Here is a 254104-nt window from a genome sequence, read left to right as displayed (position 1 = left end):
CTGATCTCCATTGCCCTCTCCTGTTGCTTCTGATTAGAGGATCATGTTATCCCATAGAGAACAGCTAAACTGCAGTGGCCAGATCTTTTTATTCATGGTTGGGCTTCCTTGGAGTAATGGTCACTTTCTAAATAAAAGCATGGAACCATAAAACCATTTTCTCTGCTAATGGTTCTAAGCTTTTTGGCAGCTGTATCTGCATTGCCTTAGAGAGTTCTCACTAGATATTGCTTCGAGCCAGGTGTGGTAGTATCAACTTCAATCTTGGCTCTCTGTGATGAAGACAGGAAGATCAAGAGAGCATGATCGGCCCCAGTTGCTCTCCATGAGATCCTGTCTCCAGAAAAATATTACTGCTTTGTGGGGTCTCTAAAAGCTGATTTGTAAGCCTTTTCTTCATCACTGGGGGGAGGTGGATTATAGATGGCACTGAAGAGTACCTTTAAGGGTGACTCTTGATGTTCACCTTGATTGGGTCTGTAATCAGCAGAGACACCTTTGCATGGGTCTTTGAGGGCATAAAAATGTTAGCTCTAGGAAGTGGGAAATTCTGCTTCCAGAGGGTGTGGCCTCCAGAAGCATCTGGAGTCCGGGATCGAGCAGTGCTGCTGCCATCACGGTTGGCTCACACATCCAAACACACCTTCAGGCTTTCTGGGTTAGCTTGGGACTTCTAAGGCATCATCCTCATGGACTGAAGAGCCGCTGGGTGCTCAGCTGGTCCAGCGTGCAGACAGCCATTGTACACCGCAGCCGGTGTTGCTTAAAGCAGTCTAATAAATCCTCACGTGCATGCATTTCTGTGGCATTTTCCCTGAAGTCTTTGTTGTGAAGTTGGAGTGCCTCTGTAATGTTTGGGTTTCTTAATGTCTCTCTCTTACAAACAGTAATCAGTTCTCTTAACTCCCTGCCAGCCCTCCCCCAGTTTCCAGCCCAGCACCTTCAGACATTTCTCCTGACCTGTCCTCCCTCAGTTCCCCAACAGTCCCTCCTGTTTCCCCAATACTAGCTGCACCAAACTATAACTTGCTGAGGTTTGGTCTGTTGCTATGTATTATAATGCTAAATTCTGTGTCCCAAGGTTAAGCTGCCTCAAGAAGATTGAATTCTCACATATATTGGCTTTTCACAACTTTGCTTCTTAATTTAAAACTGTTGGTTGAATAAAGATGCTTACAGCCTGTGGTTGGGCAGGGGAGGTAGGTGGAGCTTTGGTTCTTGGGCTTGGGGTCTGAGCTGGAGACCAGGAGGAGAGAGGGAGGAGGGGAAGGAGGAAGGTGCTGTGGGGTGGGTGGGTTGTGAGCACATGGCCATGAGGGCTGGCCAGTCAGGAGTGGCCCAGGCGGAACTCGACAGGTTATATCTTGGGGCAGTTGACAGGTAAGTAGACAAAGTAGCATGGAGAGTTGATGTCTGCTCAGGTCTAATGCTTTTAAAGCTTATTATATGTTGTGTCTCTTATTTTGTAACTGAATGATGTCGGGTGAGGTAGGAACCCCCGATTAATATTTGCCACCACAACTATTCTAGCATATCTGCTCAGCTCAGCCTCTCCTGTGTCAGCTCTCACTGACTGACTTCCTTGTCCTCTCATTCTGCCAGCCCAGACCGCTCCACTGTCTCCTAACACTGTATCTGACACAGCTCAGCTGCTTCTGCTCAACAGTCTCCTATTTTCACTCTGCTCAATCTCTCTGTGGCACCGACTGTCTTCTCTAACCCCACTCCCCTCTCTCAGTGGCTGCTTGCTTTTTATGTCCTCTCCTGTTCCCACGAGTCCTAGAGGCAAGGGACACTCAAGGTCATAGGGTCAAGCAGTTCTAAAGGGCCAGTTGACTAGCAACTAGGGATCTTTTAAAGGGCCAAGCACACAAAATAAGCCACACTACATACCACCTATAAGTCGGCCTTTGTGTCTGGAAGTTAGGGTTCCCCCGAAACAAACCCTCATCCTATTCAGAGTGATGCTTTCCAGAAATCACTGGAGGCGGCACGCACGTGGCTTCTCAGGAAAGCCAAGCGCAGTGACCCTTCTATGCCCCAACACAGCCTCTCCAGAGTTGGAGATACAGTAGTGCTTTTCTGTTAAACAGTCACCTTCCCAGATGTCAGCTCAGCTCTCTGAGCCTTTGCTTAGAGTTTGCTTTTGTTTGAGACTAAGGCGCTCTATCAGTAGTTCCTGAGACTCTGGAAATCCTTCATTTCCAAAAAAATATTTCTTTACATCACGATTCATAACTAGCAAAATTGCAGTTATGAAGTAGCAGCAAGAAATTTTAAGGTTGGGAGTCACTACAAGTTGGGAACTGTATTAAAGGGTCACAGCAATAGTAAGGTTGAGAACCACTGTTCTCTGTAGTCATGGCTATCCTGTAACTGGCTGTGTGGAACAGGCTGGCCTTGAACTCCCAGAGATCCTCCTGCGTCTGCCTCCCCAGTGCTGGGGTTAAAGGCATGTTCCACTATATCCCGCTTTTGTTTGGAGTTTTTCCTGGAGGTCATGTAGGCAGACCACTGATCATGTGGCTAATCTGTCTTCTGTTCCTTTGGAGATGGTAGTGACAAGGCTTGACTCAGCAGACCTTTGTTGAAATCACTTTGATAGACTTGTCTCAAAGCAAAGCCCTTGGGGGGGGGGTACAAACACCAGGTAGTATAGAGATTACCTCCAAGCTTTGTCCTATAGCTCTATTCAGAAACTGGCTTGAACCAGTAACTCTAAATGCTACTAGGCCAGGACCCTTCTCTCGAGATGAGCTTTTAAGTGCCAGGGGCCTGGTTTCCAGTTTCTAGTTAAAGCTCAGAAATGGAGACATCAGTACCCTCAATGTCACAGCTCAGTAATCATGGCTAGAAATTCAGAGCCTTCTCTTTTCTCTGAGCGGGATGTTGGGCCTCCAGTCTCACCTTTCAGTGTCTGACTCCCAGCTCTCTGCCGTCTAGGTGCTACAGTCTAGCCACCTGCTAGCTGCCTCTGGGCTGCCAGCTCCAAGTCACCTGTTTTTTTTCTTATATCCCACTAGGCCCACTCTGCCAGCAGTGGGGAGCCCCCAGTAGGCAATGAATCTCCCGACACTGGTCTTCTCCGAGACCTGTGTCAGCAGAGCCTAGCTGGGAAGGAAGTTTCCCCAACTGCTTCCAGAGCATGAAGGGAGTGGTGATTTTAGAGCCAAGCTGACATGGGTTGGGGAGACATTGCTGTCTGAGGAGACAGGGTTATCTGGGGTGACTAGGTTGGCTCATCCAAAGGGAGACATCTTGAGTTGTGGCCAAAGCAAGGCGCATTCTGTAGCAGCTGCCAGAGCATTGCTGTGTTTCTCTCTGCCAGATGGGAGTCTCCTTGGGCAGCTCTGAGCTTTGTGGCTGTTTTCTTTCATTTTAAACAAATCAAATAGCAAAACCACGTTGTTTTGGTATGCTTGCGGGCCTTTGAAGGGAGGGGCCGTTTGACTGCTCCTTGGGTTCCTGAGCAGAAGGTAAGGTTATTGTTGTCTGGACAGGTTTCGGGTTTGGAAGACCCAGGATAATTCTACAACAAAGTGACTGAGAAGGAAACACGGCCAAACTGGAATCAGGCTAGTTGCTCAACCTTTTAGGATGAAGGATATGGCGCATTCTAGAGAAGTCAGGGATTTAAAAAACAAAACTAGATACTACAGGGCATCCCACCAAATACTTTTAATTGTCTCACACCTTACGTCCGAGAGCCTTAACACCATCACCATCTGAATATCCGGTTTGGAGGTGGGCAATTCCACCCTCCCCACCCTTAAGAAACTAAAGGGCAGACAATGAGTTTTAACGTCTGCATAGGGCGTCATCAAACGTCGTTTGCAAACAGCAGTGAAAACGGCTTCTGGAGGACAACAGCGGGACTCAAGCGCTGCCTGCTTCACCGAGTAATCCTGCGTTCTGAGAAATCTACTGAGCGGACCGTAGGAATTTCACCGAGACCGGCCCACCCTCCCTTCTTAGCAGGACTGTTGCTGCGGACAGGCCGCGTCCACTCCGCGCGCGCACTCCGAACGCCCGCCGCGCCGCGCGCCCAGTCTCGCGATACTTAAGGCGTGCATGCGCCTGCGCCTGCGCGAGCGGAGTTCACATTCCCGGGCTGTGGCGGCCTCTTCCTCCCGCGTCTGGGGCCCCGGTGAGGGCTCTTGGGAGTCGGGCGCTGGCGTGGACTCCGCCGCCGCCGCTGGCCCTCTGCCCTGACTGGACTGGGCCGCCCGGAGCGGGCGCGGCCGGAGTGAACGGAACGGGCGGGGGCTTTCCTGCCTATGGGCGGCCCCTAGGCGCTCTGAGGGCCGGGCTCCGAGCGGCCGAGGTAGGGCGCGGGGCGGCGGCTGGCGAGGGTCCCGGCAAGCGAGGGCGCGGGATGCAGCGGAGAGCGCGGGCGCCTCCTTCCTCCGGGGCGGCTGGGCCCGCGGTACTTCCGCCCGGGCGCCCGCCGGCCTCGCGGCAGGCGGAAGTCACGGCGCGGGCCGCGCAGCTATGGCTGCAGGGTGGGCGCGGGGCTGCAGGCTCGCCTTCGAGCTGCGGTTGACCCCGCATCCCGGCGACACGGCGGGGGACGCCTCGGGTTCCAGTTAGGATGCTGGCTTGGGGAACCGCCGTGGGGCACGATTAAGGAACGCAGGGAAGACAAAGGAGACCGTTATTTATGTCGTGTCTTAGTATCTTAAACTTCTCGCTAGGCACCCTCAGTGATTGACACGGCCTCCCACATGCTTGTTTAGAATTATAAAATCATATGTAATTATCTATAGTAGTTAGTCAGATAGTAACAAAACCCCGAGGATTAGGTGCTATTTATTTAATCTTTGGAGGAGAACGGGATATGGGCTTTTGAAGCTTTGCTATGTTTACAGAGCTTCAAGGTGTCTTGTGAATTTACTAAAAATAGTTTTCTTGGGAGCAGTGTCTGCCACATTAAAAAAAACTGTAATTTTTTTTCATTGAAAGACAGAAGGATTAAACACCCACAGTAAAACTTCAGGGAAAGCAAATCGAGGTAGACCTTCAAAGCTACTAATTTAGTCACAGTAAAACTCGTTGGCTTCCTTAAAACTTTCCAGTGAACCGTTTTAAAGGATTACTTCTCCATTGTTTTCTATGTACAAGGCATTGGTTTCCACCCCTAGTACCACAAACAAAACCAAATCAACTGTAGCCTTTACTACTCAGCACAATTCGTTCTGTGACTCCTACCTTACATACCAGCCGTGTCTCAGAAATTCTTCCCACTTTCCTAAATGCAACCTAAGTCATTTTAGTGAACTTTGCATGGAATTGGAGAATAGCTGGGAGAAAAGCAATTAAGAGTGTATGGATCTTGAAGAGAACTATGGTTTGGTTCTCTGCATTGCATTGCACAACTCTTCGGGGGCACTCACGCCTTTGCTCTCATGTAGACAAGCATGATTTAAAAAATAAGGTAATAGCTGACCAAGCATGTTGATTAACACCTTTACACCCACTATTTGCTTGGTGAAACAGGAGGATTGCTATGAGTCAACCTAGACAAAGAGTAAGACAAACCTCAGAAATAAAAGCCCCCAAAACCAAACCAAAAAATGATTTGCAGGTAGGTCTTGGAGTGGAAAGAGGTAGGAATTTGAAGAACAGGGTTAATGCTGATGTGTTATGCAGATGCTGAAATTTATCATGCATGTAAATATATGTAGTGGTTTTTATATACAGAGGATTTCATAGTGTTGAAACAGGTTGTAAAAAAAAATTTTTTTTCCAGGCTGGAGAGATGACTCAGTGGTTAAGAGCACTGGTTGGTCTTCCAGAGGTCCTGAGTTCAATTCCCAGAAAACACATGGTGGCCCACAACCATCTGTAATAGGATCTGGTGCCCTCTTTTGTTATGCAAATAGAGCACTCATATGTATAAATAAATAAGTCTTTAGAAAGAATATTGGTTCTTTTTTAATTTGGCTGTCCGTTGTATAAGAGAAAGAGCTTCCTCCTTATCGCCTTCATTTCTTGCTTTCTATGAAGCTTAGGGCTGGCTATTACTCTGGATTCTCTGAGTCAGCCTTCCCAGTGGTAGGATTTGCAGGCATAATGGTATATCTGCATCTATGCACATATGCATACATTCATATCACAGAAGTCAACACCAGTGTCTTCCTTGGTTGCTGCTTTCCATCTTAGTTCTTGAGATAAAGTCTCCCATTGAACTTGAGCCTGGAGCTCTTGGATTTGAGTAGACTGGCTCACCATTGGGTTATAGGAATCTGCTGCAGGTCTTCTACCTCCCCCTTGGGGTTACAGACACAGGGTACTTGCCATGTTTGTGTATACTGAAGATCCAAACCCAGGCACTTAAACAACTGAGCCAGTTCCAAAGAGTGTTTTGTTTGTTTTGTTTTTTGAGGCCCTGGCTGTCCTGGGATTCGCTATGCAATATCTAGAGAAAACTTTGGTTGTCATAAATTTTGGGGAAAAGCAGTATTACTGACATCTAGGGTGCTGCTGAACAGCCTCAGTATAGAGGAGACATGCCTGGCTGCCATGACTGTGCCATGCTCACACAAACTGTTGGCTCTCTTCATGTTATCTAAATTCCTATTTGATTTTGTCATTTCCTAATGAGGATCCCTGACAGGTTACTTAAAGTCAATTCCATTTCTTTTAAGAAAGAAAAAAAAAAGGCCTATTTGTATGTGAGTGTGTGTGTGTGTGTGTGTGTGTGTGTGAGAGAGAGAGAGAGAGAGAGCGCGCATGCAAGTACACAAATGTATATGTATGTGCCTGTGTTGATGGAGAGGCCAGGTTATTGAGTGTCCTCTGTGTTTGTACCCACCTGTCTCTGGTTTTTCTGAGAGACAGGTTTTCTTTGTGTAGCCCTGGCTGTCCTGGAATAAATAGCTTTGTAGATTAGGCTGGCCTTTAACTCCTAGAGATCACCTGCCTCTGCCACCTGAATGCTGGGATTTAAAAATGTGAACCATAGCAAGGTTCTCCCTGAACCTGGAGCTTCCTTTTTCTCAGCTAAGTTGGAATCTCAAGTTTCATTGATCTTCCTGACTCCATTCCTATCATTCAGCTGTGTGTGTAGTCAAAATTGGTCTGTAAGGTAGGTGCTAATATTCCAACTCCAGTCCTTAGAATTGTGCATCAGGCACTGTTAAGTGCTGAGCCAGTCTGCAGTCCCTGTTTCTTCTCTTTTAAATTGGATAATCTCTGTATTTACATTTCAGATGTTACCCCCTTTCCCGTCCCATCCCCCATCCCCCTCTCATTGCCTCCTTGAAGGTGCACCCTCTCCCAACCACCCTCTTTATATATTTTTTAAAATTTACTTATTCTTTTATGAGTACACTGTTGCTGTCTTCAGACACACCAGAAGAGGGCATCAGATCCCATTACAGGTGGTTGTGAGATACCATGTGGTTGCTGGGAATTGAACTCAGGACCTTGGAAGAGCAGTCAGTGCTTTTAACTGCTGAGCCATCTCTCTAGACCTTCCTGTTCCTGTCTTTTTAACTAAGCATACATTGAGAATTATGTGCAAAGTGCCTGGTATATAGAGAATGCTCAGAAACCAACTTTGTGGCCTGAAAACTCATTGGCTATGTGGTACAGACTTATGTAGAAGGAAAAAAAATCACAGACAAAACAGTGACTTTGGACTTGTTTAGGGTTGTGTAAAGCAAGAAGATGGCTTACTCTTTAATGACCTGTTTGGCATTCAGTTTTTGTTTTGGGAGTAAATGGTATTTGATTGTTACCCATATTTTTGATGTTCCTGTGTTGGCTGTGTGTGTGCTCATCTGTTTTAGTTGCTCAGAACCTTTGTTTAGCCTCTGTGTGGATACTGCCTTTTGTTTGGATAGAGCCCATTGAAAGGGATTGTGTGCTGGGTCAAGACATTGTGTTCCTTGCTTGACACTATTTGGTTTTGAAAATGTAACACACACTCGGGATTCTGTATAAATAATACATTGCCATAATGACTGGGTGTCCCCCATGTGGAAACTGATCAGGTTAAGAGTCCACAAGTGACAGTGTGCTGCAGTAACCAGGAAGGCATGCTAAGGGTAGGCCAGGAAACCCATTTTATTAAGAGTTCTGGGGTTTTAACATTTATTTCTGTGTTCATGGTTGTGTGTGTGTGTGTGTGTGTGTGTGTGTGTGTGTGTGTGTGTGTTGTGCAAGTATGGTATGTGAGTGTCAGAGGACAACTTGAGTGGATTCTCCTACCTTTCCCTTTAAGGGAATTGAACTTATATGTCAGGTTTGGTGGCAAGGGGCTTTACCTGATGAGAACTGTTTTTGGCCTTTGTTTTAGATTTTATTTTTTTAACAACTTAAAAGGAAAAAGGCCTACAAAATATTCATTTTCTAGTTTATATCAGCCTTAATCAGATATTATAGGTATTTAATTAGTGTTTTGAGTTCTGTTTTCAGAAGAATTTAGATTTTTAAAAAGTAATTGTATATGACTGTTTTGCCTACATGTCTGTATGTTTACCGTGGGCATGCTTGGTGTCCAAGGAGATCAGAAGAAGATGTCAGTCCCCTGGAACTGGAATTATTATTGATGGTGTGAGTCACCATGTGGGTGTTGGTCCATTGCAAGAGCAGCAAGTCTTCTGCTCAGCCATTGTTTTAACCTCTAATTGAGTGATCTTATGTGACATTTGTTTCTACCTATAACTGAGAAAACCATGACTCTTTGATGCTATTTGTAGAGTGACTTTTTGGGGGGCATGGACAACACTATCCATGTATTCTAGGTTGGACACCAACAAATCAAAGGATTCCAGTCGAGGCTGGCTTAGTGAACCAGCCAGCTAGTTAGTTTATATACAGCCATATAGGTAACTCAGAGGCACTTACAGCCCTGAACAAGCTACCAGCATGGGTTACAACCTAGGAAAGCCTCATCCCTAGAACTCCTGTGCACCTTGCCAGGTGACTGTCCAAGAGTCTTTCTCTCCTTAGCATCTGCTTCCTGGTTTTATAAACTTGTAGGGGGAGGGAGAGTAAATCTCCTAATTGAATCTTCTGGGCCTCTGTCCTCAAGGAATGTTTTAGTTAGGTGGGAGTAGAGAGGTTGTTGTGGAACAGCATTTGTCTGTAAGTCTTTTGGAGTCTACCCCATTGCCCTAATTTTAGGTAGTCTACATAGCTGTTAAAAGATGGTATTTCCGTTGTATTCTGTCATACAGATAGGTACTCATATGCATATGTCTTTGTTTTTGGTAGAAAATGATGCATCCCGTTGCCGGCAGTAATCCAGCGTTCTGTGGGCCTGGCAAGCCTTCCTGCCTCAGTGAAGATGCCATGAGAGCTGCTGATCAGTTTGATCTGTATTCCTCCCAGCAAAACAAATACAGCCACACAGTCAGCCACAAACCAATGGTTTGTCAGAGGCAAGACCCATTAAATGAAACACACTTGCAGCCTACAAGTGGCAGAAACATAGAGATAAAAGATGAACTAAAGAAAAAGAAAAACCTCAATCGATCTGGTAAGCGAGGCCGGCCTTCGGGAACCACCAAGTCAGCAGGATACCGGACCAGCACAGGCAGACCCCTGGGAACTACCAAAGCAGCTGGATTTAAAACAAGTCCAGGCAGACCTTTGGGTACAACTAAAGCTGCAGGATACAAAGTCAGCCCAGGGAGACCTCCAGGTAGCATTAAAGCTCTGTCCCGTCTTGCAGATCTTGGGTATGGCTGTGGCACTGCTGCCTTTCCTTACCCTATGATGCATAGTAGAGTGGTTCACGGGGTTCAGGAAACAGGTGGTGAAGTCAAGCCGCCCAGTGAATGAGGGAGACAGGAGAGCACTTGTTAGGAGCAGTTTGTTAGTCACCCCAAAGCTTATTGCTTTAATTTTGACATGATCTTACCACATGGACTCCCCAGTTCTGTTTGTTTGCTCTCCCTCACCCCACACTTTTGTTTCTTTCTTTTTAGCTCAGAAGCTGCCACAATTGAGAGATGCACTTTGGGCAGGAGTAGTACATTGTATGTATCTGTATTGTACACGGTTCACAGGACACTCAGCTAAGTCACTTGTGCTTTCCCTTTGTGCTGCTCTAAGTGGACTCCTCATGTGCTAAGCAGCTCCCCAAGTTAACCCAGTGTGAGACATTGTAACTGACAGGGGGGTGGGCAGCAGCTGATGAGCAGGTCTGAGGGGATAGCTGTGTGAGTTTAGAACTCTGAAGTAAGACACGGCTGTCTGGATGCTTTGGAACAAAACACAGTTTCTTATTTATTGATTCACATGACAGTAGTTGATCATCATTCCTAAAGCACTGTTTAGTATCTGCCTTGCAGAGATTATAGTTACAGGGTATATGGTTTTCAGTTGCCTAAAAGCATATGCACCAAACACTACAAGCAACTCATACTTAAAATATTTCAATACGTCATAAACCTGCACATTATATTTAATATACAAGAAAAGAAGAACCCTTAAAGTTTGCATGTAACTATAAACATTCTGTTTTATCTTTCACATACTTAGTGAATTTTAAAATATTATATTTAAAAACATTACTATTGCTCATTTATTTAGAGTGTCTTTTTTTTTTTTTTAGTTTTTCTGAGTAATTGTTATTATACTTCGTTAGTTCTTATCTGCATTTTTAGGTTTATATCTACCAAAGGACACAAGTTGAGTGGTCGACTGCAAAATTGGTCTGAGCAGAAAGCAGTTTCCTGGCTGTTGAGACCCAAATACCAATAAATGTAACTCAGTATGTGTGAATCCTATAAAATGAGCGCTGGTTAGTATAAAAAACCATTGTGGATCCAGGATGATCAATGACTGCTTCTTCCAAAAGAGGTCTCCCCAGTGAGGCTTGCTTTAGATACAGTATAGAAAAGAGACAAATACTGGGCATGAGGGTATACTTATGGAGGGGAATCTTCTGAAATATTTCCTGTTAACACGTGTTTTATTTATTTTGAAGTTTTTCTAAGTAAAGTGTTATGAACTTTAAAGTTGAAAAGCTTTCCCTGGGCCAGGTGTGGTGGCCTATGAATTTGATCCCAGCATTTGGGAGACTGAGACAGGCAGATCTCTGAGTTTGAGGTCTACATAGTACCAGGACAGCCAGTGTTAGGTAGAGAGACCCTATCTTTCAAAACAAAACAAAGAAAAGCTTTACTGAACTTAAAAAAATTATGTTTTTTACTTGCATTTAAAATGCCTTTGAGATTAAAATGTAGATTTACAGAACTTAAAACTTTAAAAATAATAAGAAATTTAAAAGGACACATACTGGTTGGTTAGACTTGCCCTCAGTCCATGCAAACTGACTGTATGTAACCATGTTTCAGACCTTTATCAGGGGACAAGCAGCAAATCTCAGGTGCCCCAGTGATAGCTGACACAGCACTGGGACCTCTGCTCCTACAGTAAGCGCTGGTACATTGCATGTGGAGACAGTAACCTCAGCAGTAACCTTCACACAAATTATGGGGGACAGTGAGCAATGCTGGGTGACCACTTAACCAGGTGTAACATTCAGACAGCTAAAGTGCTTCAGAGTTTGTTCTTGCGGAAGCCTAGAATATAAAACTTATAATTTACTCAGAACAGTGTAACTTCTGACACATGCAGATGCTTGCATCTTCATTGATATGTTCTTCTTGTCACAAGTATCTGTCACTTAGCTGTTTCTGACATTGTCCAGCAGTTGGCTGTTTAGAAATCCTTGCACGGCTAGTAGTTCCTGAAGACAGTTGAAATCGTGTAGTATAGAATAATCTCACCACCAAATGTCAAGGACGTGGGTGCATGTTGTGTTTCATAGTGAGTCCACATGGCATCTTTTCAGTTTGATTTCGTTCCTAGTTTTGTACCTTGTCATTTCTTCTTCCCCTTTCCCACATCTATCCCTTTCCCTCAGCTCTCTAGCACTTCTACTCAGTGGTGCTGTGCTGTGTGTCAGAAGATAGAGTGGGTGTATTATTGTATAATGAGCTTCTGATGGGACATTGGTGTAGGGAGATACGTTATTAACAGTATTTATATCAGGAGCTTTATCCCAGGAAAGGGGGGATGGATGAATGGATGGCTACAGTTGTGAATGGATAACATCACTTAGGAAACTGAATTTACTGTTCCTGTGAGCAGTCACCTGGAATATTAAATGTGTGCACTGCTGAACGTCTGATTCTACTTTTCTCCTTGTGGACAGTTTACTAGTGCCACGCTGGAGAGGCACGGTGAGGACAGGAGTGAAGTCTTCACATAAAAATATTTTTACTTCTACATGATCTAAAGACTGCATTCTGCATCTTTTGTAACATGGTCTTTTGTCATGACAGACACTGAAATAGCATGTGAAACAGTTGCCTAGATGCCAGTATATTCAGTCGGGAAAAACTGTCATACCCCTCCACCCCCACTGTATAATTGTTCCTTAAAAGGTAAATTGCTAATTTTATACTGTGTGATTCTATTCTTCATAAATAGGTTTCACTATTCTATATTAAAACTTTGTCAGAAAATAATCTGCTATTCAAGTAAGTTTGTTTTACTTTTTTCTTAAAAGGATATTTTAACATGCCTTATTTATTGTTATCAAAACAAATAAGGAGTCAATACAGATGAAAATTTCATTTTCCACAGGTATCACCTTGCCTAACTAATCTTTAGTATGGGGTGATTTTGATACTATCTTTGGAGTTTTGCACTGGATATTTAAAAATATATATATATTGGCACAATATATTGAAAAATTAAATAGTATTTGGTTTAATTTTTAATATTTGAAACATTTTTTAATTAGTGTTTAATCAGACTAACAATTCTTTGTATTTTTAATTACTTTTTTAAAAGGAACATCTGAAAAGTGGTATTCATTTCAAACTGGTGTTTGTGTGAATTTACATATATATTTTCATGAAATAAGCATAGAAAATTTCTTTGAGGTAAAATCTGAATCCATTTATTATGAGGTTAAAGATGCTTCATCCAGTGTAATAATGACCATACTTAATGTAAGTTTAAATGGTGAACTTCTTCATACTTTAAGAAGCTTTAAGAGAACAGTTCAGGGGATACTAAGATGATTGCTCTGTCAGTTCCTTGTCTATATGCAGTAAAATTTATCATTCATTACAGTAATATAACAATTCAACAGTCTCGGGCATAAAAAGTTTTAATGATCCTTTGTTCTGTCTGTTCTAGCATAATGACTGAGCTCAAACTCTTAAGATGTATCTAAATATTTGTTTTTCTCCCTTTTCTTTCAAGTAGACAGACTGTGCTCTCACATACAATGTATTTTAAGTTTTTAGAAGTGATACTGTAATAAGTCAATTGTGTGATTTAATCAGGCCACTCTGATTCTTTGATTCACAATTTCCTTTTTCCACAGACAATTATGAAACAAATAATTACCAGTTAACTGATAATAAGCACGTTGTCCTCTGCTGTAAAAAGTCTGAATAGATACTGTGTATGTTTTACTGTCCATGAACTTGAGCTACTCGTGTGCAATTATGTCTATGGAATGGAGTAGTGTTCATGATTTGTATCTACATTACATATGGATGTATATTTATTAATAAAGTCATCACTTTAAACCACCTTTGTACTAGTTTATTTTTTCCCATGTATACATTTTGTACATAGGGTAAGGAGTCATGTACAGACCTCACATCTGTATGGTCAGAGGACAGCTTTGGAGTTGGTTCTCACGCTGCTCTGTGGGGCTTGGGATCAAGCTCAACTTGTAGGCTCTGCAATACCTGATCCACCAAGCCTTCTCTTCATACTGCTTGGTTCCGTAGCACAGTAGAGAAGCCATAAATGGAAAGAGAGACCTTTTTATCATTTGTTGGTGTATGTTTATCCTGGAATTTTGTATTCTATTATTTTTATTTGTTTGTTTGTTTGGTTGGTTTTATTTTTCCAGACAGGGTTTCTTTGTGTGCCCTGACTATCCTGAAACTTACTCTGTAACCAGGCTGGCCTCAAACTCAGATCCTTCCATCTCTGCCTCTGCTGGGATTAAAGGTATGCACCACCATTACACCCAGTTGAATTTTACATTTTAATCTTCCTCTTTACTTGTGTGTGTGTGTGTTTGTGTGTGTGTGTGTGTGTGTGTGTGTGTGTGTGTGTGTGTATACACATACATATATAGATATATATGTAGTTTTTGAATTTCTGTTATATGGGCTGGAGAGAGAAAGATGACTTAGAGGTTGAAAGTAATTACTGTTCATTAAAAATAGTTATTTTCAAAGGTACTATTATTATCAGGCTAATAACATGTTTTCGGTTACACAGCCTTGCGTAGTTTAGATGGGCCTCTAACTCATTATCGTAGCTAAAACTGGCCTTGTGCACACATGTGGGTGTCTTCAGAGACAAGACGAGGGCACTGGATACTCTGGAGCTAGAGTTAACAGTTATGAGCTGCCATGTAGGTGCTGAAACCTGATCTCAGGTCATCTGGAAGAGCAGTCTCTCCAGATACTTTTATTTCTTGTTGGTTTTGTTTTGAGACAGGGTCTCACTACATATCCCTGGCCGGCCGTTCTGAGACTCACTGTAGAGTAGGCTGGCCTAAAGAAATCCATTGGCCTCTACCTCCCATGTAGTTGCTGGGATTAAAAGGTAGGCTTCACTTTTTTGAGACTCTCCAGGCTGGCCTCAAACTCACAATGTAGCCAGGGATGACCCAGAACTACTGGTCTTGTTCTGGGATTGCAGGTATAATGCAGATTACCACTGTACCTTGTAAATTATTGCTGCATTTTTATTGTATGATCATGTGTGTATTTGTGTGTGTATATGTTCTGCTGTGTGGCTTCTGGTGATCACAGGTAGTAGTCAGTCTTGGCAGCAAGCTGGTGGCAAGCATCTTCCTCAACGAGCTGTCTCACCTGGCCAGTCTTCTGTGTGCTGATCTTGTTTCTGAAGTCTTGCAAAATTCATGTATCACCTGTTGTGGGTTTTGTTGTTATTGTATTCTAATTTCTAAGGATTACTAACATTAATTATACATATTTAGAACGTATTTTGATTATATTAATCCTTCATCCTTTGTGGGCCCCCTCCAATTCCCTTCCTCTTCTGAAGCAGCTCCCTCCTATTGTGTCTGGCTTTGTTTGGTTTTGGTTATCTAAGAGTTTCAGTGGGGTTACTTGTGAGTACAGGCACCTTACCAATTGGCAAAGACAATGTCTCTTCCTTCTCCAGCAACCATTGAATGCCAAAAAAAATTAGGTATTTTGGGGAAGGAAAGGATTTATTTGGCTTTTACTTCCACATTTCTGTTCATTAAAGGCTGTCAGGGATGGAACATTCTCTTCATGCCTTGCTCAGCCTGCTTTCCTGTAGAACCCAGAACCACCAGCCCAGGGGTGGCACCACCATAAAGGCTGGGTCCTCCCCTGTCAGTCACAAACAGGCTTGCCTACAGCCTACCCTTAGAGAAGCATTTTCTATATTGAGGTGAGTTGACATGAAAACTAGCCAGGACAGGTAGGTTTGTGGTTGAGCATCTGTAGTGATTTTTGTTGCTGTGGTCCTGAAAATACGAAGCCAGGGAAGAAAAGCTTACGATTCCAGAATCCCATCATAGCAGCAAGAGTGGGAGGAAGTAAAGTAAGACAGAGGTGGGGACCAGGCTATACACCCTCAAAGCTCTCTTCCTAAATGTTTCGTAACTGTCAGCTAGGGACCAAGTAGTCAAATGTGAGCTCATGGGAGATACTTGTTTCAACACTGAGTGCCAACCCACAGGAAAGAAAGTTCCAGATGAGTGCCTGCCTGAGACCCAGTGTACTGCCTCCAGAATCTGTGTCTTGTGCAATAGGGTCTTTCTGTTTGGTTCTAATTGGCGACCAACAGTAGTAGCAACTGCCTGTATTGTTTTGGGGGGATTCTGGTGCCTCCCTGACCAATAACTTACAGGGAAGTAGTTTACCCTCCTAAGGGTTTTCCATGTAAATGTCCCTTAACTTAGCAATGAGGTTACAGTTTGAAAGGACAAAGCATCATAAATTGGAAAGTCACTGAAAAGGCATAATCTACCAAACATCCTAGCAACACAGCAGGCTATGATCTGTTGGCTGTTCACCATAATTCAATTACTAAGCCGGTAAAGTGCTGGTTCCAGGAGCCTGACAACTTGAGTCCTGTTCCCAGAAGCCACATACTTGGTCGAGGAGAAACTGATTCCAGAGTTGTCCTTTAGTCTCCACATGCATGTGTCATGTGATTTACTTTTATACATGTGAATGTTTCCTACATGTATGTGTACCAGTGTACTTGTACTTGGAGACCAGAAGAGGGGGCCAGGTCCTCTGGAACTGCAATTATGGATGGTTGTAAGCCTCCATATAAATACAGAAACCTGGGCTGGAGAGATAGGTCCTGAGTTTAACTCCCAGCAACCACAGGGTGACTCACAACCATCTGCAATGGGCATACTCACATATATAAGTTTTTTTTTTTTTTTTTTTTTTTTAATTGCAAAGACCCACACCTGGGTCCTTTGCAGGGGCAGAAAGTGTTCTTTCCTGCCTGGCCATCTCTCAAGCCCATAAAAATAAGGTTTTAAAAACTTAAACAAACAAACAAACAAGCATGGCTGGGAACTGCCTCGTGGTTGCTGTCCAACACCACATTAGAGTGTCACATCATGTAGCTCTAGCTGGGACAGCTCATAGTGAATGTGTTGGAACTTGAGCCAGTATAAGTTGGAGTGTGTCATACAAGGTCATGCTGTCAGTGCATATTGTTTTACTTGACAGCGTTAATGTCTTTTTTTTCTTTTGTGATTAACTGCCTAGTGCACTTGCTAAAATCTTAAGTGTTGGATAAGTAGTGGGGATGGACATCACGCCCTGCTGTCGCAGGGGAAGCATTTAGTCTCACTGTGAAGGATTACGTTAGCTCTGCTTTTCTGGTAGATGTCTTACCATATTGAGACTCTCAGTCTCCTGTCTATCTTCCAAGTCTTAGGATTACAGGCATCTGCCGCTATGCCTCTTCTAGCCCAAATGTAAGCTTTCCCTCAGTCAAATCTTTGACTATCCTAAGATACATTTTGTGCAAGACAAGGAGGAATCTTTTACCTACTGGTTTTATTTATTTTTAAAATATTTATTTAGGTTTAGTTTATATATATGGAAGTTTTACTCAAGCCCATGTGGTGCCTAAGAAAGTCAGAAGAGTGTATCCAGTCCCTGGAACTAGAGTTGCAGGCAGTTGTGAGCTGCTAAGGGTGCTGGGAACTGAACCTGGGTCCTCTGCAAGAATATCAAGTGCTTTTATATACTGAGCCATATCTCCAGCCTCTTACTACTGGTTTTCAGAATGAGTGTTCTCCATTGTCTTCTGAAGGTTATGGAAATCTATTAGAACATGCTTAAAAGTGTTTTTAGTATCTGCAGACCCGCACTTTTAAATTGGCATTTATTTTTTTAATCTGTGCAGCCACCACACTATACACATTGGCGGTCAGAGGACCACACCCAGGAGCTGGCCAGTCCTCTGAGCTTGTTGGCAAACCACACTTTACCCACTGAGCATCTCAGCAGTCTACGAACTAAACACAGGAAGTAGATGTCATTCTACCGAGATCACGCATTGTTAGGTTCAAAGTGCCCCAACTTAGCTTTGTAGCAGCTAGTCAGGTTCCTTGGTCATTTAAAATGTCTATTATTACTGTGGGAGTCTGATGCATTTGGACTTGCTCATTCTAGGGCACAAATGTGGAGGTCAGAGGACAACTTCATGAAGCTCCTCTGTCTTTACATGGATTTTTGAGGCTCAAACTATGATGAGTATTTTACCTGATGTCAGCCTTTCTTGGTCATTTTGAGTTTTGATAGCTTCCTTGCGTGTTGGTATAACAGGATGACTTAAGAAATGAAAGGTCTTTTGGATAACACCTTCAATCTTAGCACTCAGGAGGATGGGGCAGGCAGATCTGACTTTGAGGCCTGCCTGGACTACACAGTGAGTTCTGGGACAGTTCTGTAGCTAAAGCTACACAGAGAAGCCCTATCTTGTCTTGAAAAACCAGAAAAGCAAGTGAAATGTTTAAAAGGAAATTTAGTGACATTAATTTTCACTTGTTCATTTTAGGATTTTCTTACTATGTAACAAAGGTTGAGCTAGAACTCCCGACCCTGCTGCCACACTTCCCAAGACCTGGGATTCTGGGTATATGCCTTAGTACTTGGCCAACAAGATCATGTTCAAAATATTTTCTTATAGATAGTAAGTTAAAGAAAGGTAGGTTACACATCTGGAGGTGTAATTCTGTAGAGTGCTGGTTTAGTAGAGTTGAAGCTCTGGGTTGGGTCTTCAGCACTGCATAAAACTAGGTGTACCAGTACTTGCCTGCAGCCTGAAGTCCTGCATGGATACATATGACTCTTGTTTTGTTTTGTTTGAGACAAGGTTTTATAGTGAGGTGTTTTTGGTTTCCTTAAAAATATGTGAATATGTTTTTGTCGAAATCTTGGATGTGGGATATGGGGCTGCTTCAGATTGTCCACAGCAGCTGACTGATTTGTCTTCTGCTCTGGCAGGGGCACTATTCTGCCAGCTGAAGACAGTTTACATTTGGAATTCTGGGGACTTAAGAAGGGCATAAAAATGCCAGCAAGACTGCAGAGGCTGCTGCTGCTTTTGCTGTTTGCTAGATTGATGCTTGCTGCTGCTTGGAGATACCCTGACAACCAAGATCAACATTGCCCCAAGGAACTCTACACTCCTAATCAGCAACAAGTAGTCTAAAGAGATCTACACCCTTTCCCTTCTTTCTTTCCTACCTCCCTGAGGTTGGGGGTTGGAAGGAATTGAGGTGGAGAAGGGTGGTAGATCTAAGAACCCAGTAAAGTTGCCAGTAAGTATGGTTACAGCATTTTTCTGTGTAGCCCTGGCTGTGCTGGAATTCTCTTTCTAAATCAGGCTGGCCTTGTATTCAGACATCTACATGTCTTCTGCCTCCAAGTGCTGGGATCAAAGGCTTGTGTTGCCATGCCCAAAGGCTTATGCTACCATGCCTGGTAAAGACTCTTACAGGGAAAGAGGGAAAGAACACACCAAGGGCTCCATTTTGAAGTGATGAATTTGTTCTAAGGGGCATTTCAAGTTCACATCTGATTTCCAAGGTGTCCCTTTGCAGACATTAAGAGTTGTGAAATACCACCAAGCCTCAAGCAGGTGAACATAGGGAATAGTTTAGCAATCTAGGACTCCACTTGGTTTGGACTGTGTGCCTATTCCTCTTTTTGTAAAGCACTTGGCAACCTGGGACCCTTACCTGTATATGCCATGCACACTTCCCTCTCTTAGCAATGTATCTAGCAAACTAGGACCTCTGCCTATTTGTACATACTACTCTAAACAATGGAATAAATTTCCCTTAACACATTTGATAGATTCTATTCAATTTGTTCTCAAGGTGGATTTTTAGGGAGAACCCCCTAACCATTCTTATGCCTGTGTGTAATTGGACAGGCATATAACTAAAGCCAGATGTATTATGGGAAGGGACATACACAGTTGGGAAGTGCTTATAGAATAATCTGTCAATCTAAATAGAGACCTACAACACTTAGAAACTAGCCACTCCTTCCTTTACACTCCATATAAAGCCCAAGAGAATAACCTTTCTAATCTGTTGTTTTGCTTTGGATGGAGTAACTTTACTACTTTGCAATCTGAATACATCTTTCTTTCTTGTATTGAAAGACCCCCGAATTGGGGAAGCCCCTCACTCTAGTACCGGGAGAACGTGAACCCAAGAACTCACAGAGAGCCTATCTTGCTGCTTATTGGGGGGTGGGCAGAGCTCTGGGGACGACACATATCTCACGCAGGAGATAGAGGAGTCGACCCCGAACTCATTTAGGGGGACATATTTATAGGGAAAATTACACAAGCAGTTAGCAACAAGCACATAACAATTTTATTGGTTTATTCAAATTGGCACAGTCTGCTTTTGGATATGATTCAACTCTAGGCCACTCTGTTTTGGGGCACACTGACCTTCATACTAGTTTTTCTCAGGACTGCAGAGCCAGACCTTATTGAGACCAGGTGGTCTTTGGTTTTTGTTCTCAGCCTTGAGACATACTTGTCCTCAAGGCAGGGTTATTGGGGCTAGCTTAAAACTTTAACTTTTTCAGTATAAGAAGCCAAGATCCTAGGAGTCCTGTTCAGATTACCTGAGACCCACCACTGGTAGCAATCTTGTTCCTTTTGTTTCCAAATTACAGCCTTGAACCTCTTTTTGGAAGAAATATGTCACTAGGGGCAGGCTTTGAGAGTTTATGCTTTGCTGCTTTCCTACTTGGCTTACTCTTCTTCATGTTTGTGGTTGAAGAAGTGATGCTCAGCCTCCTTACCTGGCTGCCTGGTGTTAATATGGACCCATAAATCACAATGGTCTCTTCCATAAGCTTTTGGGCATGGTATTTTATTACAGAAAGCAACCATGAGGCTGGAGAGACAGCTCAGCGGTTAAGAGCACTGACTGCTCTTCCAGAGGTCCTGAGTTCAGATCCCAGCAACCACATGGTGGCTCACAACCACCTGTAATGAGATCTGATGCCCTCTTCTGGTGTGTCTGAAGACAACTACAGTGTACTTATATATAATAAATACATCTTTATAAAAGGTAACCAGTGCACACTTTAAAGGCTTATTTTGTTTTTCATTTGTTGAGATGAACTCACTATGGGCACTACCTTGACCTCGATCTTAGCCTGCCTTTGGGCTAGGATTTGTGGGCATGATAACCAGTCTTGGCATGGCCACCTTCTTTGCAGAGAAAGCAGCTTGTGAGCATTCACTCTCTCTGATAACAAGGGAGGAGGTGCTCATCTTACTCTCTTCCAATTTACCCTTCCCTGGAAGCTAATCTTCTTAGAGATTATCATCTCTGGTAATCTTAAACCCCTCTCTATACTCACCTTATTAGTGTATAAGATGAACCAATTTACTTATTTTGTGACAGGATCTTCCTGTGCTTTCAGCACTGGTATCAAATTTCTAGGCTCAAGCGATCCTTTGAAGCTGGGACTACAGGTATGCACTACTGGTCCAAGTCCAAAATTAGCTTATTTAAGTGTTTATAAAAGCGGTTATCACAATTATTGGCATATGCTGACTTCCAGCTACTATGTCAGCCACCCAAGAGGACAAGCTTATAAAGTAGAAAGGTTCACATTGGCTCACATGCTTTTCAACCTGTGCTGAAGCAGCATCTCTCACAGGGGTTACTTGGCAGAATGAAGTTGCTCACTTGTGGCCAAGAAGAGAGAGGGGGAAGAGATGGGGTCCTGGGGTACCCACTAAGGATACACCTCCACTGAACTAGAGAGCTCCCAGGAGACCTCTTTAAGCAATTCTTCTTCCGCAATGCCATGCTGTGGAGCACGTCCTTACCACAGAGGACTTTGGGGGACAGTCCAGCACAGCATTTGAAGTGAACTGGCAATCAACGCAGCATGGTTTGAAAGGTTTTGAATTCAGATTAATAGTCTAGCTTTAGCCTTGTTGAAATATTCCCTGTGACCTGAACATGAAATTTTGTTTCCTAGTGTGTCGAATTGGAGTAAATATCTTCCTTAGAGATAGAGTCTCCCTAGGTAACCCTAGTGCTGGCCAGCCCAGAACTCACCATGTAGTCTCATACGGTAACATCTGGGTAAATACTAAATCATTGAAGGAGCTCACTGGAATCTTTGTTGTAACTGCAGGGGCAACATCAAGAGGATCACAGCTGGGCTGGAGAGATGGCCTAGTGGTTAAGAGCACTGACTGCTCTTCCAGAGGTCCTGAGTTCAATTCCCAGCAACCACATGGTGGCTCACAACCATCTGTCATGGGATCTGATGCCCTCTTCTGGTGTGTCTGAAGACAGCTACAGTGTATTCATATAAAATAAAATAAATAATTCTTTAAAAAATAAAAAAAAAGAGGCTCACAGCTGCCTGTGACTTCAGTTCCAGGGGAATCTTATCAGTCAACTGCATACATCTAGTACACATACATTCACAAAGGCACACAGATACACATAAAGGTAAGAACCAAAATGAGTACACTGAATCAGCACACAGATGATATTCCCCAACATTTATTGAATGAATTCAGGTTCTATTTAGAGATTGCAAAATGAAATGACCTGGTTACAGAACAAAAGGCAGCCACTTCACTTCACTGCATGCATTCTGCTTCTCCTGGGTATAGCAGTCACACCCACAGTCACAGCACTCAGAAGATCAAGAGTTCAAAGCTTGCCGGTTACACACAGAGAAGTTGCCTGTAAAAAGCAAACAAGGGCTGGAGAGGTGGCTCCACCTTTCAGAGCATGCACTACTACTATTGCAGCCATCCTGGGTTCAGTTCCTGGCACCCACAGCAAGTAGCTCACAACTGCCTGTGACATCAGTTCTAGAACCGGTACCGTCTGGCTTCTCTCAGGCATCTACATGCCTGTGGTGCATTTAAACTCATGCAGACCCACATAAATCCACTTAAACCTAAAAACGCCATAACTAGAAACATTCTCTCTATGAATAAGGCATTTGGGAAGAGCTCAGCAAGATGCCGCTTGTCTCTCTGGAGGGTTGGAACAGGCTGGCAATGCTGGGGAGCTTTATTTGTGATCGTCTCACTATGTCCCCCTAGGTGGCCTGGGCTCTGTATGTGGACCTGGCAGGCCTGTTATTGAGATCCTCCAGCTTCTGCATCCAGAGTGCAGAGATTAAGATTTATTTAATTTTTAAGACTAGGGGATAGTATTAAGAAAAGTTCACTCCAGTGGAGGAAGGGGGCCAGAAGTTGGAGAAAGGTTAGGTACCCAGTGGAAAAAGATTAGACACCCAGTGGCACCTGATGCCTGGAAAATTGGGCAATCTGTTCTAATTTGGCTCCTTCTCATTCTCTGGCTCTTTCCTTCACCTGTGTCTAGCTTGTTCTCTCTTTTCAACCTGTCTCTGAACAACTCTTCTGAATGCCTCTGAGTGCCTCTCTGCACTGCTCTCTTAAGTAGCTTTCCGTTCCTCTCTCTTCTCATGAGAGCTGGGCACATCATATTCTGTCAAATCTTAGACATCACTTTCAAACATGGGTGCTTCCTTCTACAAACTAACTTTACTATTATTGTTTGGGATTAAATAAAGGTGTATACTACGGGCCTGTCTGTAGTCCAGCCAGGGAAATTAAAGGTATGTGCTAAGGCTGAGCCATGCCATAACTAGAAAAGGATTATTTTTTAATAGATAACACAGTCTCTGGATTTATATTGTGATCAAATATCCTGCAACATATGTTCCTGTATATAACAGTTGTAATTAGTATCAACATTTTATAAGAATGATACTAGTGTCCTGTGTCTTGACACAGATTTAATTCCAGCAAAACCCAGGGGTAAGTTGATGTCAAGGTGATACATGATTGGACGGTAGAGAGTGGGGTGGGGACAGAGCTTTGGTAAGGCAGGAGAGAAGGAGAAAGCAGGAGATTCAAGAAGGAACAACATGGAAGCAGATGTAGATGTTTCTCTCGACACATTTTTATATGGATAAAGGTTGTTATAGATATTTTATAAGAGATGGAATTGTACAGGATGATTTGACTTATCTAGGTGGGCAAATTATATCATACCAATTAGATCATAGTATTTTGGTGTGCTCTTTGATGTGGCTACTTGAGTTTGAAAGAGGGTATAGTGGTGGGACACACAAAGCCCACCACAGAATTGTGATGTGTGTGCAAGGCTTGGCAACAATCTGCCAAGGGAAAGTGAGTGAAAACAACACGCTGGGGTGGTCGTGGATTACCTGGGTCAAAAGCAGCCAGGGCCGGCAGAGCAGACAGCCTGGGTCAAAGGAAGTCGGGGTCTGAGAGTACTTGGGGGGTGGCGTGGAGCTGCTGAGATAAAGATACCCTGCAGTGCCATGTGGCCCTACTGGTGCTGGCACTAGCACAGGATAAAAGGTTACCATTTTATTTACCCAAACACCTGGGGCAGACCTGAAGGTTTCTAATCATGTCACTGAAGTTGGCATGTATCCCATCTGCTGGTGGTGAGATAGTCCAATTAGGGTTTCTCCCGTTGCCTTTACTAAATTGGTATTAGAAGATGTGCTTTTGCATATGTTTTAGGGTTTCTATTGTGTGAAATACCATGACCAAAGCAAGTTGTGGAGGAAAAGGTTTATTTGGCTTCCACTTCCACATCACAGTTCCTCACAGAAGGAACTCAAAGCAAGGGAGGAACTCAAATGGGGCAGGAATCTGGAAGCAAGAGCTAATGCCCAGGACATAGAGGGTGGCTGCTTACTGGCTTGTTCTTTATGGCTTGCTCAGCCTGCTTTCTATTAGAACCTAGAATCAACAGCCTGGAGTGACCTCACCTACAATGGGCTGACCCTCCCACATCAATCACTGATTAAGAAAATGTTCTATAGGTTTCCTACAGCCCCACCTTATGAAGGCATTTTCTCAATTGAGGTTCCTTCTTCTCAGATGACTATAGCTTGTCATTTTGTCAAGATTATAGTAAAAATTAGCCAGCACAGGCTCTAAACTTTATTTAAATTAAAAAAATTACCTTTTATGCTATGGGTGCTTTACCTGCACATATGTGTGCATGGTATGGGTACTGATGGAGGCCAGAAGGTGGTACCAGATCCCCAGAGCTGGAGCTGAAGAAGGTTATGAGCTGTCATGTGGGTGCTGGAAATCAAACCCTGGTCCTGTGCTCTTAATAAGTGAGTCACTCCTCCAGGCACAGACTCTAAGCTTTAAATGCCTGACACTAAGAGCTCTTAGGTACTCAGGTCTGAGGCACACTGCTTGGGGTTTGTATGACAGTGGTTTAGCACCCAGCTAGTAAGTATTACAGCATCTTGACTCAGAGTGCCAAGACCTTTGGCTCATAACCCTTGGCCTTCTGCAAGAGAAGTATGTGCTCTTAATCTGTTATCTTTCCCTCTCCTCTCGCCCTGCCCTTCTGTCCCTCCCACTGCCCTCCCTTTCTCTCTTCTCCTTCCTTTTTCCTCCCCACCCCCACCTCTCATTTACTGAGACAAGGTCTCACTCTGAAGCCCAGGCTGGTCTGGAATTCATGATGTAGCCCAGATTGCCTTGGAACCCACAGTAATTCTCTTGCCTCACAGGTTTCCAAGAGCTGGGATTTTAGGTGTGAACGGCCAGGCCATGGCTCTGAAGCTGCTTCTAAAGAGGTCTTCCAATTTTCTTTAATTCAAAGTACTCAGCATGTCCAAGTATTAGTATTCTCGGCCCTTTTGTCTCTTGAAATAAAAAGTATGGGTTGGAGAGATGGCTCAGCAGTTAAGAGCACTGACTGCTTTTCCAGAGGTCCCAAGTTCAATTCCCAGCAACCACATGGTGGCTCACAACCATTTGTAATGGGATCTGATGCCTTCTTCTGAGTGTCTGAAGACAGTGACAGTGTACTCATAAATAAAATAAATCTTTAAAAAAAGAAAGAAATAAAAGGTATTAACTCCACACACAAGTGCAGTATGTGTGCCGCAAGCAGTGAGGAGATGTCATGGGAGGGGCAACTGATGGCTGCTCGAATCCTGTGTTGATACTTGTTTCCCAAAGCATCTTCCAGTACAAGTGGCACAGGACTGGCCAGAGGCCGATCGCCCGACTCCAAGATGGCGGCTGCAGCGGCTGCCAGGACTCAAGATGGCGACCCGCGGTCACGCCTGCGCTCTCGGCTCTCCGCCTCCTAGTCTCGCTGGGGCGGGGGGCGCGACTCCGGTCGCCGAGCACCGGTTGTCTTCCACCGCGGTGGCGGTCGCCGCGGCTCTCTGTCGCGCGCCATGCAACTCCTCGGCTGGTGGCAAGTCCTGCTGTGGGTGCTGGGCCTTCCGGCCCGCGGCCTGGAGGGTGAGTGCGGACCCGGCCGAACGAAGGCGGCTGCGTGGGGCGGCGACGCGCTGCCACCCGCCGGTGGTGCGGGACGGTGCGTGGCGGTGCGGGCGCGGTGGGCGGTGGAGGCCGAGCCTGCCCAGGCCCCTGAGCAGGCCTGACCGGATACCCTTTGCGAAGCCCACTTTATTATTAATCATCATAGCAGACACCTGACTTTTGTTTTGGCCTGATGAGAACCCCAGAGCTCGGAGTGATGCGCTTCATCACGATCTCATCCAGCCCTTCCAGCAGCCGCGGGAGACATTATTACCTTCATTTCACAGGCTGGAGATGAGGAGGGTCCGAGGAATAAACAATTTGCCTTTCGCACTTTTTAGTAAATATCAGAGCCTGAAGTCACTCTGACTTCAGAGTTCGTGCTGGAGTCTGTTTCTGCTGGTGCACTTTTTGAAGGTGGCCACTCTTGCTCAGTTGGTATCTCTATGAAGGAAATACGAAAACTAACGTCCTAGGGCCGGTGATGTGGGGATCCCCGTGAGTGAGAAAAGGAGCCATTCTGTGCTAGAATGGGGAACAGCGAGAGGACTTATTCGTGGATCTTTTATCCACTCCTATTAAAGCCCGTTTCTTGTCTTCAGAGCAGAGGACCGAACCCAGCGCCTTGTGCTTGCTAGGCAAGCATCCCCAACTCCTAAAGCCCATTTCTTTCTTTCCTTTGTGTCTTATGTATGTATTGTTTGTTTGTTTTTCAAGACAGTGTTTCTCTCTGTAGTTTGGCTGCCCTAGAATTTAGTCTGTAGGCCAGGCTAACCTCCAACTCAGGAGATCTGCCTGTTTCTGCCTCCCGGTTTACAACAAACATTTTTTTGTTGCTGTTGTTTGTTTTGAGATAGCCTAGAACTGAGGTTCAGAACCTAAATCCTCTTTCAATGTTATGCAGCTAGAGATGTGGGCCCGTGATGGAAGTTGGTGTCTGTCAGACCACCTCACGGCTGAAATTTGGAATTTTCGTTTTATTCAATCACTAACCTTAAGAGTGAAGATGTAGGGAATAATAGGTTCTCTAGACTTCTTTCTTAAGACGAAGGCATTGGAACAAGGAGAGAATGGGGTCAGAGTGTTGTATAAGCCCTGGCTTTCTCCCCCAGGGTTTTTTTCAAGCCTGTGGTATTCCTTATCAGAAAGCAGCAATCTTAGGAAAATGCTCCTTTGGTCTGTGCTAGCTGCCTTAAGGATCTAGCCAGGTTCAGCAGCTGTCACTAGAAGTGGTGACACAGGACTGTGATCCCAACCCAATGCAGCATAGGTGGAGGCAGAAGGATCAGGATTTCAAAGCCTGTAACAAACAAAATTCAAAACAGTATTGGGTTTAGTTTCTCTATATTCAATGCACACATTAATCATTTCCTCACTAAATACTCAGATTTCTCAGGGTGGTAGTTATTGTGAACTCCTTGCAAAATGCAGGATACATTCATGCATTCATGCAGATCCTGAGATAGGACCAACTGGCTAGGGTATAGACTAGGCATAAAGGAACCCTCACTAGCGGATTCCTCCTCTGAGTGGCTGCCTCTCTGCTGACGGCTGAGTGTCTGTTTTCAGTGGTGCCACCCAGGTATCTGGGGGTGGGAGTGAGCACCTGGCCCTGAGTTCCAGAGCCTGTAATAGTCTCCCCGAGGGAGTCAGATAGCAATGGTCAGTTTGTTACTTTTTTATTGGGTGGGGGAACGTGTCACAATGTAGCAAGAAATCCCCTTGCCTCGGGCTCACTATGACTGAGATTATAGGTATGATCTACCATGTTCAGCTCTCTGAGTGTTTCCATGAATCCTGTGCATTGTACTGCTGGGCACTAGTGTGCATGGAAGGGTTAGACCATGTAGAGGGCCTGCCTTCCTATGTGGAGGGTAAGGCAGGTATCAAATGTATGCAAATTATTAAGTGAATTACAAGGGTGGAAAACACATCATGGAAAGCCCGGGCATTGTTGAGTGCCATCTGGAGACTGCTTACTCTGGTTAGGATGGATATCCTTATATAAGTGAAACTTAGTGCTTGCATCTGAAGGAGACTGGATTTGCCAGGAGATGAAGGGGAACAGAGGACTTTCTTAGCCAAGAAACCATCCTCAGGAATGGTCCAAGGCAGGATGGGGACAGTAGGAGTAATCAGGGGCCAGACAGTCACATGGTGCAGGAGAAGCCACTGGAAGAAGTTTAAACTGGAGAGAAGCAAGAGCATGTCTGACCAGGTCTGAAGGGAGATGGGCCAAGAGCGAGTGGCCAGGGTGAACTAAGTATTCGGAGTACCCCACCGGGAGATAGCCAAATTAGAAGAGTAGATTAGAGCTTACCCCCCCTCGCCTCCCCCCCAGTAATTGTCAAAGCCAAATAAAATAGCCAGAGTCGGAGTCTTGTTTATTTGTAAGCTAGTCAGGGAGAAGCATAAGCAGTTCTACTATTAAGGTCACCATCATTATTTTTCTTTTTTTAAAGATTTATCTATTTATTTTATGTATACTTGCTATCTTCAGACACCAGAAGAGGGCATCAGATCTCATTACAGATGGTTGTGAGCCACCATGTGGTTGCTGGGAATTGAACTCAGGACCTTTGGAAGAGCAGTCAGTGCTTTTAATTGCTGAGCCATCTCTCCAGCCCTCATTATTCTTTCTTTACTGTCTTTGTTACCTTTTCCTAACTGGTTGTCTGCACTGTGGTTTTTTTGTTTGTTTGCTTTTTGTAATTCACGTGGCAACTCGCAGATTTCTAGTGTGTTCTGGGTTTGCCTTTTTACTTGGCATCTTTTGCTACAGTTTCCCTGCCTGTGGTCTCCAGAACTGGAGATGGTAGTGGCTCTCTTATAGTAAAATGGAAACTTTTTATCTCTATCGGGGCACGTCTCATTTTGGAAGATAATTGTTTAAGTCTTTGGGGTTCATTTGCTTTCAAGTCAAATGTGACAATATGCTGGCCTGCTTTAGTTGCAGAGGACAGTGGTCACAGGTGGCAGGAGGAGCGGCCTGCCCCAGCTCTCCAGGTTGGAGCTGTGTACCTGCATGAAGAGGAGGCTGCTCAGGGCTATCGGGGCCAGGCAAGAGCGGAGGAACCCACTGAGGCCTCCTTGGGTCCCCATGGAGATCCCATGGTGGTGTTGTCGGTGATTCCCGGGGCAGCTGAGGACCAACGGAGCACCGAGGCCCGCGAAGGTACCTGTAGTGCACAGGGAGAGGAAGACCCACACTGCGGCGGCCGAGAGAACCTCTTTGGGCTTCAGGGTGCAGGCGGCTTCCCCGATCGAGAAGAGGAGTACTATGCTGAGCCTGGACTGGCTGAGGCCGAGCCCGTAGCCACTGAGGATGCCAACAGCACTGACAGCCTCAAGTCTCCCAAGGTGAACTGTGAGGAGAGGAATGTGACCGGGCTAGAAAACTTCACTCTGAAGATTTTAAATATGTCCCAGGTAGTGTTAATGTCTGTATGGCTTTGTCTCTATGTCTCTGTCTTTCTCTTCAAACTCACCTTATGATCTAATACTTACCAACTTTCAGATGGATATTGTCCAGGTTGGTCTCCAACCCCCGGGCTCAGGTGGGCGTGACCAGAGATCATGCTGCCTCAGCATCCTCTCTGTTCAGCCTCTTTCCTGTGACTCCATGAGGATCGTGTTGAACGACTTCCACAGCGCAGCCAGATGCAGCTCTGTTTTGACAGGTCTCATGTATCCGAGGTTGGCCTTGAATTTGCTGTGTAGCAAAAAGATGACCTATGACTTTAAACGTTGATTCTTCTGCCTCAACCTCTGGAGCGCTGGGGTCATAGGCCTGCACCACCGTGCTTAATATTGAGGTGCTGGGGATTGGACCCAACCAAGGCTTTCTATTCCAGCTCTGCTGTCTTAAAAAGATGAAGTTTAGGTGACCAAAAGCTAGTCATTCTTATACTAATCTCACCAAGGACAGAGACAGCATCCAACTGGACATCTAGGTGATTGGGATCAGAATCACAGCAGTTTTCCTTTCTAGAGCTGAGATTAGCTAAGTGATAGAGTACTTACTTAGCTTGTATAAGGCTCTGGGTTTAATTCCTAACACCACTAAACAAACAAACAAACAAACAAACAAATACTTGTGTTTTTAAAGTCTGAACTAGGGGCTGACGAGATGGCTTAACAACAAAGAGAGCACTGACTGCTCTTCCAGAGGACCGAAGTTCAATTCCCAGCACCCACATTGGCTGGCTCACAATCACATGTAGGTCTAGCTCCAGGGTATCCAATGCCCTCTCTGGCCTCTTCCAGTGCCTGTTGTCAGGTATATATACCCATATTCAGAGACATATGCATGATTAAAAAACTAATAAAAATAATTTTTTTTAAAGAAAAGAAAAGCCAAATGACTAAAACTGCCATTTGAAATTCATGCTGGGCTGGAAAATGAGTTACTGTGATGAAGTCTCTCTCTTCTCTCTAAAGACTGAGTCTAGTGCTTGCTCTGCGGTGAGACCATTGTCCAAAAACTTAGATAAATGATGATTTCCCAAGGGGATTCTAGAATAATAGTTGACAGTTTCTGTAGATGTTTAGGAAGTCAGAATAGCAGGATGCAGCCAGCCTACTCACCTAAGTGAAGCAAACCACAGCTCTGAGGGCGATGACAGCTCACTGTCACCACACCCTGTGGAGGGTGTGACATAGTTAATTCACACAGCTTCTCCAGGGTCTGGGTCAGCCTGGCTCTATTCCCTCCAGACTGCACTAAACACTCTCCTCAGGCCCTGCAGGGCTGTTTTGTTGTCAAACATATGATCCAAGCCAGTCTGGGTTACAGCTCAAACACCTGGGGCAGGAGCGGTGCTCCATTGAAAAGGCTCCATTGACTTACACTAACCTTTGGCCATACACATTGATCTTAGCTCTGGCACGATGACAGTTTGAAAGCGTTTGATGTTGTCTTAGTTAGGGTTTGATAGCTATGAAGGGACAACATGACCAAGGCAACTCTTATAAAGGCAAACGTTTCATGAGGGTGGCTTATGGTTTGAGAGTCTGTTATCAACATGGGGGGCAGTGTGCAGGCAGACATGGTGCTGGAGCAGCTGAGAGTCCCACCTCTTGAGCTGAAGGCAGTGGAAGGGGACTAGAAATCCCTGTTGGGCGGAGCTTGAGCATAGGACCTCAAAGCTCACCCCCACAGTGACACATTTCCTCTAACAAGGCCACACGTAATAATGCCACTCCCTGTGGGCCAAGCACTCAAACACATGAGTCTTTGGGGGAAAAACCTATTCAAACCACCACAAATGTATTATCTTTTTCTTACTGTAACACATTTATAAAATACCCGGGGTGATCAACTTAAAGAGAGAAAAAGCTTGTTGTAGCTCACAGTTTTGGAGCCATTACTTGGCTCCATTGTTTTTGGGCCTGTGATGAGGCAGTACACCACGGTGGAGCACATGTTGGAAAAGTACCTCACCCCCAGGGGACTGGGAAGTAAAAAGAAAATTAAGAGGTGAAGGTTTGTAGTGCACAAACCCTGCACTGGGGAGTTCGTGAGTTTGAAGTCAGCCTGGTCTATATAGTGAGTTCCATATCATACAAAACTCCACAGTGAGAGCCTTCGAATGAAACAAAACTAAAAGAGATCAAGGTCCAACAGACCCTTCATCCTCCAGGGGCTAGAAAGATGGCTCAGAGGTCAAGAGCCTTGCCTTCTCTTGCAGAGGACCTGGGTTCAATTCCCAGTACCCACACATTTTAATTTCTAGCACCCATCTGTAACTGTGGTTCCAGCGGATCTGATACCCTCTTCTGGCCACCACATGCATGAGTCACACTTGTGGCACACAGGCATGCAGCAGGAGAGCATGCTCCAGTGACCTATGACCTTCCAGGAGAGCTTACCACAGGCTGGGAGTGAGCCTCCAGCAATTGTCTTTAGCTAAGCAGTTAAGATGCCTGCTGCTCTTCCAGTGGACCTGAGTTCTCTTCCAAACACCCATGTTGGCCATCCCACAACTGCCTGTAGTTCCTGTTCTACTGTGTCTATTGCCCTCTGCTGGCTTCCATGGGCACCTGCATACACATATATGTGTAAACATGAATATACTCAAAAACACATTAAACCGTACAATTCAGTCCCATGGTTCGCAGATGCCCTGGTGGTCTGGGTGTGCTGTGAGTGCTTAGCGTTTGAGTTGGCTGGTTAAGAGAACATTGAAGTAGCATTGGGAGTGTGCACTTCTGCTGACTCATGTTCTCTGTCAGTCTCCCTCCTCTCTGCCTGTCTGCCATTCATTCACTGGAGCAGCAGTGTGTCCTCTTTCTTGGGGATCTTTCAGAAACACACACAGCTACTTTGTTTTTGCTTTGTATCCCTGACTGTCCTGGAACTTGCTATGTAGACCAGGCTGGCCTCCAACCTAAAGAGTTCCTGCTTCCTTGCTTGTCTGGCACATGTATATTTAACGCTGACCTTAACTATTGTCCTTTCCTTTGCAGGACCTCATGGATTTCCTAAACCCAAACGGTACTGACTGCACACTGGTCCTCTTCTATACCCCATGGTGCCGGTTTTCTGCCAGCCTGGCTCCTCATTTTAACTCCCTGCCTCGGGCATTTCCAACTCTTGGCTTTTTGGCACTGGATGCATCTCAGCACAGCAGGTATCCTTGGCAGAGTGTGGCTTGTCTTTTCAGATGATGGTCACGGTCACGTGGAGCCCTTGTTGGTTAAGCTACAAGTAGGGAAGGTCATGGGGCATTGTAAAAGGCTGCTGGTCAAGAGGCTCCTGGGAGCTGGTGATGTCCAGGTCTAGAAATCCCAGTGACACTGTCCTGTTCTGTGGTGGAACGAAGAGTGGCAGGTAATGACACTGGATGGCAGGGACATGGCATGGCCAGACGACCTTGGATGGTTTGGACCCAACTAAGTTAGTACAAGTGGTTCCATAGTAGGTCATCTGTCTATGCCAGTGGCCTGCAGTGTAGTTCCCAGCCCTGTGTTGTGACTATGTGTGTTTTTTTTTTTTTTTAACATTGTCATCTTTTAAAGGTACTTTCATTTATTTATTTTTAATGTATGTATGTGGGTGTTTGGGCTGTATAGATGGCTGTGTGCTATGTGCCCATGAAGGTCAGAAGAAGGTGCTGGAGCCCTTGGAACTAGAGTTATGTGAACCACTATGTAGGGTGCAGAGAACCAAACCCAGGTCCTCTGGAAGAGCAGCCGGTGCTCTTAACCATTTCTATAACCTGTTTTAATCTTCAGAAAATGTACAGATCTGTTTTTGTGCATATGCACATATATGCAGGTGCCTGAAGAAGTTAGGAAAGGGTGTCAGGTCTCCCAAGCTAGTTACAGGACATGGTAAGCCCGGGACAAGGGGACTGGGAACCAAACTCTGGTTCTCTTAAGAGCAGTATCACACTTAACTCCTTACCCGTCTCTCCAGCTTCTCATTTGTTTTCTTTCCTTCTCTCTCTCTCTCTCTCTCTCTCTCTCTCTCTCTCTCTCTCTCTCTCTCTCTCTCTCTCTCCCCCAACTCTTCCTTTCTTCCTAGTTTTGTTTTTCTATTTTTTTGAGACAAGGTTTCTCTATAAAGCTCTGGCTGTCCTGGAACTCCCTCTGTAGACCCGTCTGGCCTGGAACTCAGAGATCTGCCTGCCTCCACCCCCTGAGTGCTGGGATTGAAGGCAAGTGAGGCTGCTGCCTGGCTTTTCTTCTTTATACCTATTTACATTTCTTTCTCTTCTCTGAGACAGACGCTCACTCTGCACCCCAGACTGGCCTTGAATTCTCAGCCTCCTGAGTGCTGAGGTTATCTTTCATGCACATTACAAGTTATGCATTAGTGTAATACTTATGCACTTAATATATTAATAAATGAACGTATCCCATTATAGTGACATTATTGACATTATCCTTGCTTACACTTCTATATTGTTCATAGGACTTGCTAATCTCTTCTTCTTTGGACAGGACAGTGAGTTTGCACTGTTACCCAGGAGATAAAAGAACAGCTGTAGGCTGGTCATCAATATGCCTGCCTGCCTGTTATCCTTATTTTATATTTGTTTATGTGTATGTGTGTATTCATTGTTTATGAAGAAATAAATTGTCCTTTAAGTTAGTAATTATCAGTTTTGTTTTTTTTTTTGGTTTTGTGTTTTTTTTTTTAAAGATTATGTATTTATTATATATAAGTACACTGTTGCTGTCTTCAGACACACCAGAAGAGGGCATCAGATCTCATTATAGATGGTTGTGAGCCACCATGTGGTTGCTGGGATTTGAACTCAGGACCTCTAGAAGAGCAGTCGGTGCTCTTAACCTCTGAGCCATCTCTCCAGCCCAATTATCAGTTTTTAAAGATTTTTAAAAAAATTTATGGTGTATTAGTGTTCTCTAGAGGAACAGAGCTGATAGGAGATCTATCTATCTACCTATCTGTCTGTCTGTCTATCTATCTATCTATCTATCTATTCATCCATCCATCCATCCATCCATCCATCTATCCGTCCATCCATTTATCTATCTAACAAGGATTATTGGAGTGGCCTACAGGCTGTGGTCCAGCTAGACCAACAATGGCTATCTCCCTACGGAAAGGCCAAGAATCCAGAAGTTGTTCAGTCTGCAAGGCTAAATGTCTCAGCTGCTCTCCAGTCTACATTGAAATCCCTGTGTTCAAATATCCGAGAAGGGATGCCTCCCAAGCAGGGTGGAAGAACTTGCTAGCTAGAATATGGGCAAGCAGGCAAAAAGCAAAGCCTCTTTCCATGTTCTTTTATGTAGGATGCCACCAGAAGGTACGACCCAGTTTTAGGGTGGTCTTCTCTCTTCACATGATCCAATCAGGAAGCTACTATAGTGCCAGGGAAGTGTTAATGATCCCCCCCCCCCCCAAATAGACAAGAGCTGATCCAGTGCAGCTCACAGCAGGGTCTTTATTTGAGCTAGCTTGGATCCCTCAGCTCACCACCGACAGGCAGGATGTTTTTTGGTGGAGAGGAGTCTCAATCATCTTTGGGGTAAGGCTTTATAGAAAGCACAAACCAGAGGGTGGGGTGGGGTGGTGGTGAGTGTGCAAACATCTAATTGGAGAGCTACTATGGCCTTTAGCATAATTGGCTGGTGTTGGGAGTCAGATCATAAACTTAATTTCTACTTCCCTCTACATTGGTAGCTGTTAGGCAGGGGGCGGGCTTGTTGGCAATTAACTTGGAAAAACTGGATTTGTTGGGGTTAGTCTCGAAACTGGAGCTAGGCTCGGGTTTTATTGGGGAGTAACTTGGAAATTAATGCTAGGTACCTGCTTGTTAGTCTGCCTGAGTTCAAGTTCTCTGAAATGAGCTCTGAATTTAAAAGATTTGGTCTCTCAATACCTCACAGATGTATCCAGATGCTTGGGTTTTAGTTGATTCCACATGTGGTCAAATTGACAACCAAGATTAGCCACCACGCATGGAATTTGAGTGTCTGCATGTACGTGGAGGTAGAGAAGAGTGTCAGGTACTTGGAGCTGAAGTTGCAGGCAGTGGTGACCTGCCCCATACAGGTCCTCTAGGAGAGCATCATGTATGAGCTCCTAACCACTGAGCTATCTCTTCAGTCCTAACTTAGTAACCTTTCTGTCTGCTTTTGGAAAGTATGTACATGGGCTGGCCTAAGGGATGGCGATGTTTGTCAGGCTCAGAAGCATACGCTACTGATTACATCTTCTCTGGGATTACCTCTGCCTTCTTCCCTGCCCTCCCCTCCGAAGGCTTTTGGACTCCTCCTTGCTGCCTTCCTTTGCCTTCATTATCCTCGATTACGGAGGACACTTCCCTTACTGGGTGTGGAACATGTGTGTGACAATGTTGGGATGACACATGTGCCATTGCTCATCCAACACTGTTGGTTAGTGCTGGGAGAAACCGTGGAGTGGCGAGGTTTAAACAATGTTCCCAAAGGTCATAGCTGGTTCTGGCATCAAACCACTGCCAGAACGAACCTGGACTGGCCATGTGAAGGTAAAAGAAGCCTGCAGGCTACTTCTGCCAAGTCTTCCCTCCCTAGTGTGAGCCTCCTGCTGTGTACACTGAGTCATGGAGTCCTTTGCACAATTTGGGAAAGAATCCTTTGCTTATTATATGCTGACCTTTTTGGAAGGAAAGGATGGGCATTCTAAAGTTTGAAGTTTAATTTTTATTTTTTTCTGTCAAGAAAATTGACACACTGTGCTTTATCCATGAATTAGAATTTTCTGGTCTGTGTTGTTTTGACATTTGGAATCACTGGGTCATGGCTGGAGTCATATGCTAATACCAACTGATTTGGATTGCAGAGCAGGACTGCTCCAGCCCTGACCCTGGCAGTGGCAAGGAATAGACCAGAAGTCAAAAGTTCGACTCTCAAAAACTGTAGATCACAACGAACTTTTCATTGATTTCCACATGAGAACACTTGGTGTAGGGCTTTCTAACAACTGCCTTCTTTCTTTTACAGCCTTTCTACCAGATTTGGCACTGTAGCTGTCCCTAACATTTTGTTATTTCAAGGAGCTAAACCAATGGCGAGGTTTAATCATACAGATCGAACTTTGGAGACGCTGAAAATCTTCATTTTCAATCAGACAGGTATGTAGAAATAGCATCCGAGGAGGAAGGTGTTTTTTGAGGGTCTTCCTGTGTAGTCCTGGCTGAACTTGCTCTATAGACCAGGCTGGCCTAGAACCCAGAACTTTATGTTAGTAGTAGTATACAATATATCTTCTTTAGTCTGCCTTGCAGCTAACTATTGTTGGTCAGCTGAATTGTTGGGCACACTTATGCTTTATTTTAATTGTGTCAAATTCCATTTATTAATCCATTTGCAGAAGTTGTGTTAATTCCTTAGTGTTTGCCAAAATGCATGGCCTGTTGTAAACGTTTGATTGTGGTGAGCTGAAGAAATGTATCCCTCGGAGACGTTCCTTCTTCACAGCCACACAGCCTGGACTGTGAGCATCCCTCTTCTCCCTGAGGTGCACTCACTAGAATGAGTGCAGATTAGAACCCGCCACAGTGCACATTGTTCTCGGTTTTCTCCTGACACTAAAGAGCAAAGACCCTCCTTATCTCAGGTTATCTCAGAGCGGCCTGAGTGGTTGCTGGGAATTCTGAGCCTCGTGCTGGACCCTGACTCACAGGTCAGTGTGGAGTCAATGGGGAGAGAAAGCCATTGTGTTTAGTGATTGCAGAGTCCTAGTGCCTGGTGTCTTTGGTGATCACTGCCCAGTGGTGGTTGATTGTCTTACAGGTCTTCCAGGAACTCTTTTAAAGGCATATTGATAACTGGTGGGAGCCTCTGAGAGTAGCTTTATTTTGTTGAACTTTGGTCTTAAGAGAACAAAAGATAAATCTTAAGAGCACATTGACTAGAAAAGCTCCACAGAGTCAGAAATTCTGGAGTTTTAGCTTTGAAAGGCTGGAAGGCTTCCTGATCCTTTGATGTGGCGGGAAGAAAGGCACGTAACAAATCACACTGACACGCATGTAAAAGCCTTCCAAGATCTGCTTGAGGTGGTGTTTATTTTAGGGTTGCTTGTCATTTTGCATGCTATGCAACGTACTTTAGACAAGCCTTGGATGTGTTTTCTTTCTGATCTGGAACAATTAATTTCTCTTTCAGGTATAGAAGCCAAGAAAAATGTGGTGGTAACACAAGCCGACCAAATGGGCCCTCTCCCCAGCACGCTGATAAAGACTGTGGATTGGTTGCTCGTATTTTCCTTGTTCTTTTTAATTAGTTTTATTATGTATGCCACCATCCGCACTGAGAGTATTCGGTGGCTGATTCCAGGACAAGAGCAGGAACACGCAGAATAGAGACAGAACTGAACTGGAACAAGCGGGGTCTCAGCCCCTCTCTCATGGCAGACTTAGCATTACAGCCGCCAGTGTGCGGACTTGCAATGGAAGTCAGATTCGGGAATCATGTTCTTGTGGAACTACTGAAAGGCCACAAAGATTTCATGTCAATGTGATTTTACTATGACAATTAGATGCAAAGTGTCCACTAGAATCGGCTGTTCTTGTTCTTAATACTTGAACAAAATGAATTTCTCTTCTAGTGTCGATAAGCAGGGAAGTGTTGTATGAGGAGCTAGGACGGGAAGTGTGGGTCCACTACAGGGCCATGTGAAAAATAAAGTCACTGAAAGAATTCAAAGTGGTTTCCCTTGTTTCTAGGAGTGGCGGACATTACTAGACATTAGAGGAAATTTCTAATTCTAATTAAGACATGTTAATTCTGTGCTAGAGCACAGACTCTAACCAGTTATATACCAGAAGCATTATTTTACTTAAAACCCTGAACACAGCTACATGGAGATCTAAAGGAAGTAAAATTCTGTTCTTGCCTGGAGGTTGAGTCTGCTCTAGTTTAGGACACATTTAGAAAGGAGACAACATGGGCTGCTGAGATGGCTTAGCAGATAAAGGTGCTTACCACCAAGTGTTCATGAAGACCCAAGTTCAGTTCCTGTGGGAGGAAAGAACTGACTCCTGAAAGTTGCCCTCTGACCTCTAAGTGTACACTATAACATACTCCATACATTTATCAAAACCAGAAAATCTTATTGAGACAACGTATTGTTTATACAAACCTCTTGACAAACTGTTCTTTAAATTCGGACGTGAGCACCAATTGCCTGATGGTAAATTATGCTTTGTGGTTTTTGGGTCTCGTTAGGCAGCCTTGGCTGGCCTGAAACTCAGAGATTCCCCTGTGTCCGCCTCCTGAGTGAGTGCTGGAGCTAGAGGGGACCGCCACTGTGCCTGGCTTGACTAGTTACAGTCCATTTCATCCAGTGCTTTAGACCTCTGCCACACCCATCCTTCACTTGCGGCTTTGGCTAGATTTGGGAAGCTATGGTTTCAGTGGCCACGAGGCCGAGGCGGGAACATGGCGCCCCAACACTTTAACTTGCCTACGGATTGGTTTTCAGTTCTAAGCTTTGCTCTCCCTCCTCTTCCAGTGTGTAGCCCAGGCTGACCTCCAACCTCAGATCCTCATGTCTGTCCTGAAAGCTGAGATTCCAGGTGAGTACCACAGGTCCTGGAAGAATCCTCACTTTAATATACACATTTCAAGACTATTTTCCATGATTATAAACATTTGGTGTAAATACTAGAAATAATAAGACTTTTAATTTTACCCCAGCACCTGATCCACAGGCACGAGACTAAAGAAATCCACGCTGATACCCAAGTTATTCTAAATCAGTGCTGCCTGACCCCACCCTCAGATTACCCCGAATGTTGCTCTTCCAGATTGTTACATTTTGTTAATCGGACAAAAGTCTAAACTTTAGGTTATTTTGAGGCTCTATTTTTTTCTAGGTCCACTTGGGATTTAATACTGCTAGCAACTGTGAAACCAATCTTAAATGAGCTCTGTAATATATCCCTTTGCTAAATTCTCTGTAAAATAGATAAAAACAAGAAAATACTGATTTTTTTTTTTTTAAAGATGGGGTCTTGCTATGTATCCCAGGCTGGCCTGCAGCTCTAGAATTCTGGGATTAAAGGTGTGTGCCACTATGTCTTGCAAGTTGGCGATACTAATGTGCTGATTTTGAAAATCTAACAGAGGTGTGCATGGTGGCTTGGGTTTTAAAATGAAATTCATTGTCATTTACATCGCAAGAAAAAAATATGGCAAAAGAATAATAAAGACCAATATGCACACATATGGCAGGTGAGAAAATAGTTGTCCCCACTCGTCCCGGGTTGGGTCTCCGGTGATGCACTTGTGCAGCGGCATGGCCGAGAGGTAGTGAGGGGCGAGCTCAGCGCGGATGCTCGTCACACGGCCGGCGCTCGGACTGCAGCGAGTCCCCGCGGGCGCGGCGGCCATCCCGCTCGGGGGCCTTCGGTGCCTGCGCCGCGTCAGGCAGCGCGCCGGGCAGCCCCGGGCCATGGCAGCGGCGGCGGTGGGAGCGCGCGGCGCGGGGCGCTGGCTGGCGGTGCTGCGCAGCCGGGGCGCGTGCCGAGCGGCCATGGTGAGTGCGGCCCGCGCGGACACCGGGCCTTCCTTCGGCTGGGTGGGGGCGGCTGCGCGCGCAGACCCGCCGCTCCCACGCCGCATTTCCCCCGCGCGGGGGCAGAGGGGGACAAGCTGGGGGACCTTCGTGAGTTCGAGGTCAGCCAGGGCTCCGTAGCGGACCCTGCCTCAAACAAAACAGAACACCCCAGCTTCCGCCTTAGTTTTGGAGCTTGCTCACCGGGAAACAATATCGCGGGGGTTGGGGGGAATCTAAATGTGAAAATGAGTCTTGAAGCCAATGATGGGCGGTGACCATTCTGTGTGCTGAGAGCGGTCCTGGGGAGGCCTCCGAAGTGACTGGCTAACCGTGTTGTCTTGGGTCAGGGGGCTTTAGGAAGAATTAGTAGCCTCTCCACCTCCCCTTTCCCTGTTTTTAAAAGGCTCATCGATTTTTCTCACCACTTTTAAATGGGGACATTTAGGTTTCTTACTTAATACTTTCAAATTTTGGCTTTGCGTTGGGACCTGGAATTCTGCATCTAGCGAGGCTGAGGCAGGAGGATTACTGTGCAGCAGTGGAGGAGTGCTGTGAGACCCTTCAAAAGGGGACTGCATTGAGGGTGTGAGGGGTGGAGGGGAGGGAGAGGAAACCGAGGGTGAGTTTTTGAACACGCAGCTCCATCTAGTGGAAAATGTAGCTTGAAGCTCGCCCTTTCATTTACAGGCTCTCTTTAGAGCCCATTTGATAACGTTTTTTATGAAACGTTAGACATGATTTATTTTCCTGTAAAATTTCTATAATGAATTTACAGAAGTAAACAATTTTTCTTATATTGCACAGTAGAATTGTTGAAAATTATTATCATTATCAGAAAATCAGGCTGATAATGTCCACTGTTTTTGACTAATGACTTTAGGGAAAAAAAATTTTTTTTCTGGTGTAATCCAGGACTAGTCATTGCATTTGGTTAACATTTCACAAACGAATTTAATTAAAATAAAATTCCATACAGATGTATTCAGGTACACTAAACTCCACTCTCTTTCCTCCCTGGTCCCTTTCTTCCAATAAAAGAAGCAATTAAACTTCATTTTGCTTTGTCTTTAGTGGATAAGTTTCATGTAGCTGAGGCTGACTTTGAACTCAGATACATTCCTGCTTTCACCTCTGAAGTACTGAGAGTACAAGCATGTGCCACCACCCTCGATGTGAAATTTCTTTAACATGTAAACCAGCTTAAATTTCTACACAGTGTGATTGCTGCCGCCTAGGTATATTTCAGGGCATGCTCCTGGCCAAGGAGCTGGTGATCATATAAAATTATGGTGTCTGGGAAGGAATGAGTAAACAGATTTGATTTGAATGGCTACCATGTGCCAGAGTCTGTGTTGGGCACCATCACATTTAAGATCTCTCACACCCTCCTTTCAGCCTTTCCTCCCTCCCTCACCCATCTTTCCTTTCACCTTATAATAGGGATGTAGACCAGGCTGGCCTTAAACACAGAGATCCACCTGCCTCTGCCCCCCCAGCACTGAGGTTAAGGCACACATCACTATGCTTAGTGAAAGATCTCTTTAAGTCTTTCAAAAACCAAAAATTGCAGATGGACGCATATTAATTAATCCCAGCATTCAGGAGGGCAGAAGCAGGTGGATTTGTGAGTTCAAGGCCAGCCTGGTCTATACAGAGTTCCAGGACAGCCTGTACTATGAGGAGAAACCCTGTCTTGAAAAACAACAAAACAAAACAAAAAGCAAACCAAACCAAACATTCCTTGGCATTTTGATCCTGTCAAACCCTGTATAGATGGAAGGACCCTGGAACCCAGAGAGGCCAAAGTTAGCATCCCACAGTAAAAAGTTAGAGAGCTAACTGCTTACACTATCCAGCCCCCGTGGCTCTTTGCACCCCCTCCACATCTATGAAAAACGCGCCTCGGCTGTTAGGAAGGCTGGAAAGATGGCCTAGCAGTCAAGAGCACCAGCTGCTCTTGCAGAGGACCTGGGTTCCATTCTAGCACCCACATGGTGGCTCCCAACCATCTGTAGCTTCAGTACCGGGGACTCTGATGGCTCCTTCTGGCCTCTGTCAGCAACATACATGCACACAGTGCATATGTGTGCCCAGGCAAAACACATAAAATAGAAATAATTAGATCTTTAGAAAATAAAACAATAAAAAAAAAAAAAAAAAACCCAAAGGGTTCTGCCGAAGGCATGTCTTTGCAGTGCCCTTGGAGTTCTGTAGTTGAAGCATCTCCATTTCAGTCCTTTCTACAATCCCTGTTGTTGGGTGGACATCCTGTATGAGCTAGCCTGCATACTTTGGTCTCCGTAAGGTTGTGGATAGCCTAGCTCCAGAGAAAAACAGCGCCTTCTACAGCCTCTGGATGACTACGGCAGAGCCCATAGTGTGAGCCAGAAAAACTAACAGTTGTTTCTTTCCTGAAATGCTCTGAGTGGACTTAAAGTCTTTAGGTGTTTGTTAGACAGGCGAGATTGTTTCCTATAGTCGACCCCTGTGTGGAAAATATCAGAACTCAGTGGGTTTGGTTCTGTATATCTGTGATCCCAGCGCTGAGGAGACTGAGGCAGGGCGAGGCCTGGGCTAGTGAGAACTTACCACCATCGCCCGCATGCCCCCCCATGAGAGGGAGAGAGGAAGACAGAGATAGAGACACACATACAAAGACAGAAACACAGAGATAGAGATACACAGAAACAGAGAGAGACAGAGAGTCAGAGACACAAGGAGAGAGACAGATTTCAGAACTACCCCTCCCTCCTTTTTGTGGAGACATGATTTCTCTGTGTAGCCCTGGCTGTCCTGGAATTTGATCTGTAGACCAGGCTGGTCTCAAACTCAGAGGTCCACCAGACTCTTTCTTCTGAGTGCTTGGATTAAAGGCGTGCACCAACCTGCATGGCCATTAACTTTTAACATTAAACGCCTATTCTGGATTCCAGGCCTTTGAATGTTTCCATCCATTGTCATTCTTCCCTTTGTATTGGGAGGAAGTAGCTGCTGTTTTACCGAGAACGAACTAGAAAACAGGCGCAGGGACATCTTTTCCGCTCTTCACAGGACAAGTTGTCAAAGGGGAACATGTTTGTGCCTTTTTGACGGTCTTAATGTCTGTGAGAAAAAGTGTGAGGAGTCCAGAAGTAGGAGTGAGTTGCAGCGTCATGTTTAGAATCTGGAGTATGATGCTCTCTGCCTTCACCCCCAGGGTCTTCACCCCCAGGCTCTTCAACATTAGCTCTGTCCTTGCAGGCAGAGTCTTGATGGGAGTGTCCCATTGGAGCCTGCAGCCACCTTGCAAGGAGATGAGGCAGGAGGGGGCCATGGGACTTTAAGTTGGAATGAGAAGCTGCGTTCACAGTTTATAGAAAGGTGTCCACGGTGTTCAGTGTTTTCAGTTAGCAAAGAAAGGCAAGGGTTGAATGGCCAAAGGGTTGAGTTGTGACTACCACCCGGAGAGCAGGTATGAGTGGACAATGCACACAGGTACTGTGGATGCGCTGGGTGGTTCAGTGACACACAAAGAGGGTTTGTTTTACTGGTGCTTTTAATAGGCTTTTTTTTTTTTTTTTTTTTGCCTGTGGACTCCAGAGGCTGTTATACAAAATTCCATGGAAATGTATGCTTGGTACCCCCTCTATAGAAGGGCTTTCATTATATATGAAAGAGAATAGACATCTGTCTTAGTTAGGGTTCTGATGCTGTGAAGAGACCCCGTGTCCATGGCAATGCTTATAAAAGACAGAGTTTGATTGGGGCTGGCTTACAGTTTCAGAGGTTTAGTCCATTATCCTCAGGGAGGGAAACATGGTGGCGTGCAGGCAGATATGGTACTGGAGGAGCTGGGAGTCTATATCTTGGTCTGCAGGCAGCAGAAGGAGACTATAAGCCAACTAGATGTAGCATATGAGACCTCAAAGCCTGCCCCCACAGTGACACACTTCCTCCAACAAGACCACACCTTCTAATGGTGCCAACTCCCTATGGGAGAAGCATTCAAATACATGAGTCTATGGGGTCATTCCTGTTCAAACCACCACTGCATGCTAAGTAGCTCACCATGTGAGTGAGCTGTAGAGACGGAAGGTGCTGGAAGTCCATTCTAAGAGCAAAGGTGAGGAGTTAAGAGTCCCACCAGCAGCTTCCTTAAAAAGCTGTTTGCCTCTTTTGTGCATCCTGGAATTTCGTGGCATCTAGGAAGGCCAGTGGAAGGCTTAGTCATATCTGTAATAAACCAGAGTTGCTGAATTGTGGAGTCTTGAGTAGGAGACAGGATACCAGCCATCTTCTGTACGACCTACACAGCTTGCCTATCTTGAGAAGAAAGGAATGAGAGATGGGTAGAATTTGTTTCCCTTGACACTTTTCCCCTGCATCTCTTCCTAATGAGGTATACGTTTATGGAAAGAGGTTGACTAAGTGCCTACCCCTTCAGACAGGAAATATGTTTTCTTCCTAGTCCTCAGATGCACAGTGGTTGACGGCAGAGGAGAGGAACCAACTTATTCCTGGCTTGAAAGCAGCAGGGTGGTCGGAATTGAGCGAGAGAGACGCCATCTACAAAGAGTTCTCCTTCAAAAGTTTCAATCAGGTAATTCCTGTGAATTACTGATGTACCAGGTTCTGGCTGCATGTCCTGTCACTGTTTCTGTGACTCCTGCCTGTCTGGTCACATGTGGATTAGGATCCATACCCTCTCTTCCTTATGAGTTAATGATAGAGACCATCTCTGTTGACTTGGGCACTTCTGGCTCTGGGCAAGAGTTTGTGTTACTTAGAAAATCAATACTGTATGGTGGTGGTGGTGGTGGTGGTGGTGGTGTGTGTGTGTGTGTATTTAATTAAACATTTAAAATTGTTTATTTATTTTATGTATATAAGTACACTGTAGCTGCCTTCAGACGCACCAGAAGAGGGAATCAGATCCCATGACAAATGGTTATGAGCCACCATGTGGATGCTGGGAATTGAACTCAGGACCTCTGGACGAGCAGTCAGTCAGTGCTCTTAACCACTGAGCCATCTCTCCAGCCCTGGTGTATATTTGTAATCCCAGCACTTGGGAAAGTGAGACAGGATTATGAATTCAGGGTTAACCTGGACTACATAGTGTGTTCTAGCCTGATCCGAATTGCAAGACTTTATCCAAAACACACACACACACACACACACACACACACACACACACACACACACACACACGGCGGGGGGAGACAGACAGACAGAGACAGGGAGAGACAGAGAGATGGTGGGGAGGAGACAGACAGAATGAGATGAGTGGATATCAGATTTTGAAGCTGCTATAGCTTTGATTTTGCGATGGGGAAGATATTTAGTCTATCCTGAATTTTAAATAGTGGTAAATAAGGATATGAATGTTTCCCTGTATACTAGAAGGGTGCGTGGATAAAGCTGGCTGAGAGACATAACCTCCTTGCTGTCTCTACTTTTTCAGGGCACTTAAAATAAGTTTCCTTGTATTTGTGCCTCTAAATTCTCTCCTAAGCTGCACCTCACTTCCCACCCCTCTGGCCTGCTATCCAGCCCGTGATCATTTCCTCAAACTCTGATCTCCCCCTTGGAGACTCAACCTTCACAGGTAACTGTTCTGTGTGGGCCCCACCCTGTTCAGAGAGTCGTCTCCCATGACTTACCCTTCGTGATTACTTCACCGCTTCTGTGTGAGGTCATTGCTTTTGACTGGCTCATGTTTGCTCAGTTACTTTAGTAATCCTTTGGACAGATTTATTGTTTTTATTTATGTTAGGTGTTGGCATCTAGAAGTCAGAGACCATGTTTGCTTAGCTCTCCATTGTGCGTAACTTGGTTCTGAGCACAAACAGGTGTTGATTACCGTGTAGACATTGATTACAGTGCTTGCTGGTTTCTACAAGGGTGTGTGAGCACCGTATTCCCACCAGGAACCCTCGGCATGTTTTTCTGGTGAATGAATACCCTTGGCTCTACTGAGTTGCCTGCCCTGTTCTGTTTTCCTGTCCCCTGGTCAGCAGCCGCTTGCTGCAAGTCCCCAACTCCTGCGAAAGCATGGACCAAACCGACTCCCCTGTTCCTGCCGCCTCACGAGTTCTGCAGCTCTTGTCAGGGGTTTAGCACACTGGCTGGTGGCAGAGAGCCTCACTGGTACAGTAAGCTGTACATAGCTCCAGGTAGCCTTTTCCAAGCTTATTAAAATTCTTACATGTGTACAGCTTGACTCCTTTAAACCTGGGCTAATTTATTGGGCTTGAACACCTGGCTTAAAGTACTCGAGTGGTCCTGCCTTGGGCCCTGCCCCGAGTCTGTCCTCTAGCACACTGAAACCTGGGCGGGGGCTGGGGGGAGGAAGCTGTGTAGGGCGTCTTGGATTCATTGTGTCATCTCTCAACTGTCATGGTTCACAGCCTAGGCCTTTTCCTTCAGCTTTTAGGAAGGGGAACCAGCATCAGCATTACATCTGGGACTCGCGTCCCAGCAGGCTCTGTAACTTCTACCTAGAGAGTGGCCTGAGGTGGCACTGGTGTTGTGACCAGCTGACCCTACCCACACACAACCAGAACAAACCTGGAACTAACAGGGTAGGCCCTGCTGCTCATTGTCGCTGAGAGGGAGAGGACACACTGTGCGCAGTCTCTTAGGAAGAGCATTAAAGTCCTGGTGGTGAAGTTTGTCTTGCACTAATAGATCTGGAACATTCTGAGGAACCAGCTTTGTCCTCACTTGGTGTTGTCAGGGAAAGGGCAGGTTTGTGATTCATCCGTTTATGAATCTCACCTTCAGGGAGACTATACAAAGAAGATTGGGCTAAATGGAGAAAGGCATTAGCTGGTAAGCTAGGACTTGGAGTGTGTGGCACTGACCCCTTTCATGTCTGTGGGCAGAGAGCATCATGGTCTTCTGCTTTTCCTAACTCATGATGGCCCCAGGATGGCCTAGTTGCTGTTATGTTCAGAAGGGGAGTAGCGGCTGCTGTGGTGTGCACACCCAGAGACCTTGTGATACCTTAGGAGACCAAGGCAGGGAGACTACCAGTGTGGCATCAGCTAGGTCTGTGAAGAGGGTCTCTGACTCAGAGAATAATACGAAACATGGGCAGGTGAGATGGCTCAGCAGGTAAGAGCCCTTGCTGCTAAGCCTGATGACCGGAGTTCAGTCCCCATGACCCTCATGCTGGAAGAAGAGAATTGGCTCCCTAAAGTTGTCTCCTGGCCTGCACACTTGCACCCCCATAGTGCACCGCGCACACACACACACACACACACACACACACACACACACACTTGAAAAATATTTAAAAAGAATACACAAGGCAAAAAGAGAGCACTGAGGCCTGGTTAGTCCCAGGCTGCCTCTTGGCTCTTGGCTCCTGGCTCAGTAGCTGTCTTCCCCCTGTTTCCAGCTCAAGAGTGAGTTGGCGCCACCACAGAGCTGACAGTCCCTCACTTACCTTCCTCCGGGGCAGAAAACCACTTCTGTTTTGTTCTAGGTTTTTCTTGGTTTTGTTTTGTTTGAGACAAAGTCTTGCTGTTTAGTCTTGGCTGGCCTAGAAGTCATAGAGATCCACCTGTTTCTGCCTCCTGAGTGCTGAGATTAAACCATGGGCCATTGGGCCTGGAAGGGCACTTTGGAATTTTAGGACTAGTGTAAAGGGCTAATAAGACAATAGGAATGTAGACGCTTCCACCAGAACATCCCTCCTCATTGCTGTGCGGTCTTTGTCTGCAGCTCTAATGTACAGTGTGGTGACTGCATATACTGTTAAATATCTTTAAATACATCTGATTTAAAAAATGACTTGTTTTTAAAATTGTGTGTGTGTGTGTGTATCTATCTGGAACTCTGATGTAAGGTTTAGGAACTCAAGTCCTCTGGAAGAGCAGCAAGTGCTCTTTTTCTTTCTTTTTTTTTTAAGATTTATTTATTTATTACATATAGGTACACTGTAGCTCTGTAGCTGCCATCAGACACACCAGAAGAGGGCATCAGATCCCACTACAGATGGTTGTGAGCCACCATGTGGTTGCTGGGATTTGAACTCAGGACCTTGGAAGAGCAGTCGGTGCTCTTAACTGCTGAGCCGTCTCTTGAGGCCGCCCCACCCGTTTACATTTTTAACAATTCATTATTATATCTATTTATATCTATATCTAGGTCTATATCTAGATCTATATCTCTTTAGGCAGGATCTCAACAGGTAACTTAGGCTAATCTCAGACTTTGGATCCTCTGTCTAATGCCAGATGCACAGACTTTAGGATTACAGTTGTGTGACACTTATGCCCAGCCATTTTTTGGTTCTTTGAGTAGTCTTTTTCATTTTATGATGTGAAGTCTTGTAAAAAAGAGATTTATTTTTATTTTATATGCATGAGTGTTTTGGCTGTGTGTATGTCTGGGTACTACACTTCTATGTGCATTCTGGCCCACAGAGGCCAGAAGGGGGCAATGGAACCCCTGGAACTCGAGTTACAGATGGTTGTTAGCTTCTCTGTAGTGCTGAGAATTGAACCTGGGTTCTCTGCAAGAACCACCCGTGCTCTCAACTGCTGAACCATCTCTGCAGATCCACATGACGCCTTTTAGCCAGGTGCAGCGGTGTAGTCTGTAACCCCAGGAGTTGGGAGCTGGAAGCCGAAGGATCAAGACCAGCCGGGATGACATGGGACTGTGTCTGCAAACAATAAATAAAATGAAGCCTTTCAGGATTACACTTGGTTGAGGGTTACAGATTTTAAGTGGCTTGCTTATTAGTGTGTGTCAAATGGTATCACAGGCTTTGTTCTTTGTTTCATTTATTGTTGCGGAAAATGAGCTACCCGTTTTCAGAGCGCCTTCAAGTGATCTTGCCTCGGATAAAAGCCTGTTCTGCTAAGCTTAGGGCTCTTCTAGGCTTTGTTATAATAAGTAGCCAGCAGAATACATTTGATCTTATTTCCTCTGAGAGGTTTTATTCTAAAAGGTGGTTAGTTCCATATAATCTAAATTCATTTGATATTTTAAATGGGTATAAATACTTGCTGATTGTAAATGGGAGAAATCCCTGGCTTCTCTGGTATAGTTGGTGAAGTGGCCACAGGTATCCATCTTTGTTCTGCCTGCCTCTGGTGTGCTTTGCCAGCTCTGTAGTGCATCATGGTAGTTTGATGGTGCTGGAAAGCGACACTCTGACACAGTTTGGTCTCGAGGCCAGGAGTTGCCATGTTCAGAGTGCTTGGATCCAGAGAGGGTGGGGCTGGCGCTTCCAAAGGATTTTCTGCTCATGTAGACACAAGGAGGGAGAAGCTGTAACCAACATAAACTTGTTGGGCATTTGTCACCTGCAGAGGGTTGAAGGAACAGAAACGTCACCTAGAAATGTAGGTGTATGTTCCAGATCGTGAAACTGTGTTGTGTATGATGGGGTGACAGGAAACTCTGAAAAGGAGGACATCTTAAGTTTTACAAGTGCAGCCTGTGAGGTTTCAGTGCCAGCAGTTGGGGTCTGCAGCGAAGGAGCACACTCAGTGTCATCACTGGGCAAGCGGCACTGCACTAGTCTTGGTGCCTTTGGGCCTGTGAGGGCTTCAGGTGGAGGCTCTGTGGGGTTTCTTGCTGGAGAAATGGGGACCCCACGCTTTGTGAGCAGCTGAGTTCCTGGATGAGGTCCCACGCCTCTTCATCACTGCTTCTTAGTGGCCTTCCAGCCATAGCCCTTGGCTCCCTGAGATTGGTGTAAACTGGCTGGTCCCAGCTTTCCTTTCCAAAGGGGATACTTTTATGTTGTCTGACCCAGTAGCTGGGATAATACCTTCTGCAAGGCAAGGGGTGAGCTTTATTTCTTTTTGACCTATTCCTTGAACTGACCTCTGTGGCCTTTGAGAGATTGCTGGAGCTGTTGAGGGGTGGGGGAGGGGTGCCATGAGCCAGGCAGGCTCTCTGTGGTGGGGGTGTTTTGGGTACCCAGCGGTGGTTTGGAGGATTGTAACATGTGTCTCTTGCTGGGCCAAAAAGACAGCTTATAAGCGTAGCTGAACATTAGAATGGCCTCCTTTCTTTTTAAAGATGTGCATTGAAGCGTTTGCTGCAGAGATGGCTCAGTGGCTGAGAGCACTGGCTGCTCTTCTCGAGGACCAGGTTCGTCATCTACGTAGTGGTTCATAGCCATCTGTAACTCCAGTTCCAGGAGTTCCAGTGCCATCATCTGGCTTCTGTAGACACCAGGCCTGCATGTGGTGTATAGACCTATATGTAGTAGGCAAAATACTCATACACATAAAAATAAAATAACTAAAAAAAATTGTGCTGAAGAATTGGTAGCAGGCTTAAGGTTAACGTTCTGAACTCCTTGGTGACCTCAGCAGCCTCCTGACACCAGAAGAAAGGCCGACGGGAGTCCTGGTCCTCAGCTGTACATTAGTGGGACACACTCGCTGTTTATTCCTTATTGTGCACACCAAAGGTGCGAGTCTGTTATTACCCCTGAGAGAATATCTGATGCTGACAGTAGCCCCTCTCTACCCCGTCTTCTGCCCCCAGCTACAGAGATGCTGTTCCCGTGTGGGTAGACAGTGTCACTTTGTTTGAAAGTATAGGCTGGTGTTTGTATTTCTGACAGGATAAGCTGAAGGTTCATGATTGTCCCAGACAGTACTTCTGTTTAAGGTGCCCAGTGATGGCCTTTGTGACCATAGTAGAACAGAAGCAGGGAAGTGTCCTTTGGGGACTTTAGGAGTACATGGGGCAGCTCACAGGCGCCTGTAACTCTAGCTCCAGGGCATCTCATGCCCTCTTCTGGCCTCCACAGACATCAGCACTCACGTGCATACTTATCCACATACGGACACCCACACTTTATCTAAAAGTAAAGAAGTCTTTGAAGAATAAAGGCTGAGTTTTCCCTGGAGAATAGAGATGGTCATATTCTAGCCAGCGTTACCCCAAACTCAGGAAGCTGATGGAAGTTATTTGTTGCTGCTCACACTGGACACCCTCCCCTGAAGTTTCAGGGCCTGTCCGATGCTGCCAAGCCGTGGCGGGAATGCTGGTGTTGCTGTCCGCTGAGAAAGGGAAGTTGTGTTGTGTCTGGGCTCTTGATTCTGCTGTTCGAGCCATCTAACAGGTGTATTAGGAAAGCCCACAGACTAGACGGGGGTAAATGTAAACCAGGTGTCAGCAAGGTAACTGTGATGCCACACAGTGTAAAAACTGCTGTGGTCACCACGCTGCCCTTTAATAAAAATGGACTTTTAACTCTATCACTTTTTCTTGCTCGAGTAGTAAATCTTATGTTTACAGAAATTAGCCTGAGCATTTTATAAAAGTCAGACAGCCAAGAAATATCATTTCCTCAACAGTCTTTGTCTTGCCCTCTTGCAGATGGTGTAAAATCAGGTGTGTGAGGAATAAAAAAGCAATCTGAGCCGCCGAGAACGGCATTTCAGATTTATGCTTTGCAGATGATTCTGCTGTGGTTAATGTTTTTGTTGCTTCTTTATTGCTCTTCACAGACAATGTCCATGCCGCCTGGAAGGCACCTCGAGTTCCAACCCTGTCGCTATCCGCAGACCTTCTTCTAGAAATGCCCTAATAATTATCAAATAAAAAAAAAAATCATCGTGGAGCTCATCGACATAAATTTCACATCTGTAAATTGCCTTCATTAGTACAAAGCCCAAGTGTGGCGTTTAGGGTACAGTCCTTGAGTGGAGGTTACCAGGGTAAAGTGGGCAAGAGTGGCTTGCTTTAAGTTTAACTGACAAGAAAATCATGCTCAGGAATTAGGGAATTATGTAGGTGTTTGTTTTCAGACGGCGTTGCTGGAACTGCTTAACTATACTGAGAATGAGTTAGGAACTACGGGCCGGCAACAGCTGCCGACAGCAGTTGGAAGGAGGCCTTTCACGCGGCTTCCTCAGGATTTGGGTTTTGCCTTCCCCCGGGCTGTCTGTGTGTCTGTGTGGAATTCTGGTGCCTCACAACTGTGACAGAAATGTGGGTTCATGTGTGTCAGAACATGGAGACAGGGTGTTGGTACAGTCGCACCAACTGGGTCTGCATTCCAGTAGGTTGGGTCATGGCTGGTCACTGCCTTGGTCTTCTAGTGTGGGCAGGAAGGAAGGTTCTTCCTGGCTTTGAGCTTTGACTGTCCTGGGTTCTCTTCCTTCTGCTATGCCCTTTCAGGCTGGTTGGTGGGGTCTGCATGGGACTCTGGCAAGCTGAGGAGGGTACCCCAAGATGTGCCTGTGGGAGTGGAGTTCGAGGACAGAAAGGATGGATTGGTAAGGGCAGGGAGAATTTGAGGACCCTGAGACCAGCTCAGTGTGCTGGGCTCCAGGTGGCAGCGGAGCCTTGCGGGCACTGTTTCCCACTGCTTTGAGCTTGGGGTGACTAGAGCGGACTCTTGTTGCTTTTCATTTGGTTCTGCTGGTAATTCTCCTCAGCACCACCGGTTTCACATGCCAGGTCAGAGCGGAAGACACCAGGGACTGCCCCGTCCTCCTCAGGATTGTGCTCCTGCAGTGGGTGTCCCTGCCACCTGCTGTCACAGCAGAAGCTTTGATTTAGTCTCCCCTAGAGGCTCCCCAAGTATTTACGCAGCCTAAATGCCACAGTGCAGTGTCTAGTGTCTGCTTAAAAAGCCCCAGTGCCTTCCTATTGTTTCTTCCTGGGTATATTTCTTCTTCTCAGAGATTTCTAAAACTGCCCATGGACCTGCTCTGACCCTACTGTGCTCATGAAACCCTGCAAGGAGCTCCTCTATCTAGAGATTAGAATTGCTATCTGTGATGTCCCTTGGTTGTCCTCTCTGTTCAGGGTCATGTGGTCTGTAGAGGCCACAGGAAGTTAATGATGTTCGGGAACTGGGTTGTGTTCCTTGTATTGGGGCTGGTCTTTCTCTGGTCCCCGCCCCACCCACTGGCATCTGTCCACATCTGAGCACATTCTCCCACTTCTAGAATCCTCTTCCATACCCCATGGTAAACAACTAGCAAGTCACTTACATTAGATGTAACAGAGAGGGACAGTGTAGCTAGGCATGGTTGCAGGTACCTGGAACTGCAGCTTTTGGGAGGTGGAGGCAGGGGACTGGAGTTCAAGGTCAGCCTTACCTACACTGACAGTTTGAGGCCAGCCTGAGCTACACAAGAGCTTGTGCCCCAAAACCATGTAGATAAAGAAATGAATGTGAAGTAAATAAAGTGAGTAATAAAAAAGAAAAAAAAAAAAAAAAAAAAAAAACTAAGGAGAACCCCCAAGTTTCTCTGGGAAGGAGAGGAGAGGAACAGAGAGCATCAGGGATGACGTTCAGAGTTCAGACCTGACCTGGAGGAACCAGATCACTGCAGATGTGTCTTCTGAGCTGGGGAAAGAACCGGATAGGGCTGGGTCCAGCGAGCGATCATGCTTCCTGGTTTGGACATTGTTAGGTAGAAGCTGCTGTAAGATGTCCAGGTGCCAGCTCTGTAAACACGGTTTTATATCTGAGATCGGAACTCAGATGAGGTCTGGGTCATAGATCATAGGGAAGTCTCAGGCATGTGGGAAAAAGCCAGGGTAAAAGGTGGCCCCGTCCAGGGAGGAACTGTAGTGTTTGAGGGGATCTTGGGACTGTGACCATTCACTGCCAGGTGCTTGCAGGAGACCCAGGGAGACTTAAGAGAGAGAAAATGGGTTCATATCATATTCCAGAATCTAGAAGAAGACAATGATCCAAAAGAAGGGAGGAAGCAACCAGATGTGGTGGCACACACACAAAATCCTAGCAGTCTTGGGACTCAGGATTGTTGAGAATTGAAATTTTTCTTTTAATTGCACGTATTGGTTTGGGCCTGTGTGGGTGTGGCCTGCCACTGCACATGTGTGGAGGTCAGAGGTTAATCTGCTCGAATTGGTTCTGTCCTTCCACTATGTGGTGACTGAATTCAGATTCAACAGAATTGCTTCAGATTTCAGGCCAACATGAAATCCGGTTATATTGTGATTTCAAGGCAATGTAATTGTCAAAGGCTGCCATATGACTTTGGTTCCCTGGAACCCATGTGTATCGGTCACTTTTCTGTTGCTGTCATGAGTCGCCAGGGCCAAAGGCAACTTACGGAAGGAAGAGTTTATTTTGGCTTATGGTTCTGGAGGGAGAGGCTGCAGTGGTGAGGAAGGCGTGTTAGCAGTCAGAGAAGCAGGAAGCTGAGGGTTCACATCCTGAACCACAAGCCCGAGGCTCAGTGAACTGGAAGTTCACGAGGCTTTTTACTCTTAGAACCCACCCATGGTGGCACACACACAGACATGGGAATAAAGAGACATCTCCGCGAAGATGCTCTCTGACGGCATGTGCCAACCTTCACAACATAATGATTAAGCAAAGAGCAACGTGAGAAAGAGACACAAAAACTAACCACCAAAGACGGTGTAGGGTGGGTGGGCCTGAGGGCAGCCATGAGCCGGCGTGGAGCACATCTGCTTCTCTGGATCCTTGGAGCCTGTTGTCTCTTTCTCCTTTCAGGCTTTAGTCCTTGAGTTGTCTTCCATGTTGATGTCTTTTTTTTACCTCATTTTGAGGCTTAAGCATTTGCATCTTGGTGCTTTGGTGTTGACTCTTGGAAGTCAGAGCTAAAAATGAGGGGACCAGGACTTTGCCAGGGTGACGTGCTTTGCCAGGGTGACAAAGCATGGGGACAGGAGGATGCGAGTAAGTACAGCTTGGATCTCTCTGTTAGGATCTGGGTACCTTGGATTCAGAGGCTTGTGTGTGTGTCTCCCACTGAACCCAGTGTTACCTGGGTGTATTTGTAGGCATGAGGTACTTTGGTTTGGTTCATTAAGGTCAGTGCCATTAATCCCCAGTGAGCCTAACCTTTTTCTCCTTTTTGTCTCTTAAAAATCTCACTTGGGACTTTCCCTGTCTACCTGTTCCTAATGACAGATGGTTTCTGAGAGTGACAGATTCTCCTGGCTGCGAAGTGGCTCTGTGGTGGTGTGGGCAGTGATCGGAAGTCCTGCAAGGGACTTCTCTGAACAGAGTGGATGCCTTTCAGTTACTCAGTGTATTGGCTCCACAACCTCATCCACCCATAACTACAGCCCCAGTCTGTAGTGAATATTGGTGATCTGTGGGCTCATGCTTTATTCTTCCAAGACCCTAGAAAGCACCATGCTGGAGGCTGACACAGGGCTGTTTATCAGCTAACCAGTAGGCATTCATTTCTCATCCCACACAGCTCACCGACTCATAATATATGTTTGTCCGTGCACTCTCTGCATGTGCACCTGTATGCCAGAAGAGGGCGTCAATCCCATTACAGATGGTTGTGAGCCACCTTGTGGTTGCTGGGAATTGAACTCAGAACCTCTGTGTTTTCAACTGCAGAGCCATCATCTCTCCTTCTCTCTTTGGCTCTTTAAGATTCATTCATTCATTCATTCGTTCATTCTTTCCTTCCTTCCTATGACCAATAGTCCAGGACTCTTGGTATGTGTATATATATAGTCCATCTGCCCAATCATCTGTCCATCCATCCATCATAACTTGGCTAGTTTGGTTCTGGAGAGGTGGCTCAACATTAAGAACATTTACTGCTTTTGCAGAAGACCTGGGTTTGGTTCCAGCTCCAACATGAGGTCTCACAACTTCCTGTAACTCCAGGGGATCGGCTTGCTGTCTTCTTCTGGCCTTCTTAGACGTCTGCACACATCTGCACGTGCACGCACACACACATACACATTCACATATGCATAGAGTAAAATAAATCAGTAACTTGGCTGGTGTTCTGTAGAGAAGATAGTACATGAGATAGCTGGGGCTGGTGATACATTTTTATAATTCCAGCAACTTAAGGAGGCTGCAGCAGGAGGGTCACAAGTTCAAGGCCAACCTGAGCAACTTAGCAAAATCCTATCTCAGAGTAAAAATTAAAGTGCTATGGATGTTGCTTAGTAGCTCTGGGTTTATTCTGTTAAAAAGTACGCGTTTCTATTTAGCAATTATTTTTAAGGTTTTTGTTTGATTTTTGAGACAAGACTCTTACTACATTGCTCAGGCCGGTCTTAACTCCTAGGCTCAAGCAGAATCTCAGGTCTCCTAGTGCTTCGGACTACAGATGTGTGCTGTTGCCTCCAGCTTCTAGCGACTCTCTATGATGCATTATTTAACCCAAACAGCCAGATCCGTTATTTGTGAGGGTAAAGAGTCATAGGGGCGTGGGTGTAAAAGTAACTCTCAGAGGGGCTTTCTTACGCCCCCTCTTAACTCCTAAATAGCGCAGGATGTTTCTGCGCCCACTCTAGCCTATTTTCGCTCCTGAATAAAGGCAGACAGACTTGCTATTTTTATGAACAACTGGCTGTCACTAAGCGGGGCAGGTGCTGAGCTATTCTAACCCAACTAGGCTGCCGACACCAGCCAAATGCCCCTTTGCTTGCTGTCCACTCCTGCCCTGGCTTACTCTGGTCCACGTGTGTCCTGTCCTCATGGTTGCTCTCTCACACCGACCTCATGGCGAATCCTCCTGATCCATCCCAATGGTCTCTCTATACCTTTCTCTTTGTCCTTCTCCCTTTACCCTGACCCGGTGGTCCTCTGACGTTCTCTCCCAGACCCCCTGGCTTGGATCAGAAATCCTGTCCTATTGTCTTCTGCCCAGCTAATTGGCTGAGCAGCTCTCTCTTAACCAATCAGAGGTGATAGAAAACAATGTTTACGTGAGATATATATTAGAGATCTTTGACCATGCTCTCGTCCATGTGCACAAAGGCCTGTGGGGCCAGAGGTCAGCCTCGGGTGTCATCCCATAGAAAATCATCTCCGTAGGTCTTGAGACAGGGTCTCTCAGTAGGCTGGCATCTCCCAGTTGGGCTGAGCCAGCCAGCAAGCCCCAGATCCCTGCCTGTCCCACCTCCCCAGTCCTGAGCTCACACACTCCTACCACCACACTGAGCTATTTTAAATGTGGGTTCTGGGGATCAAGCTTGGTCTTCATGCTTACAAGGCAAGCATTTTAATCTACTGATGTGGCCCTAGCCTGAGAGTCACAGTATTTTATGGATAGTAAGTGTTAAAGGCCCACAAGTATTTTATATTATTCTGTAGCTCATGATGAGTAGCTAACAGTCTCTTAAGGTTGGCTCCTAGAATCCCATATTGCTAGTTGTGGAAAAGTTAGAGGAGCTAAGGGTTGGCTCATTTACGGAGGAAGTGGAATGTGGGTTTTAACCAATCCAGACACTGTAGCCAGGGACAACTTTTCATCTATGTTCTGAGAAACCTGTAGTGTAACCCAGAGACAGGTGACTTTGTCCAGGGATGTCTTATCTTAGAAAGCACAAACCCAACATTAAGAATTGAGTGTCTCTGCCCACAGGAGCTGGTGGTCTTTATGTATTTGGAAGGAAAAGGCAGCCAGTTTTCCTGTCGGTCGGCTTCTGGGAGGAATTTGACCTGACATCTGGTACCTGGTTCCCGATGCCGGGCCTAGAAAACATTAACTTATAGTTCTTGTCATTGGTTATCAGTCCTGGATCTTCTGCACATTTGAGCTCCGCTTCTGTTTGGAGGGGAAGAGCAGCAAGAAGCTGCTTCATTAGAAGAAACGGAAGGCCACGGAGAAGTAAAAACTCCAATTTCTGTGTGTGTGTTGGAGGACAGCAACTCATGTAATCTACTCTGAGGATTCTGGTGGGCATTCACCATGTGGCCAAGGCTGACCTTGAATTCCTGATCCTTCTGCTTCCATCTCTCATGTGCCGGGAGCCCAGGCATGCACCATGAAGCCTGGATAACACTGCAGCTTCCTAAATCACCGAGCACACGGCTGTGGATGCCGACATGTAGAGGAGAAGGCCGTCTTATTTTGAATGTCTTAAACTGTAACTATACAGCGTGCATTTGCAAGTTTGTATTTCTTCCCCTTTCTGTTTGTTTAAAACTGTGAGCTTTAAACAGAAATGTTTAGCCTTTGTGGTTTGTTGGTGCCCGTAGAGATCACCTAGGACTCTTACAGGAATGGAGCCATCATGGTGCATTTGGATGGTATGTTTAGCTGCACGAGTATGATTTTTTTTCCCTCTGCATAATGCATCTTAAAAATTGGAGAACGAAAGAATCAAATAAAAATAACCCTTCTGCTACTTTAGCGTGTGTGTGTGTGTGTGTGTGCGTGTGTGTGCATACACTTGTTCGCATGCTGGGTTCATGCTGTAGAAGCCTCAGTTGCTTCATTCACTTTGTGAGCACTTTCTGTGTATTTTCTTATGATTTTTGTTTTGTTTTGTTTGAGACAGGGTCACCGTATGGCCCAGTAAGGCTGGCTTGCAGGTGTTCTGCAAGGGCAACAAGTAATCCTAACCACTGAACCACCTTGCCAGGATCCACTTGAAGATTTTTAATGGTAGGATAGACAGTATCTCATGACACTGGAAGGTCACAGTTATCTTAGCCAGTACTTTCATACAGTAACCATCCTCACAGTGGACATTTTCCCAGCCTCCTTTTCCAAATGACCAAATAGTAATACACTGTCTGTTCAGCAAGTCAGACCATGTCCCTCTTGCATTCTTAGGATGTTGTGCCCATTGCATGGAGGTCAGGCTCGGATCCAGTTAAGAAGTAAATTAAGCCTGGTGTGTAATTTCAGGACTCAGGAGGCCGAGGCAGGATTGCACATTCAAGGCCAGGGCTTTAAAAAAAGAAAAAGTAAATAGAAATCATCACCTAGATAGGAATGATCTGTTAGAGCTTTTTAAAAAAAAAAATGGCAACCTTGGAGTTACCTGAGAAACCAGGAGGAGCATGTCACGCTGTAGGGCTTGTAGCTACTGTTCTGTTGGCTCAGCTTAGCACAAGGGTCCAAGGGATATTTTCACAGAAAGCTTTCTCTTTCTGAGAGGTTTTTTTCCCCCCAGATAAAGAGGGCTTGTTTAATTCGGGAAGAGTTATTTCGTGGGAAATTAAATATTTGTAAATCCTCTGCCACATTTCCACACGTGTCAGTTCTCTGGTGAATGACGACTTTGTAGGGCTTGGGGAAGGATTTCCTGAAGGCAGACGGTTCTGTGTTCCCCGCTTAGCTGTGTTTTTAGCTCTGAGTCCAGTAGGTGGAGGGCTCACGGCTTTCCCTTCCCGTTAGGCTCTGGGTGATGTTATGCGTTCCTAAACTTGGAACAATGATCTCTTGGAGAGATTTTTAAGAAACAGTTTTGCCAAGTAAGGGGGTTTCCTTGGGTATATTGGTGATGTCTGTGGCCTTTACAAAGGGCATCAGAAGTGCTGTCTGGGCACTGGCACCCAGCTACTGCACAGGGCCCATAGACACGGTAACTATGACATCTTGCCTTGGTATGCTCCGTGGTGTCTGATCTGATCACATTGCATGCTTGGAAATCATGAAAGAAATGTATTTTCAAGTCTCAGTATATCACTTTTTCCCAACACTGATCAAAGGTTTGAAAACTAGAATTATACGTAGTCCGCAGAACTGTCTTACACTCTGAATCTTTCGGCCATTTTGTTGAAATATACCTATGTCTCCTAAGTACTGAAAGCCTAATATCCTTTAACCTGAACGACAGAGGTAAAGTGGGTTTTATGTGAGACATTTAGCTGTGAGCCACATCTTCAGCTTTTTATATGCCACAGTGGTCTTGTTCCCCCCTCCATTGTCTGATAGCGAGGTCATTTTCAGTCCTCTGAGAAATCCTATTCCCAGCCAGATGCGGCTCATATATTAAAAGTAGCACCTGTGGCTAATATCAGAGCGGCTTACCATAAATTTACATGGTAACTAGGATTATATCTGTCAGGACTGTTAAAAAGCATCTAGATTTAATTTGATTTCCAGTATCGTAGGAGCTATGCAACGTTTTGCTTCATAACTATATTTTAAAAGTTAAAAATCAGTCCATTGTTAAGTTTTACGGCACCCCCAGTGCCCATTAAGTTGATTTGCTCAATGGAGGTTGGGCGAAGCAACCTGGCTACATTAAGATCGGAAACCGACCCATTTGTGACAAATTTAGTCCTTTCGTGTGACTCTTCTCCACGTCTCTGCGCTGATTGGATTCAGGTGTAGCTCGTGTCAGTAGTGTTTAACCTCAAAAGAGCGGCGGTGGGATTGGGTTGTTGTAAATTACGAAGCGCTCTGCGTTGGCTTGTTTAAATGTAACCGGATCACTCAGCTGCATCCGCCTACACCAGTGGTGTGGTTCCAGAGACATCTCAGAAAACTGGGGTGTCTGCCCTGCTCCTTCCTAATCTGCTCTGTTACCCATTGTCCATCGAGTCTTGTCCATATGTCCTGGTTTACACACCTGCAGTTATAAAATTGTTTGGGGTGCTATTGTATCAGGTTGTTTCACCTCCCAGCATTTATGAATACAATACTGATCCTACATAAATCAAAATTATTTACAAGTTACAGAAAGCCTGTTTCTGCAAATTAGATGTGAATGGTGATTTTTTTTTCTTCTTCTCGTTTCCAATGATTCCTTGACACAAAACCGGGAACATGTTTGTGTTTGTAAAAATTAGTTCATAGCGCAGAACTGAATTAAACATTCAAGCCAACCTTCTGGACATTTTATAGTTTAAAATATGTAAGCAAAACATAAACCAGTTAAGAAATAAACAGAAGTCTTTTTCTTGGTTAGGAGTTGCTTGCCTTCTGAATGAGACAGGACTAATGTTCAAATTGGTGCTGAGGTTGGGCCTTGGGCAGCCTCTTAGTACAGGGTCGTGACCCCGGGTGTACACACTTGCTTTGATTACAGGGAGCGTGGAAGTACTTCCTACCTGGGTTGACCTTCTTAAAAATGTTCATTATTTATTTTTAAATCTTATTTATTTTATGTGCATGGGTGTTTTGTCTGTGCATGTGTCTGTACACCATGTGTGTGCCCAGCTATGTGCATGGGTGTTTTGTCTGTGCATGTGTCTGTACACCATGTGTGTGCCCAGCGAGTGCCTGAAGGGATCAGAAGAGGGCGACACATCCCCTGGGTCTGGAGTTATAGCTGCCATGTGGGTGCTGGGAAAGAACCGGGGTCTTCTGTAAAGTGAGCAGTGCTCTTAACCACTGAGCTGCTTCTCCAGAGCATTTTATGTATTCTTGAGACAGGAGTTTCCTATGTATTAGCAGTTTAGGAAAGAAGGGGGTGAGGGCAGACACCCCATTTTTCTGAGATGTCTTTGAAATCACACCACTGGTGTAGGCTGATGCATTCCTAGCTGGCCTGGAACCTCCTATTTCTCCTCCCAAATGCTGAAATAACAGAAGCCCCCCTTTCCCGCAACGCCCAGCTGCTGGTCCATTTTAAATTCCTCCTTTCTTCCCTTTTTCCTGCCCTCCAGGAGACAGCTTCTCACTGTAGGTGCAAGCTGGCCTCAGAGTCACTATGTGTCTAAGGCTGGCCTAGAACTCACAGTCAGCCTGCCTCAGCCTTCGAAATGCCAGGATCACAGACGTGTGCAACCACAGCTCTGTTAGTAAGCGTTCTGGAGTGAAGAGTTTGTTGTTTCTAAAGATTTGTTTCATTAGCCAGGTGGGGGTGGCACAGCTCCCTTAAACACACCCCTCCAGCACCCAGGCAGGAGGATGTCTGTGAGTTGGAGGCCAGCCTGGTCTGTATAGTAAATTCAGTACAGCTAGGGCTATATGAAGAAACCCTGTCTCAAAAACAAAACAAACACATACACAGTGATTTTTAAAAATATTTATGGCCAGGTGTTAGTGAGTGCCTTGAATCCCAGCTCTTGGGAGGAAGGGGGATCCAGCCTGGTCTACAAAGCAAGTCCAGGACAGCAGGGCTGAGAGAAGCCCTGTCTAGAAAACAAGACAAAATTTACACGCGTGTATCTATGTAAGTATGTGCTACCTGTGTGCAGATTGCCCTTGGAGCTGGAGTTAGTTATGGGTGAGCCATAACATCTGTGTTCTGGGAACGAAATTCAAGCCCTTGAAAGAGCAGTAAGTGCTCTTAACTGCTGAGCCATCTTTCTAGTTCCAGATTTTAAGGGTTTTGTTGTTGTTTGTTTGTTTTTTGTTTTTGTTACTGGCCACGGCATAGGATAGGCAGGCACTCTAACCACTGAGCTACATCCCTAATCCTCAGAAGCAAGTATTATTATTATTATTATTATTATTATTATTATTATTTGAGCCTTGGTTTCAGCAAGGAAGTGAAACAGCATTTAAATTTACTCTGATGAGGGTTGGTGAGATGGCTCAGTGGGTAGAGAGGTACTTGCTGCCGAACCTGAGGGCCTGAGTTTGATCTCTGGTACCCACATGGTAGAAGGAGAAAACCGATTTTCACAGCGTGTCCAGTGATCTCTATGTGAGTTATAGCCTGGGTGCACACATGGGTGAGCATGAGGGCACACACATACACACATGCCTGAATGCTTGTGTACTGAGTGAATGTAATAAAAATTAAATTATTATGTGAACTATCATAGGAGGAATGATAGTTTGTCATTTGTCCATAATTACCATGGGTAAAATGGTAATCTAGTGTATTAGCAGGTAGACGTAATCACTTAGTAGAAAATATCATCGATGGCCAGTTGGAACCCCGGAGACGTTTTAGGGGGGATTATGGCACCTCTTTTTGTCCCCAGGATCAGATGATTTCCTTGGGTGCTGTGAGTCATTCTCCCTGTGGTTATTGGTGGTGGGAATGGATAAACATAAGACATCCTTGTTTTGTCCTGTTGGTCTGTTTCTTCTCCAGCCTCTTTTTTCTCTGTGGACTCTTTGTCACTGGCCTCAAGGGGCAGCCACTGGGACCCAGGGCTGGAAGCCTGGGAGATGCTTGAGAGACACCAGAGCCATGGATGGTAACTGTGGGCATCACAGACTTGCAGGAACAGTCAGGGTTGGAAGTAGACTCTGGCATTTCCAAATCCATTGAAGTTTTCACAGTTTATACTGAAAGCAGAAAGGAGCAGGACCCACGGCTTGTCTCCCTGACCAGTTCCTATCTTCTTCTTGGTTGTCTGTTGCAGTTGGAAGCAAAGATATGCCTCTGTTTCCAAGATTTTATTTGATGTTCTGCTGGGGCAGAAACCCCAAAGTCACTGAAGACATACCTCTTCAGCTGCACAAACTGCCCAGGAACTGCATCTGTCCTAAGATACTCTTTTAGAGGACTGTTTTTTGAGAACAGAAATAAAGCATTAGAAGAACTGGTTATTTTTTAAAGTGGACCTATATTTCCACACAATACAGAAATGAGATAAACTTAAAATAATCATTGCGATGCCCAGTAACTGCCTTTACCACAAGTTAATGCTACATTACCTTAAGTAGTGTAGATGTTGGGAAGTGACTATAATTTAAAGTTAAATAGACCAGCTTACAGCGCTGGATAGTCACAAAGCATTTGTGCATGCATTGACTTATAAGGTAATATTTAGCTTGGTTCTTTCATAAATAACATTCCATGTTGGAAATGAAAACTGCGGTATTAACTGCATTTTTATTTAGAATTTTGTTTTAAGCCATGCAAAATTCTGTCCCATAATTGGCTTTTAGGATTATTGTATATGAGCAAAGTATATATTTTCTCTAATGAAATCCTTACTTGGAAAAAAAATTGGCTGTCATAGTTGGCTAAACAAGTATATGTACACACACACACACACACACACACACACACACACACTCACTCATGTATATGTCTGTATATATTCATATTACATAAGAATTTTTTTATTCATTCTATCCACACATGTTTATTCGTTAGATACAGCCAGTGTTTAGGAAATCATTAAAGATGAATTTTATTTAAAAAATGTTACTTCGTTCTACTAAGACTGTACTACAGAGGAAGAGGGAAAGAAGGAAGTTAGTGTATGTTGCCTCCTTACCAATTAACTATTACCTGCTAAAAAGCACATGAGACCTGCACAGCGGACATCCGCTAATCCAGTGGGTAGCCGTTCCGGGCTCTAATGCACACTGTTTTACACGCTAACCGTTTTGAAGTTCCAGGCCAGTGCTGACCTTTCACATGTGCCCCGCTCACAGTAGGATCTCCACTCATTGCTTCCTGTCAGAACGGATTACAGTGACACAGCCCAGGGCTCACTTTGACTGCAATTAAGTTTTTGATCAGAATTATTTCGTTCACAAACAATCACATTTGTTAAAATGTTACATCTGTCTGAGAGCTGCTGGCAGCCTGGCTGTTTATCAGTGGGATGTGAGCGTAAGTCATTTGTCTTTCATAAAACGGCAAGCAATCTTACGTATGTTATTTAATCCTCTTTCTTCTGCCCGTTTCTGCCTTTCATTTATTGGGTTTGGAAGGGAGCGACGTCCTGACAGCGGTACGACACAGTTTGGAGATTTGGGACTTATTTTTGGTGTAGAACAAAATTATCCAGCTGGGACCCAGGACGCAATTATTGTTTCCAAAAATTGTCAGTGGCGATTCTGTTTCTGCGTGAGATGTTTTAGCGCTGTGGATGTGGAGTGAGGGTTTGGTTCGTGGCCTGAAGTCCTGTCCTCTCTGTGCCTCTAAAGCACAGCCTCTCAGTCTTTCTGGAGCGCTTTTGGAGTGTGTTTCCAGTTCTCTCACTGTGGCCGTGAGCTTCGGTGCCGGAAGTGAGGCCAGCATCCCTCTGCTCCTGGCTCCTCGTTTTCAGAAAGTGCTTTTCTTACTACAAAATGGCAGCCGGGACACGGGGAGCTCTCTCTGCTAACTGTCTTCTGTCTGCCTGTGATGTGGGCTCAGCAGGCCTGTTCGCATTTCCCTGACATCCTTCACGACCCCACTGGCTCTAGACATGTCTGCATTGCTTGACAGTTTGTGTCCTGCATGGGATCGTTTGGGGGCTGAGGTAGGCAGAATGCGACTCAGTCTCTGCCTTGGGTTAGTGGGAACGGAGCCTAGGAAGCTGACACTGAGGTGGCAGCAGAGGGACAGAATCGAGTTGGAAGGTGATGAAGCCCGAAATGCTTGGGAAATGTTAATTACTTTAAATATATATATGTATACATTTAGAATACCATTAAAGGGAATTTATTGCCAGGTTCTAAAATACCGTATTATAACCTAAACCATTTCCCATTTGTTTTGACGTAGCTGGGCTCATTTATTACTAACTCATAAAATTACAAGTGGCAAAAGAAAGCCATTGCACCCCCTGAAAACTATTTAACTTTAATTTTTTAAAGCTTTTTAATAAAGTAAGGCCTAGTTTCATATCTAAAATGCAAAGGTTTGACTTGAATGAAGTACTGTGACCACTGGCTACATTACAGCGGCTCTCATTTCCCTTGTCCTCAGATTTCTGAGCAGATTTTTCTTAAATCCATTAGTGTGAAGGAAAAAAAAAAACCACATCTTTTGTTTTTTGACCATGTTTATTGTTTAAAGAAATACTCAACAGTATTGAGAGAAAACTCCAACTTGAGACCAAGCATACTGAATTTTCATTAGCTTTTATTTATTGTTTGTTTGAGTGCACACGTGTGTGCAATCGAGTGCTTGCATTCCGGCACGTGTGTGGGAGCCAGAGGACAACTATGGTGGTCAGTTACCCCTTTCTACCTTGGGTCCTAGGAATCAAACTTAGTTCCTCTGGCTTCGTGGCCAGCACCTCTACCCGCTGAGCTGTCCCCTGTGTCTCTTTTAACCCTAAAAGGATGATTTAGCGGTATCAGACTGGATCACTTTAATCAATGTAGCTTTTTTCTTAGTTTCAGGTTTTTGTTGGCTTTTAAATTAATTCCAGGATCATGAGGATTTCACATTTACCAAGTGTGTACCCATGTCTGTGTATGGGGCATCTCCTGGGAAGAAGGGGACACTTGCAGACGTTCCCGGAAGCAGTGAGGAGAAAGAATGATGTAGAACAACCTAGTCTTCAAAACAAAAGAAAAACCCCAAGTGGAGACAAACGCAGTGGTGCAGTAACCGTCACGTTTGAACACACTTCCTGGCCTTCAGTGCTAAGTGCACGTGGGAGGCTCAGCCCTCGGCGTGTGAGCGCAAAGTATCCACAGAGCTTCAGACTCTTTCTGCAGAGAATGAAGCACACAGTGGGCGGTGACTGGGGTCGGCCTTGTAGGCTTTGAAACTGAGAAAAGTTGGACACTTGACTACCTTAAAGTTTTAATAGTGCTTGTAAAAACACTTCTGAGGTTCCGGAGTTCCCAATCAGCCCCCGTATGCCAGACAGAGGACTCAAGATTCTCTCCCAGCAACCCTGGAAGCAAACGCTTATTTCCTGAACAGTGTGTGCTGACCCCGTTCTAGGAGATCTCACCAGGGAACGGAGCACTCAGGCCTTCCTGTTGTTGGTCACACAAGGAAATGCCACCTGTCGTTGGTCCACTCTTCCTCCGTCTCTCCTCTCCCTTTTGACAGGGTCTCATGGGTCAGCAACCAAGGATGACTTCTGCTTCAGCACTCCCCAGTGCTGCAGTTCTGGGCTTGAGCCGCCATGCCCTGGCTGTATGTTGTCCTGGGGATGGAACTCAGGGCCAGACACGTGTCTACTGATTGGCCATACCCTCAGCGTTTCTGTCAGAACCACCGCAGTTCATTTCTGCCTCATGCTCACTCCCCACAACCACAGTAGAGTGTATCCTCTGTTTAGTCTAAGCTTAGATTTGTGGCTGGTTTTAGCCCCCAAGGTTTCAAGAAGGCTATATCCCAGCGCACCAAGCACAGGGTGCTTGTGGTAGGATCAGGCTGAGGGCTAGAGGAGGTGCTGTTCTCATTATGAAGACTTAGATATGAGTCATGACAGAGTAGCACTGTGTCCTCAGAGCAGAAGGACAGACAGATGTAAGCCACTTTTGTGTCCTGTCTTCACACTTCCATAAGCTGTTCTCTTGTAGGCTGGTGTGTGTCCACAATCCACGTGTATTTGGAAGTATTGTGAGCACAAGAACTCGGTCCCCTGAGAAGTCTGCTCCAAGAAGGAGAGGAGCCAGTACACGGTGTGCTGCCGGCACTGGAACATGTGGCCAGTGCTTTTTTTTTTTTTTTTTTTTTTCTAGTTCAAATTGGTGGGATATTTGCTCAAGGAGTATTAGAAATGGAGATATAATTGTCATTTTAGCATGGTGTCTGCTAACATCTGAAATGACTAGTTGTTTCTAGTGCTCCCATAAAGAGATCTTTCTCATACTGTCTGCTTCCACTGGGCATTGAAAGAAAGATTTAGGGCCGGAGAGATGGCTCAGTGGTTAAGAGCACTGACTGCTCTTCCAGAGGTCCTGAGTTCAATTCCCAGCAACCACATGGTGGCTCACAGCCATCTGTAATGAGACCTGATGCCCTCTTCTGGTGTGTCTGAAGACAGCTACAGTGTACTTATATATAATAAATAAATCTTAAAAAAAAGATTTAAAATGACTTCTCATTTAGTCATATACCCCCCTGTGATAAATTATGCTTCTGAGTTTGTCCCCGAAGCACTGCAATGTGCTATCAGAGTTCATTGTTTGTGTTTAGGAAGCCTGGCTTTAAGGCTGGATAGTGCTGTGTTAAGAGTACTACCTGGGTTCAATTCCCAGCACCCACATGGTGACTTACAAGTACCTGTAACTTAAGTCACAGGGGATCTGATGCCCTCTTCTGGCCTCTGCAGGCACTGCATGTACATGGTGCACAGACATGCATGTAGGCAAAACAGCCATGTACATAGAAGGTTAAAAAACAAAGGCTGGAGAGATGGCTCAGTGGTTAAGAGCACTGACTGTTCTCCCAGAGGTTCTGAGTTCAGGTCCCAGCAACCACATGGTGCCTCACAACCATCTGTAATGGGATCTGATGTATCATGTTTACCAGGGTGGCCTCGAAATTACCAACTCTGCCTCTGCCTCCCTAGTATGGGGATTAAAGCTACCACTCCTGGCTTCTCATTAAATTTTAAAATTTTATACATAAATGTCCCCATTTTATGTTAAAAAATGGGGAAAGTGTGCTCTGACATTGTTAGGGACTTGTATCTAAGTGTGTGTGTGTGTGTAATGAACACACCCCCACGTTCACCCCCACGCACACTGTGGTGCTTTACACACACACACATACACACACACACACACATAGTGGTGCTATACACACACACACATACACACAAACACACACTGGTGCTGCAAATACACACAGGTGCTGCAAACACAGGTGCTATACACATACACACACATACACATATATACACAGTAGTGCCACACACACAAACACATACCACACACACACACATACCACACACATACATATTAGTGCTGTACACACATACACACCCCCTCACACCCCACACATTGGTGCTGAGAATCAAACCCAGGGCACTGTGCTTGCTAGGCTGGGACTGTGCCACTGAGCAGACCCCCATCCTAGACCAGGACTTCCCCTTTGCTTCTTTCCAAGAACTGAGCGAGGAGACTCAGCGATCAGAGTGAGCATCCTTGAGTGCACTCGTTAGAATCCACAGCAGCAAGAGCATGCAGTCCAGAGGATGCAGGGGCTTCTTGATTAGAAAAGGGTCTGCTTGGGTATTGGGTGCATGTAATGAAAACAAAGTGGTTTATGGCTAATGCTGAGCTCTCAGGACATAGTCAGAGGCTGGCTGAGTGTCTCCTTTAGTCTTTGTACTGAGCATTGCTACTGCATTGGTGGCCGCTGTGCAGTGCGGTCTGCAGACGTGCTCTTTCCTTGTCCACACGGCTGCAGCTTGCTTCTGGGTTTTGCGGCCGGGTTTGGGTTGCGTGTTCAGTGCTCTTCCCATCCAATCACTGTGCTTCTGGTTCATTAGCTGTGCTTAAAACGTGTTCTTCTCTCCACAGATTAGACATTTAAATAACTTAGCTGCAATTTAACAAATAATGTATATCCTGTCGATGAACATGTAATTTCTTTCTGGGGCTTGCTATTGCTGTCAGTTCTGTGACAGGAGCCTTTGTCTCTCTTGTGCATCGTCACAGGTTTCCATAGGGAACCTAGAGATGGAACTGTTGGAGTAGCTTGTACACAGATAAATAAAAATGAAGGTCAGAGCTTGGTGTTCATCACACTACAGCCCAGGGATAGCCTGTTTATCATCAGAGACTTTTCCTGCATCATAGAAGCAAGTAGCAAGTGTGTGTGTGTGTGTGAGGAGCTCACTTCATGTACATGTGTGCATGTATGTTTACATGTATGTGCACAAGTGCGTGTATGTGGAGGCCAGGTCTCTCGCTGGCCTGGAGCCGGGTTGCTTGGGCAGACTGGCTGGCCCGAAAGCACTAGAGACCCTCATGGGCCTCCTTACCCAGTGCAGTGCCGGATGTTGCTCTGTGGTAGGGATTCTTAGGCTTATGTAGCAAATACTTTACTGACTGAGCCATTTCCTTGGCTCAGAAAACTGACTTTTAATGGAAAGTCATAGCTCTTGTTGTTGTGAGAAAGAATTCTGCCGTGTAGCAGGAGTGACTTAGGCTCATGTAGTCAAGTTTGGATTTGAGCTCAAATTTCACCCCCCCCCCCCGTCCTCCCCTCAGCTTCAGTTGCTGGTGTTCTTCCTCTTCCTCCTTCCCTTTTTCTTCCTCTTCCTCCTCCTCCTTCTCCTCCTCCTCTTCTGATTTCTGGGTTATAGACAGTTGTGAGCTGGCATGTAGATGCTAGGAACTGAATCCAACTCCTCTGCAAGAGCACCAGTTGCTTTTAAGCACTGAGCCTTTCCTCCTCTCCCCTCCCCCTTCCTCTTCTCTCCTCTCTTCTTTTACCCTCCCTCATTCCCTCATATCCTTCCTCCCTCCACCACCTCTGTTTTTTGTTTGTTTGTTTGTTTTCTTTTTTGTGATGGATTTTCTGTGTAGCCTTGGCTATCCTAGAACTCATTCTGTAGACCAGGCTGGCCTTGAATTCAGGAGTGCTGGGATTAAAAGCTCTGTCTCAGCCTCTTGAGTGTTAGAATTATGGGCATAATTGGGCAATGGTATTGCAAGTCTTTAGTCCCAGCACTTGGGAGGCAGAGGCAGGTGGATCTCTGTGAGTTAGAGGGCAGTCTGGTCCACAGAGTGAGTTCAAAGGCATCCAGGGCTACACAGAGAAACTAAAACCACCACCCACTCTGTTGATAAGCGCCAATTTGAAATACCATCAGACTGGAATAGTTCCTTAAACTTTTACAAGCTACTTGTGAAAATCCATCCCCAAATTGTGTTCTCCCTCTGCATTCCGTAGCAGCAAGCTGTAGGTTGTGAAAAGAAGTCACCACCCATAGCTTTATTCCTGCACAGATACCCGTGACAGTCAAACTGTAGTGAAGGGGAGGTAGGTGAGCTTCATGCATTTGACTGCAGGGCTGAGTGGGTGACATCCTGTGAAACACGGTGGAGCTGGGACCGGGAGTCAAGGAGGGCATCGGCATCCCATCTGACCCCCTGTGTTTTCCATGATCCACTGTATTCAGTGGCAGAGCCTGTTTCACACTGGTCTTTTGGGCAGAGATTATTATGTATATCTGCCTGGGTAAGCACGTTGATAAACTTGTAATAAAGTGCATCAGACCATTTCCTTGGCAGGGCCAACCAGAACAGCCTGTGAAGCAGAGCTGTTTCCAATGGAGCATGGAAGGCTTTGAAGGTTCTCAGTCACAGCAGAAAGCAACATCTGAAACCACCCTAGAACCATTGTTTGTTTTCCTCGTCCCCAACCTCGTTTATAAAGATTCGGTCAGACAAGCATTTCGTTTTTTGATTTCAGATCTTCTCAGTGACTTGTTATCTGCCTAGCGGTGCCTGCGAACCCCTGCACTTTTCCTTCCCCCTTGAAACTCTAAACCCTTTCCTCAGGTTCTCCCAGAAACCTCCTGGTGCCCGGTGGGCTCCCATGCGTTTGGAGGGTAAAGGGTTGCAGGCCTCCGAGAAAGCCTGGAATTTGAAGTGTGCGACTCACTGTAGTTGTAAACCAGAAAGAAACATGGCCAGGCTATGCTGAACAGTTTGTCTTTTCCTTGTACCAGAATTCGTCACTGCAGGAGACAGTGGTTAGCTTGGGCATCTGGTTAATCAAATCATGCGTCCCCTGTAAGCATGACAAGGGGCGTGATTGAGGCATTTGTAAGAATTTGGCTCATAGTAAGTCTTATAATTTTTTTTTAAGAATTACTTTTTTTTTTTTTAAACTGACATTAAAACCCAAAGCCAACTGAAAGGCTGTGGTTCATGACACTACACCTGGTCCAGATTGTGCTGCTTGAGTCCATACTTGCTTCTCTGTAAATGATTTTGAGGGTGGAATTCTTGGATTGTTTTCCGTCTCGTAAGCCCCTTGACATTGCACGGTACCTGTGCGCTCGCAAACTCCGGACATGGGAAAGGCCAGCTCAGCCTCCCACCAAAAGGCGGGTTGGCTGCATTTGTTCTTCGAGCTCTAGAATGAGGAAATGATATGACAGTAAACAGAGATGCCTTCGCCGGAGAGGAGAGGCAAGCTGGTGTTTATCTGGTCAGGTGGTTTAGATTAACTGTGATGCGGCTCTGTATTATGTTACTTTAAATCATTGTGTCCCAACAGGACATAAATTATGAAGATTGTTACAGTATGTTTCATCCTATGTAAGATCAACAAATTGGAATAATTTTTTTATAGGAAAATCACAGTGCTTTCAGCCAGGACCATTGAAGCCTTTAATTTGACTCCAGTATTTCTCAGATATTATTGCTTAATATGTAAAATATGATTTGCATAAGATATGAAATAGTAAGCTTTCAAAACAAAAGGGAGGAATCTTCCTCTCACACTTGCATGAATGGCAGTGCACTCCCTCCCGTCTCGGACCAAACTGCAGGGCACTTGTGCCTGTTCCTTCCTTGCTGGGCTAGCCTCTGCTGTGCCTGCTGCCTGTGGCCTCACCTGCCCCAAGGGACCGCAAACATTCTTGTTCCTCCGCAGTCAGGAACACACTTTCTCCAGATATATTGTTAATAGAAAAAAGAATCCAAGCTGAAGCCCTGATAACTCAGTGGCTGATGTTAGAGTAATTTATGACGAATACCGAAGAGTAATGACGGAAAAATACAGCCCCTGAGTATGTCCTCCGTCCTTTGCTCTCTTCTGAGCTACGGCGAGTCTGTGAACTTTTGATGTGGGTCTGCGCTCAGCGGAACTTTAACAAGTTTATTTGGTCACAAGGAACACATTTTAGCTTAAAAATTAGTTTGTGTATGATGAGGCCCCGCGAACGTGGCACATCATCTACGTATCCAAGTTCTGTCTTTCTGAGCCTCATGGATGTTAAGGATTCACAGTGATCAGTAGGGGTGCAAAGTTTATTCAGGACCCTTGAAGGAGCCATGCCGCCCGGGATTCAAACTTTCCAGGCTATGATGGCACTGCCCATTTTAGTGCCAAGTCTCCGATACCAAAAATAAAGTGAGTGCTAATCTTTCTGATTCTCTGTGGCGGGGAGCCCTTTCTCTTTAATTGCTTAGTAATTCGGTTTAAAACACACATACACACAAACCCACCCCTTCTTTCAGTCCACAAGGGTGGGACTTCAATTCTCTTTAAGCTTCACCTTAACAGGTGGTGACAAATTCTGTATCCACTGTGGTTTGCTTCAGCTTGGTGTCTGCAAACAGGTGGAGACTGGGCCATCCTGCAGTCAGCGCTGCGGGGCGTGCTCCTCCACACGCACAGAGCACCCCCTGAGACGGCCTCTCTCCTGGTTGCTGGCTGCTTGGCACAGCTTCCTGGAACTTGGTTCTGGTAGCTGTTTTCTTTCCAGCCACGTGTTGCCATGGTCTGTCTCTGTAACTTCTTTGTGACGTTATCAGGATGCCCACTATGGGTCGATGTACTCTTCCTTACAGAAAATACGGGTGAATGTGGTAGAAACTACTTTAAAAGTCCTGAAAGGGAAACAGGTTTAAAACAAAGTAAAAGAAACTGTGGACCTGTGAGTGTTCTGCAGACATGTTTGTGCCACCAGATGGCCTATGATGTGAAGTGTGAGGATACAGACCAGAAGACGGTGTATAATGTATGCACACCCACAGAATGTATACTATAATATATAATGCACGCACACCCACAGCATGTATACTGTAATATATAATGTATGCACACCCACAGCATGTATACTGTAATGTATAATGTATGCACACCCACAGCATGTATACTGTAATGTATAATGTATGCACACCCACAGCATGTATACTGTAATGTATAATGTATGCACACCTACAGCATGTATACTGTAATGTATAATGTATGCACACCCACAGCATGTATACTGTAATGTATAATGTATGCACACCCACAGCATGTATACTATAATATATAATGTATACACACCCACAGCATGTATGCTGTAATGTATAATGTATGCATACCCACAGCATGTATACTGTAATGTATAATGCATGCACACTCATAGCATGTATACTATAATATATAATGTATACACACCCACAGAATGTATACTGTAATGTATAATGCACGTACACTCACAGCAAGTATGTACTGTACTTGGTAACTGGCGTTATTTTTCTTTCAAATATTTGTGGCCCCCCTTCCTATGATGGCAGTGGGAAGTGATCGTTCTTCCTGCCCGACAGCGTTCTCATGCTCCACCCTTCCCGAGTTACGGGCTCCCTGTTTCATGTGCTAGTGTAAGTAGAAGCCGTACCCTTTCTGTCTGTGGAGAAGAGAGCATGGAGATTCCTTGTGGCTTCGCCTCTGGACTGCACAAGCATTAGTGGTGTTTTGTAAGTGACTAATTGATTGTGAGTGTGAGGAAGAGAAGTAGGGGGGTGGAGATGTGGCTCGTTTGGCAGAGCGTTTGCCATTTATGGATGACACCCTAGGTTTGATCCCGAGTATTGAATAAACTGGGTGTGGCGGTGCACGAGTGTCATCCCAACTCTAGGGAGACAGAGGTGATGGGAGGGTCAGAAGATCCAGTTCATCCTTCGCCACAGGAACTCAAGGCCAGCTTGGGATACATGAGACCTGTGTCAACAAAGAAAAATGCAGTCAGGCAGGTGACCTTGGCATTTGGGAGGCTGAGACAGCCGGAGGGTTTCTGTTAGTTAGGAATAGATTGCTGTTTTTGATTCTTCTTCCTCTTCTTCTTCTTCTTAATATATTGGTTTGATACTGTGAATTCACATGGTTTGGATGCATGGCATTGAAGAGAGACACTTTTTCTGCATCACATTGAATTTTTATGATGATGAAAATATCAAGGAGCTCAAAGTTTTTTTTTTTTTTTTTTGTGCTAAAACTGAGATTGCTAACAACAACAAAAACCAAAACCCAAAACTCCAAAGATCCTTAGTAATTTTTGTAATAATTCTCCCTTCATAAGACCTTGAAAGCTTAGGAATCAGCTTATGTCAGAGGATCAAGTAGGAGATACAGGGGAAGGAGTGGGTCTGTGTGGAGGACGTCAGAAATGGTGGTTTTTTTGGGGAAAGAGCAAGTTGGGTAGAGTGGGTTTTTTTTGTTTTGTTTTGTTTTTTGTTTTTGGTATAAATCAGCTTCTGAACTCGGTTAGAAGACCTCTCACCCAAATAGACTAGAAATGAAGGTAGATTGCATGTGGAGGAATGTATGTCGTTCAGACTCTACTATCCTGAGAGCTGGGTGCTTCTGCAGGGGCGGGAGGCTTCACTGGGGTAGGAAGGCAGAAGGCATGTGCTAAATATGACAGGTTCTGATTCTGCAGCCTTGCATTTTCCTTTAGTGATATATTTTGAAGGTGGTGCCATGCTTTGTCTCAGTGCTGCTTTCTTTTCCCAGCCAACTGTCAAAGATACTGTAGTAGTTACCAAAAATGGTGATGTTGAAGTGGAAAATGTTACCTTTAGTATCATTATCAGTAGCAGCAGTGTGTGTGTGTGTGTGTGTGTGTGTGTGTGTGTGTTTAGAAGTTAGCATTCTGTTTCCCAGGTGGCATGCGTATTGTAACTAAGAGGACTATAGTTCAGCCTGGGGCAGGGTGGAGTGGCTGGCTCTACCTGAGAGCAGCAGACAGTTGCATGAGAAAGCCAGCTCTGTTTTAGAGTTGGGCATTGCTGTCCCAAGTTGTTGGAAATGGTGAACGAATTCCTGTGGCAACTCCTACTTAAAGAAACAGTTCTCAAGATGTTGCAGGGGCTTCTGAGCCCTGAAAAGGTAAAATTGTTTGGTCTCCAGGTTGGTTTGGGAAACAATGTCCCCTTTCCAGGCCACAGGTGCTCCAGTGTTAAAGCATTCTGACTATAACCAGAGGCAGTGAGTGCCATGTCTCGGGAGGGCGGTACTTGGATTGCCTGCTTCACACAGGAGGTGGGATCCCCATTAAGGGACTCCACTGATGTCATGTAGCCCGTGTCTACTGCAGTCTGGAGCTGAATGCAGTTGACCCCAAACTCTGTAGTTGACCCCTGGGCTCATGGAGAGAGGGAAAAGTCTGAGGGAAGTACATCTTTGGCTGAGTCTGCCCCTCACAATTCTGGTCAAGAGTCTTGTGTTGACCCACAAATTAAGATCTGATGTTTCCTTTGTAGGGACTGGAATAGTGAACAGGGTTTTCAATGTGAAAGTTTCAGGGGGGCAGAGAATGGTTTTCCTCGGCACACCAAGCAGTGTTTATGTGATTGATGTCACCAATACAGAGGGAAGGTCCCGGCCATGACATGCACATGCTTGGCAATGATCTTGCCTTATATTTTCCTTAATAATTTTCATTATTTTTAATTAAAGTTGAAGAAGTGCAGACTCTAGCTGAAATTAAGGTAGGCTGTGTTGCCGGAATCTGGTAATTACTTTAATTGATCACAAGATAGTTTCCTTGATCACCAATTAGAGTAAATTGCCGATCAAGTTTCAAGACGTGAAGAAATGCCCAAACTGATTTATGTAATAGTGTTTCCATTTCTAATCAGACATAAATATCATTTCCTTCCACAGCAATTGTGTTTTTTAAAAGAAGGGTTATAGGCCTGCAAACATGAAGGTGATTCATAAACAATAGAGAGTTCTAATTCATTGAATTAGTGAGGGAAGTATTTAGTGGCTTAATGGAGATTGTACTGGGGAAATTACTTGGGAGTACCTGGTGCTCATTTTCCTAGTGGGAGATATGTTCTTTTTTAGTACGTAATTAAAATACTCTATAATCAGAATATGAAGGCAGTTGATTTGAAGGACATATATCAAAGGGAGTCATGCTGAGGACTGAAAGGTTCATATTGTAAATGCGCCCGGAGTTAAGCCTGTGAGCTTCAGTAAGTCATACATGTTACTAGCAGCGAGGCTGCGCTCTAAGTGCAGGGTGCTGGTACACGTTTCACAGATTGATACGGATTCCTGTTTTGGTTTTGTTCATCTGATAGTCTTCCATGGTTCCACAGAGTAAAATGAAACAAAAGTAACTTTGAGAAAAAAAATTCAAGTTTCCAAAGAAGACTTGATTTGGGGTTCATTGAAAAAGAAATCTTTAATTGCTGGTGGTTTGGAGATTTCCAAATGACAAACTTGGTTGACCCAATTTGCTGTGATTGTAATGCTCACATTCCTGGGAATGGCGGAGCGACTCAAGGACTCATACTTCATCATGCGCTCAGGGCTTGGTCACGAAATGTTTGTAATTTGCAATACAGGAAAGACTGAAACTATTATCAGCCATTATATGTTATTTGTTGACCATATGTTTGTTTGAAATGGCCGTGGCTCAACAGAGCACGGCTCATAGACAAACTATGCTGTAAATTGGCACTAAAAACCCACCTCAACAGGTAGGCATATGTTAAGAAGTTAACATGAGCCAAAGTATTTTAATATGAACCATATTACATACATTGCAGGATCCTGGCTTCCTTTGCAGTGATAACTTCATTTGTATGACTCCTTCTTTTTGTTTTGTTTTGTTTTTCCCCAAACTAATTCTTAAAACTAGATCAAATGTATGCATTGTCCAAATTCAGAAGAACGCAGTGAGTTCTTCCAGTTTCTGGCCATGGTTACCTGCCTCTCAGTCCTTGCCTCTAACCACTGATATTGTTCCTGCAGGTCCATGTTGCTCAAGGACAGTAGTGCACAGACGGGCTTGGGCACTGCCCGTCCTCTCGCAGCTCACAGACCCACAGACTCAGTAGCAGTTCTTGGCGCTCCTGTGTTTTCACATTCTTCTTGATGACTGCATCATATCCCTGTGTATAAATGTATGGCAAGCTACACTATCTGCTAGTGGGCGCTGCAACAAAGTAATCAATTATACTATTGTAACTGTTGTATGAGTGTCTGCAACAAAGTAATCAATTATACTATTGTAACTGTTGTATGAGTGTCTGCAGTAACAAGTTCTGAGACATGAAACTGTTTATTCTAAAGTCATGAACTTGTATGCATGCACATGCATGTGTGTACGTGCATGTGTGTGTGTCTGTGTGTGTGTGTGTGTGTGTGTTTAAGAATATGGGTATGCATGAGCTATGGTGCATGTGTGAGGTCAGAAGATCATTTCAAGAGTTGGTTCTTCCTTTTCCAGGCCCTGAACTGTGGATTCCAGGCCCTGAACTCTGGTTGTTAGGCTGTGTGGTGAGCATTTTTATGTTCTGATCCATCTTGCTGTCTCCTGACCCATCCCCCTTTTAAAGCCAGGGTCTCACTATGCAGTCCTGGCTGATCTGGAACTCACTATAGAAACCAGGGTGGCCTCAAACACACAGATCTGCCCGCCTCAGCTCCCAAGTGCTGGTACGAAAGGCATGTGCCATTGCTCCTGGCTTTTTTTTTTTTTTAATCATTTTATTTTTAATTTAGTGTATAGCTCTGTGTTTGTGTGTAGGTGTGTCCTGAACCTGGAGTTGCAGGTGTTTGTGAGCTGCCTGTGGGTTCTAGAAATTGAACTATACTGGAAAAGCAGCAAGACCCCTTAACTGCTCAGCCTCCTCTCCAGCCCCTTGTGTTGCATTGTGAGTATATTACCATGTGGCACAGGCTGGTCTCAAGCTTGGGAGCTCCTGGTTTAGCTTCTTCCTCAGTGTTTGATGACGGGTGTGTTCTACCACACCTCTCAAGACATTTATGTTTATATATGTATCTAAGAGTTTTCCCATATTTTATACATGAGCACGTCTATACCAACGCCTTCCTCTCCCTTTGTGTACTTTTAAAAATAATCACTTGTTTGTTTGTTTGTTTTTCATTTATTTATCCAGTGTGTATGGGTGTAGCTGTGGAGGTCAGAAGTGTGTGTTGGGTCCCTTGGAACTGGGGCTGTGGACAGTTGTAACCTAATGTGTAAGGCAGGTCCTCTGTAAGAGCACCATGTGCTCTTAACCACTGAGCAGCACTGCGCAGCCCTTCACAGCTCCTACCCAGAGGAGATAACCTGCCAACTCAACATAAATGTTTTATTCCCTGTATTTTTCTGTACTTTCTGCCTCGTTAATTTTGAGGCTTTTCCTCACTGCTTGGGTTGAGCATCTTCATGGTTTGCTTTTGTAAAGTGTGACGACGCAATGCCCGCTTACCTTCAATTATGGTGATGCTGTTTATGGCGTTCTGGTTGTTTTCATGTTTTATTTAAGTTGTGTTTTTCTTAATTGTGAGTGCTGGCTTTATTTTCAGTCTGGTACTATTACACATAAAGTTCCGCACAACAAACGCAGCCCTCTCTCCTTGGCACATTCCCACTAAAGTGCATCAGCGGCTGTCTGTCCGTCCGTCTCTTCCACCGTTCAACCCCACTTGATCCTGTCTCTGGCTGCAGTGCCCCCTTGTGCCTGGACAGACCTCTAACACTTGTCTTCAGATTTCATACCTGGGTTTCTCTTCCCTTTCTAGATGGGAACACTGACTGATTCCATTTACTGTTGGCGCTTTATTTGTCTCATTTATTTTCAAACTCCTTTTTAAAATATTTATTTATTGTATATGAGTACACTGTAGCTGTCTTCAGACACACCAGAAGACTGCATCAGATCCCATTACAGATGCTTGTGAGTCACCATGTGGTTGCTGGGAATTGAACTCAGGACCTCTGGAAGAGCAGTCAGTGCTCTTAACCACTGAGCCATCTCTCCAGCCCTCAAACTCCTTTAAGTTGTTGGTTTCTTTCTTTATTTTATGTTTATGGTTATTTTTGCCTGTCTGCATGTCTGGTGCCCAAGGAGTTCAGAAGAAGGCATTGAATCCTCCGGGCCTGGAGTTACAGTTGTTTGAGCTGTGGTGTGGGTTCTGGGACTTGAACCCAGGTCAAGAGCAGCAGTGTTATTAACCACTGAGCTACCTCTCCAGCTTGCTAACTTTTATTCATCGCCCCTTTCCTTAGTCAACTTGAGTTGTTAGGGAGTATGTTTTGTTTCCAGCTTTGTTGGATGGAATGGTTTTAGAAAGCCTACACTTTTTTTTAATTCAAGTTTAAAAATTTTTATTATTATTTTATTTATTCACTTTACATTCTGCTCACTGTCCCTCTCCCAGTCACACCCCCCACAACTCTTTCCCTACCCCCATCTCCTTCTCTGAGCGGGTGGGGGACTCTCTGGGTATCTCCTCACCCCGACACAGAGAGTCTCCACAGAACAAGGTACATCCTCTCCCACTGACGACAGACAAGACAGCTCAGCTAGAAGAATAAGCAACAGCTTTTGGTACGGCCCCTGGCCCAGTTGTTTAGGACCCACATCAAGACCAAGCTGTACATCTGCTACATCTGTACAGGGAGGCCTAGGTCCAGCCTGCTATATATGTTCTTTGGTTGATGGTTCAGTCTTTGAGAGCCCCCAAAGGTCCAGGTTAGTTGACTCTGTTGGTCTTCCTGTGGCGTTCCCTCTCAGGGGCCACATTCCTTTCCCCTCTTCTTCCATAACAGTCCCCAACCTTCATCCACATTTATCTGTGGGTGTCTGTATCTGTCTGAGTCAGCTGCTGGGTGGAGCCTCTCAGAGGGTAGCCATGTTAGACTCCTGTCTGCAAGTATAACAGCATCATTAATAGTGTCAGGGATTGGTGCTTGCCCATGGGATGGGTCTCAAGTTGGGCTGGTTATTGGTTGGCTTTTCCCTTAGTCTCTGCCCCAACCCTTATCCCTGCATTTCTTGTAGACAGGATACATTTTGGGTCGAAAGTTTTATGAGTGGGTTGGTGTCTCTGTTGTTCCATTGGGGTTCCTGCCTGGCTACAGGAAGTGGCCTCTTCAGGTTCCATATTCCCAATGTAGTGAGTTACAGCTAAGGTTACTTAACCCCCAATAATTCTTGGGCGCCTCTCTTATCCCAGGTCTCTGTCTCATCCTGGAGATGCCCCTCCCCTTCCCATCTCCACCAGCTGCAGATTTTCATACATTCTCACATCTGGCTATCCCTCCTGTCTCTCCCCACACCTGATCCCGAACCCCTCCATTTTCCTTCCCATCCCCTCTTCCACCCAGTTCCTTCCTTCATCTGTCTCTGATGACTATTTTATTCCCCCTTCTAAGTGAGATTCAAGCGTCCTTCCTTGTGGCTTCCTTTTCATTTACCTTCTTTGGGTTTGTGAAGTGTAGTGTGGGTGGGTGTCCTGTACTTTATGGCTATTGTCCACTTATAAGTGAGTACATACCATGCATGTTCTTTTGGGAATGGGTTGCCTCACTCAGGATGATATTCCCAAGTTCTTTCCATTTGCCTGCAGAATTCACGATGCCTTTGTTTTAAATAACTGAATAATATTCCATTGTATAGATGTACCATATTTTCTTGGGTATAGTTCTACCAGCTATGCCACTCCTGGGCATGTACCCAAAAGGTGCTCCACCATCCCACACAGACACTTCCTCAACAAGTGCTGTATTTGTGATAGCCAGAAACTAGACACAACCTAGATGTACCTCAACTGAAGAATGGATAAGGAAAATGGGGCCTACACTTTTAATATCTTGAAGTCATTAGATTCCAACTGGAGCCTTGCTAAGCAGTAGCCAGGCCTGTGAGAAGGAGTCTGAAAGAGGATCGTTGCCTGTGCTTACTGCTGACGTGGCTGTTTGGTTCATTCAGCCCCCTCCACAGAACCACAGTCCTCCTTCCTTCTCCCCTGCTTTCCATTCATCCTGACTCCTGCAGCAGCAGACCTTATGCCTTGAGTGTGTATTGCTATGGGCATTCTAAGTGTGTAAGCTATGAATGAGGTCTATAATAGATCTGGTCTGTTGTGTGGAAGGAGGCAGATGGGATTTCTTTTGTGCCCTCTGAGCCAATTGTGGGATTATTAGACTTTATGATGTCTTTACTAAATTAAATTTATATCATCATCATCACCAATTGTGTGTGTGTGTGTGTGTGTGTGTGTGTGCGTGTATACCATGGTCTACATGGAGGTCAACTTTTGGGAGTTGGTTCTTTCATTCTGCTGTAAGTTCTGAGGGTTAAGCTCAGGTTATCTAGCTTATGTGGCAAGTACTTTCACCTGCCAAGTCATCTCACTGTCCTGTGATGCCATCTGTCTGTCTGTCACCTATATATCATCTGTGTGTCTATCTATCTCATCCATCCATCCATCTATCTTCTCTCTCTCTCTCTCTCTCTCTCTCTCTCTCTCTCTCTCTCTCTCTCTCTCTCTCTCTCCTGTTGCTGTCTCCCCTTTTTTGAGGCAGAATCTCACTCTATAGTTCTGTCTGGCCTTGAACTCATTGTGTAGACCAACTTCAAACCCATAGAAATCTGCCTGCTTTTGCCTTCTGTAGTATTTTCTTAAATCCGAATCTTAAGGGATGGCAAGATGACTTAGTGGGTAAAGGCCACACCAAGCCCGATTCTCTGAGTTCAGTGTGGTTATGTACAACCCATTCAACCACTGCAGTCATTAACTCACACTGTAGTTACCTGCACTAGGAGAGGGGGTGGGCTCGTAAGGCCCCTTACCTCTGAACTTCTGACCTTACTAGTTTTTGGGAGAGGAGAAAATCACTGTCTTTAGCTGTGTACCCCCTACTGAGCTCTCTATGCTCAAATGATGGCTCCAAACTCATGGTCACACAAATGGCCTTGACTAATCTTGGTGAGTCACAAAACAAAGGAAGTAGTCATGAATGTGTATGAGATCTGTGGGCTGGGGAGAATGGTCAGTATTGTGTACATATGTGAGAATGTCTGAGGATGAAATTAAATTAATGAAAAAAAAACCATACAGGCTGGATGGACACCTATATGGCCAGTGATTCAGAGTATGAACTGCTCTGCAGAGGACCAGGGTTCAGTTCCCCATGTGGGTAGCATGCAGCCACCTTTGACTCCAGCTCTAGGGTGTACATACCCACATAAAATTACACACATAGACACATCATTTAAAAAAAATCTTAAAAAAGAACTGAGAGAGGGGGAGGGAGAGAGGGCTGAGCTTCAAACTGTTTATGGAAGCACATACCTGCACTTCTGAACAGTCAGTTGTTTTTGTTTTTTTTAAAGATTTATTTATTATATAAAAGCACACTGTAGCTGTCTTCAGACACAGCAGAAGGGGGCACTAGATCCCATTACAGATGGTTGTGAGCCACCATGTGGTTGCTGGGAATTGAACTCAGGGCCTCTGGAAGAGTAGTCAGTGCTCTTAACCACTGTGCCATCCCTCCAGCTCTGAACAATAGTAAGTTCGAGGTCAGCCTGTGCTACATGGGAGAGAAAGAAAAATAAAAGGAAGATGGAGTCTAGGATTACATGATTATGATGTCATAGTATCAAAATTTGAATCCAGAGTTCCCAGGTTCAAAAGGCCAGGAGGCCTCTAAGCATATCACTGTCACTGCTGGCCCTTTCAGAAGTCCTCTACTTGTGCCCAGGCTGAATAAACACCCACCACGTGTCTGAGTACCCGAAGCAGGCATCCCCACACTACTCACAGCCTCCGTAGGCGCCAGGGGATCAGATTTGGAAGGAAAAGAGGCAGGAGAGTAAGTTTAGTCTGCTCTGGATAAGTTCATATGTAGCTAAATGGATTTTCCCCTCCCCTCCCTTCTAAAACGTATTACCGGTGACTGACAGTTCACAGGACCATCCTGCTTGTGGCCAGTACAGGTGATCAGCATGGTTGTGCACTCACGATCCCACCGGTTGTGCTGAGTCTAGACCGCAGTCCGAAACTTCATTCTGTCATCAGCTTCTAATGGACTTTGCGATCCTCTTCCACAAACGTCCCAGAGCCTTAGAGGGGGGCTGTGTAAAGTGGATTATTTGCAGCCGTCTTCATAAAAGTGCGAAAGAAAGCAAAAAAGAAACAAAGGTCTTCCACTTGGCTTCTCTGCTTTCCCTGTGGTGTGAGCCCCACTGTTCATGTTGTTTGGTGTGGTCCTCGGCTTGTTTCCAGGCTTGTCTTCTACTGAGGCACACTGTCTCCTCAGCTTGATGGGGCTGTAGCCATGTAGTATGGTGGTGAAGGTCGGTCTTCACTGGCCATCCCCTGATGGGTGGGCTGGGACAGCGGTTGGCCTTTCTCCACAGCCCTGCTGCTGATGGCTGAAGTACCCCATTCACTAAAAACAGAAGGAACAGCTAAGGAGCAAATTGCCTTCCTCCATTGGGGCAGGTAGACCCAGGGCGCTGGGTTGAAGGGAAATTATTCCAGTGCAGTCGGGAGTCCTAGGACAATTAAGCCGTCCAGACAGGTCACTAGGTGACACTCATTTCCTGGTTTGTTTATTTGAGCCAGATTGTTTCCCCACCTAGCAGTCTGCTGCCCCGGTGCCCTGGCTTGCAGAGAGCAGCCCTTCCCTTGTGGTTTCCCAGGCTTCCCCTGCACGGCAGCAAGCCTTTATCTGGTTGGGCGGCTCTGGGGTCTCCCAGCTACAGAGCGTGGGGCGGGGCAGGTAACTAACTACTTTGGACATGGTGTTTTGCAGGCGTTTGGCTTTATGTCCAGGGTTGCCCTGCAAGCAGAGAAGATGAATCACCACCCGGAATGGTTTAACGTGTACAACAAGGTAACTGGATCACTTTAATTTTGGAATTGAAGAAACTTACTTATGAATCCACAGAAAGTGCCGAGAAAGTATTCTCTAAGGAACCCCGTGCGTCCTTGTTAATTAGTAACACAGTCAGGGCGCTGCTGAGAACAGGGCTCATCTTTCAGAAGTTTGGGCTAGATTAGGCTCCTGAGTTGATCTTGGATATCAGCCACGAAGATAAAATTTTATATTTTTGTGGAGGGGGATTTCTATGGAGGAGTATACTATTTAAGTTAGTCTCTCCTGTAGCCCTGGCTGGTCTGGAACTCACTATGAAAACCAGGCTTGAGGGAGATCCTCCTGCCTCTGCTTCCCATTTTGGGAGATTATAAGCATGCACTGCCATGCCCAGCTCGGTTACCTGAGACCTCAGAGTTTTAATTTGAAAATAATTTATTAGAAGGAATGGTAGCAAACCAGATAGCGTAGCCTTACGTGTCTCTCAGAAATAAATTTCAGAAAATGTTTCTTTGTAGTAAATGTTTATGAAAGTTTTGATCTTCAGAGGGCAGATTGAAAAGTTTTAAGGGGTACAGCGAGAACAGACCCCCCCACCCCACAGAGCGTGTCCTGCCCTTATGGTCTCAGCACTTGGGTATCTTTCCAGATTTCTCTGAAGGTTTGTGAGTCATCTTTGAGAAATGAGAATCCCACTTTGTGATTTTAAAAAGAAGCAAGTCCTAACTGTACAGTTCCAGGTTGAACCTCTCTTCCCTGGATGTTTCTTTTTCCTTTCCAATCTTGTCATCGAGGCCTGGTCTCACCCGGCCCCCCATCCCACCCCACCCCACCCCACCCCCAGCTGGCAGATTTGTAGCTCATTCAGCTACTGCTTGGTCTGTCTGCCTGCCCTTTCCTGGCAACCTGAACAGAGCTGATGTTAAGTAAAGTTCTGGAGTGAAAATAGAGCGTCCTCCTTTCCTCCAGGAGGCAGACGCTCCATGCTGGCGGCTGACTCTGCTCACCCTCTGGGGGCCTTTACTCTGTGGTGGCTGTCGAAAAGCCTGGGAAACTCTGTGTTCATCCGTAATGTACGTGCAAGGTCAGCTGATCCCAGTTCTCAAATAGGAATGTTGAGGAACAGACTGATGTCTGCCACCCAGGGAGAAGTCCCTCAGGTCCCCGCTCAGATCTGAGAAGCTGCTTTCCCCTCCGCAGGTCCAGATCACCCTCACGTCACATGACTGCGGAGGCCTGAGCAAGCAGGATGTGAAGCTGGCCCAGTTCATCGACAAAGCTGCTGCTTCCCTGTGACCGCCTTCGGAATGCGAGCACGGCTCCAACACCGGCCTTGTCTGCAGTGGTTTTAGAAAACTGTGTTAATAAATTAAGTCATAAATTAGTTCATATTTACCTGTATACATTTTTGTCTGACTGGTGCTTAAATACAGAATGATTTGAAGCCAAGCCCGGGGTTATTTGTCATTACACCTAGTCAAAGGCATATGATAAACCAACCTGAATTATTTAAAAATTAAAAATGTGTGTGTGTGTGTGTGTGTTTGAATATGCATGTGAGAACAGCTGTTTATGGAGGTGCAGGACCCCCTGGAGCAGTTGTGAGCTGACATGGTTTCTGTGAACTGAACTCAGAGCCCCAGAAGGAGCAATATAAGGTCTTAGTGCTGAGCTATCTCTCCATCCCCGACCTGGTTGCTATATGAATAATATTTTCAAAAAAAATATAACTTAATTTTTTTTCTAGACAGTTTCTTACTGGGTAGCTAGTCTGGCTTTGTATTGTCTCTATAGTCTAGAATGGCCTAGAAAAAAATGGAATTTTGTTTTTAGATTTATTTTATGTATATGATGTTTTACTTGCATATATGTCTGTGTACCATGTGTGTTCTTATGGAGGTCAGAAGAGGGCATCCAGACCCCTGGAGCTGGAGTTATGGATATTTGTGAGCTGCTAGAATTGAACCCGAGTCTTCTGCAAGAACAGTGAGCGCTAACCACTGAGCCATCTCTCCAGCCCCGAAATGGCCAGAATAGGGATAGGAGAACCTTTGGTCACCCAGGAACTGCAGAGCAGGACTTTGTGAAACAGTGTTGGAGAACCATAGGAAAGAATCCCGCATTCTGAAGACGTGTTTGTAGAATAATTCTCACAAAGCTAAAGTTCCTTTTGGCTGTTTTACCACTTGAGCAGCTGATTTTATCACAAAAGTTATACAAATTGGATGGCCTGTCTTGGTTGTGCTTTCTTTCTTAGACAAGGGGTTGAAGGAGAGACGAGTGTTTTTGCCCATGGCTTCCAGTAAGATGTGGCCATTCAAGGACCCCATCCTCGTGATGGTCCGCCCATTTGTTATTGGGCTTAATGAGGAAGAAGTGAGAGCCACAGATTTTCACAGTTGTGTTACAGAGACTCTGACAAAGATCATCTTTGCAGGAACCCGCACTTCACAAAAACCTGATTGTTCCCCTCCCCCGCCCCCTGCCACTCCTGCCCACAACCTGGGGAGCCTGTGTGGTCATGTGATAAGGGGCCAGGCTCCCAAAGCCAATTCCTGGCTGATTCAGTTAGCTAGGGTCTTAGTCACGTTCTCATTGTGAACAGATGTCCTAGGGAAAGCAGTTTAGGGAGGGTGGGGTGGGGGGCTCGGTCTGGCTCAGGCTTCAAGGATGTAGTCCTGTATGGGGTGGAAAGGAGACAGCAGGTGTGTGAACTGGTCTTCGGTCAGGAAGCCTGTGGGACGGTGCTGCCTACACTTAGGGTGGGCCTCCTCTCCTCAGCTAATACCTCTGTAAAGACCCCATGGACACATTCAGAGGTGTCTGTCTCCTAAGGTGATTCCAAATCTAGCTAACCTGACCCCTGAGCAGACCACGCCCCCTCCCCATTTTATTTTAATTTTAGGTTAGTATACAATGTAGTGTTTATTGTTTGTCCGGCAGTCTTCAGTCCCCAGGGAATGGCTCTCTCTCATTCCTGCCTTCACACTATTAGACTTGGTGAGAACATGGAATTTTGTGTGACCTAAGTCTGCGTTCCTGGGTTGTGGTCACACAAAATGGCTCCCTGATATACTATCTCTTAATTGAGACCTGTGTTTGTTTGCTTTTTTTCATATTGACAACGTTTATAATTAAGAGGTAAAAAGAAGGGGGTGGGGGAAGGACTAGAGAAGGAAGGAGGAAGAACAAGAGGAGGAGGGAAAGAATGCTTGCTGGGGGCTGGAGAGATGGCTCAGTGGTTAGGAGCACTGACTGCTCTTCCAGAGGTCCTGAGTTCAGTTCCCAGCAACCACATGGTAGATCACAACCATCTGTAATGGAGTCTGATGTCCTCTTCTGGTGTGTCTGAAGACAGCTACAGTGTACTAATATATAATAAATAAATCTTAAAAAGAACGCCTGCTGGGCGGTGGTGGTGCAGGATTTCAGTCCCAGATCTCTGGAGATGCAGGCAGGTGGATCTGCGAGTTTGAGGCCAGCCTGGTCTACAGAGGAAGTTCCAGGACAGCTAGGGCTACACAGAGAAACCCTGAAAGCAAATAATCCTAAAACTTAACCCAGCAGTGCACAGAGACCACTGTGAGACGTATAGGCAAAACCAGAAATGAAGTAATAGGAACCGAGAAAGAATACCCATGGTGCTGACTGCCGGCTGATTGTTAGAAGCTGAAGGTCTCAGATCCTTTTGCCTCTGGTCCAGCAGTTCTCACTTTTCCTGAAGACACTGAGACCCTTTAATACAGTTCTTCCTGTTATGGTGACCCCGGGCTATAAAATTATTTTTGTTGCCACTTCAGAATTGTAATTTTGCTACCGTTATGAACCATAATGTAGAGATTTGTGTTTTCTGATGGTCTTAGGTGACCCTTGTGAGAAGATTGGTTGACTCCTAAAAGGGCCGAGACCCACAGGTTGAGAACCATTGCTCTAGCTGGTTCCTCATGGTGCTATGTGGGTGAGCAGGGTGTGTTAGCGTTCTTGGGTTTGTAGTGTTCAGTGTGGGAGGTCATAAGTCCTTTGCTGGGATTTATCCCTTATATCCCTGCACTCCATCTTGACCTCCTCTGGTCCTGCAGAGATCTGGCGTATGTAAGGAACATCATTTCACTTAAATTACCAAATACTTTTTAAAGCTCTGTTGTTATTTTTAATCCATAGATAACCAGATGGAGCTAGGCATTGAAGCACATACCTACAGTCCCAGCACACGGCACTGAGGAGGAGGAGGCCTCAGTAGAATAGGAGTTCAAGGTCAATCTCTGCTCCCCATGAAGCTTGGGACCAGCTTGGGCTATCAAAGACTCAGTGTCAGAAGACCAATTTTAAGAACTGTGTATCTTTATAAGACCCAAGGCACTGTTGTCCTTGTCTCCAACACTTATCACTTGTGACCAGATGGCTTGAAGTCTCCTCTTTTTACTATATGACATAGTATTATTGATTATAATCACCAACAGGACTTGTTTCTCCTATTGGACAGGGTATAAATGCAATTTCTCAATATGTCATACTAACTGCCTACATGAGAATTTTCTTCTAGCAATGGAGGTGGACACATGTTTTAGGATACTGGGGTGGCTGGGATGGAGTGCTTGCCTAACATACAATGTGTGGTTCCACCCCTAATGCTGCAAAGAATAGAAAAGGAAGAATATTAGGGGCGGGACAAGCTCAAGAACTTGTGTTTCCAGGAAGTTGAATAAGCCAGTGACTTAATATTTATTATCACACAGAAATCTAGATTTTTGTATCTTGCCTTGGTTCGAAAGAATCATGCCAGAAGGGGGTCGTTGGGGAACAATACCACTTTTGAAGGTTGAACAGAACCAACTCTCTATAGCTTTTGTACTTAAAAATGTGTCTAGAGCTTGGTTTCAGCATCGTTCATGACTGACTTCTGAGCCAAGCATCTCTGGGAGTTCAGCTGTGCTGGTTTTCAAGACCAACCCAGCTTATTGACTGTTGACATCCCCCTCGGCCTCCCATAGAAGGAAGGAGGAGGGCACAGGACCCTTACCTGAGTATCTAGCCATTTCATACCATACGCTGTGTGCAATTCTGTCCCAATTTCTGTGTAGAACAGGGCTAGAGTGAATGGCTGGTGAGAATTAGGCAAGGCCTCCATTATACAGCTGTGGAAAAGCAATGACTTGTTGGGTAAAGACTTTTCAGTGGGGCCTTTGAGAGGAAGAACCCATGTTCCTGTCTGTAACCCCCCCCCCTTTTTTTTTCAAAAGAGCTGAGGATTTTATTTTCACACTTCACAATGTAAGTAAAAACTGCACTTTTTTGTCACTTCTCTCTCCAGGAGCATTCTGTTAGGAAGGAAGTTCTTTGTCCTGCATCTACTAAACCCTCAGGCTCAGCACCAAACGCTCCTAGTGAAACAACAAGAACAACAAAATGATAAAGAGCACCTCTGCTCTTATCTGTCTGGCCGAGTCATGCCAGGCCGTGTGGGCACCATCATAGGGCGGGCGGAAGGTCTCATCATTGGAGGCCCGGGCATCATGGGCATGTGGCCTCCCATGGGTGATCTCATCCCAGGAGCTGGTCCCACAGGCATCATCCCAGGAGGAGGAGGAGGGCCTCCCATGTGGGGTGCAGGCATCATGCCAGGCCGAGGAGGACCCAGGAGACTGGGGGGGGGGGAGGTGGGATCATGGCCCCTGCAGGCGGAGGCGCAGAGAATGAAGCTGGAGGGATCTTTCCTTGTTGAAATGCAGCCGTTGTTTTGTCAATCAGGCCCTGGGCCTGCTCTTCCATCCATTTCTGGTAATAGTCTTTCACATTCTCTTTGTGTTTCGACCACTGCAGTGTGTCTTCCTCACAGACGGAGAATCGTGGGTAAGATACATATCACAATAGTCGAAATAAAACTTAGGCATGTTGCTCCACAGGCCGTTGGCTACCCGGGTCCCCCCGCCAGGAACTTGTAACCCCTTTTCTGTGCTCTGTAAATAAGCCCAACAAATTCATTGATTCCCTGGCGTGAGCTTTGGTGCCATCTTCCCCGGATGTGTCTTTGGATCCTTAGACATTGTTTATATTTTCAGGAATCGCTTTCAGGAAAGGACTTTTGGTAGCCATAGCTCAAGCCTCCGAATAGCAGGATCAGTCACTTTCCCTCTGCCTTCTCTGGGTTTTGTGCCCATTGCCTAACTCACTGTAAACATCCCTTCCTTCTAGCTGTCTCTGGTGCTAGCTCTAGATGTGCTCTGTCCCTCAGAAACTCAGATGACTTGATTTTCTTCCCTGTGACCCTCAGTTTCATTTTATCATCTTTTAAGTCCTTTGTCTGCCAAAGTGGGCACATCATGAGGGAAGCCCCCCGCCCCCCACCTCGGGGTTGCTAGGTACTTGTCCTCTCTGAGGCATTCCTCACCTCAGGATGAGGGAACCTCAGTGAATGGGCCTTTCCAGGCTTCTCTCACTAGCCTACTAGCAACAGCTAGAATGCCTACAAGTGACCTCATAAAGCAGAGAATCCATTCCAGGGTCCCTGTCTGCTGTTGTCTCTTAGAATTCAGGTTTCAAGGACCTTAGGCAGAGGTGTTTAGCTGCATGATAAAAGTAGAGGAATTGAGACAGAAAATGCAGAAAATGAATCAACATTTTCACCACACCCCTGTAAAAGGCAAGTCTGGCTCACTGTTTACTACAGCGTCAGAAATGGTGCAAGCAAAACTCGGCAAAGTTAAGTACGTATCCTTTACCTCCATGGTTAGGAGATGAGTGGAGAGTAACCTTGGCTCAGGACACCCAAACTCTCCTAGCCTCTTCCACCGGTGCACCCCTGTCTACACCCCAAGATAGAAGAGCGTGTCTGAGACACACTGGTCTCTCTGGAGGCCAGCACATTTGCTGTTCACCTGGAACACTGTTTTTCTATTAAAATATTAGATAATTTGAAGTCTTTTTTTTTCTTTCTTTTGCTACAGGACCCATTTTAATCCATATAATGAAGATTATACATTTTACCATAGATTATAGGATATATTTAGTCAGTGGGGTTTTGTTACTGTTGTTTTTCTAACTGGGTGTATGTTACCTGAGCATCTTCATGCTTTGTTCTTCATTGGATCATAATTTTCTAAGCCATGGGAAAATGCCTAGACATGATATTGTATAGCTTACTTAACTAGTATTTTAAAATTTAAAAGAAATTATTTGCGAGTTTGTTTGTTTTTATGTAGGTGCATGCATGTGTCCTGACACCTGTGTGGAGGTCAGAGGACAATTTTTGGGATCTACTATGTGGGTAACCAGTCCTCTCTGTTAGGTTATAAAGGTGTTTCCAGGCTGGAGAGATGGCTCAGTGGTTAAGAACACTGACTGCTCTTCCAGAGGTCCTGAGTTCAGGTCCCAGCAACCACATGGTGGCTCACAACCATCTGTAACAGAATCTGATACCCTCTTCTGGTGTGTCTTAAGAAAGCAACAGTGTACTCACATATAAGAAATAAAATAAATAAATAAATAAAAAAGACTCAATTATTTAAAAAGAAAAGTGTTTCCAAGTTCTCATCACTATAAATAATTGTGGGCTAAGCATACAGAACTGAAGTCACCTCCTTCATTTCAGCTTGGGTTCTTTTGGCCTGGAGTCTGGACGAGGACAGGAACTGTTCTGGTCTTCTATTTCCGTTTTGTTTGTAATCAAAACTGACCAGTGTTGGTTTCCCTGTCCTTAAGAAGAACACCTACTGCATTTCACTTGTGAGCATGAAATGTTACATGGAAATTTTAACTGATTTTATAAGCTACATTGTATCTCTCTCAACCATCTGTACTGTCATGAATTGGTTGTGTGTTCTTTTCCGGCTTGTGAGCATATATATTTGTATATACGTATGTATACACACACACACACACACACACACAAGATTGTAAATCAATGATATGTTATTTGATGTGTACGTGCTTACTCATTAATAAGTTTTTCCTGTGACACTCAAATATTTCCTTGTGTTTAAGGAAACATTATCTGAGTAGTGACCACTCTTTCAGGAGTCCAGGAGGAGGGGCCTGGTGGGGACAGGCCACTCTTATCATGGTGCCTCGGGGGTTATGCAGCTGTTTTTAAGCCTCTGTACATTTCTTTTCTCAGTGTGGGAGGAACAAACACCTCAGCCCTAAGGGGCTCAGTTGAGTGGGAATCGAGCTGCTCTGTGTAACGGTGCCTCTCGTTCCTCCCTTTGACAGGAGAAATGATAAAGAATGCCAGGCTTTCTTCAGGAAGGTTACGAAGAGCACTGTCTTCCAGATCCTGATGATCACCACGGTCACCGCCAACGCCTTTTCATTAGTCCTGGTGACTAATTATCACATAGAATTTACTATGTTTAGAACCTTTGAGGTGAGCAGAAAGCAGCTTCCGTTCTACCCCTTTGCCTGTATTATTTCTGAAAACATGTTAAAATATTCCAAAGGCATTTTGTTGTTGTTGTTGTTGCAAGAAATGTATAGAAACCTCAGGCCTCTGCAGTCATCAGCTAGTGGCAGAAGCAGCAGGGGTGGTGTGGCTGGTAAATCTCCCAGAATTCTCCCTTAACCCAGAAACAACCGCTGCATAGCACAGCTGAGTCCCACGAGCAGCATTTCCAATGAAATTAGGGTCAGTTCCTGTGGGGAGGAGGCAGAGGAGCATCAGGGCACGCTGGGCTGATGGCAGGCTAGCTGTCACAGCAAGAACTGTGATGTCCACACCAGTAGTGAGTAGTGAGTACAGAGAGTCATCTCTGCCGGGGCTGGAGCTTGCAAAAGCTTGCTGGAGAGCAGCAGCCCTCCCTCTGAGGGGAACCTGGGGAAGATTTAGCAAGTTGGATGCATACAAAAAAAAAAAAAGCATTCAAATAAAGCAATAAAAAATAGAACGTCACAGGCTCCCATACAGTCCCCACAAAGAAATTGCTGCTTTTGTTTGTTTGCTTGAGACAGGGTTTCTCTGTGTAGCTCTGGCTGGCCTTGAACTCACTGTGCAGGCCAAGCTGCCCTTGAAACAGATGTCTGCCCATTTCTGGGCCACAAGTGCTTGGCAGAGCTGCTGTGTCTTAATCAAGAGCTCAGTGGGGTTGGAAGCACACTTTTTTTTTTTTTAAAGATATATTTATTTATTACATACAAGTACACTATAGCTGTCTTCAAACACACCAGAAGAGGGCATCAGATCTCATGACAGATGGTTGTGAGCCACCATGCGGTTGCTGGGAGTTGAACTCAGGACCTTTGGAAGAGCAGTCAGTGCTCTTAACTGCTGAGCCGTCTCTCCAGCCCAGAAGCACACTTTCTTAAAGGATAGGAAAATGAATTTAGAATGAAAGGCACAATAAGGAGGACTGAAGTCAAATCCCACACATCATAACGGAACAGAAGAAGCTGGGATCTGATCCCCTACTGCGAAGAGAAGGCTGCAAAATCCAATAAACAAGGTAACATCCAACTCTAGAGCAAGCACAGTGTTCCTGGAGATGGTCCCAGGTGTAAAAAGGGACCATAAGCAAAGTGACCGAGCCCAGGAAACAACTAGACATCAAACAAGACCATTTAAAAATGAAGGCTAATGCAGAGCAAGCAGTTATGTATGCAGATGGTGGCTTGAATTAGATAAAGGATTTTTTTTTAAAAAAAACAAGCTCATTTAAAATATAATTGATAAAACAAAACAAAACAAAACACGGAGAAAATACTGAGAGGTGGTGCTGAGGGATAGACCCTGGATACAGATGAGAGGAACTCCTGTGTTTCAAATAGCCATGGACCAGAATGCTGAAAATCTAAACCCAAGAAAAATCACCCCAAAGTGTGTACATTGGAGGAGTACACAGTGCATACCCAAGAATATGAACTTGACCTACGCATCTCTAAAACAACGGAATGAAACAGTTTGGCTTCAGAGCATCTGAGAAACCCATCCAACTTTTCTGTGGCAATTTGCGCAAAGATAGTGGAGTGACAGGCTCAGCTTCCCTCGGGGGACAAAAGTGTGAGCCAAGAAAGTCAGGCAAATGGAAGAGACTCAACGTTTTTTGTTTTTTATTGGATAGTCTCTGTGTTTACATTTCAAATGTTATTCCCTTTTCTCTCCTTCTCTTCTCCCCCCTCCACTTGCTTCCATGAAGGTGCTCCCTCTCCCATCACTCTCTCCACCTCAGTGCCTTGGTGTTCCCCTATACGGGGAAAATGAGCCTTCACTAGACCAAAGGCATCTTCTCCCATCGATGCCAGACACTGCAATTCTCTGCTACATATGCAACTGGAGCCATGGGTCTCTCCATGTGTGCTCAAAGGTTGGTGTTTTAGACCCTGGAAGCTCTGGAGGGTTTGGTTGGTTGATAATGTTGTTCTTCCCATGGAGAACCCTTTCAGCTCCTTCAGTCCTTTCTCTAGCTCTTTCATTGGGGTCCCTGGGTTCAGTCTGATGGTTAGCTGCAAGCATCCTCATCTATGTCAGTATGGCTCTGTCAGAGTCTCTGAGGGACCCAGTTTTGTAAAGGGCACAGACTTGCTGGTGTTCAGAAACAGGTGTGTAGCTCCGAGTGCCTGGAGAAGTGTCATGTTGGTGCTTTTGGTGATGAGCATGGCAGGGTATAGCTATCTGTAGAATTGATGCTCTCCGCCATTTCCCAGGGAAACATGTTCAGCACACAGTAGGTGTCTCCATTGATCCTTAGGCTATAGCAGGGCTGAAAGATGAGGGCAGCTGGGAGAACCGGATATAACAGTTTTAAAACTTTTTAATTTTAAAATTGTCTTTGTTTTGAGAACTCCATACACATATACAATAATAAAAGGTGATCACATATTTCTTCCTTTCCACCATCTAATTCCCTCCATATCCCTCCCACAGTGCATGTACTGGATTTTCATACCTTTAAACTTTTTTTGACAACCCACTAAGTCTGGCTAGTATGTGTGTGATTACTGCAACATTCACTAGCGCTCCAAGAGCTGGCCAGTGGGGAGGGCGTTTCCTGGTTGGCCTGAGATGGTGTCTCTGTGTCCCGTGCCTTTTCTGTGGCCACCTTTCTGCTGAAAGAATGTGCTGTCACAAGCAGCAGGTCCGTGTGGACCCATGTTTAACAATCACCTTAGTTGTGATGCACACAGTAGTTCTGAGACACTGTGAAATCTGTGAGAAAGCAATGGGTCATAATGAAAATTTTCTCTTCATTTTTTTTTTTTTCAGCGGGGAGGGTATGCTCACATACAGTAGACAAGCACTCGACCACCACTAACTCACATCCTCTGCTCAGGATAGCTTACTTTTTCCCCCCTTCCATCTTCCATGTTGTTTGTGGTATTTATCTGGTTGTTTATAGCAAACTAGAGATTGTGGTCTTTTTGAATCAGCTCCCTGAATTCTGGGACCATTTTGTGTTCTTGAAAATGAGGATGTTGTGGCTCGAGGAGAGAGAGGTGATGTTAAATTAAAAGTCTGTGTTTGCACTATCTGTCTGTGTCTTTAATCCCAGCACTAGGGAGGGAGGCAGAGGCAGGCAGATCTCTGTGAGTTAGAGGCTAGCCTGGGATACAGAGAAAGTCTGTGTTTGGATTGGCAATGTCAGCATGAATGGCTCTGTCTTCTCTGAAGACAACTAGAACCATTGACCAAGGGCATCAGATCCCATTACAGATGGCTGTGAGCCACCATGTGGTTGCTGGGATTTGAACTCAGGACCTCTGGAAGAGCAGCCAGTGCTCTTAACCACTGAGCCGTCTCTCCAGACCATGGTTCCACTTTCTTGACGCTTATGATGTCAACACTGAAACTTGAGCTTCTTAGAGGAATAGTGGATTCAGGAGCTGTGCTAAAGGCAGGAATATCTTGTGATCTACCCTGTAAGGAAGCTGGCAGGGCTTATTGTGCTCATGGAAAAAGGATGTAAGAGATAATTTGGGGACACTCCTGCGACCTGGGGATGAGCCAACGTGAGGGCCCAAGGATAGTAAGTACCACAGTCAGAAAATCCTCAGAGACTGAGCTAAGCAAGGCTGGGAGCTACATCTTACTCCTGACATGTAAGCTGCAAGAGAGTAAAGCTTTGTTGGTATTTCTGCCATGAACCCTGACCATAAAGACTCATCTGCCACATGTGGCTACTCATACTACTGTGCCTAACATTTCTGCTGGTTTATTGTTGTTCATGCTCTGTAGCTCAGGTTGACTCCAAACTCATGATCCTTCTGCCTCAGCCTCCCAGGTCTTGGGATTCATACCATACATTGATGTCTATACAGTGTTTTGGTTGACATGTTAGAAACGATAGCTCCATTGAAGCAATGGATCTGGGCCCTGAGTATCAAGAAGAAACCAGCAATACTAGTCTACCATGGAAGGATGGCATCTGTTGCCTTGTTTGGTGTAAACCTGAATCTTTTGATCTTTTAGAACCAGCTGCCTGTTGCCAAGAAGTATGAAGGAGAGGAGGGTTGTTCTTCAATCACATGACTTGGACTTTTCTTTAAAAATATTGGTTATTTATTTATGTGTGTAGCTGTGTGTGTGTGTGTGTGTGTGTGTGTGTGTGTGTGTGTGTGTGTGCATGCGCGTGCGAGCACGTGTGTACACATACCCATGGAGGCCAGAAGCAGGCATGAGATCCTCTGGAGCTGGAGTGACAGGCAGTTCTGAACCACCTGATGACCTAATGCGGCTTCTGGGAGATGAACTTGGGTCCTCAGCAAGTGCTCTTAACCACTGAGCCATCTTATGGTGCTTGGAGTCCTTACTGGTCCTTAAAAATTTTAATTAAAAAATTAAATTATAAATTAAATTAATTTAAATAAATTATAAAATTTATAAATGCAAAAAATGAGTGGAGATTTAAAAAGTAAATGGAAATTACCAAAGTATCCTGGGGATACAGGCATAGGTTTTTATTATTAAGAACAAAGCCTTATTAAACACAGGAAGATTGAGATGAAAGATTGAAAAACCCCTATATTTATTTCATCTGACCACAATGGAAAGTAAAGCTGCGAAGCAAGAGAGACAAAGCCATGGAGATGGAACAGCTCACCCTTGGACAGCCATCCGGCCCTTGAAGAAATCGAGGGAGAGAAAAGCACCCCTACAATCTAGTGAAAATGGGAAAGCAACACAGCAAACCCACAGAATGACTGAAAGAAGTCCGAAAAGGGAAAGCTACGGCTTGTAAGTGCCTGTGTTACAAAGTTACATGTCCCATAAGCATGGAGACCTGGCTTCAAGCCCTGGAACCACAGGAAGGTGAAAGGGGAGAACCAGCTGCCAAGAGATCGGCCTTGACTCCACAAACTTCCGTGCCTGTGACCCCCCAAAACATGCAAATCCTTTTAAAATAGAGAGAGAAATTAGGTAAGTGGGAGAAACAGTTGTGACCAGGACAGAAACTAGTGAGACAAGCTATCAGACAGGGAGACATGGTTGGAGAGGCTGGAGGTTCAAACCAGACAAAGATGGCCCCACATGGTGAATGGAAAGGGAAAGGGACCTGGGACGGTAGACACCGACAAACTACAGAACCGGTTAGGAGGACCTTCCAAACTTTATATTCCACTAAACTGGAAGATCTAAAAGAAATGAATAAATTTCTAGATCTTCCCAAAATTAAATGAAAATAAACAACCTTTTTGGCAGTGAGGATGATCTATCATCGAACTTTATTAACCAGTTAGCACAGATAACTGAAGTATTGTGATAAATATTACAAGCTGAAGCTTGAGGGACACAATGAACGGGTCCTTCTGACCTGACTTGTCCTCATGAGGGGTGACCGTGAGTATATATACTTAGCATTCAGAGAAATTAACGTGGGTAGTGCTGTTTCTAGTTTTGAGACTAAACTGTCGAGCCGTTAGTGTCCCTGTCAGAAGCCAGCTTTAGAAATGCCCACCTGCAGACCATCTAGTTAGATCTGTCAATTCTTGAAGAAACAGAGGAAGAAAAAAAAAAACTAACCCTGTCTTTATTTAAGTTAAAAAATATGTTTTTACATGAAGGGGTGGATGTGCAAGCAGTTAAGAGACATCTTTAAATGATGAATCATATAGTCCTTTAAAGAAGAATTAGTCTCTCCAACCTCTACACACTAGGGCCTCGAGGAGAAGGGCACTAATGGCTCTTTATGAAGCTAGGGTCACCCAGGTACACATACAAGACACAGACAACAAGCAGAACATAAGTGCGGAACAATTCCCTCTGTTCTCTGCAAACTAGATCTGAGAACACGTTAAGAAGATGCTAGACCGTGCTGAAGCTGGCTTTGTCACACAGGTGGAGGGGCGCAGCTCACTGTGTACAGATGGACTCAAGGACAGACAGCATGTGACCTCTTAACAGAAGCAGAAAAGCCTTTTGATAAAATCCAGAGTCCTTTTGTGCTAAAAGCCCCGAGAAGACTCGAAATAGGAGGAGCCTATGTCGATGTATCCAAGGCTACATGGGGCAAGCCTGCAGTATACTAGATTGGGGGAAAAAAACCCAGAAGGAATTCCCACTAAAACCACATTCTCTCATCTTACCGGATTCGCTGTTGGGCATCTCAGCTAGAGCAGTGAGACAAGAGAAGCAAATAGCAGAGATTAAAACAAAGAGAAGGACAGTCGATGTCTCTAACTGCAGATGATGCTTCTACATGTAAGAGATCCCAAAACGCAGCCATAAAACTCTTAAAGGCAGCATTCAGAGTCAGCATAAAAATCAGATGCCTTTCTAGCCACCAATAACAAATACTCTGAGGAAGATGTCAGGGGACAATCTCATTCATAGTCACATCAAAACAAAATGAAAACCAACTACCCCACTCCCACCAAAACCTTGTAGATCTGGTGGCTGGGGCTTCTGCTGCCATACCTGGTGACCCAATTAAGCCTTCCAATGTAGGGGGAGAGAACAGGCTGCCACAGGTTGTCCACTGTGTGCTCACTGTGTCTGTACACACCCACAAGCATGCACACACAGAGGCATACACATGCATGTACCCACTCATACACATGCACACACAGGCATCCACATTCATGCATGTATACAGGCATGACACACATGTGCATGCATGCACACATACCCTCTCACACATATGCTCACAGATGCACACCAGTGTGTGCATACAGGCACATGTATACACACCACACACACACACACACACACACACACACACACACCCCTTGATGTAAGACCTGGAACTATGAACTTCTAAGTGGTGAGAATAAAGGGAGAGTTACATAATTTTCAGTAGCTACATGTAGGTTGGGACGTTTTGCACAGGAACCCAGGTGCTCAGGAGAAAAGACCAACAATAGACAATGGGACTTTGTCACATTAAAAGACTTCTGTAAGGCAAAGGGAACCAAACGGAGCGATGAGATACAACGGGAGACACCTTTATTAGGTATGTATCTATCTGAAAGAATTAATATCTAAAAGAATTCAAGAAACTTGGCAGCAACAAAACATCCCAGTTATAAATGGGCTGATGAAACAAACGGGCAGTTCACAAGAGAGGGAAAATACATGACCAGTGACCATGTTCAACCCCATCAGCCGTCAGAGAAATGAAAATATAAACCACCCGAGGAGTAGAGAGATGGTTCGGCAGCTAACAGTCCTTTCCTGCTCTTCTGGAAGACCTGAGTTCAGTTCCCAGCACTAACATTAGGAAGGCTCACAAATGTCTGTGACCCCAGCTCCACGAGATCCAATGCCTGCTTTGGCCTCCATGAGCACCCATACATACATGGTGTGTACACAGAGACAAACACATGAAACAAATCTTTAAAAAAGCTACTACACTGAGACTCCATCTTACTTCCATCAGAATGGTAATAATTAAGAAAACAAACAAGGACACATCTTAGCGGCTAAGAGCACTTGTTGTGTAATTGTCATGACTAGAGTTCAGATCCTAGTAACCATATAGCAATTCAAGCGTCCCTCCCACCAATGCCAGTGACCAGCTCTCTGACCTTTATGTACAAACACTAAATGCTGGTATGGATGTGGACAAAGGAGAACTTGTAGACAATGCTGGTGGGGATGTAAACTTAGTACAATCTCTAAGGATGGAGTGCTCAAAATCCAGAACTAGATTGACCATAAGATTCTGCTGAATCACTCCTGGGTAGTCACCCAAAGGTTACAACCATTTTATCAAGGAGGTGTGTATATATTGGTATTTATTGTGGCACTATTAGTAATAACTGAATTATAGGATCAACCTCAGCGTTCAACAGTGGAGGAAAGAATAGAAAAATGTGCATATGCACAGTGAGGTTCATTCTGTATAAAGAATGAAGTTATATTCTTCATAGGAACATGGATGTAATCAGAAACAATAGCATTAGGTGAACTTAGCTAGTCGCAGAAAGAAATGCCGTGTGTTCTCTCATCTGTGCTTCCTGGATTTTATGTCTTCACAAAGAGAAAGAAAATCATATGAATAGATTAAAGTCAAACTAAAGTTCTTAGAGGAACAAAAAGGGTTAGTGAAGGAAGTGTAGGGAAATGAGGCTGAGGGGCAAACACACTTAATATACAATGCAGGACGATTTTAAAAAAGGGAACTAGGAAAGTTTCAAGTGTGTATAAGCCAACACATTTTTAAACCAGTGGGCCCGAGAAGAAAGCACAGGGCAATGAGAACGTATTCTGGAGTGAGTGAAAAAACATCAGCACAACATGGCAGCATTGGGTGGCCACAGTGAAAGCCGTACCCTCAGGGAGCTCACAGCTATGAGTGCTCATCAGAAAAAAGCCCAAACTACTCGAGGTGAGATGAGGTGAGAATTTCACTTCAAGGAAATAGAGAAAGAAGATTAATCCCAAATGAGCAGATGGATTCTTTTAAAAGGATAGAGGAAAATAAAATTAAAAGTTAGTGCTTTGAAAAGGTGAGCCAAACTGATAAAAGCTTAGCTATTTTGAACAAAGATTCAAGTCGCTTTCAGAAGGGAAAATGGAGTCATTACTATCAACCTGACAGAGGGGAAAGAGACTAGAGATAATTGGACTCAAACAGATTCGATGAAGGAATTGGACAGTACACAGACTGACACACAGACTGACAGACTGATTTAAGAAGAAATGAGGAAATGGACCTTCCCCATAGTCCCCTAAAAAGAACAACAAAAGCCCTTGCTCCAAGGCAGACTTTCTGAAACTTCCCGAGGAGTAAAATACAGTGATGTTGCTGAGCTCGTGTGTGGGGCTAGTGTTGCCTGGTGCCTAAGGCAGACTTGGGTACACAGAAAATAGAACTACAGACAAATACCACTTTATAGCCAACGAAGCAGAGGTCCTCAGTGATGTTAACGGACCCACAGCACACTTGAAATGATTATATACCATGACCAACTAGGACAAAAATGATTTATAAGTAAAAAAGAACCTCAAGGCTGGGGATGTGGCTTCAGGGTAGAACATGTGAATAACACTGATTTTAAATATCTAGTAACACAACTGATCAGGGTAATTGACTAATACATAAGAAATGATCCACACAATTGTTTCTATCGATACAGATGCACTTGATGAAATCCACATTTTATAAATAAACAAGCAAACTAAAACCATTTAACAACTTAGGCACTGAAGGAGGAAAGTTCCTTACCAAGAAAAAGCCCTATGGAGGGTAAAGAGGTGGCTCAATGATTAAGAGCACTTTTTGCTTTTTCAGAGGATCAGGGTTCAGTTCCCAGCACCTACTTGGCTCACAACCACCTGTAACTCCAGTTCCAGGGGATTTGATGCTCTCTTCTGACTTCTAAGGTCACCAAACACATATGTTATACACAGATTTACATGCTGATAAAACATTCGCACACATTAAATAATCCCAAATAATTAAAAAATTAAGAACATTAAGAAAAAACCCACAACTAACATCATACTTAATATTTAAAGGTCAGGAATCAGATAAGACTCACAGCTTTTTACCCTAGTCAACACTATCCTTGAAGTTCTGGCCAGAGTAATTACATCAAAAAAAAAAAAAAAAAAAAAAAAGGTAGCCACAGGAATGACAGTATATGACAGTATTACAGACTGACTGACAGACAGACACACAATGGGAGGCATTAAACAAATTCAGTGAAGTTGTGAGTTAGAAGAGCAATAAAAATCAGTTGTGCTTCTAAACATTACTAATTATCAATCTGAAAAGGCAATCAAGAGAACTCTATTTACCAAAGCATTTAAGGAGAGGGCCAGGAGTAGCTTACTCGGCAGAGTGCTTGTTTAGCATGCACAAAATCCTGGCTTCTATCTCAGCAGCACTTAAAAAATGGTCATGGTGGTCTATTACTGTAAGCCCAGCATGGGTGGTGTGTGTGTGTGTGTGTGTGTGTGTGTGCCTGTAAGCCCAGCATGGGTGGTGTGTACCTATAAGCCCAGCATGGGTGAGTGTGCCTGTAAACCCAGCATGAGGGTGTGTGTGTGTGTGTGTGTGTGTGTGTGTGTGTGTGTGTACCTGTAAGCCCAGCATGGGTGTGTGTGTGTGCCTGTAAGCCCAGAATTAAAGACAAAAGGTGGGAGGAAAAGAATCTTAAGGTCATCAAGGACATCATTGGCTGCATAGAGAGTTTGAGGCCAACCTTCCTTGAGACCTTGTCTAAAAAAACAAAACAAAACACTCTCCACAAAACCCAAAAAGACAAAACAAAACAAAACAAAAACAAAAACCAGAAAACCAAAACCCAATAAAAACCCCAAACCAAAGCAAGCCAACCAACCAAGAAAACAAAACCAAAAACAATAACAAAAAACCCCAAACCAAACCATCAACAACAAAACAGAAACAAAAGCAAAACACAAAACAAAACAAACTTCCAAAAAAAACAAAAATACCTCAGAATAAACTCAATTTTTATATATGTTAATTGTATATAAGATAAAGAACTTCCACAGTTCAACAACACTAGCATTGAGGATGAGTGAAGGACTTGACCAGTAGAATAGCTGAGGGGCCATTTCTCAAAGAAGATAGGGCCCCTGGCTGGTAAGTACAAGATTCTCACCGTCACTGGCTACTAAGGAAATGCCTATCAAACCCACACTGTGTGATGTCATACCCCTTAGGATGACTACTCTAAAACCAAGAAAAACGGGAGACAAGTGTTTGTGACTACAGAGACCAGACCCTTGTGAGACCATGAACTGTGATCACTGGGCAAGGGAAGTGGAGACAGAGGGATTCAGCTGCAGCACTCAGGCTGGCTTAGAATTTGCAAGACAGTAGAAACAAGGGAGACCTTGCCTCAGCAGAGAAGGAAAGAACCAGGCTCCTGAAAGTCCTCCTCTGACGTCCACGTGTGGGCCATGGCAACCATGTGCCTATACATACACATATGCATGCACATGCACACACATATACACAGGCTCACATATAACAAGCACATACACACATGCATGTGCATGTATGTACACACAGACACATATACACACCATGTACACACACACTAATAGTAATGACCTAATGGGGGACTGGCACTGTATCTCAGGAGTGGAGGTCATCTCTAGTGTGCATGAGCCCTGGGTTTGATCCCCAACATCTAGAAAGAAAAAGAAGAAGAGGAGGGGCTGGGGGTGGGAAGAGGAAGAAAAGAAAGAAGGTCATGAGCTGCAATGGTGAGGAAGAGTGAGAGAATAAAACGGAACCCAAGCCAGGAGGAAATGGGAGAATTAAAGCAGAAATGAGTGAAACAGAAAGCAGACACACTATAAGCACCAGGAAAGAACAACAAAGCCCAGAGCTGGAAAACGGGAGAGCATACAGGGTAGGTATTTCAAAATCTGATAATTTGGCAGGCAGGATGGCTCAGTGGGTATAGGCATCAGCTGCCAAGTCTTACCACCTGAGGTTGCTCCCTGGAACCCACATGGTGGAAGGAGAGAGCTGACTTTTTCGAGTTTTCCTCTGACCTCCTCATGTAAACACCATGTCAGTGGCCTTGTACACACATGTGCACAGGCTAAATAAGTAAACTGGAATAGAAAGGGATTGTAAAGCCTAGCTTGAGCAGGGAAATCTGATAATTCAACGCCAGTACATTTGGAAACAGTTCTTTAGGAAGGAATTTACAAAACGGACTCCCAGTAAGAAAGTTTAAAAAAAAAAAAAAAAAAAAAAAAAACCAAAACACAAAAGCCTTTGAACATCTATCATGTAACCTTGCTGACCAGAAAGTATTACATTAGAAGCTCAGATTTGATGCCCCCAACCCTTGAAAACCAGGCTAATCTGGACTGAAAGTTTTACATGTGTTTGTCTAATTCTGGACACATAAAAACTCTTTTGGTTACTAGATACATGGGCATTCATAGAGCCAGTTTATCCTTCAAGCCCCAAGGTAGATGAGGCCAGTGCCAAGCAGGGAAACTGCTTGCAGCTGGGGTCACGAACCTGGTTACGAACTCTCAACAGGACAACAGGAACAGCTGAAAAGGATTTTAACTATTGCCACCTTACGCTTTCCAAAAATGTGCTTCTTTCCTGCATCCCGAGCTCACTCCTGCTTTTTACCCACTTGCCATGTTTGAAGCTTGGGGCTTCTCCATTCTCCTCCCGGCAAACCCACCTTCCATGCAGAAGACTTCTCACACCCCTTGCCTGGTTGACTGTCACCTCCTTGACTCCCGAGTGTCTCTTGCCAGCTCCCCGTAAGTCTCCACACTGTGTAGGGATTGAGATCCTATTGCTCCTTGGCTTAAAATCCCGACACTGGGAACCCACCCTGTTCACTCTTTCGTTTCCCTGACCTAAAACCACACGGCTGTGTGGTCTTTTCAGTTCTGCGGGAGTGAGCTTTAAGGTGAGTGTAAAGATGACAAACGGATTTTGATGAAAAGTTTTAGATGTTTCTTAAAGGACCTGCCCAGCAAGAAGAAAGCCACTGGGGGAGAAGAAGCATTTGAAGGAGACTGGTTCAAACAGTGTAAAAGTGGTTTAAAAAAAAAAAAAAGCAGAAAACAGGTGACTTTAGTTCAAAAACAGGTGGCTTTACTTGGCTGCTCTTTATTTGTATGGAGGTAATGGATACAATGTAACTAGATTGTAGATTTTACCCTAAAAATGATATTTGCTTATTTCACCCCACTCAGCATGGCCAGACAGGTCTTGAGACTTTCTCCCAGGGAATATTTGTGGCCTGTTACGTTGAATATTGCCCAGGACCTGTATATATAACCATTTACAGTCACTGGTCAGCTACAAGGCAGCCATACCTTGCATCTAAGGGAAACCTAGTTCTGGGCTTAGAGCCACGGGCAAGGAAGACTCAGAAAGGGAAGAGAACCAGGCTCCTTAGGAGAGCCAGGGGTTCTGGGTTTCTCCACATCCGATTGGGTGGTCTCAGCAAGGAGAGGGTCAGATCTATGGGGCTCTGCATGTGTTTTGATCTCTAACCCCTGTGACCCCTGCAGATCTTAGAGCTTATATTTGTCTCCATCTACACCTCTGAGTTCCTCATGAAGGTCTATGTGGACCCCATTGCCTATTGGAAGGATGGCTATAACCTGCTGGATGTGATCATTCTCATTATCATCACAATACCCTATTTACTCCGCAAAATCAAGGGGCGTCATTTTGCGTACTTCCACTATGTTGATGGCATCCAGTCTCTACGAGTCCTCAAGCTCATCTCCTACAGCAGGGGCATCAGGGTAAGTGGCAGCGTGCATGCCTGTGCATGAGAGTGTGCGAGCGCATGCATTTGCACGTGCTATGGGAAGCTTTCTAAGAAGAAATGATTTGCGTGTTATCTTCCTATTAATTTGTTTGATGGGTGTGAAACTTGACCAGTATCATCTCAGTCTTGAAACTGATAGGATATGGCTAGCTTCATCCTGAAGATGAATAAATTGAGGCACAAGGTTACGAAGCAACTAAAGGTCAAGACTGGGGCCTAGAGAGAGGATGCAGTGGTTAAGAGCACAGATGCTCTCACGGAGACTGGGGGGCAGTTCAGTTCCCAGAACTCACATGACATCTCATGACCTTCTGTACTTCCGGTTCCAGGGCTCTTTTCTGATCTACATGGACACCAGGCACATACACAGTGCACAGACACGCACACATACATACATACATACATACATACATACATATATACACACATATAGGGAAAAAAAAAACTTTAGTAAAATGTCAGGGCTGAGGCCAGTCTGAGCCCTTCTTCCTATCCATGGTGTAGTTGCTATCTTTCTTACAGTGTAGACTGCTGTGATCTGTATGTTGGGATTTGCCAGTGCTTGGGTGGCTTTGACCACGAGCTGCCATTTATTTTTTAATGGGCAAAGTCCTGTTGCTTTGGGAAGGCCATGCTGAAGGTGCTATTCCTACCATCTTCCTGAGTGGCTGAGATTGTGGAACATTCTTCAGAACATTTCAGAATGGGCAGAATCCTAACTGTGAACTCTCTCCCTGTCATACCCACAGACACCCGTTCCTGACACCCATGTAATCACATGCCTGTATATGTACATGCGTGTGTCCAGGCCTCTTGACCAGTTCCAGGCCTATCTGTATTTCCAGTCCCTATTTCTTTTATTCTCCTTATGGCTTGCTTTACCCCCCCTGGCCCCTTTCTCTCAAATGACTAGCCTCTCAGAGGTTGCTAGCAGTCTCTTGTCACCCATGTGTGGCCATTTGCCTCAGTTTCTACAGGCTGCCTTCTCAATGTGGATTTTCTCAGCTGGGCCATTGCTTGGTTTTGTTGGGATTGCATTTGCTCTCCTCTTTCTGCCTCCCCTCTGGGTGATCTCTCCTGTTTTCTAGGATTCTGACCTGTAGACATATTTGAGTGCTGTTTGAAAGTTTCACGCCTGCGTTTCTCACCTACAGGCTCACCACTTTTTGCTTGCCCTTATAGTTAAATGTCCAAACCACAGTTCTTCTCCAGCCTTTTGTTTGCTGGTTGAGGTGTGTATCCCCTTGTACTGGCTGGTTTTGTGTCAACTTGACACAAGCTGGAGTTATCACAGAGAAAGGAGCCTCCCTTGAGGAAATGCCTTCATGAGATCCAGTTCTAAGGCTTTTCTCAACTAGTGATCAAGGAGGGAGGGCCCAACCCATTGTGGGTGGAGCCATCCCTGGGCTGGTAGACCTGGGTTCTATAAGAAAGCAGGCTGAGCAAGCCAGGGGGAGCGAGCCAGTTAGTAACATCCCTCCATGGCCTCTGCATCATCTCCTGCTTCCTGACCTGCTTGAGTTCCAGTTCTGACTTCCTTTGGTGATGAACAGCAATGTGGAAGTGTGAGTTGAATAAACCCTTTTCTCCACAACTTGCTTCTTGGTCATGATGTTTTGTTCAGGAATAGAAACCCTGACTAAGACACCGCCCCCCCCCCACAACCTCATTCAGTTGCTAAGTCAACTCAAGTGTCATCTTTGACTCTTCCCTCTTAAAGCTTGTTGCATGATCTAAGTAGTTACATACTTGTCTATAGCTCTTTATTCCTGCTACTTCCAGCCTTTGATTAGGTTCTTGCAATGGGGATCCCAACCAGCTGAAGAAGCAGAACAGAAATCCTCAGGATGAGAGGAAATGCTCTAAGGATACATCAAGTTTCAATGCGATTTTGTTTCAAACACCTTGTTCATAGGCTAGAGCCAGGTGCTACAGTGTGTCCTGGAAGTAAGGGATAGAGAGAGATTTGTGAGATCTTAGGGTCCAGCCACTTCTAAAAAGCCAGCCAGCCAGTTATCAAGGCCAAGGGCATGAGCCCATGGTAGGCAGTTCACAATATTGTGAAATGTCCTGCAAGGAGACAGGCAACTACAAAACCCCCATTTCTTTCAGAATGGAGACTCTGAAAGCACCAGACTTAATCCCCAGAGGGAATTGAGAGCAGTATATTTCTCTGAGTTGACCTTTCTACTATCTCGAATACCCCCATGTCCTGTCGAACCCTCATCTTTCTGTGTTCAGCTCCAAGATGCCTTCCTAGTGTTAAGCCAATCTTAAGGGTCACTGTGCTCAGGGGCACTGGTGGTTGGAGGTGTTGGCATTGGGGAAAGAGCTCACTGATCACTCCTCACTCTGCCATTGTACTGTACTGTGACCAGAACAAACTGGATCTCTAAGCCTGTGGCCCTTCATCCTGATACTAGCCTACTGCTTGGAATTATGCCTTAGCCATTGTTCTATTGATGTGAAGAGACACCATGACCAAGACAATACTTATAAAAGAAAGTATTTAATTGGTAGGTATCTTACAGTTTCAGAGGGTTAGTCCATTATCAAGGCAGGAGCATGGAAACAGGTGCAGCAGGCATGGTGCTGGAGAAGTAGCTCAGTGGAACCTTTTGATTTATAGAGAGCCATCCTGACATGGGCTTTACTTTCTCCAGCAAAGCCACACCTCCTAATCCTTCTAATCCTTTCAAAGAGTTTCTCTCCCTGGTGACTGAGCGTTCAAATATATGAACTTATGGGGTCCTTTCCTGTACAAACTCTTACATCTCACTTCCTGGTTCCCATAGGCCTGTAACTATATAATAATGCAAAAATTTACTCAGTCCTACTCCAAAAATCCCTCTAGTCTATCACAGTCTCAACACTGTTTAAAAGTCCAAAGTTCAAGGTCTCCTCTGAGACTCGTGGCAAACTCTTAACTCTATACTCTCAGTAAAATCAGAATGAAAGGGCAGATCACGTTCTTGTAACATACAACGACACAGGATGTAATCACCATTCCAAAAGGGAGGAAAAGGAGCAGAGTCAGGAAGCAAGATGGAAAACCAGCTGAGCAAACTCCAAACTCTGCATCTCTGTGTCTGATGTCAAAGGGCCCTTAAGGTCACCAACTCCTTTCAGCTTTGTTGACTGCAACACTGTTTTCTCTCCTGGACTGGCTCTGCACCCTGCTGGCAGGCATCACATGGCTCTGGCACCTTCAACATCTTGAGGTCTCCAAGACTATCCAGGCTTCATCTTCAGTGACCTTTCTTCACTTTCTTCATACAATGGCCTCTCTGGGCCTCCATGCAGGGGTACTCAGCAGCTTTCCCTAGGAGGAGGAAGATTCCAAAACCCCTTTCTTGTAGCCTCGAGTCTAAAAACAGAACCATGTGGCTGAAGTTGTCAAGCATTGCTGCCTGCTGTGGCTGGAGAATAGTCCCCTTCAATGTTCAAATACATTTCATCAGCTTCCTGGGTTTTTTTTCCTTTCTTTTTAAAATAAATGTATTTGAGTACACTGTAGCTGTCTCCAGACACACCAGAAGAGGGCATCAGATCCCATTACAGATGGTTGCGAGCCACCATGTGGTTGCTGGGAGTTGAACTCAGGACCTCTGGAAGAGCAGTCAGTGCTCTTAACTGCTGAGCCATCTCTCCAGCCCTAAGGCAACTCTTTTCAAAAGATAATGTTGAGCTGGGGGTTTTGCTTACCGTTTCAGAGGGTTAGTCTATTTTCATCATGGTGGAGAAGTGGCTGAAAGCTTCATCCTAATCTACAGGCAGGAACAGAGACTGTTCCTGGTTTGAACTTTTGAAACCTCAAATCCTACCCCTAGTGAAATACTTCTTCCGCATGGCCATACCTCCTAATCCTTCTAATCCTTTTGAAGAGTTCTTCCTGGTAACTTTTTTTTTTTTTTTTTTTTTTTTTTTTTTGAGACAAGGTTTCTCAGGTTGGCCTTGAACTCTCAGAAATCCACCTCCTCTAGCTCCAGAGTGCTGGGATTAAAGCCATGCACCACCCTGCTTGGCTAGGCCATTCTAATTTAAACCACCACATTCTATGAAAGCATTCTTAGTAGCTCAATGTTCATAAAGCACTCACTCTGTGAAAAATCTAAAGACATACAAACTGAACAATAAATGTATTTGGTCCTCCATGGATGGACAAGGGAAGGGAGGACAAGGTAATTACCTGTTTTACAGGAGAGAGATTCAGGTCAAAAGATGGGGAGCTGCTTATGAGGTGAGGCCCAGAAAAAGTGGGGAACCATTCATTTCCTCTCGGCTCGCCCTATCCTCAGGGACACGATGGTATTGCTATTCCTTCTAGACTTGGGGGAATGAACATTTAAGGTGAACTCTTAGATGAGAAGCACAAATACAATATCCAGGGATGACCACAGAGTCAGGCCCCATTAAAGCAGAGAGGTCAGTGGAGCTGAGGGAGAGGCGACCCAGACCTGACACAGTGTGTACAGTCTGCCCATGACACAAAATGGATGCCACAGTGAGACTGGTGCAGTCTTCAGTCTGGGCCCAATTCTGATCATTCACTCACTCACTCATTCATTCATCTGATACTTATTTAACATCTACTATGTGCCAGGCATAGCTTGAGGTCCTAAGGAGAGCTATGAGCTGGGGAGGATGGGAGGATGGACCTGGATGTTCTGGAGCGGGTTAACCAGAAGCACTTACCCAGCCACGGTCTCCTCGCCCTGCAGACTCTCATCATTGCTGTGGGGGAGACAGTCTACACCGTGGCTTCGGTGCTCACGTTGCTCTTCCTCCTCATGTTTGTGTTTGCGATCCTGGGATTCTGCCTGTTTGGCACGTCGGATAGAGGCGACCTGAATAACTGGGGGAACCTGGCTGCAGCTTTCTTTACTCTCTTCAGTTTGGCCACGGTACTGTGCTTGGGAGCCCTGGTAGGGGTAGGGTCTGAAGAAGGGACTGTCCCGGACGGGAGAGCATGTGTACAGGCTGGGCCTCTCGGGGACCTTCTCCACATTCAGGTGCTTATTGCTTGGGTATGGGAGAGCTGGGACTCGGCATGCTAGGACTGGTCAGAAGCCAGTGGCTTCCGTTTCTGTCTATAATTCCGTGATTTTATAAGTCATTCCGTGTGTTGCACAGGGTAATAAAACTTGAAAACCTTCTCAAATGATACTTAATTTGGATTAACCTTAAGTTATAAATAAAGCCCATAGCACACAGCTTAAAAAAAAAAAAAAAAAAAAAAACCGACTAAGCTGTCACAAATCCACCCAGAATAAGCAAAGCCCAAGTCTCAAAGTCTAGACTTTTGAATTATATAAAGAGAGGCATTTAAAACAATATTTGTTTTGTTTTCCTTTTCTTTTTCCCCAAAGATTGACCTGGAAATAGACCGTAAGTTTTAGGAGAAAATGAGAGGCCTTGAGGGAAGAGACCCCCATAGGTTTGCAGGCTCACACCTATTGGTACCCTACATCTCTGAGCCCCTGTAGAGAGGATAGCTAGTGGGCGAGGAGGTGTTGAAGGACTGGAGTGGAGGCTGAGTTGGCTTCAGTGGGGTCAGTGCTGCCCTGGTATCAATGAAAACCTGCTCTGCTGGGCCTCAGTGCTCAGTATACTTTGTCCTGCCTGACCAGGTTGATGGCTGGACAAACCTGCAGGAGGAGCTGGACAAGCGGAAGTTTACCGTGAGCCGGGCATTTACCATCCTCTTCATCTTGCTTGCCTCCTTCATCTTCCTTAACATGTTTGTGGGTGTGATGATCATGCACACGGAGGTGAGGATGAATAGGGTGTGCTGGCGTGCGCGTATGTGTGTATGTGTGCACCCGTGGCTCGGGTTAGGTGTGGCAGGTACAGGGATGGGCCAGGTTTCTTAGATGAGCTGGAATTGTGTCTTAGGGAGTAGAGATAACCAGATGGCCCCCTCTCCTGTGTACCCAATTCTACACATTCATCACTTCATGATAGAGAGCAGCATGCCAATGGAGTTTAAGAAACCATTGTGGGTAGTGGCTTGAGCTGGGGGCTGGCCCTGTGTGGGGTGGAGAAGGGCTCTGAATGGAAAGGGTATAGGGCACACAGTCTTAACGTGTATATTCTGACGTGTTAGGACTCCATCAAAAAGTTTGAGCGGGAGCTCACGTTGGATAGGAACTTGGCGCTTATGGAGGAGAAGCAAATGATCCTGAAACGTCAGCAAGATGAGGTCAACAGGCTGATAAACACAGAGGTAGGTGGCCCCACTGGAAGAATGACACACCAGACAGACAGAGGGACAGTTAGGGCTAATGGGATGGCCAGGAGGAAGGGCTTTGGACTCAAGTAGGGGGCAGGTAGGCTCAAGCATCCCCAGCTTTAGGTAAGGCAGGCCTTTTCCTGTAGTCTTTAGAGCAGAGCTTTCCTTTTCTGCATCTGAATAATTTGCATGAGCACTGCATTTCTAAGCTCTCTTCTGAGCAGGTAGCTAGTTCTCTACTGCGGGGTCCTTTTGGGCGGGATCATCTGTGCTGCAGCTTCTCACAGAGGACTCTGGATCAGGCAGCTCAACTCCAGGCTGCTGTATGGATGAGGATGCTCTGTCACCCGCTCATATAACATCACACTCCTAAAACCAGGACAAGAATAAGCAATGGGTTGGAAGTCCCACGCATGCTGCCACCATGTGTTTTTTAGTCAGGCTTAGAAATCCTGCTGGGTCTCTTGTCTGTCAGAGCATCGTCCCCTTGGCCTCTTTTCTGAATCAGAGATGCTTACCAGTCTAGCTATGCTCAAGGTTTGTTCAGGGTTGGAGGAGGTCACCCAGAGTCACCCTTAGCCATTCTCTTGTTCCTCTGATTTGTACAGCAGGGATGGGGGCCCATGAGACTCTGTCACCCATGCAGGGTCCGGGCTCAGTGGTCAGGATGAACTTGTGACTCTTGGGATCCATGACAGTTCTCAGGTTTCCATGTACCTTGGCTGCTCTTGTCCACTGGTCCCTCATCGTTTCCACCTCTAGAATACTGGTGGCGGGAACTTTGTTGAGATGGTGGAGAAGTTCAAGAGGACCCTGCGGCGCACAGACCCCATGGTCCTGGATGACTTCTGCACTAGCCTCTCGTTCATTGATATCTACTTGTCTACTCTGGACAACCAGGACATTACTGTCAGCAAGTGAGTTACTGGTCCTCATGGATCCCATGTCTGCTGGGCTGTGGTGTGTGGGTCTGTGGTAGGAGGGACTCTGCTCTGCTGACCCTCCTGGCTCTCTCTTATTTGTTTCCAGTTGTAATCATCCCCTTTATCGCTTCAGGTCTCTGCTTGCTCATCCCTTTCCAGGGATTGGGGAATGTATGTGTAGTGGTGACGGGGAACAAGGATGAGTAGTAAGTCAAATGCAGGTGATGGCAGCTTAGTTGTGCTACAGGACTCCCATGTGACTTTGGAGGAGTATCTGCCCCTTTCTCACCTGTTACCCAAGGAGCCACTGGGCCACTTAAATGACAGAGATATCTGATCTAGGTTTTGTTCTCACTGTCAGTTGGGGTTTTGACTGGCAGCTGAAGGCACTTAGAAAGTTCCTGTAGACTTCAGAGCAGGAGCAGACATTATAAGCTTGACTTCTGGATGAAATCCATCTGGAAGCTTCTGAGACTGGGGTAACTGAAAAGGAGGGGACCAGAGACTGTCCATGTTGGGCCCAAGAATAGTCCATATACTGCTTCGGTACCAGCATCTATTCCTGCTTTGGAGCTCAGAAGATGAGTTTTAACATATGCTAGGGTAGGGGCCCTCGGCGGAGTGAAAGATGCAGGATTCCAACCTACCCGAAGTCTGTTCTCTTCCCAGCCCACATGTACCTGCCAGCACAGCGGCTTCAGCATATGCCAGGGTGCAGTGTGTGGAGACTGGGTGGTACAGAGCCTGCTTTATTCTCAGGTTTCCCTTTCCTGCTTTGCTCTCTAGACTTCAGGAGCTCTACTATGAGATTGTGAACGTGCTGAGTCTGATGCTGGAAGACATGCCCCAAGAGAGCTCATCCTCTTCCTCGAGAATGAGTTAGAGGTAGTTGGAAGGGTGTGGCCTCGAAGGCTATGACAGTTCCATTAAACAAAAACGTCTTCAGGGGTGGTTTCTTAAACTTGCCATTACATTAATATTGGGATATCTTTACCTTTGGGGGATAGGCCTCGATAAATGTTCATGAAAGTTGGTTTCCCAGGACCTACGACACTGCTGACTGTGTACTTCACAGACACTGTCATTGGAAGAGTAAGGTTCAAGACCTGCCCTGGCTAATGACTATGTCCTGCAGCCACCATGGGCCCAATGGCAAGGGCCCACAAACTCCCGGGGAAGCTGCTTGGGGGCCGCAGACCAACACAAGCCAGCTTCTGTCCATCGTAGTCCTGCTGATGAGGCCTGAAGGCTGTCGTGTGCAGGTGTCACACTGGCCTATGAAGGCTGACCTGAGCAGGTACCCCAGCCTGGTTGAAACCCTGCTGCTGCAAAGTGCCTTCTTCGGAAGTCCATGTTGATTTCCCTATGGTTTATGCCAAGGTATGTGATGTGATCAGAAAGATTGTATCAGGGAGTTCTACCTAGGAGAGACTCCTACTGACCATGTTGAGACATCATTTTTTTTTGGAGTCTAGAGGAACAGCAGTAGCTCACACTTCAGACTTTTCCCCTCCTGTGCCTAGTTAAGATTCTTTATTAACATGGTGGGATTTCCTTTGTCACTGGACAAAATGTCTCTTGGAGGTGAAAGTGCACAATCAGGAGAGTGCCATCTGTAGAACCCCAGGGCCAGGCCACACCAGCAAGACCTCTTGTTCTAGATTGGGCTACTCAGTCCCCAGAGTGTTCATTTTCTTGTCATTGCTGTGGTCTGTGCCTGAGTCCTATCACTTAGGCTGTATCGTCTCAAACAGAGAGGGAAGCAGGTTCTGAGAAAAGCTGTGGAGGGAGATTGGTATCCATAGCTGGGTTCAGAAGCCCCCAGCCATGTGCCAAGGCCAGGACCAACAAGAACAGAGGAGGGAAATCATCGGGTCAAAGGGCCTCATGGTTGGCCAGTGGGCTCTGGCTTGAGCTGTGGTGTCCTGAGGCCAGGGCACAAGGACAGGAGAAAGAACCTTTCCTTTGGGTTCACTTACATATGGGTCAGTGCTCAGTGAGTAGTGTGGGCTGCAGCTTCTGTGGTGTAAGTTCAGTCTGCTCTTACGGTTCTGCATGCAGTCAGTAATCTAGCCAGTCTCCCGTTTGGATGCAGAAAGTACCTTCTGTTAAGAACCTCAAATCATTTCCATGTGCAGACAGACAGCTATCTCCCAAGGACACGGTAAGTGCACTGAGAACAAAGGTGAGGAGAAATTGCTACCAAGGGTGACGATGTCCCGCTGTGAGGGACCGTGGAGGTGGTGGATGGTCATTTATCTATCTTCTGGGTAGAAGGACTTTGTGCAGATGTGTAGTTGTGGGCCTGAGGTAAACTGAGTGTCTGTGTGTTGTGGACCTGGGGTAAGTTGAGTGTCTGTCTGTCATGGGCCTGAGGTAAGTTGAGTGTCTGTCTTTCATAGGTCTGAGGTAAGTTGAGTGTCTGTCTTTCATAGGTCTGAGGTAAGTTGAGTGTCTGTCTGTCATAGGTCTGAGGTAAGTTGAGTGTCTGTCTGTCATAGGTCTGAGGTAAGTTGAGCGTCTGTCATAGGTCTGAGGTAAGTTGAGTGTCTGTCTGTCATAGGTCTGAGGTAAGTTGAGTGTCTGTGACTCTGTGGTGGGAGAGGAGCTGGAGGTTTCCGTGCCAAGGAACTTGGAACAGCTGTTGTGAGTGCAGCCCCTTAAGCAGGGCAGGTAGGCCCCAGGTAGTGGCACCCATTTGGGCCTAGTGCAAAGTAGACAACTTGGCCCTAAATGTCCTCCTAGCACAAGAAACGTGGAAACACCCACCTGCTCCTGTCAGGAACCTTAGGACTTTTCCCAGGCATTTTGGAGATGGGGTGTTTGTGCCTTTGAGGCCACAGGTCTAGCCTCTGACAGTGGTATGGAGCTGCCTGGTTACAAAGACTAATTGAACACATGTAAGAGGGCAAGGAAAGATGTTGCCATCCCAGGATTTGGTGTTTCCTGAGGCTTGGCCCTCTGTGCCCCTGCCCCTAGCTTGTAAGGGGGTAAGGTGGGATGGGAGGAAGGAAGCTGCACCTACACAGGGCCTGTGTGAATGGTCTCCAGATAGAACTGGTTCAGGGTGTGGAAACAGAAGCTCACATCTGGAGATCAAAGTCCCAGGTGCATGGGTCACCAGACATGGGGTAAATGGGTCATCAAACGGGGTGCATTGGTAAGCCACCTTTAAGTACAACAAGAAGGCTTTGGGGAGCCAAGGACTGGGATTGAGATCAGTGCTCAGAGATGGTCCAGCCCTGTTGGCAGAATAAACCAGTGGCTATTTGGCGGAGAGTCCTGGTGCAGCCTTTCCGTTGGGCTCTCTCAGTCTACAGAGCAAACACGGGCAGTTTGCAAGTCCTACTTGGGTTCTCACCAACTCAAACAGGCTTGGCCAAAACTTGGATTGATTTGCCTGGGACAGTAGAGGTTCTGCTTGCCTGGTTGTGGAAAGCAGGACTTTCTTCCCTGTCCCAACCCCTGGGATCTCACAGGCCTATCCTGCCTGTGATTTCTGCTCATGCAGGGGCCCTCCCCTGGCAGGAAAGATGTGAACCTTAAGCAGGAGGCAGGCTTTTGTTTTTGTTTCTATTTTTATCCCCTGGACTGATGTTGATCCCGCCATCACTCCAGTGGTGGGGAGATCATCTCTATTTTCCATCAGCCTTCCGAAGCTTTGTAACTAGACGCTGGGAACAGCACACCATGCCGTCTTCAAAGACGACAACACGGGGCCTTGTGAACCACACTAGCCTTTGACAGGCAAGGGTCTCAGTATGGGTCTAAGACCACATGGGTCTGCTCTGCTGTTCTGCCAGCCCCTGAGGAGGTCAAGGTGACTGAATTTGTTCTCAGGAAGGAGATGTAGACAGAAAAGAGGGGACTCAGTGTAACTGACACACCATCTCTAGACCGTTCATCCCAGGAGGGAATTTCTTTGTACTTGGTCAGCTGTGCCGTCTTTTCCTGTGTGCTGTTTTAGTTTTGTTAGAGACTTTGTGTGTCAGACCCTGTGAGAACTGTGTTGTGCAGAGCTGGCTGCATGTTCCTGGGTCTTGGTTAGCTCTTGGTTCTCCTCCACGATGGAGGGCTGGAGTAGTGGCAAGGCAGAGGGTACTAAGTGGACGGTAGGCTTGGTGCATCCGCAGGTTAGGAGTTAAGGAAGGAGAGGGGTAGAGGGGACCTGAAGTGTCCTTCTGGGCTGAGAATTGGACCCCTGCTGTTCTCTGGGAAGGGGAAGCAGTCATCGTTGGATTTTTTTTTTTCTCCTTAAGACCAAGTTCCTCTGTGTAGCCTTGGCTGTCCTGGAACTTCTTCTGCAGATCAGGCTGGTCTTGAACTCACAGAGACCTGCCTACCTCTGCCTCCTGAGTGCTGGATTAAAGGTGTGTGCTACCACTTCCAGGGTTTAGTTGCTGCACTGAACTTTTTAATGGAGCCCAGTGAGTAATATGTGAAGTCTGGATTTTATTTAGAATACATTAGAGATCCTCTGGGGCATAGGTGGTGGGGAGCTTGCCTAGTGTGCCTGGGTTCCAAGGCAGATATATATATCAGAGAGAGATTCTCTTTAAACTGGGAGCTGTTAAGAAGGTTGGCCATGGTGGTGCATGCCTTTAATCCCAGCAGTCGGGAGGCAGAGAGAGGCAAGTGGATCTCTGAGTTTGAGGCTAGCCTAGTCTATATAGTGAGTTCTAGGACAGTCAGGGATATGTAGAGAGGCTCTGCCTCTCAACAAAACAAAACAAAGTAAAACAACAAACAAACAACAGGACTTTATTAAATATGGATTAAGCATCCAGCTGACAGCAGAAACTATATCAAGTATCCCAGAGGGTGGTGGCACCGAACATGGCTGGCTTTTGCAGAATAAAGCTGTCGGCTGGAAGATGGAGAGAGGAAGAGGCCACAGGAGAATGAAAACTCTGTTTTTCAGCTCCAAGGAACAGGACTGACTGAAGCCTGTGCATATGGACCTCTAGAGAGAGAGGGGCTCAGGGCAGAATCCCCCACCATTCCCCAACCCTCCCCAAGCTGAGATGTGGCTTGGGACTGGAGCCTGAGGTTTAAAAAAAAAAAAAAAAAAAAAAAAAAAAAAAAAAACTCTTCCAAACTTGATGCTGAGCCAGAGGAGGCGGAGCCTGGGTAGCGCTCAGGCTCTCAGGCCAGGACCACAGGTACAGCTTTCTTTCTTTATTGGCTGAGGAAACCCCGCCTTCTGCTTGCTGGTACTTCCGTTTACCAGCCACCTAAACAAGGACAAACACAAGCCTAGCACACGGACACAGGTATTCTCACGATTCCCATGAAGCAGGTGGCAAAAGCAGAGATGGTGTAACCTATTCAGGGTTGTACAAGCGAGGAGTCCGTCCGACCCAGCATGCCTGGCTCTTTAGCCCCTCTGCACGCAGCAGCCTCTGGAGAGATCCTCAGTCCTGTTTTATAGGTGGGCAGGCTGGCACTGAGCAAAACCCACGTAGCCAAGATCAGCACTCAGGCATTTGGTATCTGAACACAGGCCACACACGTACTCCTTTGTTCTGGTGGAGCACAGTGACCTTTTTCTTTCTCGTTAAAACTCCTTCTCGAACGTTAAAATGTAAGCTGTGACTCCTTCTGACTACAGCTTGCCGGGCTGGGAGGGAGGGAATGGGGCTCACACAGGCCTGGCTTGGCTAGTTCCTTGGCCCATTCCCAGTGCTTAGTGGGGGCCCTCTGAAGTCTAGTCTTGGAGCCTCAAGAACCCTAGAGAGAGAGGACCACAGGAAGCAATCAGTGTGTGAGGAGAGGGTGGGGACTGTGGGGCCTAATCAGGAAATTACAGCCCAGGCAGAGAGAGGGTTTGGCCTAGGTGGTGCCTTTCCCTGGGCTTCTGTACAGCAGAACCACATGGAGGCTTGGCTGTGTGTGAGTGGGTGTGTGAAGCAGGCACAAGTGGCTAAGCCGGCATGGTTAGGGCAACATCTTTGGAGGGGTACTGGCTGGTGGGTGGGAGCCGAGGCAACTGAAGGAGGCACCTCAGAAAATTGCTAACATTTGGTTGGTGTGGTTATCTATCTATCTATCTATCTATCTATCTATCTATCTATCTATCTATCTATCTATCTATCGATCTATCTATCTATCTACCAACCATCACCAGGAAAGGAGGGAAGAGCATTGTCCGTTGTGAAAATTACTTGTAGAAAGCTGCACATACACTGGGTATGATACCACTTGTGTCAAACCACACACACATGCACATAGAGTGGTGTGTGTTGAGAAACACAGTTGTAGAAATCATAGTTTGGGGGCAAAGTGTTTCTTCACTCCTTCTGAAACTTTATGGATGTTAATAGCTAATAGTGCTTTATGATCAAGAAAAAAAATTATGCGTTATTTTTTACATTCTGAAAAGTACGTTAGGGGACACTAGTGTACATGCTTGTGTGTGCACTTGCTGACGAGCACACACCTGTGTGTATGTGCCTATGAAAGGTGAAGGGTGTTCCAGGCAGAAAGGAAAGCACGCTTGAGTGTTCAGAGTTTGGGAGAGGGCTGGGGTGTTGGTTGATGAGGTCACATGTAGCTTACAGTGGGAGGGGTCCTGTAGGGGACCGTAGAGGCCCTGAGTGTCTATAGGGGGACAGTGACCTGGAGGTAGCTGCATTCAAGGTTGGCTCCCAGCATCTAAAGCAACTAGTTTAGTTCTCTGTCCTCCAGGGATTCCCCTTGCCTGGCTCAGGTCTACCTCAACTGCATACGTGTTCCCACACCTGCCTCAAGTCTTCCCAGATTGCTCCAGTATCCTTGGATTTCTTCCTCCTTGCCTCTTTACCCTTGACTTTTCCTGGTTTTCCACATTCTTTCTCTGTGTAGATGTTTCTTCCAGAATTAGCTGGGGACAGGAGTAGATGGGGAGGTTGGGCTTTAAGAGCAGGGTGCCTGAGGTATGCCGGCTTTAGCATCTTGACAAGGGAGAGCTATGGCAGCACACAGACTGAGAACCTATTTCAAGCCTACCGTGTCACAGATGTGAAGACAAACACCCCATGTTACAGACATGGACCCGGACACCCACAGGTCACACAGCAGACATGGGTGCAAGCATCCCATATGTCACAGAGCTGTGACTATCAACACCACAGTGCTACAAGTTATACCAAGGGTCTGTGTGGCTCCAAAGTGTGTGCTTTCTGCTCTTGTGATTGTCCTGTCTTTGGCGGTCATTCCAGTGCTGTCTGAAGGAGGATGCAGGGTGGGGCCTTCCCACACTCTATTTGCTGAGGACTCAGGTCATCTCAGAGAAGAAGGGAGGGGTTCCAACTCAGCCTGTGGGAACTCCACACCTAGGGGAGTCCAGGATATTTCTCATTCAGAAATTCTTTGGGGGGGGGTGTTGTAAAGATGATGACTTTTGTACATTTGGTTCAACAGCCCATACCCTTCCTCCCCCCGGTCAAGCCAGCATATTGGCACCATGTACTCAATGACAGGAAACTCCAGTAGGCAGCAGGCAGGTCCAGGGCCCGCTCTACAATGAGAAACTCAAGGGCTTCAAGAAAACCAAGGGTTTAATGTTCCAGTGACCTAACAGACAGAACTTGGCAAGCTCTCCTAAGAAATGGCAATGTGGCTAGGATCTGGGTCTCTGCCCCTCCCCACAGGTTTCCCAGGTTCTTCTCAGTCCAGACTTAGTGGGTATCCCTGCCTTGAGGAGCATGATGAACTATGGGGATGCTGCATCAGTCCCTCTGGGCTCTGGACTACAGGAGAGCCAAGAAGCTCAGAAGCAGTCTGTTGCTTACCATGGATTGTGTGGCTGTCCCCCCAGCAGCCTTAATGGCTCAACAGGAATGCTAGCTTGGGGTGGGGTGGGGACCCTTGGCCATACTTTCAAGGGGTTGGGGACTTTCATATGAAACACCCTTTAGTGTGTGCACTCATGCATCTATGAACATGTGTGTGCATGAAAGGCTGCAGCTGGATGAACATTTCTATTGTGTGCTGGAAAGTTCCCAGAGAGACCACAGGCAGGAATGGTCTGAGGGAAGGCTGGCGGGCCTGTCAGAACCTGGCGGGCAGAGAGGTGCCCAGATGCTCTGAGGCTGCACTGGCATGTTTGCCAGGCGCTTTCCATGAGGCCACTGGGATGCTAAATGCCTGGGTCAATTAAATGGGTTAATAATCATCTGATTGTGATGGCTAATAATATTATAATGTGATAACAGCAATAACTGTGCTGTTAGCTGCACTGTCCCCGGCACCGAGGGAAGTACAGCACACGCCCATTTTCCACTCATAAAACCCCACTTTTCAGAGTTGTTCCAGTCCAACTCCCTATAATTTGTCCTGAAAATTACCAACACTTAAAAAAATTGGCCCATTTTGCATGGATGCCAAGTTCAAGTGACTGTGACTTCCTCCCTGTGTCTGAGATGTAAAAGGGTGTAGGGACAGGGAGCAGAGGAGACCTGGAGTGGTGGAGAGGAGAAGGGGGCGATGGGGAAGCCAGGGAGCAGGGCATGATGGGAGAGGAGGGGAACAAGGTTTCTTGATTCAGTAAAAAAAATGTATTTCTGGAATATTTCAATTCAGTTTACTTGGGCAGAAAAATTAGGAATGGCAGACTTAATAAGCTAAGGAAGAGTGACTATTTTTAGTAGTGTTGTAAAACCTTGGTAATTTGGACCTCTTTCATAAAGCTTCCATGATTCTGCTGACCGACACGAGTATGCATGTGTGCGTGCGTGTGTGCATGCTCATGTCTGTGTGTATGTGTGTATGCATGTGTGTGTATGCAAGCATGTTTGTGTCTGTGTGTATGCATGTGTATTTGCATGTGTGTGCGTGCATGTGCATGCTCATGTCTGTGTGTGTGCAAGTGCATTTGTGTGTGCATGTGTGTGTGTGTGCATGCTCATGTCTGTGTGTGTGTGTGTCCATGGGCATAGTCAGGTAGGGCTACCTAGGTGGCTGAGTTGGGAGGATAGAGTTGACTCTAAGGAACAAAAGAAGAGGGAGATTAACTCCGTCTCAGCATCTAGGTCATTCCATGTGATTCTCAACACTCTTCCCGGTGTGTATTGGTGTTTGTTTACGCAACAACCATCACACCTCCCTGCTCTGCCCAAAATGAGACAGAATCCCAAAGTACTCAGAGCACATTTCATTTTATTATGTTGTGTGTTAAAGTCTTATCATGTAGCCTTGGCTGGCCTGGAACTCTACATAGACCAGGCTGGCCTTGAACTCGGAGATCCACCTGCCTTTGCCTCCTGAGTGCTGGGATTCAATGTGTGAGCCACCATGCCTAGCAACTTGGTACAGTCTGGATAGGTGCCTGTGGCTGAAGGCATGGACTGGGTAGAGGTCCTTTAGCTTTACCCTGCGGATTATAGGTTTTCCATTTTAAAAGTAATATTTGTTGATTTATTTCATTGTTTTAAAAGTATTGCATGTGGAAAAAAAAAGAAAAAAAAAAACTTAGAAAGGATAAATAAGAAAAAGAAAAAAACCCTATTTCTCAACTTCCAAAAGTGGCAGGTATTAGCACTTTCCTGAAACTCCTCTGGGTACTTTCCTGAAACTCCTCTGGCAGTAAAGCAGTTCCATGCTTGTGGGTTACGGTGTGCTGCCTTACTTAGTTTCTTCTCCTTGTGTACTTGCTTGACAAGGAGGTGCATTCTATGCCTCCATCTTTTCCTTGCTCATAGATGGATCAGACACTCCAGGAAATGCTTCGGGTTTCCACTGCCACAGCACCAGATGGAGAATTAGGGTGAGGACCACATGTGGAACAGCCTATTGCTGGGACCCCATCATGGTGACCAGCAGAGGGCTGGCTATGGAAATGGACTTTGCCCTGGTCCAAGAATCTGGATACCTCTCTGGGAAAGGCAGGGATATAAACACAGATATGCTTTTTTTTTATCCCCTTGGGAAATTTTAATGACATATCAAGTTGACCATTTAGATCTTTTTAGTGGGTTCTGGCAGTAAGTACACTCACATTGCTGGGTAGTCAAGGATTACATTACCTGTCTCCCAAACCGCCCATCTGAAAGGCTGCACTTGCGACATTGTAAACACCCCCTCTCTCTAGGCTCTGGAAGGCACTGCTGGATGAATTTGTTTATTCTGGGTATCTCGAATAAGTGAAGTCATTTTTATTCTCTCATATCTGGATAATTTTACTTACCATGCGTTAGAATTCCCTTCTTTTTAGAGGCTGGATAATCTTCTATTGTATGCTACAGTGTTTTGTTTAGCCATTCACTGTTAATGGGCATAGGCTGTTTCCTCCTTCCTTCTTTGGCTATTATGAACATGTTTTCACTACTGCTGTGACTGAACAGACAGTTCTTTGACTCCCTGATTTCAAACCTTGGAAGTTCATACCCAGAAGGAGAGTGGTTGGATCATGTTAATTCTGTTTACGTGTGTGTGTCTGTGTACATGTATGTGTGCTGGTGCATATGTATGTCATAGGTGGAGGTCAGAGGTCAACCCCAGGTGTTCTTTAGGACGTGTCTGTTGTTTTTTTGAGACAGGATCTTTCATTGACCTGGTGCTCACAGGTAGACTAGGCTGGCTGGCTACGGAACATGAGGGTTCTGCCTGTCTTTGCATCTCTGCCATGGATTACACAAATTTACTACCATGGCATGCTTTCCCCTTGGGTTCTGGAGATTGAATTCAGATACCCCCTTCCCATTTTCTGACTCAGCCATCTCTCCAGCCCTGAGGTTTTAATTTTTTGAGGGAGCTTTTATACACCCCCATTCCCTGCAGTACATGGTTTCATAGTCTCCACAGCAGTGCTCATGAATCCCAGCTTCTTCCTGGACTCATGACCCTTGATGTGTTCTGGTTCTGGTTCTAGTCATTCTTGTGTATGTGAGGTGTTATCTTAGGGTGGTTTTAAGGTACATGTCTCAGGTGATTTTGATACCTTTTCTTTCCTTTTATTGGCCATTTGTGTCATATTTCTGTAGAGAAATTGAAACCTCTAGCCTATGTTTTTCTTTTTCTTTTTTAAAGAGCTGTACATATATTTAATATATATAAAGCTAAGAAAATGGCAGTCCCAAATTCAATAGAAATATTTATACAATTTGTATAGTGAACTGAGGGCAGGGAAGGGGTTGTAAACCCACACTCAAACATGTACAAAATAATTTACACAACCCCTTCAAAGCGGGCACGGCTCCCTGCCCAGCTCCCGGGGCCAGGGGCATTGAACAGCAGCCCCAGGACCCAGCAGTGCAAGCCCAGAGCTAGCAGAGGGAAGGGGCACCATCCAAAGGACAGCGACCTGAAGAACAGAGACCTAGGAGGAGGCCTTGAGGTGGCTGCAGGCAGAAAGGGAGCTCAGCAGCTTGTCCACCATGGTGCCAGCCATATTCTCCGAGAAGGCTCAGGTGGGATGTTCGGAAGTCCCTCTCATGAGTTTCTTTTTTATTCTTCAGATATGATTTTCTAGGCTGCCTGTGTTGGAGAGTGTGTGCATGTGTGTGTGCATGTGTGGTGAATGGCTGGAGGGAGAGGGAAGAAGGCAATAGAGAGGCAGGGAGAGAGCAAGAGAAGGAAGAAATGTTGAGACATGTTGCCAAGTGTGAAGGAAAGGAAAGACAACACCTTAATTTTTTTAATACCACATTATTGACTGAGTCCTTATTATGAGGGACACTTCTCCACCATGCCTTTGTGCCTGGGTGACTCAGGCCCCCATGTTGTTTTTGGGGACTTCAGGGGCTTGCCCAGTTGCCAGTGCCAGTCTGCAGGAGTTAGTGGTAGTCGGCCAGTTGGATATCTGAGTCCTACTGTAATGTGTGCTTCCAGAAAGATGGGTTTCTGAACCTTCCTGTATCACACACACACATACACACACACACATACACACACACACACACACACACACACAGACACACACACACAGACACACACATACAGACACACACATACAGACACACACACAGACACACACAGACACACACACAGACACACACACACACAGACACACACAGACACACAGACACACACACACAGACACACACACACACAGACACACATAGGCACACATAGACACACACACAGACACACACACAGACACACACAGACACACACAGACACACACACAGACACACACACAGATACACAGACACACACACACAGACACACACACACAGACACACACACACAGACACACACACAGAGACACACACACAGAGACACATAGACACACACACAGACACACACATGGGGCAGGGCGGAAAAAGATAATGTTAAGTGCACACTGGTGGAGGAAAGCACAGAGCCATGCCTGAGTCTGAAGAGCATCTTGTCCTCTACCCCAGCCTGCAGAACTGTAGTCACTCCAGAGGCCTGAGGGTCTCCAGGGGACTTTGCAGCCACTCTGCAGCTGGAAACCTATTAATGGTTGCCAGTTAGACAAAAATTTAGATCTTGCAAGATTGCACAGAATTGGGAAGATGGTAGGTGATGGGGACCAGGGACAGCTCTGAAGGGGGATGGGGCATGGAAGAGCTTTTCTGGAATAGAGAGTGTAAAGAAACTCCAATGGGATGGGAATGCTTGGTTTTCAAGGCTGGTATCCCAGAGTCCTTTGTTTTTTCTTCGGTTACCATTGCAAATCTATATTATCTGCAGCACTCTTGTAGCCCTGGGCTTGGGAGAACAAATCCCAGGGCTCAGGGCCCTTTCTGTTTGTTCTAGAGCCCCCTGCTGAGTATAAGGGACCATAAGTTCAAGTCTGACTCTATTCCATCCTTGTTGGCTTATCTTGGGGAAGTTACTGATTCCTGCCTGACTCTTCCTGTGAAAAATAAGACAGACAGGTGCTGTGGTTCTTATAAAGTGAACCCAGGTCCTGGTGTTCAGTGAGGCCCCAGCATTAGTGAGTTCATATAGCAGCAGAAAGTATTCATGTTTCTCTGGCAGGCTAGTGGACGGCAGGGATTGGATCTGGTTTGTCTGGGTGTCTCAAAACTAGGACAGGGTCTGTGGAAGATTGTGAGAACCCCCTCTCATCTAGGTTGGATTGCTAGGGTCTACGTCTAGGAGGGCTTCTGGGGTAAATGGGGGAGGGATTGTGATCAGCAAGATTATCAGTCATGACTCACAGGACATCCTGTGGCCCTGGGGGACTCTATAAAGAAACTAACACAGGCTGGGAATGTGGCTCAGTTGATACAATGCTTGCCTAGAATTCATGAAGCTCTGGGTTTGGTCCCTGGCACTTCATAAACCAGGCATGGTGGCACAGACTTGTAATTCCAATACTCCAGAGGCAAAGGGATCAGAAGAAGTTCAAAATCATCCTCAGCATGGTATGTTTAAGGCCAACCTGGGCTACGTGGGACCCTTTCTAAAAAATAAAGCAGCATCCGTCCAAAAACAAACAAAGACCCCATACCCCAAACAGGAAGGAACTCTGGCAGAAAAGCCCTCTTTCATGCCAAGTGAAAATAGGGGTGCCAGGCATTCTGCTTCTGGGCATTTCACTGATATCCCTGATATCTCTAATAACTACTAACTATTCATATCAATAATGCTTATTTATTGAGTGCATTGTATACACCAGCACCACCATTGAAGCCTAATGTGTATTACCTCATAGAATTCTGTAAAGAGAGGGGGAGCAGGGGGGGTAATGAATGTTCCTTTTCTGCTTAAAGATGTTAATGTCTTGCCCAAGACACCTCAGACATGGGGCTAGAACCCAAACTCTTACTTTCAAAGACAAAAGTACAAGTTCCCCGTGGCTAGATAACAAAGCCTCCAGATGTGGAGGGCTAAGGTCATCAACCCTGCCCCCCCGCCCCCCGTGGTGACTTGGCTTATCTCATCTGGGATGGAGATGAGCTCAGGCAGCAAGAGTAGGTGTCCTCAGGGTCTGTACTCCTGCACAATGCTTCACTGGCCTCCACTCCTTTCCTGTGCTTCTTTTTGGTGTTCCCTCTGTGAGGACCAGGGAAGCACAAAGCCACTCAACTGTTGCTTGAAAAGGGGTAGTTCTCTGTTACCCCATGTTGCCCTTCAGTGGATGGCAAGGGACAGCCCAGTGTACGGGGTAGAAAGTGGGCACTGGCTTTGAGTTGACTCCCGCAAGTACCATGTGAGGCAATCTTTCTAAGCTTTCCGGGACTCACTGGGAAAGGAGGTATAATAAGGACCCCTCTTAGGGCTCTTTGTGCAACCGAAAGGATTCAAGGATCAGATGTGTATATAGCACAGGACCTATGCAGGCTCAATATTTGTCCTTTCTACTAAAGGTAGCAGTAGGGTCACCTCCATCCTGCCTCCTTGCCTGGCCACCCTGCTAAAGGCAGGGCTCACAGCATTTCCTGTTAAGAACATCGGCCTGTTTTGGAACACACGTTGTAATTAGCCTGTGCGTGTGTTTACTTGTTTGAGGGAGCGGGGCCAGGGCTTCTCCACTGTCCACTTTGTAGCACCAAGAACAAGAGCAGGGTCAATGTTGAATGTCCCCTCCACATGTTCCTCAGGCAGAACAAGCCATCTTTTTTTTCAAAGACTATGACTTTCAGTCTTCCCCAGTCCCCAGGAGTTTACTGCAGAAAGGAAGGACAGCATACTTTGTGTCAGAATAGCTGTGCCTCCCCATCCCCGTGGGCCTTGCACCTGAGTCAGCTCTGTGGCCAGGGCTCCGGATGGATGAAGGGGTCATTATAGGACTTCTACCCTTCAGCATCTGCTGCTGTCTGGCCTTGGTCCTACAGGCACACCAGTTCTCCACCCGGCATGGCTTCCTCTCACCTGTGCTTGGCTTTCAGGTTTCTCTCTGCTTCCCCCTTTCTCACAGCCCCACCTCCTAAGCCTCCCTTGCCTCCTGGCCTCAAGTGAGACCAGAACCCACAGGCCATGGCAGATGTGTGGGGCTGGGGGGGGGGGGGGCAGGAGGCCCTTTGTGAATCCAGATGTGATTTTGTTTATGTTTCCAGAGAGAGGGAGCTGGGGACAGTTGCTGCTGGGGGAGGGGTGGCCAGGCGCAGCCCCCCTCCCTCAAATTTCCTCCCCTTCACTCTTTCTCAGCTTATGTATCTATCCTTGACTATAGCAGAAGCCTATACTGCAAGTTCCATAGCTTCAGGCTGACCTGTCTTCCAAAGAGGGCCTCTCCATGGTTCAACTGAAGGTGGAAAGATGCCTGGCTTTGAAATCCCAAGGCCTACTTGCTTAGAGTGACCCTGGCCTGGTTAGAGACTCCCAGAGCCTGGGTTCCATCTGCAAACCAGAGCCAGGTTGGTGATGACCTGGTTTGAGATTGCTCTTCCTTCATGACTAAGCCTGTGGCTATGCCCATCCCAGCCAGGGCTTGCCTGAGTCCAGCTCCAGGGTAGTGCCAATCTCCACCACAAGGTGATACTGAAGCCGAGCCGGAGCCCCTCCTTCCTCCCCCGCAGCAGCTGCAAACATTTTGTTTTGCCATTAGAAGTGACTTACTTAAGGGAAGCAGAATTTTACAGGCAGTTTACAGGCTGGTTTTGTTCAGTAGTTTCCAAAAGCCAGGGGGGTGGGAGGCAGAGGCGGCCAGCAGCCTCCATAAGTTGAGATGGAGGAGAAGTGAGAAGTGAGCCCTGGGCGGACACTTTCTCTCGGAGTCGCTTGCCCCTAGGTGGAAACTAGGAAGTAATTGGAGCGTTAGGAGAACAAGGCAGAGGCGAGTCCAGCTAGACTAAGGAACATCCGGTGCCCAGAGCTGGCCTCCAAGGGGGATGGCGGGATTAGGCCCTGGGAGAACAGATAGCTCCAGCTCTAAATCCTAAATGGTGTTCGGAGAGTGCATCCCTCTGATCTGGGCGAGCAAGTGTTCTCACAACACCCTGGGAATCTGAGCATCAGGCAGGAGCAGCTTGCGAGGAGTTGGGTGCCTAGGGAGAAGAGGCATCTCCACCAGATCGCCTGTCACTGCTAAGAGGCTGTTGGGAAACCCTTGCCACGGGTCTTCCCCCCACAACTCCCAGGGTCAGGGAGGTTCAGTTCTCAGTGCATTGGCCTCCCTCTTCAGTTGAATGAAGCAGCCAGGGCTCAGTGGTGCTTAGCACGCTCTGACTATGGTTTTAATAGACATACATGGACAAGTCGATATAGACAGATTTATAATTCTATACAGTCAGTCCGACATACATAGGGACGCTGTAAACGGGGCGCGGGCCAGAGAGCGGGTGTGCAAAGTGGGCGGGGGCCCTGGGGCTGTGGCCCCACGCTCTCCTGGCTCGACTCTTGCACGGGTGGGCAGTGAGGAGGAGGCTGATCACTGGGCCACCTCCTGGACCCAGAGTGGAGCAGAGGGCCGGGCTGGCGGCTAAGCCTGGGGCTGGGGAACTCAGAGTTGAGCCCTTCCCCTGCTGCCGACTGGCCACGGCCAGCTGCGGCTCAGTGGCCTGAAGTGTGGGGGCTCCAGAGCTCAGGGCTGCTGGGCTCTTTCTGGCATCCCAGGGGCCTTAGGCTAATCCAGCGCAAACGCCGGATACCCGGCGACGCTGTCATCCCCAGCCAGGCGCAAGCTCCAACAGTGATCCGCGCTGCGTGCACTCAGCCGGGCCGGGCTAGGAGAGGGTGCCTCGGTTCTTGAATGAGTGAAAGATCCCAGGGCCTCCAGGATCTCTACATTCAGTTCACAGGTCGAGGCGCTTCGGCTGGGACAAATGGCGACTTCTCCGAGCCACATTGGCGCTGGCTCCCCCACCTCCCCACGTCCCCTTGGTGTAGTGGATAGCTGGGGGCGAGGGTTCGAACGCACCACCTGCGCCACCGCCGGGGACATTGCAATTCACCCCCACCCCCAGCATCCCCCCCCACCCCCGACGTCTTTTCTTTTGCTTTCTTCCCCCAACCCCTTCCGTTGGCTTGCTTTCTTTCCTTTTTATTCGTTGGGGGCAGAGCTGGGTCCAGAAAAGCAAACACAAAACCAACCTGGAGGCGGGGTGGGGCTGAAGGGGCTGCACGGAGGTGAGGTCCGAGGTGCTGCGAGCGCCCCGCGTGCTCCAAGCGCTCCCGCTGCGCCTTGCCGGCCGGCGGCCCGGGGGACCCCGCGGGGCGGTCAGCTGTTGTACTGGCAAGCGTTGAGGCCCGACGCCGGACCCTGCAGACCGCCGTAGCCAAACGACGAGTGCTGCTTGGACTTGAGCCGCAGGCTGGCGAGGCTCGAGTTGCACGTGTCCCGGTAGACGCTGTAGGGCGAGGCGGGGGTTCCGTAGGGGCAGGCGCCCGGCGACATGGCCGAGTTGAGCGAGGAGCCGGTGAGGTTGTTGATGTTGTTGAGGCCCGAGTTGGGCATGCCGGGCACGGCGCCCGGGCCCATGCTGGACGGCATGGTCATGGAAGAGATGGAGCTGGGGGCCGAGAACATGGACTGAGAGGATAGCGGGCTCATGGAGTTGAAGAAGGTAAAGCTCTTGGTGGACAGCGGCGCCGGTGCCAAGCTCTTGGCGGCCCAGTTGTTGTAGGAGTAGCCGGCGGCGTACACGTCCTCGTAGGGCTGCACCAGGCCGCTGAACTGCGGCACGTAGCCGCCCTTGCACAGGTCCAACTGCTGGTTCCGCTCCCGCTTGCGCCACTTGGCTCGCCGGTTCTTGAACCAGACCTGGGGAAGCCAGAGGGAGAAAGGTCAGGGCCGCGGCGGCCAGGAAGAGCCCTCACTCCCGACCTGCGCCTCTGCACTCTCCTCTTCTAACATCCCATGTCTTCTCTTCAGCCTCCGCCCGAGTTTTTCCACAATGGTTCCCTTCCTATCTCCAGATTGTACGAGCCCTTCCTCCCCCCCCCCACGTTTTTTTAATCTCTTCCCCAAGTTAAATTTATTTTCTTTTTTTGACCCGATTCTTTTATTTGAACAAATATTCGTTTTCTCTCGCCCCCCCCCAACCTGTCTTCCCTCTTCCATCTCCTTCCAAATGTGGCACCCTCTTCTTAATAGTTCAATCTTTTTCTTCTTCCTCAAACACAAAAAGTATCTCCCCCACCGAAACCGACTGTCTCTGACTTTTCAGACGAGTTTCGTTGTTCAAATATTTTTCATCTGTATTTATAATATTTAATAATTTTCCTCCTGGCCAAAATGTAAATTTTTGTTCACTTCTTGATTATCTAAACTCCAGTCTGTTTTTCTTTATTTCTTGTTCCCATTTTATTCTTTTCTAAATATTTAGTTTATCCCTTCTTTCCAGATATCTGACTCCCACTGTTTCCCTTAAATAGTTGATCCTTTCTTTTTCTAAATGCTAAACCTCTTTGCTTCCCTTAAATATTTAATTTCTTTCCTGCTGCCTAAATAGATTCCAAATACGTTTCTCTGCAAATATTTGATTTCCATAAGTTTACTAGCTTCTCTCTAATCTCCACCTCCATTTTCTCCTAAAAAATTTGGTAAGGGCCACTTTTCTCTCTCAGACCACGTCCTCTCCAACCTCCAGGTATCTTCCCACCACTGGCCCCTGACCTCCTAGCTCTTTCTCCAGACCCAGGACCCCTGGACCCCAGCCTTTCTTAGGCCCCGATTCTATCTACCCAACCCCACATCATCCCCACTCCCATAAACCTCAGCAGGATTAGTGAGCTCAGAATTACAGGGTAAGGGTCTGCATCCAGGGTCCCACTGGGTCAGACCAATCTCACTGGGGAGGCCTAAAGGTTGGGCGGATAGCAGGGGCTCTGTGTGTCAGGTGGGACTTTGGTCTGACTTGAGAAGTGCTCCCAGTGTCTGATTAAATATTTGCCCACCCAGGGAAGAAAAGATTTCCTTCCTTCGCCTGTAGGAAAGTGTAGCATTTGATGAGAACTGTGGGAGGTGCCAGAATACAGTGTGGCCTTGGGTCTGGGACCTTAAATCTGAAAAGTGTACTAGGAGGGCCGCTCACTGCCAGCATCTCCGCTCCACATGAGACCAGACCTACAGTGGGAAAGGGCACTAGGCAAAGGTCCACCTGGCTGACTGGCCAGGAAAGGTGGAAAATATTCCAAAAACAGTTCTGAGGAGGTAAATTCGGAATGCGATCATGGTTCCAAAGAGTATGAGATACCCCGACTCAAGCATCTTTCAGGCCCCTCTGGGGCAGGCTTGCACGACCTGTCTGTCTTTCCCTTTCGTTTTCCAGGGATTGAAGGCTTAAAGCTCCCGAGGTCCTTAGCGGCAGAGAATCCTCTGTCCAATCTCTGGCTCTGAGTAACTCCTGGTATCTGACGGAGTTCCCGAGGGGCAGGGACAGGGTCTTCCGACAGGGGCTGCAGTAGCTCCTGCGGGTCAGGTAAAAGGGCTCAGAAAGTAGCAGCCCAGGGACCTGATTGACGCGGGTGGCTGGCTGGGGCCTAAAGTGGGGTCTCCTAACAAGAGAAGGGAGGTTTAGAGTTAAGTCTAAGCTACTGAGCGCTAGCCGGTAGCCATCTGCACGCGCGCCACAAGCTCACCCGCACTCGCGGCTCAGTGAGGTTGGTCCACACCGCGATCTCCTCTCTCATGCTCATGTCCGGGTAGCGGTTCCTTTGGAACGTGGCCTCCAGCTCTTGCAACTGCTGGCTTGTGAAGTGAGTGCGTTGCCGCCGCTGTTTCTTCTTTTTGGCTGGATCCTCGGCGCTGCCGCAGCCAGCGCTGCCCGCGCCACCGTCCTCGGGCCCCTTTGCTTCCCCGCCGCGCTCCTTGTCTGCAGCAGGTAGGAATGGGCGCGAGTCACCTCGGGCTAACACTATTGCACCCGGTCCCGGCTCCACCGAAGCGCCTGCCAGGAGCGGTGGTTACCCTCCCTCCATCCAGGGGCCCTGGGAACTGTTCCCTACTGGAAAGGGCAGGCCGGGTGCCTATCCTTCGTAAGCACCCCTAGGTTCGGCGTGCCACGGAAAAGAGCCCTGGCGCTTCAGCCAGGCCTAGGTTCCCGCCTAGGCTGGGCCTGCTCCTGCAGCCCGCGCTGGCTGCGGCCCTGCTGAGACTCCTGCAGCTCTAAATCTGCCTGGAGACCTCAGCTTTTGTGAGCTAGTATCAGAACTTTCCAGCTGAAGCCAGCAGATCTGTGGGGTAAGAGCTTGTAGTACTCTGAAATGTTATTCTTGCCAGGGCTGTGTCAGAGCCACAACTTAGCTGGGTTTCCAGCCTGAACAGCCTTGGATTCTGAGGTCTAGAAAATCCACCGTTTACACCCTAGACAGACATATTCTGTCTAAGTGACCCGGGCCTCTCCTCTTTAAAGCTATACAAGATGCACACAGTCGACAACATTCAAATATAAAGCAAAGGAATTCCAAAACAAATCGGAAACCTAGAAAAGCTCAGAGCTCTCTACCTAAAAACAGAAAGGTGCACAAACCCTCAGAGCGAGGCAGACAGAACCAGAACAAATGTGAATCAAGAAGTCCAAACCGTTCGTGTGAACACACCCCTAAACTAAACACACAGCCAAACGTGTATAAACTTCAGTCAGATGGATATTTCTCTGGGAAAAAGAATCTATGCACCATTGCAGATAAATTTTAGACTCCCTCACACAAACGCTGATACCTTTCAAACCCGGAGAAATACATTACAGCTAGACGATTTAAATTCACAAGATAAAACTGCTACAGATGAATTTTGAGGGGAAAAAAATCTCAGAAAAATGCGCCATTTTGAATTGACTTAAAAAAAATCTCAAGTATCGTGCCACACATATATTTTTTAATTTTCTGAGAAAGACTTCTAGTGAATTGTTTCAAAGGAAGCATACAGTTAAAATAGTTAATTTATCCCTCTAGATTTGATTTGAAAATCAATCTATAGCTATAGTTTTTTTTTTTTTTTTTTTTAACATCACACTTAAAACTTGAAAACAAAAGTACAATCAAAGCTCTGTTTTCTAACCAACAAACAGCCAGCTCGGGTAAAGTCACTTAGAGATGCAAAACAGAAACAAATACAGATTAAACAAATGTAGAGGAGATACCCAGGGCTGGACCGAGCCGGGGTCCCACGCGCGTGCACACACAGCAGCAGCTCTAAGACTGGACAGGCCTGGAAACAGCCATGGCCGAAGCTGAAGCCTCCCAGTCTCGGGTCCAGCTCAAGACACTGGATTTTTTTTTTTTTTCCTTTTTTCCTTTAAAAGGCAGCTGTGAGGTAGTGATTCGAGAACCCGCCCTGGCTAGACCCCTTGTGGCTCCGAGCTGGGGCGTTCACGTGGGCCGGGATCCCTCCTGCAGCCGGGTTCTGCGGGCTCTGCCCGGAGTCAGGTTGGGCGCGCCTTCTAGCCAGCTGGCTCTTGCTGTCCCCCGGAGCTCGGCTTTAGGGGATCCCTCTCTTTTTCTAGTCTGTTCTGTGCCCCCACCTATCCTTTAGGATCCTCTCCGTCTGTCAAGGTGTCTGTCCTACTGTCTCTTTGGGCACTAGGCCGTCCCTTCTATTCCCTGTGCATCTGCTTCTCTCCCTGAGCCCCAGCGGCTCCTCAGCGACCAGTTAGGAAAAACGCAACTTTTCTTTTCTCCTGCGTGCTATCCACTATTGCTCCAAAGGACTTGGCATGTGGGGACGTTTTGGAAGTGGCTTTGCGTGTGTGTATGAACGCGTGTGTAAATATCCGCGTTCATCTTCAGGTCGAGACCGGGAGGAAAAAGAAAGCTCCTCATTGCCGAGACGCAAAGGGGACCCGGCGGCGTGCCAAGCCAGCCGGTGCGCGCCTTAGCTGGATGCACGCCGCGGGGAGCAGTTCTTACCTGGCAGATCGGTGTCGGACGATTCGCTGGCAGAGTTCTCCAGCGGCTCCCGGGGGTCGGTGGCGCGGGCCAGGTGGAAGCTGGGCCCCATGTCGTGCGGCGGTGGTGGCGGTGGCCGTAGCCCCTCCGGTAGCCTCTCCAGGCTCATACCTCCCTTGAAGGCGTCCATGGAGGTGGAGACCGCAACGGGCGTTCCAGGAGCCGGGGCTGGAAGCGCCCGGCCGCCTGGGGTGTGACCTGTTGGGGACAAGAGAGCGGCGCCTAAGCGGCTGCCCCCCAGGGCTGCCCGCGCCCACAGCGACTCTGCCCTCGCTCCATCGACCTCTCGGGGCTGCGGGACCGGGCACGGGGCTCGGGGCTCCGCCACGCGCTTCCGCCGCTCTGGCCTCAGCGGCCCGGCCGGCCTGGGCCCCAGTCCCGATTCGAGGCCGGTTTCTAAGGCTCGGGTTGGAGCCCGCGGAGTCTGTCTGAAAACGACAGTGCGCGCCGCCAGGTTCCAGCAGTCCCTGCGCCAGGGGTGGTGGGTGGGGTGGGCCTCGGTGGGAGGGGGCTGGGAGAGAAGGAGGGAGGGCGCGAGCGAGTGAGTGAGCGAGCGAGGGAGCGGGCGCGGGCGGAATCCAGCCCCGAGTCGCCCGCGCCGCGCCCTCTCCGCCGTCCTCCCTCCCTCCCTCTCTCCCTCCCTCCCGGCCTCGCCCGCGCCCTCCCCCTCCGCAGCCACCTTCCCGCGCTTCACCCCCTCTCTCCCGTGGCCTCACCGCGCCTCTCCCTCCTTCCCCGGTGACACACCGACTTCTCCCCTTGGCCGCACAAAAGAAAAGCATCTGGCCAGCAAGCCCCGGGCGGCTGGTGCCCACCTTGGGGCCCCAAGTGACTTGTTTCGCTGAGAGAGTCAACTCCTGTCTGGGCCGCCTCTAAGTCCCCGGCCGCTGGTGAGAACAACCTAAGATGAGTGAAGGTTCTCCGGAGCAGGATCGCTCTGAGCCAGCGCCCCCGATCCAGCGAGCCAGCGAGCCAGCGCCAGGGCAGTGGCAGAACGTGGCGGGTTCCCGATTGCCACAGCTCCCAGTGGTGTCCTCGAAGGGCAGCCCACCCCTCCTTCCCCAGCCGCTTCTCCTAGGAACTCTGGGCCGGCTGAGTGACAGCAGCCATCGAGCTCTAATGGGCCCCCGGATGCTGTCTTCTAATTAGTTTGGACACTCTCCGCTATGGCTGCTCTCAGGCCTTCCTCTCTGCACCGCAGTCAATTTTCCGGGATTGGGATAGAAATGATGACTTCTAATCAGATGAAACGTTTCTGTTGGCTCTAGGCCGTAATGAGTGGGGCTGGAGACCCCCAAAGCCCAGCTAGGCCGGTGGCGGCCTTTCCACCTCCCCGTTTGTTTTGTACCTCCAATGATCAGGTCTTTGGAAGCCACCAGGTAGGCCTTGCCAGCCCCTGCCCTCCTTTAGGATAACCTTGCTTTAGCACGGGACCTGCTTTCTCAATTCTCAGGGCTTCAGCTGAGGCCTAGTAGACCAGGTGGTTGATGTCTCCCAACCCTAGGCTGGGAGCCCAGGAAGTCTTTGGTTTCTGAAGTCCCCAACGCAAAGCTAGGAAGCTGTAGCTCCAGAGCTCGCCCCCTCCCAAGCAAAAGACTTTACCCTCTAGGCTCACAAGAGTGGTTCCCTCCTTAGGTCCTCACACTGCTGCAAAGAAGTTTGTCCAAGGATTTTATCCAACAATTGTTAACTGGCCCAGGGACCTCAGCGTCTTGAGTAAACAGGTCACAACTGAGGTGGCCCTGACCTGCCTCTGTAGTCACGGGAGGACCCCTAGGCTGTTTCTGGGCCTCACCTGCAGATTTCTCCCCTGAACCAGCCACCTCGGTAGGAGCCCTGGGTCTAAAGCCTAGGGAGGGGGAAGCACTTCCCTATTCTCAAGGTTCAGTGCCCAGAGCCCAAAACATCTCCTGTAGTCATTTCTTGGGTTTGGCTATACAGGTGTGTTAGTGGTAGGGTCACACAAGGTCCTCCTAACATTTTCATCACCAGAGGGAGGTTGTTGAGCCCCGGGTTGGGTTCCTTAGTGCGAATTGTCGGGGCAAGGTCAGACATGCAGGGTTGAGCCTGGACTGTCTCATACTCCCTTGACCTTACTTCAAGGTGTCCAGCTCCTTAGGGCCTGGCCCATTGCAGGAGGCAGAATCTGGGCAAAGATGGAGGGAGGATGCTTCCCACAGAGTTGACTTAGGCTAGAGGACTCTTGATTTCTCCTTGTAAGTGGAGACCACTGGATTTAAATTAGCTTGACCAGGGAAGTGGTGCACAGGGACAGGGGGACACATGCCCAGCAGTTCCCTGGGATAGCTATAGCAGCTAGAAGATACCTAGGTGCTGCACTTGGCCCAAGGGGCTACATGACCTCAGTCAGAGAGCATCCTTGACCACACAAGGATGGGTGCATCTGGACCCAGGAAGCTGTGGACAAGTAGACACACATACATTTGCCATTTGGTGTCAAATTGGACATCATGGGACAGGAGGTATGTTCTAAGTCCATCGAGTCAAAGAGAGGTGGGACAGCACGGTAGTGTGCCTCAGATGGGGACACAAAAATGGTGAGGTTTTGGTCCTATGAAGACTGTGTGGTGATATTACTCCTTGGCCAGAAAAGCATCCGTAGTTTACATTATCATTGCATTAATACATCATGTATCAATGCAGTTATTAAGCTCCCACTATGTGCCCCTCTGGGCCCAAGCCTCTAGCACTGCTCTGGGTAGACACAGCAGTCCTCTTATTTGGAGATATCAAGGTCTGCTATGTGGATGGAGTGGTCTTAAGACCCATTCGGATATTCTGGCCCCTATCCTCATATACCTTGAGCTCCCAAAGATGCTTGGATGCTAATGGGGACAGCCGGAGGAGTGTGCTTCTCAATAGTCCAAACAATCACAGGGTTTGCAGGTGGGGTGGGAGGACCAACAAGAGGCTGTGCCCTGACCCTGGGCATGTTGAAGAATGAGACATATAAGCTCTCTGCTCTTCCACAGCCTCCTCTCCCCCTCACCCACTGTCTTAGTCTAAGCAGGGGCTTCCGGTATGTGCATGCACAGGGGTAGGAAAAGCTGCAATCTTGCAGGGGCAGAGGCCCATGCGTAGTCCTCTTCATTTTGATGTGTGGCTCTTAGGAGGCTTGACCTCCAACAGAATCTCAGTTCTCAGCCTCCAGATCACTTTGAGATGGGGCAGGAGGGGTGGAGGGAAGATGGCTTACTGAAGCTGGTCAGTCCACTACCCTCCCCACCTGCGCAGAGTCTGTAGTTTTCTGGCATTCAAGAAACCTGGAGACTGTGCTCTGGAGGAGCCTGCGTTGTTGTGGGAGTTGGAGGAGACAGACCAAGGACCTATGCTGATCTGGGCTTACTCAGAACAGAGTCTGGCAGAAGAATGGTTTAGTAATTTAATTCTTGAGACAGCGGAGTAGAGGACTCTCATGGGGCCATCCTGATGTTCCTATCTAGGTATGCTGCCCTAAAATCCGTACTCCCAGAATCAAGGGATTTTAGGGAAAAGGAAGGAATGCGCTATGGCTTGCCCCCAGGGCCATCCGTGACTCCCTGGGACATTCCAACCCTAAGCCTCTTAGGCTGTGGAGAAGTTTAAACTAGAAAACCCAGTTTTTGGAGTGTATCAGGGACCACCTACTTCTTTCTGCCCCATCTACTACCCCCTCCCCAATAAAAGCTTTTGTATTGAGGGGGTATACAAGCGATTACAGACATCCAGTGCCCAGGTGGAAATTGAATCAAACTTGGAGGATTCAGTCAGTTTTACAGAAGGTTGCGGCCAATGGAAGTTTCTTTGAGGGGCAGGGATGTATGGGAATGTGGACTGCCGGTAGGACAGCGGCCACCAGGGACAAGGGAAATATAGGGCTTGGCTCTCTCTGTGGCTGATATGGTCTGTGGCTCCCCCAGGCCGGTTTCCACCTAAGTCTGCTACCTGTTTTCTGATTCTGGCCAAGGGTTGAGGGAATATAGAACAACTAAGAAAATGGCAGTGTTTGTCACTCCACTGTGGAGCGGAGGACCCGCTTTTGTTTTCCACTCTTCCCTGGGCTGCTCTTTGGGAGAAGGGTGCTGGAAGCCTGTCTCAGAAAGTTATCAGTTGTCCCCCACCCCCGGAAGGAGCAGCCCCAGATCCTACTTTTTTCTCTCCGGTGAAAGCACCAAGGCCCAAAGCCACAAGGGACTAGGCAGGAACGGGAGTCTTCTCCCAGGCTGCCCTGAAGCGGGTAGTTTGTGTCTTTACCCTAGACCTGGCCGTTTCCATAGTCCTACATTATTCACAAGTAGACAACAACCCGGGGATTTCTCAGGTCGTGGAGATGCTAAGATAATATCTAAACCGTCGTTTCTCATAAAAATGGGTTCAATATACATATATTAGATTTTGGTGAATTCCTAGATCGGAAAATCTTGGGACCCGGAATTTCAGCCTGAGATTCCCCCTACAGGGATTAAAGGTGGGTCTCATGACCCACCTTTGCCTCAGCGTTAACCCGCCTCAGTGTGGGAGACTGGACAATTTCAGAATTTGAAGACCCGGTTCTAGAGAAATGGTTGTGTACTCAGAGGTTCTGTGTCAACACCCAAGCCCAGGAGATAGCCTTGGGAATGACTTTATTGGATTTTACGAGGAGTATTTGGGTTTTCTCTTAGGGGAAGTAAAAGCCCGAACTGTGCTATTGGGAGCAGGCTGCCTTGGGCTGGGACATCTCTGAAAGTGACGGCGGGATATCTTGGTCCAGGGCGAAGAAGTCGGGACTTTGGCTGTGTCAGCGGCTTTTTGGCGGCATTGCTGCTCTAACGAACTAACGAACAAATGAAGCAGTTTCGTTTGGGGAAAATACCCTTGTGACGCAAAGCAATACCCCAAGTCCTTAGCCATTCATAGGGGCCAGCGCTTGCATTTGTGGTGGGGCCCCATTCCTGGACGCGGCGGCTGCCAACCCGCTCGTGGGCCACTGTCTCCCAGGGCCCCGTGTCCTGCACTGCCAGAGGCTTCCAGAGTCGCACCTTTGCTGTGTCTGAGCCCGTGCCCGGGACACCGTCGCCTTCTGGGGGGTGTGAGGCAGAGTGGGCCCACCCGTAGGTAAGTTAGCATCCGGTAATGGCAAGATCTATCCGGGCCGCAGGAACCAGTTCCTCACGCTGCCTCGATGGCGCGCTCGGTGGAGCGGACAGCCCTGTACTTGGCCTCCTCCCTGCCTACGCCTGCGAGACCCCTCGACCCAGCCCGGCGTCTCTTACCGTACCGGGGGCAGGTCTTGTGTCTGAGGCTGGTCGGCTCCGGGTTCGCCCGCCGCGGACTCCGGTTCAGGTGGCCGCCGACTCTGCTCTGTGCGCAGTGTGGGTCTCCGCCGGTTCATTACATCCCAGTGCACAAGGTCCGGGCTGCCTCGGTTCAGCCCGCTCCTCCCGTCGCCGCCCGTCGCCCGTCGCCCGTGGGGAAGGCGGGGACACCGGCTGGGGAGGCGGGAATGGGGGGGGGTGGGGAGAAACGAGGCACTCGTCTGCACCCAAGGGGAGGGGGCGGCGCGGAGTCCCACGGGCGTGGGGCCGGGGCCTTTCTCCCTGTGCAGCTCACCACTGCAACCGGGGCCGGGGAGGTTTCCCAAGACTGCGTGCTTAGGGAGGGGCTCAGTCGCAGGCCGCCTGAGATGCCTTAGGTCTCACTGGCCCAGCACATTTTCTCCCAGGGCTCAGTTTCCCACCTGGCACTTGAAGGACTTGTCTGATTTTGGTTTAGTCTAGATCTAGCCAGAGTTTCCTCGGATGCTGTCAGGTGAAGGTCAAGCCGGGTCTACCATTTTCCCCCACTTTTCTGCCAGGCTTGAGGAGTGTTTTTGCCTCAGATCTTGTTATCCACAGAAGATTGAGGACAGACTTAGGGGTTTCTGTGTGCAGGGGTAGTCGGGTATGCTAGGGGACAGCTTCTGTACCTGTCCCGCGAGAGGGATTCCTTCCTCCTCAAAGCGCTGGGCTGCTTGACCAACTACAGACCCTCCAGCGGCCATTTGTCCTGCTTCTTCTCCTGAATCCTCTCCTGTGGTCATCCTCTTGAGGAATGGGAAGCAGAGAGGCAGGGAGCCCTGCGAATCTGTTGGCCTGGTCTCAACTTTGGGAGATGACCAGACTTTGGGGGAACTGGTAGTTAGCCCTTCAAGCACTCATAGCTCACTGGGTCCCCGAGTGGTGCTCTGGGGCCAAATAACTCTAGAACAGAAGAAAAGTCTTCTACTGGGGGTAGGAGGGAGGGAGGGAGAACAATCCACTGAAACCTTTGCTTCCTCCACTTCCAGACCTAGCTTGTCCCTTCAGCTGACCAGCCTGTGAGATTAGAAGCGAATCAGGCTATGCCTAGGACTCCTGGACTGAGAGCAACCCAGGCTGGCCTCCAACTTCCTGGAGCATCAGATCCAGGGCAGCCGACTGATTCGATGTAAGGTGCTGTGCGTTAAAGTTTCATGAGGTGCCGTCAAAGGCGGCGCCTGCCTGCCTAGTTCTAGCCGGCAGCTGCTGTGGTGGATGCCCGACTCTGTGTCTGCTCTGGTACTGATCCGTACCTTTAGGGCAACCTGGCCTAGGAACGAGGAGACCCAATATCGTTGCCGCAGGTCTATATAGCTGAGGTCTGGGGAGTTAGATCCCTAGATACGGGTATGAGGAGCTTCACACTCTCTGGCTTCAAAGAGTTAAGAATTCTGGTCACCAGTACTGGTGTATACTGCCATGCAGAAAAGTCATTCTCTACCCTGGAGCCTCTGGTCCTCCCCTTTCCAATGTCTTGTGAATCCTCCTTGCTGGTTTATGGTAAAAATGGCCTTCTTACCTAATCACCAGCCGCCCAAGTGGACCAAGCATCTTTTAGTGTAAGAGCAAAACAGTGGATCCTTACTGAAGGACCAGCAGGCACCGGGTTGGGGTGGCATTCTCTCTGACTGGAGCTGGACATCACGCTGTGTTGTTCTATTCTCTTGCACTGGTGACTAGGCAGCATGGGAGATTCTCTTCATACCCTTGTCCCTGGGCACTGACCCCCCACCATCCCCCTCCCCAGCCCCCAGCTTCCTCTAGCTGCAGCAGTTGGCCAGACTTGGAATCTTTACTATACCCATGTGGCTTTAGGGAAGCCATAGATAAGCCTCTTACCTTGAATCTCCCCACCTGGGAAATGGGGAGATGAGAGTTCTTAGTTTTAAGAAATGTTTGGATGAGATAAATGGTGAAGGGCTTGTCTCAAGATCTTTGAGCAAACAACTGAATGTTCTTGGTGACACCCATGGGGGACACTTTGTTCTTGTTCCTTCTTTCCTCAAGGGGTCACTGTGTTTGATTAAGGTAGGGATGGACCCCCTTTTTGACAGTAGACCTGCTTCCTGGCTTTTGGTTAGTTACTAGGAAATTTCTATATAGGACAGCGGGGCAGGCAGGTAGTATGGGTGTGACAAGAAGTCCCAGTAGTCCTTGGTGAACCCGGATGGGTTAAAACATCTTTTTCTAATCTTGTTTTCTCATCTCCTAAAAAGAGAGTTTCCCATGTTCCCTTTGGGTCTTGGCATTACAGCATACATTTTTTGACCTCCAGGTGCATTATGGGAAGGCCATCAGGACTGTCTGACACATTGACTCTGGCATACTTTTTAATAGAAGTTTTTCTTTTAGTCCAAGATTCTGAGGAGAATTTATCACGGATAAATGGATTCATAACAAAGCACAACACAGCGTCTTTGGCCGCAGTCACACAGGGAAAGCCGTAGGGACTCCCCAAGTTGTATTTATTATCCCAACACCTAGAGAAAGCAGGGACAATTTATTTTTCTTTCACAACTCTTACTGCTGTATTTTTTTTGAAATTAATATTTGTGTGATGATTGAGTCAAACTTGGTGTAGCTCCCTCTCAGCAGCAAAGCTGAGTCTCTCCTACTAACCACAGGCCACTCCCTAGGGTGGGCGAGGGAATCTGTGTGCTGATTGGCTGGGTACTGCTTATATGCCCTCTTCTGAATTAATCACTGGGTGAAGAAGAGTTGCTCAGAATTGTGGTTGGTCTTATCCCAGAAGGTAGATTACCACTGGAAGGGTTAGTGGTTACATTTCTCCAAACATCCATTCATAATAATTAGTAATATCAATAATGGCAAGGATAAAGGCAGTCTAAATAAAGATGTTCTCTAAAGAAACTGTTTTCCTCGTGGGTCCTTAGGGTCTGTTGAAGCTGTGGGGGGGGGGTCCCCCAAGGTGATCAGCGGGTATTGGCTCTGTTAAGAGAGCCAGAGTCTATCAGAATTGCTGCTTACCACAGTATGGCTAAGTTGGAGGCTGTTAAACGGGAGATGGCTTGTGTATCAAGTGAGGAGGTGATGTGCTTGAGGGCCTGAGATTCCCAAGAAGCTGAGCATAGCCAATAGGCTTCTCAATCTTTTACCTCACAGCACTCTGAGTACCTGCACGAGACAGGAGAGTTTCTGACCCAGGATCCTTCTGGGCTGGCCTCTCTCTGGTCAAAAGCTTGAGAGAATTCCACTTTGTGTTTAGGCTCTCACAGGGAAAGACAGAAGATGGCTTCTGCACTTTTGGGTTGAGCCAAGGAAGCCCCCCCCCCCCACCGCCTTCCCAGCACACCATTAACTGCAACACTGGAGAGAGGAGGGCCTAAGGAGTTACCTGGGACCATTTCCACCCCTGGGCATCTTTCCCTAGAGATGCAAAGGCTCTTGAGCAAGAGAGACTATGGTTCCTAAAGGAAAGGCAAGAAGGTCCTATATACAGCTGGTGCCTGGGAAGGGAAGAAGGTCCTATATACAGCTGGTGCCTGGGGAAGGCAAGATGGTCCTATATAGTTGATGCCTGGGAGAGAAATTATGGTGAATGTCAGAGAAAAACAGGGACCAGATGCTATACGGCTCCCAAACTTGTAAGATGTTCTCCTGAAAGCAGAGAGAAACTGAGGATGGGTTGGAATGAAGATGTTCAGATTTATATTTTTAGACCAGGAATAGGGATGTATGCAGCTCAGGGGTGGAACATATGGCTAGCATGTACAAGTTTATTGGGGGTTGACCTCAAGCTCCAAGACAAGGAAAGGAAAGCAAAAGGGGATAAACCCACTCTACCTAGAATGAACTTCACCAGGCAAGATGAAAGGAGGTATAAAACCACTCCGTCTGTCTTTCTGTTTCTCCGCCAGTCTATGTGCCTGTTTCTTTCACTAAGCTCTAGAGGCCACAGTGTGCTACAGGGAACATAAAGAGAATTCGTGGCCCTTGCCTTGCTAGAGTTGCCTCTTGGTGGAGCCTTCGTTTACCTCCCAGTGGCTGTCAGTCTTTCCAATGTCTCAGCTGCCTTCCACGTGTCTGCTGGCTGCGTGAGGAGCCAGGGTGCTAGGGCACTGGTATGGTGAACAGTCCTGTCGGAAGCTTTTAACATAATTACTCCTCCTTGAGCTGGCTGTCTGGCCTGACAAGCTGCCCGTTTCCCCCGAGTTGGAAAATCTGAATTGTTTCATGACAATTGAAAGCGTGGTTGGAGACCTACCAGAGGGAGCTGCCCATGAAATATTTATGTTTCCTCAGTGTTGCGGGGGCCGTTCTCCTCCATCGTGGGAACCCTGGGTGTGCAGGGCTGGTGGCTTGCTGGTGATTGCTATTATTTGGGGACATGTTCCCGGCTGTTGCTTTGCTTCCCAGCTGTGCACATCAGCATATCCAGATCCAAGCAGGACAGAACCTGAGGGCTGAGACCATTTGTGTATACACATCCAGTGCCTAAGGGACCTATCGAGTCAGTCTGGGCATGAATGTTAGCTTGCCTCCTTAGCATGGTGAGCCTTGTTTTCTTAGCTGTTCACGGAGGTATGAAGAGCTCTTGACTTGTAGGGTTGTAAGGTACGGGGTGACCATAAGTAAGAGACGTGGTGCTGAGCCACAGCCCTTAGAAAACCCTGGGGTCACCTCAGGGCCTGGCTCCGGGAGCCCCTACCAGATCTCGAGAGGGTTGTGGTCCTTTTCCTTCCTTTCCTTCTGTAGAGTGCTTTGGAGTATTCTGTGATTCCCCTTTCTTTTTAAATCCTAAATAAACACTCATGCTGGCATGGTGTGTGCTGGCCTAGTAGGGAGCTCTGATGGGTGAGGTGCCCTGGGGTCTTGGTGAGGAGCCTACATGCCTAGCTCAGGACTCAGCCTACAAGTAGGGCCTGGCCAGGGGCAAGGAACTGTTGGGAAGCCCCTCCTGGCTGCCTGAGCTGGCAGTCTGCTCAGGGCAGCAGGAGCCTCTTGTTCCCTGTCCTGTTTGAATTTCTTCTTAGCCATCTGTGACTCAAGCGAGCCTGTACCTGTTGACTGACTACTGGCTGAACAGAACAGAGGGGCTAACAGGTTTTGAGTACCAGTTGTGCTGGGCTGGTGCTGGGTTCTTTCTCTTGGGCTATTTCCTCATCACAGCCAACTGTCAGCAAGTTTTCAGATGAGGAACTCACCCTGGGAGAGGCTCAGCTACTGGCCCAAGATTCCAACTAATGGTAATAGCACAACCCCTGGATTAAGCACCCAGATGTGGGCCAGGCCTCTGCTAGTGTCTTACTGGGCATGAGTTCCTTTAGCTTTTACAGCACATGAGGACTGCAGGCGCTGCTTTGCTCTCTCAGGACTGAGATGCTGAGACACTGGAGACCACAGAGGTCAGTCTGGGGCCTTTCAGGCTCGGCCCACCTTCCCTTCAAGGAAGACACATTAACCTGAAGTTGCATGAGATCTTCTTTGCATTTTTTGCTACTTACAAAGGGAAACTGAGGACAGGGACTTGACCCAACGCCATTTCTGTCTTCTGGGCCTCAATCTGCACAGCTTTCTTGTCTCCTCCCTGGTACTGACTGTGAAATCAAAGTCTGGCATCTCCCCAAAGGATCCGCCTTTCTGGGGGCTGACTCCTTGTCCAATGGCATCTCTCAGGGTATGCTGACCCAACTGGTTGGGCAGGAGTCCTGAGGAGCCTAGGCCACAGGGTTAGGGGTCAGGATCTCTCTCAAAGAGGTTAGAGCCGAGGTGAGTCAGAAGACAGTTGCCTTCTTTTCTCTTCCTCCAACTTACCCTCAGACTCCCACCCTAAGTCTTGAGTCCTCATGGGTCCCCTTTCTCTCCATTCTAAATCACATTCAAACTCTGCCCAGAATAAATTCTTACCCAGGGGCTGTGGCACTCCGAGTAGGATGGAGGGTTGCTAGACTTCTGAAGTACTGATGAGCCTCACTTCTGTGCATCCATGGGTAGGCCTGAATCACAGAGGGTCAGGGCCTCCCACTGGGCTCTGGGAACTAAGCTCATCTATGTTCAGAGCCATCCCTGCTGATGCACAGATGCAAGGTAAGGGAGCTTTGGCAGGTGTCTGCCATGTTCCAGTTGAATTGGGAGTCAGGATCAAGTTTGGCAAAACAAAGCCAGAGGAAAGCCTCCCAGGAGCTGTAAATATGGAGGAGTACCTTGGGCTTGAAGGCTCTATGGGGTGTCTCTGCATTTGCCTGTCCTGTGTATTTTCTATTAGGTGACCAAAGCCTGGAGCATATGGTGGTAATTTCCCTGCCCCCTCTTGGTCAAAGCTGTGGTCTTAGGTGCTATATATGACCAGAGAGAGTTGGGGTAGGATTCCCTATAACCCAGACACCAGTGAGTCCTCTTCCTCTAGGACAGGGTTAATGGCTGTTGCTTGCTCAGTAATATTGTTCCCTTGTGCCAGTATGCCTAAAGAACCTCTTCTGTCAGCTCTCAGGAAGGAGAGGGATGACAAGGGGCCTGGAACTGGACATCTTGCTTTTCTTCATTCTGGGCTCCATTGAAGCCCACCAAACTTATCTTGGACCAGTAAGAATCTCATGTCCAAGTAGCCCTGGATATGCATGTCACTTTAGACTTTAGAGGTGTGTTGGGGAACCTCATTGTCTATGAAGGCAGAGACTAAACCAGCACCATATTCTTTCTTCCAATCTGCAGCCTTGTGGGGGATGCCCTCTAGTCCAGGGGTCCATCTGGTCCTCTGGTGTAGCAGTGCAGAAGTCTGCTGTGCTATGCACACTTCAGCCTATAGAAAGGAGAGGAGGAGGCTTATGTCAACTTTTTATTATCCTATTTTGTGTGCATGGGTATTTGTCCTGCATGTATGTCTGTAAATCATGTGTGTGACTTGTGTCCATGGGTGCCAGATGAGGGCACTGTATCTCCTGGAACTGGATGGTTGTGAGCAATTGTACAGTTGCTGGGGTTTGAACCTGGGTCCTCTGGAACAGTAATCAGTACTCTTAAAGGCTGAGCCATCTCTCTGGCCCTGTAGATACCTTTAAAAAGGCAGGGGAGATGAGCATATATGTGTGTGTATGTGATCACACACATATATGATTACATCATAAACACATAGATTACATCACAAGCTACTTTTAAAAGTGGTATTTTGTGGGGACTGGAGAGGCAGCTCATCAATTATGAACACTTACTGATCTTGCAGAGGACCTGAGTTTGGTTCATAATGTCCATATGGCAGTTTATAGCCCCTTGTAATTCCAGTTCCAGGATATCTAATGCCCTCTTCTGGCCTTCTCAGGTACTGCATGCATGTGCTGCACATAAACGCATGCAGGCTCACAATACACACAAATAAACAAGTCAGTAAATAAATACATCTTTTTAAAAAGCAGTGTTGCCAGGGACCTGCAGACGTAGCTCAGAGGGCAGAGTACTTGCTAGCGTACGACAAGGTCCTACACTAGATCGTTAACTATTCAGGCATGGTGGCACACCTGTAATCCTGGTGCATAGTAGGCCAGCATTCAAAGTCATATTCAACTACTTAGTAAATTGGAGGCAAGCCTCATTGGCTACATGAGACTTTATCTTTACAAACGATGTTTTGAAGAAGCATGTTGAGCAGTTTAAAAATTGGATGATCTGTTGCTTCTTGACATTTACATGAGTTTTTGGTAGCAAAATTCCTTACAGTGGCTGAAAACTAATACCCACAAACCCTCAAACAGTTAAATGGACACATCATGCTGGTTTTAATCAGCAGCCAAAAGGGATGGGTCATCATAACTGGCAAATAGTTAAATGGACCCACCAAGCCCACGTTATATTAGCAACCAAAAGGAATGAACCTTTGACCCCCTTTTTCCTTGGTCTCAATGGAATTCTGAAGAATGGAAAAAGCCAATCTCAGGGGGTCACCGACTGTGTCATACTATTTATGTAACATCTTCAAAATGACAAAAAAAAAAGTTCTTCCTCGGTGCTGGGAACTGAACCATTGACCTTGAACTCTCTGCCACTGAGCTACATCTTCAGGAAAATGGCAGAATTCCCAGGGAATAGAGGAGTGGATGGGAGGGAATGAGGAGGTGTTGTGACTATAAGGTGGTCACTAGAGGTGCTGGTGTTGATATAACTTGGGACTAATTCAGCTTCTTGATTCCAAAGAGCATCTCATACATGTCTATGAGGTGATATGTAGCTATTTCCTCTAAATTCAGATATTCCCTCCTGGAAGGAGGAGGAGGAGCCCCCAAAGCTCAAGAAGCTAAGGAACTGTGGATGGCGCAGGAGTTATACAACTGACAAGTTCTCCCCCCCCCCCAGGTCACACAAATAGCAGACAGTGGCTGGGAGAAAGGGGTCTCTTGGGTAGAGCTGCCTGTAAGTTGAGCAGGGAGCTCCAGAGGTACAACTGTCTTGTTACCCATTTTGGGGGTGGGATTTTCTGGGACTTAGCTGTCTTTGAGTCGCCAATGCTCCTGTAAGAGACCACTTGCCCATGGGCTGTCACTAGCTCCAAGAAACTCACTGGCTCCTCAAATTGGAATTGGTGGAATTTTTTTTCCTCCCATCTGCCCTTGCTACCAAGCTTGGTAGCATGTTTGTTTGTGATCACAAAGAACACAAGACAAAGAACAGCATGGAGTTGTACATATATGTCCTGGTCTTGATAGTGTATTGGTAACATGTGCCCACTGGGAATCAGGGTGAAAGGCACACAGTAGGCCCCTCTCTGTTATCTTGGCCACTTCTAAAATGAACAAAAGATCAGGTTGAAGTTCTGTTTAGGGGCCAAGGACATTCCCAAGCAGAATATAAGAGCGGCTAGAAGGACCCTCGAAAAGACAGGAGGGCCAGGGACCAGAGTGTAGAGGGGAAAGTGGAGGGTTGAGGCACAGTCAAGAATCACCTTGAGGCCATTCAAGCTCGCATCCTGGCAGAGCCAGTAGGTTGATTTGAGATGCAAGAACAGCTTATGCTGGTGAGCTGAGGAGTTCTGGGAGAATGCTCAGGAAGGAGAGAGAAGGCATCGACCTAGGTTTGACCAACCTAGGAGGAGATAACTGGGGATGAGAAGGCTCCACTCCCTTGGAAAGGCAGTGGCTACTGTGTTCAGGGTTAGACATCTGCACTGAGATTCCAGTCAGCCTGTAGAGTTGCTAGCTCATCTGGCTCTGACCTCTTGCTTGCCCTTGGAAACATCCCTGTAGGTAGTTTATGCAGGCATCGTGTAGTTTGTAATGATCTAGGCTTGCAGTGGCCTGGGACCAGAGTACCTTAGAAAGCCACGGAAACTGAGAAAACACTCCTGACTGGTGACTCCTCCCTAGCTCCCCTTGTCTTCAGGGTCATCCCCTGATATCCAACAATAGTTCACTTAAAGCAAGCTAAATCAGTACCCCCCCCCACCCCACTCCATATCTTTCCAGGCCTAGAGCTCTATCCCACAGGCCCTTAGGAATAGCTAATCTTTCTCCTTGCTCTCCTGCTGCAGCTCTGTCCAGCCTTCTCTGCTCCCTCCTCCTGTTCACCAGGGACCTGGTACCAGACTGCAGAGAGTAGCTTACCTCCCGCTAGCAAAGTTCCCTCTTTTTCAAGCTTAGCACAGACTGTCTGCTGAGGACCTTTCTCCAACCTCCCTTCCCTGACCCTGGATGTCCATTGTCCTGTTCCCTGAGCCCATTGCCAGGTTTGCCTGAGCACAGCCTGTATTTGCAGGCTTGGTTACAGCAGTGCAACAGGCTTTCTGGGAAATAGGACTAAGTCTTTCTCCAGCTCGAAAGCACTCCCCTCTCCCGGCACAGTGATGCATGCTAGAGGCCATGCCCTAAAGACAGGGTTTAGGGTAAAGACATCATATAGGTGAGGCTGATATATATGAAAACTTGAAGCTTCAAGGATACAGTCAGTCTGGGAAGATAAACCGTGGCTTCTGGCATCATCCTTGATGAAGACCGGGCCTGTTCATGGAGTTTCTTGTGTAGCCCCATTCTTCAAGTTAGGGACCATTTGACAGGTGAAAAAACCAAGGCCAGCAAGAGGGAGGGAGGGGGTGGAACTGAGTTGTGGATTGCCTGCTGTGAGAGACTCTTTCCCCACGATTTTAACAGACAATCCTGGTGTGCTAAGATACAGTGATAAGAGAGTGTCAGGTTCACCCTGAGTTCTATCTCAGGCCCGGCTCTAAGCACTGAGCTAGGCTGGGGTGGAGACCCCCCAAGACCCCCTGCCTGCCTTTAGGGGGCTCTGGGACAAGGGATCCATGTGTTGATGGAATGGACTGTCCCAGCCCCAACCCTATTTTTGACTTCACATGGCTTTAGTTCCATTAAAGTTTCCAGAAGGGCCTAGATCTGCGTGTTTACTGCCACACTGAGGAATGTCTGGTCTACCCCAGATCTGGATGTTGGGGGCAGGGAAGACAGAGACACAACTGCCTGGACTGGAAGGGACACAGGCTATCTTGATGTCCAGATGAGGTAGTATCTGCTGGAGAAGTTGTTGGGGAAGGCTTCTTGTCTGGGATCTTGCTTGCTTCCCCCTTCCGGCCCCTGATAAAGAGTCCCAAACACAGGGCTGTAAAGTTGGCCATAAAAACCGGAGAAGAAATGCTGGTGCAGCTGGCTTATCAAAGCGCATCGCAGACTCTCGTCAGGGTTCCCTACTTCAAGTTTATTTCTCCTCCTCTGCTTTCTTTCAGAAGGTGTCTTGTAAACAGCTAAGAGGGTCATTTATAAATGTCTGCTGTCTCAGCTGCCCAACCCAGGCGTTGCTGCTTCTTTCTGCTGCTTCTGTTAGGCGCAGAGATGGCACAGAGAAGCTCCAGACGTCGAACCCTAGCGACCTCTGTCTCCCTTCTCCCAGGTGCTAGAAGAGATGAGAAGCGGGAGACCAGCGGTTTCTTTCCCACATCACAAAGAGGGGTGAGTGTCCTCAAGGTGAGCAGCAGACTCTCAGACCCTGGTCTTACCTAGGGCCTCCCCTCAGTCCCCTGATGGTGACGATGGAGAAAGAGGGTGGGGCTGGCCTCATGGCTTAATTCACATCCAGGGCATCAGTGTGGAGTGGTCTGCAGAGGGTTCTGAGATACAGTAGGCATGGAACCTGGAGCACTCTCTTGGCTCCCTCTCTTCCTCAATGGATGAAAGGCAGCCAGCCCCTAATCTCAAGGGCAGCAGTTTATTCTCTCGGCAAGCACATATCAGGATCTTACTGGATCTTTAGACCAAGCAAATGATCGCTGTTTTACTGATACAAGGGTACCCGTGACTGCCAGAGGGCACACAGCTAGCCGGCCTCTGTTGACCATGATGCAGCTGTATTCACTCTCTGCCCCTCCCATTCTCCTCAGCGTGTTCCTTGTTGAGTTTCAAAGAGGCTCATGGGACATAATCTAAACACAGCCCTCAACACCCTGATCCCCCGCCCTCACCTCCTGACCTGTCAAGCCTGCAGCTTCATAATCATGAGATGAAGCAGAGCAAAGGTACTTCCCTGGCTTCATTCCCACTTCCGGTGGTGGGAGGGAGGGGTTGGGTTCCTGCCGGGGGTGGGGGGGTGGCATTGGACAGAGCCCCCAAATGGTGAGGCACGAGGGAGCCCAGGCTGAGAGGGCCCCAGATTCAGAAGGCAAGTGGGCAAAGCTATGAGAATGACCCAGGGAGGAGCCTGGCCTGAGTTCTGTTTTCTTGGCCTCAGCCCAGGGCCAGCTCTACAGCAGACGCAGGGTACAAACTAGCCAGCCTTCATAGGCAGTGGTAACTGCAGCTGGTTGGACCAGAGTGACCTCTTTCTTGCCTGGCTTTTGTTCAGCATGTTTGTCTGCCCTGTCCCCACATAAAAGTGTTGTTCAGTCTTCCTTGTAGCCCCAGCAGGATTTGGAGGTTCTCCTCCACATAGGCTAGGGGCTGTGTCTAGAATTCTATCCTTCCAAGGTTTCCATTTGCAAAGCCAATTCCATCCTAGGGTCTGATTGTATATGCAAACAGCTCTCTGAATGTGGATTCTCCACGTTCCAGGAAGACAGCCCTCGACTTCTCCAGGAGAAACAGGCTCTGCGAGGATGCCAGAGCGGTGGAGGAACCCCTGTCTTCATCCAGGTCCCAGAAGCCTTTCTTTTCTTTCTTGCTCTTTCCTGGTCTAACTTGCCGAGTGGCTAGGGGACATGTGGGCTGCTGTGGTGCAGAGACCCAGGGGCTGAGGCCTTGTGGGGGAGGGCCTCCTGTCTGCCTGGTGCCTGTAATATATTTGAATTATCTCCACAGATGAGCCCTGATTTAGCAAACAGTCTAGAGTAAACCTCAGCTCAAAGACAAATATAATTGACACTGGGCTTGAGTGGTTCAAAGGTTATTGGCACAAAGCTGTCGGCTTTGTTTAACAGAGGGGCTGTATTTATGACGGCGATTCTGGAGCACCATCCATAACTTGCCAGAGTGAGGTGACGTAGTGGGCCCAGAGACAGCCTATTTACACTGCGCTGCCGGATTGAGCTGCTCTGCTGGGAAGTACAGAGGCAATTCCATTGGGGGCAAGTTGCTTTATGGGATGCTAGCTCCGGGCTGGTGTCATTATTTGGGACACCAGTTAACCTTGCTGGGGATGGCTAGGACCTTGGAAGGGGATTGCTTCCTGAGTACGCGTGCAGTAGAGAGAACTGGAGGAGGGGCACTGGAGGGAGAGAGGACTGGACAAACCCTTTGGGGGAGGCTTGCAAGTACTGATCTGGGTATTTCACTTTGACCCACAGTTAAGGCCCACAGACCCTGGAATGGGAGTCTCCCTGAGTCCCTGGGTCCTAGGATATGATCGTCACTTGCTTTTCCTGTGTGCTAAGCTAGTTCTGGGAGAAGGGTCCATGGCTCGGTCTTTCACTGAAGAGAGAAATGGGCCTGCAGTGTTGGGCAAGAGTTCTACGTATATTGAATTCTCTCAGACAGTGATTGCTCCAGGATTGAATGAGCAAACTGGCCGTAAGGAGCCGTGGCCAGAGCTGGCAGACAGAGGTAGGCAGGGTGACTTCAAAGTTTAGCCTCTGATGTGGCTCTTTGGAGAGGGTAGGCTGTCCATACCAAGGACCTTGCTGTGTGTTTCTTGTGTGAACCATGCCTTGCAGTGGCTGGAACTCACACCGAGGAAACCATCACATCTGTGGATGAGGTCTCCGCCCACAGATGCTCACTGATTACTTAAAATATCACAAAGGAGGATGAGCATAAAGGCTCAACCGTGGTAGATTTTATGACATGAATTATGGCACAGTAACAAAATAGAGTATTATGCATTGTTTCCAGTCGATGTATGTGGTGACGAATCTTTAAAGACTTACCAAAGTGATGGCAAGTAGGGGAAGGAACACTGTGTGTGTGTGTGTGTGTGTGTGTGTGTGTGTGTGCATGTGTGTGCATGCAGTAGCCTTCACGTAGAGGTCAGGGGACAACTTGTGGGAGTCAGATCTCTCTTTCTACCATGGAGGCGCTCTGGAGATTGAACTCAGGAGTTGGTAGTAAGTGCTCTGACAGGTTCGGCCATCTCTCTTGTCCATTCCCCCAACCCCCTATGCTTCCTCACATTCAATCCAATCCATAAGAATGGGGAAAGAACTTGTGAGATATATTTGAAAGTCCTGTTGCAAATTTGTGCTATTTTTTCAACCTTCAGGGATATATATATATATATATTTTTTTTTTTACATGAAACAAACAGAAATCAAGGCTCTTCCCCAGTGTCCCTGGGGAAAGGCATATATTCGGCTGCTTATTTTGTGCTGTCTTAAGTTCTAGGCTAGGGGGAGTGGCCCTTGGGGCAGTCGGCACCCTGCCCATGATCTCCATGTCCCGGATCTAATGGGTCACCTAATTTTAGTGCCTGCTCGGGCAGCTGCTGAAGTGTGGCCCCAGCTGCTGGTGCCAGTGTCTCCGCCAGGGCGTGAGGTCAGAGCACAGCTTGGGACCCGGCTGGCTAAGTCACAGAGGCCCAGGGGAGTCTCAAGTGTCCAGCACATGGAACATCACAACACGCATTCAGAAAGGAATGGACTAGCCAGGGTCTCTGAGCTCAGCCGAGGTGAGGGACATGCTTCTGGAGCAGGGGAGAAGAAACAGCCACAGGCTGAGGTGCTTCACTGTCAGCAGGGCTTTCTAGTTTACGGCTCAAGCTTGTCTCAGCCCAGACCCATCTGTCCACCGGGGCACACATGGAGACATGGGAATTTCCCCAGAGGTCTTGGCTGAGGGTCTCTTCTGATGGTATGCAGCGAGAATAGGTACAAATATGGGGTCTCAGGGGGTGTGACCTTGAGGACATCATCTCTACTGGAAAGAGAATTCAAGACCAAGTGCCAAGCAGGATTTTTTTAGGTGATGAAGGGAGACAGACCTCCTACAACCCCCAACTCTTATTTATCACACACCCCCACCACTGCCCCCACCACCCAAAACCCATCTGAGTGTGGCATTCAGAACCTTTCTGAATTTATCTTTAGTATACCTTTTTCCTTTTCTGCTCATATACCCCTTGCTCAACTATATGTTCTGTTTTCTTAGGCTTGGATGTTGCTCTTCTGACTTACTTTCCCTCCTGTTATTTATGGAACATCGGCTACAGACTGGGCAAGATTCTCCTGGCAAACTCCTATTCATCCCTCAAAACCTAAAGTCAGGCCTTCAGCAGCATGACATCCTCGGTTCTTCTCTACCAACAATGATGTCTCAAGTGTTGTGCACTCTGAGTCCTGCATCTGCTTTTCCCACTAGGCCTTGGTGACTTTGCTCTGCGTTCCTGGTACAAGGCACATTTCTCTCTTTAAATGAATGTTGGGTGTCGCATACAGAAGAGAGCCATTACTTAATGCCGGCAAAGCAAAGTGGAGGACCCTAGAGTTGTAAGGACACAGGGGAACAATGACAAACCATGTCAGCTTACAGTCACCGTGCATGTACTAGGCACAGTGCCGAGTGTTTCCCATGTACTGACCCAATGGACCATGCCCCCACATTCTAATAGCAGGTGCAGCTCCCTTCTCTGCTACAGATGGGGAAACTGAGGCACAGAAATGGGTCGCAGCATCAGGAAGGTTGAGAACCGCTGCCCCGGATGAAGGTTTGGGGTGGCTATGGCACCATGCTCTTTGGCCTTGGACCTGTGTAGGAAAACTACTGCAGGTGGGTTCTTAAAGCAGCAGAGATCTGGCCACTCATCGCTCTGGAAGCTAAGTTCAAAACCAGAGTATGAGCTGTCATCTCCTTTAGGTTTGAGGGACCGGACATATTTCTCCCCTGGCTTTCAGGCATGACTGGCACCTCCTGGCATCCTGGCTTGTAGATCCACCACACCAGTCTATCTTCACGCTATCTACACGTCTGTGTTCAAGTGTCCCTTCTCTTGTGGGGTCACCAGCTGTCAAGGTTGAAGGCCCCACCCTATTCCGATAAGACCTCCTTTTAGTGAGTTATGTCTTGGAGAGTTAGGGCTTCCTCGTGTGCTTGAGGGACACACTGGCCTTGGGAAATGCCTGGAAAAGGCTTTGTGGAATCCTGAGCTTGGCTGGTGCCCTTTCTCTAGCAAAGCTCTGGTCCTGAATCCACCATGGCCTCAGCTGGAGGGATTCCCAGCCTGGCATGGTGAGAGATGAATATGAAGTCTGGCTGTGGGGCTGGGAGAGTAGGGAGGGAGAACGGAGGCAGCCTCTTCTGCTTCTGCCCTTCTTCTTAGAAATGCAAATGGCATCTGGGAGGGATCCCTTCAAAGGATGAAAGCAGTTTTTAAAAAGACATTAATCTCTTCACTCACTCCCTTCTGAAGGCTGGAGATGAATGACAAGCCTCCTAATTGAAGATGGTGGTGCTGATAAATCCACAGTAGCCTGGGGAAGGATGTCTCGGGCTGTGAATCAATGTGTGCTACACAGACTGGAGTGTCTCCCCGTGGCAGCTCCTGGCCCTTGGTGCCTTTCGTTGACACATGGAGATGGAGTTGCTTGTGTGTGCATGAAGGCTTGAGAGAGTCAGTTGTTAGCTGTGTGCAACACCCTGACCCAGGAGAATCGTCTTTGGGAGCAGCAGCTGCAGTTGGTGGGTGAAGTGGCAGGAGTGCCTACTGTGTGCACCGCCTACTGTGTGCACCACCAGCTGGGTTAATAGTGCCTGGGGCACAGTAGGCATATGACCACAGAGTTGTAAAGGGCCATGAGAGGTTCAAGGTAGGCACCTTGGAACTTGGACCAGGCCATGTGAGCTCCATCTTTTCACCCTCGCTGGAAGCAATCCTCTGCAGTAAGAGGGGCTCCAGGGGCCTCTGCAGCTGTCAGCACGCAGGGATCTTCTGCCAAGGTGCCTGTTCTCAGGGTAGACTTGCCTTCTTTAAAAACTATACTTTCCCCCTTCAAGACAAGGTCTCATTATGCACCTCTGGCTGTCCTGGAACTCACCGAGATCCACCTGCCTCTGCCTCTCGAGTGCTGGGGTTAAAGGTATACACCGATATGCCTGGCTTAAAAATGATATATTTTCTGTGTATGGGCATGTACATGTATGTGTGTACAGTGCACGAGGCCAACTTGTGATAGGAGACCTCTCTTTCCACCACGTGAGGCCTAGGATTTAGGCCCTAAGGCTTGGCAGCCAATGCCTTTCCCAGCTCTGCCTGTCACTTGGCTTCTCTGATATAAACACCCTAACTTGTACAAATACATTTGGAGGTCCTCCTTGGCCTCACTTGTGGGCTGTGTGAATCTTCACACAATAGTAAACAGTGTAAGCCATGGCTTGGTCTCAATGAGCCTCCGCAGCCATCCTGGGGGCATTGCCAGAACTGGGGGGTCTAAAGGAGAGTGGAGGTGTGTGAATGGAGACCCCTCTTTGATTCACCTTTCCGATCTAGTGCTCCAACCAATGTTGGGAAGCACCACTCTCAAATGGGGAATGCCCAGGGCCTGGGAGTGGGCTCGGGCTGCACTTGAGTGCGCGCATGTGTGCAGGCAGATGAAAGGCAATGTTATCCCTTCACCCTTTGTTCCCTCATCTAATGATTCACTCAAAAGTGCAAACTGTGATGCTCACTCCTGGGGCTCTAACTGGGAGAGAAGACTAACCTCGCCTGGCTTTATGGAGCACATGTCTGTGGGCACAGAGGTGTCACTGAGCAGGACAGCATAGGTCCCCTCAGGTGCTGGCTCCTTTTACTCTATCCTACAAGGCTTCTGTGTGCTCATTTCCTGGGAGAACCCCTCAGGGCAGCCAGAGATTTTCTCCAGAAGTCCTCATGCAGGGGGATTGGTAGTGTTGACCCATGCTATTGATAGAGGGGGGTGGCTCTTCCAGCACAGAGGATTGGGACATGGGGACCTGGCTCAAGTGGCCTTCTGTGAGGTGCCATATTGAACCCTATGCAGCCCGAGATAGAACAAATCAGTAATATTGATTCAATCCTTAGCAGGTTTTTAAAGGGTGATTTCTTTTCTTTTTTCTTTTCTTTTCTTTTCTTTTCTTTTCTTTTCTTTTCTTTTCTTTTCTTTTCTTTTCTTTTCTTTTCTTTTCTTCCTTCCTTCCTTTCTTTCTTTCTTTCTTTCTTTCTTTCTTTCTTTTTTTTTTAACTACAGCTTTAAAAACAAATCTTGCATAGTAATAGAGATAAAAGTTTGGCTAATCGTCATTTTCATGCCTCACACCACTTCCAGGACAGACCTAGAGGGTGTTGCAACTCGAGGAGCTTCCTCTGGTGTTAGTACTCTCCTGAGGACAAAAGGTGAGAGAAAGTTGGCTTCCGTGGCAAAGCATGTCAGTAACTCAGCTTCGGAAGACCTGAACAGCCACCTGCAAGTCTGAGCTGAGACCGTTCTCCTATGGCCGTCCAACCTGCCCCCGAACGAGGCCTTCCACCTTTCCTAAGGTCAGAGGTCCTGCGCCAAAGCAGTCTAGGCTGAGGGCAACTTCTCAGGCCAGGGGGAACCCAACAGCCATGGGCTGCGGGGGCTGGGAGTAGGAAGAAAGGTCTTGAAAGGCAGGGTTCTCAGCAGTCAGCTCCAGCAGCTGAGTTTATATCCGAGTCACTAGGGAGCCATGTCGTGCTGGCTGACTGCAAGCCATGTTGGCAGGACCTAGACTCCTGGGCCTGATGTTCAGTTTGCTGTCAGCACTCAGCAAATAATAAATAATAATAATATCTCCAGCATGTCTGGGGAGCCCAAGGGGGAAAAGCAACACAGAAAACATGTGTTTCATCTCGTAGCGGGTACTGGGAAGCTGATGTCTGCTCAGCATCTCTCTTCAGATGGATTTGGGGGCAGCTAGAGGCTCCTCCCCAACATCTGTAGCTTGGAGTCAGAAAGCCAGCAAGGTGCAGGGCCCGTGCTGGGAGTGGGCATTGTTGCCAGAGGGTCTCCAACCTGCCGTATGTAACAAGCCCAGGTTGTCCTTAGATGTCCCGAGACTTGGGAGATGATCAGGCCTGGGTGTGTGTTGTGACTTCAGACTAGTTGCTGAGCCACCCAGCCACCTCAGCTTTCTACCTGGATAAAACTGAGAGGACACAGCCACCGTTGAGTGACAGCTGTCACTCAGGCTCCATCCACTGTTGTTCCTTAGGGGGAATGCCACATGTGGTCTTGTGGAGAAAGGTTATGGGGAACAAGCCAATAAGGAACTGTCATTCATACTGGTCCCAGAGACCCTTGGCCTGTTACTGGCTACACAGGGCTGCAAGCACCCGATACAGCGTGTTCATTGTCACGGGACCGAGGAGCTTCTGTGGCGCTCAGTGCTTGGTGTTGAAGGCCTCTGGGAACTTGGTGGTGCGGATGTGGTCCTCTTGGCACCTGCGCTTGAACCTTTGTCTTGGGTCGTAGTTCCCAAGGAGGTAGGGCTCAGCGGGGAAACTGAGTCAGGCAGAGATGGGGCATGGGAAGACCTCTGGCACAGTTCCTTAGTTATTTCTTTCTCTTTAGAGGGTGGAGAGGAACTGGAGCCCCATGTGTGTGGGAAGCTGAAGGACTGGGAACCCTTCTTTCCAAAGGGAGTAGTTAGTTTCCCTGTATGTGAGGCTGGGGGCGCAGAAACCTCTTTTCCTAAAGAAGCTGAATTCCCATTGCTCAGCTTGGAAATCCCAGGCTCCCTCGACAGGGACCTTGATATACTTGAATCTAGGCCTGTGCTTTGGCTATTAGGATGAGTGGTTCTTGGGAGGAGATATCTTCTGCTATGTGGAAGCCACCAGCCATCCTCCCCAAGAGGAGACATGTTTCTGATATCTTTCTTCCCAAGGCTTTGTTCTCTTCATCCTCCCACTCCTGGGTCCTTCAAGAATCGTCATTACTTATCACGAACTTCCTGGCTGCTTTCAGAGAGCTGCACCTCTCCGGTGAGCCAGGAAGCCTAGACACTGTCCCCTGGCTCAGTGCGGTGCCACAGGGGATGGGCCACTTGTCAAATGCTATTGTTTGATTTTCTTTGCTTAGGCTCTGCTTGTTCCAACACCCTGCAATGACACGGGTGTTAGTTGAGCACCAGGGACTATAATTATGGGGGATGAGAGACAAGAATCTCCTGGTGCTGTAGCAGCTGCAATCAGGAGCTACTAGCTGATCGGTCCCCAGAGGGGAGCCATTCCTGTTAGTTTGCCTCTGAGGAGCCTCGGGGTTCAGGCCCTTCTTCCTTGCATTTGTTTGACTGCTCCCCCCCACCCCCACCCCGGAGATGGGTTTCTGTCCTCTGCTATTACTTGTATGAGAGGAGGAACAGGCACCTTGTGTGGTCCTGTGAATTTGTCAAGGTAGCTGTGTAGTCCTGACTACATGGCTGCCAGGGAGGGTGTTATGGAGGTGCTGCCTCGGTGGTCACAGCTGGTCAGGGCCTTTACTCAGGATGAGTGTGAAGCCATGCATTATAGGTTCATAAGTCAACTTCCTTGTATGTATGATAAGTCAGACTCACTAGCAGGGGTCCACTAGCCACATGCTATGGTTGCTTAGTAACACTTATGGATACTACCTCCAGATGCCTTATGCTTAGAGCCTAAGTAAAGTGAATCCAGGGTGTTCTTAGAACGGGCTTGGAGCTGAGGAGAGCTGGTATCTATGGGGATCTGGGAAGCGATGCTTTCTTGGAGGCAGGTATGAAAGACTAGTAGCAGATGATGGGACTCAACTCTAGGAGAGAGTTTGGCCTCCGTTCCTATCGTATGATCTGGAATGGAAAGAACTGGCACGTTAGGGACTGCATTCTGGTCACGAGAGGATCTGGCAGGCAGATGTAGACCATTGTAGGAGATGATTCCTGCCGGAGGAGCAGCTCAGGCAAGGCTTTCCCCCTAAGCACAAGCCTGCCCTCTGAATGGGTCTCTTCTCTTTCTGAATCTAGGTTTCTTCCTGGAACAGGACCCAAGGTTCTGGTTCCCTTGGGGGTTTGGTGGATGGTATAAAGGAAACCTGGGTTGTGAAGTGTAGATGGGGCCTCCAGAGTCTTGTGGGCATAGGATGTAGGCACATTGAGCAGGACTCTGTAGCAGGGTCCATGTTTATGGAGGAATGCTTTTTCTTACGACTGACTCCCCAGGGGAATCCTGTGACTATCTAATACATGTCTGTATAGTTGTGGGCTGGTGCTAGCTCCTAGGGACATGAGAGCTATCTGAATTCATAAGGCTGAGGGACATGGATGCTCTTGTGAAAGTCTTCTGCCCTAGCTCATTTGAGCTCCAGTGTTGGCTGAGCACATAGTAGGCCTTTTCTTGGTCAGCATGTTCAGTGCTGATGACACAGGGAGTGGCAGTTGGGTGGCTTTTATTTTCAAGGGCCACTGTTGGGCTTCCAGAGGGTCCCTGGCCTCTGGGCTTCCTCCAGGGCCAAAGGATGGGGTCTGGGGAGGAAGGAGAAGCGGGGGCTCACAGGGAGCATCAAAGGGCTGGTGCAAGGTTTATTGGGCCCTTTACTACCCCAGTTTTCATTATTTACCCCCTGTTGGTTCTAGGAGCTCCCGTTAAACGTGTAATAAATATAAAAATATTTTACAGGCCAGTGAAAATTCCACAGCAAGAATAACTCTATAAAGAGGGATTTCACCCTGCCCTGCCCGCTGCTGAGTTCTGTGTGGCATTGCTTTGAGCCTGCTGGCTGGCAGCAGGACAGTGAGGTCGTTGCTCCTCAGTCATGGCAGGGGGCATGGCCACCGTTTCTTCAGTCCCTCTGCAGCCTGTGAGTAGGGTTGGTCCTCGAAGGCTGAGAATGGTTGGAGTAAGACCTACTCCAGTTGGGTGTGAAGGGCTGGGGACCTGCGGGAGGAAGGGCCGGCTGAAAGTTTTGGGTGTGGTGTGGGGTTGGGAGGAAGGGTGGAGATAAAAATATCGACAACAAAATGGTGATTTGGAGAAAGGTGCTAATCACCAACGGTCCTTCGGGCACTCAGCCCTGTCTTGTGCTTGAGTCTTCTCTGTCAAGTGAAGCTGTACTAACTTAGGATGCCCACGCCTCACCTACCTCTGCTCCTTCTGATAGAATTCTGCAGACTCCTGAGCCTCTCACCAATTTGGAGCTGGACAGCTCTAGGATTTTTATCCCTGCTTTATTTTGACTTCCCTGACTCAAAACCGGAGCCCACTCGGTTCAGGTGAGGAGGAGAGCATCTTGGGCAGATATGTAGGCAGCCTCTTGGCTTCCTGCTGTGACCCAGAGTCAGATGATGGTCCCTGAAGAATGCCAGACTCCCTGAAGTCACCTTCGGAAAGGGGTGGATGCTGGGGGTATGGTGGTCCTCCACAGCAGGGTGGGTGGTGTGATGGGGACCTAGTAATTGGCACCTAGCATTCATGTGCCAGCATTGGCTGTACTCTGAGCTGGGCATCTTCCTACAGGAGCCCGGAGTACTATTTGTGATTGCATGGAGGTCTAGTGACTTTTCCACTGTGAGGCCCCGGGACAGGACTCAGAAGGCAGGCCCCTATGCCATGCTTGCCTCTGTGAGGTGGAGGCTGCCCTGGGTCAAGATGCCATCTTCCTCAGGGTGGACCTGCCTTCCCCCTCCCCACTCCTTGGATACTCAGCCTATTCCCTGCCCCTAAGGAAAGCAAGTTTGAAAGCTGGCCCTGAAATGGGAACAGTAACTTCCCAAACCTTCTCTATTGAAGTTGTTAAAGAGCCTTCTATCTTAGAATTTAATTTTAGCCAGAAGCTGGTTTTATATTCTAGAATCTGTCGGGAGTATCTGACTAAGGGTCCTCACTAGGACCCACTATGACAGCCATTGTAAGTGTGGTGCTGGGACGCAGCAGGCCCGGGAGTGCAGAGGGTCTCCTGCTTGTGGGGTTGAGAAATGGCTTTGGTAAGGGTCTTGGGTGTAGGGTCTAAAGGGTATGATAACCCCTCTTTGGGATCCTCACACCTCTGGGGACTCGCTGGTTGAAGCCTTTTGCTCAAATCTGGTTGAAGCCTTTTGTTCAGATTTGTAGTCCAGCCCGTCTGCTGTCCCTTTTTGAGGTGACAGACGTGTATCACACCTGTTTGTGGTCTGTGGGGTAATATATGGCTGACCTCCTCCATCCTCTTAATCTCTTGTTAACTGTTTCTCTACTATGGTGGGGCAAAGCTGGCAGACCCCTGATTTTCTCTTATTGTCATATACCATAGGAGCCAGCTGCCCGGGGTTGAGAGATTGCACTTCTACTGTTACAAATGATGGTTACCAGGCTCCGTGAGAGGATCAGTCCACAGAAGCAATCACCTTTACCCATTGCCTCCATTCAGGGGCCAGAGCTGCTCATTAGAAGTCTCTGCGTCTCTTTGAGGCTCAAGGCCCAACATCTTTAGGGGTGAGTGGTTGGCCTTTCCAGATGTAATACAGGAGGACCAGGACTCCCCTGAGGCGGGAAATGGTAACTGTAGAGAGAAAATCTTGTGTATTGTATGGATTTCACCTGTCCATTAAAAGGTCTATTTATGGCTTACACAGGAAATGGAAGGTGGGACATCTGGGAGACAGAAAGGATTCTGGGATCGAGCCAGGCATGGAAGGTGTAAATGTATTTTGAGTCTAAGCCTTATTTCTGGAAGCATGGGCCTGGGGGTAGAACTAGACTTAACTTCTACAGGCAACCACCAGAAATCAGGTGCACTCTGCCTCACCTTGATCTGAATGCCCAGAGAGGGAGGTGTTATCACAACTGGGTCTTAGCAGGTTGGAAAGGACCCGAGCTCTTTGAGAGGGGACTCTTGTGGCTGGATTCCCTCCTGAGGGAGTGACCGTACTTTCTTCCCAAACAATGCAATTCCCTGCTGCACACCCCCAGAACAAATGTTTTCCCAATGTCCCAGGGGCTACTGGGGTAAAGCTATGATGGTTCTACAGAGTGCAGGCTGCAGACCAAAGTGGTAGTTAAGTCTCCCCAGATGACCTTGGCTACCAGAAAAATGGTGGCATGAGCCATGGTGACCATCTTCTAGAGCCACAGCCACCATGCAGAGACATCTTTTTCTGTCTTGGGCAGTTGTTGTCATTGTGGGGTGTTACAGAAGTAGACCAAGAATTTATGGAGGTCCTGACTGCTGAATACCTGCCCACTGGCTTTGTCTCTGGGAGTCATGGGAGGGCTGCACCTCTCACTCCCGGGCTACAGGTAACAGCAGACTTTCTACTTTAATAGTGCAGGTTTAGCCTCACTGGCCCTTGGCAGGCAGTCACTAATCCCTTCTTTGTGTCGTCATTGGCTGGGGTGAGAGTTCAGGAGCGAAGCGAGTACCCGGGATGTGTAATTAAGTTATATACTTGGCACAGAGACCCAGTTATCATGCATGAATCCCATTTGCTGGCTTTTCCAGGCCATTGTCCTTCGCCTGGGCCCATGGACTAATTATAAGGTGTAGGGCTTTGTGGTAGTTTGAGGGGCCCAGCAAGTCCTGCTGAGTGGTGTCTGCTTCTGGGCTCTGCTCAGGCTGTATCGGGAGGGGACGTAACTTGCCTGCTGTGTGTAACAGGCTCTCTCATGGTTACGCTGTGCCATGGTGAGAGTTTTGGTCCCTTGGGGGTTGCTTTGGAGAGAGGGCTGGGGAACAGAGGGCAGCATGTGGGTTATCATCAGAAGACCTTTGAGTTCTCAGAGATACCAGCAGGTTGGGCTGGCCTCTGTACCCACTGTAGGAGAAGGAAGAAAGGAGAGGTAAGGGCCGGGACTCCTGTCTGGCTCTTGTGCACGTGAGGGACGTGCATGCTGTGGGCATGGGCTCTCCTCCTGGATCATGTTGTGGTTTCTGGTCCTGCTGGGAATCTGTTATGATGCTCTCAGATGAGCCTCTCATCTGGGACTCTGGTCCAGGTTCCCTCCTCTTGAGTCCACTCCAGCATTTCCAGAGGCAAATGTAGAGAAGGTAGGACATGAAATTGTATCTCCTTGTGTATTATTGGTGGAGGAACTCAACCATAGCGCATTTTAGCAGTGTAGCCTGGAGCCTGGTTTCATAGTTGGGGGTGGGTGCTGTCCATAGTCATTACCTTGGGGTAATGTCTATGCCATGATTGCATGCAGAATGCCAAAACCCACTCTGTTGGGGCTCAGATTTGGCAAAGGCAGTTGGTTATGGTAATCATCATAAGCATTACACAGTACATTGCTACTTCTTACCTGCTTTATATTGCCTGTCTGCCTCAAGTCTCTTTAAATACGTAGCCACACAACTGTGAAGCATTTCTTTCTTTCTTCCCCCGCCCCACTTGTCCCCAGTGAATAGGAAGTACTCAGAGTTATTTCTGTTTGCTTAGAGTGGAGGCTGGGGACTACCTGGGGATGCCAGCAACAGCTTTTCTTTTGCTCTTTCCTCTAGAGAAAAGAAATTGAGTAAAGAGTTAATAGCACCACAGGCCAGACTGTGCCAAGCTCTCCTGAGCCCTCGGTGTACATCATTTCAGTCCTTAGACAACCTTAGAAAGCAAGGACTGCTTAAAACCTTACTCGTGGGTGTGAAAACGGAGACACAGAATATGCAAATGACACGCTACAGACAGCCAGCAGGGCTCGGCTCTGAGGGCTTCTCCCATCTCCGCAGGAAGGGGCCGAGCAGCAGCGTCCTGGCTGGATTTATTCTGCTTGCCAGAGTGATGTATGGCGAGTGACCGAGGGGCAGATTTGGGCCACGTTTGCCAGCAAGGGTGTTGGTGGCCCCCAAACAGGAAACGCAACAGAGCCTTGTCTCTAACTCTTCCTCAGAGTCTACTGGCCCCACCAGGCCAGCCACACCCGGCCTCTTCCAACATGCAGCAAGATGTCTCTGCATACGGAGCACATACCAGACAACTTGGATGTCGGCGTCAGTGTGTGGGGTGGCCTGCGAGATTCCAGCGGCATTGTGGGATACCGTGACTGTCTCAGAATCCTAGGTCTTGGGGTCATAGTGCCATGGCTGGAGTGGACAGGCTCTGTCTGAGTTCTAGGCTCTGGTGGGGACCATGAGACTCAGGATCTTAAGTCATCTGTCCTGTAGTACCCAACCTTGGGGTATTTGATGATTCTAGAAGTTTCCTTTGGGCAAGGGCCTTACTCTGTACCCTTAGTGGTCATTGAATAGCCATATAGGTCACCAATCTGGCCTTTAGATTTCTAAGTTTGTTCTTCCCCCAGTGGCTTGTTCTGAAACTCACTAAGACCGGGCTCTTAAGGAACCAAGGACTGTACTGTGCACAGAGACCACATGTCAGCTCTGTCATGTCACACAGTAATGGCAAGGAGTGACCGTAGGATAATGACGACAAGCATCCCACCAACACTGGCCTGTGCCAGGTGCTGCTCCCAGCACTGGAGAACCGGTCACCTATTTTCTTTACACACCGGCCAGTGAAATAGCTACCTTTCCCTTTTTCTCTGTGATGAGTGGGTCTGGACCCCAGAGCCTCACGCCCGTTAGAAGAATGCTTCTAGCATTAAGCTCCTGCTGCGGCTCTGCCCAGGCCCTGTTCCTCACTGGGGGTTTGCAAGAGCTGGTGAGGGGAGGAGCCAGGACCCAATCCTAAGTGGTGTGCCTGCCACAGGGTTGATCTTAACCACCAGTCAGGCCACCTCTCATGGTGGCCTTTGGAAACACTTGATTGGCACCCAGTAATTCACAGGTGTTTTTGACTTTCTCTTCAGGCCCAGATAAATATGGTCACACGATTGTCATGACAAGTATGTGGGGGTCTCCCAGTCACACTGGCCAGCAGTCTTACTCTTTTCTCACGTGCCACCCGCTATTGTCTTAGGGTCTGCGGCATGACTGATCTTTTATGAACAATAGCCCGTGAATCCCCATTGCATCTCAGCGATATCCCCACACCCAATCCTGGGATGTGGTCATGCTTGAGTTGGTGGCTGTGGGGGAAGCCTCGGGAGGCGGGGGTAGTGGAAGCAGCTACCATCGAGGAAAGACAGCAATCTGTCATGCCTGTGGATTTGCAGGGAGGTGGTAACCTAGTCTCTGACATGACTCAGAGTTCATCTGAGAGTGTGCAGCTTTCTGGGAAGTCACAAGGACGTAGAGCTGGAGGTTTCCTGCAGTCATTGTCTCCAAAAGGAAGGCACATTTTTCCCTGCAGCTCAGAGTGAGTGCTGAGTGCCGTGCTAACATGGCCTGGGGGAGAGGGGCCCTTCTGTCTGCGGGTGCTGAGCAAACATGGGCTCTGTAGGTGGTAGTGTGGCCCTGTGGCCTTTTGTTGGACACACCTGGTTCAAACATCTCATGAATGGGACTGACTTGCCAGTCCCTCCTTTCTGTATCGGGGCTAAGAGCTGTTCTGAACATTCTGGCTCTGACTGTCAGGGGCTGGCCTCCCTCAGAGGCAGAAGGCACATCAAAGGTAATGTTGAGATGAGTTACTCGCTATCTCCCTCCTCTCCAGTCCAGCTGCATGTCTGCCCTCTCCTGCCTGGTGCCAACCTTCCAGGACAGGCACCTCCTACACACAGCATGCTACCCTGGGTTGCATGCTGAACTCTAAAAAAGTCCAGAGTGCTCTCAATAAGAGTAACCAAGGTCAGGAAGTGATACCAGTAGGAGACTCTGACCCAGTGGGGTTTGCACGTGCTCATCTCTGCCAAGGTCAACAGCAAGCCAGAGAAAGGGTAGATCAAAGGTTATTGTCATGGGTCCTTGATCCCAGAACGGAGAGATCCATAATTAAGCTACCCAATAAAATGATTTCCAGCACTTCCCTTCCATGCCAATAGGCCCCGATCACCCAAAAACTCAAGCCTTGCTTACCTGTTATTAACCCAGCAACTATGGGCATCTCTTCCTGGTGTCCCAACAGCGTAAGGGCTCTTAGGTAGAAAGGGAACTATAATTTATTTTAAGATGCAGGGATTTTGTATTTGAGAACAGTCAGCAATTATAAAATAAATACTATAATTATAAACTCTGGCCAGATGAACGAGGTGGTGACTAGCTGAGATGAGATGTCTTTTCTAGTTAGGAAATACATTATTCTCTGTTCCAAGCACACACACTGAGACCGCCTGACTCTGGGTTTATGGGAGCTTGAATAGGAGAATGATTAAGAAACACAGGGGAAAAGACAAATGATTTGCTGAGAGAGCATGGAGGCTGACCTGTCCTCAGGTGAGCAGGGTATCTACCCCTCCCTGCAAGACAAGCAACTATAGAGATGGGGGCGGGGTGGGGGTGGCACTCTGGTTGAAGGACTTGAGCCCAAAGCTAGAAAAGAGTAGTTGCTAGTCTGCTCTCTTTCTCCTCCTCTTTCTCCTCTTCCTCTTTCTCTTCTTCTTCCTCCTCCTCATGCCTTTTTCTTCCTCCTCCTCTTTCTTTGGTATGCATGTGTATATGTGTGTGCACACATGTTCATGTGTAAGTGCACATGTATGCATGCCTATTGGGCCAGAGGGCAACCTTAGGTACCAATCCTTAAGCACCACCCCCAACACCCTTTTTTTTTTTTTTTTTTTTTTTTTTTTGGAGACAAGATTTCTTATCGGCCCTAGGAGGTGGGAGGGTGCTCTCCAGGTATCCCAAACTCTGGACCACGTGGCTCTTTCAGTGGGGCGTTAATAATGAATGAGACTCAAGTACTTGGGAGAGAGGAGATTCACAACCAAAGAGTAATGCAACTTTGACTTTATAAAACCTTATTTTTAATGGCGGCTCTTAAAATGCTTTAACCTCCCTTGTAGCCCATCATCCACTAGAGGTATCATCCACTAGAGGTAGTGGAAAGGAAAGAATCTGATGGTGGGGGAGTGGATCTGTATAGAAAGGTTCTTGGCAACTCCCCTCTGTGTTGTCTGCAAGTCGGCAGTTCAGTTCACAGGCCAGCAGCAGAAGCTCGATCCACTCACAAACACCTCACAGATACAGTCCAGTTCGGTAGAGCTGAGTTAGCAACAGCGGTGACATGACCTAACACAGACAGCCAGGCCTCAGGCTACTCTCGAGTCAGCAGGAGGGACCAGGAGGAACACCAGAAGTTCTGGGCTGGGCTGCTCTCAGAGAATGGAAGATCGGCAAAGACTTAAGACCCACAAGCATTGCACAGCTAACTGTACCAGCAAGTCAGCTCAGTCACTCCATGGAGTCACATGACCTCTATGGGTCTCCCCTCAGAAGATCCATTTGTCTCAGTTGACGTCACTCTGTCAACCCATGGAAGCAGCGAGAAACTGCAGCACGCCATCAGAAGTTTTTTGGTGCATTTTTCTCTATGGAGTCCCGACAAACGCAGCTCAACTACACAGTGTAAGACAGACCAATACGTGCATGTTATTAGCAAAGAATCCATCACGAGTCCTTTCACGTGCTTGCTTTAGCAGAATACCCTTTCACCTGTGTCCGCTTCAGGAAAACACTCCTTCACATGTTTGCCCCAGCAAACCACCATCCCACCGACTTTCCAAAGAACCCTTAAGTTTCCACTTCGGAGTAGCAGGAAAAGAGCGGCTGAGAATAGCGATGTTCCTCACACAAGTAAAACCCCTCAGCAGGCTCTGAGCTCCCTGCAGCTGGCCTCTGCCCACTTTGTTTGGTTCTGCTCATTGTTCCTTGCCAGCTCTTGGGACAGCATCTGGCTCCAAGACATGCTCGACAAAGAGAGAAGCATTTCCTCAAGAAGACCTGAGGCCATTTCAAAGGGAACTCTTCCTGGAAATTCTGTCTCTCAGGAAGGGAAGAAAAAACCTGGTCTCACCAGTAGACCCCAGTGCTGTTCCCTGGAGATGTGAGGAAGCAATCTTGCTGCCATTTAAGGGTGCTGAAAATTAATATATAAATATATATTTTTAACATTAGTATTAATATCAATACATTATTATGTTATAAATTGTTGTAATTATCTTATAAATAATTATAACTTATAATTGTTATATATTATTATACATTATCATACAATCATACTATATAATTATAATCATATTTTATTATAATTATTACATAATTATTATTAAAATGACATTTTAATTATTGTAATTGTTATATAATTATTATAATTATAAGTATTAATATAATATTTATAATAAATATAATTAAATATTATCATATATTAAATAATAAATTATAAATAATAAGGAGACATTAATTATAATATTAATGATTAATATTATTACATTATATTATATATTATATATATTAATTATATATATGGAGAGAGAGAGAAAAAGAGAGAAAGAGACACACACACACCCACACACATAGGGTCACACCATGGTGGCTTGAAACTACAGAGATCTATTTGATCTTGATGGGGTTAAGGGTCTTCATGCTAAGGGTTTAAAAAAAATTTCTTTTGAGAATTTCACACATGGATACTTTGTTTGCATCATTTCTGCTTTTCCTTCTCCTTCTCCAACTTCTCCCATGCTCCCTACCCCTTTTTAAATTCATGACTTCAAATTAATAATATGATTATTACTATAATAACACACAACTTCCTGACTCCATTGGGCATTGCTGGTGTGTATATGTGTTGGGCTGGACACTTGGGATTGAATAACCTGTATCAGGAAGCTTATCTTTGGAGGAAACCGATTCTCTCAGCAGCTATTGGTTTCCTGTAGTTATTCTTCTGGGGGTGGGGTCTTGTGAAGTTTCCAATATGGTGGCATGTCAACTGGTACTGTCTGCATGCAGGTCTTGTTTAGCAGCTATCCTACTGTGGTTTCATGAGCTCAGCTTTCCTGTCGTGTCTAGCAGTAGGCATTCCTGGTCCTCTGACTTACAGCCTTTATGTCTCCTCTTTCATGGCTACACCTGGGGTCACAATGTCGCAGCCTCTGTGAGGGATGGACATCTGACAATCACGTGTCCTGTGCGTTCTGACCAGCTGTGATAATCACATCTCACAGAAGATGTTACATCTCTGGGTATCTTTGGGTGGTGGTAGCATCAGTGGGTTCATGTTAAAGGATGCTGGTGTGTTTTCCTTGGCTGTGAATGTCGCGTCATGTCTATATTTGTTAATGTGCATAACCAGCAAAGAGAGGTATGTCCTGAACATTTAAAGCATACATTTTAACTGTCCCACTGTGGGGCATGTGTTAGGCTTGGTTCCCCTGAGGTCATTTCTGTAACTAAGCCATCCTCAGGGCTGCCAGGGGAACTCCTCTGTTTCCTTTTGGTGAACTGAGCCAAGGTACTGGGTGAAGCAGCATAAATCACACCCAGAGCAGAGGGTGGTGCACACTGACCCCTCTTGTTCCATAGAGTCTGATGCTTTGGAAGTGTTTGCATTACCTTTGCTCCTTTTTCTAGAGAGGAGGTGATAGTGTGTGGTCTTGAACCTGGGGCACAGCAGATGATAAGAGAGTTCCCCCCCACGGTGTCCTCACCCATTTTCCTTTTGGGGTGACTAGTTGACCTTGGGAGTCGCTACAGACTTTGAGCTAGATTCTTCTGTACACTCACATTTACAAGCTGCTGACCTGGTGATCATTACTATATATGCTATATATGCTATATAGTATGTCCCATTACTATATATGCTCTATGCTCTGGGGTGGAGATTAAGAGCCCTTAAGCCTTCCCACTCTCTCCAGTCCTTTCTTTGGGCTAGTATGATCAAAGCTTCCTTGGAGAAGGCCCTTCCCCTGCAACTTTGGTCCTTTCCTTCTCTAGGGCAGATGTACTGTCTAAGGAGTTCTGGCTTGAGCTGAGAGATGAAAATAGATACACCCACATCCTCTCAGTCACCCTGACCCTTTCATCGCCTCCTGCTTGCTCAGGGGCTCATCATTGTTCATGTAGCCATTGTGGACTTGATAAATGAATACAAGGTATTCACAGGCTACAAGGTCTTCCGGTGACAGAAGCTGCCTGCTGAACGTGCAGTGTGGGTTCGGCTTGAGGTGAGTCATCTCCAGTCCAGGAAGGGTACTGGTGATGATGGATGGCCAGGGTGCTCGGATGTGCCCCTGACACTATTTGCACAAACGGGGAACTCAAACGAATGAGGTTTTTCATGAGCTTTACATAAGTTGGTTGGCAGCACATAGCGGCCCAGCTGTGTGGCATGATGGGACAGAGCTTCGCGTTCCTGCTCAGAAACAGGTGACTTTCAGAACCAGTTTGCCTGTGTCAGGACTTGAAACGGTTTGCTCTCCCTTTCTGTTGTCATAACCCTCCCCCCTTTTTTTTCTCTTTGTCAAACTCTCTTTGCAGAAGGATTCTCATAACGGGGACAGTAGGGCTACTGTTGCTTCCAGTGGCCGCCCAAGGGCTTTGCTTTTCTTTGGGACTCTTACTTCCTTGAAGAATGTGGCAGGTGTGCTCTGAGAGGTGGTGGGAGTGGGGAAGGTACAGTGCAAAGGTAGGAGAGGGGGTGGCTGCAAATGCCCCTCAGCACATTCCTGGGCCATCTCTGGATGTCTGCTTGGGCTTTGTGGATGGGCAAAGTGGCGGCCACATTCTCTGTCAGTACCTGGTGTCTCCCTCCCTCAGTGTGATTGCTGGGTAGACGGCAAGGGGCTTAGCATCGGATATACAGACAACAGTTCTTTTATAGCCTCATGCCCAACCTGGCCTCTGTCTCCTTGGAGGCTCAAGTGGCAGTCACACGGGGGCTTCTGTGATTTGGTGACAATGTTTGGAGGCCATATCCAGGTGGGACATGCTGGCTGTGAGCCAGCTCTGACTGCGCACCACAACTGACTCTTATCACCTGATCACATCTGAGGTTATCAGGTCATCCTCTCTGCCTCCCCTCTACCCAGCCCAGACTGAATTCACAAGCTAGAGTCATCAGGGAAAAAGGAATCTTGACGGAGAAAAATGCCTCTACCAGGTTGGCCTGTAGGCAAATCTGTTGGAGGCATTTATTTTCTTGATTAATGATTGATGTGAGCAAGCTCAATCCACCATAGGCAATGCCATCCCTGAGCGGGTGGTCTTGAGATAAGAAAGGCAGCTAAGCAGCCACTGCAGAAAGCTAGTAAGTCATCCTCCTCTCCAGCTGTTTCAGATCCTACCTCTACGTTCCTGCTTTCAATGTCTGCCCTGAGTTCCATTTCATGATAGATCACAAGCTGTAAAATAAACATTCTCCACAAATGGCTTCTGGTCTTGGTGTTTATCACAATCACAGAAAGGTAATTAAGGGACACATAGCCTGGCTTGGAATAATTTATGGAATGAACTCATACCTGTAATTCTCCTGCCTCTGCCTTCTGAGTGCTAGGATTTTAGGTGGGAGCCACCATGCCTGGCATGACCATTCATCTAACAAAGGCAAACTTCTCGCTTAAGTCTTCAGTTCAGATTCGTAAGGCAAGGAGTTTTACTTATTAAAAAGGAAACATTGTAGAAAGTCAGAAACTGTAAAGTAAGAAGGAGAATTCTAATAAGTATTTTTTTTTGCCACCTTTATATAATAGGAAACAAAATGGGTTGATGTGACTGATATCATCTGATTAGATTGTGACTACCTGTGACTGTACCAGAACCTTCTTCCATAGTGTTGTCTGGAGTACAAAGCCACTTGCCACTGTTGGAACTGTCCTTTGTGGGTGGAGACACAGACCGATTCTCATCTCTGGCATCCCCAGAGCCAAATCTCTACTGGATTTTCTATTTCACAAATAATGCTGCATAGGCAGATTTTCCTCAGGGTAAATTCCTCCACATGGATTGAGTTGTGTGAGCATGTGAATCAAACTCACATGTGTTAGACAAGTACTCTACCTCTGAATCACACACTGTTCCCTAAACTGTGGTTTTCAGTAGGTGTCCTTACAGAGTGGCTTTATTGTTTGTATATACCATTTTAATATAAACAGTGATAATGTCCTTAATCTGAACAGCAATTTTCTACTTAATGCAACCTGAGCAATTTCTCACACCAGCACAGCGGCACCTTAATATGCTTGTATCAGTCTCTCAGCAATACACTTTTTTCTTTTCTATAACTATATTTTTATTTTGTATGCATGAGTGTTTATGTGTATGTATGTGCGCCACATGCATGTAATGCACAAGGGGTCCAGAAGAGGGCGCCAGATCCCCTGAAACTGGGGATCTGTTTTATTTCTGTTCTTAGGGGCAATGCTTCTGGAAGGCCTCTCTGTCCTAGGTTTTCAAATTGGCCTCATCTTCTATGGGAGCTGGCCTTATGCAGTTAAAAGAAGGTCCCCACATTTGCATGGATACCTGTGGCTATCTGTTTCTGGAGCACTTTTCAGTGAGAAACCCTCTGGCTTTCTGCTCAGGACCCCTGATGTTACTGTCTTGCTCAGGGTGGTCTTCTTTTTGCCTTGACTCCCCCTGCCTCCACTTAACCCCACGCCTTTTGACTTCTTCATCCTCTCATGCCTGTGGTCGGAATTCTTTTCTGAGAAGGGAACATAGATTTAGTGATCATCTTAGCACACACCAGCCTCTTTGCTGGCTAAGTCAGACACAACATTCTGATCAGATATCCTATCAGCCATGAGTAAAGGCAGTGCTAATCTATCCTCGATCACAAGGGCCCTGGAGCCTCCAAGGCAGCTATAGCTGGTGGCAATGCTCCAGAGCTCACAGATTCTAAGCTGTCTTTCATAACACTGTTTAGAGCTCCAGACAAGAGATGGTTCTTTAGCTTAGACCTGGAAAGAGCAGAGAAACCATTCTGTTGTAGGTTGGAGGGGCACTTGAGGCCTTGGATAGGCTAGAAGGGACAGTTCCTGGGTGCTGGAGCACCACCATTGTCTTAGGGTTTCTATTTCTGCACAAACATCATGGTCAAGAAGCAAGTTGAGGAGTTTATTCAGCTTATACTTCCACATTGCTGTTCATCGCCAAAGGAAGTCAGGACTGGAACTCAAGCAGGTCAGGAAGCAGGAGCTGATGCAGAGGCCATGGAGGGATGTTACTTACTGGCTTGCTCCCCCTGACTTGCTCAGCTTGCTTTCTTATAGAACCCAGGTCTACCAGCCCAGGGATGGCACCACCCACAATGGGCTGGGCCAGGGTTGGCTCCACCCACAATGGGCTGGGCCAGGGATAACTCCACCCACAATGGGCTGGGCCCTCCTCCCTTGATCACTAGTTGAGAAATTGCCTTAGAGCTGGATCTCATGAAGAATTTCCTCAATTGAAGCTCCTTTCTCTGTGATAACTCCAGCTTGTGTCAAGTTGACAAAAAACCAGCTGGTACCCCCATGGTGATGACTCTCACTCTGTTTTATTAGATCCAGGCCAATCCAGTTTCTCAGTTCTCAGCCAAGCTGCATCATAAACAGCTTGTGGTTGAGCAGAGTCACGTGGCTGCAGCTACTGGTCTAGGAACTGGGTAGATGACCTCAGTGATGGATCTTGGGAGTGGCCCTTCTCTAGTGCAGGTGGATGGGATGTATGTATCGTCCGGGTCACATCTTATTTCCATTTTTATTTTTTCAGACAGGTATCACTGTTGTTGTCTTAGACAGGTTGTCTTAGAACTCATTTTGTAGACACAGAGAGAGATAATCTGAGGAGTGGGCTACAGCTGGAGTACTCAGGTACTGACCCTTGACCTCGGGGTGCTACCTCATCCCTCAGGCGTGATGGCTACGGGCGCAGATGTACGAGACATTCTAGAACTCGGAGGTCCAGAGGGAGATGCCGCTTCTGGGACCATCAGCAAAAAGGATATTATCAACCCGGACAAGAAAAAGTTCAAAAAGTCCTCAGAGACACTGACCTTCAAGAGGCCTGAGGGCATGCATCGAGAGGTCTATGCTTTGCTTTACTCAGACAAAAAGGATGCACCCCCACTATTTCCCAGTGACACTGGTCAGGGGTATCGAACAGTGAAGGCTAAATTGGGGTCCAAGAAGGTTCGACCTTGGAAGTGGATGCCATTTACCAACCCAGCTCGAAAGGATGGTGCTATGTTTTTCCACTGGCGACGAGCAGCAGAGGAGGGCAAAGACTACCCTTTTGCTAGATTCAATAAGACAGTGCAGGTGCCTGTGTACTCAGAGCAGGAGTACCAACTCTACCTTCACGATGATGCATGGACCAAGGCAGAGACTGACCACCTCTTTGACCTCAGCCGCCGATTTGACCTCCGCTTCGTAGTTATTCATGATCGGTATGACCACCAGCAGTTCAAGAAACGTTCTGTGGAGGACCTGAAAGAAAGGTACTACCACATTTGTGCCAAGCTTGCCAGTGTGAGAGCTGTGCCAGGTACAGATCTGAAAATACCAGTATTTGATGCTGGGCATGAGAGACGGCGGAAAGAACAGCTGGAGCGGCTTTACAACCGAACCCCAGAGCAGGTGGCAGAGGAGGAGTACTTGCTACAGGAGCTTCGTAAGATTGAGGCCCGGAAAAAAGAGAGGGAGAAGCGCAGCCAAGACCTGCAGAAGCTGATCACAGCAGCAGACACCACTGCAGAGCAGCGGCGCACAGAGCGCAAGGCTCCCAAGAAAAAGCTACCCCAGAAGAAGGAGGCTGAAAAGCCGGCTGTTCCCGAGACTGCAGGCATCAAGTTTCCAGATTTTAAGTCCGCAGGTGTCACACTACGGAGCCAGCGGATGAAGCTGCCTAGCTCTGTGGGTCAGAAGAAGATCAAGGCGCTGGAACAGATGCTACTGGAACTTGGCGTGGACCTGAGCCCTACCCCCACAGAGGAGCTGGTGCATATGTTCAATGAGTTGCGGAGTGACCTGGTGTTACTCTACGAGCTCAAGCAGGCCTGTGCCAACTGTGAATATGAGCTACAGATGCTACGGCACCGGCACGAGGCCCTGGCTCTGGCAGGAGTGCTAGGGGCCCAGCCACACCAGCAGTGGGACCAACCCCGGCCTCTGCTGAGCCAACAGTGTCTGAATCTGGACTTGGCCTTGACCCTACCAAGGACACCATCATTGATGTTGTGGGTGCACCCCTAACACCCAATTCGCGGAAACGGCGGGAATCAGCCTCCAGCTCATCTTCTGTGAAGAAAGCCAAGAAACCATAAGGGGCCATCAGAGTTGGTGGTATGGTGTAAATAGAGCTGTTAAGTTGGAAAAAAAAAAAAAAAAAAAAAAAAAGAACTCATTTTGTAGACCAGGCTGGCCTTGAACTCACAGATGTCTGCCCATCTCTGCCTCTGGAGAGCTGGGATTAATGGTGTGTGTCATCATGTCTGGCACATCTTATTGTATCTTTTTAAAAAATTTTGTAATTATATTTATGTACAGAAAACTTAAGTGTACATTTAACCCAGTTTAGTGGCGAGTTCTTTAGCCTTTGCCTTTTCTAGCTTGGCAATGCGAGCCACAAACTTAGGACCCAGAACGGTTGCCTCCCCAATGGTGGTGGATCTCGTCATATCTGTCATTATAATTGGTCCTAATAGCTTCCACCAGCTTAGCCAGAGCACCCCTGTCTTCAGAGTTAACCTGTGTGAAGGCAACAATGGTGCATGTCTTCCTGTGGACCAGGTGCCCCAGCCTGGCCTTTCCCTTGATAATGCAGTAGGGCACCTCCATCTTTCCACACAGGGCAGGCAGGAAAACCACCAGCTCGATGGGGTCTACATCATGGGCAATCACCACCAGCTGAGCCTTCTTGTTCTCCACCAAGGTGGTGACTGTATTGACTCCTGCTCGGAGGACAGGTGGTCTCTTAGTTGGGACATCCCCTTTGCCAGCAGCTTTCTTCTCAGCACAGGCCAGGAGCCTTTGCTTCTTCTCTTGCTTTGTCTCTGGCCTGTACTTGTGGGCAAGCTTAAGCAGCTGAGTAGCTGTTTGCTTGTCCAGGACCTGGGTGAACTGGTTAATGGCAGGAGGTACTTTGAGCCACTTATAGAGTATGGCTCTTTGCCTGGGCAGCCTGATATAGTGGGGCCATTTGATGAAGTGTGTTAGATCTCTTTTGGGCTGGATGTCCTGCCCAATGCCAAAGTTCATGGGCCTTTTCTCAAACAAAGGATTGACCACCTTTTTGGCCTCTTGCTTCTTGACGGCGCCACCTTCTTCCCCTTGGCCTTCTTTCCTTTCGGCATCTTGCTCGGCTGGTAGAGAGAACTATTGTTATCTTTTAAAAGCAAAAACGTATTTGAATTATTTATTTCAGCATTGATTATTTTCCGCTTTGCAATTCCTTATCCCCAGCTCTCCCAATATTCTCAGCGAAAACTCCAAATAGCACAGTGTATAATATATTTAAGTGCTGAATAAATATTTGAAGAACAAGTGTACATAATATGTGGAAATATAAATTCTTCTGCTATGCCTTGAGAAAAAAAAGCACTGTCTGGACCGGAGAGATGGCTCAGTGGTTAAAAACAGCTACTCCTCTGGTCCACAGCAGGTGGCTCACCACTGTCTCCAACTCCAGCTCTGGTGGGTCTGGCGCCCTCTTCTGGCTTCTGCAGCTACCTGCACTCACATGCACATATGCCTCTACAAATCTATACAAATGTGTGTGTATACTTAAAAAACAAGATGCATCTTGAAAAGACTTGAACGACTGTTGTCCACAATTGGCTGAATAAACTGTTGCTATTTTCCCAGTGAATCTCTGTGTGGTTTTTAATGTGTGCAATTTTGACACAAGTGATTTTGGGCATCTTCTCATGTCATAAGCACACAGTGGGACACTGGATTTGAGTTCTACCACTCAGTGAGTCTTTTATAGATAAACCTTTGAGATATTTCCAATCTTTCATTCATTGCTCCCCCCCAAATAGTATTGCAAACAGCATACTGTTCTGAGAGCTTCTTTTAGGTGGATTGGCGCACATTAACCCCCACTGGAATCATGTGATGCTTAGACTTCAGAGGCTTCCTGACCTAGCCCTCCATCCACATCCGTCTTTCCTTTCTTCCAACCTGTCTGCTTGCTCCCAGCATGGGCCAGCTCCTTGCCTGTTGGCTTTTGGGACAACACTCCTGGCTATCGGCCCTCTGGCTTCTCCTTTGTCTTTTTTTTTTTTTTTTCTAGAAGGAGTTTTTGTTCTTGCTTTCTGAATTTGGGTTTCATGTGTTATAAAAACTTTACATTAGTATGAAGAAATAAGTAATCATACAATACTTAAAATGTTTTATTTTTATTTATGTGTTGAGCATATGCCACACATGTATGTGGGTGCCTTCAGAAATAGTGGGTCCCCAGGAACTGGAGCTAGAGATGGTTGTGAGTCACCTGACATGGGTGCTGGAAGATGAACTTGGGTTCTCTTCAAGAACAGCGAGTGCTCCGTCCTGAGTCCATCCCACAGGGCACCTCTGAACCAGAAAGTCCTGCACCATTCGCCATTCTCCAGAGACCAGGAACCACAGCTGTTCTAATGAATCTGAGCTGATTCCTTTTTGCTGCTTACTTTAACAAGTCCAGAAAACATGCTTGTAGCTTTTTAATTTGTCTCTGTGGCCAACATTTTCACCTTCTTCTTTAATTTCTCTTTGTGACATGGGAGTACTCACTTCCTTTTACACCTTGCTCCCACATGCCCCCATATGTTCTGACATGCTCCCACATGTACCCATATGCACCCATATTCTCCTACATGCCCCCACATGCTCCCACATGCTCCCATATGTTCTGACATGCTCCCACATGTACCCATATGCTCCCATATGCTTCTACATGCCCCCACATGCTCCCACATGCTCTCACATGTTCCCACATGCTCTCACATGTTCCCACATGCTCTCACATGTTCCCACATGCTCTCACATGCTCCCACACACTCCCTCATGCTCTCACATGTCCCCACATGCTCTCACATGTTCCCACATGCTCTCACATGTTCCCACATGCTCTCACATGCTCCCACACACTCCCTCATGCTCTCACATGTCCCCACATGCTCTCACATGTTCCCACATGCTCTCACATGTTCCCACATGCTCTCACATGTTCCCACATGCTCTCACATGTTCCCACACACTCCCTCATGCTCTCATATACTCTTACGCACTCCCACATGCCCCCTCATGCTTCCACATTCTCCCGTATGTTTTCACATGTTCCCACATACCCCCATATTCTCCCACATGCTCTCACATGCTCCCACATGCCCCCACATACCCCCACATGCTCCCATATCATCTCATTCTCCCACATTGTCCTCCACATTCCCCCGCGTGCTCTTATTCTTGTCCTCTATACTCACAGGAGAGTTAAAGTGCAGGACCTCCTGACAGGCCAGAATTCTGTCTCTTTATTTTTCTGTGGAGCTATGGATTGACCTCTGAGCTCCTCGAATGATCTGTAAGTGTACCCTTGAGCCACACCCCAGCCTCAGTGTTTACAGTATTTGGGCCGTGTGGTATTAAGCTCCAAGCATTTTGTTTCGGCTGCACACTTTGTTTCCCCTGCAATAAGTGTTATTTGCTTAGTTTTCTATGTGTTCATCATTATCATTCTTCCATGTGCCCTCTTGTGTCTGCCTCTCCATACATACTCAGACCCGTCAGATATTTACTAGGCTCATGCTCCTGAGAAGCATCTTCTGGAACATTCTGACCTACCTCGGTTTAGACTAGTTTCCCTCTATCCACTAATTTTTAAATTTATTTATTTATCCATGTATTTATTTATGTGCATTAGTGTTTTGCCTGCATGTATGTCTGTACAACAATGTCAGATCTTGGATTTACAGACAGTTGTGAGCCACCATGCGGGTGCTGGGAACTGAACCCAGGTCCTCAGGAAGAACAGCCGGTGCTGAGTGCTGAGTGATCCAGTTCTCCAGCCTTGATTTTCATTTTTAAATAAAGGTTTATTTATTTTTGCTTTATGCACTGGAGTTTTGGCCTGAGTGTGTGTATATGCACCAGGCACATGCGGTGTTTACAGAGGTCAGAAAGAGGCACCGGATCTCCAGGAACTGGAGTTACAGACAGTTGTGAGCCCTTGTGAGGGCACTAGCAACAGAACCTGAGTCCTCTACCGGGGCAGTAAATACCCTCCCATTCATCGCTGAGCCAACTCTCCAGCCCCTGGTGTGCACTTATATTCCCAGAATCTCCTGGGCATTGGTTTCACTTTACTTCTGCTTTCTTGGTTTCTTCTCTCACACGTCTTAGCACATTCTCTGGGGATCAGAGAGGTGAGCAGAGGAAAGCCTTTGGTAATTGCACACTCAAGGGACTGTTTTCCATTACACTGAACTCGCTAGTTCAGTTGCATACCGAGTTCCAGTTTGGGAATGGTCTTCCTTACGAAGTCTGAAGGCTTTGCCCCTTGCCTTCTTGTTTCTGGTGTGGTTACTGAGCATTCTGTTGTTATTCTGGTTTTCCGACTGTATGTAAAAGCTCTTGCTACTGCCTCCTGTGAGGATGCTTCTGGAACATTCTGACTTGTGTTCTCAGTGTTCTGAGGGTGGTCTTGGTATGATTAAACGTAGTTTTATCTGCTAGGGGCTCCATGGGTAATCCAGTTTAGAAACTCCTATCATTTGTATTTTACGAATTCCACTAGAATTGTTCGTTTTTATTTTTGTTTTTTGAGGGTTTCTTTTTATTCACAAGGATGTGTGCGAATGAGGGTGTTGGATCCACTGAAACCAGAGTGGCAGGTGCTGGGAACGGATCTCAGGTCTGTAGAGTAGGAAACACCCGAAAGTGCTGAGCCACCTCTCTGGTTTATTTTTGAAACAGGGTCTTGCTATACAGCCCAGGTTGGCCTCAAATTTGTGATCCTCCTGTATTATCTTCTTTTCTGGGCAGGCTTCCTCCACCCGCGCTGTCTGTTTCCCGAGTCTCTCCCTTTAAAGTTGGATGGGTGGATCGCATGTGCGGGGCCACAGAAACAGCCGTTCCTTTCAGTGTAGCCGTGTTCCCTCCTAACCGACTTGGAGCTTACTGTGTTCTTACTTCAGGCCAACAGTGTGGTGGTGATTATGATACAGGCAGAGGACCGAAGGCAGCTGAGGTTCTTTCTTCTTTTCTGCCACCATTATGACGGTCTTGGGAGTGAGTGCGGGCTGATGCACGCAGTGGGTTTTGTTTGTCACGGAGGTTTGTCCCATCAGTCTGGAGTCCACGTGGTTACTTGGAGGATGGGTCTCTAACACGGCCCTGTGGTTTTCTCTTTATTCCCCTTGTTTCTGGGAGACTCTCCCAACACTTTCCTTCTCTCTACCACCTGTTTGATCCTGTTTGATTTTCTGAGAACTCCTTTAGTTTTCCCGCATGCCGTCATTGCTACGCACTGTCCCTTATCTTTGCTTTCTTTGTCTTTTGTTCTGAGTATAGAACCCTGGGTCATCCTAGCTCCTCTGCTGTGATATCTTATTGCAGTGACCCTTATTCTTTTGTGCTCTCTATTTATTTTTTTAATTCCCATTACACTTTCTTCCCAGGAGCCTTTTTACCAAGCTGTTTCGGTCTTCTGTGTTTTTACACTACATTTATGTCTTTGTATGTGTGTGGGCATGCACTTCTCTCACGATGGGCATTCATTGCCTATTCTCACTCACTAAAAAACCAGTTAGGAGGAGTGTGTGTGTGTGTGTGTGTGTGTGTGTGTGTGTGTGTGTGTATGAGTATGAATTCCATTCTCTCTATTTCTCTCCTCTCCCCAGTGAGATAACTAGATGACTCAAAGTAGTCTTTTCCCTTTGATAGTTTTGATGACCTTTGTGGCTATGTGAGAGTGTGCATGTGTGAGTGTGTGTGTGAGTGTGAGTGTATGTCTGTGTGTGAGTGTGTGTATGTGTGTGTGAGTGTGTATGTATGTGTGAGTGTGTGTGTATGTGGCTATGTGAGAGCGTGCATGTGTGAGTGTGTGTGTGTATGTATATGTGTGTACGTAGCTATGTGAGAGTGTGCATGTGTGAGTGTGTGTGTATGTATGTGTGTGTGTATGTAGCTATGTAAGAATGTGCATGTGTGAGTATGTGTGTATGTATGTGTGTGTGTGTATATATATGTGTATGTGTGTATGTGTACACTCAGACCTTAAACTTTCACTTGGTCTCCCTTACTCATGTTCCCAAACCAAGATTTCTTCCACTTAACCTCCTAGTCAGTAATCCTATAGCCTTCTCTCAGTGAGCAGAGGAACTGTCACTTGGCAGCGGGAGGCAGCGGGCCATCCTGCCAGCCACCATGCCCATAGCACCCCCTCCCCCCCGCAGACACCCTGCATCTTTAATCCCTACAGCTTTGTGTCATTCCATGAGGGCATCAGGTGGCTTTTGGCTTTTTGCGCTGCTGTCTGAGGATTTTGTTTGCTTCTCTCCATTTAAGTCGCTTCTCATTGCCCTGCCTCCCCACCCCCCCAGACGCTGTGGCTGTGTTTCTTTCTTTATCCCTTCAATCCCTGTGGAATTATGGGTAATCATGTCTTACACGGTATTTTAGTGGGTGTTAAAATCTCCCATAGTATGTGATCATTTGAAGACATTATCAGGGCTGAACTCAGTGTGGTGGCGAACGCCCTGAATCCTAGTTCTTGGTAGGCAGAGGCAAGCATAGCTCTGTGAGACTGAGTCTAGCCTGGTCTATGAAACAAGTTCAGACTAGTAAGGCCCACACAGTGAGGCCCTGTGTCAAAACAAAATAAAAAGTTATTGGGATGGAATGATGTTTCAGTGGTTAAGATCCTTTGGTGTTCTTCTAGGGGACTTGAGTTTTGGTACCAGCACCCAGGTCAAGTGACTCACAACCTCCCATAATTCCAGCTCCAGGTGATCTGATGCCCTCTTTTGGCCTCTGTGGGTACCCACATACATGTTCCTATGCACACCTTCACACACACACATGCACATGAATAAAGATAAAATAAATGGAAAAAACAATCTACAGCAAGCAAGTCTTTCTCATAATATGCCTCCTCTATACCTACTGTCCAATATTTATTCTCATGGGTTAACTTTCCTTTGTGAGTTACGCACACCAGGGTGCTGAAGTAGACACAAACGTATTTATACACACTCTCAGATCTGCACGAGGTCATGATACACCCGCTCCAGAACCTCTCTTTTCTCCATCCTACCCAAGGAACTTGGACAGGCCCAAGGGAAGAGTCTAGAAATGCACGGTAGGAAGTTCTGAGGCCGTCCTAGAGGCGAGCTTGGAACTGAGCTGGGGGGAAGGCAGTATCATTACTGTGGTTGCTACTCAGGGCTTCCTGTGTGCCCGGCGAGCAATCTCCCACTGCTACCCTGCTGTCTGCTTTCTGAGAAGCTCTGTGATGCTCTGCTATGCCACAGTTACCCCACCCGTCCCTTATTCATGCACCTTAAAAATGTTTCCATTACTGTGAAGGTTGCTTTCTGAGTATGTTTTTCCTAATTGACCTTAGTTTCCTTGGGTTGGAAAGGCAAATGGCTCGGAGGCCTTGGGCGTTGTAGATCGTGTGAGACTGCCCTGCAGAGAGGTGGCATTCTGCTTCTTGTTTTCGAGAGGCTCTTCCTGCCACTTCGTTCTTGTCAGTCTCCTTAACTGTTGACACCCAGCCCTGCTGCCATGTTGGCAGTGTTTCTTTGCTCAACGTGGCTTGGCTCTCGTACACATCTACGGTCACGTGACTCCTCTGTGGAGTTTTACTCACTCTTGATTTTTGTTCGTTTTGGCTTATTTGAGACAGAGTCTCATGTAGCTCGGGCTGGCCTCAAACTCCTTAACGTAGCTGAGGCTGGCCCTGAATTTGCTCCTGCCTCCAACTACTGCTAGGGTCATAGGCATGTGACATCACACTCAGATTTCTCTCTCTTTTAGAAGGGAGTCCCCAGACTCTGGTTCACCGCTAGTTTTGCTGTCTCTGTTCCATGAACCCCTTAGCCCCAAAAGCTGGGCAGGCTGTTAGGGCTTCGAGTGGGGGAATGAACTCTTGTTCATTCAGCTTGTGGCCTGTCCCAGTGTCTCACATTCCCTATACTGAGTCATTTTATCAGGAGTGAGCATAGACTTCTCCTCCATCAGTGCAAGCCTGTTCCAGTGGACGGGCCCTCATAGCCAGAGTAGCTCTCTGGGTGGCTCTGCACACGGCCAGCCGTCAGCATCGGTGTCCTGTTTGATGGCTTTGGCATCTGCTTGGGTTTACATTCCATGAAGGCAGTTGCCTTTTCTGCAACCCTTTTAAAATTGTGAAATATAACATGTATAGAAAACGCTCAGTTTAACAAATTACTGGAGAGCAAACATTGTATAACCACCATGCCGGGAGATGGTTGACTTAACAGTGCTGTGGCAAGTGAGCTGGCACTTTGCCCCTTGACTGTTGGGCCATGTCTCCCTGCAGCTCACCCCAGGTCTCTAGGCTGGGAGAGCATCCCTCAGTGGTGAAGGCTGCACTCAGAACGGCTTCCAGGGTGAGTCGTCTTGTACGGGGGCTAGAATAGGTAGTAGAATTTTGCCTGTCAGTTCTGTTTCCCTGACCTGCCTCCCCATTGCCCCAGGGACCGCCAGACTTTGGGTCTGAGTGAGAAGAACAAGTCCAGAAATTCAGTGTGAAGCTTTGGCTGGGCCTGGACACCAGGAGTGACTGGTTCAGTGTTTTGGGGTTGACCACAGGGTATTTGCCCTCATGGCTGAGCTTGGTCCTTCCACCCTGGTCTGACCAGGGACTGGTTGTATGTCCTGCTCTCCTGCATAGCTTGGAGGAGGGCTGTCTTTTACATGGGAGACTCTCCTCACGGAGCTGCTGAGAGGAGACTGGGATATGTGCCTTTGGCTCTGAGAAATGTCCCAGTGAGAAAACATGTGTCTTTATGGCCTACTTCTCTTTGTTCTCCAGACTTGCTCCAACTGCAATGCTCAGTCCACTGAATGGGTGTTTCTACTAGAGGGGTTAGGCCTTGGCCTTCCTGTTCCCTGCCTCCACTCCTTGTCCTTTCTATGTTTAGCTTCACGGATCTTCCTATGGTCTGGCAGACAAGGGATGGACTGAGTGGCTCAGTGTGGGCCAGTCTGAGGTACCAGAAGGAATGGCAGAAGACAGGCATGCCCAGAGGTTTGTGATAACAAGCAGGGCCTGGAGGAGCATCCCATGTGGGGAGCCACGGGTGCCTGGGCATGCATTAGAGGACCTTGCCTATGGGGGGTTATGGCTGTGGGCAGGGCATGGCAAACACACACTTTAAGGTTTCCATTGATTCTACACGAAGGGACAGATCGGAGAACTCTAGAAGTCATCCTGGTAAGAGCAGCAGCCATGGAATGAAGCACACAGGTATGTGTGTGTGTGTGTGTATGTGTGTGTGTGTGTGTGTGTGTATGTGTGTGTGTGTGTGTGTGTGTGTTGGACTGGCATATACACTTTTATACTTATATACAGATACTGACTTATATATACAGATACAGGACTTATATACAGATACTGAGGAGCTGGTGAAGGGATCCCAGATACTAATGGAGCCATACTGAAGCTCGGGGAGACTAGAAAACACTCAGATCTAATGGAAAATGGTTCAGCATTGTTTTTATGAACTGGCTGGAAGTTCTGAGGCCACACGACAGGAGGAGTGTGGTAGACCAGTAGACCAATCTGGACTGAGGCATAAGTAGGACCTGTACATGTCTGTCTTTATCTAACTCTTTCTACCAGAGTTTTTGTTTCCAAGTTACCCTGGTCCTGCCAAGCCTAGGCCAAAGACAATGCTGACCAGGAGGTAGCCACACTTGCACACGTACACACGTGTGTGTTTGAATATGTATATGTGCATGTGTCTGTATAGGGTGGGATTTTGCAGAAGTAGAGAAGAGTTATGCCATCACATGTAGGTACACATTTGTGCATGTGTCTGTATAGGGTAGGGTTTTGCAGAAGGAGACGAGAGCTATACCATCATTTGAAGATGTGACCTGCTCCGGGAAAGAGAGTTTTGCTATGTCAAGTTAGGCTCATTTGAAGAAAACCAGCTGATCCTGGTCTGGTGGAAGAAGAGCTGCCCCAGGCCCCAAAATTTACACTCTCATTTCTCTTTGGTTCTAAGTTCTGAGCCTTATCTATAGGGTTCTTAATCACACCAGTACTCCATGGGAGAATCATGATTCAGTTCATGATGAGTCTAGCTTAAATGGGTTAGTGTGCCTAGAACTCACTCACAGTGGGAATGCTAGCTCAAGGGCCTCCCTCCAGCCAGTATATTTACCATCTGTGATTTAGTACTCACATGAGCAGCCTGGGACTCAATAAGCAGGCAGGCTGAACAACATGTGATGTCTGCCATGGGGGTCAGGTTAAGATTTTAGGTGTATTTTGTTTCCCTCCTCCATCTTCAGGAGTGATCTGTGGAAGGACAGGGTTCTTGGACAGCAGGCTTGTTCTGGAGTGCTAGCTGTGACTTGACTTGTCTGGGGGCTGAGTGGGCTGAGCAGCAGAGCCTTACCCCAGGGCCAGGTTTACATAGATGTTCCATTTCCCTCTGCCTGCCTGTCATCAGTTCTGTGGATTCTGCTCAATGCTTGCTCCCTGGGAGTTCATTTTGCTGCATATAAACCATGGTTACCACTTAGTTTATCATGTGTGGCTCAGTTCCATGTTGTCTCCTTGGCACTTGGGGCAGCCAGCCTGATCCCGTCACTCTAACCTTTGGCCTCTTTGAAGATTCTGGTTTGCTGTTTTGTTTGGCATTTATAGGCTCATCTATTTGAATGCTTGGTTTGCAGTTCGTGGAACTGTTTGGAGAGGATTAAGGGGTGTGGCCTCAGTGGAGAAGGTGTGTCACTAGGTGGCCTTCGAGGCTTTAAAAGCTCACACCATCCCCAGTTAGCTCTTTTTTCTCTGCTTTGAGGAGTAGATGTAAGCTCCTAGTTACTACTCTGCTATCATATTTGCCTGCCTTCTGCTGTGGTCTCCTCAGTGCTGGACATTGGCTCTAATCCTCTGGGTCTGTGAATTCCAAGACAAATGTGTTCTTTTGTAAGTTGCCTTAGTCACAGTGTTATGGAAATTAAACTAAGGCAAATGTGCTGCTTGGATTCTCTTACTTATTTGGCCATGTCTAAGCATTTAACGTTCAGCATAAGTAGGTCTTTGTGAAGATCACAGACAAACAAACATAAATAATGTTGAGAAAATCCTTTTTTCTACCATTAACTTTTCTTATTTTATACCACACTGATGTTCTGTTGCTAATTGTCAGTATGTGTTCATGTGACAAGACTTCATTGTTGGGGACCACATTCTGTGTTAGGAAATAATGTCTACTGGAACTGGGTAAATGCCTCTTCTATACTGGGAGAACAAAGTGAAACTTGGCTGGAATTTTATTGCCTGTCTTTTTTTTTTTTAAATTAATTTCTGAGCTCTTACCTCTTCCCTGTCCATCACTGGTTTCATGAAGCAGATGGCATTTTGCATGAACCTCGGAGGACAGGGATAGTGGTTCCAGTGGTGACAGCTAAGAGAGTTCACCTCAGGCAGAAGTCTTGTGAGGTGAGACCACGATCCAGTTTTGTTTGGTTGAGAAATCAGATTGGTGGCTCTGCGTGTCGGTAATCTCGAACTCCTCTGAGCTGAGCCTGCCTGGCCCCCAGCTCTCACTTCTATTACTTCTTGCTCCCAAGGCTTTGCTTATGTTCTGGGATGCTGTTTCTCAGGGGACATGCCTGGCAAGTCCACACTTGTCTCTTCCTCAAAATCTCACTCATCAGCACTTTGCATCATTTATAATGGTCCTTAGCTGTGCATTTCTTGCAGTTTAAGTGTCTTTGTGCTCCATTTACCCACATACCACTCTTGAGTGGCTTGTGTATCTATGATGTATTTTTCAGGTAGCTGTGACTATGAAAGAGACAAGTACATGAGATTTAGTCTCTGCCTTATGGAACTCATGGTTCACCCAATGGCTCAGGGAAATGACTCCTCATGGTATGTTATAGGTTAGAAGATGGAGCAGCTAAACTGTCCTTCCTACAGAGATTATTGGGGTGGGCTTTATGGAGGGGGAGTCTTGGGGATGACAGTGTGTGAGACAGAGATTGGATCCAGGTAGAAAAGACTGCCTGTGGGGAGAATCTGTGTAGCTTTAGGAAGGCAGGGAACTGAGGGCTTGCAGGAAGATCAGCAGGACATCCTGAGGGTGCTCAGGGTCAAAGAGGAGAGTACTTGCAAAAACATCCTGGAAGGATGGAGGAACTCTCTGTGTGCAAGGAAGGAGCGAGGCAAACCACTGTCCTAGACAAACCAAGTATCGTCAGGTACAAAAAGTAAAATTACTTAGAGTAAAGGGGGGGTGACTGTACCAGGGACACCCTTGCTGTGGGTCATGCAGCACCAGATGGCCTGTGGCTATCCCGTGCCAACCTCTCAGTGTCTTTCTGGGGGGGCTCTCATAACTCTGGGGGTGAAAGCAAGGGGGTGAGCTACTTGGCTCCTCTGAGCTCACGCCAGGCCAGATTCCCACTCTTACATTGTCAGAAGTGTTTGTAAGGAATTACACCACTCATTAAAATGATCAACATTTTAGTTTTAATTCTACACGCCGAAGAAGACAGGATGTCAGCAGTAGGGGGAGGGACCCGAGACGCTGATCTAAGTTGGAGATGGTTGGGGTGTCTGGTTGCAGCCTGAGATGAAAACCTCCAGTGCCCAGTCATTGTGAATTCAAACTTCATGTGATCCAAGTGTCCCATGTGTGGCCTAGAACATTCAGTAAGATTTTAAAAAAAATCTCACCAATGTGAAATCACCTGCTGAATGCTGGCTTACTGAAAGGCTGCTTTTTCATTCCCGGATTTATGGACCTGACTTCATAGCACCTCTCAACGAGCAGAAAAGCAGTTACCAAGAAGGCTAGACTCTACTTTTCATACCTAAGTAGTAGAGTAAGATGCGCAGTTTCCTGGTGGGATAACAACAACAACAACAACAACAACAAAAAAGAACTTTAAAGTGCAAGTTGCTTGTGTTTATTATTGTTCAACCAATAGAAAATGCATCAGAGAGTACAGTTTACAAGGGAAAGCCATGGGCCAGTGGAGCATCCTTAGGCTGCAGGTTTGGCTTGTGTATCCTGAAGGGACAGATAGGAGGTGGGAAAGGGGGCATCTGAGAGCGCGAGAAGCCAGTGTATCTCGTCCCGAGTGGTGGCTCTCTCAGTGTCATCATACCATCCTGTAGTGGTTAAGCATGGAGGTTATGCCCATTCTAGAGACACGGTCTGCACCTCCCAGACGGTCCTCAGGCCAAGTGGGTTTCCTGAAGGAGTCAGGCTGCTTTTACATTTTCCACAGATGCCAGGTAGGGATGGCTTCTTCTGTCTCAGGCTGCAGTAGGTCCAGGGACTGGGGGACCTTTTCCCTCGACTCCGTATGTTCTTGGTGTCAAGCAACGAGAGGCTTGGGAATCAAAGTCAGGCATGGGAGGCTCAACAGCAGGGTATGGGCATTGAAGTGAGCAGTGGAGGGAGGCAGGCTTAGAGAGATCAAGGATGCTCCGTGGACTGGAAGACATTGCCCAGGGAGGGATGAGGCTGCATTATAGATAGACCCTGGCAGTTTGGTCTGGGCTAAGTGGGCATCTGTTTTTGTATATTTGTGACTCTTTATCTATTGCTGACCTCGACCAAAGGGGCCAGCAGTCTGCAGAGCAAGTACTAGTGTGAAGTCCAGAGGGGCTGGAGAAATACCTTCTGACCGTCTCGGCTTACAGACACGTGAACTAAGCCCAGAGAGGAAAGGGGACTCATGGGAAGTGCACAGATGAATCGGTTGCTCCACAGAGCATCCTTGATTTCTCTAAGATGTACGGTCAAGAAACGAGCCTCTTCATTTCTGGGTGACCTTGAGCCAGTGCGTCTTCTGTGTTCTGATTCTCTGTGAGGCAGGGAAGAAAACCCAACTACTCCTTACGGTAGTTTTACAACTCCACATGAGTGTTCTCAGAGTCTGGACCTATACATCACCCATGCTCAGAGTCCCCACTGCGTAAGCATCCTAGGAATCTCCACTCAGTGCTCGGGTCTGTGCTCCACCGCAGAGCCCTGCAGCCTGGTCAGGCTCCTGCTCCAGCTGTGACCACTGGTCTTGGGACACAGGGCAGTGAGCAGACTCTGTTTGCTGACTTTGTATATTGCTTAATAAGGAAAACACGGCCTGCCCTGGCAAACAGTGGATCTAGCCATATATGGGGAAAAGGAGTAACTTGGACCCAGTCAAGGATGCAATTCTGAGCTCTTATTTAAAACAAAAATCAAAGACAATGTAGAGTGGCCACTCTTCTTTGTCCAGTTTGATTCTGGAGGGGAATCTGAGGTTATTAATAGGCAACTTCTTACAGTGTGCACTTTAGGCATAGCTGAGAGCTGTTTGGGAGGCAAATCCTCTCAGCGCTCTGGAGAACTTGGCAGAAAGGAAGAGCTAGCAGATGGAGAGAAAGCGGCTGTTTTGAAGCCTGGCAGCCTGGGGTGTGGCCTTTCTTTCCTGGTGGGCCCATCCCGATTTGAGCATGGGGTTCAGTGTTCTGGGACAGGCTGAGTCGGGTAGTGTCTAAACAGTTGGAAATGTGAGACCCAGCTGGCCACATGAGCTCCTTCCGCACCCACCAGCTGTGTGGATTTGAACCACCTACTCCTCGATTCACTGACTCAGGTACACCCTGAGCACATACTGTATGCAGTGCAGGCTCTTTGCTTCACAGACTCAAGCACCCAATGAGCACTTACTGTATGCAGTGTGGCCTCCTGAGTTCCCATTCCCTCCTCTCTCTTCCTTGGGATAGCCTCAACAGCTCCTTGCTTTTGGCCATTGCCCTGGTCTCTGTCCTTGGTGCTTTGGTTTTTCTTGGCTTTTATTTCTGTAGCTTTGTAGTTGAGAGTGGGAAGCCCGCTTGGACTCAATACTGGCTCTACCATGTTCTAACTGGGTGGTCCCAGGCAAGGAACCCAACCTCTCTGTAACTCACTTTCTTTTCTCACAAACTGGGATGATTATAGAGCTTCTTCTAGGATGGCTGTACTCATATGCCCAGACCACACCCAGCCATTCCTCAGCACGTGGAGAGCATGGTCAGCTGTTATCTTTGCCACTAGGTTCTCTCACTAGACAGTAGCTTTCCCCTCTATCCCATCCCACTGGTGAGCTACCCACACAGTGGTCAGCCAAGGCTGAGTTTTGAGTGTGTTCTGCTGTGCATTCGTCACTCGGCTTGGAGACATCACGCGGAAGAGACATGGTCTGAGCAGTTATGGCGGGTGTGAGGATGTGTGCACAGCACAGCAGAGCATGTCCTGACCGCTTTGAGCATGTCTTGGGCCTGATGTTCTCCAAGGAAAGTTTCTTGGGGCCATGTAGACTGAGGGCATGGGTGAGACACGAAAGGGCTAGTTTCCATATCAAGAAAGATGGGGGTACCCACACTATTTTCCTGTGATTCTTCTTTTTCCCATTCATTTACTTAATATATTATAATTATATATTTATAATTAGAAATATAAAATATAGTACATAAATATATAAATGCATATAATATATAAACATATTTAAATATTTTTGTGTGTAGATTAAAGGAAAGCCTAGAGCAGTTGGTTTTCCCTTTCACCCTGTGGGTCCTGGGATCAACCTCAGGTTGTGACGCTCAGTGACAGGCATCTTTACTCTTCAAACCCTCTCCCTTCCCCAACGTGGTTCTTGAGGGTTGACATGGCCTCTGTCTGGGTCCGGCACGTGCTGGAGTTTCTGCTGAGCTCTTTTCTTCCTTGCTCATGCTCCCTTACCTGACCACAGTAAGTCCAGGACTCCGTCAGCCTCACAGAGGGAGCTGGCGCCTCTCTCTACGGGCTTCTGTGTGGCCTGGTTCTCTGCAGACTTGAGAAGTGTCTTCCCCTGGGAAGGAGGCATTGGGACCCACTGAGGGGGTCGGTGCCGTGAGCGTGCTGTGTTGCTGTGTCCCCAGACACCAGGTCTGTGGGCGTTGGTTTGACTGCTGTCATGTTTGCATGCTCCAGGTCTCATTTTCTCCGTCTGTGCAGAGTTGGCAAGCAGTCACGTGTGCGCCCTCTCAGCGGCTTTTCATGCCATGGCCGCCTCTCACATGCTCATGCGGTTACTTTTCTGCTATAGTCATGGTGGACTACACTGTGCCTTATCTGAGGCTGGATTTCTAAATCAACTTTGTCTGTTTTCCACATTTGACGTTCAGAACACTCTGGCCTAGGAGGCCTCCTGAGTTTTATCTATCCAAAGCTAAAGTGAGCCCTGACCCTTCACTAGTCTCTACTGGGCTCTTTCCTCCACTGATGGGGGCCTTTACAAGGAGCCCTGTCTTCTCAGGGTGGGGGGGGGTGAGCATGCTCAGAACTGGCACACAGTAGGCCCTCTGCATCTGCCCCTACCTGCCTATTTACGCTATAGTCTGGGGTTTCAAAACCTTTCCTTGAACATTGGTTTCTGTTGATAAGATCTTAGAGAAGGTGCTGGGAGAAGGCAGGAGTGGCGGTTGACGATCTCCTCAATACACAGTCTAAGAAGGGACCTGAGCCTGGAAGAATCTAGAAAGGTATTTACTTTCTTCCTGGCCTGCCGTGGGCCTGAAGACCCGTGTTCTCTGCTCATCAGTGGTAGTCTCCAAGTGAAAGCTTAGTTAGACTTGGTTAGCCCAGAGATCTCAGGTGTGGCTGGAACAATGAATGTACCCAGGCATATCTGAGCCACGGTGTAGGATCGAGACTCAGGGCCAGCCTGGGGTTGTGTGGTCCCAAGTCACTATCCTTCACCTACATGCTGAGACCCCAGTGCTGGCCTGTTAACCTGGCATGAAGGGGTCGTCTCCCGGACTGAGGTGGAGAGGAGGCACAGTACGGCCCTTGGCTAGCCGCCACTGGGGCAGATGGGTAATCAGGTTGAGATACATAAGCTCACCCTCCTTCCATTACAGAGCTGGAGGACATCCTTTCTGGACATCCATAGGCAGTTTTCTGGGTTGGCCTCCAGGGTCCAGTAGACAGCACTCTCTGTCAATCCCCACCCCATGTCCGGTGAGAAAAATAGAATATTTTCACTTCTTGTCTGATGGTTGTACTCAAACATGCCCCCTACCTCCCAGATTTTATATTGCTGGGCTATTGTGGCACTTGCTGACCGGGCCATGGCTTCCAGCTCTCTGCCCTTTCTAGAGCGTAAGTTTAGGATTTGCAGAGTGTGGATTTGAACCTCAGCTTGACAGTTGTGTGGCTTTGGGTGGGTCACTGTTATGTTGCAGCCAGTTTCCTCATCCAGAATGACTGACGTGTTGTGCATGGAAAATGTTGCCTTGGAGCTCAGTGATGGTGTCTGGGATGATGATTGGGATGGTGGTCCCTGACCCCCATTCCCTTTGATGCCTTCCACTGAATCGGCTCTTCTGTGTTCCAAGCAGCTGGGGAGAAATAGCAGTCTGTCTTGGGAGTTAAAAATTGCAACAAAGTATCAGTGTGAGGCAGCCCAGGCAAATGAGAGGCTGCTGTTTAGGCTCAGACATTTCTAGTTCCAGCAAGCAGAAGCATTGAGCATGAGAAACAGAGTTGTCCTTTATGACTGTTGGTTATTAAAACAAACAAACAAACAAACACACAAACAAACAAAACCCCTGCATGTGCTTTGGATCTACTGTGTAGGAGCCACTGTAACAACTGAGGGTCTAATGCTAATCAGAAACACAGCCATAGCATCTTATTGATTTTTGCTTGGTTTGGGGCAGTGCTCTGAGGTGCTATCTAAAAACAGATAACACATGTTCATATGAGTTGCTCAGGCAGTACGTAAAAGTACCAAGGAAGCAAAAAGAGAAGTTAAGCAAAATGAAATTCACATTCCTTAGGAATGTGGCCATTTTGATGATTGTCATGAATGTCCACCTTTAGGGACTTGTGCCCTGATGTTTATAATTTGCTTCCTTTCAAAATACCCTATGTGATAACCTTTCCACATTCATTATGATTACAAAATTAAGATATTTTTATACTATGAGCATATTTTCCTGTTGTCAGAAGCAGAAGCCACACACTAAGTGTTCATCCCTGGATGTGGCTACGCAGTGAGGGTCAGTGAGCATCCACATCCCCTCAGCCTCAGAAATTCCACGGCTGCTTGACAGGGTTATTCTGTTCTGTGAGTGCCAAAGCTGGTCTGGGCAGCCTTCTCCTCATGTGTATTTAGGTTTCTGCCTATGGCTTTTCTTTATTGTGAGCAGGCTTCAGCAAACATCTTTGCAAGGTTTTGTATAGTTGTCATTTTGAAAATAATACCAAATTGCCGCCAACACCTGTGTTGAACAAGAATTCTTGTCTCCCCATAATTCTGACCAACCTAGCTTTGTTAATCTTTTTACCGTTGCCAATCTGGGATGGTAGTTCTTTTAATATGAGGGGGAGAAAAATAGATCCTGAGCTACTCACTGGATCATGCCAGATCCTTTATCTATGTAATCTCTGATTATGTTTAAATTTTTTATTATTTTAATTATGTGTATATGTGTGGGCATGTGCATGTGAGTTCAGGTGCCCATGGGGGCCAGAAGATGGAGTCAGATTCCCCCAGAGCCAGAGTTACAGTCAGTTGTCAGCTGCCCCAGATTCATTCTGAGACTAAAATAGGGTCCTCTGCAAGAGCAATGGTTGGTCTTGACTCCCGAACCATTTCTCCAGCTCAAAATTTAGTTCATAAATGAGGTACGGTAAGAGATTAGCCACAGTAACTAATAATAAAAGAGGAGAATCACATGACGATGAAGATAATAAAGACTTTGTAATGTGGTCTTTCTCACTCTCAAAATAACTTTTAGTACCTTTACCTTTTCACCTAAAAGAATTTCTTCCACGCTGTTTGGGAAATGTGACTGTCAGTACTATTACTCTTGCGCTTGACATGGGACACCATGTGTTGGTCTGACACCCAAGATGGCTACTTATAGTGACCGTGTGAGCAATGTATAATTTGTAGATACAACAGACAAAAAAATCCCGATTCATGTGCCAGGTGAGAGAGCGTGGGATGGCGAGGGGCTTCTTCACACTACCGAGAGGGAAGGTTTAAAACATTTGGACTTGTTTATTTCTGGAATTTTCCATTTAAGAAACTATGGAAACAGTGGGTTAAGATGTCTGCAGTAGTAAAAGATCATAGACTATCGGGCCTGCTCACATTTATTTGATACTTGCAGCCATTTTGTATTTTTACTTTATGAACAACTTACTTGTGTTCTTTTCTGGGCTCTGAGCTTTATGCTGCTCTCAGGGATTCTTCTTTTTGCCTTCTGGGGAAGAGGGGTGAGGGAACTTTGAGAATATCAGTAGAATGTTAGCTGACCCTCTGTTCATGCGCTTGCATCCTTGAGTCGGCAGGTACAGAGTTTTGGTGCTCCACAGGCATGGCTGGAGGAGGCCCGAGTCTGGGATGTGGACACTCGACCTTGCTTTCCAAACCAGTTTCAAAACAGAGCCCACCTGTTGGCATGGCGATGGGATTATGTGTGCCAGTCGCAGAGTCATCACCACAGACAAGTCCCTCTGCAGACACAGCTGGCTGATCAGCCTTCCTCACAGAAATAAGCAGGTTGTCCTGGGGCCCAGGTAAACTCTGGCCCCATTGCTGGGTCTATGGGAATGCTACGGTTCCCTTGGATCTCAGGGTTGTACAAAATGCTGGTCCTAAAGATCACAGAATCTAAACCTGCCATGTTCAGATGATCAAGCTGATTCTCAGAGAAGGGCAAGTGTCCCGCCCCCCCATCTTCTGCTTATGAGGACAGCGGTGCCGGCTTTTCTCAATGCTGTGGTGAGCTTGAACATACTCTAAAGCCCAGAGCTTGTAATGAGGCCATTGTGTAAGTACTGGAGTTGGACCAGCTCCTGGCTGTCAGTGACAGAAGACTGGAGGTGTTAGGTAGAGCCACAGACTAATCTTCTGGACCACAGGCATGGCTTTGAGCACGGGCCTTGCAGAACAATGCTAGGAAGGTGTTGGTAACATGGTCGGATGGGGCTCCTTATCTGGCTCCTCTTCATCCTATGGTCTTTGTGGCTGACACCATGGGCATTCGCCAAGAACACGATAAGCATCAATGTTGAGACTGGCACCTCCTGGCTGTACTTTGAGAACTGAAGAGCTGCCTGCTAGTTAGTTCCCATGGGAGAGAAGGTCCAGCTTCAGATGAACAGAATCCCCTTGGCCAGTGACACAGCACATAACAAGTGTATGTTTCAAGTGTCTCTGTATGTGTCCTTATGTGTCTCTGTGTGTGGAGCACACGGTGATGCCTGGGTCAATCACAAACACCGGACTGTGGTCTGTGGGCAGTTTTCTGGCCTCAGCTGTTCTTCACTGTGTCTTTCCTCCTCCCCCTCTCCCCAGTATTAGCCAGAGCTCTTCTGACCATCTCCCTTCCCCTTCCTCACACATCACTATCTGGCTGGGTTTCTGACTCTGCTAAGAGTTCCTTTCCTCTCCTGAAGGCCCAGAGCTTTCCCTCTCCATCATCCAAGTGGTGCCCAAGCTCCTGCTGTCTTCTGATGCCTGTCTTTCAACCTTCCTTCTCCTGTGTTTAATGCTGTTTACACTGCCGGGATTCTTTATGAGCTGGAGTCTGGTTAATTCAATTAGGGGACAGGCGCCATTTTCCCACCATCTTCTCAGTATCTGGTGCATGGTAGGCCCCCAAGGCAGTGTTGGTTGATGGTTGTTTTGGAATTAGCCAATACTCCACCAGAACCTGAAAGGCTTTCAGGCCTCAATGGGCATTAGGTACCTGTCTGTACACGCTGGCTGCTACCCGAAGGGGTGAAGTGGGCCTGTCTCAGCCCTGTTAGGTTGTAATCCTGGAGAAGCTGTGGTGTCCATGGGCTGGTGGGAAGAGCTGAGGGTGGAGATTAACAGGGTGGCTGGGAACTGGTAAGACCTGGCAGTGCTTTCCTGACTGAGATTCAGGAAAGAGGTGCATGGGCAGTGGGTGAGAGGAGAAAGCGTGGGAGGGGGCACCTTTGGGCTCACTGGCCAGGGAGCTCAATGGCTGTTTTAAACCCTGAAAGGCTTCCTGGAAGAAGGCTGGAGATTTGGGATGAAAGTAGTGGGTGGGGTTCATCTTCAAGGACTCCCTTTTGAGCCCTTTTCTCCTTCCTTTCAAGTCCTGGAAGAACTGATTGTGCCGGGAGCCAGGTGTTATTCTCAGCTTAGGTTCTAGAGATGGGACCTGCTAATGTTAACTCAAGAGCCCATTTTCCAATGAAGTGTCCTGGGCGTGTCCTACACTTGCTGCTTATCTCTTTGTCCCAGGCCGGCTGCTGATAAGTGAGGATCTACTAAACAGTCCAAACAGGCCACAGCTGTTACAGTGACGAAGCAGCTGGTGACTGTCTCTGGCATGGAGGGCAGGCTGAAGTTCATGGCTTGCTGTCACCCAGGATGCTCCTCCGTAGGCTCCAAGGCTGGCTTGCGGTGACCTGGTGGCTCCAAAGGGAGTTCTACATTCTTGGTCTCTGTTCTCAGAACATCCCGCCAGCCCCCTTTCGCCTTTTCTGTATTGCTGGTGGCCTGATTAAGAAATACTTCTGCGCATGCTTGGTCTGACCCCCCCCCCCCCATTCTCCTTCACCTATCAGTGTGACTGGGCCCCCGTCGTCCGGTGACATGCCTCAAGACTGGAGAAAAAGCATGAGCATTGGGTCAACAAAATGTGGGTTCAAAATCTGACATCGCTACTGGTGTACAACACACTTTATGGGGGGCTACATGGAGGGAGACATGGGTACCATGTGCCCAGGATGTACCTGCTGTTCCCTCACTGAGTGCTGGGTTCTGGACCCCGGGCAGGAGGTAGCCTTGGAATCCTTCTAAAGAATCATGGAAGATGCTACTGCAAGAGAGCTTGGCTAGTTTTGGGTCAGGGAAGGATGCAACAGGAAGTAACCTAGGACCTGAGATCTGGGGGACTAGCGGATGGTTATCTTTGGAAGCCCAGAGGAAAGAGGGTTGCAGGCAACTGGGTGAGGCCGGTCAGCCGTCCGCTGTGAGCACTGCAAATGGTTCTGAGCCAATGTAAGCAAACTCACATTTACCTCTCAAACGGAGGACAGCAAAGGGGTGGCTTTCCCAGGCAAAAGCTTATATGGAGCTCTGCAGGAGGCCCTTGGGCATTTTGGGTGATGTTGAAGAGGCTGCGGTGACTAGTGGGACACACAGTGAGAGAAGCAAACAGCTCTTATCAAGGCAGGTAGAAAGCTGATTAGGGCTGAGGGAGGACCAGGTCTGTAGGGCCTCTGCTTTAGTTTCTGTTCTTTTGCTGTGAAGAGACACCATGAGCAAGGCAGTTCTTAGAAAACACTTAACTGGGAGCTTGTTTACAGTTTCAGAGGGTGAGTCCATGATCATCATGGTGGGAGACAAGCAGACATGGCACTGGAACAGTAGGTGATAGCTTTACATCTTTAGGCAGCAGTTAGAGAGGAGGGAGAGGGGGAAAGGGTGAGAAAGGGGAAGGGGAGGGAGAGGGAGATGGAGGGGGAAGGGGAGGGTAAGGGTGAGGAGGAGGGGAGGGACAGGGGGTCTTGGCATGGACTTTTGCAACCTTAAGGAATATGCCTAGCAACACATCTCCTCCAAGAAGGCCATACCTCCTAATCCTTCCCAAACAGTTCCTCAGCTGGGGACTAAGCATGCAAACAAGTGTGCCTATGGGGGCCATTCTCATCGAAACCACCATGGCCCCTGAGTATCCTGGAGGATCTTGGAAGACTTGTTCCTGGAAGTTTTATAAACTTGGAAGTTTGTAAAGTTAGCCCCCACCCCACCCCACCATTTCTAACCATTTGGCTGATCTGACCATGGACGAGTATCCTTGGACATCCGTCTGATCCTCTCTCTGTGATGGGTAGGCATCTTCACTGTAACTCCTGGAAGAGGCGTGGCTTCTTGCGGCCACCTGCCGTTGGGCTGGCAGGCTGGCCAGTGGGGCATGGAGCTCCTCTAGCTCACTGAAGCAAGAGTGGGGCTGACATCCAGTCAGCCATGTTGTATCCAGGTGGGACATTTGGAACACGTGTGCTCTGACTGCTGGAGAGTAACTCTGATTTCTTCCATTAGTGGGGAAGAGTTAGGTGACCAGAGGCTACCAGATGCCCTGTGTCACACAACACATGCTTTATGGTGAATGAAAATGTGTATGCAGTCTAATTAGAGAGCTCCCTGCTCACTTACAAAGGACTGGGTCCTTCTTTTCTTCTTGCCTTTCCCAAATTTTAGGTAAGAATTCCCTTCCGAGCAATGAACTTATCTGCCAAGCTGGGGCCTAGAGGGAACCCTTATGGGGGACTCGTAAACCTGGTCTTTTGAGGAAATCTTGGGGCAAGGCCACATTCAGCCCCACATACTTCAACCCCACATGTTTACACAATAGTTTCTCCCAGCTCTGAGGGGCCATTAGAGTTAATTGGGTGAATAATCTGTGTTTAAAAAGTCCCTAAATACGTATTTACATAATCCACAATTTGCCCAAGTCTACTCTACGCTATTTGTGGGATTTAGTGTGGAACCCGGCTTAAAGTCTCCCTGTTGCTTCCACAGCAGTCTCTCCTCTTGGTGACCATCCTTTGGTGGGAGCGCGTCTCATCCAGAGGCAGGGCTTCTTAGTCCTATGAACTCTCCAAAGAACATTTTGGTCTTGGAGGCACTGTGAGCCAATGGCCTGACGGTGTAGTGACTTTGGGAAACTGCATCTTCCATTCCGGGAGAGTCTTCCTGCCACAGTGTTATTTCAGTGACTCCTAGAAGCCCTAACAGATGAGCTGATTCACTGTTGTCTCCAGGTATTTGAATGGCAGTCCGCCCCTCCCCTATTCCCTACGGACATCCCACGGAACTAGCAATTTGTAGAAGAGACGCTAGAGTCAGCAGTGCCGTTTCCGTTTGTGAGAAGATGCTTTGGATTCTGTCCATGTGTCTGGCTGAAGTTGGTAAATGGGTCCTTGGTCTCTTGTGTTTGTATGTAGTTGAAACCTTGGTTTGAGCCATTGGTAGAGCAGAGAGGATTAAGCAGGAAGAAGCCTCAGGGTGCAGTTCACATGGCTCCTTGGGGCAGGAGGTTCTAGGTACTGATGTAGCTCCCAGGCACTGGGTAAGCCTCAACGTTCTTGAGTAGGAAACCCTTCTACACTACACAGTCTTGAGTGCCTCGGGTTGCATTGTGGGTCATCTCTACACTATCACCTCTATGAATCACTCCAGCCCCAAGTACTTGCTGGCCTAGGACATGGGGTACCATGAGACATGCCAAAGCCCCCCCCCCGACAGCAAACTACTTCTCACACAGATGCCTGCAGCCTTGATTGTACATTAGAATAATCTGAAGAGATTAAACAACAATAGCAGCAGCAGTAGCAACAACAACTCATGCTTCTGCACAGGAGAGATCCCAGACTCACTAAATCAAGATGGAGAGCCGAGGCAAGACACATCCATCAGCCTCCTCAGATGATGCTAGCACATGGCTGCATCGTGAGAGCTGGCACTGCAGGAAGTAGGCTGGGGTCAGAATTCATGGCGTTTCCTCCGCTCCACCGCAGTGCATCTCTACATCTCTGAAAGGCAAACAAGCCCATAGTCCTGGTCCAATTGCCTTCAACGAAGCGGCAAGATCCTGGGCAAGGAAGTGGCAGCCTCCCTGTCAAAGCTGCCAGGTGACTTTTGAGGAGGAAGTGTGCTGCCATTATTCAACATCTGCTGTGAGCCAGGCATTGCAGAACACATTGGCCCATTTAGACACCACCTTTCTTTGTGGGTTAAGATGGCCACTTGCAGAAGAGGAAACTAAAGCAAGGAACATTCCTGGACCGCAGCCCCAGTCCCTGAGAGCATCTTCTAATTTGGAGGCTTGAGTCTTAGGTGTATGAGGCAAAGAGCCTTGCTCTCATGGGTAGACATGTGCAGGGCATGTTTGCTGGAGGAAGGGGTTTGTGTGTTTGTATTTATTCACTGACTCCCAAGGGTGTACGTGTTTTTTACTTGGGTGGAGAGGAATGGGAAGGAGACATAGAACTGGGTGGGTACTAGAGTGCCGGAAGTTATGCATATTCTTTTTGAGCTCAAGAATACTCATTGGAAACTGGAGATCAGCCCTAGTTGGGCTATTTACATGACAGGAATCAGTGAGCATCATGTCAGAAGTTGATCTGTTTTTTTTTTTTTTTTTTTTTTTTCCCTGAGAGCTGGTAAACACCAGACTAGTACACATTCCTCTGGATTAAACAAACAGGGAGAAGAGAGAGCCTAGAGAGAACCATCTTATGGGGATCTGTGCAGTGGAGTAATACTCATGGCAGAGGATACCAAAGTGGATTGAGCTACTAAGACTAGGAACAGTACGTCAGCTGTGCGTGGTCAACACTAAGTGTTTGTTCTCCTTATCTAATTGGGCTTTTGGTGAGAACAGTAGCAGATTGGGCATCAGAGAAAACTGCGATGGGGTAAGGGGAGGGCAGGGACCCCCATCTTGAAAGATCCTCAGACTGACTTGAAAGTTTCACTGCACCATGGCAGGCGATGAGCTCAGAGAATCAAGTTGCGACCTGCAACATGCCCGGGCCAGAAAGCAGTGTGCGAGTCCATTTCCGGAGTCTGCCGGGTGGGGTTGTGGGTAGACAATGTCTTCAGCAGGGAGATGGTTAAACCAGAATAACAAGGGGGTGATTTATCTCACAGCCCCAAACCTTCTGTTGCTCGCTGCTCTGACTGGCCCTGTTAATGCTCCAGGGTTGCAAATCGACCTATTTGTCAAGTCCCTCTCCACAGCCTGGCTCTCTCCTCTGCTGCTTGTGTGGTTTATTAAAGAGGCGCTTGCTACCTGTCATCTCAAACAGCCTCTTTTTATCCAAAACAGAATAATAGAGATATCTCCCTCCAGGGACATAGGATGCAAATGCCGGAGGACAGGTTGCCAATTTGCCGCACGTATTAGGGGAAGGAAGCCGTCAAGGGAGACGGCTGGGATCCAGCGCCTTCTAACAAGCTCATCTCTGGGTTGAGGGGAGACCCGGGCTGCTTGAGTTTAGATTACGTGGGCGCTATCAGCTGTCAGCATCTGTTTCTCCCCGGGAAACAAAATTGGCTTTCTCTTCCTCTTCATTCCCCCCCAACCTTCCCCCCTCATTGCTGGTGGTGAGGCCCTGCCAATAACTGTCAAGAAGCCATTGGACTGCGGAGGCCACTGGGCCTGCGCGTGGTCCAGTGACCCTGACGCACCTGCCGGGTGATCCACTATCTCCACTCTCACACAATCCTTCCCCTCCCCCCAGCCCTGGCCCTCAGTTTCCATTGAAGATGCTGAGGCCTAAGAGCTGAGTGGAAAGTGGCTAAGGCCGGATTGACAACTTGAATACAGCACAGAAATGACACAGAAAACTGATATTTCCTTCATGGGCCTCACCATAGGGTTTTTTTTTTTTTTTTGTTGTTTTTGTTTTTGTCAAGGACACAAACCTAGACACACCTGGGAAGGGGGAACCTCAATCTGGAGATTGTCTCCATCAGATCAGCCTGTGGGCACGTCTCTGGAGGCATTCTCCTTATTGCTGATCGATGTGGGATTCTCCAGTCCACTGTAGACGGTGCCATCCTTGGGAAGGTGGGCCTGGGCTATCTATCAAAGGTAACTGAGCAAGTTAGGGGAAGCTAGCCAGGGTTTCTCCTGAGTCTCAGTGACTCCCGATTCCTGTCCCAGTGACGATGGCCTCTAACCCATCAGATGAGGTAAAATCCCTTTCTTTCCCTAATTGCTTTTGCTCAGTGTTTTATCACAGGGACAGATTAGGTACACTAGGACAGCTCCAGCAAGCTAAGGGGGTTGTCATATGAGAGAGAGAGAGACAGAGAGAGAGAAGGAGGGAGGGAAAGAGGGAGAGAGAGAACATACTAGTCTTGATCTCTGAGACAGTCACATGTTACATCTCTGGGAGCTCAAGGCCTACCTGACCACTCCAGACAGGCCTGTAGTGACTCTGGGATATGAGCAATTAGTTATTGATGGGCACACATATGGGAATTTCCTGGGTCCCTAAGTTCAAAAGGCTAGCAAGTCCCCTGTTCCTCTGCATGTCCTTGCTTCTGGCCAAGTCTCCTTCCACACGCTGCCTGGTGACAGATATTCCAAGCCAGGCCCTGGGGAAGACACAGTGTGCTCAGAGTGTGGAATTTGGAGACAGGGACTCTGCACCATTGGGGGCCAGGGTTGTGACAAGGAAGACACAATGTTCGAGGGTTGACTCTTGTTCAGGGATGCCCTCGTGAGGAGCCAAACAATGTCCTGGAGCCTTGGAAATGGCCCTTCGAGGGGCTGAAGGCCTGTGGGGCAGTCTGTGTGGGGAAGGGTGCGTGCCTTCTCTCATCTCAGAGTGCCATAGTTTTTCTGAGTGTGCCTAGTAGATGTTTAGAGTTTGACTACCCTGTGCCCTTTCTTTCCCAGCGTCACTCTCACCTCCCCCAAACCTCAAAGTGGTGAATCACCTGTCAATAGTCTGGCGTCTATTGGCTTCACGGGTGTCTTGGTTTCTGCCTCCTGTTTAAGCAACTCTTTTTGAGGCCTCTTAGTAAATTCTTGCACTCTGCTCTGTGGGCACCCCACTCTTCTGTACCCCACTCTGCAGGCAATAATGCCGATACTCAGACAGACCCAGGTCAGAGCAAAACTGGAATCAGGTAACCTGGCCTCAAAGCCTGTAGCAGCAGAGGTTGTGCTTTCGGGCAGAGGACCCCTTTGGCTTGAAGGTCTGGCTGACCTTGAGAGACCTGCTCACTCTTGGCATTGACTGTGCAGAGGATTTAAGGTGCTCACGGCTCAAGACTGTTTGGAGGACACATGAACATATGGAGGGTCACACAGGGCTGGGCTTGCTGCTCTGGCCTAGAATGGCAGGAATGCTGGTTGAGAATGGTCCATTATAGGGCCCCAGGCTGTGGCTGTGAGCTGACTATGGGAGCTACCAGCCTCTTCTATGAATGGCTTGTAGAAACTGTGCTGCATCCTAGGTGGACAGCTAAACATGAGACAAACCTGCCACAGCCTGTTGGCACCCTGTGGCAGGATAGATGTCCCGATTCAACCGACTGGACTGTCAGAGTACATAGCATATTCCTAGATGCTGTGCTTCAGATCTGTGTTCCCCCATAACCTCATATACTAGGGGCATGCTTCTAAGTCGGTGGGTTTTGGGAAGTGATTGTGCTCTGATGTAATGAAAGAACCAACCTTGTAATGCAACCATAATAAGACTGTGGGGAAGTGGTAAAAGTAGAGGTTGGGATGGACAGGAAGCAGGTTATTGGGCAAATGGCCTTTGTTATCTTGCCCTTGCTCCTTCCTGAATTCCCATTCTCTGCTCCCTGGCTGGCTTGATGTGAATGATTCTACTCTTCCATCCCCCATGCCAAGGGGAACCCCTGAAACTGAGTCAGGATAGGTCTTTCCCCTGATGTTGTTTCTTTGGGTGTTTGGTCAAAGATTGTAGTACAAACCACCTAAGCTTATCCCCACAGACCTCAGTGACAGATACGTCTGTAATATACTGGAGATGCTTGCACAGACAGTCTGTGCTCTTGTGAGCACCTCATCAGAAGGAAGCCTCCAATGTATTGTGGGGCTTCATGATATCTGTGTGCTTGAGATTGTACCTGAACTTGAAGGAAGGCCTTCGGTAAGTCATGGATTCTGAGCGCCAGGTTTTTCATCTACATCAGAACAATCACCATTTCCAGAATGAAGAAGGAAAGAATTTATAAAATAAGTTTATTTGGGTTAACTATCCCCTGCCCAAAATATATGGGGACCAGAAGGATTCTAGATTCTAGTCACACACACACACACACACACACACACACACACACACACACACACACAATATCCACACAGGTATAATGAGATCTTGGGAGTGGCATTCAAGTTCAAATGTGAGATTTGCTGTCTCATATACATTGTAAGGCACAGGCACCTATGTTTGGGCCATGACCTAGCATGAGTGTCAGGTGTAGAGTTGTTCATTTTTCATGTCAGCCCTTGAGAAGTTTTGAAGTCCTTTGGATTTCAGGCTTGCAGATTGGGGATGCATAGCTTCAACCTGAGTGGCTCTCAGGAGTTGAATGACAAGATGGTAAGATGGTGGAATACACCAGGTAGCTAGCAGTTGATAGATGCTCACACTCCTTCCAGTGGATGGAAGGGTCCCCAGCCTTCTCAAGATGGTATCACTCTTCTGCCTTCTATCTCTTGCCAGCCTTTGCTCCACACTGGGCCTCTGAGGACTACCTCAGAGCCCACACTCTGAGATTACTCCTAGGGAGAATCCACAGACACAGACACCACAGTCTTGGAATTGATGAATAAAGCCAGAGGTGAACATGGCCTCAAGGGGAAGTATAGAAGGCTGCCACGGGCACCTAGCAAGAAATCTCATGCCCGTGCTGCGGACAACCGCTGTGTGGCCCTGGGAAGCTCACCTTCTTTCTCTGAACAGGGTCTGCCATAGTCCTACCCCTTTGGGGTACCCAGGGCTCAAGTAAGAGATAGGACTGGCTTGGTACACAGTAATGGTGGGAGGCTTGACTCAAGAGGGTGAGCCTCCTGCCTCTCTATCAGGGGCTCTCCCTACCTCTACTCTCTGTAAGTGCCATGAGGTAGAGGCAAAGTTTTAATTGGTACTCCCAAGTTCTGATGTCCTCTGCCTGTCCTGTGGCATCTGTGTCCTCTATCTGAGGGACCTGCTTTGTCTAAGCCAAGGTCCATATAGAGGTCTCTTCTGTTGCCTTACAGATACCCCAGAGGGAAATGGGTAGTTATCAGCAGCTGCTGTCCCTCAGGGTCTGATTAGCCAAGACTCCAGATGCCCTATTGCCACCCAGGGAGTCTGGCACAGCTTGGAGAGAGGGCATCTCAGAAAGGCATGTGTGCATTTGAGAAAGGGACTCCCCCCCCCCCCCAGAAAAACCCCTCCCAGACGCAGGCAGAGGTATGCAGGTAAAACTGGTAGAAAATTGTGGGCACTTGAGCTTTCTCTCTGGACAACTTGATTAAAGCAGGGGCTGTTTCACATGCTCATTTGGTTTTAATTGGGGGGGGGAGGCATGAGGTGGTCCCAGCTAGTTTTTATTTCTGCTTCCTTTTAGCTGCATTCTCTTGGCTCCTATCGCCCCTTCCACCTTTCCCCTGCTGGGCTCTCTGGATTTCAAGGCCAGTTGAATGTCAGACTTTCCTGTGTTAGGGATGAAACGCATCCAGTTTGGCTGCATTGGCTGGGGTGGCGACACCTTTGGTGCGCAGTCCTTTGATGCCTGACATAAGGAATGGTCTGATGCTGAAAACCCTGGGATTTCTCCTCTAGATTTGGATTTCAAAGTGTTTATCCAAGGGTGCTGAGAGAAATGATGGGGACCAGGGAGGGCGTGGTTATCTTGTTGGGCTGCCCTTGCTTGGGTTGGCTTCATCTTGGCCATGGTTTTGTGAACTACTGTCTGCTGGTTCCCCTTATGGGGGGAGGGAGGGAACTTGTGGACTTTCTGATGCTGGTCACAACATACACAGGGCCAGTTGTTTTGCTCTCTCTTTGTCATTGGCCAACACAAGTCACATGACCAGTGCTGTCAGCAGTCACTTCAGGGAGAAGGTCAATTGATTTTTCAGCTCAATTTCCTGGCGTCACCCACGTCCCTCTGTTGACTCACAACGTGGCCTAGCCTGCTGTCTTCAGCCCTTTGGTAGACATGGTGGGGAGGAACTGAGGGAACAACTTTCTGATGGGGTTTCCCCACTCCCCTGCTTCTGGCCCCAAGCCAGGCACTATTCCTTAGACTCCACAGGGGGCTTGTGCTGCTACTCAACTGAGACAGACAAACCTTAGTAAAGGTAGTTTTGTCTGAGGCACACATGCTGGCTCTGGTCTATTAGGAAAATGGCCAGGCCATTGCCTTAGTATCTTTCTCTGTGTTCCCACCTTTTCTAGCCCAGCCAGGGTATGGCGCCCTCCCCTCAAAACCCAGCTAGAGTTTGGAGTGTGGGGTAGATTCATGTCCAGGAGACACCAACAGCCTTTGGAAATGAATCCCTTGCTGGAAAGCCAGATCTAATCAGTGGTCAGCTGTTGGAACTTGGCCAACTTTCTCAGCCCCTCTGAACCTCAGTTTTTTTGTCTGTGAGAGGGGGTGATGGTACCCACCTCACGGAGTTGCCGGTGAGGATTAAATGAAACGGCGTGTGTAAAGTGCCTGGCAAGGTGCCTGGTGCCCAGTGCCCGGTAATGGCTGCTCTTACAGCTATTGTCTGATTCCCCGGGAGAGCCGTTCTAGATGGCAGCCTGGGGAGGGACCTGCCCTGGCTCCCCAGTGGCCTTTGGGTTTTCCTAGTGGCACAGCCCAATTATCAGACTACTCCTCAGCTGGGGGTGGAGTGGGGACACTCAGCTCCTTTCCCAGGGTGCTCTCCCAGCTCACTGGGGTGGGGGGAGCAGATGTGGATAGGGAGGGGGGCTGGAGCTACCCTCTTTATCCTGACAACATTTTTTTTTTTTTGAGCTGCAAAGAAGTGACATATAAAACCGTGGTACAAAATGGGGCTGGTTTCTACAGTGCAGTCGCTTTCTGATCAGAGAGCCTGAAACTCCAAAATTCTGAGCACAGAACAAAGCAGGAGAGCCTGCCTGCCACAGCAGCACGTGTGAGTCAACTGGCATCGCCTCTCGCAAACTGCCTGCCTTGTTAAAATCAGTCCCTCGGTGCAGGGGGATTAGTGCTCTGCAAACTTCCCATCCCAGGCCTGCCTGCATTTTTACTTTCCTGGCTGCTCGTTTTCTCGCTGATCTTCCCCTGACACACCCAGGGGAATTTTTCTGCACATAATGGGGGCCACTCCCGTTGCTAAAGTGATGGAGAGTTTTTTTTTTTTTTTTTTTTCTTTCTTTCTTTCTTTGCTTTGGCAGAGAAATAGTAACTTCTACTGAGAGCACAGAGAAACAGACGTTTCTGGACACCCATGCTCCTCTGGGCATTTGAAGGGCTCATGAAGGTCCCTGGGTGACTGGATGGAATTCTCAAGGGTCATTTCTGTTCCTTTCTTTGTGGCAGCTCCTGAGACAGCCAAGCTTCTGCTCTGAGTGCCAAGGTCTTCCCAGTTCTGCACAGCTCTCCAGCCTCCTGTGGTGCAGACTGAGGTCTTGCTATGCAAGACCAGCTGGCTGCCCCTTGGCCAGATCACCACTCCCTAGTGTGGCTTGTCGGCTCTGATGAGTGTGTTCATAATGGTGTGTCTGTGTCCGGGTGTACCTAGAAGGTTCTGATGCCTCCCTTCCGAGTTGTGGCTCTGAGGATCGCTACACTTGTGGGCAAATCTGGCTGGCCCCTGACCTGAGCTCGGGAGCCCTTTTGCCTTACTGAGCCTCTCTGGCTTTGGCTGCTCATTACCTCTCTCTGCTGGCAGGGCCAACACAAGGGCCAATTATGAGGGGCTCACCACCTCATGCCGCTTTCAGATGCACTTTCTCCCGAATGGTGAAACCCTCTTTGGGGACGGGCAATTTGTAGGGAGCTCAGGGCAACATAATTTATGCCCCCCCTTCACCCATTTAGGAAGGAGGTGGCAGTGACTTAATTTAATTAGCTGGGGTTTAGGCTGATAGATCAGCAGCAAGGGCCCAGGGTTCTGGTGAACAGGGCACATTTCTCCTCTTGAAGCCCCACAGAGGAGGAAAGGTCTAAAGTTACTTTGTTGGTCTGGATCCTTTGGTTAGAGATGTCTTCCAGCATGAAATGGAAACCATTTATTTTGCTTAACAAGAATCTAACCCACCAGCCATGCGTTCCGTTCATGCATTTAATGGGAGTAATTGAACAGAGCTCAAATGACCCTACCCTGATGCTTCCCAAGTCGGAGCCAAGTGCACCATGTTTTTCTTATGGGTAAGCGGCTGTGCTTCTCGAGGTGGAAGAGGAGCTGCCGGCTCAAGCACTACGGTATTCTTGACCAGTTCCAGTGGCTGTGAACCATGAGACAGGACACCGAGGGGCTGTGTGAAGGCAGTGGCCACAGTGGCAGGTGCTTCCTGGCTGAAGATTGGAGCTTTCCACTGGACATAGCCCTCTGTGTGAAAAGGATGCTGAGGTTAAAAGCTGGGCTGGAAGGGACCTTGATGCTTTAATACCAGAGAGCAGTAATGGCTGTGATGGTACTTAAGGCAACCCCTTAATTTGTAGTAGAGGGGACAGAGTTCCTGAGAAGCTCTGTGGTAGCTTGCTTGTGACAGCCCAGGTCCCCCTTTTTCATACTTCACAGAGATCAGAGAAGAGGCTCTGGTGATATGACTCATTGGAAGAGGCTTTGGGGAGACTTCTGAGCCTCAGTTCCCACACTCTCAGACACTCCAGTTTTCCTCACACACTTGGACTGCGATAACAAACAAACAAAAAGAAATGCTGAGTAGAGAGCATCCTTTTACCATCAGCCCAGAGTCTCTCATCATCCAGGGGAACTCTCCAGACTCAGCCTGGAAGCACATAGTTCCTCAAAATGGCCAGAAGGCCAGGCATCACCACAATGGGGCAGGAAGACTGCACCTGGCTTTGACTTGGGCGCTCTCCTCAGATCCAGAACCATCGATTACAGGATGGGGAGCAGAGTGGGTGTCCTGACCGATTGCTGTGGCTCCCAAGTTCTGCAGTAGGCTTTGAGCCACTGAGAGGGAGGGGCACACACGTGTGATGGATTGGCATCTTCCGATCCTCACAGCAAGGGAAGGAGAGATTGTTGACCCCCACTCCTCTTTCCCAAATCTTTCTTCTTCCATGTTCTCTCTTCCATTTTCTTTCTCGAGTTTCATGAAGAGTTATGGAAAAGGCTTTCCAAGTATGGTGCCAAGGCTTCAGTGGTACCCCACTGGCTATGGTGGTGACAGGTGGTTGGCACACACAGGACATGGCCACCCTCACAGGACTAGGCTCAGAGGCTCAGGGAGTTTCTTGTGGCCACCAGAGAACCTGTGTCTGGTGCATCATCGCTACCGGCTCCGAGAGAGCAGCAAGAGTGTTCTGGGAAGCCATTTTGATCTGTTTTCCCTGGCTTATCCTTTTGTTACTTAACACAGCAAATGGTGTGTTAGCTCTTCAAATGCTGGAGCACTTCACAAAAGCAGAGTGAATATTATTCCAGTATTTATCTTACCACAAAACTAACATTTCAGGGCCTGTGCCCATAACTCAAATGTTGATGGGGAACACATTGTGTGGATGTGGTTCAAATATATACAAGGGGAAGTTGCTTATATTTAATAGGGGAAACATGAAGTAAACATTTTTGAATAAAATGGCAAAGACTTGGGTCTCACTAGTTGCAGCTTCTCAGTCAACATATTTAACTGGCACTTCTTAGGAGGTATTACGTGGTCAGGAGTTCAGCAAGGTTCGGTTCAAACTTGATCTAGACTCTGTTCCAGAGCCTGCGCCTGTTTCCCACTGGCTTGTTGGGCTGGCTATTAGGGAAGCTAGTCCTTAGCAAAGTTGAGGACCAGTGGTTTTACTCTCTGCATGAATTTGTTACAATTTCTCCTTGAATTTGTTACAATACATCAGTAGCAGGGGCCTCATCAAGGCACTCAGGGAGAAGAGACTTCAGCTGATTTATAAGAGGCTCACCCCGCCCTGAAGTCTCACCAGAGTATCCGGGTTGAGAAGAAAGGCAGGGGCTCTGTGGTCTAGCCCTAGAAATTCCTAAGCAGCGGAAAACCCACTGCCTCACATCTTACATCATGCTTGCAGGCCCTGTGTAAACACTCATGTGCTTGCCTGTACAGATGTGGGGCCTCTGCACTGACAGGCTCTGTCACTACAGTAGGATGAGGACATGTGGGTACTCGCAATTCCCTTCTGCCGTTCTCCAACAGACGTGCATCTGGTTGGGATAGCAGTCCTGGGGGTGGCATCTGCCCAGTCCACAGCTCCGAGTCCGGAGTGATTTGTCGGCTGGCAGGCCATAGACAGAGAGGGGCTGTGATGCTGTAGGTAGGTTTCTAGGGTTTTGCTTTTCACTGCCCAACTATGTTTCTGACTCAGAGAAGACCACCTCTGACTTCTAACAGAATATACAGTTTGGATGCGTCCCCAGGGCTTTGTTCGTGATTCTTATCTCCCAAAGCCTTGATCATTCTATTGGCTTTGTTTAACATTTTAAAGCACTCCCTGAGATAGGAACCATCTAAACCTTGGTGCCCTATTTTCTGGGGGGTGTGGAGGTGGAGATATAAAGCAACACATGCTTAGAGAAAGTTCAAGGACTTAAGGTTGGGGGTGGGAGGGATCTAGAATTTTAGTGGTTCAATTGATCAGACACTGACCAGGCATCAGGTATGTGGTCCCAGAGTTGCATAAAGTTCTGGAATAGGGTATGAGGGAGAAGGTGGTAGGGAACAGGATAGAGAGACTCAAGGTCCAGATGTGATTCCTCATCTACTATGGGAGTTAGGATTTTATGCCAAAAACTCAGGGCTGTTGGTATCAGGGGCTGTGCTCTAGGATTAGTGGTAATAATTCAAGGAAAATGAAATGATAAATCTACAGCATTTATGAACATGCTGGTTACATTGCAGCATTAACTTGTTAACCCTCATAGTCTATAAGGTTGAGATTATTTGCCTGTGTTTTACAGGTGTGGGTAATTACACCTTATTTAATCCCACACAGGCAGAGAAGTGAAGGTGTTTCTGATTTCAGGAGTTCCTGAGTCGGGGCTTGAATCTTTAGTCACTGCGTTAGTGGAAAGAAGCGACCACAAGTGTTGGAACTGTTCTTGTAGCCTTGGCCCTGGCCACTTGAGGCACAATGTCGTCTAGTGAGGAGAGCAGGTTGGGATGTGACCTTCCATGGACAGAACCCAGGAGGCTTTCCTTTCAGTCTGGGACTGAAGAAACTGACATTGACCATAGTCTCCTGAAGGGAGGGGCTTCATCCCAAGGAAGGAGGTAGAGCTAGAACTACACTTAGATCACCCCAAGTACTTTCTCTCGGCTTTCTGAGGGCCCTTGGATAGGAAGTGGGCAGCACAGAACAATCTCGAGAGCCTGCTGACAATCTTCTCTCCAGGGAGGTGTTCACGTGTGCCAGGTTCTTGTTGGGTGAGGCAGTGCACCCCTTTGATTCCAATGCTTGGGAGGCAGAAGCAGGTGGATCTCTGAGTGTGTGGCCAGCCTGGTCTACAGAGTGAGGTCTTGTCTCAAAACAAACATAAACAATGACAAACTATCACCACATTAAAAAATTAAACATCGAAAGCTTCCATGAAAAAAAAAAAAGGTGCCAGATCCTTAATCTGCACTCCAGCCCTTACGTGACAATTTAAATGCTGTCTTGTACCTGGAAACAGAAGTTCCATGGCAATGCTGGTGCTGTTGCTCCATCTAGGATGTGTTGCAGTGGATAGGAGGACGGTAGTGTGGGACTGGAAGGAGGAGAGAGGCTGTGAGATGTTTATGGAGAAAAGCAGTATTGGTGAAGTCAGGATGCCAGTTTTGAGCATCTCCTAAGGTGTACTGTCATGGAGGATGGTGTCTAGGTCTTTATAGAGCACTGTTCAAGGTTTGGTTGAAGCAGACAAGTTGGTATTTTTTGTTTGTTTTTGTTTTTGTTTTGTTTTTTTTTTTCTGCTAGATGAATGGTTAGAGAAATGCTCAGTGTAGAGTCTGTGGCTGCTGGAAGTTATTGGCCAGAATGGCATTTTCATGGGGGCCTGACACATGGAATTCTGGGAAAAATACAGTTTAACACAGAGAGAGCAGGTAGGTCTCGATAGTAAAGCGCACATATTTGGAGAACAGTGTGTCTGGGAATGATCAGAAATACAGGACTTCATATGTAATGCCTGATACCTCTGAGGCCCCCTTTCTTCCCAATTAAGTTTGTCTATTCTGCAATACGGGTCATCCTTTTCCAGGACAGCCGAGGATGCTGTCTGTGTCCTATAAGCAACAAGGGATCCAGTAAGACTAGGAGCCAGAAAACAGTGAAGGAGGAAAGAAAAGTCAGGTGCTTGGCAGTGCCTGTGCAGTGGATCTCTGGTGTCACTGTGTTGGGGTAGGTAAAGAAAGGATTCAGGTGACACTTTTTGTGTGTGAGGTGACATTCATGTCTCCATTGGGACATAGAGGTCTTGGGTGGCGACATGCTGGCTGTCATTCAACTACCTGAACAAAGGGCAGGTGGTAGCTGCTCATTTGAAGTGACCTCTGAGAACACAGATTTATTTATGGAGAGGATCCTCTTCTGTTACCATGGAAACAGCTAGAGGGAAGAGGGAAATGACAGGAAGAGGAGGTATGTGGTCGCAGGATGTCTTCTAGAGAAGGGAAGATGGGCATGACCCTGCCGGCTCTGTCCCTTATTCCTGGACTTGGTCTCCACATCACTGACTCCCTCAGGGCCTAGCATGGGGTAGACCAGGTATGCATGTGGAATCTTGGCACCCTAAGCGTTCACCCTCTAGCTGACAGGACACCTCCGGTGTTTCTGTTTTTCTCTTTGCCCTCTTCTAGGTTGTGCTGGAGTCCCCTGGGGTGACAGAAGTCATCCAGTCTCCTCATGGCTCTTGTTGGTAGTTTTTTTTTTTTTTTTTTGGTCAACTTGACACAAGCTAAAGTCATCTAAGAGGAGGAACCCTTACTTAAAAAAAACTGCCTCTTTCAGCTTGGCCTGTGGGGCGTGTTCTTGATTGATGTGGAAGGGCCCGTGCCACTGTGGGTAGTGCCACTCCTGGGCAGGCAGTCCTGGAGAACATAAGAAAGCAAACTGAGCAAGCCAGAAAGCAGTGATCTCCATGGACTCTGTTTCAGTTCCTACATCCAGGTTTCTGCTTGCCTTGGCTTCCCTTAGTGACGGATGATAATGTGATATGAATTAAATCCTTTCCTTTCAAGGTTGCTTTTGGAGAAGGTTTGTAGCATAATAATAGAAGCCCAATTAAGAATGGGAAGCTTCCTTCCTATACCCAGGCTTCTCCTTCCTAAACTAGGGCTACCTGGAGTACTCTTCATCTTTTAAAATCGTCGAAAGTCTCTTTTATTGTCCCTGGTTTGTGATGATGTCATTGTTCATAGATGCAAAAGAGGATTCCACCTATCATTCTGCTGGACCCCCTTGCTTTGGAATGAAGACTGTGATCCAAGTGCTTCTCGTTTCCCTCCCTCCTCCGGGCAGTTCATCAGTGATCTGGTGGTGCTGTGTGAGCCCAGAAGTGGTGAGTCCTGCCTAGGAGCATGGTCTGGGTCTGTGTAGTCACAGTGGAGACCCTGTACCTAGAGGGACCATAGGCATCTGACAAAGCTGGTTAAGCCTTTGGTGCCACAGCTGGAGTCCTGAAAAGCTATTGAATTGAACAGATACTGTAATGGAATGGGCTAGGTTGACCCTTCTAAGATTTGGCTCTTCTTCCTCCTTGCTCAGACCCATCATCCCATGTGAATCTGGTTCATTCTCTATTGAGTGGGGTTGTTACATCCTGACCAGTCTGTGTCCCAGAGAGCTGCTGTGGGGCCACTGAGATGTGTGAGAGGTGTGCTGCTTCAAATGTAAGAGGGCTTCAGATGCCTTTGATGGTTCTTGGAAGATGTCTTTCTTACCCTTCCTCTCCAGGGTAGGGCTGTGTCTCCATAGTATCCTCATCCAATTAGAATTTCTGTCAGCAGAACTGAGTTGGCACCTTGTGTGCAAGTCTTGAGGATAAGGACTAGACCTCGGATCCCACTGATAGCAAATATATTGTGTTAGTTGCATCAGCATGGGATTGTACCAATCCATTTCTAGTCCCCAAACCTGGTTGGATGTGCTTGTAGGTCTAGTTTGACTTGTCAGTCACCAAAGGACACCCCCAAAGGAGTCTGGAAACCTGGGGAATCAGTGTGGTGTTCTCATAATGTTCCTTATCTCAATAGTCTACTCAATGAGTAAGCAAGAAAGCAATGGATTTTCTTCAATTGCTCGGGACGCTTGAAACAGAGTTGCTTCTATTTCCAGTCTCCATATGGCTAAAAGACAGCTTCAGGAGGCTGGAGAAAAGGGCTCAGTGGTTAAGAGCACTGACTGCTCTTCCAGAGGTCCTGAGTTCAATTCCCAGCACCCACATGGTGGCTTAAAACCATCTGTAATAGGATTTGATCCCCTCTTCTGGTATGTCTGAAGACAGCTACAGTGTACTCATATACATAAAATAAACAATACATAAATATTTAAAAAAAAAAAGACAGCTTCAGCCACCTACCTGACTCTTATGCTAGGAACCACATCAGCAGCCAGCATGGCACAATAGCCATACAGTAGAGGCACGCATGGTTTGGCAGGAGCCAGCAGCTCTCTGATTGGATTTAAGACCTGCTCCACCAGAGGGATCCCATACCTGGTACTGGAAACCTAGCTAAATGCTCAGTGATAGTGAAGTCATGACTATTGGGGGTGGGATCTGTAAGCACTAATTTACTAAACCAGCATAATCCCTCACAACAATCTATAAACATTTGTCCTTACACCCGCAGGTAAGTGTTGTCTTCACACCCCATCAAGGAAACTTCTCTCTGCAGAACAGAAAAACCACAACCAATCAAAATAAAGACCTGCAGAGCCCAGTCCTAATGGCTACATCTACAAAACTCTCCAGTACTGGGGAACGTTGGGAAAACTGTAAGAACCAGAGGAATAGGGATTTGCTGTGAGATTGCATCTCCCAGGAACATCAGAGGCTCTACCTGCGAAGCCTCACCAACATGGCTGCCCAGACATGAGCTGAACAAGGAGGACTCTAATGAACATGCTAAACCATACAGGACTAAATAAACAAACAAGCCAGGAGACCTCAACCCTACACAGAGAATTCCAGGCTGAGAGTAGAGAGATGGTCCTCCCTGGGGACACGCACACTAATTTGTTGTCCGGTGCCAAATGGTCAGTACTAAAAACATGCATACAAGTAATGTTGTATGGGCTCAATGTGTTATATTTTAGAATATATGCATGTGTGTGTATATAATATGTATATACTGTAATAGTGAAAAAAGAGGCTATGAATTTAAAGGACACTGTGGAAGGCTCTGTGAGAGGATTTGGAGGGATGACTAACCACATGTCAGCTGGCTGGGTGCAGGGGGGCGGGGTTGGTTCCAAATGTCCTGATGAGAAAACCAAAGCCCAGAGAGACAAAAGCTCTTCCCCGAAAGCACTGGGAAGAAAACGAAGGAAGAAATGTACTTAAATTACAACTAAAAGATGGCGTTGACAGTTCCATCACTATGGCACTGGGTCCAGTAGTATAGGTAAAGAATCTCCATCCCAGTATCCTTAGTAGAGGTCCTTGCCTTACTCTGGTTGGATTGGCTTTGGCCACAGGTCTTCCTCTGAACTTATTTGGCTGGAGGAAACTTCAGGTACTGATGGGCTTAAAAATGGGGATTGTGCTTCACCCCCTACCCTCCTGCATGGGTAGACAGTGTGGGAGAGACAGAGCCATCACTGGGAGAAGGGAGGATGTGGGAAGGAACAGATGGTGCATTCCTCATAGAACTCACTGCGGGAAATGTCTTTCTATTAGTGTATGCACTCTAGGTTGCTTCAGGTTGAAGAGGTGTTTCCCTCTTCTGTTTGAATTGCTGTGACCTGTATGTGACATCCCGCACTGTGCCCAGTGCCACACAGATCCCAGTGCCTGGCCTCACTGGGGGTTGACTGTTGGCTCTGTAGTGTAACCTCATGTAAATATCTTTGACTCCACATGCACCATGGATGGCATGTCAGCTGACATTGGTTCCAAATGTCCTGATGAGAGAGCCAAAGCCCAGAGAGACAAAGGCTCTTTCCTGAAGGTATAGCCAGTGCAGCTCTGGGGTCATAAACAGATATGCTGGTCAACAGCCGGAGCTCTCTTCCTTGCACCCTACCCCACTCCTCAATGCCACCTTTGCTTTAGAAGGCATTTAGAGCTACAAAGACAGGAGATCCAGGCAGGAGGCTAGAGGACTCATCACAGGAGCCCAAGCAGCAGAATGATGCCCCATGGAAAGGTTCAGTTCCTAGACATACCTTAAGCCATCTTGTCTTCAGGTGCCCCACCTGGAGTCTGTGCTGGGCTTCTGGCTTCCAGATGAAGAGCTCTTGGGTGTGTTGAACAGTCTTTACATTTCTCCTCTCTGAGCTGAGTGATTAGGTTCTCCACAAGAAGCTATTATCTGCCCGCCTTGGGAATGCCTGCTTCTCACACAGGCAGCCCTTCCAGGAAGCTCAAGCCCGGGGGATGAAGCAGACAGGCTCTCCACCAGGGCAGATACCAATCATTTTTACAATTGTTTGCAGCAGAAGAGGAAACATGAGCTTAACAGTTCTGTTGTGGATGGATTTGAGGGAGAAGCGCGAATGAATTGTCAGCAGGATGGTCTCAGCTTTTATCCTGGGATTTGCTGCCTGGGCCCCTGAGATCTGGCTTCCCTGCTCAGAGCCCCAGGATTTATACACATTCTTTGTAGATGGGGGCTCATTGTGCAGAGCAGCCTGGGGCTGGGCTGGATGGAAGGGAACCTGGCAGGTGTGGCTGGGAGGGGAGGGGAATCCTAGCTGCTCTATGCTTCCTTTAGTTGAGGAAACCCTGAACTAGGGGGCTCTGACTGTAGTGGGCACTTAGGGCCTCCTAGGTAGGTCTAAGCCTCCCTGATGGTTTTGAAAATCTAAGACAGCAGTTACCAAGAGCAGAAGTCTTTTCAGCCTCCCACCAGGGGGGAAAACTCAGAAATCCATTTGCTGGAAGTTTGAAGCCCTCCAGCTGCAGGATGGCAGCCTGGGTGGTCGGGTGGGTGGGGCGGGTGTCTGTCCCGGAGTAGAAGAAGAGTGGAGCACAGGGCAGAGGACAGGAGGGTTGGGTTTGGACTTAACAGTGGCAGCGGACGTGGCATCTGATGGACATGTGTCCCAGTCTTGGAGCCTACTCCAAGACAAGTGTAGGATCTTGGGCAAGTTCTTTGCCTTTCCTCGGACCTCAGCTTACTTATCTGTAAAATGAGCTAATACTTCCTTGGCTAGTCAAGGTATTAAATGAGACTGTGTAAAGCCCAGGGCGGAGGTGATTGCTCCTGCTGTTCTCCCATAGACAACCCCCAAGACTTGTCCATGCCAATGACTGCTCTATGCAAATGCAGTTCCTGGCAAATTCCTAGCCCCCCCCCCCCCCCGCCCTGCAGGTTTATTTTTAATGAACATGTAACATTTGCATGTATTTATGGGGCTATGGTGTGATAATTAAACGTGTTTACAATGTGTAAAGATCAAGTCAGGGTAATTATCACTTCTGCCTCTTCAGCACCCTTCGTTTCTGTGTCGGAGAGCCTCAGAGTCATCTCGTCATTTTGAAATACACCATAAATGCCCATGAACTGTAGTCACCCTACTGTGCGTAGATAGACCATACTTGCTCCCCCTGCCTAACTGCACTTTGGTGCCTGTGGTCTCACCTCCCTCCACCTGTCCCTCCACTTCTCCAGCCTTCTACCTTTCCCTGTCTCTATTGACCATTGTTTTACTGGGCAGAGATCAACCTTTTAGCTTCAAGAGAATGAAACTATGTACTACGTATCTTTTTTTTTTTTTTTTTTTTTTTTGTGTCTTGCTTCAGTTAATACAATGCTTCTTGTTCCATTTACAGATGGCCTAGCAACAAGGTTTCGTCTCTTATCTTTTTTATATCTTGGTCGATACTATCTTTTTAGCTTAGCTTCTAAACAGACGGCTAGCTTCAAGTCTATCCCTAGATCTCTGGATCCATTATTAATACTAGTACAGACAATAACACTTCAAAACAATTTACTGCTTTGTAAATGTCGGACACACCTCTGGGGAAGAAAGGCCCCTACCTGCTTGGGTGTGTTCCTGGGTCATGCAGGAGGTGGTGGACACTTTCCTCAAACACTACATGGGCTATAAAAGGTGCTACTGGTAGGAGGAAGAATCAGAAATTGTGGCCTGGGGGTGGCTTCCCACCCCCACCGTAATTCAAGAAAATTGAAGTGAGAGAAATCAAAGGAACAAATATCACTAGTGAGCACTTCGGTGTGTATGTGGTCTTAATGTTTTCATGTATCTGATATACTCCTTATTCTTTTTACCCGGCGATCTACTCTGCTTCAGAGAAGATGGCCAATTATTTTGGAAAACTAAATGGCTTCTTGTAGCGAGAACAAAGTCAGAGGACAGAGACTCAAGCCCAAGCTGATGTCTTGACCTTCTCTATCACCGACCCTCTCCAAATCAGTTCCGTTCTCCTATGGCTGGGGTACCAGTTAGGTGGTGGGTATCCCACTGAGGGGCCTTCAGAGTCTGCTGGAGATGGAAGCCTGGGTGTTCTCAGAATGATACCTGGGCTTGACTTTGAAGCACCTGGTTCCACAAGGTCTGGGCCTTTTAGATCACTGTTTCTTATACCTGGGGTCTCATAGCTCCTGGGCAAGGCACTGAAGGCTCAGGTTTTTTCAGGAGTTGTTCTTGCCCTTCCCCCCTTATTTCTTCCTTTAGTCTTCTTAGGTCCCACCCTGCTTGGGGGTGGGGACTTTGGAGGGTATGAGGTTGGGCTGGTCACTCATGTGGTGATGAGCCTGGGTTTTTGGACTGTCAGAGATAATACCTTGCTATAATATCCCCACTTCTCTGGTGGGTCTCCTCTTCGGTGGCTCTTAAGGCTGTAACCTTGCTTTAACCGGTCACCCGGTGCATACTGCACTAGAATGTGTCATTAGGCCTGGCTAGTCTGGATTCGTTGAACAGTTTCCTCAGAGCTTTCACTTACTTATTAATGTGCACAAATCGTGAGCCTTCTCTTTTCTCCCGGGCCTGGGTGCATCATTGTCCTCCCAGAGTTGACGACATAGTGGCATATTCTGCCAGCAGCCCACAGGCTGACCCGATGAATGACAGTGCCTGACAGAGTGATCTTGTGGTGAGGACATGGGCACTGGCCCTCAGGATCTGAGGGCTCCCCTGGGTGGTTGGCAGCAGAATTCCTGTGTTCCCATCACGAAGGTGGTCAGGACCAGAGCTTTGCTCTCTGCTGAAAAGGGCTGGCGGGGAGCCCAGGGCTCACTGGCCCAACCTGTTGGGGTTTCAGATTTGTTCCATCTGAGCAGTCAATTAATTAGTAACTGGAGCTACCCATCATCCCCGGCTCTGGCGGGGATTGCCAGGTTGCCCCTCCTTCCCCCTTTCCATTCGCTCAAATTGAGCAGCCCGCTTCTGTGATATCATTTGAAATATGGCCAAGAAGCAATTAATGCGCTGTTTGCTGACAAGGATATGCTGCCATTGAGGGAGCAGGGTGGCCTACGGGAAGGCAGGCAGCATGGGGAGAGAAAGGAGAGCAAACATAGGTGCAGTGGAGGTGATGCTACCGGGCTTTGCAAGTGCCAACACCCAGGAGAAGCCTTCTCTCGGTGACCACCTCCTCCCTTTCCTGCCTGACCTGGTGCTATGAGGAAGGCTCTGAGATGCAATGGGTCTCCTTTGGGCTCTAAGGAGGATACTTCTGGTGACATCTGTCAGTTGCCAAGCCCTTATACTGTGCCCAGTGTTCTGGGTTCAGGACTTCCATGGGTCCATTTGACAGACACGTAGGCTGAGGTTCTAGAGATGCCAGCCCTGGCCTGGTGACTGAGGTTGTACATGTCGGTTGTGATGGGAACCACTGAAAAAGCCTGCCTGTTCAGGCAGGTGCTTAGCACGGAAGGGAAGGGTCAGCCCCTGGGCCCACCGCCAGGTCATGGTGACTTGTGCGGGATGTAGAGCTTGATAAATTGTAGGATTGTGTCACCGTGGCTGCCTCTGAAGGGTGGGCAGGAAGCATCATGTAGGGTGGGCTGACCCAGCTCAGCTGGGGGGAGCAGAGGCCCTTTGTGGGGTGAGAGGCTACCTGGCTCTGCTACCAAGAAGCAGGGGCAATTCTCTACTTGACAAAGTATGGGGATTCCTACAGAAGCTACTAGAGATGAAAGTAGCCTGAACGAGGGAGCCCACATCAGCTCCTCTCTCTGAACCTGGGTGCCCTGTTTTCCCCCTTCTCTACCTTCTGAACAGCTCGTGGGGCCATTCTCGGGAGTCTTGTTGACTCATCCCAGGTGTAATTATGTGCAGAAGTGGGTCAACTGAGACATTCCCAAGACCATGGGCAACTTGTCACAAGCACCATGTGGGCACCATCCTGTGCTGGTGCATCTTCCAGACACAAAGCACTGGTCCTTCTGGGCACCTGTTGCTCATCACAAAAAGCTGGTGGCTGGGTCCGCTGTCTCACTACTTGCTTTATAGACCCCTGAGAAGGAAAGTAATCTGTGGCCTCTGTCAGCTTGTCAGGAAGACTCAGGGATCCTGGAACTGGAAGTGCCAGCCTTTCCCTACAGTCACATCATATGCCAGGCACAGGGCTGGGCCCAGGGGTCGGGGAAGACAGCACTGTGCCTGGTGCTTAGGGTAGGGTGGGTAGAGTCTAACATAGATGTGGGTAAGAGAAACAGTGTCCCCGAAGCATCTTTGCTTGTTGATTTCTTTACAGTGATACAGAGGCAAGGGGAGATGCTGTAGGGTACATAGTACAAAGGGGTAGACCCTGACAACTGGTCCCCCTATCTGTTTGTGGCCAGTGCATGCTTTGTGCCCCCCCAGAGATGAGACATTCAAGTGAAGAGGGCTCCGTACTTGATCATGAATCCTACCTTCCACGTAAACAGCAATGGCTTCTGCACATTCTCTCCCTTATCCACTGGGTACCAACTTGGCACTCGTTCTAGATAAGCTTGGTTGCAGCCATGCTGTTCTTTTTGGGACTGACCAGGTGTCTATTATGCAGACAGAAGACAGCCAGACAGCCAGACAGCCATTTTCCTGTTTTGATCAGCGCTCTGTTGGTGGACAAGACAGTTGCTTCCTGTCTTTTGCTGAAACAAGAAACCGTGGGGCACAAATGTCTTGCTGAGCACGTGTACCTGGGAGAAGTTCCTGGAAGTTGACTTGCTTGATCAAAGTGCATATGAGTTTTACAACTTGACAGACACTGTCATATTGCTCTGTCAAAGGGATTGGATTGTCATATTTCCCTGTCAAAGGGGCTGGAGTGTTTTCCTCTGTCAGGGTCACGTTAAACACTTATTTCTCCATCCTTTCACCTACACAAATGGTATCAGATGTGCTGATCTTCGCATCTTCACCCGATAGGGCCAGAGTGCTGTCTCTCGGCAGTTTTGCTTTGCATTGATTGATTTGGTTACATGTGGTAAAGGCCGCCTCTGTGTGGTGTAGACACGTGCAGTTCTCAGGGAGGGCTTAGATGAGAGTTGTGTGGTTGGCTGGCATGCTGTCCCTTGAAGACAGGCTCCTACCAGAGCATCTCAGTTCCACCTTTCAGCTGGGGAAGAAGGCAAAGGAGACCAAGGGCTTGTGAGGAGCAGACATCTATGGCATCACTTCTCCATGGTGACAGAGAATGGCTCCCACACCAAGGGAAGGTAGGTATGAGTGTGTGTGTGTGGTGGATTATGTGTTTGTGTGTGTGTGCGCGTGCACATGCACACATGTGGTATGTCTGCAGTTTGTGCCTGCTTATGTAGTATGCATGTGTATATGATATGTGTGTTAGGAGTGTGTGTGTGTGATAGGTGTGTGTGTATGTGATGGATTGTGTGTGGTAGGTGTGTGTGTGTGTGTGTGTGTGTGTGTGTGTGTGTGAGAGAGAGAGAGAGAGAGAGAGAGAGAGAGAGAGAGAGAGAGAGCATGCACACACTCACACATTTGTCATGCTTGGTCTGGTAGGCAGCTCATTTAGAGGAGAAAGAGGCATGTCACAGTGTCTTTTAGTTTTCCTGACCTTGGCACCTGTATGAGGATATCTGCTGTGAAACATATTCCATACTGAGCTGCTAGGTTCTAGACATCCTTCTGGATAGTTTCCTAACCTGTGGTGCTTCAAGAAAGAAATCTCCCAGGCATCTCAGTCTGATGCTTGGACCTGCTCCCCTGGTCCCGTGAGCCTTTCTTTAAGGTCTGTCTCTTCTCTCTAGGCCACCTCCTCCCTCTCCATTCCCTCATCCCCCAACCAAGGGCAGTTTTGACCTGCCACCCAAGGCTTCTGTCTGACCTGTCTACTCTCTTCTAATGCTTCTGTTTTGACTATTATGACTGCCTCAGCTAACTTTGTCTCTTGGTGACAATTCTGGGTTTGATTCTTCTATCTAGAAGCTCCCACGGATAAAGACAAAGTAAAGTACAGTGGCAATTACCCCTCTAGTCACAGACCCCGGCTTTGTGCTCTGGTCTCCAAATACAATCTCCATTGAAGTCTGCTGGCGTAGGCAGACCGTACCTTATGAACAAGGTGGTCTTTGGGATATTTACTCCCTCGGCCTGTGGAAGCATCTTCCTTCTTTCCTCCACTAACCATATACTTCTAGGTAGTAGTCAAGGAGTTTGGACAAGGAGCTAATGTCACAGTCACTTCAGGGTCAGTACCCTGGGTCCCAGGGACTTGTAGTGTTACTGTAGCAATGGTAGTCAACACAGCAGTTATCGGTAGCAAAGGGATTGAAGCCGTGGGTCTGATGGCAGAGCTGGTACTCTCGGATGCTGACACCAGTTTTCCTCCCTGTCCACCTGGGCTCTCTGTCCCTCTTAGCTTGCCTTTGCAGCCATAGTTTCTGAAGTATGCTGTATGTCAGATACTGAGAGATGAACAATATCTGGTTTCCATTTGAGCTCACCTGATTCCTGGTGCAACTGTGTAGAGACTCGCCTGTGTGGAAAGGCATTCCCAATGGGATTCCCAATGGGCTGCCTGTCCTCCTCTTTCTCCAGACACAGACTGGAGCCAGCTCCCTGGACATGAGAGAGGGTATCTGGGTAGTGCTCCCAAGATGCTGACAAGTAGCCCAGTCTGTCCACATGATGCCAGGGTCTCATGAGAGTCACAGGATTCTCCATCTATTCTCAGCCATCTGATGACAGGAGTCACATTCTGGGAGAACTTGGCAGGACTCAGACGACAGGAAAAAAATGTTCTAGATCAACAGTTGCAGGATCCACTCCTCTGGGAAGCTGTAGGGAAAATCCAGCCATATTAGTAGAAGGCTAGCCCTGCCAGTGTTTTTTTTTTGGCTTCTCAGTGGCTCAGCCTAAAGATATGACCCTGTCACCTTGTACCTACCCTTCAGGCCTGTCCTGCTGTCCTGGCCATTGCTGGGTGGGTTAGTCCTAGACTGGCAATGTGGCAGGAAGGGCAGTTGCTCGTGGCTGAAGCTGGGGCTTTGGGTGCAGAAGCATTGGGAGTTGGTGTTTGGCTATCCCTACACTTAGAACTGTGCCAAGCTGATGTCACCAGGTGTGAGTCCCATCACCACCGGGGAAAGGGAAGTCTTCGGAGGCCAGGCAGCCATTGTCGGGCTGGCTTATCTGGATTAGGCTTTTTGAGCTAAAGGAAGAAAGGAATCTGCTTTGTTGCAGCTGAGTGTCAGGCTGGAGATGTAGTTGGCGCTCCTGGCAGTCCCCGGCGCTCTCCAAAGTGGATTTGTTGCTCTTCAGAGAGGCGTCCAGGTGCTGTCTGTTATGATAGCAAGTGGTGACACAGAGTTAGCTTGAAATGGGATACACAAACAGGCTAAAAATAACTGGATTCAGGGCAACTTGGCATCAGCTAGCAAGCCGGCTGTCTGCTCCGCAAAGGGTGAGGGTGGGCACCATCAAAGGCCCTGCCTCAGCCTCGGGGGCTGGGCTGGGCGTGGCAGTGGCCCTCTCTCCTGGTCCTGCTTCCCACCACTATGTGGCTATGGGCTGCCTGAGGGTGGAGATGCCAGATGGTGCGTGAAGCCTGGGGGAGGGGAGATGTGGTGGGCCCGGATGTGATTTAGGCAGTTTATGTCTGTTTGGGAGAAGCTGGGCCAATGTTTGGACATCTTTATGGTTTGGGAAGTTTCTTGGCCTAATCCAGAGGAGTCATAGTTGCATCAGGGCCTGTGGTCCTTTCCTCGGTGGCCCATGTGGAGGGAGAGACCAGAGGGAGCTGCTCTAGTCTTGAAGAAGGCTGAAGAAATGAATCTCTCTTGATTTTGTCCCCCCTCAGCAGAGAATTTCGGTGCACCTTTTGGAGGTCCATTTCAGCAAGGGAGAAGAGCCCTGGGACCTGAGTCTGACATGGGGGGTGTCCTTGGTGGGGGTGTGTTCATGGCTTGGGTGTGTGTCATAGCAGATGACCTAGCCCAGCACATGTTGGGTGGGAGGAGGGAAGAGTGGGGGACTCAGGCCTGTGTTCACACAGCCGGGTGGAGCCAGGACTGAGCTCAGCACTGCCCGCCGCCGATGAGATGTCTCGCCGCGCACCACTGATCACTTCCAGAGGCATTCGGCCAACAAACTTCTGCTGCCCTGTTCCTAGGTCCTGCCTCTCAGACGTGTCTGGTTTCCTCCCGGCTGCAGGGTAGGAATCTACATCCCTTCTCCTTGCTCTTGGGGCCGCCAAGTAATTTGCTTGGGTCTGGGCCCCCCAGAGTTAGGACAGGGAGAGCAGACAGCCCAGTGAGGTTTAGAGTGTGATTGTTCTCAGTGGTTCTAGAGGGTGGGAACAAGGCCCCTTGCCTGATGTGAAGAATTCAGGGAATCGGAGGATCTTGACTACTCAGTCTTAAGTGGCCTTCGTTATCATCCTTCTGATGAATCACAAGATTTTACTTCTGTAGCATGCATTCTTTTGGCTGGGAGGGGTTCCTTAAAGTCCTTCTTTCCTCTATAAAGAATCAGCTCAGGGACAGCCCAGATGATCATAGGTCAGTCTGTAAAGCCAGAGTGCACGGCAGGGCTGGCTAGTGACAGAAGACCCATAAACATCCAGGGAACACAAGGATTGCGAGACTTTGATGGCAGCCACCTAAGGGTAGAAATTTTGAAATATGTTCCTCTGTCAGTGCCAACAATGGAGGGGTGGGGGCTTGATACATATTTGAGTGAGCTCTGGGAGGGGGTGTGTGGTGGTGGCACCACCTTGGTATTTGGAAGATGACTAGACTCTTCCCCAAGGGTTGGCACCATGATGCCCTATTTTCCCTCTACTACCATCCGGGTCTAGATGTCCCCAGAGTAGGGGCTATGCTGTGGTTTCTCAAGGGACGAAGACCTAGGGCAGACTACTGTGACTTTATTATAATGTATCTGATGTCAGGGTCTAGAGAGCAGAGAGAGGAGACGTGAACATATGGATCGGCTTCTAATGCTGCCAGGCAGAGCCCAGAGAGTTCCAGGAGATGAGTGAGATGGGGAGGGTGTGTGTGTGTGTGTGTGTGTGTGTGTGTGTGTGTGTGTATGGATGCTGGACACCTCCAGGCCAGTTGGCAAGTCTACAGGAGAGTCCTATAACAAGAAATTTGGGAGAAGCTAGGATTTCTGTGAAAGGTAGGGACCATAGGCAGTCATTGGTGATGCTGGTGGCTACCGGGGAAGTTGCTCTCAGCTGACCTTGCTAAACTCTGGGCTTTGGCTGTCAGACTCCTTCCTCTCAGCCATGTGGTGACTTTCTCCCAGTGTGGTCTCCTCAAAGGCCTCTATCCTCTGTTCCTAAAAACCTTTGCTCAGTGTCTATGAGAGAACTTCTCTCACTGACCCCAGTGACTGGGCATGGCCACTGGGCTACCACAAAAGCAGGGGCCTTATTCTTTCTGACTTCTTATATACTGCCAGAGATATGGGCTCTGTCCAGTCAGTGATCATTGTGTGTGTGTGGGGGGGGGGGGACAAAAAGCTTAATGACTCTCAGCATGAAGAAGCAGCCCTGAAACTCAGGGGTAGAACTTAAATTGTGCCTTGGGGCTGCCTTCCATTTCTTGGGGGCCTGGGAACAGGCTTGTACATCCCCTTCCATTCCAGGACAGTTGAACACATTAGATTTTTTTTTTTTTTTTTTTTTTTTTTTTTTTTTTTTTTTTAGATCACAGTGAGAAGGATGTTTTTGGCTATAAAGATTGCTGTCTGAAGTTGTTGTGACCCAACTGCCGAATGTTACAATGTAGGCCTCTGGGTGCTCGCTAGATGACAAGGGTGAGTTCCGAGGGTTCCAACGCCAATGGTGCTCCTTGCCTGTTCCTGTCGCAGCAAGCTCTACTTCATTGAGAGATGAGGTCAAGCATCTCTGTCAAAATGCCTGGAGCCCTGAGACTGGTGAAGGGTGTCCAACTTAGGCTGGGTGTGAAAACACCTGTTGCATGCTTTGGGAAGCAGGTTGGGCAACCTGGGCAGGGCCATGCCAATCCCGGCTCTACAACCTTCCCGTGCTCCTCTCCGTGCCCCATTGTCCCCACAGCACTGGGGGCTCCGTGGCAAGCGGCTGGCCTTCTTTAGTTCTATATGTGATTCTGGGTGGTTCCTGGGCAGTGGGAGGAAGGGAGAGGCATCTTAGGAGCATGAGTGTTGATATACATTGGCACCCTTTGGTTTACTGCCTCCACAGGCCCCAGACATCAGCAGCAGGCTGCTCTTCTCCACCCTTGGGACATACAACTACCTGTGGCTTCCGGAAAGCCCTGGCTGTCTCACTGTACCAGTTGTGCAGGCTCACTCTGATTAGCTTTCTAACACCTGCATCCTAATCCCCCATACCCAAATGAAGCCCCTTTCAGCATCATCAGGGCTTGGCTACAGGGTCTCCATCTCCTGATGCAACCTGCTGATGGTTCTCCTTCTCTCTGCCATCTACTCTGACCTGTTGTCCTTTAGATGATTCTCTTTTCCTCCTACCTGTGTGGACTTGCTTGCTACAGAGCCTCACCATTCATGATTCCTTGCAAAGGGAGAACCCTATAATACCTAGGTAGGATGTGTGCTATGGACACTGGCAGACTTAAAGCCATGAGTTCCCCCATCTCCTCCAGCCCTGTACTGCTTTAACTCCACACCAGCTATACTTCTCAGCCTGGCCAGTGGACATGCTCTGGTCCAGAGGGACCGCCTGGTTTCCCTTTTGGGATGCTGCACACAGGTGTACCTCATCAGTAACCTGGGTTACCTCTATCACATCAGGTGCTAAAGAAGAGGGGGGAGAGGAAATAGGACGAAAGGGGGAGGGGAAGAAGTGAGCCCACTAGCCATGTAAGAAGCAAACTTGAAGAATTTGAGCCTCGGTTGAGTCATAAGCAATGTTGCTCTTGCCCTGTAGGGCTGTCATTGTTAATTTGCACAAACAACATAATGAGGTTCTTTCCTTCTGCACCTACACATGGTGGCTCTGCTCTGGAGGCTGAACTAGTGGACTCCTTGTTACTCCTCTGCTGATCTCAAGAACCTACTATGTGCTGGTCATTGAGCAGGATTTGGTCGTCCAGACTGCTGTTGATGGGAGGTCTAGCTGGCATCTCCGTCTTGAGTGGGGCTCACCATGCTGTCATGTAAGGTGGTCCCTGCCACTCAGCACATGAAAATACAGCTACAGAGGAGTTTCCTCCCCCTGAGGAAGGACTAGTTTGTATGGATCATCTGCCCTTCCTCCAAGCCCATCATGGCTCCTAAAGCTCTGACCAGTTACATTTCCTCATCCTAACTAACTGCCAGCTGTCTTCTCATGCCCGTTTCTTATCATCTCTCGAGGATGGATACATGGAGCAAGCATGGCCTTGCCAAACTAAAGCTTTGTTCATTCACTGAATGAAATGATTAAATGGAAGGCAAGTTTTTACAGTAGCTTGATGTCTGAGCTGTGGGTATGGTGGATACTCCAGGAGGTTGTGATGGGTGCTCCAGGAGGTTGTGGTGAGTGCTCCAGGAGGTTGTGGTGGGTGCTCCAGGAGGTTGTGGTGAGTGAGTGCTCCAGGAGGTTGTGGTGGGTGCTCCAGGAGGTTGTGGTGGGTGCTCCAGGAGGTTGTGGTGGCTGCTCCAGGAGGTTGTGGTGGGTGCTCCAGGAGGTTGTGATGGGTGCTCCAGGAAGGAAATCTTACTCAGTGAGATTAGGCAACAGATTCAGATTAGGTGCCAGGGCTGGGACTAAGACCCTCACCCCGAGGCACACCTTCCTAGCCAGGTGGATGACAGGTGACACTGGCAGTGTGCATGTGTGTAGACCCTGACAGGCATGAGGGCTGTGTGTGCAGAGCAGCATTTTACTGCACGTAACATGTTGAAATGAAAAAGCTTTGTAGGAATTTTTCTTTATAGGCACATAAAGGCCTTTATGACCCATAATGTGGACACAGGTCCAAAGAGAATTCCATTCTGCCTTTTACCGAGGGGTTTGCTGAAAGCCCTGTGGAGGTGGCCCTTCTTTGAGCTGGTTGTACCCAGAGAGGAGGGAGAGCCTGTGCAGGCAAGGCCAGGAGCTGCTTGGGAAAGGCAGCATGCAGTGTTGTCCTAGGTGTAGGTTTCAGTGGCTTCAGTGGGCACTGTGATGTAGCTCAGCTTGTTAAATCTCACCAAAACGAGCTGGAGAGATGGCTCAGTGGTTAAGAGCCCTGGCTGCTCTTCCAGAGGTCCTGAGTTCAAATACCCGCAACCACATGGTGGCTCACAACCATCTATAATGAGATCTGATGTCCTCTTCTGGTGTGTCTGAAGACAGCTGCAGTGTACTTATATATAATTAATAAGTACATCTTTAAAAAAAATCTTACCAAAGCTGGGGCCAGAGATGCCACTCATAGACACTAGGATGGAAACAAACAGGAGAAACTGTGTAGCAGGTCTAGAGTTGGCTGGAGCAGGAACTGTCAGGAAGTGTTTAGGGGCCTGGAGGTGCGGGCTTAGTCGATTGCCTTTTAGTGGAGGGAGAGAAATGGCACTGAGATGATAGAATAGAGACTTGGTTCTTAGAAGCAGGAGGGGGATTCCCTGCTGAGCCTTGGACAGGCTTCAGGTTGATGGAGACACTGGGCTTGGTCTTCTGCACAGGTGGCTATGGGGCCCTGGATTGCCCATGAACTACAGACACCAGCAGGGCTGAGATAGGTTGGGGAGGCTCATGCTGATGTTGCCCTGGAAACCTTATCCTCAGGTGACCTAGTTCAGCTGTAGAGGGGGCTGACTCCTGTTTTTGCCATGGATTCTGAGAGCAGGTATGGAGAGCTGTGGTCTAGTACATCACAGTGATGGTTGATCCATTCATCTGCCATGTGCTTCTGATGGGGGGTGAGTTACAGGCTCATTTGACTGCAGGAATGCTTCTGGGTCATGCTTGCCCTCTCTCAGCTCTGAGCACTGTCTGGACAGCCGGTGGGTATGGAGGGAATGCATTATTTGCCAGGCAGATGGTCCAGTCTCAGATATCCTCACCTGACTGGTCTGTAGACCAGAGAGTAAAAAGCTCAACACTGGTAGCTAGAAGACCAGTCCTATAGAATAGCATCTCCACCATCTTAAAGAACACGAAGGGCAGAGAGGTAAGGCACTTGCCCAATGACACGCTCATGGTAGTTATCGAAGAACCAAGGTTACAAGGCGTTGTATCTTTTCTTATTCCTAGGTGGGGGGGGGCTGAGGCTTTTTACTCCCTTCTCACTATTTTGTTTAAAGGTGGGGAGGGTCAGACATTCTTCACTTGGCTAGTGAGGAAGCTAAAGGTGGCATACGTGGCTCCTACTGGACATAACGTGTGCTTGTCTATGGAGCAGGCACCGGAACCTCAGGCATGCTTTGGCGAATCACAGGGGCTCTTTGCTTGCTCTCATGGGGAGTGATGCTTAGGATCCAAGGACACCTTCGTAGTTTTTGGGGCTCATGATCAAGTGCAGACTCTTTTCTAGGAGTTGCACTAGTTTATGGACACCCAGAGTGTTAGAGCTCAGGCTTCTTGTCCTCAAGCAGACCTGAGCACAGAGGGCAATGGGGTACTCGGGGGTCTATTAGCCAAAGCAAGCAGTTTCCTTGGATTGTAGTGTCAAGGTTTCCCACCCATCTATGCTAGTCACTATTTCTACAACACAATGATCTAATAAGCCTAATACATTACAGCTCGCAGTAATTGACTATTTTACAGATGAGAAGTACAGCCAAAAGACTTTGGGTAGCTACATAGTCAAGAACTGCACCCTCTGTTCTGAGGCTTACCCTTACAAGTGCTACTTCTCCTCTGTAAGAGCCAGATGGAACTTGGTAACATTAAGCAAATGCTAGTGCCCTTCCTTGGTGCAGGGTCTGCACACCCGGCTGGTTGAAAGCGGGACTCATCTATGTGGATGCTGGCACCGTCGCTCTTCCATCTAAGGATCCCCGAGGAGAAGCAGCTGATTCCATCACTGACATGCCAGGGCCCCGGATGCCGGGGCAGGGGAATGCTACAATGTAAACATTTACATTCTAAAAAATGGGAAATCATCTGCTTCCATATAAATTAGCCGGGGCTTGACGGGTTTATTACATCCTGGAATGCTTTCACGAGGCTCTCAGAGGGTCTGTGGTGAAGGCCTGGGTCTCAAACTAGGAAGGCCCACGGCCTGTTCCCCCAGTACTTCTTCATACGCTCATGCACCCCCAAAACGAATTTGAAGTGGGGGCAAAACAAGTGCAGTTCCAGCCTTCTACCCCAAGTAGTGGAGCACCCGACCTTCAGCAAGGGCAAGCTAATGGAAGAGGCTGGTCTGGGAAGAAGTGGGAGGAGCCAGACATAGAGGTCCAATCAGAGGCTGTGTTGGGAGGCAGAGCTGAGAGGGTAACTCCAGGATTTCATACTGTGCCTGTCATTAAGAAGGAAGAGGGAACTTGGGGAAGGGGTAGTAGCAAGAAGTGGTACCCAGGAGGGAGAGCTATGTATCTTTCTAATCTCGGAGGGAGTTCGCAGAAACTGTAATGTAACCCCAGGCCAGGCACTGGGTGTGAAGTAGGACAGAGTCCTGGCTGGCTCGGCTCCCACTAGCTTCAATTGGGCTGAATCTTTCTGCAGGAGTCATGAGGTGGGCTGACTGAGTCTCTTGCTTAGGAATTTTACAAGGTCTAGGGGAATTAGTGGGCAACGGGCACGCGCACACACACACACACACACACACACACACACACAAAACTGTAAAAAATTGTGACTCCCCCGCACCCCAATTGTGTGTTATCTACACTCATCGGATCCAGGCTGCAGAGATACACGGGGATAAATGGATGTCGGAAGATTGTGATTTGATGCTCACGAGTGACCCTTGATGACTTCTTCTTCTTCTTTTTTTTTTTAAGGAAGTAATGTTGGATCAGAAATGTTACTTGGGGGCATTTATTCAGAGCAGTGTTTTGCAAACTAGCCTGCATTGCCGGGCTTCTTTAAGCAGATTGCTTCCCCAACCCTTACACGGAGCTCCCGATTAATTATGTCTGGGGTGTGTTCTGGAAACTTGCATTTCTCATACACACCCAGGTGACCCTGGTGAGGTTGGTTCAGGGACTATGTTTTGAAGATCACTGCTCTGAAGGAGACCAGTCTGGGTTGATGACCTAGGCTTTATCAGCTTTGGAAATTTCATTTATGCCTTCGATTGAATGGGAGGCATTTCCTGGTTGTCTGGGGAGAGATTTCCTTGTTCTGTTAAAGAAGCCAGAGCCTCCAATATGGGCAGAGCCATATACCAAATAATGGCAGTTGGCTTTGTGGGCCCAGTGTCACCCACCAGTCCATGCTGTACCCTGCTCTGGGTGTCAGAATCAGGAAAAACACTTAGGCACAATAGTTTAGTAGTATTTAATCTAACAAGTGCTGGGGATGCTCTGTGGTGCACTCTGGGCTGTGTGGGCCGCTTGGGTTCTTGCTGTGGGCAATGCTTATTTATACCTTCCTCAGCCCTGGCACAGCCCAGACTCCAGGAATGACTCTCCTCAAAGGCTGTGATTCGTGGGGGACTCTGGAAGCTGGAGGAGAAAGCTGGACCTCCGCGTAACCCCCTGGGGACAAGTCCTACTACTTAGTTCAGGAGAATGGACACAGCTTGCCTTTGGGAACCTGGGGGTAGTAGTTCTTGTAGGTAGGTCAGTCACAGAACTTGGATGGAGACAAGAATGGCCCCTGGATCTGGGTGTAACTAAAGTATTTCCAGAAAGTGACTCAGGTCACCTAGATGGCTGCTGTGTGGCTTCAGGCCAGCCCTTTCCCTCTCTGTTCTGTGTCCTCTTCTCTCAGAGGAAGAAAAGAATGGGCATGGATATCTTGCCACTTCTTTCAGCAGAGAGGCTACAGTGGGACATTGCTCTCCTGTCTGTGTCCCGTTATATGTGTTAAGCACATATCTGTGAATAAAGTTGTATGACCGGAGGGGCAGAAGCTATAACAAAAGCCTAGGAAAGCAGGCAACCTACTGAGAGCCAGAGAGAAGAGTGAGAAACTAAATGAAGAATGGGGAGGAATTTGTAAGAGCGGGAGTGGGAGGGAGGCTGTGATTGGGATGTAATGTGAGCAAAAAAAAAAAAAAAAAAAAATATATATATATATATATATATATATATATATATATATATATATATATATGCAACAAAAAGGAAAGTCAGGAAGAGAGATGGCTGGTGTAAGGCTGGTGTTTGAGTACAACACGGATTTGGGAGACAGCTGTGAGATATAAATCTCCGCTGTCACCAACCCTCTTGGAGGAAGGCTGCACATCTCATCCTGGAGATGACAAATGATGGTATGGGACTCGCTAGGGGACACAGCCTCAGAGGGTTAGGGAGATCCCAGTGTTAAGTACGGATGCCATAAGGACTCACCAGGGCAGCAACGGGTGACAGCTCAAGGAGACAGCATTTGGATAGGGATGTGAGCTTCCTGCCCTGGACCACTGTCATGGCATGTTCCCATGCAGAACCCAATGGCTCTGGACCTGAAGAAGCAGCAGGAAAAAAAAAAAATCTAAGGAATGTTTGTTAGGCCAGAGCTTGGAGTAGTGGAGACTGTTCTTCAGTGCCTGAAGTTTTTAAATGTAGGTTTTAATCTTAATAAGGAAGACTTTCATCCACACATCAGCCAGCCAGCTTAGTGACATCTGTAACCACGGTTACCTGCCTCTTCCTGGTTCCTGCTCTCTAAAGGTAACTGCACTCCTTCTAACGGTTTCTTTGGCCATTTGCTGTATTTTAAATGTGCGTCTACCTTTAGTTTTTAAATTGGACTTGTATTCTGACTTTCCGTTATGGAAGATGGGGAGGGGAGGGAGTCTTTCCATTAAAACATGTCTGTCATCACAGGGTCATGCCGCTTGCTTTTTCTGCTTTTGTGAAACACTGTGGTTAGCCTGACTGTATGTAAGTGTGCAGACACCCTGACCAGAGCCTGCGTACTACAAACCACCTTGTCTGCTTACGCAGATATTTTTTCTTACGGTGGGTGTCATTTGAGATGTGTACACAATATTCAATGACTTTATCAGAATGAGCAGCCTTTGTATCTTCTGGAATATTATTGCTTTGTTCTCCTCATCTGGTTCACTGGAAGTCTGTAGTTACAATAGCAGACTACAGCTATCCCCACTGTACTGGGTACCACTAGGGCTGCTGCCTTCTACCTGCCTTTGGCACCTGTCTTAGTTAGGGTTTTACAGCTGTGAACAGACACCATTACCAAGGCAACTCTTAGAAAGAACAACATTTAATTGGGGCTGGCTTACAAGTTCAAAGGTTTAGTCCATTATCATCAAGGCAGGAGCAGGGAAGCATCCAGGCAGGTGTAGAGCAGCTTGAGAGTTCTCCATCTTCATCTCAAGGCTGTTAGCAAGATACTGACTTCTAGGAAGCTAGGACCATGGACATACATTAAAGCCCATGCTCTCACAGAGACACACCTACTCCAGCAAGGCCATGCCCGCTCCAACAAGGACATGCTCACCCAACAAGGCCACACCCACTTCCAAGGAAATACCTCTAAATAGTACCACTCCAGACCAAACATATACACACCACCATAGTACCCATTGTTCGTCTTTTAACTAGTCTGTGCTCTTACCCTTGCAAGCCTCTAGCGACCTCTTTCCTCATCTATTTCTATATTATCTGAAATTTTGTCTGTATAAATGACAAAGTAATAAAATGTTTGTCTTCCTACGCTTGGATTTCTTTTCACTTAGCACAGTGCCTTCTAGTACTAGACAGGTTGCTACAAATGACATTGTGTTTACATTCTCTGTTTTAAAAATAATCTATTCACCTGCCAATAAGTATGTTAATTGGCTCTATAGCATATCTATTGTGCACAGTGTTGCATCGAGAATAATGTACAGGTGTGCATGTAAGTGTGCCCATGTGTGTTCACACGCATGCGCACACACACACACACACACACATACACACACACACACGCACACGCACACACACACAGGAATAGTGATTGCCATTTCACCTATTGACTTTTCCCTATGTAATTCTTGGCCATTTGTATATCTTCTTTGGAAAAAGCCTATTTAAATAATTTTCCTACTTTAAGTTTTCTTTTTTTCTTCTTGGGTCTTTTAGTTTTTTATATATCCTAGATAGTGTTCTTTTGTCAGGAGCCAGGTTTTGTTTTTTTAGTTTAGTTTTGTTTTTTTCCCCAGTTCTGTGCTTTGTTTCGTTACCCAGGTGATGGAATCCTCTGCTAGAATCCTCCTGGTCCGAAACACCCGTTTGTTTACTCTTGGTCTTGTTGCCTAGTGTCATAGGGTTTTATCAAAGTTTCAGTTTATTGCAACATCTTGAAGTGTCCCCCCACCCCCGTTTTCTTATAATACTTTCTACTTTTCTGAGCGCTGTTTATTTATTTTTTTTTAAGATTGCTTCTTGAGCGTGCTGTCTGTGCGTCATTTGATCAGTTTTCACTAATCTGTATTTTCTGGATACTTGAAACAGCCTCAGTATTTGTCCCATGTCTCCTCAGGGGCAGCGGCTTTGCAGGAGCTATGTGACCAAGTCCTCCACCAGCACCCATGAGACCCTGGGGGCCACTTCCCCCACAGGTCCCGCTCCCCAAGTTCTCCTTACACTCCCTCACTTCCCGGATCACGTCATCTAAAGAAGGCAGTCATGGGACACATTATTTCTGAGATCGTCTAGATTTGAAAACACTATTTCTGCGCTTGGTGAATCATGTGGGGAAATATTGGCTCGGTGTTGAAGCGCTGCGTTGGTTCGTCTTCCAGGCTCTTCTCTTACTGTGGACGGCCAAGTGACGGGCTGAGCCCCAGTCTAGGATTGTGACCATCTCTGTCCCTCCCAGAAATCAGGAGGATCATCCCCTTAATCACCTCTATGTATGTTTTAAAAATCCTTTCCTTTGGTATCTAGTGTGGATACTTTTAAGTCTGAAAACGCTAATTGATAAAGTTTGCTCATCTACCCACTTCCTGTTTTCACCCCCTCTTCCTCTGCCCCTCCCCTCTCCCTTTGCCCTTTCCCGTTGGATCTTCTGAACCTTTCTTTACTATTATTTTCTACGTTTTGTTATTTTTCTTTCTATACCAAGATTTCTCTAAATTTTTGGTTTTAGACCACATTTTACTTCAGGACTTTGTTTCACATTTTTGAAAATCACTGAAAACCCCGAAGAGTTTATGTGCATCTTGCCCGCTAATACCATTTACCACATGAGGAATGAATGCAGAAAATGTTAAAAACACCTCATGGTTAAAAAAATGAAATTTTGTAATCTGCTAACATAATACTTGGTGAAAACATACTCACCCCAACAAGAGCACAGGAAAAGCTATTTCTTGTTTTGTCATTTTGTTTTTACAATGTGTATGTATGAAAATATTTATCTTGTGTATGTGTCTGTGCATAGTATGTATGTGTATAATGTACTATGTGTGTGTATACATCACGTCTGTGTGTGTCCAGATGCCCACAGGGGACAAAACAGGGTATCAGATATCCTGGAACTGACATTGTTTTAGTTGTGAGCTGTGATATGGGTTCTGGGAATCAGACCTGCATCCTTTGAAAGAGAAGTTAGTACCTTTAACCACTGAGACATCTTCCCAGCCACAGAATGCATATTTTGGTAGAAGATAGGAATGTTCTCAAATAATTTCTTTGTTCATTTTTTGGTATACTGTTTCGACTTAAAGTATATAAGGAAAGAATAGTTTCACCCTAATGCACAGCTAAAAGAGGTGAAGGGTCTTTCAATAGTTTTTCCAGAAAATTCTGAGTGTCTTTCAGTCTTACTATAGAACCAGCAAAGGCCGATCCGTAGCCACTTGGAAGATTGGGGCATCTGCCTTGTGTTTCATGTTTTAGCCATTTGAAAAATTGTAGGTTCACTAAGTCGCAAATCTTTCAAATGTTAGCACATTTCTTTTTAGACTGTCAGCCAGTCAAATTCATAGCTATTGACCTCAACGGGACAGGATTCACTCAAGAGCCGTCAAGTACACAGTGGTAGCTACTTTTACCCAAACTCTAATTCTGCTTGAAAACTCAAATTTTATCACTAGTAACAAATACTATTGGCTATTTCCCTTGAAATGACAGACTCGTGTTCATTGTTCAGAAAGTATCTGACAAATACCTACATCTGGATAGCTGTAAATTATCAACACCCCCCCCACGCCCCTTGGTAGCAATGGCATTGCATGATTAAAGTGATTGGTGAACCTCATAGCATGTATGTGGTGTGTGTGTGTGCATGTGTATATGTTTGTAGTGTGTTTGTTTGGATGTCTGTGTGTAGTGTGTGTGAGTGTGCATGTGTGTATATATACATGTGTATGTGTGTGCACTGAAGCCAGAAAAGAAAGTTGAATATGAAGCTGTGCCACTCTTAACCTTTTCCCCTTGGAACAGAGAACCTCATGAACCTAGAGCTAGGCTTGCAGCTAGCAAGCTCCATGGACCCTCCTGTCTCTGTCCTTAGTACCCCGACCCCCACCGCTATGGCTACAGGTGCAGCGGAGGTCATGTGACCCATTTTTCTTTTATAGGGGTGCTGAGGATTTGAATTCAGGTCTTCATGCTTATGGAACAAGTGCTCTTGCACACTGAGCTATTTTCCCCAGCCTCAGGAAAAACCCTCTTAAAACAGGTTCGGAGCTATCTCTCTATAGCGGCAGTGGGGTAGATGGAGGCAGAGAGGCCTGTCTGTTTCAGGCTAATGCACACACAGGGATTTATTTTGCCTATGCTAGTGTGGAGACACTGCCCATCACTGCTAGATCCAGGAGGCTCTGGGTCCAAGCACTCAGTGGAGGACCCTGGAGTCCACAAGACAAGGTACAAATCATACATCCTGGGTCACCAGAGTCCCATTTGCTTTTGTTAGGTTGTTCAAAGAGTGTGGAAGCTGACATCCCTGGGAGGTTGCTGTAAGGTGGGCTGCAGGTGAGCCATCCCTCTCCAGTTTGGAAGCTCCAGCAGTACATTGGTCAGGTGCATGACTCCTGAGTGCTGGAAGAACAGCTTGAACGTGACCAGAGCATAGGTGGGTGTGGCTCCGGGGCCAGGTAGCATCTGGCTTGCTTAGTTCGGCTCCCTTTGGGGTCTGGAATCTCTTTCTTCTGGTACCATATGATAGCCCCAGGGACCTCACTGTCCCATGCAGACTGCTTCTTCGTGGAGGGTCCTGTCAAAGGAACCCTTCAGGAATGGCATCCTGGTGGGCTTGTTGACTAGGTGTCCCCACCCTAGGCCTGCCTGAGGCGCTGTGGAGAGGGCTGGGAGTCTGGCCACTTACCTCACCCCATTAGGCTTACAGCAGTACTGCTAACAGACAAAGGCTCGAAAGGGATTAGGAGCAATTACCAGGCCAGCTCTTTCTTCCAAGATTTAATGGGCCTAGCCACTGTAATTGTACCTGCCCGTATTGAGCTGCTCCTCCAGGCTTGACTGGGGTGTGGGCATCAGAGCGACCCATACTGTTGCTTGCCCACCTGCCCATTTTGCCGAGTAGCAATTGGAGTGTCTTGGGGCCTCAGGTGAGTTCAGTGTGGCACAGTAGCCTCTAAGGGCTCCCACTCTGGAAGCTCACACCCTGATCTCAGTGTATGCTGAGGCCTCTCCAACTTTCTCAAGGTCTGAGCTGTTTGAGATATTTTAGTCATCACTGTGTTGCTTCTCTTTGGGGCCTGTGGTCTCCATGGTTGTGTCTAGAAGCTAGGCCAACTGGTGTGGGCAGAAGAAGAGACTGGTGGCCAGAATTGTGAGGTAGGAAGGCCTCAGGGGGAGAAGGGGAAAGAGGGAGGGGGGAGGGGAAGAGGGAGGGGGAGGGGAGGAGAGAATGAGAGGGGGAGGAAGAGAGGGAGAGAATGAGAGAGGCTCTCTGTAGATGAGCACTCTGGTACCCTGGGGACACACAGGGCCCAGGCAGTCTCAGCTGTAGCTCTCCTGAAGTGATGGAACTCAGCTAAGAGCCACAGAGCTCTGCCTTCCACTCCAGGGAATGTCCTTGGTCCCAACTCCCTCTGAGGCACTTTCTTATCAGGGAGGCTCTTGGAGGGTTCAGCAGAGAGCATCTGATGGTTCAAGGTATGTGTCCTTTTTAATCCTTTCAGGGAGCCGGTAAGGTGATCCCGACGGCCATGTTTTTATTTCTTAGAATTATTTTCCAGTCATTCATGCGAGCTGGGAGCACCATATCAGTTTTCCACCTTAAGTAAGAGGATTAAAAACGTTGCATAATGCAGGGCCTGAGTTAAGTGCCCCAGCCCCAGCACCTTGTCACATCATGTAATTAGGAGTAATTGCCAGTGTGGGGTTCCGTGAAGGTGCCTGTGGGGGGCGGGGAGTGCCAAGGCCTGGTCGGAACCCTTATTAGCCAGGGAGGGCAGGTGAAGCCGCATGAGCCGCTGGAGCGGAAATGGTCTTGTCCATCTTCCTCACAAGGACTTGGCGCTCCTTTGAGGGTCATCTAGGGAGTATACTGGAGGCCTATGTAGGGGACAATCCATCATTCTGGGGTTGGCTGGGTCTGCTCTACTCCTTGGCTGCATTTGGACACAGATGTAGAGTAGGGACCTCTAGGGTCTGGCCTGAAACCATCAGTTTCTGTCTGCTGTCATATCTTTGGTCAAGGGAGATAAAGGTTATCTCTTGGGAGAAGAGATCGGTGAGATGTCTCGCTTTCTCTGGGGAGCCCTCTTCTCATTAGCGCTTCTTGGCCTTAAACTAAATCTGAGCTGTTAGTCTTATAAAAGAGACGAGCCTTGTCCTGTGGTAGGGATGCCTTTTGTGGCTCACGCCGTGCCTTCTGGCGCAGTCTATGATAGAGGAGAGGTACCCTCAGCCTTACAAGAAGTAACCAAGGAGCAGAAATATTTGGAATTGCTTGCTCTGCATAACACTGTTGTGACAATTGAGGTGGTTTCCTGAGTGGTGGTCACCTTTTGGTCACTTCTGTCATCTGCTGCCCTCGGCTTTTGATAACCACCTCTGTTAATGTTTGAATGCAAAACATCCTCCCTGCAGGTGTGTGTGTATGTGTGTGTGTGTGTATGTATGTGTGTGTGTGTGTGTATATGTGTGTGTGTGTGTGTGTGTGTGTATGTATGTGTGTGTGTGTGTTTTAATATTTGGTGGTCTGGATTCTTTTAGAGGTGGGGACAAGCTGGAGGAAGTGGGTTGCTGTGGGCAGGCCTTGAGATTTATAGTCTGGTTCTACTTCCTGTCTCAGCTTTGCTTCTTGGTCTGCTGACATGTGAGCAAGTAGCTGCCACAGGCTCTTGCAGCCACAGACATTCCCCCCCACCCCATGATAGACTGTGTGCCCTTCAAACTGTGAGCCAAAAATAGACATTTCCTCTCTATAGCAGCTTCTTTTCTGGAATCTGGTTACAGGGATGAAACAAAACAAAACATATCTAGGCTTCCCCAAGTAGAAGCGAGAGACCAGGAAGAGTCCTTAAGATTTCTCGAGAGGAAGGGAAGGCAGCTAAGGAGAGGAGCTCCCCAGAATGAGCAGTGATGTTTTCTAGAAGTTGCTCACAATATCCTAGGATTCTTGGCGTCCTCAGGAAGCTGGGAAGCCAAAGGGTGTCAAAATGTCCTCAGTCCTATAATGGTTCTCCATAGTCACCCTATCCCAGGCAAGGAGAGAGGAGATCAGAGCTCCTTATAACCAGAGCCAGTCTGCCTACCTGAACCTCAGATAAGGTTCCCCTTTAATATAAACATTTTTAAGGGTGATGGAAGTAACTGGCTCCACTGTATATCAGAAGTAGATCTTGAGTGCTTGGTTCCAGGCATAAGGGACCCATATTTATAAATCTTCTTTACCTCATCATGGTAGGGTGGCTACTGTACCCTAACACATGTTTGCCTAGCAGGAGTTCTCCCTAGGAGTGAGATCTAAGAATCACTCATGATTTCTTAGAGGTGATGCCAAAGACCATCATAAAGGTGAAGGGTACTGGGCTGGTGAGATGGCTTCAGCCCCCTCAAGTACTTTAATACCAATTACAAGGTTTCCTTAGTACAGGGAGGGCAGGTAAAGTGCCATAGGCCACTCAGCTGGTGGGATAGTTTGGCCTTAGTGTTTTTTCATGGCTTCCAGGTAGGTGTTCTAAGACATTCAATATAAGGGTATAGCTGGTGAGGGGCCTGAGTCTGTTTCTGGGGACCACCTGAAATAGAGTTGTGAATTTTCTGCAGTTTCTGAATTTTCCTATTAACTGGGTTGATTTCTTTCAATTAATTAAAAGTTAGAAATCTAGCTAGGAGTCAGATTGTCTCTTTCTAAAAATAGAGACCTACTATCTACAAAGTATACACACACACACACACACACACACACACACACACACACACATGTGTATGTGTGTGCATGTGCACACTCATTCATATAAGAGTTTAATTGGAATTTTTCTGTCCAGGGAATAAGTCTTCCCTGAAGCCATAGGCTGTGAAGTAAAAAGTCCATTACCAGGTGGAATCACTTTCTTTGAGTTGTTGGTCAGAGGTGTCCTATAGACCCTCAAAACAGTACAATATCATTCCTCTTGGTTACTAAGTGGAGATTAATGGCTAAACCCTATTGCTGAAGACACCACATATATTGGTCACAGGGTATGGAGAAATCAAGTTGGTGCTGACCAGAGAGCTTTCTCCATGCTGGCTAGCTTTCATAGCACCAGAAGGTGGTGTGTTGTTTGTGGGTCAGGAGGCATCATCAACAATCTTACCTGGTTGTGAACCTTGTAAGATACAATAGTTATTGGTGTAGGAATATATGCCTATGGGATAATGGTGGCATAAATGTTACAGGGTAATCTACATTTTCTGGATTTAAGGCCTGTTCCACAAGAGGAAACACATGTCTAATACTATAAATCTGTCATGGTTGGAGAGCTCAAAGGCTCAGGGAGTGAACCCTCTACTATTAGAACATTCTAAAGGTTCTATTAGAAGGCACTAAATTGACATTATATCAAACTGTCCTCTAAATACATATCTCTATAGTCTTGACTGGCATAGCTTTCAGACTTCCTCAGAGGAGTTTCTTTGTGTAGTGGACAGTGTTGAACACAGAATCAACTAGATAAAGGCAGAAAATACGTGACTGTGAAAATGCTCTCCACAATAGTAAATCTTTATCACCTCCTCAGAGGTCCAGAGACCATTGTAGAAGCAGGGAGGGAGGGGAAGGGACTAAGAGCCAGAGGTCAAGGAAGACCAGAGCGAGACAATGTCTTCCTTACATGACAGGACCACTGCACTCAAGAACGTAAAGTAGCTACAGTTACCTGTACAAGACCTAGACGGGATGAAACCAGCCACAGAGAGCTCATGAGCGTGCACCCCTGACTGAACAGCCATTGACAGCTGATGGCTTCTTGGGAGGGGAAATTCAGTTTTCTGTAAGGGTGTAGCTCCAGGTCAACCATGTTTCAGTGGATGACCCTGTGCTTATGAGAACACTGGGCAGTAAAGTAACATCAGTGTGTTCCAAAAAATTCTACCCATAGTTTGAACCACTAGGGAGGGAGGAGTTGGAGGTGAATATGAGAAAAATATATTGGTTGGCATCATCGAGAAGCTAACAGGGATACAGTTTTAAAAGATCGAATTGCCACGAAAATTGAGATCATTCAAGTCTTCGTTACCCAAAGATATTTGCTGTAATGATGTATTGTAGGTGGCACAGTTGAAGGTGGCACAGTAGGTGTCAGGAGAGCCACTTAGGGTGAGGACCAAAGTGTGCTTTCAGCTCTCCAGGTCACCTCCAGGTCAGACCATCCCTAGTCTGTGGGCAGTGACCTTGTTGCAGGTGAATCACACGTGGACTGCTGCCTCCTCCAACTATGTCCCATTGCTGGCCTTGAGTAGGATTAAGAAGTTGTGCTGAGTTGTGTCATCTTGCCTTGGCCTGATATGGGAGGGTGACTAATTCTCTGTCCAGGCTGTAGCTATTTTCTCAGGCTCTGGCCCAGTCAGGAGAGCTGGCTAGAGTGGCTGAAATCAGGATTTGAGAGCAGATATGAGGAGGCTCCCCCTTCTTAGGAGGGGACCCTGGCCTCTTGTTTCCCTCCTCTGTAGGAACAACTATATAATTGTGATCAGACCATCACAACCATGAAGCTGGGTTTTCTTCCCTGTTGGCATGTGGCAATGCCTAGCACAGCTCCTTTTATACCCATTGTTCGGACGAAAAGCTGAGGACTAGAGGGTGGACAGTGCTTGTATGGTTGAGCTAGGGGCTGTGCCTGTCATCAATCGGCCATGCTTTGGTCTCTTGGCAGCTGGTGTGTCTTCTTCAGACCGGCCTTCGAGGGAGTTGTGGTCACTGTGAAGTGTTAAGGCTATGAAACTGGAAGCTGATACGCTTGTGCAAGGGCTCCATTTCTTCTCTTCCCAGTGAAAACTCTTTATCTGCCTTTACTGTCTCGAAGTCTAATTCCAGGGCACACCCAATACATGGCCAGAAGATTTTCTTTGAACATGCAGATGGGGTTTGGAGACAGTTTCCAAACATGATTGAACTGCCCAGTGTACATGGAACCTGAATCCTGACTCACAGTTGTTGCATAAAAGGCAGAGCTGTTCGTTTTGATGTACTGTGAAACACTTCCATTGGTTCAAGACAAACACAAAGCATTGTCAGCCAGGGCATGTTATAGTGGGACCTGCTGTTGCTGCTTCAGGGAATATATACCAGCCCTGGAAGACCTTGTCCAACTCAAGTAGATCAACATCTTGACTTTCTTGGTCTCCATATCCCAAAAAGCAAATCTGGGCACAGAAGTAGGCTGGAATGTTCTTCTAGAATGTTATTCGGTGTGGCTCTTCTTTCCTCAGGCAATCTTCTTGGTGTTACACTAATAGTATGATGGCATGGAAGGGGAGAGAAGAGTCCTCCATTAGGCTCTCCTAGATCAAAGGGGGGTGGCTTCATTGATGTAGCTTTCTGTGTTTCTTCTGTGGCTTCCTGCAAGGCCTGTTGGGACACCAATTTCTTTTAGCAAAAAAGAAAGAATTTAGCTTTCTCAGGCCTTGGCTCACTCATGGACTTTGTTTTACACGTGTAAACCTAGGTTATGGACCAAAGTGAGGTCTGTAGATCTTGAAGGTCTTCTGGTAGAGCCTTTGAGTAGGAAACCACAGGCTATCTTGGCATCTGACTGATTATATTATTATTATTATTTTACATTTATAGTAAGGAATTCAATGGCAACGGAGGTTCACTTCATGATGCCTTTTTGTGCCAAGCACCATATGAGACTCAGCAGGAGTGGGCTTTGAACACTACTCAGAGAGTTACTATGCACCTTGATCCTTACACCGTATATGCTGGCTTTTCTACAGTAACTCTGTGCCAGTGTAGACTCCCAGGAAGTGCTGGTCCCCATCTTACTGTTGGCTGCAGAGTGGGACTTGTGAGCCTGCCCTCAACCTCAAGGTCACAAGGACAGGGGAGACTGCTTGCCACATACTAGGCCGGTGCTCAAGGTATCAACTCATCAGAAACAGATCTGGATTTATCTGAAAGACGTTTCAAAAGTGAACAAGATTTCAAAATAGTTATTTCACTGACGTTTCAAAATTGGGAGATCTAAAAACCCTATCCTGTCAACCTGCCCTGGCCTTAGCCAGGCCTATCTGCTGCTTGGCTTCTTGCCTCTGCTCTTTCTCTCTCGACCCCCTTGCTACAGCTCTGTGGGATTGGCCTCTGGGTAGAAATCCTGGCCTGATCTTGTGAAGGAATCATTAGCTATGTATAACAGCATGTTCTGAGAAAGAGCCCTGGGCATCATCTCCTGGTCTAAAAACAATGTTCTATCATGGTGGTTAGACCATTAGCCTCACAACCAAGCCTTGGGCATCAGTCCTCACTTGAGTGGTCTGACAGAAGTCCTTTTCTCAGCAAGCCTTGCTTTACTCTCTTGGACAATAGTGGTGATGTTAGATGACACCAGGAAACCTTAGTGGTCTTTGGTATCAGCTGTGACACACTTCCATAGCTCTGGGATCATTCCCACCTTAGGTTAAGTTCTAGGTACCAGCTGGGAAGTCCTACTCTCTGCTGACTTGAGCATATACTTCTTTTCTTTCCTTGGGGATGCCTAGTGACATGCTTGCTAGGTTATAGTCTAAGGACCTAGGCATATTGTAACATACCATAGCTGACAAACCCAACAATGTTTCTTCTCATGTGTTTCCTACAGACTTGGCCATGGTTGGTGGACATTTCTAGAGTCCCAGATTGAGACTTTGAGCTCAGCCAAATCATGGTGGCATATGGAGGTAAGTTTCCACAGGATCATGTGTTTTAATGTGAGACATATCAGGTTTCCTTGGAGCTAGGATTAAATGAATTTTGGGACCTGCACTTAGTCTGGGACTCATTCAATCTCTACCATCTGGCAGTTTTCATGGAAAAGATAACTTCTATCTTGAACTACACTAGTGCGTGTAATGATCTCAATGGAAATGAAACCAACAGGGGTCCTTGCACAGATTCCCAATGTGTCTGCTTCTCCCTGGCTAGAGGCAGATCTGAGGTGGATCTGAAAGAAATAGGAGCAGAACAGCCAGGACCGTGGTCGTAGCTGGCTTGATGGGGTCTACATATGCCTAGATAATGGAAATATGGCCTCTCTCTTTTTTCCATCCGAGGAATGGGCCCCAGAAAGCTACCACCTGCCACTTTGGTGGAGAGGGCGGGGGGGGGGGAGGTGTATACTGTGAAGTCTGCGGGTTTCACTCAGTTGGGATTTGTCACTTGGCAAATAGTCAAGTATCTGCCATACCTGTTCGTGTCAGCTGCAGCCTCCATGGCCAATTCACATGATGAAGTATTCAGTCAAGTTTTGGCAATTCCAAAGGTGTGGCAATCCGTGGTTCTTGCAGGGAGCCAGTGGGGAGCATTGCAACAGAGGCCCTTGTGCTGGGCCTGCAGGATGCCCTAGGAGGGAGTTGGAGGGTGGAGGGCACCCTTGACAGTTGACATCTGTGTCAACAGCACCCAGTGACACATCGGGGGAGGACGAGCCTGCGCTTGGCAGGCCAACAATGGGCTGATTGACAAAGTGAACTTTCCCCTCAAAGGTTCCAGCACTGCCTTAGAAGGAGCCTGGGCAGATAGGTGGTCTTCCTGCTCTCGGCTTGGGGCTTCTCTGGTGGGCACAAAGCATGGGTCAGAAGTAGGTAGGCGCTCTTGATGGAGTTATGACCTATGTATAATCTTATGGGAGTCTGCTTCAGGTTGAGGGACAGGCTGGCGGGTCCTTGGCGTGCAGGAACAAAGGCCTGGCAGCTTGGGGGTGATGAACACTGCATAGGTGGGAGTGGCTGTCCCTGGGTGGGTGATGTGTCCGGAATGCCTCCAACCCAGCACAAGTAGGAGGAGCTTCATATATCACTGAGGTAGTGTATCTGCCCTCTAACAAAGGAAGCACACTTTGACATTGTTCATATCTTCTAGAAACAGCCCTGCTGAGCTTAGGTCAGCGCTGGGGTGGAACTCTTGTCTTTTTAAAAGTACCATTCTAACCCTCCTGCATACATGCATGCATGTACACAGGTTTCTGCTACATGTAGATCACCAGAACCGTCTTAACTGATTTTTTGTCTATGCTGTCCCCAGAGGAGATGAACCAAACAGGTTTCTGTCAGGGCCCTTAAGACAAGCCATGGGCTCTGACTCAGTGGCGTTGTCTCATGATGGATCGCAGGGTTTTTATGTGACTTCTCTTGGCATCTTTCAAGGTTGCTTTCAGTGGTGTTTCTCAGGGCAGATGTGAAAATGCTCAACAAAACCCAGCCTCTGCTTGGCCCCTCACTCTCATACTGAACTTCGGTCTTTGTTTTCTGCCTGTTCTTTAGTGGTATACAATATAAACCGTACTGGCTTCTTTACAGGGAGCACCTTTTCTCCTATGCCCCCTCTGTTCTTTCTGTCTAGTTAACTCCCGTTCATCCTTCATTTCTTAGGGTGATTTTTTTCTATAGATGTTTCTGTTCTGTTTCTTTAGTTTCACTTGTTCTAGAGATGGAGAGAAGATGGTGTCATCTGCAGTACTGAGAACCAGTTTTGATGTTTTGGCTCATGAGGCCTTTTTCAGTGTGGGCTTGTCATGGGCTCATTTTCCATAAATGGAATTTAGGATGCTCGATTTTCAATCTTACGTTCCTTCCTCTTTTTCTTTCCCTTCCTTCTTCCCTCCCTCCCTACCTTCCTCCCTCCCTCCCCCTCTCTCCCCCCTCCCTCCCTTCACCCTCACCCCCTCCCTCCCTGCTCCTTCCCTCCTTTCTTTCTTTCTTTCTTTCTTTCTTTCTTTCTTTCTTTCTTTCTTTCTTTTTCTTTCTTTCTTTGTAGCTTTTTGGTCTGGCATTTCTTCACAATGTTATAAGAGCTTCCCCATTGATTTTAAAAGATTAAAAATATCTCATTTAGAGATTTTATGGCATCTTCTGCAGGCGGTCGATTCAAGTTAACCTGCTCTTTTTAAGGGGATGAGTTCTCGAGTTCCAATTGTAACGTTCCCATAGTCACTTTCTACAACTTTCTAAGTGTCCTCCATGGGTTTTACTCTTATTAAACCCCTCAGTTTGTTTGTATGCATGTGTGTGTGTGTATGTGTATATCTATGTGTGTGTGTGTGTGTGTTTATGTGTGTGTATGTGTGTTTATGTGTGTGTATGTGTAACCTGTTAGTTCTTACTAAGCTCTTCAGTTTATTTATATGTAACATGGTGATACATCTCTGTCTATTAAGACCACAAAGTCAGAACCAGGGCTCCTGACTGTTTGGTCACCATTAGGCCCAAAACACTTACCACAGAGTTTGACATGTACCTAATGGTTATTTAGAATTGGGATGGGCTCCACCTTGGTAACTCAGTACAGCAAGTCTTGCTTGTCCATTTGTACACATGTGTAGCTTTACAAGCATTGGGACACCAGGACCATCTCTCATGTGCAGTGATGAACTTAGTTCTTTCCCCTCCTTCTTAGCTAGAGGACCGTTTTGAGTGCTATAACCTTTCTGAAGTCCAGTTTCCCTGTCTATAAACTAGGAAAGCATTAGTGTTGGTTTAATAGGTTTCATGGAGGAGTAAGGTGATTGCAGTGCATGAACTGGGTCAGTGGGTGGTGTCATTTTTCCCTCCTCACAGGGCTTTGTGTGTGTGCGAGCATGAAGTCCTGTATGCAGAAGGATCCTATGCTTTGATACATCTGTGCAAGGTTTAGAAGGCAGAGATGAAATGGAGTCCACCTCCCTGTTAGCGTGGCAACAAGCATGAAAGCAAGAGGTGTACACTGGAGATGCTAACTCTTACGTGTGTTTGCCTTATATATGAGTATATAGAAGAGAATGTGTGTGTGTCTGTGGATGTGTGTGTCTCTGTGTGTATATGTATGTGTGTATCTGTGTGTGTATGTGTCTGTGTATATATAATCTATCAAGTGTATGAGTGTTTTGCACACTCGAATGTTTCTGCACCGTAAGTATGCAGTGCCCAAGAAGGCCAGTGGAAAATAGTGTAGCCTCCATCACTGGAGTTAGAGGTTGTGAGTTGCCCTGTTGATGCTTGGAATTAAACCTGGGACTTCTGGAAGAGCAGCCAGTGCTCTTAACTGCCGTCTTTCCAGTCCCAGCAGTTGGTTTGTTTGTTTGCTTTTGATGGCCTACTGAGTTGGATACAAATGAGTCTTCGAGTTAGACCATTCACTCTGGTGCAATTCAACTTGCCCTGCCAACCCGTGAACCTCAATAAACAACTTATTTTTCTCCCCAGTCCTGAGGATGACAAGATAAAGAAAAATGGTTCCAGAAATTATACTTAAAAGGGGAGAATATTAGAGGAGAAAGGAAGGTCACTCATGAAAACCATTTTCCTTCCTTTTCTCTCCTCTTTGTAGCTTTTGTGTGTGTGTGTGTGTGTGTGTGTGTGTGTGTGTGTGTGTGTATGTGTGTGTGCATGGGGACTCTGCTTGCCTGTGTGTATGTATGTGTTATGTGTGTGTATGTGTGTATGTGTGTGTGTGTGTGTGTGCATGCATGGGGAGTGTGCTTGACTGTGCATGTGTGTGTATGTGTGTGTGTGTATGTGTGTGTGTGTATAGAGGCCAGAGGTTGACCTCAAGTATTTTCCTTTATTGCTCTTCAGCTTAAAAAAAAAAAAAACAAACAAAACCTCTTTGGCCATGTATAAGTATGTGTGTATGCCCACATACAAGTGTGTGTGTGTGCATGCATGTGTGTGTGCATGTGTGTATATGTATGTGTATGTGTGTGCATGTGCGTGTGTGTAGAAGTAAGAGGACAACCTCAGGAGCCAGTCTTCCCCTCCTACCTTGTTTGAAGCAGGGTCTCTTATTCGCTGCTGCTCACATTGAGCCAACTGGCCCTTGTGCGTCTAGAGTCTCCCATGTCTGCCTCCCACCTCACTGTAGCAATGCCAGAATGCAGGGGCCTGTGCGTCTGTCTGGTTTATGTGGGACCTGAACTCAGGTGCTCAGACTTGCGCTTCATTCGCTGAGCCATCTCCCCAGCCCAAAGTACTATCAAGGTACCTGAAGTCAATGGCTTCCTAGTCCCCCTGCTGCATTAAGGATGGAACCTAGGGCCTTATGCACACCAGCCAAGCACTGTACCACTGAATTATTCTCAGCCCTGCCTTATTTTTCTGAGCCATGTTCTTTCACTGAACCCAGAGCTTGCCCATGGCTGGATTGCCTGGTTAAAAATACACCTGGCTATGCTCTTCCAGAACTGGGGTTCCACTCACCTTGCTTTTTACCCAGCCACCAAGGATTCAAACTCAGGTCCTCAGGCCTGTGCAGCAAGCCCTTACCCACTGAGCCATTTTGCCTCCCCACCGCCATCAATCTACATGCCGTGTAGACTCTATTTAGTTTTAAGGTTTCCTTTGTGATTCTTGGCTCTACAATATGGACACAAATGTCTACACTGAGTCATCCTTATTCATTCACGAAGTATGTGCTCAAAGAAGAAGAGGTCTGTTGATTGTTGGGAGAACTTTGAAGTTAGTTCGATAGTTTCCTTTCATCTATCTAGACTCATCAGGACAATCTGGCAGTGTTTCTTCATATTCTTAAGAAGTTTGCAGGTCTTCTCCACAGATCTCCCCAGCCCATTCCTAGACCATCCATTCCTACTTGAGGTTTGGGATTTTGTTTTTGTTTATTTGTTTATTTTTCTCCTGAGATGATCAAAGGAATCCAGGGTTTGTGCAATCTTTCCCTTAAAACTTTAAACAATCACATTCATGCATGTGAGTGTGTGTGGTGTGTGTGAGTGTGTGTGGCAGGAGGAGAGAGAGGGATGTAAATGTGTCATGGTATATATGTAAAGGGTAGGGGGCAACCTGCAGAAGTCTATTTTCTTTTCCCACCATGTGGGTCCTAGACATTCAATTTGGGCCATCAGACCTGAAGACAAGCATGTTGACCCTGGGACAGTCTTGCTGCCCCTCAGAGAACCTTCTTTTTGTGTGACTGAAAGGTCTAACAGCTCTGAGGTTCAAGTTAAGGCCCAACCCCACCTGTGTTTTTTTCCAATCAAATCTCATTTTGCTGTTTTTGCCATCTCGGTAGTTTGAGAATTCCCTAAATCATCATCTTGTATCATTTCTATCTAGTGACACTTCCTCTAAGCGCCATCGACTCTACCATATCTTATTTTATTCTAAACAGCAAGCATACATTGTTACATACTGTTGGTACATAATGCCTGCTTAGCTTAAACACCCAACCATATTGCTAGTGTTGCTTCACGAGGCCCTCATGACTCCAGGGAGCTCGCCTACTGGTTCTGCCTTTGTTTACAGGATCCCCCTCACTTCTGGTGTCCAGTAACATTTCCCCATTTTCTTCTGAGCCTCTCCCAGCAGTGCACCCACATCTATAACAGGCCATTTATAATAAGTTACATCATCTCTTAAGTGGCTTAGGCTTTCTCTACCATGTTCTTCATTGTGGGCACATCCTTAGCAAAATTCCGAAGGATTAGTTCACTCAAATAATCTGTTCCAGGGAAATTTGTTTCTCTATTACATTCTTTAAGATTTCCTCAGACTATGCAATAGCTTTATAATAAAGCTATACCCCCACTTCTAAGTGTTTGTTATATCACCACCCCACTTCTGGTACCAAAACTAGTATTAAATTTCTGTGGCTGCTCTAGTGAGTTATCATAACAAGAATTTATCATCTTACAGGTTTATGGTCAAAAGTCCAAAATGAGCTCTGGCTAAGGTGTCAACAGGACAGATCTCCTTTCTGAAGGATCTAGAAGAGGAATAACTTCCTTGCATTTTCAAGCTTCTAAAGGCTACCCTCATTTTCTGCCTTGCTCACCTGTCCTTCCAGGCCAGTAATAACTGGCTGTGTCTTTTTCACCTTGAGTCTCTCTGAAACTGACTCTTTCATCTTCCACCTATAAGGAGCCTTATGACTCTACCAGCCCCATCTAGGAATTCATGATGACTTCTAACCATGGAGTAGGCTGATTTAAAGATTTGACTCTTGCTTTTCAATGAAATGTAAATATTCATCAGTTCTAGTATTTAGGTCATGGCTGTCTTTGGGGAGCCACTATTCTTTGGCAACATCTACCATCCAGGTTGGCCTGTCAGTTGAGAGCCATTCTGGAATGCAGTCCTGGATGTCTTCCTAGGGGTCTATTTCAAAGCTCCTTCAATATTTTTGAGGAACATCCAGTTTATTGATGGTGGTGGTGGAAATCTTCATTTCTTAGTGCTATCATTTATCTGTATAATGGGACAGCAACATCAGAGATGTGAGAAAGGAGAGAGAGTTCTAAATTTTGAAGAGACATCAGAAAGCAGAGGGGATGCTACTATTTCTCTTAAGTCCCAATATGTGGGGCTGAGCATCTACTGACCAAGAGAGCTTCTAGGAGGTAGTGGGAGGGGTCAGAGGACTGTGTAGAGCTTATAAGAAGGACAGAGAGTACTAAACACATACTGTATGCTAGGCACTGTCCCAGGCTTTCTCACACCAACTGTGTTATTCAGCCACGATGAAGGAAAAGGACCTGTCTTGTCCACTAGACCCATGGCTTTTATCACTTAAAATGTGGCCACGTAACTCAAGAAACAGCTTGTCTAGTTTTTTTCACCTTTAATTTTCATTTAAACAGTCAATGTGGCCAGTAGACAGTATCCTAAGAGGCACAGCTCTGATAGGCCAAGCAGCCTGAGGTTTACCACAGTACCTAGAAGAGTTAGAGCCGTGTTGGGGGCGGGGGAGGAATTGGAATTGAGCATATGTCTGCTTCTCCCTAACTTCAGTTTCCCCCTTGATTGTTTTTATTCCTTTACCATCTGGCCTTCAACTTGCTTTACTTCTGTAGGCCTCTAACCTTCTTGACAGCCACACCTCTGAGATCGGGGTCTTCAGAGTTAGTGTGTGATTTAAAGGGGATGTAACTGGGGTTTTTATTAGATGTCAGAAGCATACATGTCAGACGTAGGTTCAGGTGCTGGCATCTGAGATGGCAGGTAGCACCGGTGTCCCATGCCGGCTGTAGCATAGTCCTAGAACTGGCTACTGCATGTCACTTGCCAGTTCTGAGCTTCTGGAATTTGTCCTCTTGGGGTCCCTTTCCCACTGCGTGCATATAATCACTTTCTTGGCACAAGAAAGAGCAGGTGGTATTATTGTGGGGGTGGAGGCTGGCAGGGCTACATAGTGGGGACTTGTGGCACAGAGGATGCCAGGGCCTATGGAACAGGCTGCTCATCTCCAGTTCCCTAGCTGTGTCCCCATGGCTGACTTGTCAGAGCCAAGGGACTGTGTGTTGGGGAAGGACCTGTGGTTGGTGAGGGTAGAGATCCTGGCAGAATCTGGCCAAACATTTGCCCAGGTAGAGGTTTCAAGCTTATGGTTTAGGGGATGTGCCTGAACTAATCCTATTATTAACTGGATTATCTCTTCAAACTGAACTAGCTTCTGTGGGTCCCTGTGAAACGCTCAGTCTGGAGCCAGCATGACAGGTCCTACCTTGGGCGGTGCTTGGTGTCAGCCTACCACCTGCATGGAGTCAGGGAGGCTTCTGCCTCCTACCTGGGCCATTGGTTGACTTGCTGGCTTATACCTCAAACAGTCCCTGGCACTAGCTGGAGACTAAACCTGGAACTGGCTGCCAGAGACTCAAAAGTGAATGGGACCAGATGGAATGTCATGAGTCTCATGTTGTAGAAAGGGAGGCAAAGAGCAGGGGAAGGGATATGAATGGTAAAGAGAGGCGGGAGAGGGCTGCTCACAAAGGTTTCCCAGAGTGCCTGGCACCGGGGTCAGACCTGGGCAGTGATGGAATGGTTGAGTGGATGATGCATTCTGCACCAACAATCCTTTACCTGGCTGCCCCACATCAGAGGGATGATGTCCCAAGGACTCACACTGTAGGTCCACCTCATTAGACAGTGAAATGCTGGAGATAAGAGACACACATTTATTTCTCAAGCTCTTGGCTTGGGTGTTAGGAGGAACTGATTTGCTGTTGAGTCCTGTCTATCAGGGAGAAGGGTGGGAAGAAGATGCTTGGTGTTTTTAAGTCTCCTGGAGGAATGGCTGTGCTGAGGGGAAGGGGAGGCTTCCTCTTGCTGCTTAGTTCTCGGTTAAGCCAGAGAACTGATTGATGGCCGGGGTTTTAATAACTCTGTAAACCAGGGCTACTCAATGCAGGATGAATTTGGTTGAGATGTAAATATTTTATATCAGAGTATTAACTGCTTATTAAAAGTATATTGAGATTTATACATTATGTGGATGTAATTATAACCATCACAGTGGGGTCATGGGCTGGCTGGAAACATCTCTAACAGAGCTGTTAATCCGGAAATGTGTGTCCTGCAGTC

At 47.3% G+C, this 254104-nt stretch overlaps 6 protein-coding genes and 2 pseudogenes across 11 annotated transcripts; 5 read left to right on the top strand and 3 right to left on the bottom strand.

Annotated features, from left to right (window-relative positions):
- Nucleotides 1-4103: 4103 nt before the first annotated feature.
- LOC308418734 (UPF0461 protein C5orf24 homolog) lies at nt 4104-13563 on the top strand. 2 transcript variants are annotated; one of them, XM_080914214.1, is made up of 3 exons: nt 4104-4324; nt 9223-9652; nt 9939-13563. In XM_080914214.1, exons 2-3 carry the CDS (start codon nt 9226-9228, stop codon nt 10082-10084), a joined length of 573 nt encoding a protein of 190 aa, XP_080770340.1. In that variant the 5' UTR covers nt 4104-4324; nt 9223-9225; the 3' UTR covers nt 10085-13563. The 2 variants fall into 2 exon arrangements, with proteins under 2 accessions (XP_080770340.1, XP_080770341.1); XM_080914215.1 differs by having other exon boundaries at nt 9223-10078.
- A 12092-nt stretch (nt 13564-25655) lies between these two features.
- On the top strand, nt 25656-38033 carry TXNDC15 (thioredoxin domain containing 15; the record flags this gene model as incomplete). The annotated part of the gene is given in 6 exon segments (XM_080910197.1): nt 25656-25730; nt 25734-25890; nt 28862-29340; nt 32380-32543; nt 36370-36500; nt 37534-38033. Coding segments are annotated over 6 exon segments (1203 nt in total). The 3' UTR covers nt 37731-38033.
- A 1758-nt stretch (nt 38034-39791) lies between these two features.
- Nucleotides 39792-85188, top strand: PCBD2 (pterin-4 alpha-carbinolamine dehydratase 2). Its single transcript, XM_080931506.1, has 4 exons — nt 39792-39907; nt 44376-44507; nt 83688-83768; nt 84951-85188. The coding sequence occupies exons 1-4, from the start codon at nt 39824-39826 to the stop codon at nt 85044-85046; spliced, it is 393 nt and encodes a 130-aa protein (XP_080787632.1). The 5' UTR covers nt 39792-39823; the 3' UTR covers nt 85047-85188.
- Nucleotides 85189-89178: 3990 nt separating this feature from the next.
- On the bottom strand, nt 89179-89641 carry LOC308438546 (U1 small nuclear ribonucleoprotein C-like; annotated as a pseudogene). Its single transcript has one exon. The product of its transcript is annotated as a U1 small nuclear ribonucleoprotein C-like (transcript).
- Nucleotides 89642-90356: 715 nt separating this feature from the next.
- CATSPER3 (cation channel sperm associated 3) lies at nt 90357-113454 on the top strand (the record flags this gene model as incomplete). Of its 3 annotated transcripts, none has more annotated exons than XM_080921681.1 (8): nt 90357-90454; nt 91959-92112; nt 105304-105390; nt 110138-110320; nt 111047-111187; nt 111523-111642; nt 112411-112565; nt 113358-113454. In XM_080921681.1, 8 exons carry the CDS (start codon nt 90357-90359, stop codon nt 113452-113454), a joined length of 1035 nt encoding a protein of 344 aa, XP_080777807.1. The 3 variants fall into 3 exon arrangements, with proteins under 3 accessions (XP_080777807.1, XP_080777806.1, XP_080777805.1); XM_080921680.1 differs by having other exon boundaries at nt 105190-105390; XM_080921679.1 differs by having other exon boundaries at nt 105151-105390.
- A 16170-nt stretch (nt 113455-129624) lies between these two features.
- On the bottom strand, nt 129625-134424 carry PITX1 (paired like homeodomain 1; the record flags this gene model as incomplete). The annotated part of the gene is made up of 3 exons (XM_080927086.1): nt 129625-130167; nt 131988-132220; nt 134256-134424. 3 exons carry the CDS (start codon nt 134422-134424, stop codon nt 129625-129627), a joined length of 945 nt encoding a protein of 314 aa, XP_080783212.1.
- Nucleotides 134425-174510: 40086 nt separating this feature from the next.
- On the top strand, nt 174511-175968 carry LOC308436518 (DNA methyltransferase 1-associated protein 1-like; the record flags this gene model as incomplete). The annotated part of the gene is given in 2 exon segments (XM_080937460.1): nt 174511-175772; nt 175775-175968. Coding segments are annotated over 2 exon segments (1404 nt in total). The 5' UTR covers nt 174511-174562.
- A 240-nt stretch (nt 175969-176208) lies between these two features.
- Nucleotides 176209-177000, bottom strand: LOC308439983 (large ribosomal subunit protein eL8-like; annotated as a pseudogene). The gene has a single exon. The product of its transcript is annotated as a large ribosomal subunit protein eL8-like (transcript).
- Nucleotides 177001-254104: the final 77104 nt, after the last annotated feature.

Source organism: Micromys minutus (assembly GCF_963924665.1).
Source record: "Micromys minutus genome assembly, chromosome: 1".
Classification (NCBI taxonomy): Eukaryota; Metazoa; Chordata; class Mammalia; order Rodentia; family Muridae; genus Micromys; species Micromys minutus.
Note: the sequence above shows the minus strand (reverse complement) of the source record. Positions and strands in the feature narration are given on the sequence as shown.

Bases quoted from the DNA above. Each gene is read 5' to 3' on its own strand.
- LOC308418734 (XM_080914214.1), top strand. From the start codon at position 9,226: ATGATGCATCCCGTTGCCGGCAGTAATCCAGCGTTCTGTGGGCCTGGC. The intron at 9,653-9,938 runs GTAGCATTAAAG...CTTTCTTTTTAG, and splicing joins CAGCCCAGGGAGACCTCCAG to CTCAGAAGCTGCCACAATTG.
- PCBD2 (XM_080931506.1), top strand. From the start codon at position 39,824: ATGGCAGCGGCGGCGGTGGGAGCGCGCGGCGCGGGGCGCTGGCTGGCG. The intron at 39,908-44,375 runs GTGAGTGCGGCC...TTTTCTTCCTAG, and splicing joins GCGCGTGCCGAGCGGCCATG to TCCTCAGATGCACAGTGGTT. The intron at 83,769-84,950 runs GTAACTGGATCA...TCCCCTCCGCAG, and splicing joins GGTTTAACGTGTACAACAAG to GTCCAGATCACCCTCACGTC.